The following is a 288,358-nucleotide window of genomic DNA, read 5'->3' on the forward strand; positions in this document are numbered from 1 at the left end:
AATATACACGAAGTTGTGGAGAGATGGTGCTCGTGCTAGGCTCCGAAGATCCTGTGTTACTTAAGAATTTTTTATTTTATTTTTATTGAAACGCTATTGGAATATTTTAAAATTCATGATCACATAAGTACCTAAGTATATGTATATTACAGTGCGTTTATTAATCGTTTATTTATATATGGATTGTGTAGGTATACGTATAATTATACAGGGTGACTGGAACTGAACCCGCCATAACTAATACGCGTATAGAGGAGGTCATTTGCTAATTATTGAACCTTACTTTCTATGGCTAAAGTTTTATAGTTTAGGAGATATGTCAATTTTTATACTTATTTCCGATTTTTCCGATTTTTATTTAGACCTAAAAACTGCTTCAATTTTTTTTCTCACGTGATTTCAACAGTTTTTTTTATTTGATATTAATATCGAATATGTCTTTATTCAAATAAAATAAATTTCTGATCCAGATAATGATTGAATAGCTAGTTACGAGCCGTTAAAGTCTAACAAAAGTACAAACCACGATAAAAAATTCTACTTCGAATTCGATTGAAACAAAAATTCATGGTGATAATGGATTGCCAATAATCTTAAAAATATCTCTAGCTTCTCTTCTTTCCAATGATATATCACACGTTGTAATTAGATATTGAAATTTGTCAAAAAATCAAAGTTTATGGAAGAAAATGGAGTAATAATACAAAAATTATCCATACAAAGTTGATTTTGAATTTTTTTAAACTCTTTTCTTCATAATGTGATTATTATTTCAAATTCATTTTTCAAAAAACACACAAAAATAGTTATGAAAAGGAGTATAGCAGAAAATATGAGATGTTTGAAGAAACTTTGTATGGATAATTTTCGTATTATTACTCCATTTTCTTCCATAAACTTTGAATTTTTAATAAATTTCAATATCTAATTACTACGTGTGATATATCATTGGAAAGAAGAGAAGCTAGAGATATTTTTAAGATCATTGACAATCCATTATCACCATTAGTTTTTTTTTAAATCGAATTCGAACTTGAATTTTTTATGGTGGTTTGTACTTTTGTTGAACTTTTACGGCTCGTAACTAGTTATTGAATCATTATCTAGATCTGAAATTTATTTTATTTGACTAAAGGTTTATTCGATAATAGTATGAAATAAAAAAATCGGTTAAAATCATGCGAGAAAAAAAAAGCAGTCTTTATATCAAATTTCGGAAAAATCTGAAAAAAGTATAAAAATTGACATATCTTCTAAACTATAAGACTTTAGTCATAGAAAGTAAGGTTCAATAATTAGCAAATGACCTCCTCTATACGCGTATTAGCTATGGCGGGTTCAGTTCCAGTCACCCTGTATATTTTTTTCCTGTAAAAAAAAAATTTGCTAAATTTGCCGCCCCTCTAAATCTGCCGCCCTAGGCACTGGCCTACTTGGCCTATTGGTAAATCCGCCACTGAGGTCCTTATCATCATGCCATTTTGCATTATGGACATCACTTAATGATTGAAGTGAGGTTGTCTGTCTGTCTGTAACATTTATACTCGTAATTCTAATTTTTTATATCAGATTATTCTTTTCTGGATAAAGTTAAGTATTCTTGATTATTCATAAATTAAAATAAATACACTGGCACGCTCATTTACTAATTCTTTAGAAACTCAACCTTTTCTTACGGCAAAAGTGTTTTAACCAGAAACGTGCTATTAACTTCAGTTAGGGGCTTAAGGCAATTACCTTTTTCGACATAATTGGGCAATTAATTTAAAAAATATTCTTATTTAATCTTGTTTAATTAGTTTTGTTTACACATCAACCAATAAAGTAGGTAGTCATTTTACGTAAACAATACCAAGGTTACATCATAAACGATACCTACCTATTTCACTTATCATAAGAGGTATTTTGACCCGACCTGGCCTGGGTAAGAGATAGGGTAAATATAAATTTAATGTAATAGGTACAACATTGATATCTGCCAGTATCTGCTACGTCATTTATTACAAGCGCTTGGACAAATGACGAAACCTTATAATTTGGGGTCTTTGTATCACGTTTGGGGCTTAACCTTCTGTATCAAAGTTGACCTTTGATGTTACAAATCTGTTTTTGTTTGTCTTTACGTAGGCAATAATGTTAAAATAATTCGAGATAAACTCATTTAGAGTAAGTTTGGTTTGGCAAAATAATATTCATGACTACTTACAAGTAAAAGTAAGATTGACCTTTGCAATTAGATAGAGATAATATTAATTTGATCTTATTCTGTCGTGTGGTAATATTTTTTCTAGAAATATTCGAGTGCCTACGTCTAAGTAGTATTGTTACTTTGATTCGATAAAGTTGCGTAACTTGACGTCAAAAGGAATTAAATGACTCAATTACTAAGATTAATGACGAAGTAGTGGATCGTAGGTAGTAGACAAATCGATGAATAAGGCTGCGTTATTTTTATACAGTTTTTTTATTCGGTCAGATATCCATTATGGCAATAATATCGACATACATTTTCTTATAATTTTCATGCTCTTTCATGTTACCCTCATTGATTACAGTATTTACAGTGCATTGTTTCATGTACAGCTTCTTATGTACCCCTTTAATCCATCTTCGGTCAAGATCACAAGTTTTCTTAAAACCTCTTAGTAAAATTTCAGCAAATCTTAATACGGCACATTAGTAAATAAGTATGACACTGATTCGGCGTAATGCGTGCGTCTGATCGCTTCAGCCAACATCACTGAAATATCAATGGTCTGCAATTTCGGACACAACTTCATGTGTTTCTCCTGAGGTATCGTATTCGTCACCACAATAGCCTCCAAACATGAACTGTTGATCTTGTCAATGGCATTTCCAGCGAATATTCCGTGACTCAATATCGCGTATATTTTGCTAGCTCCAGCTTCACGCAATTTCTCCGCTCCTTTGACTATTGTGTCGCACGTGTCAGCTAAGTCATCTACCATGATAGCTATTCTGTTCTTGACATCTCCGACTAGCACTGTTGAGTCGCCTTCGTTCGCTCTTTGTCTCTCTTTGTGGATGATAGCAAAGTCGATCTCTAGTCTGTCAGCTATAGCAGTCATCCTCTTAGCACCACCAGCGTCTGGTGATACCATCACACTGGTTTTCCACTCCGGTATATTCTCCATGATCCACTTCGTGATAGCTGGTTCTGCGTATAGGTTGTCGACTGGGATGTTGAAGAATCCTTGGATTTGGGACGCGTGGAGGTCGATGGTGATGACGTGGTCAGCTCCAGCCACTGATACAAGATTGGCGAGTAGTTTAGCTGTGATAGGTGCTCTTGCCTTTTCTTTCTTGTCCTGTCTGGAGTAAGGGAAGCATGGGATAACAGCTGTGACGCGGGACGCTGATGCAATCTTGCAAGCGTTGATCATGATAAACATCTCCATTAGGTTATCGTTGATATCCCCACACCCACTTTGGACGATGTAGACGTCTTCTCCTCTGACTGATTCCCCAATTTCCACATTGGTTTCTTTATTGCTGAAGTACTTTGTTGTCGCTTTCCCGAGGGGTATTCCCAGTTTTGCGACGATCCTTTTGGCGATCTCTGGGTGAGAGGTGCCGGTGAAAATTTTGATGTTGGGCATCCTTGGGCTTGGGTTGATGAAACTTTTTCTTTGTTTTTCTTCTCTTGGGTTCTCCTGGCTATCTTCAGGTTTCATTAAGAGTTCTTAAAAGCGGTATCTTCTCAGTCCAGTTGCCGGACACAGAATGATCTTGTTTGCATTTAAAACTGATTTATCAATCTGGGGTCAAGATATCAGGTCTCCGGTAATCAGAGTCCCCCGCAATGGAAGTGTACATACAGTTCGTTATCTGTCCAGTAAACACAAACAACGGTTCATATTGTTTTGCGTAAGTCTGTGATAATATTCGTAATAGTTACAACACTTTCATTATGTTTATGTAACTGTTCAATAATAAAACACGGTAACGATGCAATCAATACTTTGAAAAAGCTTTAATTTAATTTGTAATTGGTATCCATAGTAACCATTCTGGTTTTCTTTGGGGTCGGCGAAATTACTTTTAATTGTGTGCCTGGCGTACCTATAGGCTTACAAATAGGTACCTACCAGCTGGGGTTGCGGTAATGCGGTATTTATTACCGTTAGGGACATATTGGAGAAAGTGTGAGAATTACCTAAATATTCTCGAATTCTCCTTGTACCTATTCTCATATATGTATAGTAGGTAATAGTACTTGTGTAGTAACTCGTCAATAAAATATCTAAGTTAGATTTGACAGTTCATAGATAGTTAGTTACTTCTAGTTTTTCCCTTGTTATTTTTGTAACATTGTACCTTGGAATAGTAGCTAGTGGGAGTTGTAATAAAAACTAATTAAAATAATATTATTAAATTTAATCATTACGTACGCCCTAACTAACAAGGTATTGTTTACCTAGCGGCGGTCCCAAACAATAGAACAAAACACAAAGCTTTACAGTTAAATTAGTTAGCAAAATTTGCTTTTAAGGTGTAGGCACTACGAGCGAGCATTGCACTCGTACACGGTCCAATAGTTGCTATTAATTAATTCCATCGAAATAAATTATATAATTATTATATTCACTGAAAATATCGTGAGCAATAACGCCGTTTTTCAAGTCACACAAGTCAATATTTGTTGTGGATTTTCTGTAATTATCGTAGTTATTCTGGTTGTCGTCCAGGCCGTATATTTTGATTTCTGTAACCATATTTGCCCAAACCGCTTCTGGACCGCAGAATACGTCGAAATCATCACCTTCACTTGTTATTTCTAGTTCTGTATGATTAACCTCAAAGTTTACTGTCATATTTGACGACATGTAAAGGCTGCCCAAGGCATGAAAGACCTCTATTTCTATAAGACCGTTGGTGACAACGCTTATTCTCTCCAATGCAATTGTGAGAGAGAAGGGAGAGTTTTTGCGAGTTAGTTCTGCTGTTTCTTTTGTATCCTGAAAAGCAAAATAAAACTGTTAAATAGAAGTTTGATAAAAATCTTAGATTTTATAATAATAATAACTCTTTATTGCACACCACAACAAGAACAAGAAAAATAAAAGAAACACACGGACGAGTTGGTACAATAGATTTGTATTTCAGGATCATCTTCTATGATCTGAGGGTATGACCTAATATTTTTTATGTGTTAAAATTTTAATCGAAAACAATCGAATTAAGAACCTCCTCCTTTTGTTGAAGTCGCTTAATGAGCTCACAATTTAATTAATGGGTATCTTTTTGACTGACGTCTACTTCACAGGCATCTCTTTGAATGATTACTTGATTAATATTATAATTCATTAATTATAATATTTATCTATCAGGTAGGTACTTAAATAGTTCTAGTAACCTACATAAAGTTATATCTTAAGTGAGTCATTCTTATTTATTTTTCCGTTAGTCGAAAGTTTCCAAGTTTGACATGGCTGTAATTACCTAAGCAAATATTTAGCATAATCTATTGTTTAAGTAAACAGATATTATAGGTGTTGTACTCAGTAAATTAGTATAGAAATCATATTAGCCAAATCAAATAATATGTAGTTCGATTTTATAATTCGCTTATAATGTTAAAACTTTTGGAAAAGGCCAACTACGGTGCGTAGGTAATCTATACTAATATTATAAATGCGAAAGTAACTCTGTCTGTCTGTCCGTCTGTCTGTCTGTCTGTCTGTCTGTCTGTCTGTATTGCTTTCACGCCTGAACCGATTTTGATGAAATTGGGCTTGGAGATAGTTATAGGTTTAAGCTTGTAAGCGCTTTGGACCTGCTCTGTAAGCTTACAAGTGTTTTGCATTAATAAATAAATAATAAATAAATAAATAGTCCCGGGAAAGGTCCCGGGACTATTTATTTATTTATTATTTTTATTACATATTTATATTACATAGGATAGTTTTTATACCGGTTTTTGAAACTGGGACGCGCGCGTTTAGGTTTTTCTGTGACTGACAAAATTCCACGAGGGCGAAGCCGCTGGCGGAAAGCCAGTACCTTATAAAATAAGTCAACTTTTTGATCTCATCAATAGCCGTCATTATTATTCCAAAGCAGTAGATCATTTAAATTGGACACCAGAGAGCTTTTTAGAGGCCGATTGCAAAAAAAACTTTATTATAAAAATATTCAAAAGTGATGTGACCAGAAATTATTTTGTTTTTAAGTGATTTTGAAGAATTTTAGTAAACTTTAGTTACTTTGTTTTAAAGTGATTTGAAGAATTTTACTGTTTATAATTATTATAATTTATCTGTCAACTTTTAAGCTAGATAATCTAAAAATAAACCTACATTTTATAACGCGCATTCTTTAGGGCCTTATAAAAGGCAGGGCAAAATGTTGAAAGAATGGAATTTACAGGAATTTAGGACCCAAAGTACGTCCTCAAGTATGTGCCTACATTTTACATAGTTTTATTGAATCTAGAAAATAACATAGATCCTAGACCTTCATTTTTGTTAATACATTTTTCCTAAACAGATTTTTATTTGGAATATTTGTTAATTTTAAAGAGTTCAGTACTTACTCTTTGAGTTACTACTATGCTGCGACTGCAAATCAACGTAATGAAGTCAGATTCCGTGGTCATCAAGGTATGAGAGTCATTCTCTTCAGCTTCTATCTTCAAGCCACCAGAAAACTCGAACCATGTTCCTGGTGGAATCCTAATGTGGACGTGTGTCTGACTTGGCTGAAGATTTGGCACTATCATCAGGTGATCACCCACACAGAATTGCGTGTTCAAGTCGTCCAAATCTGAGTGAGGAAACTGATAGAACATAGGTCTCAACACAGGCCCTTGCTGTAGCACCGTGTACAAGTAAGGCAACAGACTCAAACGCTCATTCAAAGCCCGCATCATTATGTTCTGGCGCGTTCTATCAAAAGCGATAGGGTCTCGTGGGGTATTCTTGGCGTGGATTTTGATCATTGGGAAGTAAGTCGCGGCTAAATACCATTTCACGCAGAGATGCTCCTGGTTGTCTTTGTCAAAGTGTTCTGTGTCACCGCAAATAGGTGTAGTCCAGTGCCATTGACCAGATATCCCTCCTAATGCTGCCTCTACCAGCTCTCTACGAAGACTTGTCCAAGAAGATGCGACATTCTGTCGGTTTGTAGCAGCGTTTGCCTTCATCCATACACTAGTCGAGTAAATTGGAGTGTCAATAAATTTCTTTTCAATGGCGCTCACGAATTTGCTGCCATATTCGTTATGGTCGTAAAAGTATTCTTCTCCTTGTGGCCATCTTGCGTTCCATTGTGGAATGTTATTGAAGGCTATTTTGAAATTCTGTAAAAGAAATAAATAATGTGGAGTTTTTCTATTATGACTGAAATATTAGGTTTTTGCTTGAAAGATACTTTTATAATTCGATTCTCTTTTGTTGTTTCGTCAAATCGTCTTACATAATACATAATACTTAATTTCTTCAAATAATAGGGTTTCTTTTTAAAGTACCTAATAGGCATTCGGAGATATCTGTATATTTGCTATAGGCTTTACTGTAAGAGGATGCCTGAACAAATAGATTCAGATTTACGATTGTGACTTAACTTAGTTTGACTAATTTTGTCTGTTGTATCTTGTCGTAGTTACAAGAACTTTAAAAGGCTGAGTTGCACCACCTAACTTTACCGTAACTATGACGTTAACCGATGTTTTTTGTATGGAGTTTCACAGATTTTTGACGTTTGTCAAAGTTAAAGTAAGATGGTGCAACCCAGCCTAAGCACTACGCATTTAAGGTTTAATCTGAGCAATATGTCTCGTTATTAGGGTTCCACGGACCGAATAGAGAATGATAATATAAAGATAGATTCACAAACAAACAAACTAACCCATTAGCAATTACTTAGTGAATAGACATTGTGTATCCAAGAACGGGGATCATGACATTGAAAAATGTAATAGCCATTGGAAATAATGTATTGGGTAATAATGTGATTGTGGTTGATCTTTCGATCTAAAATCAACTTTAACGTCACAACAGCCTAAATATTTTAACACACGAACTCATAAATATTAGGATGATAATACTGTTAAATAATTTGACTTTTTATAATTTACTTACTTCATTAAAATAAGGCAAAAGCTGTTCAGTTTCGTTATGCAACTTCAATGACTGGTCCAGCGGCCAGCTATCCACCAAAAAGGTTCCGTCCAAGGTTTCGTTATACGCCCACAGCCTATCCAATAAATCCTCAGACGCATTTCCATAATCTGGGTACGCAACGTTGTAGTCATTTACAAGACCCAAGTACAACCCAGACGAAGGCGACTGTAGCATATACTCTTCGAATTCACAAACGATGTTGAAACAGGCCGATCGAACATCTGTCGTATTAGACCCAACATCGTCCGTTTTGTTTTCTATTTCTTCTTTGATGTAACGGATCTGGAAAAGGCAGGCCAAAAAGAGTAAGATTTCATATTTAAGTTAATATAAGTTGCTAAAAATGTTGCCCAAAACCTGTAATTGACGTATATTTTCTCTTTGAAGCCATGAAATAGTTATTTTGAGTGTGAATTTGTCATGTCAGTGAATTGTAAGAACTCTAAGAAAAATAAAATTTCAAGGCCCAAAAGTGTTAAAAGGACAGATAAACTTTTTCTGAGAAACAGCTGAAAAAGAGAAAACTAACAAAAAAGAAATAACGGTTACAATAACAAATATTTTTTTCACGAAGATGAAAGTTATGAAATGGCCAAACTTATCTTCCAAACAAATGATAAATGAGCAAGTATTTTATAAAGATTGTTATTATACTTTTGGACGTTGACACTTACCTATTCACTTTTATAAGTACCTAAGTATCTTTTGAGAGGCTGTTTGAATGTTATTAATTTGATAGAGCAAGTTGCCTAAATTCATTCAAGTTTGAATCTAGACTATTCATTGGGGTGTTTAACCTTACTTGATTAACTTTAAAATACCTACCTACTTTTCTAAGTAATCTCGATCAGTAGGTTTTCGTTGTGACTTCAATCATTAAATACTGCATTTATTTAGTTCAATTCAAACTATCGATATTTTGCAAAACTGTGATTCTTAGCAGTTTTCTGTTTCCTCATAATAATATTAATAAGTTATTTCTTTTTTCTTCTGCTCATAAGGTAGTCAATTATTTTTCGTAGACGTGACATTATTGTGTGTTTTTGGAGCATATTATTGCTAATCAAATATGCAGGCACATCCGTTACGTGTCATATTTGATTCCAACGCTACTTATTTGTTTTGTTACGAACAGACCAAACCATTGCTGATGTAAAGACGGCAGCACATCTAGCTAAGCAATGTAGCTCTTAATTCAATTATTGTAGGTGCGATTTTGCAACATAAATCTATATTCTGATCTGACTTTTGTACCTATCTGTGTCAATGCAATCAAAATGACCTATTGATGGGTGAACCTAAGATACAAACAGTTAACCATTTACAATGGAATAAAATAACTGTTTGCCCGATCTGTACAAATGAAATCTACATGGTGACTTTGGTGGACTACAGGGAGTGGCTAAATTTTTAGGAGCAAAATCATTATTTCTATTAATTTTGTAATTATTTATTTTTATCCACTGCGTGCGGTTTCAAAATTGGCACACGTAGATAATTTACTTCGTTCATAGAAAAATACAAACACCCAGTTAACTGCAAAGTTTAATAGATATTTTAAAATAATAATAAGCCCCTTAATATGTACAACGTGTCCCAAAATTCAAGGATAAGCCGACGCCACAGGACGGACATAGTCATGACTACTTTAGAAAAAATAAGGAAAAAAATCTATCTCAATTATTTTTTTACTTACACAATAAATTATGAAATTCGACGAAAATTGACACCCCTTATGATATTTTACATTACCACGACCACAATTTTTCAGATATTCCTGTTTTTCTGTTTATATCGACAACTTAAGTAGTGCTGCTGTTCACCCCAACTCTTAAAACCCCCAGAATCCTTGCAGTTTTTACACAAAAGTTAATCAAAATATGTTATTTCCTTAAAATTTTCAACGATTTTTACTTTCACTCCACTTTGACTTATCGTTTTGTAAAAAAAAAGTATGAACACTACTGCGGCAAGTTTTTTATAAAGTTGACGCAACTATCCAAGATTCCAAAATGGTATAATACTCTAAGAAACCTAGTCGCAAAAAAGATATGCGTACCATTTTTACAAGCACTTCGCTTGTTAGTTAGTATGGGATAAATCTTGCAACTGAATTTAAAACCAGTTCTCCTTAACCAATTGAGCTAAAATTTGGTATACTTGTGTAAGTACGATGACAATGCAATATTAATGGTACCATTGAGCTGGATGGAGTCTGGAGGTGGCCATAGGAACTCTTAACGAAACGGCGGAATTGCATCTAGTTTGGGTTCGTTGGACTTGTCTTTTCGAGCACTTTAGTGCTAGATGATGTCCAGGGTCCTGATAATGAAGTCAAGAGGTGGCAGAAGCTGGCCATAGGAACTCCTAAACGAAACGTCGGAAGCTTATCGAGTTTGGGTTCGTTGGATTTGTCTTCCCGAGCACTTGGGCCATGAGATTGAGAAACAACTGAAAAGTTTAAAATAAAATTGTAATTAAAAAAAAAACTTTTTTTAAAAACAAGCTTGACTTCGTTTGAAAATTATAACTGACTTCATCATCAGGACCCTGGACATCATCTAGCACTAAAGTGCTCGAAAAGAGAAGTCCAACGAACCCAAACTAGATGCAATTCCGCCGTTTCGTTTAGAAGTTCCTATGGCCACCTCCAGTCTCCATTCAGCTCAATGGAACCATAATATTACATTTTCATCGTACTTACATAAGTATACCAAATTTCAGCTCAATCGGTTGAGGAGAACTGGTTTTAAATTCAGTTGCAAGATTTAACCCATACTAACTAACAAGCGAAGTGCTTGTAAAAATGGTACGCATATCTTTTTTGCGACTAGGTTTCTTAGAGTATTATACCATTTTGGAATCTTGGATAGTTGCGTCAACTTTATAAAAAACTTGCCGCAGTAGTGTTCATACTTTTTTTTTACAAAACGATGAGTCAAAGTGGAGTAAAAGTAAAAATCGTTCAAAATTTTAAGGAAATAACATATTTTGATTAACTTTTGTGTAAAAACTGCAAGGATTCTGGGAGTTTTGAGAGTTGGGGTGGACAGCAGCACTACTTAAGTTGCCGATACAAACAAAAAAACAGAAATATTTGAAAAATAGTAGTCGTGGTAATGTAAAATATCATAAGGGGTGTCAATTTTCGAAAAATTTCGTAATTTATTGTGTAACTTAAAAAATAATTGAGATATATTTTTTTCCTTATTTTTCCTAAAGTAGTCATGACTATGTCCATCCTGCGGCGCCGGCTTATCCTTGAATTTTGGGACACGTTGTATATTGGAATGAAAGAATAAAATAAAATAATGGGCACCCACGAATTATATGTATTTTGATAAAAACTACGATTTAAAATAATTTCGATAAAGTAATATTGTTATTTGTTCTATAGAGCTTATCAAAATTTTTTGGCAACTGTTTGCAATTTCACCCTGTATACAAATATACGTGGAATGTTTTTGTAAATCTTTGGAAGGATACAGTACCTACTTAATTTGATGTCATGCGCCTCGTTGAGTAGGTAAAGTCCACTGTAGTGCAGACTATACACTTTTATCCCAAAGTCGGCCCTATTACAACTACGTAAGATGTACTATAGCTTGAAGTGCCCTCGTCTGTACATTACGTAATCCTGATGGAGGTATGACAGACTGTTTTACGAGGTAAACAGTACATATCCCAGACCGCAGCCGTGTCCTTAGAAAAAGTTACATTCCCGGCAAATGACATTGGGAACTTTTTGCCCCACTTTTCGAAAAGTAGCGGACACAAACGAAACCTATCACAGATGATACATACTAATATCCAATGAATTTCCGTGCATTTTTTTTTCTCTCTTATATGGGAATATTGAGAAAATTAAGTTTTAATATTTTATTTTATTTTACATTTAGGTAACATTTTTGACGACCTCCGTGGCGGAGAGGCGCATACACCGGTTTTCAAGGTGTGCCGGGCCAATCCTGAGGTCCCGGTTTCGATTCCCGGCCGGGACAATATAGAAAACGATCTTTTCACATTGTCTTTAGTTTGGGTGTGTTGTGGTTCGTCGTTCCCAATTTCCATAACACAAATGCCTTAGCTACTTATTTTGGGTTGGAGTAATATATGAGATGTTGTCTAATATTAATTTAAGTATTTATAATATTTTATTTATTTATATTATTTTATTTATATTTTTTATTTATTTATATTATTTTATTTACTTTTATTGGTTACTCTGCAATGCCAAACAACATAACATGTAAAAATATCAAATCATTTTAGACAAATATATTTTCAACTTAGACTCGTCATATCTCAGAATTCCAATATCTCATAACATAGCGCTTTAAGTGAATATACCTACAAGTATAAAGCTTTGAAATAAAATACGTTTCATCTTTGTCCGCCGTGGGGCATTTTCTCATATTAAAGTTCCCAATGTCCTTTAATTCCAAAATCGCTGCCCTACGTTCATTTGGTTACTTAAATACCTAACATTGCGATGTGAACCGGCAATATAAAAAAAGTATAGGAACCAGGAACACTAGGAACTGCAGAGTGCTGATGGAACTAAGATGCGGAAATGAGGAATGCGGAAGAAAGGGGCGCGTCTTCGTGGATGAAACGATCTATATTGGCAATTTAATACTTACATAAGGCGCTATATGGGGTACAAATCTTTTCCCAGCGCTCTTCACGGCTTCGGCCCCTGCGTCTACTGCACTAGCATCGGCACTGCCATCAGAGTGGAACACAATGGGCTTAGTGCCGCAATGGCTCTCGTACGGCAAGCCAGCGAGTGTCGCGTTGGCTATGAAGGTGGTCAGGTGCGTTAGTGCTTCGTCATCGTCTTCTGACATTTCGCTGTAACGAGTAAAAGTCTAATCAAAAGTCTAAACACCACTGTTTTAATTAAAATAGAGTTTTCTTCTTAAGGGAAGACAAAAATTTATTTGCGAATTGCCCATTCTTTTAATTGAACGTTGAACTCTTTTAAGGTGTTTAGAAGGGGATGGTAAAATAATAATAATATTATGAAATTTTTAACAAGATCTTTTTCTTGTTAAAAGTACTTACATAATATTTTAACAAGAAGTGTTAGTACAGAACTTCTTTTCATCTTTCAGTATGGAATTATGTAAATATAACTATCTTAACACATTTTATACAGTACTAAGAATCTCATTGATAGCCAGGTGAACTATTACTATAAGTAACTTCTAATTGAATCCGAGTTTATTAACACTGAAACTAACATTATAAGCCTTCCGAGTACACCTAAGTCCTTGTTCGGGAAGCTTTATAACTTTAAGCTCTACCCGTCTCTTGGTGTATCGTTCGTTCGTTCGTTTCAGCCGAATGACGTCCACTGCTGGACAAAGGCCTCCTCCAAGGTTTTCCACAATGAACGGTCCTGCGCTGCCCGCATCCAGGCTCTTCCCGCGACCTTCACCAGTTCGTCGGTCGATCTTGGTGTATGCTTCAAAGTAATTAGTCGTTACAATAACCAAAAGACATTGTTAGACAAAAGCCTTCCCCTCAAGGATTTCCGTGACCGCAACTACCGGTCCTGCCCGCATCCAGGTGCTTCCCGCGATCTTTCTAATTGAAATCTTTAGACCGACACATTAGGCAGTCAGAAGCGTGACAGCAGTGTGGCAGCACTTCCAATGACTTGACCCACTTTTAGTCATGGACCTATAAAAAAAGTCGGACGGATTCTCATCAACAAAATACTGTGACATTAGGATACACCAGCTTGCCTGTACGTACAGGCCGGCACGCACACATTCACACCCTGTTACACCACTTCGAGTGCAAACTTCACACAGTTGACACATTTAAGCAGCGAAAAAACAACACGAATACGACATGTCTTGTGTGATGAAATTGTGTAAAAACCGTTCTGTTCGAACAAACAAAAATTAAGGAATCACATTTCACAGGCAAAATAATAATCCAATCACTTATTTCCCGACATTAAAATATTGAAATTAATTGAAATCAAACGTCATTCACTCGAAAAAATAATACGTCAAAGACCAGTGTTCTCAGTTATTTACGTGGGAAAATTACCCGAAATATGGGAAATTAATAATAATTTTAGGACTTTTTAGTTATTTATTACGCATACTATGGAAATAAAATAATTTATCATAATAATTGTGTTTTAATGGGATATATTTTCATAGGCAAATTTGATCCTTCCCAAAAATGTGGAACTGCAAAATTCAAATTTTCTTACATTGATTTCAAGTCAGTGTCAGGTTGTATGTTAAAAAAAATCTATCAGAGATAATAATAATATATTGATGATGCATAAGATTATGATTATAATGTACACAAGATTCGTAATTTGTAACTGCGTGAATCATTTTTGATCAACATTATGTACCTACATAACTACATACCCTGACACACTGACTTGCAAACAATGTAAGAAAATTTGAACATTGAAAATTTCGCGCCTACCTCATCGCATTCACCTTTCATCCTTTTAAAATGGCACGGAATAATTCTGTCTACATTTCCAAGTAACATCTGCCGATCTATGTTTTTCTTAAAATAAATGGGTAAAATGTTTTGGCTAACATGGCATCCCTAAATTCACTCACAAAATAGACAAACGCCAAAATTTTGCGTCACAGTTTTGTTGTAGCGCGAGTTCCGTCCGCCTTTTTTTATAGGTCCATGCTTTTAGTTTGGTCCACGGGCCAAGTCGCTGGTTTGAATTTTGTTTGAATTGAAATGGTTTGAATATAGTTTTTCTTCCAGTGACTCGTTGTTAGTTTATTTTGTCACAAAACTAGTAGATTAACGGAAATCCGGGACTAATGGACACGGGACAAGACGCAAAATTCCGGGACAATCCTGGATCCTGCCATCTGGCAACCCTAACTGCAGCAGTTTTAATTTAATAACAAAATACACGTACATTTTGTTTGTGAAAAGCAATTCAAATGAAATCCAAAACTTTGATTAAAGTTAGAATTATAATTTGAAATATTGGTCTCAATAGAAGATTTGTTTACGAAAACATCTTTACCTGACACCAACACTAAATCTCATTACTGCATCTTCGTGTTTTCTTCAAACGTTTGCAGTTTAATAATTTATTTATGCACTTGAGCGATCAAAGGGAGCTGATATTCGAGCAGATTAAAATTGAACTCATCGAAATAAACATCGAAGTGTTGTTTGTACATATTCTGTCGATTGTTTAGACATTATTAAGTAATCTATCAAATAACAAAGAAAGTTTCTTTAATTGTGAATGTCAAACAGAAAATTGTAATCGATATCATTCGGAAAATCAATCTACTTATTTAGAAAAATACTTACTCAAACTGTATTATAAATTAGTGTATCGCTTCATGCTGTAAACCCAAATAAGTTTTGGAAAATTAAAACCACTCACCTGCAAACGTGAGCTCCAAGCATCCAATACTCCAATTGTTTGTTCACCCCAATGAAACTCACAACATCCCTCATAATATCCTTCGGTTCTGGCCCTACAAACACGTGCAACTTCAACCCCGACCTTGTCATAGTTCGCAACGATATCTGCTTCTCATCCCCGACTATTATCTCCGAGGGTGTTGTCACATCCAGCAACAGCCCGTGAAAGGAACCGTTCGACTTCGCAAATATTAAAGGCGCAGTACTCAACCCCCCTTTGTATCTGTAAACCACTTTGCTCGTCCCGGATTCAAGAGGCAACTCGCCCAATCCGTACATAGTCTCGTCTGTCAACTTAAACACCATTTCCCATATGTTATCCGACGCTATTAGGGGCCCTTGTATTGTGTTGAAAATGGTACCCTGGCTTGCATTTACTACGATGTTCAGTTCGGGTGTGGACACTCGGTAGTCATATAATGGGTTGTCGATTCTACCGCCACTTACTGACATGTCTCTGGAGTCGTATACTTGAATAGATAAGTGCGTAGGAGAGACCTCATCTATGGCCAATCTTAAACTGGTCACACTTCTTTGTGAGGCGAAAGGGACTATAGGAATTCTTGGCGTAAGAACCACTTCTTCAGTCCAATTTACTACTGGTACTATATAAGAGAACCTCGATGGAAATCTGTGGAAGCAAACATCATTGACCAAATCGTAGCAGCATTGGCTGTGACATTCTTCCTGCGGGATATTACCAGCTCCACAAGGTACTCTGGATGTTCTTGGCACCAGGCAGGAACCGAATGAGTGGCCATCTGAAGGTACCGAGTCCATACTCGCGAGGAATAGATACCGGAACAATAGTGTTGGAACTAATATACTCGCGAGTAACAATGCAACTATCACTTTCAATGGCCGGTTTAGAAGTATTTTGTCGTACCATCTTACTTCTGAAATAATAAAATAAAGTATTGGTTACTAAAAATTTTAGTAACTTCATTGTGTGAACATTAATGAAATTAAATTTTGACTTTGACTGAACAGAATTTATTCAAATCACAAAAACGCAAATCAAAAACAGAGGCTATAATTTAAGCAAAGAAATTCAGAGAAAGTGCCAATAAAGTTCATAAAACAAACTAACGAACGAAGAACAAGCGTCAAAGTACTTATTCATGTTACTTTATTTGTTCTTTACTATTGGCAAAGTTAACAGTAATAATATGTAAGAAAACAGTTGTGAAACTGAGTATGTTTCCATAAGTTCCATAATGTAAGGGTAAGAGAATGTGTAGCAATCATACTATGCGAGAAAGTGGAGTGTAAACAAACTCATTTAATTTTGTCATAGTGCCTTGAAGACTTCCTTGCACTGTATTTTGCTCTCATTTCATCTCAGATTGTCGTGGCCTTCAATTAAATTAAACTTAAACTCATTGTACATAAAACCAACGGATTTAATATCAGGAATAATATCTAAGTTAATAAAATTAACTCTACATCACCTTTAGCTTTTTCATAGTCGTATGAAACTATTGATTCTTGATCTGCCTCCTTTTCTTTGCCTTGTACGTAAGGTAACATCTTTGTTCTGTACCTGTCAATAGAAGAAATTATCTATGTATGTAATTTTTTTAAATGACACATATTATTGGCTTACAAATGCAATTTTTTATTTATCTGTAAAATGGGCCACATAAGAAATACAAACAATTTGTATGTAGAGTCATATAAAAAAATTAAGCTCCCCCATTTCAAGAGGAGGGGGGTGGACCCACATATGGGGGCATTTTTGTCGATAAAATCGAAATCACAACATCGCCTTAAATTGTCGCTAGCCCTATCCCAAACACACTGTATAAACAGAACAAAAATACAATATTTAGCTAAGATTCTTACACGAATTAGTGTAGATGTTTGAAGTACCTATCCAGCTATTATTTTAGGCCCTGATATGTTATGTCAGCTACTTATGTTTGTTGTTCTATTAAACCTCAAATGATGAGGATCTTCCTTTGTCAGGAATTTCAATGTGTAATCTGAGAGACTCGATAACTTTGTGTGTATTATCTTGAACAAAACTTAGACAGAGAACGTGTGGCTTAGTAGTCGATTCGCACGAAATTCGTTCGCACGAATGTGCTCAATAATAATATTGTTTTAGGAGGCGTTTCGCCCGGATGTATTAAAATCGCGTGCGAATCGACTCCTTCGATAACTAGTAATCGCATACTATGTGCGAATGAATTTCGTGCTAATCGATTACCAAGCCGAACGTAGCACGTAGGTACGACGGCACCTTAAATATTGTGATTATCCTTTAATATAAGTAGGTACTAGTTTTAGAGCTATTTTGGAATAAAAATGTGTGCTCTAATGTGTTGTCAATATTAAAGAAACTTAAAGCTATTCAAGTGTCATAATATGTTGGACTCTTATTATAGTACCTACAAAAATACAAAAAAATATAGCTGTTGCTTTTGTGCGTTATTTATGACACTTTTCTTTTAGAACAAAGACAATTGAATTGAGAAACGGCTCCATTTTAAATCGGTAAAAAAAGTAGTAGAGTCAGTGGCATTTCCCGAGTAGGTACTAAATAATGCCAGCAATAAGAATACATACGATACAAAGGAAAGCATTAGTCTCTATTGTTGGTTATTAATACACTGTTTCATGCAATTTTCTTAAGAGTTATTTCGCTATTAGAGAGCACTATCATTATTGTCGCAGGATAAAGTCTCAACATATTAGTGTATTAGTACATAATAGAAAGATACTTCATTGTGTATCATTCAAATTACCATAATAAAAGAAATACCAAACAAAAAAGGCTTAATGATTTAGAATTATCATCTGCCCTCCTTCTAAATCTAAACAACAGATCTGATTTAACCTACCCAATGTATCCTACATGCTAACTTCACAAATAAAGTTGGATTAAATGAAAATTTTCCGATACACAACTCGAAATATTCCAATCGCAAAACTTAATGCGCTGTATGTGTGCTGTGTATTCTATGCATTCAGTTTTAAATGCATATTTAATAGATTTTCCTCTTCCAGAATTATTTGTAACCGCGACCGCAACTACAGTTATTACGTTACGATACCTGTGGTTAAAACAGGTTGTAACTTGGGTAAACCCGCAAATCATGTTGTACCAGACTTAGTACGACTACATTTTAGTACCATACGAGGTACAGGGATAAAATCCCTTAAATCGAAGCGTTCCGACCTCAATTAGGAAGGATTTAAACGTAATTCGGAGTTCCCTGCATCCTCTTTTAACGAGGTCTGTAGAGGTGAATGTGCTCATGATAATTTCAATGGACATTCTGGCCTCGTTGAAAATGCCGGAGAGGATCGCTGATTTAAAATGTAAAAGGTGTAAAAGGTGCGGAGATAATGAAAGGGTTTGGGTGGAATTAATTGTTCAGCTGGCTTCCACACACACTTCCTAGGGCTAAAGAGGATGTGTTGACTGTTATGCATGTCAGTAAAAATATTGTGTGAATGTTAAATGTGTTTTGCAAAACAAATTCAGGATTTCAAATTGTGCAATAAAGTAACAATGACTGTGTGACGTCGTATTTTAATCAAAGTTATCTACAAAGTTTATACAAAGTTTGTGGTACATTAAATTATGACATCATTTGAATGTTTTAGGCTGAGTATTTTAACCGTAACAATAGCCGGTGTTTTTGTATGAAGTTTAACAGATTTTTGACGTTTTTCAAAGTTCAGTAACATGGTGCAACCCAGCTAGAGATGGGTAAGTGCTAATAATCCGATTAATAGCAATTGGCTAATAACGGATTAAAAGCAGTTATTAGCCATTAATAGCCAATAATAGCCGATTTCAGATGGTAACCCTGCTATTAATGTTATACTAATGATTAAACATATCCCTTCATAGTTTACAAATTTAACACTTGAAATTTGGAAGGGACGTAGCTTAGGTACCGTAGAGGTGCATTAAGAAAGGAATACCCGAAATTCCCACGGGCACGGGAATTAGCCGGAAAATCCTTTTGTATGAAAAATCTAAACCATGTAAGATAGACGCTCGAAATTTGGCATGCAGGTACCTTAGTAAACTCAAAGCTTAGTTACAAGAGAATATTGCAAACTTCCCACGGGAACGGGAGTTAGCGGGAAAAAACATTTGTATGAAAAAATCTTAACCACGTAAGATAGACGCTTGGAATTTGGCATGCAGGTACCTTAGTAAACTCAAAGCTTAATTATAAGAGGATATTCAAAAATTCCCACGAGAACAGGAGTTAGCGGGAAAAAACAGTTGTATGAAAAAATCTAAACCACGTAAGATAGACGCTTGAAATTTGGCATGCAGGTACCTTAGTAAACTCAAAGCTTAGTTACAAGAGGATATTGCAAAATTCCCACGAGAACGGGAGTTAGCGGGAAAAAACATTTGTATGAAAAAATCTAAACCACGTTAAAAGGAGAAACTGACTGACTTAGTGACATATCAACGCACAGCCTAAACGGCTAAACGTATGCACTTGAAATTTGGAAGGGACGTAGCTTAGGTACCGTAAAGGTGCACTAAGAAAGGAATTCCCGAAATTCCCACGGGATCGGGAATTAGCGGGAAATCCTTTGGTATGAAAAATCTAAACCGCTTAAGTTAGACGCTTGAAATTTGGCATGTAGGTACCTTAGTAAACTGAAAGCTTAGGTACAACAAGGAATTCCCGAAGTTCCCACGGCAACGGGAATTATCGGGAAAATCCTTTTGTATGAAAAATCTAAACCGCTTAAGTTAGACGCTTGAAATTTGGCATGCAGGTACCTTAGTAAACTTAAAGCTTAGTTACAACAGGATATTGCAAAATTCCCACGGGAACAGGAGTTAGCGGTAAAAAACATTTGTATGAAAAAATCTAAACCGCGTAAGATAGATGAAGGGGGTAAAACGGGATCCTCGCGTACGAAGTCGCGGGCGGCCGCTAGTACATTGTGAGTCTTAAGAAAGTGCACATACGAAAATAGGCGGAACTACTAAACCTATTTTTATCGACAAAAAAAGTAAAAAAATATGTGAGTTTTTACTATTTATGGACATTTTCTGGGTATTTTATGTACCTATTTTTTTAGTGTCGCCTGTTATTAAGCACTAACGGCCGCCCGCGACTTCGTACGCGTGGATCCCGTTTTACCCCTTCATCTATCTTACGCGGTTTAGATTTTTTCATACAAATGGTTTTTCCCGCTAACTCCCGTTCTCGTGGGAATTTTGGAAAATCCTGTTGTAACTAAGCTTTAAGTTTACCAAGGTACCTCCATGCCAAATTTCAAGCGTCTAACTTAAGCGGTTTAGATTTTTCATACAAAAGGAGTTTCCCGCTAATTCCCGTTCCCGTGGTAATTTCGGGAATTCCTTGTTGTAACTAAGCTTTAAGTTTACTAAGGTACCTACATGGCAAATTTGAAGCGTCTAACTTAAGCGGTATACTTTTTTCATACAAAAGTATTTTCCAGCTAATTCCCGTTCCCGTGGGAATTTCGGGAATTCCTTGTTGTAACTAAGCTTTAAGTTTACCAATGTACCTACATGCCAAATTTCAAGCGTCTGACTTAAGCGGTTTAGATTTTTCATACAAAAGGATTTTCCCGCTAATTCCCGTTCCCTTGGGAATTTCGGTAATTCCTTTCTTAGTGCACCTCTACGGTATTTAAGCTACGTCCCTTCCTTTCGAGTGCCTACGTTTAGCCGTTTAGGCTGTGCGTTGATCTGTCACTAAGCCAGTCAGTTTCTCCTTTTATATATTCTTTTTTAACTACAATGTCGTTTATATAAATTACATTGATGTTTTTTTAGTTCTTTTTTGTTTCTTTGAGTAATATTTGATTTTAAAGGTGGAAGAAAAAACGTAAGAAACTATTAATAGCAGGGTTACTAGCCAATGGATGGCTATTAATGGCTATTAATAGATAATAATCAGTTATTATCCAAACTAGCTGGCTACAAACACATCTCTAAACCCAGCCTTATATTTTTGATTGTTTTACATTTGAAATTACATTCCTAATTCCTATAGATACTTTAGACTTTTTGATATCTCATTCACATTTTATTGGTAATCAACTATCTTTTTATCATTGTTTATGGATTGCTTTTGTATTGATATAGACGTGTTACGAATTTAGTGCCGAAATGGTCGAATATTGTTCAACTACGGACTGAATGTGTCATTTGTACGCGGGAACACAAAGCTACGTCCGAAAACCGACGTATGTAATCCGGCCTCCAGCACGCTTCCGATTCCTATTGCTGGTTTCGAAATTGAAGCTGGAAATTGAGGTTTTGACACGAGGTTACTTGGTAACGGGCAACCATTGACAGGCATACTGATTCCAGGGAATTAAAATAGGTCAGCGTAGCGTGCGGCGTAGGCATTTGTTTTTCATTCACAGATAATCGTAGTGAGAGGAATAACAGAAAATCTGCGATAGTGCGTATACAGTATGTAGACTAGAATTGCATACGCAGTATGTTAATGATGGCTAATCAAGCTATACAACATGGCATCTTGTGGATTGATGATTATGAGTCATGGCGGGCGAACATTATTTTGTTTTGCTTGCATTTATTGACCTACATTGTGCCACTAAATAAGTTCTAATTAGTGCAAAGAGCATAATATACGGTTGCACAATTTGTCTGACATCCCAAGTAACATTTTACTCCATTTAAGAGTTCACATTTAGTTCCAATGTGTACTTAAAGCATTAGTACAGTTCACTCGTGATGTATAAGCTGTATTATTGCAATTAATTACACCTATACCTGTCTAAGGGACTTATAGGAGTGTAGACTAGTGTAGAGTTATACTTTTATACGATTGTTGGTGTTATAATACTCTAACAACTATCCTTTAGTCAGCCATCTGACTAAGAGCATTATAGGAGGGTAGAGATACGGCAACCGCTGTTTAACGGCCTACTTGTACGATGTTATAGAGCTAGCATTTTAATAGAACACACGTGGTCATTTATAAAGCCAAAGGCTGTTATGTTTACTTGTTTTAGACTGTTATACAGCTAGTAGCTGTAGTAGGACTTGTTTGTGATAATTAAAATAACCTTTTTTTACTATCTGTACAAAAGTGTTTCAATGGTTCGCATGTACACTGTAGGCTGTTAAAAGGACTATATGTGTTGTCCATTAACATCAATAGCAGTTTATTTGTCCACAAGTACTACTCTTATTTGCTTTAAGCTGAACACGAATGTGAATGTGATATTCTATTACACATTTCCCCAAGCCTGTTTTTAGTTGTTCATGGTGGTTCTGTACATGATGCAGAGGAAAATATTATGCCTGAACCTGAAATTTCCCTTCAAAATATACCAGATATCAGAGTGTGATGATTGCAGTTCTTGTGATAGTGAATACCATTTTGATTTGGACAATTATTTAACCTTTCGCAAAAAAAAATAAGAACATGGGCTATTGAAAATCGTATTCCTCATTCCGCTTTGAATAAATTGTCAAGCATAATAAACGAATTTAAACCGGGAACACTACCGTCTGATGCTTTAGGTATTCATACTTGACTATTAGTACCTGGGCTAGGCGATTTAACGGACATTAATAATTTTTATTGCGGATCTCTAAAATTTCAGTATTTGAAAGAATTAAAGATACACAATTGACCTGAACTAGGTACATCTTAAAGCTGTACATAAGTTCACATTAGAATAAATTTATAGACATTAGCGCTGTAGTGGTACAAATGTGGAACTTCATATAGATAACAGCATTCTAACAGAACACATGTGAACCTAATATACGCTCACCGCATTAAATTGGAGTTATAACAGTTCACATAGCCGTATTTCATTTCCACCATTTTGTTCTACATAACCTAAAATATTTACCAAATAAATCTCCAAAATTAATGCAGATTTATCACAAAATTCGCAGATAGAGCGATTGAGTTTTGGTTTCATGTTATAATTAATTACCGTATAGCCCGACCAGGAACATAAAAACCCTCGCCATGTTGCGGAAAACTAATGGTACTAATTTCTTTTAATGGCAACAGTAACTGAAAACTTCATTGACATGTCACCTTGCATGTCAGTCTATTGCTGTCAAAGTGTAAACAAACTTTATTTTAAATGCGCGCAATTGATTTTGTGAATTAAATTGCTAAAATCTTTTTATAGTCGTGAAAGAAAAGTGGTTCACAATGTGTTAAAGTATTTGCCGAAGAGAAATACTAAGGGTTCGGACAATATTTTCATTGAATAATTTTTCCGACAATGGTGTCAAATTGACTGACATGTTTATCGTATAGTACAGTCCACTATGAGAATTAGCTGTTGTTTGTTTCAACTACCTATTTTAAAGCTTTTTGTCACTTTCTAAGTGTTGAATTTTATGGAATTAGGAAAGACTAGCGGCCGCCCGCGACTTCGTACGCGTGGATCCCGTTTTACCCCCTTCATCTATCTTACGCGGTTTAGATTTTATCATACAAATGTTTTTTCCCGCTAACTCCCGTTCCCGTTGGAATTTTGCAATATCCTGTTGTAACTAAGCTTTAAGTTTACTAAGGTACCTGCATGCCAAATTTCAAGAGTCTATCTTACGCGGTTTAGATTTTTTCATACAAATGTTTTTTCCCACTAACTCCCGTTCCCATGGGAATTTTGCAATATCCTGTTGTAACTAAGCTTTAAGTTTACTAAGGTACCTGCATGCCAAATTTCAAGCGTCTAACTTAAGCGGTTTAGATTTTTCGTACAAAAGGATTTTCCCGCTAATTCCCGGTCCCGTGGGAATTCCTAAGTATCCTATGACCTGCCCAGGAGTATGAAGAATAATTGTACCAAGTTTCGTTAAAATCCGTCAAGTGGTTTTTGTTTCTATAAGGAACATACAGACAGACAGACAGACAGACAGACAGACAGACAGACAGACAGACAAAAATTTTACTGATTGCATTTTTGGCATCAGTATCGATCACTAATCACCCCCTGATAGTTATTTTGAAAATATATTTCATGTACAGAATTGACCTCTCTACAGATTTATTATAAGTATAGAAGTACCGAGTTTTAAGCGTTCATGAGCAGTTGAATATTCAAGTTCTGAATTTGATTATTGATGAATAATAAAATAAATCCTACTAGCTCGATTGATGTTTTCATATAATTTATTTAAACCAGGTTACTTATAATAATATTTTTTCGTTAATTTATGAAAATATCAAATTAGCCCGTAATTCTGAATCCTGATACATAAAGTTAGCCTATTAATTTAACACAGGTACGACTGTACTCAGTGTTGCACTATCAAATGCAATTGACGCGCCTCTATGCCAGGGTTTTTATGTTCCTGGTCAGGCTATAATATAATTATAATGCCAATCCAATATCAAAAACTGAAAATTGTAGATTTCCTCTCAGCCAGTTTTAAATATTTTAAAATGAATATCGCGTTTTTACAGAGGCGCGTAAATATTTTAGCTGTAAATATGTATACATTTCACGATAAAGTTGCATTCCCAATGGCATTAACATTATTAAGTATTTAAAACCCGTGTTATTATTTGCATAAATGATTATCCGCCCGAGTTGTTTCCCTCTTGGCACTCACGTACAAATACCAAACTAATATTAAAATGTGGAAATAATTTAAGACACACGTGAACTTTAGGTAGCATTGGAGTACTTTTGTCGGACTTTATAACTTTGAAAGCTGTGCATTTAGCCACTTGTTACTCTTTATTGTCCTCACGTACGTTGTATGGTTCACACTGCGTCCCATATAGTGCCGTAAGTCAGCCTTAAGTACGATGTTACTACTTAAACTGCTATTATAATGCTATTATACTGCTAATGTACAGCCATAGTGAACTTAAAGCTGTCTAATTTGTGCCCAAACTGGTTCTATAAAAGCATTATAGCAAGCTATACAGCTCGTATACAGCTGACATACACAGCTTGTGAAGTACATGTGAACGACTATTGAACTCTTAAATGGAGTAAAATGTTACTTGGGATATTCCAGGTATCTAAACTCTAAAGATTACATATGACTTCAATATTACAATTGCGAAATTAATTTACAAATAAGTTTGTTTACTTACTTGGTGCCAACTAATATTAGTCCTTAAAACTTGTTGAAAAACTGACACTTATTTCCTAAAACACATTATAACTTCACAAACGAACACTTTATTTCTCGCCGCAAATAAATCACTTTTTGTTATTCCACTAATTATCTTAATCACGTCTTAACAATGCGGTGACGTCGTGTGAAGTACCGATATAACTCGATATCTGTGTCGATATTATAAGATAAGATATTGATAAGACTGCATTACTCGGAAGTAGATGGCCTGAATACAATTAATTAGCGATTGCTTGATGAAATTACATTAGGCTACTTAATTTCAACATATTTCATGTGTCATCATCATCATTTCAGCCACAGGACGTCCACTGCTAATAATGCCTCCTTCAGTGATTTCCAGATTGCAAATGTCCGGTTGATAGCTGCCTGCTTCCAGCACCTTTATAAGGTCATCTGTTCACCTTGGAGTTAACGGAATCCCACTTTGCGCTTGCCGGCTAGCATAGGTATAAATCGGTATAATTTAAAGTGTAAAAAAACTGCACACAAAATAGTGTATAGAAGGTAATGCTAAAAGCATTTTTTGCTCAATTAAATTGAAATGTGCAATTTTAAAATGAAATTCGTAGAGATTGTAGTTTTTGTAGCTCAATCAGGAACGAATCCAACACCTGCCTTATTAATTTTCCGTAGCCATTTTCTGACCAACCTCTTGGTCAGGCTGGTTTCCAACATCTATTTCAAAAGAAATGAGTAAGTGCAAATACGTGTACGTAATAAAAGTCATAGCCATGAATATTATAAAACTGCTAATCGCAGATGCTTAATGGCCTATATCGTAGCTTTCGCTATTCCAGGCATTATAATGGCTGTATGAATTTCTACCGCTCACCCACATATAGGGGTTATTTATTAGAAATATAAAAACTTTTGAGTAGGAACTGGAATTGCTGCTTTTTGGATTGATCTCAGCGATCCCACTTGTACCATGTGCGTAAACCTATGTTATGTTTCAAATCAAATCAAATAATTTATTGCATTACATGTGTGATTTGTATAGGTAGGTACACGGGCAAATTGTCGATGATACTGAATAATCATTTTTTCTTTCTTTCAAAAGTCGAAAAGTCGTGTTTTATTTTTCGAATCTAGCTTTGATTGAAAAAGTAAATCATTTTTTTTACTGGAAAACAGAATATTATTCCAAGTTCTAAAGGTCAATCGTTCAGGCAATCCCGACCTCTTATTCCAATGAGATTCCCATATCTCAAGATTTAATGGTACAGAAAGAAAGAAGATCTCACAAACAAATAAGTAGATATTTTCAAAAATTTTTATTGACCTTTATAATTTGAGAGACAAGTTCGTTTTTTCTAATAAATAAACAAAGGGACACTTTCTACATTCATTAGATTGCTGTGAATTGATTCCAAATATCTCTTCAGTATAGATGTTGAAAAGAAAATGGTCTGTAACAAGTAATCGATATAAGTCGTTTTCGTAGGTCGATGTTTCATTCGAGTTATTGATATTCCAATTTTTTATAATAAAGTGTTTGGTATCTTCAGAATCCAATTTCAAAATTGAATAAGTAAGCAAAACATTGTGGAATGACACTTTTCTGAAATATTCTATTAAATTGATATTTTTCTTATTTATAGATTAAATTGTCTTGCATTATTGGATGCTAGTATGAAAGAAAATGGGGTTTTAAGACTAGGTATAGTCGACAGTTCTTTTAAGACTGTACATTGTTGCAAAAGAGCACCTAATAACAACCACATATAAAATTTATTGGTTTGTGTACAAGCAAAAAACTCTCAATTTCATTTTAATGTTAATTACTTTATTAATAACTGACAATCAAAGTGAGAAAAGGTCTTATGAATATTAACGGCCAAGTGTGATTTAATAATTATGATAGTTTTTTAAAATATTAGTTTCGTGAATCGAAGTGAAATGTTTTTCATTCCAGGTTTAACATAGCACAAGCAAACTTGAAATACCTGTAAGTACCTTTATAAGAAATTTATTTTTTGTTCATTTTACAATCTTTTCTATTAAAGTAAGAAATAGCTTGTTTAATTTAATTATCACTTGGCTTCACAATGTTATAAATATGATAATACATAATAATAAGAGGAGAGGTGAGGTAGGATTTTCAAGTGAAAAATCATGTTCCAGGTAAAGTAAAAGTACCTAAATTGAAAAACTTTTAGGAAAGCTCCAAGTCGAACGGTGTCGATTCGTAATCTATGGACTTAATTTGTTCCTTTCGTTCTGCCTCTTCCACTTTCGTACCTTTTTCTCGTTCATTTCCCCTCGATAATTCTTTTAATATTTATACCAGAAAAGCTTTTAATAAACTTACTATTTGCATGACAAGAGCGGGTACAGAAAGCTCTTAACTCTGTGGCAATATTCCCAGATGTAAAAGCTAGTAACAGATTATAAAAGAACTACTGCAAAAAGACGCTGCGATGAGTTGCATCTGAAAATAAATAAGAAGAACATTTGTTACAATTACTCTACCTTTTTCCTGTGGCTTCACTCGCGTGTTGTTAAATATTAACGCATGTCACCCGATCACAATATTGTGAAATACCTATTACTTTGTATCAAAACATAAATAAATATGCCTTTTAACCCTGAGAATAATGGCATTGCCATACAAACTTTTTTTTTACTTAACAATTTTTTTGCGAAAAAAACAACCTGCATCTTTCCTTAAGGTTTTGTTTATTATGTATGTTATAGTCAAACCTCGAAGTTCCGGCACTCCTAGGTTTGACTAGTCAATCCTCAGGTCTGACTAGAAGTCTTAGTCAAAGCCCAAACATTTCGGCCTTTGACTAAATAATGTTAGTCAAACCTAGGAGTAACTAACTTGGTCAGGCAAAGGTCGAAACTCAATTTAATGAAATCGGGGTTTGACTAGTCAAACCTCAATTAAGACTAAACTGAACTATACTTAATTCTGATCTCGAACTTATTGCATAGGCGTTACGACGGTCGGTTTCTTTAGGTGAAGGTACGAGTAACTAAACTTAAACAATACTGAGGTTGGTTGTCAGTGTTTCTAGATCGATCTTGATTAATTACTAATTTTTAGGGTTCTGTTACCTTAAAGGATACAGAGTTTAGACCCTATTATTATGACTTCGCTAAATGTTGTCTGTCACCAGGCTCGTATCTCATGAATCATTCACTTTAAAAATAAATAATTCAATAACTTAAATATTTAAGGGGGGGGGGGGGGGGGGGGGGCTCCCATACAGCAAACGTGACTTGTTGCAGTTTTTTACTTGATATTTATTAAAACGTAAACAGGTGAACCCTTGAAATATGCACATAATTTTAGTTGTATTTTAAAAATAAGTCATAAAATTAAAATAAAATAAATATTTAAGGGGGCTCCCATACAACAAAAGAGTCGCACGGAACCCTTCGTGAGCGAATCCGACTCACACATGGGTGGTTTTCTATTTGCCGTCTACTTTTGACCAAGTCTGTCAGTCGTTTCTAGGATTGACTAGGCAAAGCCCGAAACAGATTATTTTAGTTTCGACGTTTGACTGAACCGTTTAGGCACTTCTAGGTTTGACTTAGTCAAAGGCCGAAATAAGAATTTACTTCGGGGTTTGCCTGAAGACCTTGGTCAAACCTAGGATAGACCAGTCATTCCGCGAAGAGACTGCATATCGACCTTTGACTATGACATGTATACCACCTACCATATGTATAAATCATTCAAAATAGGTTTTGTTCTTGATTTATATATTACACTAGCTGTACCCGCGACCTCGTACCCGTGAAAACCCGTTTTCGCAACATTTCCTTTTTTTTTTCTGCACCTATTACTCGTAGCGTGATGACAAATAGCCCATAGCCTTCCTCGGTAAATGAGCTATCTAACACTGAAAGAATTTTTCAAATCGGACCGGTAGTTCCTGAGATTAGCGCGTTCAAGTAAACAAACAAACAAACAAACTCTTCAGCTTTATAATATTAGTATAGATTATTATGATTTACACCGATATTTTCCTTATTTACATGAAAATTAAAGCCATGTAAATAGACAAGTAGTTTCATGACTACTCAACTGTAATATTGTTCATGACAGTTTAGCATTTCCAGGAATTAAACGCTGGTCAACGTATAAATAAAACCGAAGTGAACTTAGTCCAACTACAGCCTGCTTGGCAACATCATCAAATGGATTAGTAGATTCTGAATACCTTATAAAAAATATAATTAATCTTAATTGACTTAATATTGCTTTTTTGAGACCTTGTTTAAAACAAAATTGTATCTATGGAGATACAATGAAGATAAAATAGTTTTATCCTAATTTCTACGAGCATTCTCTTTCAAACGAGCTCAATCATTTACTGTGTCAATGTGAATCAAACTGCTTCATAGTAGTTATTCAATATTTAGCGTTATGAGTCGCATCTCAAAGTAATTAATTTGCTTCATGGGTGGTAGGTACTTTATTCAGAACAACAAACTAAATTTTTACAGGTAATTTGCTTCATAGTAATATTCATTCACGAATACGCTAGATTCACATCTCTATCGCCATTGATAACCGCTGCAGTCCTAGCTACGACGCTACGGCGGGCGGACGCGCTACGAGCGCCGTAGTCGACTACGAACAGCTGCGCGAGTCGAACTTCGGTTCAAAGTGAAAGTCGTTCGAACTACGAAAGTTACTTTGCGAACAAACTTATGTGTAGTAGTGATTTTTTTAATATTAGTAAGTGACAGTGTAGTGTTTTAAGTGATTTAAAAGTTTGGACACCAATAATTAGTGAATTATGTGAGGCAAAACTTAAAAAATGTTGAGAAATGTGAGTGAAGTGTTAATGCATACATCTCTGGATTTATGGGACTATTTCGACATGGCGCCCGTAGAAGTGAATTCTACTGATGGATTGGACAGCACAGTCCCACCGCCTGAGGACTTTGTGGTTGCAGTGTACAGTGTCTTATTGGTTGTGGGAGCGATCGGCAACGTGACCGTGTTCGCTTCTCTGCTCAGGTCACGCCGCCGGAAGTCGCGGGTCAACCTGTTGATGACCCATTTGGTTGTTGCTGACATGATTGTGACGTTCATCGTCATCCCTTTGGAGGTAAGAAAACGTTATTGACCCGTTACTTCCCGGAAAAGTAATAGCTGATTAGAAAGAAAGAAAGAAAGAAAAAAAGAAAGAGAGAAATAAAGAAAGAAAGAAAGAAAGAAAGAAAGAAAGAAAGAAAGAAAGAAAGAAGAAAAATGTTTTTGATTAGGAGATTATCTGTACAAAGAACTTTATACAACAGGATAATAATAATTAACCTACGTCTCTAAAGGATATTCTCTGGCAGAAAAAGCTTACAATATAGGCCACTTTTATTTTAGACTAGCTTTCCGCCCGCGGCTTCGCCCGCGTGGAATTGTGTCTGTCACAAAAAAACTTTATCGCGCGCGTTCCTGTTTCTAAAACCGGGATAAAAACTATCCTATATCCTTTCCCGGGACTCAAACTATCTCTATCCCAAATTTCATCAAAATCGGTTCAGTGGTTTAGGCAGACAGACAGACAGAGTTACTGTCGCATTTATAATATTAGTATAGATAGTATTATTATAATTATATGTAAAAACATAACTGTTTTTTTTAACTACTACTAATTATAAGATGACTTTCGTAGGTAATGATACTTACCTAATAGATTCTAATGAATGGAGTTAGTTAAATCGTAAAATTAATGAAATACAAGAATGAGAGAATTATTGTTTATGGCTCTGAATCTGAATTTAAATTACGAGTACATCATTTTATTTGTGACTTTTATCGTGACCTTTAATAATAAGCGTAATATTGTAAAAACCAAACAAAGCTATGTTATTAAAATATCGTGTGGTAAAATTTCAAGTAATTTAAAAGACTCGGGTAGACAACAAAAATGTAAATAATTACTCATGAAATAATTTAAAAATAATCTCTAAAAGATTTTGCCGTTTTATTTACGTTACCACTAGTTACCAGTACCCACGTTAACTTATTTAAAAATGTTTTAGTAATAGAATGTGTTTCTTTAATTGGCTTATGTTCAAGTTGTATCTTCCTGCACATTTATGTACAATTTAATGCTGTTGAAACATTGTTAAACAAATAAAATAAAATAAAAAATAAAAGATACCTTGTGCGTTTAATTTTTTCAAAAAAAATACATAAAAATAGTAACTAGTCCTGTTAACCCCTCGCGGGTCATTTGTTTTCAGTAAGTATTCAATATTTTGCTTTCATTTTAAGCCCATATGAATCTGGGGCAAGCATTTTTTATTATTTGTAACTGTCTACGTTTGACCTCAATCTCACCTGACGGTAAGTGGTGATGATATATTGGCCTATCTCTTACATAAACGGCATAACAGTGTTCATTTTTGTTGCCAAATTACATCTATTATGGCTACATTATGCTAGAATTTAGATTAATGTGGCTTTGTGTCTGAAAAGGGCAAACTTTGTGAGCGTTGTGGTTGTGGTTTGTAAATACACCAAAGCAGAGAAGGGTGGGACCATCATTTAGTTAAAATACGTTTCTAAAACATTCAGGAATACAACGGATATAGAATCTTATATCTACGAGTATAAAAGCGAAAGGTCACTTTTGCATGGCGGATCCTTTTAGAACGTAGGTGCTCACTAAGACGGGATTTTGCAAAATTCATCCCCTAAGGGGGTGAAACGCGATCCACGCGTACGCTACGAAGTCGCGGGCGGCTGCTAGTACATAATAAACTGTGTCTTAATGGTAACCATTGTTTACTTCGGATATACGGCAAGCCAATTAATATTCCGATCCATATTGTCCTATTGTCCTAATATTGATATACTCGTACTGCCAATATGGATAGGTAATTGGTGTATAGCTAGAACAATGAATATCTACTGTATTCTATCCCGAACTCGGTCAGTACGTGAAATATCCTAGCAAAACAAAGAAAGATCGAACACAAATAAAATTTTCTACATTGACTTTATATCTCTAGTTCTCGAAATATCTTAGACCTTTACTTCTATCAAATTAGCTGAAATAACAATCCTATTTTCCACTTCTTAAATTAGGTCGGACCGACGAGACGGGCTTACTTAAGACTGAAGTGGACCCAAAAATAACACGTGAGCCGATATCGCTTTTTTAAGAATAGTAGCTATAACTAGTTGTAAACTTGAATTAAGCTTTTTATAACGGTACTTTTAAGGTTACAGTTTCCTATCTTTTATAGCATATACGGAAATTTGCATGAAATTGATTAAATATTTTGTCACACAGGTGACCGGCAAAATCTACATAATATTAAGGCTGAGTTGCACCAACTTAATTTAACCGTTACTATAACATTAAACGGTGTTTTTTGTATGGAATTTGACAGATTTTTGACGTTTGTTGAAGTCATTTTTTTATGATTGAAACATTGCATCCAAGCTTTGTTTTTGCTGTTTTTGAAGTAAAAATTAGTCGTTCTTAATCCTGACAGTCAAATTTTACTATACCTAGTTATATCCCAGCTTAGCTTTATCTTTGTTTATTACATAGCAAAACGTTATTAGATAGCATTATGTAGGTTTATACCTAGTCCAGATATTATTATTTATTAATTATTTGCTCACTTAAAAAGCTTTTCTTGTTCATTTTTTTTTTATTGTAAATTTTTTTCTTAATTTGTATAACATTCTTGGATGGATGCACTTTAATAAATTATTATGTACGTATTGTTTCTCGGAGGAGGGCGTTGATCCCTGCGACACAGTTTTATACTTCTGCAGGGGTCATCGTTTTTCCATTGTATCATGTACCCTTGCACTATTATCTATATCTATACTTATAATAAATCTGTAGAGAGGTCAATTCTGTACATGAAATATATTTTCAAAATAACTATCAGGGGGTGATTAGTGATCGATACTGATGCCAAAAATGCAATCAGTAAAATTTTTGTCTGTCTGTCTGTCTGTCTGTCTGTCTGTCTGTCTGTCTGTCTGTCTGTATGTTCCTTATAGAAACAAAAACTACTAGACGGATTTTAACGAAACTTGGTACAATTATTCTTCATACTCCTGGGCAGGTTATAGGATACTTAGGAATTCCCACGGGAAAGGGAATTAGCGGGAAAATCCTTTTGTATGAGAAATCTAAACCGCTTAAGTTAGATGCTTGAAATTTGGCATGCAGGTACCTTAGTAAACTTAAAGCTTAGTTACAACAGGATATTGAAAAATTCCCACGGGAACGGGAGTTAGCGGGAAAAAACATTTGTATGAAAAATCTAAACCGCTTAAGTTAGACGCTTGAAATTTGGCATGCAGGTACCTTAGTAAACTTAAAGCTTAGTTACAACAGGATATTGCAAAATTCCCACGGGATCGGGAGTTAGTGGGAAAAAACATTTGTATGAAAAAATCTAAACCGCGTAAGATAGACCCTTGAAATTTGGCATGCAGGTACCTTAGTAAACTTAAAGCTTAGTTACAACAGGATATTGCAAAATTCCCACGGGAACTGGAGTTAGCGGGAAAAAACATTTGTATGAAAAAATCTAAACCGCGTAAGATAGACGCTTGAAATTTGGCATGCAGGTACCTTAGTAAACTTAAAGCTTAGTTACAACAGGATATTGCAAAATTCCCACGGGAACGGGAGTTAGCGGGAAAAAAAATTGTATGAAAAAATCTGAACCGCGTAAGATAGATGAAGGGGGGGTAAAACGAGATCCACGCGTACGAAGTCGCGGGCGGCCGCTAGTACTAAATAAAAAATAAATTATTGTTAAATTATGTTATTAGTTCACGTGCCTGTGTCGTAGGCAACGTCTAATTGCACCATCGTATCGGGTTAACGTGTAATTGCTATCCGTTCCTATTACCGTACCTACGTACCGTTCTGTCGCTAGAGCTAGTGCTAGTATAGCTTTGAGTGAATTGGAATGTATTTCGGAAACGTTCAAATGCCATTTCGCATACGAACCTGCTACTAATTCGTATAAAAATTCTGCTATTTCGTGTGCGAATTGAAATTCTGGAGCTTTAAAAACTTCTAGCAATTTTGACCTCTGTTTCATTGAATTCGAAACTTAGTGCAATCAACATTTAGAATAATAATTTGGTACAATGGTTTTTGGTTTGCTTATTGATATTCTTGGAATTAATTTGAAGTTGTCTTTATTTAATTATAAATAGTTATCGTCGACAAAATCTTAGAATATTTAAACTTCTTCTATCAGCTTTCTTTCACTAAATTAAATAAATGAAATATCTTAGGACATATTTTTATACTGAGTAGAACAAAGCTTGTACTATAGATAATCAAACAACGCATGAAAAACAAACATTTACACAAATATTTGATTTATGTGGGTCGAACCTGCCACATTTAGCATGGTCATAATGCACATTCTGGCCGGACAGTCGTCATTCTATAATTGAATGAGACCCGTAGCATGTATCGCCTCAGGCGTCGGTTAACGTGCCCATCGTTTGGTAGACCACTTCCGTAAACTCAGTGGCCGGTTATTACCGGAAGTCACCGGATATCCGGATAGTAGGAGGCTGCGGTGGCCTGCGCATTTTAGTAGATTGTTATATTTTTGTTCCGTATGAAAACGTTATTTATTCGTATTTTGGATAAGCCTCCTTATCAAATTTTTAATTCTTAACAGCTTCTCTAGTATTATAACATCTTTCGCATATTGTCTTATGTTCTTTGGTTGTATTAACCCTATAAATATTTAACCACATTGAATTCTCAATTAGATTCAATTAGTATGCAATCTTGGAAAAAACTTTCTGCATATTTTATGGCTATTTTATTAAAGTTGAAGATTTTGAACTTTCGCGTTCAATTTCAACTAAAATAGAGAAACACGGGTCTCAACGCGATATTTTTTATGAATTACTTACATAATATATTATAATGTTACTCAAGGCTTGACGTTTCGGCTGCTATGCGTCGTCACAAGCAGACTGGCGGCTCTATAAAAATGTTGCGTTGAGACTAAAATAGAGTTTTAGTTGTGCTAAAGTTGTTAATAATGGTGGATAGAAAATCTGGTTTGTGGCGTAGTTACTGTATATTAATATGTTACTACTCCAAAAAGCATATTAAATAAACCTACTTTACAGTAATTACTCTTGATTTAATTACTTGGTCTCATCACACTCACAGTAACGCCGCAAATGTCCCAAATTGGATAAATTTTCAGTGTAAATCAAAAACCTTTAATTTAGATAAAACACTTGAAAATTCACTTCCAACCATAATACAGCTGGTTAGAGTTCAAAATGTAGCGATCACTATTTGCCCTACAGTTTCCTAGATTTACTTGACCTCACAATGTCAAGGGTTTTATCACAAATTATGAGATCTACGTAACGAATAAATTGAATTGGGGCCAAAAGAAACAAGTTTGAATAAAACATGAGCGTTTGTTACAGAGATGACCACATCAGACTTTTTTATAGAAGACAACAGAAAAAAGCAGAAAGTTTGTTCCTTACAGGATGTCACTTAGTTAAAATATAGGGCAACTTAGACCCTTTGCTTGATTACGAAAAAATACTGTCAAGATAATCTAATCTCTAATCTAAGGGCTGATTTTGCAATCATCAGTCAACTTTTAACTGAAGAAGATACTCAATAACTCTTCCACTAAAGTTTGTCTAGCTAGAAAGTTTAAATTCAGATTTTCAAACATAATGCTGCATCAAACTTTTTAGAACATGAGAAATCGAAATGTTAGATGGGATGGGATTACAGTTTGATGGGAACCAAACTGATTTTTTAATAACTACGAGTACAGGTAATGCAGTATTAATTAAATATTCCCAACCCATCTGTCGAGATTCAGAAACATTACTCAACATTTTCATTACATTAATTTTAGTCTGTCTAGATACGAAGTTATATCATTCAGTGGTTTCGGCGAAAAATCAGACAAACCGCCAGAGGTATTATTATATTACTTAGTTAAGTTAAATTCCGACAGCAGATTTTTTGAGCGTGCCAATTAGAGATGAGACGTATTTACTAGAACAGATCCACACACTAGGTATTTTACAGTACTAGGCGGCACCTATTCCAATTTTTTAAATGTACTTGATCCACCTAGTATTTTATAAATTACACGATTTCCGACCCTATCATCAAAGTAATAGAGGTTATTATTGCGTAATCCGTAGTCGTGTATTACGCGCACCTAGTATTTCTCGCTAAGCTTATGTACGAACGTAGAGATTCACTCCGTCTCTGTCTGACCAAACAAATTTGAGCGCGACGAAGCAAACGCACACAAACGTAGTCAAACCATATTCAAATAAGAAAAAATATGTCAATATTTTTATGAAATTGATATCTTTTAAATACGCCAACTTTTAAGTTGACAGTCCTAAGCCTGTTGAAGTATGAAGGGAGGAATTATTATTCAATTTCAAATTGCATTATTCATACTACGGTTGTATCTTTTAAAAAAAAAAATGTATTTTAAAGTCATATTACGTGGATTAGTCCGCACTAGTCGCGTCAAGTATGCTAAATTACTACGTACTAGGTGGAATAGGTATTCGGATCGAGTATTAATAAATACTAGGAATAGGTGCACCTAGTATCAAATTTACCTAGTATAACCCATCTCTAGTGCCAATTTGGGGCTTATTGAATTTCTCGCTGCCGGGTCGGTGGGGCCTGCAGACAGAAACCATAAGGGCTGGAGTCGCGTGTTTAAGAGCACGTGGGTAACACAATACAGCCCGCGGCAAATGCTCACGTGGACGCATTTAAATTGAGCTATTAATAAGTAATAATAATCTGTTGGAGGTTTACATAATAATAAAAGGTACATAATAATGAAAGGTTCATGATTGAAACAGACAATGACTTTACGCACAGAATCTTTTATCGGGCCAAGCAGGTATAAACCAACACCAAACGACACAAGTTATCTACAGTTATCAGTAGAGTTTACTGCATATACACGTATTTGCAGATTTTAGTCTGTAATGTACGAAATACATAATGATGAATACGAAAACGGCCAAAAGTAGCGGCTTACGACACGTGAAACCATTTAATTTTTAACCGACTTAATGAAAAGGGGCTTATCAATCCCAAGTTCTTGAATTTTCCTCGTAAAGGGCCTACGTCCTAAACAATTTCAATTTGGAAACCACTCGACTCCGTAATATTACGTACGTCTTGAACCGAACAATGGGTCAACGTCTTTGTCGTCTTTGTTTTAATGAGTTTGATGGCACTTGGACGAGGGCAAACACCTTTACAAAGAAACAATTATTTTGGCATAAGATGTCAATTCGATAAAACTTAATATGGTTGTTTCCTATACGTACGGTTGTCTTTTGTATTATATTACGTCATTCAGACATTTATTTTACCTAGATATTTATTTTTAGGGTTCCGCTTTGGGTAAGCGTAAAAACGTGACCTTTTCAGTAAGACTGTCACCAGACTGTATCTCATGAACCGTGATTGCTAAACAGTTGAAAATGTAGGTATATCTGTGGCCGCTATAACAACAAATACTAAAAACAAAAGAAAATAAATATTTAAGTGGAGCTCCCATACAACAAACCTGATTTTTTGCACGAAAACTTTAATTTCAGGAACTATAATATCTTAAAGTTTGTATGGAACCCTGGATGCGCGAGTCCGACTCGCACTTGGCCGGTTTTTTAAAGGCAAGTTGGCGGGCATAAGTTTTATTTCGTATTGAAAGTAGGTAACTACAAAATTCTGACCACTGATTTTGATAAGTAACAGTGTTTTATAAAGTAACTAGCGGCCGCCCACGACTTCGTACGCGTGGACCCCGTTTAAATCCCCTTAGGGGTTAAATTTTGCAAATTTCGCCGTAAAAACCGTCCTTGGACTTCAAAGAACAATAAAAAAAAGAATTGGTAAAAGTGGTCCAGGCGTAGTTGAGTAATGCGCTTACCAACACATTTTGCGATTAATTTTTATATTATAGAAGATAATTAATCTTATAAAGTAATAATTTAATCTAATTGTTTACACAATGTACGAGTATACCCCTAAGGCTCACCTGTACAGTCTGCTGAACAATTTTCTAGATAAATATGATCACAAAAATATTACATGTTATGATAACGCTATATTGTGCCTGGATATTATGTTAACTTTCGCTCAGCGAGCGCACGTGCTATCCTGTCTTTTCACTTAACGCAATTTGAACTATACAGGGTGTTAGGTAAATGGGTTTTTAAATTTTCATACAAAATAAAATGTATAAAGTCAGATTTGTATGAAAATTAAAATAATTAAAATAATGATATCAATTTTCTGACTTCACCATACCATTTATATGCATATGTTAACATGGGCTAGTGTCGGCTTATAAACGTACCCATTTACCTAACATCTGTATGTTCCGCAGTATGTCACTCTATTATCCACTCTATACACTTACACACTCTATATTAGCCTTAATGTTCTATCACCCTTTATTGTGCTGTCTAACTTGATGTAAGTATCGTGGAACTTGGGGAACACGATGTTAGTTCAGACTCCGAGTGAGCACACGATCGCTACGCTATTCTTGGAACTTTAAAGTGAATTGATTTGATTTGATTTCGCATAGCCGTGTAGTTTCGGTACAGCAGAATAGGACCTCTTTCCGATGTCGTAAGCGACTAAACTACAAATGTGCTAACCGACCTGGACCAGTTGCAGTGTGAGCAGTGTATGCCAATCACCTCCACTCTTCCCGTGGATGTCGTAAGCGACTATTGACCGTATACTCGTATGTAGGCTAACATATGGCCTCACTAACCGGACCAGGGTGGGGAGTTGAGGCCAATTATGCCATTTGCTTCTGATAAATTAGAGAGGGTCGTTTTGCAGTGGGAACGTAATAACATGATGATGATGTATACAGCATGTGCAATGCTCCATTATCCCATAATAATATTAGTCCAGTCAATAAAGCATTATACAGTGTGTCCGGGCATGTAGTGATCAAACTTTATGGGCCAAATCTAGGAACAATTTTATCGATAAAAATACTTTAAATTTGGGGCTTGACCCATTTATGGCAAAATTACGAGGATTTAAGTTTTGAATTTTTAGTTTTCACCTCTTCCTTCAAAACCAAGTGAAAGCGTGGGTAGCTTAACATTAATAAGCAAATATTTTATATCATGCGATAGCCAATAAAATTATCTATTAGCAAAAGTAGAAAACAGATACAAGTTTCATACATTTTAAGGAAGTAAGAATGGATTTAATTAGAAAAAAACATGACTTTTTTCACTTCTTTTTCAGTTATTTTCCAACACAAGAAAAACCAGGCCGTTAAGGTATGTTTTATTTGCATTGTATTATTAGTATTTGAGCTATTCTACAAAACGAATGTAAATTTATTAGTCTACGTCTATTATTTTCGACGTAATTGTTGAACAAAGATACCCCTTCCCAGCGGTTTCCATAGCGCACGCGACATGCGAAAATGCACTGCCTGAAAGAATCACACAACCTATTCCGATTACTATGGAAACCGCTGGGAAGGGGGTATCTTTGTTCAACAATTACGTCGAAACTAATAGACGTAGACTAATAAATTTACATTCGTTTTGTAGAATAGCTCAAATACTAATAATACAATGCAAATAAAACATACCTTAACGACCTGGTTTTTCTTGTGTTGGAAAATAACTGAAAAAGAAGTGAAATAATTAACTTTTTAAAAAAATAAAACCGACTTCAAATGCGTGAACACAAAAAAAAACTAAAAATTAAAAATATTGCGTATAAAAAAGTTCATCTCCAATTTTTCACCCTTGGGGATGAAATATTTTCTTCAAATTCGCATGAAACCACCCTTTTGATAATACCTATTCAACAAAAAAATAATCGTTCAAATTGATTTATAATCGGCGGAGATATTGCGTATAAAAAAGTTCATCCCCAATTTTCCACCCTTGGGGGTTGTTTTTTCTATTATTAAATTTAAATGGGACCACCCTTGAGGTATTACCTATACGCCGAAAAAAGATTTGTTCAAATCGGTTCATAATTGGCGGAGTTATCGCGTAACAAACATAGAAAAAAAAAAAAAAACATACGGGTCGAATTGAGAACCTCCTCCTTTTTTGAAGTCGGTTGAAAAGTCATGTTTTTTTCTAATTAAATCCATTCTTACTCCCTTAAAATGTATGAAACTTGTATCTGTTTTCTACTTCTGCTAATAGATAATTTTATTGGCTATCGCATGATATAAAATTTTTGCTTATTAGTGTTAAGCTACCCACGCTTTCACTTGTTTTTGAAGGAAGAGGTGAAAACTAAAAATTAAAAACTTAAATCCTCGTAATTTTGCGAGAAATGGGTCAAGCCCCAAATTTGAAGTATTTTCATCGATAAAATTGTCCATAGATTACGCCCTTAAAGTTTGATCACTACAAGCCCGGACACACTGTAGATGGAAATCCGTGGAACACAATTTTTGACTTCGGGACTTTATTTAGACTAGTTAGGAGGTGAACATAGCAAAAGTCCCCGTCCCCCGAATACTCATGTCACTAGGACGCATAGTTTCCGAGGATTAAGCGAAAAACCGAAGAGTGGTACCTTTAAACCCCCCTCTCCCCGCCGGCTCAAGGGCTAAGGGCGGGGACTTTTACTATGTTCACCTCCTAACTAGTCTAAATAAAGTCCCGCGGTCAGAAATTGTGTTCCAGGGATTTCTCTCTACACCGTAGTTAAAGCATTCATTGACTGGACTATATGTATATTTTACTCATATTAAAATCAAATCAAATCAAAAATCTTTATTTACTCACACATACATACCCACATTGAAAATAATATTATTTAACAAGCTTGTTTTACACAGAAAGCTTGTGATATCTCTATGTTTACAGCTTCAATTTTCACTCTTTGTCCCTTTTTCGTTTGTCAAACTTATACAGCTCGTCAAATAACTTTACTCGTACTTACTATTTGTGTTTCCCAATTTACTTACCCTCATACAAAGCTTTTGTTTAATCACCTCTACATATAATAAACGCGGATACAGTATTCGTGTATCTGCTGAAACTTAGCAGTTTTCGGAGCAGGATTCGCGCTAAAGAAAATAAAGCCAGAGTGAGTATAATTATCATGAAACATTTTATAAAATTGCCGGAATTCTTAAGCTTATTTAGAGAGATGCTTTGAGAATTTGAGATGCTACACGGGCGTTGTTTTTGCCGCTCCGTTGTTCTACATTATGAATCTGAGGGCTTAGTGTGGATTTACATCAAACTTCGTCACATAGGCTGTGTTAAAAAAATATATGAAGATTTTAGTTCTTTGAAGTTTCCGCTAGGGGCGCTGCACAATCCGTCATACATTTAATGACACTTTTTTACGCAGTCGACATCGAATGCGTTTGACGTAAACTCACACTACGCCCCCTGACGTGCGTATGCGTGCCGCTGCGGCACCGCTGCGGTGACGCACTGAAAGTACTGAAATCTCTCTTCTCTTTAGTGTTTATTTGTTTAATTTATGAATTCGCGTTGCTCAGTGTTTCAAACCAGAAATGTGAGGCAAATACTTAAATGGAATGAAATTCCGTTTGAGAAATGTACACTGAATTCGATCACAACGCAAATAACAATGGTAACATTTTACACGTGCATTATGCTTGAGTATTATTGTAATATTAGAATTAATTTAATATAATTTTACAAGTATATCATACAACGTCGGCAAATAAAGCAAAATATTTTCGGAAGTATTAGGACCTACAAGGAAAGGCTTAAGTTAAGACTTAGCGAGATAAGTTATTTTTGCATTACGAGTTCTTTCATCATCATCATCATTTCAGCCATAGGACGTCCACTGCTGAACATAGGCCTCCCCTGATGATTTCCACAATAGCTTGGTGGCAAAACATTATTTTTCTCGTAAGTCTATTTCCAGTACAGATTATAAGGTTCACCAGAAGTTAGGGTCAGAAAGGTATGTAAACAAATAGTTCTCAAATATCAGAAGTCATTAAACTGTCAAAGCCTTCTGTAAATTCATAATTATTTAACTAAATACTATCATGAGATTAGCCAGAACCACCATCCCCAGTTTCTAAGTGGCAAAATTACCGCATGAGTTTGCAGTAATACGAGTACATAGAGCAAATATTTAATTTAAATTATAATTCGGGGAAATGTAATTCCCCAATTCCGGGGAGACGCGAAATGATATTATCTTGTCATACAGAACTACGGGCGTTGACTTACGTTGGTACAGTGAAGTGTTTTCAAGGACGGATCCCTAAATCCTCTTTACCATAATAATTGTCAGTCTTCTAAAAATACTCTTTCCCCCTGGCTTAAGTTGTCATTTAGCATGGAAATATCATTTTAATCCAGTGTTCATCCTAGGTGTAACTTTTTATTAATAAGGGGGTTCATGTACAGTTCATGTATATCGGCAACTCAAAATTAAGGTACATAGGTACATGGTAGCAATCCCGTAATTTTACAAGTTTTGAAGTAATTGTTGTTGCAATTTACAAAGACTATCCAATTTTCTCTAGGTTGGTACCTACTTAATCAATAAAACAGGAAGCGATATTATATTGGAAACAGATAATAAGAAAATAAATTGTAACGGCACGATTTGAAAGGTCTTAATAAGGAAGAAGCGATCACCGTAATTATTTCCTATAACAAGAAAAGAAGCGATATTGAGTAATATCGTTTAATTTACTGTCCCATTTCGATAAATAAGAGCATACATATTTAGCGCATGAATACATTTTCGGGTCGCGTACAGCAAATAAGACTATACAGGGTGTCCCAAAAAGTAGTGTCAAGCCGAAGCCCAGAGGTAGAGCATCACTAGGGCTACCAAACCACTGTGACTTTTGATAGTTTTCAAGATAATAATATGATTTTTTTACAACTTATAGGATTATTAACTTTTGTAATTTACATTCGTGCGATATAAATACTTCTGAATCAGCTAGGCCTAGTATTCACCTAATAATAATAAAAAAATCAGGCATATACTTTATTTATTTGCGCCACAGTGGTAAAAAAGTGCCTAAACACAGAAATATAAAATAATCATAACTCGAAAACTCAAAAATCGCAGAACATACATGGGGGTGATTCGGATAGCCCTAGTGATGCTCTACCTCTGGACTTCAGCTTGGCACTACTTTTTGGGATACCCTGTTTATTTTTGTCACAATAGTTATAAGATGCTACTGTGTATAATAGCTTAATGTGCTGTCCGTACATTGTTGTGGTTATTTCATGCTGTACAAGTTTGCTGATGCATTCAGATGCCATTCCGCATAATAATGGTTCCATTACTAGCTCCAACAATGTTATGAGTGAGTTTAATACTCAGCATCGGAGACTATAAGGACGTCGCACATTTATCAACCCGGAAAGGGATCGTCGATTGTCATCATCATCATCATCATCTAAGCCATAGGACGTCCACTGCTGAACATAGGCCTCCCCCAATTCTTTCCATGCTGCCCTGTTGGTAGCGGCCTGCGTCCAGCGCCTTCCTGCTACCTTTATGATGTCGTCGGTTCACCTTGTGGGTGGATTGTAACCGTATTAAATCGAGGCGGTCAGTATTCTTTGTATAAAACTTTATTCTGCAACGCACACTTATCCGCACCGTAACGTAAACGCCTCGTCTCACCTCGCAATTGACAGTGCGCGAAAGGCGATGACAGCTCGCCAAAGGCGATACGGTGTTGATCCCTTTCCGAATTGATAAGCTGCTCTGCTATGAGCTTAATCGGACCTCTTCTAGGTGATACGGAATAGACATTTATACAGTTCAGGTAAAAAAAAAGGTATGTACCCTACGTTACGGTGCGTATAAGTGTGCGTTGCAGTATGGAGTTTCATGCAAAAAATACTGACTGCCTCGAGTTAATACGGTTACGATTCCTTTCCTAGTTGATAAATGTGCGTAACCTTTGAATTACTGTAGTCTTGGCTCGGGTCATGGTCTTCAAGGTCTTCACGGGAAGCCCTATGCGGAGTTCAAAGAGTGTTTGATGTAAGTAACAATCGCACGTATTTTTCGTCCATGGGGAAAGGCAAGAGTTCTGGGAAACATAAGAAAGACTTCGTGCTGCCTTAGCTACCAACATTTTGTTTCCGAGTTCAACGTTAAATATTATAAAAGATATTAGGATTTGATTAGAATATCATTGTAGTGTACCTAAATGTGCACACTGGCTCACCGTCACACCAAGCGTCTCACTGCGGCACGTCCGTACTCGCCGGCGTCTGCCGTACGACTGACTCGTCCCACTCGTAACGACGTCACGTGACTGCCTATCACTTGTGTACGTGAGACAGCGTATTGTATCTATCTAGTACGTAGATACAAACACTACATCCCTTCCTTGTTAATAAATTTTAATGAAAGTTTTTGTCAAGTAAATGTAAGGTTAATTATTGTAATAGAAGTATGGAAAAGATCGCTATACAGCGATAACACCGACTGAATTGTACTCATACGTCTCACTCTCTTTTTTTTTATATATCTATTAATAGGTACATTACTTTAATAAACATCCAATTTCAGTTTCGTTCAATTAATGCAAATAAGTTAATTTGAATTTAGTAAACAACCAGGCTACCTAATAGATCCGGGTTACATCCCATTTAAAGGATATCAGTTGCCTGAAAAAAAAATTACATCCAATTTAGTGGATATCATGGGTACATCCAATTTAATGGACATCATGGTACATCCAATTTAATGGATATCAAGGGTACATCCAATTATATTATGGATATCAGGGTACATCCAATTTAATGGATATTATTCTACATCCAATTTAATGGATATAATGATACATCCAATTTAATGGATATCAGATATCAGGGTACGTCCAATTTAATGGATATCAGGTTACGTCCAATTTAATGGACATCAGGGTATATCCAAATTAATGAATATCAGAGTACATTTAATTAAATAGATATCAGGGGTACGTCCAATTTAATGAATATCAGGGTACATACAATTGAATGGATATCGGGGGTACGTCCAATTTAATTGATATTAGGTGTACATCAAATTTAATGGATATCAGTGAAACCTACCAAAACTATCTAAGACCTGTATATCTATATGTACCTGGAATTACGCAATTAAAGAAATTTGATTTGATTTGATACAATTGAATTGATATCAGGGTACATCCAATTTAATGGTTATCACGGGTACATCCAATGTAATGGATATCAGGGTACAACCAATTTAATGGATATCAGTGTACATCCAATTTAATGGATATCAGGGTACATCCAATTTAATGGATATCACGGGTACATCAAATTTAATGGATATCAGGGTACATCCAATTTAACGGATATCAGTATATATCCAATTTAATGAGCATCAAGCGATGATCTCTTCTCTTGTCGGCGTCAGGAGTGAAAGTCAGTTCGATCTATCCTGCTATGATCATTATGGCTCTGCGGAAACGCGTCCAACGGTGATGTGCCGATTCGCCTCCAGGTGCCGCGCCCGTATTCCAGTTTAGTGCACGCGCTCACGACTGTCTGCAACACGGCCATCCTGCGCGACATGCGTCCTCGTATGTTCCTTTGAAAAACTAAGAAGAACAGCCAGTATCCGCTCGGCCAATCTTTCTTCATGAAATATAAAATATAGATATGCTTTCAGAACAAGAAAACTAAACTTTTTAGTAGGTACTACTACTAGTTACTCTTTCAAATAAAAACCATCTAACTAAATATCTTATGTTACTAACTTGTAACCATAGCCTATTTTAAGCTACTTAGCTTTTACGATTCCAATCAACTACTAATAACAATTCCAATTAATTGTAACATTGAAGATCACTGAGATCCACAAATCATTGAGCATAATTACCAAAATTTTCTCTAAAATATCAATTAAACAACAGTGGCCTAATTCACGTATTTTGACACATCGTCCGACGTCCTAATGAAAACAGTTCTAAATCGATAGGATTCCAACTCAGCGGTTTGTCATTTGACGTTTAATCACTTGAACCAAATTTCAAAATAGGTAATAGGTGAATACTGCAGAGGCTACGATTGAATACGCATAAAAACGAAATCAAAACAAAATCGGGCGATTAACACGTGAATACGAAAAGTGGCACCAGCGATCAAATCGCTTGCATGCCGTTGAAGTTTTGTTACGTGAATACGGCTACAGGCTCGGGAACCTAGTCAACCAGTCAAACAGTCAATGGCTTTATGATCTTTGCTAAACACAGCAAGATCCGACTGCACCACCCAGAAGTATCTCACCTCAGAACATCTCCCGTTTTCGCTCGCAGCTTGGTTGGCTTCCCATCAGACAGCGTAGACATCTTCGTTCACTTTGTATGCTTCATTCGATTCTCTTCAATCCTGACTCTCCATCTTATTTAACCCTTAACTGGTATCGTAAATTGGACATACGTAACTGGTATCGTGGGGGCCGCGCGGCCCCCATACTATGTTCGCTTCTAGCAAGCATGTTTTACCTATATACTTGAATAAATGCTCATAAATGATATATATCAGGCTTTTTCTATGTAATCATTTAGATTTTATTGTATTGAATCTAATTACATTAATACTTCAAGACATTACATAATAGTAACAACTTTTACGTAATATTTTTTTAACGTTACAAATATCTATGAAACCTACGTTTAGAAAGTTATAACCAAAAATATTATTATTTTAATTAATCCATAATAATGTGAACTTAATAATAAATAACGTTTTAATGTAATGTTACATAAAAATAATAAGCATTTTATAAAAATAAAAACATAAATAATATGTTGACAAACATTAGCAGGAACTGGTGGATTTTCAGACCACTTGTATTTATTTTTTCATAGTAGCTGGATTGACTAGGTCCTACAACATCTTCATTTTCACTCTCTGAAGAAAAAACTTGAAAATCAGAATCAATATCCTCATTATCGACCGAATATTGGTGATTGGGTCTTCACAATGACCTATAATTTTATTATCACTATATCCTTCTTCTGACATGCTACTAATCACTAATTTGGAATCAAAAACTTCGTTCTAGGTATATTCTATCGTTTTATCACTTATAAACCACCAATACTGCAAAAAAATAAAAATTGCCATGAAAAAAAACTAACGTAACTGGTATCGTGGGGGCCGCGCGGACCCCAACACGTACATATCTTCGTCCTGGTGAATGATGCAGTGCTGAAACGCCTGCATCAGACGCGAGTAGCGCCGATATGAGAATACAAAAAATTTTGGCTGCCCACGATGCGTAGCTTCTTAGAAATCAAAGAAAACGTCATGCGTGGGGGCCGCGCGGCCCCCACGATACCAGTTAAGGGTTAAAAGATAAATTTCAGTACCTCCACTCCACTCACAATAGAAATCTTCGCTCTAGTCAGACTCTTCAGCCTTGCCACCCCTCATCATAGCACCGGCTTCATGTCCAACTCTTTCCTAGTCTCCGCTGTACGGCTCTGGAACGGCCTTCCGGCCAAATTACGCAAACCTTCTTCCAAATTTACTTTCAAAAGGGCTCTGCGCAAACATTTCAAGGAATGACCTTTTTTCTCCATTTTCTAGCTATCTCAGACATGAGTGATGTGTACATTTATAATATTATTATGTTTATGTAGGTATTTATGTGTATGTCTATTATATTTATTTGTATTATGTTATTTATTTTAAGGTAATCTTATGTAAGTAGGTTTATTATCAAAATGTAAATTTTTTTGCACCGCCTTACTCTTTCTACATGACCCGTGGTTGACTGGCAGAGAATGCCATCCGGCATTAAGTCCGCCACAGTGCATTGTTAGTTTGTGTGCTGAAGTTTAAATAAATAAATATCGCACTACCGAATTCCAACTGGCTACTCAGGGCAAACACCACCCTCTACCAGAATACAGCCACAATATTTTAGTACAGTCTCCCCTCTTAAGACCTTACTACTCAGCAAGATTCGACTAAACCACCCAGGAGTACCGTGGGCACTATTGCACCACACTATCCGCAGATACCACAGGCAAACACTTATTTCCACCGAGCTACGCTACGGCATCCTGGTACAGTCTCCAACCCAACGAATTGAGAACATCCAATCCAACTATTCTTCACTTACAATTTCAAAGGTACTGGGCCCTCAGGCATCTTCCTATCACGGTGATATTACATACTCAATACACGCTTGTTATTAGGAATCCCAAACACAAATTACGTTCTCCAAATCGCCTGCCAAGCGTGAAGACTTATGACAAAACCTTGCACCAAAGTGGAAGAGGCTGCTGGTCTATACCAGCAGCGGACCTCAAAGGTTTGTTGATGATGATAATAAGAGGATATAAATTATTGAATCGTTTAATGTAAATCCGCAGGTGCTCTTTACGCTCATTATTCTAGCGCTTAAGCAATGTTTATAGCTAATGTTTTATCAGTTTATTTCTAGTATAAATCATTTAATTGATAATTAGCATATTTATCAGTAAATGAATTGTAATTATTAACGAAAATAACGTTCTTCTTAAACCAGGAACCGTGAGGGACTTCAAAGATTTAAAACTATCATATTTTACTTGTGTGTAATCTTGTAGTTGTATTGTAATTTATTACTAACGTAGATTCTGAGAACTTTGTTACTAATACTTTTATGGCCCATGCTTGAAATAAATAACTTTTATTTTATTTATTCAAGGGTATTTGAAACTTTATCAATGAATCTCAAAATTATGCCTGATTTCGGGATTCAATTCAAGCTTATTTAAGAAAATATTATTATGTGTAAAACATTATCTTTTCTTAAGTATTTCAAACTTAAAAGGAATGTACAAGTACCAAAATATCAAGTAGTATCTTCCTGCCTATATACAATTAAGTGCTGTTGAAGCATTGTTTAATAAATACAATTAAATATGTTGTAAACCATTTTCATTTATGGAATAAAACATTTCATTTTTCATTTTCACTTTTTATTCCCAATTCAACATTAAACAAATTATATGCAAGATAAGTAAACATTTTATTCTTTAGGTACTCATCAGATTTTAGAGCGCTGACAACTAAAACTATTGCAACTATTGCATTTATTTTCACTCCACTAATACTTTTCCTTTTTTTTTTTCATAGTGTTCCCATTGAATTATTTTATTTTTATTTTATTTTATTAGGGACAACAAACAATTGTACAAACGGTTTTACAAAAAGTCTTACAGATATATCTTAAATAAATGCACAACCAGCACCGTTATCCACGAAAATAACAAATAGAACAGCTACTATGGTCGCACATTACATTTAAAGAACATTGAATAATTAATTGAACTAATTTAATTTACATTTAGACATTTACAGTAAACATTATACCGCTTTATCCAATTTAATGAAAACACCTTTTTTTTACACACATACAAATTTACGACTTGCTCAAATTGCCTAAGGTGGTACATGTCATACACACCTGTCGGGTGACTAATCCAACTACGAGCCACTTAGACATCGGGCAACTCGTCCTTATAAGTGTTCTACGGCTAGCGTTGTTCCATCAAATATTCTCAACACAATGCCGGTGACCCCATACTAAATTACACGGTTATTAATTCAAGGAATTAATTAAACAACGATAAAGGTGGTCAATATACGCACATTTAATTGCTAAAAATGTGTTAAGTATGATTTTTGTCAGATTAAAATTGCCCTATGTTTGTATTGCCCTATGGCACCAGATGCCTTTTGTAAACTATGTTTTGAGTAGTTAAATATACTGCCGCTATCGTAAAATGCCTCCAAAAACAAATCGTTTTCTATTAAATGCCCCAAAAAAAAAACGAATAATATTAGTAAATAAACATCAAAGGAACCCTGGCGGAACCGCCACCAACAAGCCCGGCGCAAACTCAATTGATGAACTGAATCTGTCACTATGGATATCCTCAGGGGAAGCATCCATCTAGCAGACAACGTCCTCTGGCTAAAACGCAAGTTCTACCCTGCTGGGACCGCGCTCTTGTAGAAAAATCTTAGATTCGATTGCTTACCTTGAATATTCAAAACGATTACAAATTACCATCTGTTCCATCCGATCGATTTTCATTGTTTTATTTGCAGCACAATAAGAGCAATGAATGCTATATGAAATGGTGACAATCCACTAGTAGGCCTTCAAAGAAGCGCTTCATGCACTCCACCCGTGAAGTCACGGTGAGAGCCAGTGACAACAACACTTATTTCTGTGTCCAAATGACGATAACATTTCTGAAGGTAACCAGATCAGTCATGCGGCTTAGGCTAGATTTATGTGAAAACAAGACTGGCGAGCCAGACTCCACCATCATTGTTTAAATTACTACTTAAGAACTATAAAAGGACTCCCTTTTCACCAATTCTTCCACCTGTACCAGACCCCGTTGACCAATTGCTGGATCCACTTTTAATTGTGCAATATAATACCACAAATATACCGCCGCAGAACGTTATTCGATTCTTTCTTTTTATAAATACCGAATGCTGGGACGCCGTCGACATTAACAGCGTTTAACTTCATGTGAGTAGGTATGTCTATTCTCATACATAAAGTACTAAGTTATACGTTAAAAATCTAGACAAACTGTGGGTGGAAGTAGTTTATGTTATAAACAACATTAAAATTCGTAGATACGCTTTACCATAGGTCTGATTACTTTTCTTTTTATTTTATTTTGTTTTGGCCGATTTCTGCTGAATACTTATTTATTTCTAATATCACTACTTATCATCACCAATCACTTTATTGCTATTTTCAAGCTGATAATAAATATTTCTGATAAAATCTGATTTTATAATGATAAACAACAAAATGTTTTCGCCTGCTAACTTGACTATTATCATACAACAAAATAATTATGCCCTTTCCAAAGCAAAATAATCGTTATTTTATCCATAACTCGATGAAATCAGACACATTACTGAACTTTAATTATTATGGCAGGTTTGTTACAAATTAATTATTATTTCAAAAATATGTATTTTACTGACCTTTTATTTTCCTTATTTTTCAAAAAATGTGTATTTATCCTCGTCGCCACTTGTAGTGTACCTAAATGTGCACACTGGCTCACCGTCACACCAAGCGTCTCACTGCGGCACGTCCGTACTCGCCGGCGTCTGCCGTACGACTGACTCGTCCCACTCGTAACGACGTCACGTGACTGCCTATCACTTGTGTACGTGAGACAGCGTATTGTATCTATCTAGTACGTAGATACAAACACTACAATCATGGTATACGGTTCTTATTGGATCCGAAAGAAGTGGTTGAATTAGAGCACTAGGCTGCTGTGTTGTAGGTGCTCAAGTGGAATATGTCGTAAAAATAAATTTAATTCAACTTACAGCACCTGCCCAAAATATCGAGCTCTAAGTGGAATAGTCCAGGTGCTATTCGTGAAGGTGCTAATTGAATGGGTGCTCAAAGTGGAATACGTCCTAAAGAATTTCATAGATTGCATTGATATATGAGTCAGCGCCTAATCTTTCTAATTTATGGAAAATTATCTATATCGTAGTAATAAATTGTAGTTTCATAATCATAATTACAGCGTTGTCTCACATTATTACAGAAATGTTTTCCTCTACTGAAAGTCACGTGGGCGATGCGGCGGGCAGAATTGGTATCACATAAAGTTTTTTTGGTGTCTGGGTGATCGTAAATTTCGCTTAATTCTTAGACGTAGGTTATCAGACGTCTGGATTTTTCCTGACATGTCAGCACTTTTTGAGCCTTGTCAGGATGTCTGTTGGACTTGGAAAATGTCAGGAATTTTACGAAGTAAAATAAATCAAATAAACTACGTCTAGTTGTTTAGTGATCGGCAGGTAGCGCATTAAAACAATTTATTACCGTTTTTGATTTACTAATAAAAATTAAAAACTCGTTGAGCAATGTTTTTAAATGGCGTTTAGTATGGAAATGGCATTTTTAAAACGGTGTTCAACAAGCGTGTAACTTTTTATTAGTTTAGGGGGTTAGAATTTGTATTTTTGTATATTCCAACAAGTACGTGCTTTATATACATAGTAAGGGCGCTCTTAGTTTAATGTCATGACTTTCTGGCAATCAAGTTTTTGTTACAATTTTAGTTACAATATCATCTGGTAACCCTAACTGTGGGGTTTCGAACACTCGGACTTACATCCTATTGTCCCAAATTCCAGATTAATTCCCTCGTTAGGTAGACCTAATGCAGCCATTGTACGATGGAGTGCATTTGAACATCGACCCTGTTAATTGAATGGCGGTCGTTTAGTCCTTTTGAATTCGAATCAAATACTACATTTTGCAACATTAAAAAGATAGAACTACTTCGTTCGTTCGTTCGTTTCAGCCAAATGACGTCCACTGCTGGACAAAGGCCTCCCCCAAGGTTTTCCACAATGAACGGTCCTGCGCTGCCCGCATCCAGGCTCTTTCCGCGACCTTTACCAGATCGTCGGTCCACCTAGTAGGAGGCCTGCCCACGCTACGTCTTCCAGCCCGTGGTGGAGCGGGCTATGCTCGGAGTCTCCCTGCGTGATCGAATCAGAAATGAGGAGATCCGCAGGAGAACCAAAGTAACCGACATAGCTCGCAGAATTGCTAAAATCAAGTGGCAGTGGGCGGGGCACATAGCTCGTAGAGACGATGGCCGTTGGGGCAGGAAAGTTCTCGAGAACTACTTACTTAGCTTAAATTTCAGCTCAGTGAGCTATTCGTGCACTAAGCAAATGTCGTGTAGGTATACATAGCTATAACTGGAGTCAAATTTATTTGATGTACATACCTTTTTTTAATCTAAATTATTTGTAAAAACTAATTTCTATTCTGTTGCTGTACCTAAATAAATAAATTAGCATATAGCACTAAGCGGAAATTTAAGCTAAGTAATTGTATCTTTATAATATCTAATTATGGATTTCCGTAAGGTCTGATACTGTTAATTACACTTTGCGACGTTAAAACGATGTTTTGGCGCTGTGATAGAAAGTTCGACTGTATCGCAAACAGTGAGTGGTTTGATCCTCTCATAATACATACATACATACACTTGTATGTTTTGGCTTAAACAAGTCTATTTTCATTTATTTACACAAACAAAGTATAAGAATGTTTATTCAGTTGTCTGGTTTCCTTAATACAGTCTACATTACATCAGGCTGTATATTTTTTGTCACAAAAGTGGTACCTATTACAACGCCATAAGATTGATTGCTGTCGTCAAATGTTTTTCTTAGTTTGGAACGGAAATAGAAAGAATTTGTTTCAATTGTCACATTAGGTCACAAAGAAGACCGATTGTCAGGGAGCACCTTCGTGGAATATCAATCACTATTGATAGGTACTTTATTATTGTAGCGATCTTGATCCAAATAAGAAAACCTAAACAAAATTGGTCTTCGTAATATTGATTATATTATATGTAGATCGTGTCATCCACGTTGACGCGCCCCACCATATTGTTATCGATACACGCACGCTGTATTATCCATGAGTGCACACGCACACTACAATAATGACGCTCGGATTGCTCGGATCAAACTCCTCGTACTCCGCGCTTCCCTCGACCAAAAATTGGTGGGGCGCGTCTTCGTGGATGAAACGATCTATACTAGTAGCCAAGATGGCGATCTTGAGGCTGTTTACTACCAGCTTATTATTACCTACTTTTTTGAGAAAAAAAATTGAATAAGAAATAACTGGTTTCAAACACGACATTTATAATATAGTCCTTCATGAGTAAGTACTTACAGCTTTCGAGTTTTTCTACAGCTGTGGTCACAAGCAGGTAGACTGGTGGTTTTTGAGATGATGAAAATAATGTATAAGTCGCATTTTGAACGAAATAAAACAAGACAATATGAGCTACTTTACAAGAACTGAGACAAATTATTTAAATGTGTATTATCATAAATCAGATACGGATCCAATTTGTCAAGATTAGCAAAAGACCTTACAAGTCACAAGTAATTCAAACTTAATTTGTTAAACTCGTAAGCTAAGGTTCAGTTGAAATTCAGGACGTGGGCGACACGACACGACATTTATTTATTACAACAGACATTCGTTATAAATATCATGACAAATATATGAAATTTCTTTGTTTCTGGCAAAATTACCCGTTTGTAATCTCTCGTGCTTGGGTTATGAACGCGTAAATTAAACTTGTGAGCTACAAATAATTGCTGGTAGAGATCAACAGTCAACAACACCCATACATAAATGATAAAAGAGACGGTCTCGTACAGTACAGTAGATTATAAAATATTTCGTTGAACTCCTTTTTTGGGCAAATAAAATGTATGTATACCTATTACCTACCCTGCAGGGACAGGGTTCTCCTTATCGGAAGGATGAGGCATACCCACTGAAATAACCCTGGCGTTCCGTCACACATGGGAGTCCGTTTTACTGGATCCGATGTGTGAACAGAAAACTTGCAGTATACCGCCGCTATTCTACAAGGATGGCGCACACAGTATCCATCCGTTAAAATTCTACGTATCCGTATATTTTTACTGTTCCGTCGTCCAGTATTCGATAACAAATCGGAATGTAAATTTTTTACGGAACGATATTTTTACTGTATACAGAATACTGTGTCATGTGTGACAGTTGTATGAGCGACTTCACACATGACACAGTATTCTGTATACAGTAACACATACATCGACGAAAAAAAAACGTACACGATGAAACGGAACAGTAAAACGGAGACATGTGTAAACCGGCCGTTAGTGGGAAGAACTATGGGAATTCGGACAAGCTTTTAACTACACAATTCGGATAAAATATTACTTTCCACATTCATGGGACTCCCATAACTAGTCACGATATTGAGCATCAGTCTTCAATTACCTATACCCACCAAAAAATTCCATTCGCTTCTATAATGTAGGTCTAATACGGAATTACAATTTATTACCATAATTATGAACTCCAAAGAGATCTGTGTGGTTACCATGAGTTTACGTTAGGTGAGCTCGCTAGCGAATAGGTACGTCAAAAAATTCTATGAAGATTTTATTTCTTGAAAGTAGCCGCTAGGGGCGCTGCACAATATGTTCGCCTAATGTTAATATTTTTGGCATTGAAGTATAAATAAATAAATAAATACATTTAAATGACATTTTTTTACGCAGTCGCAGCGAGCTCAATGAAACTCATGGTAAGCACACTGTATAAAAAGTTCGCTTGTAAATTGCAAAAAAAGGTAAATTAAGTTACGTAAAGGTCGAATTTGTTTCTATACAATCTTCTTTTACTTCACATTTTTGGTATCCGTGTAATTTACGCTCGTATTCACAAACGATGCTTGCATTTGAAGCAGAAAATCAAACGCACAGCGTTGAATAGAGCTCTTTGATTGGTTCGTGTGTCAGCCTGCGCGCACTGTGAGACCTCATAGTAATATTTGTGAATACGGGCGTTAATGTCCACCTTAGCTACAAGGTTTTAACGCAAACAAATTCGCGTAGTACCTAAGTAATACATTTTCGTTCGTTCGATCGTTCGTTTCAGCCAAATGACGTCCACTGCTGGACAAAGGCCTGCCTCAAGGTTTTCCACAATGAACGGTCGTGCGCTGCCCGCATCCAGGCTCGTCCCGCGACCTTCACCAGATCGTGGGTCCACCTAGTAGGAGGCCTGCTCACGCTACGTCTTCCAGCCCGTGGTCGCCACTCGAGAACTTTCCTGCTCCCACGGCCATCGTCTCTACGAGCTATGTGCCCCGCCCACTGCCACTGAAATACATTTTACATAACAGGAATGTCTTATTATGTAATATAGATTATTCAATCTATATTACTTTGTCCAGCAGTGGACGTCATTTGGCTGAAACGAACGAACGAACGAACGATAGATTATTATTTGGAAACTGTTAGATGTCGATACAGACAGACTACGTAATAGATACTGTCTGGAGGTCTACCTCCTAGCCTCTACGTCTAGCTTCTAATGAAATTCTATTTGCAGAGTCACTCTATATGACATTGTCTTTGTTAATGTGATGACGCCTAAGTGTGTTTTTATTAGATTTTCGAATTAGAGCAAATAAAAAAGGACTGTATTTCAATGAATGTTTTAATGGCGACAAACATAGATTAAAGAGCTACCACAGACATCTCTTTTTTTTTTTGCCAAAGATAATAATAGCATGAACATTCCGCCCACCAAGAACTTAGTTCTTAAATAACACTTTAAACTTAAATATTTAAATGCTTAATATATCAAATTTTACACAATAAGTTTGTCTTAATGTACCTACTTGATACATTTAGCACTGCTATAGGAACATATTTATGCTGAGAATAGATACTAATAACTTAATAATGAACTTAAGTAGGTTTTACAAATATGTAGTTACACAAAACTAAACAGTTAACCAGCATGAACAAAACCTATTTAGTAATTAAACACAGCTTACTTACTGGACGCTTGAATATACCAGATTTACATTTGACAGATACAACTCTTGTAATGTTATCAGAACCAGGATGTTTTTGTATAATTCTACCTAATAGCCATTTAGCAGGCGGCATATTATCTTCCTTTAAGATTACAATATTACCTATTTCAGGTTCTTTATTTTGTGAATTCCACTTATATCTCTGATTAAGATTACCCAAATACTTTCTATACCACCTATTCCAGAAATGATTAACAATTCTTTGAGTCATCCTCCATCTATCTAAACCCTTATAATTACCATCGACTTCTTGATCAACAATATTTATTAATGGTTCGCCTATGAGAAAGTGGCCTGGTGTCAAAGGCAGGGGATCGTTAGGGTCATCACTAATTAAGCTTATGGGACGCGAATTTAGACAAGCCTCCACCTGTGCCAGGACCGTTGCCAGCTCTTCGTAGGTAAGTGTAGTGTTTCCAAGCATTTTACGCAGATGTGTTTTAGTGCTACGCACGCCCGCTTCCCACAACCCTCCGAAATTGGGTGAGTGCGGAGGTATAAAATGCCAATTTGTACGCTCTAACACAAGCAGTTTTGCTATCTCTTCAGGAAGTGATGATTTGGCATTATTGAACATATCTTGTATTTCCTTGTCGGCGCCAACAAAATTAGTGCCGTTATCACTCCATAAGTCTTGACAATGGCCACGTCGTGCTGTAAAACGCCGAAAGGCCGCAATGAATGCCTTTGCGGTCAAGTCAGTGACGGCTTCCAAGTGTATGGCTTTAGTAGCCATGCACACAAAAAGACATCCATAGCCCTTATAGGATTTGGCTCCTCTACCTGATGAAAATCTTATTTGTATTGGCCCAAAATAATCTACTCCTGTAGATTTAAAGGGTTTACTCGGTTTTAATCTTGACTCTGGAAGAAGACCCATCAATGGAGTGTTCTTCCTTGATGTATATCTCAAACAAGTCACACATTCTCTAAAGGTCTTTTTGACACGCTCTTTGGCTTGTATGATCCAGAACTTAGACCTTAAGAAATTAAGCGTAGCTTGCGGACCTCCGTGAGCAGTCTGATGATGCGCATCAACAATTAAAAGCTTGGTAAAATGACTTTTAGCAGGCATAATCATTGGATGTCGCGTATCATAACATGCGTCTGAATGTGAGATGCGACCTGACACTCTTAAAATTCCCTTTTCATCCAAGAAAGGATATAAAGTGCGTAAAGGACTTTTCTTAGGTACAAATCCTTTAGCATTCAGGTGTTTTATTTCACTCTCAAATTCTATCTGTTGGACTTGTTTAACGCAGATCAATAATGTCTCTCTAAGTTCGTCAACTGTTATAAATTTCGGTAAGTTTAATCTCTCATCTCTTGGTATCTTAACTCTTCTACAGTATGACAGGACCTTTATAACCTCGATAAAGAAGAAAATCTCGACCAGATAAAGTCTTCTTCAATGTTGGTTGAAACAGTTAGAGCCTTAACTTTCTCTTCCTCGTGCGTGTCTTCAATTGATGTAGTATTCGTCTCAAGTTTACTCTTCGACAACCACTGCGGGCCCTGCCACCATAAAGGATGTGCAATGAGATCCCTCGGGGTTACACCTCGCGAGGCACAGTCTGCAGGGTTTGATTCTGTAGGTACGTGATTCCATTGTTCAACGTTCATTATATTTAGAATAGTGGACACCCGATTACTCACAAATGTAGTCCACCGAGATGCGCCTCCTCTCAGCCATGCGAGCACGATCGTGGAGTCTGTCCAGCCAAACAAATGCTCTTTGGGTATCTCCATAACCTGCGATACTTCCCATATGAGTTTGGTCGCCAAGGTAGCACCGCACAACTCCAGCCTCGGGATCGTGATCTCCTTCTCTATTGGGGCTACTTTGGTTTTTGCCGTTACCAGGTGAACATGAACATTGTTTGCTTCATCGGTGACCCGTATGTAGACAGCAGCTGCGAAGGCTGATTTGGAAGCATCTGAAAACACGTGTAATTCCTGTTTAGAACCTGGTGTAGCGTTAAACCATCTTGGTATTTTCAGTTCCCTCAAATCTGCCAAGCTACTTCTATACTCCAACCACTCACTCAGGATGTCCTCAGGTAAGCTTTGATCCCACAATAGTCCTGATTTCCACAGTGTTTGTATAAATTTCTTGGCGTTAACAACGACTGGAGCAATCCAGCCCTCTGGGTCGTAAAGCTTTGCTACATCAGCTAACACTTTTCTTTTGGTAATCGGTTCCTTGGGATCTGGTAACTCCACTGTGTACACAAAATTGTCTGTTATTCTGCACCAACTCACTCCAAGGACCTTGATGGTCTTGTTCAATTTAATAGGTGTTACTTGCTTACCATTTTGCTCATTTTTATCTTGTATTTTCTCTACTATGTTTTCACAGTTACTATTCCATTTTTGAAGTTTGAATCCACCCAATTTCATTAACCTATTCATCTCATCGTATATTTGTAATGCCTCACTTTCTGTGTTTGCTCCAGTAATTAGATCGTCCATATAATAATCTGTCTTAGTTAATTTGGCTGCTAGCGAATACCTATCTTCCTCTAACTTGGCTAGGCTCTGTAAAGCTTTGACTGCCAGATACGGCGCGCATGCAGTACCAAACGTCAGGCGTAATAACTTGAAGTGTTGGATGGGTTCATTTGAAGTGAACATACAATTCTCTGAAAATCTGTATGCTCGTCCGCTACACAGATCATTCTATACATTTTGACGATATCCGCGATAAGACATATCTTATGGTTTCTCCATCTCATCAGAATATGTCTTAAATCTTGTTGCAATTTGGGACCAACAAGTAGGTCATCGTTGAGTGATACATTGTTGTCTCCTTTACTCGATGCGTTAAACACGATTCGTAGTTTTGTAGTCTCCTTATCTTCTCTTATCACGGCATGGTGAGGAAGATACACTGCCTTGTTATTCTCCAACTCATGTTCGTAAACCGGTCTCATATGATTTAAAGTCAAATACTCCTGAAACACTTTGTTGTATTCTTCTCTCAGCTTAGGATCTCTCGATAATTTTCTCTCTAATGACTCCAATCTTTTGATAGCAATCTCTTCAGAATGACCATATTTACTTTTAGGATCATCCGTTGCAAATGGCAATCTCACAACAAATCTTCCTTCCTCATCTCTCACTGTTGTTGCTTCAAATATCTTTTCACATAACTTTTCGCTCTCTGTCATTTCCTTTTGTATTGTATTAGGCTCATTCTCCATTTCCCAGAACTTCTTCAATAAGTCATCCTCCTCAATATGTATGTGCATGCTCGTAAAATTAGCTTGTGATGACTCACCGGGCTCTGGTGTCACTTTCCCTGATATTATCCATCCGAATACTGTGTTTTGCGCCATCAGGCTCCCTTCAGTCTGCTTGATTACTCCTTCCAGTATTATTTCACTATAAACGTCTGCTCCAAGTAAGACCTCTATCTTCCCTGGCGTTGCATAGGTGGGGTCAGCCAATGGTAGGTTATCAATATCTGACCACGATGGTGTGCTGAGTTGTGTAGCTGGAAGCAAAGATGTTAAGGAATGTAACACATATGCATTTACTTGGATAACACGTTGTGGATTATGGCGTGACACAAGGTGAAGTGAAACTGAGTGTTTAATTCTAAAAGAACCATCCCCCAACCCTGACACCCAACCACTTACAGGTTTACGTGATAAACCGAGTAACTGTACTGTGGCCTCAGTCACAAAAGAAGCCTGAGACCCCTGATCAAGTAAAGCTCTTACAGTATGTTTACAATTAGTTGAACTAAATACCTTAACTCTAGCCGTTGCTAACAGGACACAGGTTGGCTGAAGTTTGCCTCTAGAAAATGCTGTAGTAATATGGGTACCACCTGATGATGTACTCGTTCTCTCACGTTGGTAATCTCTAGATGTCACTGTGGCTCCATCTCTCTCGTTCGCTGCAGTAGTTTGCTGATTGGAATCTTTGTTCTCTCTCTCATAATGTAGGGTAGTATGGTGACGACGTCCACATCTCTTGCAGCTCGTTGGAAGACGACACTTCGCGACGGAATGTGTAGGTGATAAACAATTGAAGCATAGCTTGTTACTTTGCACAAAATCTTGTCTTTTGTTGGGTGTTAACAATCCATATTCTTTGCACTGATTAAGGAAATGGTTTTCTTGACACATTTTACATTTGTTCTCAATAGAAGCATGAAAAGCTTTAGGCTTAGCAGCTGGTGTGGTGCGTGCTGGTGTGGTGCGTGTCACATTTGTATCAATCATCTCTAAAGACCTGAATCTGCTCTCTAAATATTCTCGTAATTGTTCCCAGGTCGGTAGCTCATCACTGTTTACGGAATTCATATGTTGTTCCCATAGTTTGATTGATTCAGTATCTAGCTTTGACACTACTAAAAACACTATAATCGCATCCCATTCACTCGTGCTAACACCTATGTTATCCAACGACTTCAAACATGTTGATGTAGTATCCAGCAATTGTTTAATCAAATTAGCCGACTCATTATTCAGTTTTTTCACTGAAAACAAATTTCTCAACACTGCATTACTTATGTATCTCTTATTGTTATAGCGTCTCATCAGCTGTTTCCAAGCTTCCTCGTAGTTCGCATCTGTAGTAGAAAAGTTACTCAATAGGTTTTGTGCTTCACCCGATAAATTACTCTTCAAATAATGAAGCTTTTCTACTGGCGTAATATGTTGATTTTGATGTATTAATGATGAAAACATGTCAAAAAATGTTTGCCACTCTTCATACTTTCCACTAAATGTCGGTAATGTAATACGAGGTAGTTTTAAGTCGCATTGACCAAGATTTTGGGTAACCACTGGTGTTGTCGTTGTTTTCTGTGTAGACGTTAGTAATGATTGTAGATTCTCTCGCAACAACGCCTTATACTGAATGTATAGTTCCTCGAAATTTTCATATTTATCTTCAATGAAGTACGGGTGGTTGCGGTCCGTCAAAGTTTCGGACACTATTGCCTTATGTCCTTCCTTGAAGCTATAGTATAAACTCTCTAGTGATTCCAGTCTAGCTTCCAAATATGGTCTTTTTAACCTATCTCTAGGTGATTTCTTGAAATTTGTTTCCGCTTTCACCAAATTGTTTTTGCACTCATCTTGTAATGCGAACAACACTTTTAGTTTTCCAGAGTCTTTCGCCATCTTGAAATTGCAACAACCAAACGTAGGAGGTTATAGTTCACTGTGAATTGCAATGCTCGCTCAATATTGTAATTGCCAAGTTCACAACACATTAGAAAGCCAGTTTGTATAGTAATCGTTCGTATTGTAGATAATTCGCACTGATAACTGAACTTGCAAAAACCGGCAGCCGAGAGTTCTTTGCCTTCCAATGCACACCACATGCGCAGTTTATTGTTCACATAAATTGTTCACTCAAAAACTCGGCCCACCGCTCGAAACACACTTTTTCTTGTAGTTCGGCTCGTATCCAGCTCGATTTGGACCAAATGTTAATGTGATGACGCCTAAGTGTGTTTTTATTAGATTTTCGAATTAGAGCAAATAAAAAAGGACTGTATTTCAATGAATGTTTTAATGGCGACAAACATAGATTAAAGAGCTACCACAGACATCTCTTTTTTTTTTTGCCAAAGATAATAATAGCATGAACAGTCTTTATTACAATGGATTTGCTTGGGAGATTGATGAGGTCTTGCATTTTGACTTTATTTATGATTTACTCATTTGGTTTTTAAGATAATGTAGCTAAGACTTATTTCGGAAGAAATTGTTTCAGTCGTTTAGATGTTACCTCTTCTGTTTTTTTAACATACATAAATAGGTCAAAATCAAAGTCAAAGTTTTTTATTCAGTACCTTTCCAGGGCGCTTTATACCCTTACTTACCTTACCACCACTTCGGAATAACATGGGCTGGTGCTGAGAAGAAGTGGCAGAAGAAACTCAATGCTTATGCTTATACCTTGTATTATGAATTCATAATCTGTGAATATTTACTGATACAATAGACAGATAAATATGTACTTTTTATTGCACACTACTCAGAACAGACAAACAAAAGTAAAACAAAATCGAAACCGCACAATTTACAAAATACTTATCTCGCGTCTCAAATACATTTACCAGTTAGAGAAACCTAGAGGTCCTTCGAAGAATTTTGCAACATAATAGATTCGATTTTATACTGTGAATTCTAAATCTTTCCTAGAGAGATGTCAGAATCAGATGAAAGCTGTACCTCTAGCATGAACAACTTTCGTCTTGCGACCATTTCTCATACAAAGTTCACTTTACGACACGTTCACAAGGGCGCAGTTGTAGTTTTCGTACTAAATCTTTTGGTGGCGATTCGAATACGCAAACAATTCAAACTCGAAAGTTTTTCGTGCTAGCCGTACTGAAAATGGTATGAAATCGAATCGAAAACGAATTTCAGCTGTTACCTGAGGCAAATTGCACTAGTGAAATTGTATTTTTAATAAAATGAAAATGTGATAGTAATTTTTCCAATATACACTGAAATTACTAACTGGCCAAAATTAAATAACATTATTGAGTTTTAGAAAAGTGGTGCTCTAGAATTTTTGGTACCTAAACGGTGTCAGTGGCAGTGGGCAGGGCACATAGTACGCAGAACTGACGGCCGATGGGGCAGCAAGGTTCTGGAATGGAGGCCACGTTCCGGAAAACGCAGCGTGGGACGTCCACCCACAAGGTGGACCGACGACCTGATAAAGGTAGCGGGAAGGCGCTGGATGCAGGCCGCTACCAACCGTGCGATGTGGAAGTCATTGGGGGAGGCCTATGTTCAGCAGTGGACGTCCTGTGGCTGAAATGATGATGATGATGAAACGGTGTCAAGTACCCAATAGGTTTCTTTGGTACAGGGTCACTTGAGGTATTGGGTTCTCTCTTATGTCCACTCGTGCTCGTAAGCCTTTCGTATCTATGATTTATTTTTGTTATTTCAAAAGGGCGTTTTAGAGATAAAGTACTTTGTCGTGATAATAGAGGCAACCGAACATTATAATATGAAGTATATATACTTTACATACTTAATACCTTTATATCATCATTATTATCCTAGAACCTCTAAAAGTTTGCCGGTAAACAGTAGTAGCCTTAGTAGAAATCCACCAGTCTGAGCCTGTAATAAAGATAAAATTATGTTTATAGCAACATGTTAAGTTCTAGGTATCACAAATATTGTGCACACATAATAATATAATATTAAGTTTTGTACTATTTGTTGTTTTATAGTCCAAATCAAAAACGCGGAAGTTTATTTGCCGTGGTGATGATCTGTTTTGAACTGAATTGGTGTTATTCTGAAATGTATTTAGGTATCATTTGTTTATTTACAACTTAATTGCGAATATTCTAAGTTACATAATGTGAATCTCTATTCTAGTCAATCTTTGATTTAAATTTCACACAGAATACATTTTTTCACACAAAATTTTTTAAACAAAATTTAGCGTTGATTAGCAGTGAGTTGCCCCGAATTTTGTCAGTGTGTGCGTGCGCGCCCCATTCGTATTGGCGCGCGCTCACATACAAACCGCACTCGGTGCGTTTCTATGAAGATGACCTACTCATTTGTATTTACTCTGGTTCTGGTAGTATGGTTATTAATGGTCAGGTAAATCTATTTAGAATTGACCTCCGTCCTCCTATAAGTACATACCTAATTGTCGTAGTTCTACCCTTAGTCCATTACTCCTAATTATTTTTAAAGTTACGTTGTAAGTAGATCAATGGAAATTCTAGGTATTGTATATTAAAAAAAAACGTTTTACTCGTATAATCTCGTTACGATCCTAAAAGATTTAACCCAATTATGTCAATAGCAATTTTACGTTTTAATAATGTCAAGTTTAATACGAGATAAAAAGCTCTATATTTCTTTTACGAATATCCATAATCCTATTACAGAGAAATATAATATTAATGTAATATCTAAGTTATTCAAACGCGAACTTAATAGATAAAGATGAATGAATTAATAGGTGTATTTGAGCTGTCCCACAAGTATACAAGGATTTTCGTAATTAGGTAACTTATTAATATTATAGCTCATTCATGATACAAGCTATAGGTTATTATAGTAGGTAATTAGGCTTAAACCTACGCGGACGAAGACGTATTCATATACTATTAATTACATAATAGATCCATATAATATTAATTATTTCAGCCCTATCTTACGAGTACGTCAGTTAAAGTAATTTGAAATTATGAGAAATGGTTTAACGAAATGTAACTAAGGCCTAGTTTTTTGATTCATAGTTAAAATAATTAATTGTCAAATGCAACTAATAGTTAAATATTAACAAAATGTAAACAAATAGTTAAAAAATGTACTAAAAGTCAAGCTAACCATTGTTCGAAAAACATTTTTTCTGATATTTAACCACTTGTCATTTGACATCTGTCAAATTTGACTATTGTTTATTGTAACTACGATTCAAAAAACCGGGCCTAAGAAGGTCTTCCTAATTCTTTATTCTTAAAAACATCAATACGCTAAAGTTATAAGGTATAAACTGGATTCTGTGGTATCTTGTAGTAGTACGAATTGATGCTATTTTAAGAAAAAAAAAAAAAACATAGGTCTGATGGCCTTTAACCGTTTCATACTACGAGTAATTTGGATCGTATCTGCGACTAATTCGAACCGCAGCTGTGCAGTTTGAATTATCCAAGTGCTCTTTTTGATTGTTGTCGATCGATCGTAGATTCAATCAATCCAATCGTCGTTATTTCACACTCATAGAGAACATGGATATCCTAACAAGACAGATTTGGGATATTGCCATATCGATTTGTTTCCAAGCTTCGTTGTAATTGGTATGTTCGAGACTCACTTTGCTTCGTACTGACGCGAGCCAATTACGTAGCAACTAAAAAGAAAAATATTTTAAGGATATAAAATAATATAACAAGGATTTAAAGGGATATCCAATTTGTTCTATAGAAAGGACATTGTTCGAGCTCCATACATAATTGGATGTTGGAACCAGAGCATTTGAAATGTGCTTGTTTATTTAGTCTTTATGGAATGTTCTTTTGGGTGGTGTATTCTAAAACACTTTTTAAGTAATTTTTATTTTAAAAAGAAATAAATCCTATAAATGTTCTATTATCTAATTATCTATTATATATTTACAAAATGTATACAGCATGTTTATGATTATGTTTCACTCAAAATTACTAAACGAATTTTGATTGAAATGCCAAGTACCTACCTATAACATTGATTAAAACTTGAAGTACCTCAATCTTTTTCGTGCTCAAATGTTCACACATTTTTTTATCTAATTTAACAAAATAAAAGCTTTCGTAAAAGCTTCGTTAGCGTATATTAGGTATCGGGTTTCAAGAAATCTGAATGTTAAACGTGATTTATTCCCGAAAGTTTTAGAAATTTTATTATATTATCTAATTATTTCAATAGTTATATGCTTTCACGTCTTCACGTATATATTACATTGTAATTTATTCACTCAATTTATACGGGAATAATTTAAAGGCTTTTCAATACTAAAACATTGAAAGAGTTATGGCAAAATTGAAAGCGTCAAAAAATAATTGCTTTTTTTGTTTGCGGTCAATGATTTGAGCTAAAGGGGTTTATTTTGGGAATTTAATAAACTTTAAAGTTAATTGACGTCAGACTTTCAAGAAACCTTTTAAGAATCTTATTTATTTAGGTTTTTATAAGATTTGATGTAAAATAACAAAAAAATATTTGAAATGCATCAACACCTTGTATTTTTCTTTTAAGGTGTGTTCATAATTTGTGTTTATTTCTTCGTCAAATACAAGTTGACAAAAAGTAACAAGCAGAGTATTTTGTACATTTATCGACACTCCATCCAGATAGTTTATTTTGTCGGATTTAAACTTGATCCGACGAAAAGTTATCGTTCGGCAGCAAAACTGCTTTCGAAGATAAATTGTTGGATTCGGCTTCCAGGAATGGGAGCGATATTTCCCGATAAAAGTGTTACGAAGTAAAGTTAATTGGGAGAGGTTTCACTGAGCGACAGGGGTTATCTAAACGAAGTTATGTTTAAAGTTACTGTTTCTGTTTCTTCTTCCACCGTGTAACAGTTGAGGACCACTATGCATGCATGAATCCATCAGAATTATAGTGAATAGTAGAGACAGATAAAAGTATTTTTTTTTTTCAATAATTCTAATCTTTTAATCTTTTTTTTTTATATTTTTAAAATCTTTTTTAAAGTAATATGTAAAGGCTTTTAAAAAGCGCTTTTACACGTCCCAATATTACTTTATACCCACCAGTTGCTGCTTTGGGACAATAAACAGGCCAATGCTGAGTGAGTTTTCTTTTCCAAGGGTTTACAATAGTATAACATTTCAATATTGATGCGAGCAAGGCAGTTATAACATTCCAAAACTTCAGTAAATACGAGTTTTATTTAAACTAGGGAATAATTTTCTCTTTTTAGACACTCGGGTAAGTTTAATACCTGCAATGACCTGAGCAAAATGGAAATAAATGTTACACAGAGTAATTTATCACTATTTTCCACTTGGGAATCGAACCCAAAAGTTGTTCGAGTAGATAGTCCAACTCTCTAACGACTGGACCTCCCTTCGTCCGTAGGCGTTATGTAAGGTACTTACTCGTACTTTATAGACCTGAGGTACCTTAGCTGTTTATTGGCAAGAGCATAGTTACCATAGAGATATAGAGAGATACCAACTAATGCGCTGAATTCGAAACTCAGTGTCGCATTAGAAATTCACGCACACATAGTAATGAAAATAATGTGCTCATTATGCACTGCGGTATCAGTACCTACTCAACGTTCGAATAATCTTTAGTACTACGCAAGCAATATACACTGTTTACATTATGACGTCGCTGCCTTCATCATTGCTTTTACGAGGTTTTTGGGTATATTGCTGCGAAACCGGCGCCGCCCCCTTGTCGAATCTCCTTTTAGAGTGCCTACTCTATTGTATGAAGCCGTTGCACACCGTTGATTTTTAGTTGGCCGATAGTTGTGCCCGATTTTAAATTGTATGAAGAATCGGCCAAATCGAATCGGCGTAGTGTGCGCACTCCCATACATGCCCATACTGATCAACTGCCCGACTAAACTATCGGCCGACGAAAAATCAACTCTTAGTTTCTGTGATCTGTGCTAGTTACATTTTGAAAAAAATCTTTATGCTTAGGGGTATAATAGGTACTGATAATACTAACTTCGTTCTGTCACAATCAGTCTTTAAAGTGCACGAGTCATTTTATAAGATTTATATTTACTGAAAACATAATAAACTACCCAAGGACGCACAGTCAAGAGCACACCAGGCTGTTTGTAGCTCACAATAGAGATTCTGAAGTGATTTAATTTCAAAGCGGAGTCACAATGTAAGTGAACTTAACCTAAATTCCAAAGAAACGATTTTAGAGACGGATTCCCCGGAATTGTTAATTAACCATTTTGCAACTGGAAATTGCAATGAAAGAGCAACTTAACGACGTTTTACGACGACTCTTGTTTTAATTGGTCTTTTGTTTGGGGTCCATAAAATATTAATGCGAAAGCAATTCTGTCTTCTTTCCATGTTTAACAATTTTTGTTATGGGTATCTATTTATTGATTGGAACTTGAATAAGGGTAACTTACTTTACATTTTTTTTTTAGGAAAGTTACTTTTTATCGTGACAATTAAACTAAAATAAATTACGTGAAAAACCAAAAGTCATGCGGATGAAGCCGTGGGCCGAAGACAGTTTTTGAGGGTAGTAGGAGTTTTCTTATTCCTTCACAAAAAACTACTTGAGCATGTATTTTCATGAAACTATGCAACGTTAAGTATAATTCTACATAAAAAAGTACCTACCTAATAATTAGTTAGTATGCTACTTTTAATCGAAATCTACTCACATAGACAAAGTCGCGTGTTAAAGCTAAATCTGTTAAATCAAACAGTACAAGCACATCCTATCCATTCAAGAACTACCTAGCATTTTTACAAAAGTAGATTCACAGATACTTTCACACGTTTCAGTATCAAATAGGTACGCCTCAACTTCAAGGGGTGGATAAAACACTTATAATCGAAGATGGCTACTCGTGACAGGCAATTTCCTGGGCAGATATCGGCTTAGGTGCTCCAAATTGGTTGGCGCGAACGTGTTAAAACATGTCACGAGCGCAGCGCGGGGCGTAAGTGGGGCGTGGGCAGACAAAATCAAATACTTGCTCGTAAGTGAAAATACAAGTTGTCTGAGCGAAAGCACGGTGCGAAAGCTTTGACATTAAATTCGTAAATGCGATAGTCTGTCGTTCAAGTCTTTCACAATTAACTTTTAGGTAACTATTTCATTATTTTAATGTGCGAAGAACACAGTCATTCCATTTTTTGCAAACAAAGTAATTGAGTGGGATGAAATGAAATTCTGTATGCTTAGGGCAAGCTATATTTGGGACGTGTATAAATGCCCTAAAAAAGGCCTATGTACCTACTGAATAAACTATTTGAATTAAGCTGACGGCACCAATAATTTCTGAAGTCATTGGCCTTTAATTTAGATACAAAATGATTTGTTGAGTCTACTTATAACAGTTGTAGCCGCGGGGTAGAGTGAAGCTACTATCCAAATTGGTTGACACGAAAGTTTGCTCCAAGTTGTGAAAAAAAACTTAGTCACGCTCACGAACGCACCGCGGGGCATCAAGCGGGTCGTGGGTAGACAAAATCAAATATTGCCGGAGAGTTCATGGGGAAGCCGTTTTCTGCCCGTGTTGTTTTCGGTGTCTTTATCAGTAGGTACGTAACCTACTTATAATGCAAATAGGTACACGAATAAATTGCCTCATTAAATTCACTAAAAATAGTATGTAATTAAAAGAATTATGAAAATTACTGGTTGATAAATATAACAGTAAATTCTTGGGGGAAACCTCAGTCCAGCAATAGTAATTTAGTTGAATCGAACGAACAATGGGTTCCGAGCTATCATGTATTTCAATTTCAAATTTTAGCTTTTTTTAGATTTTGATGTTCTCGAACTACTTTTAGTTCGTGCGTGTTTTTGACAGTTGCATGCTGTAATTTTTAATATTTTTTTGTATTTTTATACAGTTTGTTTTCAATTTGGTATGTATTCTTTATTCATTCAAGATTTAAGATTAAGTTGTAGGTAATAATCTTAAAAGGTACCTACTGAAAAGTTAGATTTAGTTATATGGCATTGAAACTAAAAGAACGGATTCGCGTTCAAACACTTTTACAGCTCACATGCATACTGAATGTCGCCTATCTCTGAATTTCAAAGACGTATTTGTAGAATTGAATTGAATTCCACCCATTCTTCTTTTATTTGATTCCCACATTTTATTTGATTTGATCGTTGCAGTTTCCTTTGTCCTTTTAGGGCTTGTTTCCCACGGAGACATCAGGAAATTTTTTGCAGGAACTGTTTTTTTAAGGATCCCGTTTAGAAGTATACTTGTTTAATATTGACGTTCATTCACACACATCCCGTTTGCAGTGTTCCGAAAAAAACTGGTACGTTCAGACTTTGCAATTCGAATTTTAAACACACATAATGTGTGTTCACACGACGGTCCAGTTTGAGGCATCCTGCAGCCTGGATACCGCAAAACTGGATTGCAGTGGGAACGAGCCTTTACAGTGCAGTTTTACTTTTGGCTCGTTCCTTCGTTCTTTCGTTTTTTGCCAAATTAAATCCACCGCTGGACAAAGGTCTCCTCCTAGGTTTTCCACAATGAACGGTCCTGCGCTGCCCACATCACAGGAGATCCGCAGGAGAACCAAAGTGACCGACATAGCTCGTAGAATTGCTAAAATCAAGTGGCAGTGGGCGGGGCACATAGCTCGTAGAGACGATGGCCGATGAGGCAGAAAAGTTCTCGAGTGGCGACCACGGGCTGGAAAACGTAGCGTTGGCAGGCCTCCTACTACGTGGACCGACGATCTAAAGGTCGCGGGAAGAGCCTTTTGGCTCATCACTTTTATTTCGTGTAGGCAGTAGGCACTCAAATTTACATTAATTCCAGTTTTCATTGATATGCCATTTTCAAACGTTCCATCACGTAATAGCAAATATGATCCGCATTCGGTAACAAAAACAAAAAGAGCGCGATCAGCGTCACGTTTTGCATTGAGCTCTATCAAGGTTAGCGTGTGAATGAATATGACGTAATTGGATAATATCACTGTAAAATTGTGAATTCCGTTAGATTATAAACTGACGTAGTTAGATTACAATATCACACGTTATATTATAAACTGACAAAATTCACAATTTTACGATGACAGATACACTAAAGGAAAATTTCGTAGTCTTTATCCTTATTCAACACTATTCAGGATATTATGAAATAAAGTTGGATTGTTGAAATCGGGGTTTCTGTTTAATTTCATTATGAGATTGAACTTTACTTTATGATTTGCTTAGTCAAGTCTAGATTGACTAATTTGTAATATCAAGAGGCCATTTTCGAATTCTGCTTGATAAAGCAGAAATTTTGAAAATTTGTGATAACAAATTTTCAAAATTTAATTTAAATTTCGAAATTTCGAATATCATTACAGCGTTTCCATACACAAGCCTTTAATTTCAAGGCGCCCTTAATTTTTAATTTTATTTACTCCAAAAATATACATTTAAGAAGCCAAATACTTCGATGTATGCTCGAATATGATACGAATCTTAAACGCAGGCATATACCTTTGTTTACTGGGCGATGATCGTTAAGACGTGTAATTTCCTGCGATATCCATCGGGGTGCCCCAATTAGTCCACGCGAAGTGAAATGTAAGCGTGCGTGAGAACCGAATACAGTCGAGCACATCAGCCTATACATTTACGTTGCAAAATAGCCCGTATTCCAACGAGATAAGATGCCACTTTGTTAAGCTTGATATACTGTACATGAATATAATAGCCAATTAAGTAAACACCCTAAATTCGCTTTATGTCTATCTTGATTGACGTAATTGTCATTATTTTTGATGTATGATAACAATACTGTTAGTTTATGTGAGATAAATGATTTTATATAACTTTGACCCAGATTTGGAACTTATAAATGGCATAGAATAAAGAAGGTAGCCTGTATGAAGCATGTGCCCTTATCTTTTGGGCCCCACCAGCGTTTCGAGACAAACAAATAGCTCTATCATATCTTTTCGCCTAAAAGGGCTCTTTCAAATGTACGTTTTGAGTAGGACGTTTCTCGTGCATTTGGAAGAATTTATTCCAACGCAGTTGTCATACACAATACTTACTCATGTGAGTTCTTGCGTTGCTTCTTCTCAGAACTGGCCCATGTATTGTTCCGAAGCAGTGGTAGGGACGGGTACTGGTGGCAGTGGTACTGGGACGTGTAAAAGTGCTTTTTAAAAGCCTATTTGCAAAAATAAATGAGTTTTATGAATATTTTTTATGAGTGTTTAAAATTCGAATTACAAATTCAAACGGATCGGTTTTTGCGGGACACTGCAAACGGGATGTTCGTGTGAACGTTAAAGTAAAAAAAAAGTAAAGTAAAAATAATTTTATTTGCCAATAAAACATTTACAAATATTTAATATTTATTAATATTTATTTTAGCGGCCGACTAAGCTGTGCTTGTATCGCAGCAGCTTGACCGTCAATAAAAACCCAACCAGTGTAGGTCAAGTTTGTCCCGGGCACGGTAATACTATATGATATTATTACCGTGTCCCGGGGGAAAGTTAACTGTTATTATCATTGACACGTTTGTGACATGGAAAAGGCAGTCTTAAATTGCGGGTGACAGTTCTTATTGTGTCTAGAAACGTGAAGCTAGAACTCATTGTGTCGGTATAAAACCGAAAACTTATTTAAGATCTAGCTTAAGAATGTCAGAGCCAGCTGACGGAAACCCACGTTTTACTGCTGTAACATTGTAAAGTATTAAATGTCCATCCGTCCAAATTTTCGATTCGAGTTTGACGACAGTTTCGCACGTGCGGTCAGATTTTATTGGGCTATAAAATAAGCATTACGTGATCAACCAACTATTGAATATACTATTATTATTAGTCACACTGAATGCGTTTTGCGATCTACGGTCAGGTCAAATGAACGCGCCATTTGTTTGCGTTCTTTGCTCCTGCCCGCACGGTCAGATCGCATCAACACAAATTGTATAGAGACCGACAATGTTATTCATACATGATGCGGGCTGCGTTCACTTTGACCTGACCGTAGACCGCATCCAGTGTGTCAATTCCTTAATACCTTTAAGGTTCAGCCAAACCAATGCGATCACTCGCGATCAGCCGGCGTGCAGCGATGGCGATCAGAGTTAAGATTCGGCCAAACCAACGCGATCAAACGCGATCAGCCGGCGTGCAGCGATGGCGATCAATGCATTTAAGTCTGATCGCCATCGCTGCACGCCGGCTGATCGCGTTTGATCATTGGTCGCCATCGCTTTGGTCAAATGCATTGGTCGCCATCGCTGCACGCCGGCTGATCGCGTGTGATCGCGTTGGTTTGGCCGAACCTTTAAATGCATTGGTCGCCATCGCTGCACGCCGGCTGATCGCGGGTGATCGCGTTGGTTTGGCTGAACCTTTACTATTGGAACTATACTTTTAAGGCAACAATAGCCCAACGGTTTCGGCTTAGGTCTGTGGATTCGATAAATTATTGCCGTTCGATAAGTATGATTTATGTATTTGGATAGGCTTTCTTTACACAAGTTGACCTTGCGACCCTTCCCCACATTTCACGATTTGGTCGGATTTATCTGGTACTAGCTTTCCGCCCGCGGCTTCGCTCGCGTGGAATTTTGTCTGTCACAGAAAAACTTTATCGCGCGCGTCCCTGTTTCAAAAACCGGGATAAAAACTATTCTATGTCCTTTCCCGGGACTCAAACTATCTCCCTGCCAAATTTCATTAAAATCGGTTCATTGGTTTAGGCGTGAAAGAGGGACAGACATACAGAGTTACTTTCGCATTTATAACAGTATAGAGTATAGATACCTATGGGATTTCACCGAATCGGAATGTAAATTAATCTTCCATTCTCTGTTAACCGCACTTATTTGACCACTTTGAAAGTGCGATGAAGTTCTGCAAAACACTTTCGGGAAGGTATGATTTTAGAAGTCATTTGTTAAAGTTAATATTTATAGTAGGTTTATAGTAGGTAGGGTAATCACCCACGGAACATACTTACAGCTTAAGAGCGTTTACGCCGTTTGGCGCAAAAACAGTACTTTTTCAACCCGTTACAATCATTAACCAGTTACATTACAAATATGTTATAGGCATAAATAATTAGGCAATTTCGTCGTCTAAATAGTTAAATGAGAAAATATTTCGATTAGTATAGTAGGTATTTATGAATTCTATCAAGATAAGTCCACACAGGTTTTCAAATTTCCACTTTAGCGTCAGTTTACAAGCTGATTTTTTTATAAAAATACTGTGAAAACGATATAACAAACATTTATATCCTATAGCATAGGTCCTTAGGCAAATAGTTAGTTGAGAAAATTCTTAGATTTAAGCATTTTACAATAAGAAATCACAAATTCAAAGAATTTCTTCCCTGGGATCTCAAATTACCTCTACACCAAATTTTAATTCTTCATTCAAATTTAGCTAATCATTGGTTTAAGCATAAAAGGTGACATGCAGACAGTATTTTCGAATTTATCATAATTTTGGTTTATTGTTTGAAGGAATTCGTTTCGAAGGAAAGAATCATAATTCCATGTTTTGTCCGAAACGAACCGATTCCTGGTATTCGCCACATCAAGTATTGTCTTGAGGCTGTTCCTAGAAATCGACTCCTCCTGAATCCTGTTATTCCTGTTTGTATTGCTTTGGTAGACCATTCCTGTGAATACTTGAATTTATCTTAAGAATTTACAGCCTTATTAGTTCAGCGTTTGAGCTTGTTTTACTTATACTGAAAGCAAATATCTGAAACTTTTAGGCTGAGTTGTACCACCTAACTTTAACGGTAACTATGACGATAACCGGTGCTTTTTGTATGGAGTTTGACAGATTTTTGACGTTTGTCAAAGTTAAATTAAGATGATGCAACCTAGCCTTAGTGTATGACCTACTTATAAATCGCCGAATTTTGCTCAAGAGGGGCTTTTAGGTTACCCTACTAGTTACTTTGAGACAAAAGTTATGCAAGTGCTGAGAAGAAGCACCGCAACAAACTCAGTCACACTCTGACAATGACGAAAATTAGAGAAAATAATTTAAAGAAGCAAATTAAACTGACCTCGCATTGTCGTTGATAGAAAAAGGCTTGTTTCTTGATTGTTAAATGAATCTGCAACTGCTGATTCTATTATATCAATGTTGGTCATTCGATCTAAATTAACCCCCGTCAGCCTCAGACCCACAATCATTTATCATCATTTGATATAATTGATATCTATCTAGCTGCCAACCAGATTATAGATATACCTACTAGGGTTATAGATATTACTGTATTAGCAATCATAATTAATGCGGTTTGGTACACTTCATGATTTTGTGGTGAGATAATTAGGTGTAGTGGACACCTACGCTGAAAAAGTAAACCTATTTAATACATTTCTGACCCACGGTAATTGAAGTTATTTTACTAGCGTAGTAACATAATAGTAGTAGCATAATAACTCAATGCCCACGGTTCCAGTTACCGGATGATTAACTTATTGATTTTTTACTCTTCCGGGAACTGAACTAACGATCGATGTTAAAAATGAAAGTTTTTCACAATAGGTACCTTTTATTATAATAGTGGGTCCAGTTGTCGGAAAAAGAAATATTTAAAAAGACGATCCGGCGACAGGAACAAAAATTGGGGTCAGTCAACGAAAGACTGTTTTATTATAATTTAATATAAGACGTTGACTCTAGCCGAACCGGCAAACTTCGTACCGTCTATGTTCATAACTTCATAAGAAAATTTAGAATTCTAATGGCCAAAGATTTTTTCAAATCGGTCCATTAGTTTCGGAGCGTATTCAATAAAAACAAACCAATCTTTCTTCGCTATAATTAGTGTAGAAGGAATAAAGTTGAACCCTCCTACTTGCTCTGAGTTTGTTTTTAATGTGTTTGTATATGAAATTAATGTAAGCACTCCTTCCGTACAAGTTTATTTCATACGTCAATAAACTCGGAATACATTAGATACTTGGTTTCGGAACTCCTTAAAAACATAAATCACTGATAAAATGTTTCTAAGCGTAGTATTGCAGGGAAGTCAAAGTAAGTACCTACTCTACGTAGATACTTTACTAATAAGTGATTAGGCCTTATTTTCATACTGATTTATGCATTAATTAATTAGTTTATTCGTAAAAAATTGTATCTGAATCTGATATTGGCCTTAAGACTGTCACAAATTAGTGAAGTTGATTAAAATCTTAGCCACCTTACTAAGTAGAAAAAAAAAACACTTCTAGTGGGTATCATTAGAAAAGATGATCCATTAAATTTAAACTAGTTGTCTTATCCAAATAACAAAGAAGTTTATTATTATTCTATTCCTAAAGAAAGAAATAAACCGCTAATCTTTAGTTGATTAATCAATCCATCAATCACAATACGTACTTGGATTTCGGGAATCGGGAAAACCTAAAGAGCTACTCACTGTCCTGATGGATCTAAATAATAGCTACTTAATTAAGTTTATCCAGCCTTAGGTATATCATATTTATAATAGCGGTTGCAAAGGGCTCGTATACACGACACGACGTCGCATCGTGCTACGACGTCGTGTCTCGGGAATCTACGACGAGGAAGCAACACGACATCGACTTCTTCAAATTACTCTTGTAATTCATATTGAAAGAAATGGATGTATCCAGTATCTTCTGTTTCTTATTTATTCGTCTTTTTGATATCAGCATGAGGAGAATACGTCTAATGCGGTACATTTTTAGAAATTAGCTGCGACTGAGCATACCACGAAATCGTGGCACGTATTCCTGCGATACAACGTCGCATCGTGAAACGATGCTGCGTCAGGCTGCGTCGTAGCACGATGTGACGTCGTACCGTGTTATTGTGTACGATCCAAACGGGACGGCCTCCCGTTGCCAGGGCAATTCTAATTGATCTACCAAAGCATTCCTTATAAATTTCCCAGACAAACCTGTTCGGATTTCGCCCGCATCTTTGGTCGATGTTGCGCAAAATGGACTGGAATTAATTTCCTGTGACGAATTCATAGAACCCAAAGGTCCTCAATATTGTTATTGTGGAAGGAAATCAACTATGAAGAAAAGTGTATCAAATCAAAAAAAATATGTTTTGAGATTACAACCATAAAACATCTAAAGATTCTAAAAATCATGGTTCTCGAAACCGAAATATTCATTTATGGTTTCATTGGTATTACGACGATATAGCAACGTTTTTCACTATAATAATATGCCATTTATTCTTTGATTTTAGAAGTTTTCAGAACACAACTAATTTTAATAAAATATTAATGCAATCATAAAGTTTATAAAATGTTACGGATGGTACAAATGGACGCATGATATTAAGGAAATTCTTGGGGGGAGGCCTATGTAATTTGGCTGAAACAAACGAACGAACGAATGCTAGAAAAAAAAAAGTTCTAGAAAAGGTCATTGGTACCGCTGTGCCAAATGTAACACATGTTGCGCCAAATGGAGAGGAAATAATTGGCAGCGACGAGTACTTGGGGCTCAAAAGCTTTAATATGATATTGGTAAGCTTTCGACGTAAGCAGATTACATAGCAACCGTTTACGTAGGTGTGAATAGAGATGAGTGTCTTTTAGAATGTTACACACATATACTGAGTAAAGGACGTAGCACATTTATTAACCTTGAAAGGGATCGTAACCATATCAACTCGAGGCGGTCAGTATTCTTTGTATAAAACTCCATACTGCAACGCACACTTATCAGCACCGCAACGTAAACGCATCGCCTCGCAATTGACAGCGTGCAAAAGGCGATGACAGCTCGCGAAAGGCGATACCACAGTATACCTATATGTATATGAGCTAATGTGGCGATACGGTGTTGATCCCTTTCCGAGTTGATAAGTCTGCTATGAGCTGATGTAGTAGATAGAGATATAGCATAAATAATAATATTGTCCCCTAAGGAGTGCTACTCAATATCAATGAGAGTGTAATCAATTTCTCGCGTGTTTTTTATTACAAAAGGTGATAAGTATGAAGGAAAATAAAAGAAGTTATAAGAATTATTTTCGCTAAAATCCTGTACTTAGAAACACGGTTTCGAAATAAGTCTAGCTAGAACTATGATGTCTGGAAACTTTCAATTATTTATTCTTATTTCTAAATTAGGTGTAACTACTGTTCTTTATTAAAAACGTTCATAATATTTTATCTTACCTATCTAAGCCACAACCTAATCTTGGCATCTAGCAAGTGAATCTGTCACGTTTTCATTATGTCGTTTTCTAATTAAAGCAAAATCAATTTGTCTTGTTAGGGTAATTATATTTTCCGTGAAGATTCCTCTTGTAAAGGCCCACGCTTCTGCTTTGTATGTAAACTACGCTTCAATTAATAATGTTTATTTTTAAGGCCTTTTTTGGGTATTTATACTCGGTGTAAATAATACTTGCCCTTCCGCGATTGTAGGTGAACACGTTAGTTTGATGATAGAAGACATTTTTTTTTCAAGAAATCGTTTAGACATTAGACGTTGTCATAATAATTTCAGGCTACTACATAGTTACAAGGTTTTAAATTAGTTAAAGACCTCCTCAATAAATATTTAACCAGTAAATATTCTGATAGCGCCCACCCAATACTTAACTAGACACGCGGGAGTCTTTCAAGCCAAGTTCGAATGAAAGTACCAAATATTAATGAACTTGGTAACTAATAACTTAAGTCTTATTAACATCTGTAGCGCGCCTAATAACGCCAGCTATCGCCAATCCAGGTAGTCTGGCCGATTCGCCTCGTTCCCGCCGCGCTCACTCTCGTTCGCGCCATATGCGACAACCAACCAACAAACACCACTCCAGTTCGCGCCCTAAGCGTCGGCCAATCAAACGGCCCAAAAGTTACCACGACTAGGGGCTGCGGTGTTTCTATTGTTTTTATTGCTTTGTATTGTATTATTTTGTATTGTTTTTGCTTTACTGCGTCTTCGCAGTAACAAGCCAGTTGATTGTGAGCTTCGAAGCGAAATACACACTTGCCAACATACTCCTGCGTCGTGTTCTTCATTTTAAAAAGAACCCAAACCCTGAGAAGAGCCCAACACTGAAGAGTCTCACGCTAAATTGGCCGCCCAACGTGAGTCACTTTGAAGAACGCTGCCACGCTAAATTGGCAGCCCAACGTGAGTCAAGTTGAAGAACGCTGCCACGCACAAATTGGCAGCTCAACGACCAAGTTAAAGAACACGACCTCCGTGGTATTTATAAAATTCGAAGAAAATGCCACGCCCTGTGACACGCCGCAACACAAATCGCCGCCAGACCGACTTTTTCGACGTGGAAGACGATGGACGCGACAACAACGTTGCAAGAACGCCGACGCCAGCGCCAGTGCCGACGCCCATCACCGTGGACCATCTCACCGCCATGATGGTGTCCCTGCAACAGTCGCAAGCAGAAAACTTTGAGCGCCTGCTATCAACGGTGCTCGAGTGCCGCTCGCCATCTTCACAGCCCGCGCCGGCCCACGCCGCGCAGTGTTCACCCACGCCGCCGCCCGCTCAACGTGCATCTGGAACGTTCGCCACGTGCAAATCGACCTACAGCGGAGCGCCCACCGAGTCCCTCGACGGTTTCATAGATGCCTTGGAAGCATTTAAAGATTGCGCTGATGTTAGTGATGCTAACGCCTTACGTGGTTTGTCGATGCTTCTCACGCACGACGCAGCCACGTGGTGGCAGGGAGTTAAGTCCACGATCACCTCGTGGAGCAAAGCCCTGCAGCACCTCCGCAGCGCCTTCGGCGACAGTAGGCCTCCACACAGGATCTACAGGGAGTTGTTCTCGAAGCCGCAACAACTCCGGGAGAGAACTGAGCTTTATGTAGCCAAAGCACGCGCTCAGCTAGCACGCCTCCCGAAAGAAGACCTCAGCGCAAAGGTGCAACTCGACATGATTTACGGCCTTCTCCATGTGCGAGTTCGGGAACGTTTACGAAGAGAAGAAGTGGAAACATTCGAAACGCTGCTACGAAAAGCACGCGAAATAGAAGAGGTTGCTGAGGAAAACACATGTGTCGCTGCGCCCGCGAGTGCCTACAATCAGCGAAAACGCGCGCCTCCACTCGCGTCTCCGCGCACGTGCATCGATGCCTCAGCCCGTTCACCGTCACCCACGCACACGAATTCATCCACGACCGCAGCCAGCGTGATCGCGCCGCCGCCGCGACGCGCCACGTGCGACGAGCCTGCCGCTGCTGCGACGCCGCCGACAAGCGAAAATAATCGTTTTTGTGTATACTGTAAACGACACGGACATACACGTGAAAATTGTCGTCGGCTGGCAATGAAGAAAGACGGTGTTGGTGAAGTTTCCTGCTATGGATGCGGAGAGAAAGGAGTCGTACGGGCCAACTGTGCTAAGTGTAATACGCAGTTCAACGCCATATCATGTGAATACATACACAAGGCGTCGCCAACCTCCCTCTCCAATCGTAAGTCGCCCGCACAAGTAAGTAAAGCTACTGATTGTTTTGGGGCCGAAAACGTCAAATTACGTTCCTCACATCATCCTAGATCTCTCCCTAATAACAAATTTTACCTCGCTGAGTGTAATAATCGTAGAAAATACCATGCTATCATGCCTAAAGATAATTGTAAAAACAATTTAACGTCAGTTGATGGCACTGATTTTTATTTGTCAGATTTTTTTCCCATACTTCCCTCAGACTTTACGACCTCTAGTATTTTGAACAATGATGGTTCACGTGTAGCGTCCCCAGATGGTGTTTCTAACAACCCGGCTGTGCTATCCGTAGATAATAAAATTCCTTTGTATGATTCCGATCGTCGTCAAACAAAGCGGTCAAACCCATCCAAAAGTACCACGAAACCTTTTGACGAGCATACAGGGTTCAGTGGGAGTAGTAGGGTGACCATAAGCTCTAATTGCGATCGCGGATTTTCTTCAGATGTCGACGAAGTGACGTACGAGCTTGATATATTAGAACTTTTTTCTACGTCTTCGCATTCTCGTCACACATCTGCGTCACAACCACGGCCTCTTTTAGGTGTTAGAATATTAGACCTGCAAGGGACAGCGCTAATAGATACAGGTGCTAAAAGGAGCGTTGTAGGAAGTTCTTTATATAAACTGCTTCAAGAGCGTCGACACCCGACTATCGAGATGACCATGCGAGTCAAACTCGCTGATGGCTCAGCGCAGTGGCGCCAAGTTCTAACCACTACGCTGCAAGTAGATGTCGGTCGTAATAAAAGTGTTAAACTAGATTTTCTCATAATTCCCGACGCTATAGGTAATGAAACCATATTAGGTATCGACTTCCTGTTAGCAGCTGGAATCGTATTAAACTTCGGGAATTCGACTTGGAAGTTTTCTGATGATAGCAAAGTTTTCGCTATTCAATATGAGCATCCCAGTCCATCCTCTTCTTGTTATGCTGCAAAAATGCCACGAGAGAATGAAGGCAAGATGTTGACGCCCGCCGAGCGCGAAAAACTCTCTTCTCTGCAGCAGGAATTGGATGATATCTTCAGGCTCGGGGGAGCTCCGACGCTTTACTTAAAGAAATTTATGAAAAATTGGAAACCAAGAAAAGAAACGACTGATCATCATCGTCGATCAGCAATAACGTATCAAGTGGGTGATGAAGTTCTAGTTACCACGCCCTTACTTAGTAAATATGCGAAAGGACGTACCAATCAGTTTATGCCTAAGCGGGACGGACCATACCAAATCAGCAGGGTTGTTAGCGACACCACCTACGACGTAGTTCAATTAAGCTCTAACGAGCATGTAGGTAGGTTCCACAGTAATTACCTAACCCCTTTTCATAAATTCAATCGGTCCTCGGCCCCAATACAATCACGTAGGCATCGCGGTCGTCCGCGACTTCAACGGGAATCAGCGCTTGTAAAGTCCAAGTCACCAACGGGACGTTCTTATGACTTGGAGGGGGAGCATGTAGCGCGCCTAATAACGCCAGCTATCGCCAATCCAGGTAGTCTGGCCGATTCGCCTCGTTCCCGCCGCGCTCACTCTCGTTCGCGCCATATGCGACAACCAACCAACAAACACCACTCCAGTTCGCGCCCTAAGCGTCGGCCAATCAAACGGCCCAAAAGTTACCACGACTAGGGGCTGCGGTGTTTCTATTGTTTTTATTGCTTTGTATTGTATTATTTTGTATTGTTTTTGCTTTACTGCGTCTTCGCAGTAACAAGCCAGTTGATTGTGAGCTTCGAAGCGAAATACACACTTGCCAACATACTCCTGCGTCGTGTTCTTCATTTTAAGGCCGGGTAGCAGAGAAAATGGCGAAAATGAGGTTTTGATTTTTCATTTTTGAGGTACTAAACAGTAAAATTAAAGGCTAAGATTTTTATTGGGCATAGTTGAGGATATTTTCGAGGGTTATTAACGGATGGAAACACGATTTGATGAAGTTGACTCGATAGAATAAATTCCCAAAGTTACCTCTATTCGTTTTCTATTTATGGTTTTATTTTTAAAATAAGCGATTTGAGATTCTAAATCTTTTACTAAACAATAGTTCAGAAATAACTTGAGGGCTTTTAACGGATGAAATTTTTATATTGCGTCTTATTTAGTTACTATGTTAAAAAATGTGGAAATAATCGTCCATGACGGCTTGGAAAATCTCAATCAGTCGCGCGGTGGCGCTTACGGAGGACGGACGCGTGTCAGTTTTTTGGCCGTGACAGTTCGCGATTTGTCAATATTTTTGACAATGATGACTTTGATGAGTCACAGTATAATAATATCAGTGTTACTGGAGAAAGCTTAAATTTTTGATAATTAAAAATTATCAATTTTGTCTATCTATTGAAATTTAAATCGTTCGCATCCTTTTAAAACGAAGACTCTACTCATGATACATAGTACATTCCTCAAATATGAGACAAAACCAATGAGTTAAAACTACATTTTAATAGTACCTACATACAATCGTCTTACACTCTTTAGAAGAGCACACTGACACAAATAAATAATAAAAAATACTGTCTAAGGTCTGTAGCCAAAAAGATGGCAGATGCAGCAGATGTCAACGGATTTAAAACTGGAGTTGATGTGACTCCTTGTAGACTTGAGTGTCTAGAGCGTCCCTTCCTCCACCATGCGTAAGAATTTTCACAAAAATACTGTCTAAGGCCTGTAGCTAAAGGTCTAAGCCGTAAGATAGAAGAATCTTATAGCCAAAAACATGGCAGATGCAGCAGATGTCAACGGATTTAAAACTTGGAGTTCATGTGACTCCTTCTAGACTTGAGTCTCTAGAGCGTCCCTTCCTCCACCATGCGTAAAAGTTTTCCAAAAATACTGTCTGAGGTCTGTAATAAAAGTCTAAACTGCAAGATAGAAGAATCTTCTAGCCAAAAACATGGCAGATGCAGCATATATCAACGGATTTAAGACTGGACTGGCACCACCTTGCAATGTCATCCTCTCATTGTTATCTGTAATGTAAATTATTTTTAAAATGTATTTAAATAATAAAATGTTCGTTTTTTTATTTCAATAATCTGACCTCTCAACTCAACTAAACTACACAAACACCTTTGTTCGCAACTGTACTGACGAAACCTCGATATTATACCGTTCATTTAAGATGGCAAGCTTTTTGCTGCGGTAATGCACTCCAGGTAACCGTGTGTGATGCTTATTGCTCATTAGTGATTTTCGATACAGAGCCCCGTACATACGTTATACAGGGTATTAGGTAAATGGGTATCCCACCAAAAACATTCTGTAAAAAACTAGCTAAGTCTCGATGGAGGCGCTGCTTGTTTATCTCTAAAAAGTAATGAAATCTAGACAAAGTCGTGCCAAGTCTATGGTTCCTTACTGCGATTTCTTAATTATTATAGTTAATGTTGTGTGACTTGGCCGTTGAAGGGTACAAAACCAGGTGCTCCATGACACCATTGCACCAATCTGTCACCAGAGCGGTTCTGGTCCATTGACGATGGAAAATAAATTGCCACTTGGAAAACGTTGAGCGTATTTCAATAATAATTATGTATGATTATCTTAATAAAGATTGTTCAACGGCCAAGTCACACAAAATTAACTATAATAATAAAGAAATCGCAGTAAGGAACCATAGACTTGGCACGACTTTGTCTAGATTTCATTACTTTTTAGAGATAAACAAGCAGCGCCTCCATCGAGACTAGGCTAGTTTTTTACAGAATGGTTTTTTGGTGGGATTTCACTTCTTTTTGTAGAAAGTGGCGTAATTATTTAACGTCGTCGTCCTTTAATAAGTATTATCAACATTTTTTTTACGATATTAAACACAAATTAAACTTACCTTTAAAATGGACAACGAATAAGAATCGTTTTAATAACACCTTAGTTAACCTCACGATATAATAAACGAAATCGACGAAATGCAAATTACACAACATTCAACTTAATCGACGGGGGGGTCTAGAAAGGAAAAAAAATCTGGACACCGCGTTGCAGAAAATCGACACTCAAAGTGCTAGCGCCATCTACCGGTGAGCGGTACAGGCGAACACCACGGTGCCAGTGTGGCGCTAGTAGTATTGATTATGAATGTGGTGTTACTCCAAATCTTCGATTTTCCTAGTTTTTATAGTTTTCCCTTTATGTGGCCATTAAACCCTAACTCTGTACCAAATTTCAGCTCTCTGAGTTTATGGGAAGTACTAGTTCTATTTTGATGATCATCAGTGAGTGAGTGTCATAAATGCGAAACTTTGCTTTCGCTTAACTTCGGAACTAAATGACCTACAGACCTGAAATTTTGGATTTTAAGTATGTGATTATAGCTTACTAGATGACGAAAATTTCTGCGTTCTGGTCTTATCCAGAGGTTCTCAAATAGGGGCCTGAAAATGCGGCGAAATGGTTCCAGTAAAGGATGGTACGGCAGTGTTTGCTTCGCGCTCGACTTGGCGGGGGCACTGCCGTGCCCCCAGATATGAGCCGACACTAGCCTATGTTAACATGGGCATATAAATGGTATGGTGAAGTCAGAAATTTGATATCATGATTTTAATTTTCATACAAAATAAATTTTATAAATTCCGATTTGTATGAAAATTAAAATAATTAAAATGAAGATATCAATTTTCTGACTTCACCATACCATTTATATGCCCATGTTAACATGTGCTAGTGTCGGCTCATATACCCATTTACCTAACACCCTGTATATAAATTATGGAAAGAAAACACCCAGACCAATACAAACAAATATGTATGCAATTTTAGTATGATATTTTTATTTATTAATAAACAAAAAGACTGAACAAAATTGATGCGTGTACTGATTAATGTAATTAACTACATGCAAAGCTTTGTGAATTGCAACAACTATAATTTATTATCCAAGCTCTAAATAGTCGCTACTACGAGTAACTGATCATAAAATGTTTTTCCTATCGCTCAAGCTCCCGAGGATCTACCGATAGGTCGGGTGACGTAATCTTGAAATTATTTTAGCCAGCGCGGAACTTCCGGAAGGTCGGGTGACGCCACGCCTCTTTGAACCGTGTTTACTTTGGCAGTTATATTCTATATTTATTCGATTCTAAAATATATTCCCAAAAATTTTGAAAGTTGTTTTAATTTGTATCACTTGGATATTATTATGATTTGTATTAAAAAGTGCTGTGAGTGTGACGCTTGAACGGAAGGAAGTCAACCTAACCTAACCAACTGCGTATTTCTATACTGTGTAGCCGCGAGAGCTCTTTGGCGCGCTGTCTTCGGCGAAGTATTGCGCGCGCAGATTTTGACAGCGCGAAATACCTACTTTAGCAGAAATACCAAGCCTTAAAAAGAACCCAAACCCTGAGAAGAGCCCAACACTGAAGAGTCTCACGCTAAACATCTAAAATAATTAAATTACGACTAAAAGGAAATTACAATTTGTACAAAAAAGCAGAATATTATTAGTATAGAGCTTAGTAAAGTTAGCTTAATTTATAAATCTTTATTGATTAAACAGCAAATCCTTTGAACATTGAACCTACTTAAAAATTAATTGATCTTAATCACTGAACAATGAAGCTTTCTATACTATACTAATATTATTAAGCTGAAGAGTTTGTAATTTTGTTTTAATGCTGTAATCTTAGGAAGTTTTGAAAAAATCTTTGTGTTGGATAGCCCATTTATCTAGAAAGGCTTTAGGTTATTTAACATCACCCTACAGCCAATAGAGGTGAAGTAGTAAACAAAAATATTGCAAAAACGGGAAATATAACTCAAACCATTTTCGCAGACCAAGTCGCGGACATAGCTAGTGTTTAATATAAATCGTTGTAGGAATGTAACGCATAAATAAATCACGAACATACTGAAAACTCGTGGGGATTTTTTCCAAAATGGACTCCATTTATCCCTGATAAATTCAGGATAATAAAGGTTTGTAGTCCACATCCCTCGTCTCTTGTACTTCGGACCCAAATAGGGTTGCCATTGGTCCGGGTTTCCCCGGATTTGTCCTAGGGGTTTCCCCGGATTTATCCCATTTGGAGTCCAGGTTTAAAAATTTCATTCTTAGGCCGATGACGCGACAAAGTTTTAAAAATACGGTTGACGTGTCCGGCTTCTGGACTCTAAAATCCGGGGTTTTCACGCGTCTTGTTCTGATTTTCAAATTTTAGAGATGGCAACCCTAGACCCAAACATCCTTATCCTAGCTTTAATCACGGGAAGGGTAACATTATTCAATTTATTTACAGAGAAAACAATCCTGGTGAAATTAAATTCAGCAAAATTACGTTATTTCAGTTAAATCGAAGCCATATTGTTGTCTTATTTTGTTTTGAATGATTAACTTTGGAATCGTGGGAAGGTTTATTACAGACGGTTAATAAAACAATAGTAACTCTAGCTATTTTTCATAATTAATAACTTCCATTACTCAGTGCACTTTCAATATCCTCCATCAAGTTTTGTTACAAAAAAAAATGTGTTTCTGACCTCGAGATGTTTACAGTGTTTTATTTTTTAAACTGATACATGAGACAAAATGGGAAAGAGAAACATCATGTTTATAAGTTTAGTTTTATTTTATAAACTAGCGGCCGCCCGCGACTACGTAAGCGTGGATCCCGTTTTACCCCCTTAGGGGTGGAGTTTCGTAAAATTCTTTCTTAGCGGATGCCTACGTCATAACATCTACCTGCACGCCAAATTTCAGTCTAATCCGTCCAGTGGTTTGGGCTGTGCTTGGCTGTGTCAGTCACCTTTGAGTTAATATATTTAGATTGCCGCAAAATTTCCGCGAGGCCACAGTACAGTGCTTCTCTTTCTATTTTTACTGAAAACCAAAGGAAAGGCGGAACTCATTCGAAAAATTTGACGTTAATTGAATGTTATTTATGTAATATTGGATAAAAAAGATAAAAAATCAAAATTAATATGTTACGACGTTTCCTTATTTGATTTGGCTTTGAAATCTTTACAAAGCACGTTTTTATTCTTATTTCCTGAATCGACATTGACGTTGACTCTGGATTTGTTTGCTTCGATATTATATGTTTCATCAGCTATGGATGCATTGCTCTTTAATATTATATCCTCTTTTATGTTTTCCGTTAGCTAAATAATATTTGGTTCTTACTTCTTCTTCTCAGCTTGCCCGATGCCTTGCCATTTTTAACCGACTTCAACAAAAGGAGGAGGTTCTTAATTCGGTCGTTCTTAATTTGTTTTTTATTTTACATTGGTTTATTAGCACAATTTAAAAAAAAATCAACCCAAAAAAAGACAAATTGAAAAAGTTTTTTACTGTAAAATTGAAAAAGAAAAACGAGGTTCCAAATTACTGGCAGAAGTTTAAATTGGTAAAGTAAATTAAAAACTATTTGTGAATAATAGACTGTAGGTCAACCAAAGTTGTCTGTCAGTCATTATGTAAGTCAGTGGTAGGTAAACGATGTACCGTATAAAATTGGTCACTTTTCTTTGTGATGTTTCCAATGACGAAGCAACGATTTGGTGCTTTCAGGGATGAAACGAGCCTGTACCATAAATAAAGTTGGTGCAGAAAGTCTATACCTATCTATATCTATCAGAAATCTCGAATATCTAAGTATAATAATATGAGTTTTCTTTACATTCCACGTAGTCATACAGGAAGGATCCAAGCCACATGAATTTAATGTTTTACAAAGTATAGGAATTTGGTATACCTATTAAACTCAGTTTTGTCATTTTTGTAGATTGGGTCCTTTCTGCATAACTGCGTCAAACTATAAATGACTCCTCCATACGAGTACTAGGTTTAAAATCTTATTATGGAAATTAGTCGTAAGTTCATTGTAGTATGTTCTTAGGAGTAGAAGATAGAGTGAGACTGGTGGGCTGTTTTTTTGAGAGAAAAGTGTTCAGAGAGTTGTAATATGTACGAGTATACTTACCTATCCTTAACGGCTACTTTTAAAAAATGAATTTATAATAGAAGCGTGAACGTTGTTAATGTAGAAATTCTCCAAGTCTTATATCCTCCCAAATCTTGTACCCTAGCTACTGAAACCCACTTCATTTATGGCCCTTGTAAGCGGAGAAGGGTTTTACAACTCGATTGTCAATAGCTATTTCGCAATTTATCGTTGAACCAATAAATAGCCTATAAACTATTGGCTTTAGTCACCACAGCATTCGTACGGACGCTTTCGACTGTGAAATAAAATATAACAAAGTAAAAGTCGCCAAGTATTTGTCCTGATATATTATTTAAGGATAACGGTTTCATTACAATAAATATCTATCCACCCACGTTACTTCGGGCTTATGATCAGTGGGGTAAAGAATCGCCCCATTGAGTAAGTTTTTGCTTGCTCTCGCAGAAATCATATTATTAGTCATAATAGATTTATCTTCCGACGATAAAGGTTTGTGAATTTATGAGCATTGGCGTTGATAAATTTAATTATATCCTGGAAGTTTATAAGGATGGATGGATGGGTGCTCGCTACTACTACTAAACTATTGCAAGGATTTTAATGAAACTTTATTGTAAGTTAATTGTTTTACCTACATCAGAATGAAATTGCGATATTTCTGTGATAAACTGTGTTTCATGCGGGTGAAGTCGCGGGCAAAAGCTGATAATATTATGTAGTCATACCTCGTATTTTGCACTAATAACCTTAGGGTACGCGTTCGTGGTTAGCAAAAAAGTTTTTTTTTTCTATTTTGGTTAGCGTCTGAGTTCGCCAAGTAACATTTGTTCCTAATTTATGTTTAGTGAATAAATTACCAAACTGAAATGAAAACATCATTTCATTAATTAAATTAAACCAAATGAGTATCAAACATTACGATCTAAAATCTTAAAGTAAAGTTACTGAGTTGGATATTTTATGCTGATAGAATAATCGTACGAAAAATGCCTTTTCCAATGAACGTTTTAATAAAATTTTCTTGAGGCCTTTAAAAGATCTTTTCTATTTGAATATTTCTTATTAAAGGCATTTAAAAATAGCATAAAACAGTTAATATTCACTATATTATTTACTCTAGTTTATCAAAATTCAAAACATCATTACATACCTACTGACAAAAATAGCGAGACGTTCCACAGTTTTTATTAGAATTTTGTTTTAGTCCTTTGATACTTTAAATCGTGCTCAATCAAATGAAAATGGTAACTTAATGGAGTCGTAAATGATATTCATTGTATGTAGGCTTTAATCAACTATACCAACTGTAATGTTGCTCGTATGTAGGTTAATACGTATTATGTTAACCACTCAGGTGTAGTCAGTTTGTGTTCTGACCTTAAACATTGTTTAATGCTTTTCATGCATAATAATTCAATTATTCAGCAAATTTCAAAGGGTCAAACAGCCGCAAAACCTCCTGAAACCTTCAGTGTGGGTCATGAAAGCTTTAACAGCGATTCCCAAAGTGGTTGACATAAACGAAAACTGATTTTGAGGGCTCTTAATATACAAAAGTTCTTATTTAAAATTTTCATGATACTGTGTAACTTATGTAACGTGTACCAACTTTGTAGGTAGGAATTATCATGGTTGTAAAAGCGACAGCACATCGATGCAAACCTATGCTAGCGACCGCATTGCCACTGTATCGATGCGAACGCGCGACCGAATCGTTACTGCATCGCTACAAAAAGTCGCCGTGGGCGAGGGGCCTAATGGAATTTACATAGCCAAATAAATTACTTTAAGGCTATGGGGGTCTGAGGTATCAGTTCATTTTCTCAAAGGGGTCTTCCCCTTAATAGTTTGAGAATCACTGCTCTACAAGAATAATAGGGACGGGCTAATTGCCATAAATATTTCCGCTAATTAAACACGGCACATACATTAACATTCCAGGCCACACATCACTTTACTTAACTTTTTCCCCCGGAAAAGGGGTTTCCTTATGTAAAACTATTTGTATAGACTATGTGTCTGACGTGACGTGCTTTGAAATCTAAGAAGGTAAGTAAGTAGGTAGTTTGCTTCTTGATAGAGACACGTGCAAGTTTGGGACGAAAGATAAATAGGTTTCACCAAACTAAAGGGTGGATCGGTGAACGAACTTATGAGTAGGAGGATTGAGGATAGATAGGGGAAGAGGTACAATGATTGGCACCTTAAGCAATTTTGTGACTTTGAACACTTGTACAAATTTAACTGTTTATAATAGCGACATGCATTTGATGGCATATGATTCTCAAATTATTTAAGAATCATTCTACAACTAGATTAAGCTGTATAAAAACTTTTAGTGAAAAAAAAATCAAAAATATGAAAAAAGACCTAAAGGCACTATTTATCAGCATCCCTCTTTCGATATGTCAATCTATACTAGGTATAAGTTGAAATATTCTACTCCTACTAGGGTAAATTGGATATGACCGTAGAAGACAGTCAGTTAAATTGTTTTTGGAACTAATGGCTACATGGCGCTAGTTAACATTTGGTTTTCTTCTAACAGCATGCAAGCAACATTTACGAGGATGCATGGATGAATATATGGATGTTTGTTATTTTTACACCTATTAACTGAATAAATGTTGATGATATTTGGTATGGAGAAAGTGTAAAACCCAAAAAAACATAGGACAGTTTTTATCCCAGTTTTTTAAAGGGAGATACGCGCTTGATATTATATTATAGCGACGCGGTATTAATGCAGTTTAATACATTTTTGCTGCACATTCTCATTAAAGTAAGAGTGACGGCACATCAAGGTCACAAACATCTATTCACACTTGTTGCGTGGATTGAATTTTTAATTCAAAACTTGTTGCGTAGATTGAATTTGAGTTTTATTTTAAAACTTATTTTACGGACTTAACTTGTGACGTAACTCTCGAACGCCTCAAAAACATAAAGTAAACATGGCCTTAATTAACATAGAAGTTAATGAATCGCTCCAACTTTGCACGTGTTTTAACCGGAACCAAGCGGAGCGAACTCGTGGAAATATAAGGCAAATTCTCACCATAAGATACTTAGCTCTAAATACTGTAGAATCCGATTATAACGACGCTCAAGGGATCGATGATATTACGTCGTACCTACTATCCTTCGTACTGAAGAAGTAATTTTTTACGTTATTTCTCAACAAATCTACTGAATGGCCAGCTGCTGTCTTTCCTTAAAACTATAAAATCCGGGCCTTTTCAAGGCGAGAGTGAATAGGCACTTACAGGGCAGATATGTGCGATCCTAGACTGCATCTCACTTAACACCAGGTGCGATATTAGTCAAATAACTGCCTTGTCCTTAAAAGAAACAACTAAACATCGTCGTCAGTCGCTGAAAGCGGTTGATCGTTATAAGCAACGTCGTACTAAACGGATTCTACAGTACTTGGTTTAATGTTTCCACGAAGCTCGGGTGGTTTTATGAATGAACTTCGCCCACCTCCCCATCTCCTCAGAGTATAAATATACATAAACCGTGAATCACGGTAATGCAATAACCTAGTAATGAGAACCGTGTTGAAATATCTAGAGAAGCTTCTGATAAGCCGTAGACTTCAAGCTATTTTTAATCATAAATAGATGTTAATAAATAGGTATTAGACTAATTGCCCCTGTCCTATCTTTTTATTTTTAGAACTAAAACCTCATAAATGTACTTACTAGGAAGGTGCTGTGCTGGATGCAAGCCGCTACCAACCGGGCGATGCGGAAATCATTGGGGGAGGCCTATGCTCAGAAGTGGACGTCCTGTGGATGAAATGATGATGATGATGATATTTTAAAATGTTTTGGTATTTTATGTTTATGTCGCATAAGTAAATCGTAAAGAGGGTAAACAGAAATCACGGGGAACCCATTTAGCATCACGTTAGTGATATGAATGTCTGATCACGTGTAAGTATATGTCGTAAGAGGCGACTGAGTAAGAAAAATGCGCAAATGGCCTCCAAAAGTCGTCAGGGAGAGTGTAGTAAGACCAAATTCTCTCATGTTGCAATACCCTAGCTGGGTCCATGTTATGGAGACTCAATGACTAGGATACGCGCTATGATAAAATCTTATGGAGGCATTTTATCGATTTTCGACGACGTAATTGTATAATTATCGTTTTATCTACCTGTGTACGGCATTCGTTAAATTCTTTGTCTAACGTCAATATTTATTTCCAGATTGGTTGGCGGACGACAAACGCATGGCTGGCTGGTAACTTGGCTTGCAAGTTTTTCCTGGTGCTGCGAGCTTTTGGCCTGTACCTGTCTTCCAATGTACTCGTCTGCATATCTGTTGATAGGTAAGACTTGTTTTATAAGTATTTTATAGAACCCTGTAATGTCATAATTATGAGTGTAAGCAGGCATAATACAAATCGAACACGAAGATTTTTCATGAATAATTCTCCCATTCTACATCTTTACTGGCATAGTAACACAGAATAGGTACCTAATAGCCGTTCCCTAACAGGTCATGCGGTTTCCAATTGTATTTGATTTCAAAGCATGGCTATTAATATCCATTATGATTTAGGGTGAAGCTACATTTATCAATATTTCTATTTTTACGAGTGCGAAATCGTGAACCAAGACATTTTGCACATTTATATTCAAATCATCGTGCTACATGTACGATTTTCTATAGATTATAAGCCTTTCTCAAGCGCAAAGGATTAGGCTCCATCTTGCCTTTGACTACAAAGTTGATTATTGCTGAGCAGCATTATTTTACACGTGACCTAACGTTGAGTGTAGTGCACATACTACTCACGTCAATTTACTTAGCTCTTTCTGAAAATGTTACGCGTAAACTTAACTCCTGCCTGACTAATTTATGGGCTGTAAAAGACCCTGTGTTAGTAAAAAACATTTTGTAGACTTTTATTACAATTTAATATAAGTATTATATTATACGTATTTATATTTGAAGGCCGGAAACGTACTCGTAACGCCCCCGGGCCTGCGGGTGTCTGTGGGCGACGGTAATCAATTATTAAAAAAAAAAAAAAAATTACATAAAAAAATATCAAATCAAATCGGTCCAGTATTTCATACAAAAATACAAATCGTTCCACTCTAAAATAACAAAATATTAATATTAGCATAGAGACCCGTAACATGAACTCTGCTAGGTAACAATAAAATGTGAAGGGTAAAAATATCACTTTGGTTCAAAAATGGATGTTCCATTTCTACTGAAAACGCGACCAGTTAGTTCTGTAAACAACTATTCGGGCTTTGACGGTCCCTTTTAGTTTAAACCAAATATCGAAAGTACTTCAAATCCGAATAAAGCTGTGGTAGCTGTTGCTTTGGAACCGCTGTCTATTTCGAATCGTTCTCGCAATATAGGGGCTCCGTAATTCCGTTCGTATCATACCTTATCTTTCTCTTATTTGTTGCCTCTGTCTTTTCTTATTGCCCATTTCTTTCTTTCTATAGAATTAATAGTATCATTATCATGGTTGGGTACTTGTGCCGGCGTCTCAAAGCTGAAATTTAAAGATAAGTAATTTTATCTTTTTAATATCTTCTTTCTATAGATTGATGGATCGTGTTTTAAGATTTCAAATCAATACTTGAATTTGCTGCTGAAAACGTAATTATTCCATATGACTACAACTGCGAGAAAAGGAAATGTTTAATTAAATAAAACCATCGCCATGGAAAGTGATTTCCACGCGTACGAAGTTGCCAATATAGGTAGGTACGAGTATGTATTTCTTAACTTCTAAGTTAATTAACTGTGTTCAAATTCTGAAATATTATAACTTCAAATATACATCAGAATATAAAAGACAAACATTACCTACTGACTCGTTTATACTGTTCAAATATGGCTCAACTAATACTGAAGTTTGGCTCACAGTTAGTGACTGAGTTTCTTGCGCTGCTTCTTCTCAGCACTGACCCATTTATAGTCCCAAAACAGGGTCAAAGTAATAATTTTAAAGCGCTGCAAAAAATAAATTAGTTTTATACAGGGTGTCCCAGAATGGGTGAATCAAACTGCTAGGGGAGGTAGCTCTACTAATACTCGTATACTATCCCTAAAAATATGAAAAAAATAAATAAAGCGCCTAAGGACATAAAACAACATTTTTTTGAAATGTGAAAATAAATCAGCTTTGCCTAAGTATCTGGCTATAATTGCTGCGTTTGGAGTTTATTTGTACTTTTTTCTTACTAATATTAATTGTACATGATCGCTTCGTTTATCTGTAAACAAACTTTTGAAAATAATGACTAGATTTTGAGTTTAGAGCACTTTATTTAAAAAAAAATCCGAACTCAAAATTTTTTTTGCGGGATATTACATTAGTAGAGCTACCTCCCCTAGCAGTTTGATTCACCCATTCTGGGACACCATGTATACCTAGTCAGATTTCGGGAGCGGGGTGGAAGCTATTTAAAAAGGATTATATTTAATTAAACTAAGTGATCACGTCCTCGCCGAGTTGGAGGCGATTTAATAATGATTTAATATTGTGGCCGATCGCAGTCGTCCAGTACGGTGTTTACAATTTAGTTCTGCTGACACATCTCTTATGTGAATAACAATTCTACGAATGCTTACACTGTAGAGCGGAAAGTGATGACTTATCTTGTTTAGTCTAGAGCAGGGAGCTGACAGATGCATAACTCCTCCCTCCCTAAGTGAGAAATTATCGGAAGTTTCATTTTTATGAGTATTCCGATAATTTCGTTTACATAAAATTTCTACATGTTTGCGGAAGGCAATTAACACAATTAACATAAAAAGAATCAAAACTAATACAAATGTAAAGTATGTAAAATAAGAAGTGTCTGTTTCATTTTCACTAGCACTGATTGCTGCACTGTGTTTCAGGGCGTACGACATGTATTTGATTTCATCCAAATTGATTCCATGCATATTGAGTGCGCGTGCACCGGATAGCGTTGCGTTTACAGGTAGCTCGGGTAGGTGAATCACCGGTACGTGTTCTACGATGTCTGATGAAATGTAGAGTCGATGGTGGATCTGCAGGCCATGGATTTCCAGGTCACAGGGCTCATCGATGGTGATGATGTACGTGCCGAAGACTGACTGCTTACTGACTTCGCTGTCGCAATGTTTGGTCAGCGTGCCTTTCAGTCTGCTGTACAGAATCCAGTTGTTCGCGTTGAGCTGCTGGAGTTTTACTTCTTCCAGCTGGATCTGGTGCTGCTTGCAGGAGGTAAGGTCCTTACTGAACCTCATCAGCTGTTCCACGCAGGTAGGCTCGTTATGTAGAGCCTGGTTGTCCGTAGAGCACAGGAAGCGATCGCCGGCGGCAAGCGGGCGACACGGTGTTACGATCGGTAAGTATTTCAAACCCTTCGCCAAAAGGTAAGGAAATTTGGGGAAAATGGAAAGCGTAACGTTTTGGGATTCTTGGAATATAGGAAGTGAGTATATCTTATAATAATTGTAAGTATAATTATCTATCAATGGTATTTCTAAAATAAATGTTATCTGATCCTGTTTCATATAAGATTTTACACAAATAGTTTCTTCTAAATTTAACAAATTACTTTCCGTAGGCTGGTAAACTAAATTGGCAGAGTTTGAAATTAACTTCAAATGATACAATAATTCTGTAGAGTTTACAATTGCTTGGTGTAAAATGGATACTCTACTTAATGCTAATGCTGTTTCTATTTCACTTAATCTTATAAATATTGTACGGAAACTACTTATGAATATGTTATACACTCCTAGTATGTATGTAGAAAAAGTCCAATCGTTTTGTGTGGACGTTATGTTTTGCAATAGGCTTTCAACTCGTTTCAAGCGTTCATCAATAATAATAGAGTTGTTATTTATTTGCTCTGAAATATTTATGAAACTGTCGAACATTTTTGAGACCAGGGTAATTTTCTTAGATATTATAACTTGATTATTACTCAATTGAGAAGTCAACTTATCATATTTAAGTGCATCATCGTGGTCAAGGTTTCCTGTAATTAACTTTATAAGATATCCTAATGGATTAATAAGGCCTCGCTTATAGCGTTGCTGTGGTACTAATTGCCTGTATTTTTCTAATGTTATGTCGCGGATGAAATCAGTGTGATATTTATTATTGATAAATTCATGATAATATGGATTGTTATAATCGATTAAAGTGTCTAATTGCCTGTAACTATGGGTTAAACTAACAAGATCGGAGTAAATTCCTTTTAAGTTGATTACTTTAATAATTGTCCAAAAATCTGTTTGCAAAAATGCTTGTCCTTGTTTTACCGGTAGAATGCCTGGATTATCTTTAATCGGTTGCAGTTGAAGGGCCAGCGCCTGCGTCCCTATCATCAGCAGAAGGCACCACCTGCGGAGGGCGTTTTATGTTTTTAATAGGCACTTTGGTAGACCTATCACCTACTTTAATTGGTAAGATGTTTCGCTTGGCTTTGCCTACAACCTTTGCTTTTACATAACGTGGTTTGTCTTTGCTTTTACGCTTATTTACGTCTTTTGCAAATATTATGTTTCCTTCGGAAAACTCTATATCTGTTTCACCACCTTTCTTTTCCCTAATGGTTTCCTTTTTGGCTGTCGTTTTCTGAGCTATGTATTTATATAAGTGCTTTGTACGTTTCGCATGATCTTGAACTAATTGCTGATAATATTGCTTTTCTTTTATTAATGAGAAATATTTCATAAGTGCTCTAGTAACGTCTGATGTTGATTTGCTAGGTATCTCTATTGCTTGTCCTAATTTGCTGAAGGCGTCAATTAGGGTTAAATATGTGATTCCTTCAATACTGAAGAGATCAATGAAAATTTCCTGAAATGGGGAATCTTGAGTTTTAGTTAATTGCAAAAATGGTTTTATGGGTTTCCTATCGTATTTCATTTTACGGCAGGCTTCGCAAGCGTTAATGATTGCGGAAACTGTTTGTTGCATGTTAGGCCAAAAATGATTTCTACGAATTCTAATCAATGTTTCCTTAATACCACGGTGGCATGTTTTTCCTTCATGGTATTGGATAACTATTGCTTTTTGTTCACCCTCGTCTTCTATGTAATTTACCCGTTCTGTACACTCGTAAAACTGAACTACATCTTTCTTAAAAAGTTTAATAATTACGTCTGTGAAAATTCGTCTAAGTTGATCTGATTCAAAATAAATGAAATACTTTGTTTTAGGTTTGATATATTCTTTTAAAAACTGTTTTACTAATTCTGCATTATTATCAGGTAAATGTACTTCAAGAACCTTTTGCTTATCGCGTGAAAGGTTTTTGACTGAAAGTTCATTATCGAATCGTTCAAAGACTAATATTTGATTAGGTTTGTTATCGATAGCTTCGTTTAAGATTGGGATGCCTTGTGATTCGGTATCCTTTGCGGAATGAATAGTTTGTGAGTTATTTGATTGTTCATCGACACAGTCTGAATTATTTGACGACGGAATCGGATATTCTGAACCTAATTGTCTACTTCCTTCTGAGGATGTAGAGTCGGAAATTACTATTGTACTTCCTGATGATAATTTTTCTATTTTCTTTACTACTTTATCAACATGTTTTTGAATACGTTTTTCCTTTTTGCTAACATTTACTTTCATGGACTGATTATCTGAATCAAGAGCATTTACTTTTATGCGGGATAACGCGTCTGCGTTTGTGTTTTGTTTCCCGTTTTTGTACACGATATCGAAATCGTAATCCTGTAAGCGTAAACGCCATCGAGTTAATTTGCTGTTTGGATCCTTTAGCGAGTTAAGCCATGCCAAAGGTCTGTGATCTGTGTAAATGACAAATTTACGACCATAGAGATAAGGTCTGAAGTGTTTTACAGCCCATACAATAGCAAGTAATTCGCGTTCGATTGTACTGTATCGAGCTTCAGTATCACTAAGTGTGCGGCTAGCATACGCTAAGGGTTTATCTTTGCCTACTTGTCCTTGTGAGAGTACTGCGCCCAATGCTACATTCGATGCGTCTGTTGTCAATATGAATTGCTTGTCATAGTCTGGGTATTGTAATAATGGGGCATGTGTAAGTAATTCCTTACATTTGTTAAATGCGTCTGTATATTCCTGATTTATTACGATTTTATTTCGTTTCTTTAAACATGACGTTAATGGTTTTGTAACTTTAGCAAAGTCTTTAATAAAGCGCCTGTAATATCCTACAAGTCCTAAAAAGCTCTTTATTTCTGTGGTCGTTTTCGGAATTGGGTAATTTAATACAGCGTCAATTTTATCATCATTAGGTTTAAGACCGTTTTTCGTGATGGTGTGTCCTAGGTAAAGCACTTCCTTACGAAGGAACTCGGATTTATCAAGTTGAATTTTAAGGTTAGTGGCTCTAAGTCTGTCGAAAATTGATTTTAGATGTTTCAGGTGTTGATCTAAGCTGCTGGAATACACAATTATGTCATCAAGGTAAACCATGCAATGGAGTCCTTGTAGACCTCTAAGTATATTATCCATAGTTCTTTGGAATGTTGCCGGAGCTGTTTTAAGGCCAAAGGGCATTCTGAGAAACTCATAATGACCGTTTTGTGTGCTGAAGGCAGTTTTTGTCTGTCGGATTTTTCTACCTCAATCTGATGATATCCGCTAGCTAAATCAATCGTACTGAAGTAAACGCTTTTTCCTAATTTATCAAATAAGTCATTAATGTTTGGTAATGGGTATTTGTCGTCGATCGTTATATCGTTCAAACGTCTGTAGTCGATAACCATTCTGTATTTTGTTTCACCAGATGCGTCCATTTTTTTTGGCACTAGGTGAACTGGTGCACTCCAAGGAGAGTGGGATTCCTGGATTACATTGTCTTTTAACATTTTTTCTACTTGTTTAGTAATTTCAGCTTGCTGAGCTGGGGCCTGTCTGTATGGCTTTACGTGGATTGGATCCTCATTTTTTGTCCTTATCTGATGTTTAATTTTGTTTGTGAATGTCAATGGAAGTTGATCGCAATAAAATATGTCTTTATATTTATGACAAAGGCTGTAAATTTTTTCACGCTCTTCGTCGTTTGTGTGGTCTAATCGTAACTTTACCAAATTCTCTTCAAGCAAATTGTCAATTTCGATGTCATTCATGTTTTGTGTCGTGTTAACTTGAATGTCAGTCAATTCGAATTTATTAACTTTAAATGGGCAAGTGATTTTATAACTGATTGGTCTGTCTAAAGTGTTTTGAATAATCGTGGATGCGTATCCGTTGCGACAGTTAACGATTGCACTAGGCATTCTAACGCCGTCTGTAAATTCTCTGTAATTTAGAATAGCGTCACCTGAATATTGGTCAACAGGTAACTTTACGCGTTTTTCTGAACGTGGAGGTAAATTAATAACGTAATTAAGGTTGTTATTAATTATCGGAATACATGCTGTTTTAGTCCTAAGTACCCTGTTTTTCAAATCAATTAGTGCTTCTAATTGTTCTAACAAATCATTTCCAATAAGACCATCGTATCTTTTGTCTACATCATACAAATAAAATTTGTGGTGTTTGTCACTGTTAAATGTTGGTAAAAGGGGGATTTCCATAGTTTCATCGTGAATACTCGACGAATGTGTACTCACAACTTGGAACGGTTCATTTCTTATGAATTCACTGAAATACTGATAGCCAATACGCGGACTGAAGAACGAACGCATGCTGCCAGTGTCGATCATCATGCGAGCATCCAGTTCCGGTAGGTAAATATATGGTAATGTTAATTCCGGATCGCAATTAATGTTTATCTGTTCTGTTCTTTGATGGAGGCTGTTTCGTGAAAATCCTGTTGGAATTCAGTTTCCTGGGTTTCCTCGGGAGTTTCCTCGAAATCAGGGTAATACTGTTCGCTGTACATGTTATTATATTCGTCTATAGGGTATTCACAATAATATTGATCGTAATACGACTGTTCTGCTTCGTCGTAGTTCAGATCATTTAAGTTTGTTTCATTTACGTTGTTTGGTTTTGTAGCCGTACGCATAGACACGTCGGTCAGCTGCATACGTGGCGGCTGGACTTGTTGGGCTTGCTGAGCACCGAACTGTGGCTTATAGCCGAATTGAGGCGGCTTGTAACCGAATTGCTGAGGAGGATGTCTATAGCCAAATTGCTGGGGCGGTCTATATCCGAACTGCTGTGGAGGCCTGTAGCCGAACTGCTGCGGCGGCCTGAAACCTGGTTGATGCGGAGGCTTGAAATAGCCGAATTGTTGTAAAGGTTTATTTCCATATTGCTGGAAGGGTTTGTAGCCTTGATTAGGCGGAAGGCCAAATTTAAATTGTGGAGGAATTATCGGTTTGAAAGCATTAGAGCTGACAAAATGAGGCTGATTGCCTGAAAATTTCTGTTGAGTTGGCGTAAACGAATTGTTAGGTTTGGGTTGCGAATGCATTTTGCTTCGCATGTTATATTGGTCCATAAAGTTTACTTCCTCGAGCACAATCGAGAGGGCGGCTTCCAAAGTGGACGGTGCCTTTAGTCTCACAATGCGCACAAGGTTTTCTGGTAAATTATAGAGAAACACGTTTAACGCGGTGTTGTTGTATATGGTGATTTTGGCGTGACGGATTGACTCGTCTGCTATGGTGTTTACTTTGGATATAAGCATTGACCTGGTTGATTGCACGCGGTTGCAAAAGTCTGTGTATGATTCATTCGATCTGATTTTTAATGATTCTAATTCAATATTAATACATGCCTCACTACGCGGGTCTCCAAAATGTTGTGTCAGAATTTCCTTAAGTTCCGACCAGTTTGTTAAATTTTCTTGTTCTGATAACAGTGCTGCTGCATTTTCTGTAAGGCGGCTAGTGATAGCGTGGTACACGTATAAATCTTGCTCAACCCCACCTCTATATCTCGATATAACATACTCACATTTTTTAAGGAACAAATTTAGATGTTTTTTGTCACCATTAAAAAATGGAATTAATCTGAGCATCTCGTTGGGTATTGGCGTGATTTGTACGGATTCGATTTGTGGTGAAGCCATTTTTACTGAATTTAAATTTATTAATTGATATGCGCCAGTCAGAATTTGTAACAGTACTTTACACAATATTCACAATTAAAATACACGGTAATCACAATAAAACACACAATAAAATACACAATAAAATACACAGTAAAAATAAGAGTGGTTCTTAATTTAATTGTTCAATTTCGAGAGACAATTAACTTAACAACTTTAATAATTTTTACTTTATACAATAAACTTATTTAATTTAATTCAATATTCAATTTATTTACTTTATTTCACTTTATTTACTTTATTTCAATTTATTTACTTTATTTCAATTTATTTCTTTACTTTGTTTCAATATTTAATTCACTTAAATCTAAACGAAAAGTGTTAACGATAAAGTTTTATGACGAAAACACAAAATGCGATACCCTGGGAGAAGTTCTATCCCGGAGTAGCAATATTTCCCTACGATTTAAAAAGCATGAAAATTACACAGAGGATAAGGAGTGGAAGGATTGGCGAAAAGTTCTACTCACCAACCGACCGTTCTCTGCATACTCGTTCCACCCGTACTTCGATGACAAATTTATTTGGTTCGGCGGATTTATTAGTTTCCCGTAGTATCACGAATTTAAACGGCGGATTTTGACACCAATCGCGTAAACTTTAGGAAAACTTGCAGCAATAAATCCGAACGGCTGCGCCAGTCAGATTTCGGGAGCGGGGTGGAAGCTTTTTAAAAAGGATTATATTTAATTAAACTAAGTGATCACGTCCTCGCCGAGTTGGAGGCGATTTAATAATGATTTAATATTGTGGCCGATCGCAGTCGTCCAGTACGGTGTTTACAATTTAGTTCTGCTGACACATCTCTTATGTGAATAACAATTCTACGAATGCTTACACTGTAGAGCGGAAAGTGATGACTTATCTTGTTTAGTCTAGAGCAGAGGGAGCTGACGGATGCATAACTACCTACTTATTTTTTTTTTATTTTGACGTAGATGTCCGCTAAAAAAGGATTTTCCAAAATTCACTCCTTGAGGAGATTAAACGGGTTCCAAAGTGTGTACGAAGAAACAAGACATTGTAGTATACCTACACAGGCGAAGCGAAAAGCTGTATTGTACGTAGGTAAAAAGCTAGTATAGACTAGCTTCGCCCGCGGCTTCACCCGCAAATTTCGTTTGTCACAGATCGTCATAAATTATAGCCTAATGTTATTCTGGGTTATCTATACTTATAATAAATCTGTAGAGAGGTCAATTCTGTACATGAAATATATTTTCAAAATAACTATCAGGGGGTGATTAGTGATCGATACTGATGCCAAAAATGCAATCAGTAAAATTTTTGTCTGTCTGTCTGTTTGTCTGTCTGTCTGTATGTTCCTTATAGAAACAAAAACTACTTGACGGATTTTAACGAAACTTGGTACAATTATTCTTCATACTCCTGGGCAGGTTATAGGATACTTAGGAATTCCCACGGGAACGGGCATTAGCGGGAAAATCCTTTTGTATGAAAAATCTAAACCGCTTAAGTTAGACGCTTGAAATTTGGCAAGCAGGTACCTTAGTAAAGTTAAAGCTTAGTTATGACAGGATATTGCAAAATTCTCACGGGAACGGGAGTTAGCGGGAAAAAACATTTGTATGAAAAAATCTAAACCGCGTAAGTTAGACGCTTAAAATTTGTCATGCAGGTACCTTAGTAAACTTAAAGCTTAGTTACAACAGAATATTGCAAAATTCCCACGGGAACGGGAGTTAGCGGGAAAAAACATTTGTATGAAAAAATCTAAACCGCGTAAGATAGATGAAGGGGGTAAAACGGGATCCACGCGTACGAAGTCGCGGGCGGCCGCTAGTAAACAATAATACTGTAAAGTTTCATCAAAATCCGTTCAGTAGTTTTTGCGTGAAAGAGTAACAAACATCCAGACATCCAGACATCCAAACTTTCGCATTTATAATATTAAGTAGGATTAGTAGGAAGTAGGATATAATATTAGTAGGATTATTATAAAGAGATAGAGTTTGTGAGGTTGTAGGGGGTAATCTTTGGATCTACTGAACCGATTTTGAAAATTATTTTACCTATAGAAAGCTACATTATTTGTGTGTGAGTGTCGAAGAATTTTCTGTTACCAGAATTTTTATGTAGGTGAAGCCACGGGCAAAAGCTACTCCTTACCTAATAAATTCCAACAGAATATCTTAAAAGATTTGAGTTTTCCGTCCGTGCCTCCCAGATCGTAACTTAGATAAGTAAGGTGTGACGGCCCCAGAGTTTCTTAATTACAGAGACCTTGCGATGTAAGACAAGCTGATCTTTATCAGTTAGGAAGGCTTTATTTCAGCTTAACAGCGATGATAATAATAGGGTTTTGCCCTTGGAGCTTAGAGTTAAATAGACGTGTTAAGCCCGATATATTAAGTAAGTAACCATGTGTAAAATTTATTTTGTATTATTATTTTTATTTACCACATTGAAGAACGAAGAAAATACATAGCTACTTTTGTGTTAGCATATTAAATTTTCTCGTACAGGTCTCTATGTATTATTTTCAATGTCTATTTCTATCAATATGCACGATGCACGAGCACGATCTTACGGAAACAGACGGTTAATGTAAACGACTTTGACAGCTCCAAGTACCTACTAAGTTTGAGTTAAACTAAGTAGTTCGATAGCGAAGCTCTTAGCAACTAGCGAATCTCAAGGCTATCTAGCATTAGAACGTAGTACTAAAAACCCCTTTGAGTCTTTTAAATCGTGAATAACAACTATCTTTTGAACACGGAGGTGAGTTCAACATCTTCAGAAAAGATGCAAAAAACTAATCAAGCGATCACGACGTTCCCATACTCGTCACTGATATTGCGAATTTTCGAGCTCTATTTTTAAAATAACTGTCACGAACACCCTATTTGAAAAAAGAACGAATTTTACAGCTCTCAGTCGCAGAAACTAATTTCAAAGAAACATAAGAACTGCGGGAAAATAAATGAAAGTGAGTAATGTAAGTGTAAAATTTCCAACTGGCCAGGAATATTTTTAGCAATTTTAGAGCAAAATAAAAATAAAACTACGTGTTTGCTCGGTGTCCGGTCCTGATAAACTCATCTCCAGATACAGTGGAACATGCATTTTACTTTTAGGGTTCCGTACAACTATAAATGAAATGGATCACTAGCGTCTATAAATTTTTCATCCAAATGCGAGAGGTCCTTTCTGTGAAAAGTCACAGAAACCTTTTAAACATTGTGGTTTCTGTGACTTTTCACTGAAACCACAATGTGGTAGAGACAAAAGGTAAAAAATAAGAATGCTAATTGTAATTGTATTAAAAAATGTTTAAATATGAAAAATAAAGCTAAAAAGGTTTGTGAACGATACACTTTTTTACAGTATTGTCTACTATCTACGTCACAGCGAATAAGGACATTGATCCATACATCATCAAATCATGTGATAACTACAATTAAACAGGTACGGAACATTACATGATGCCTCATCCCGTACTTGCCCGATTTTCACTTTTATTCGTAAGGCTCTTTTTTAAGTCCCCAGGGGCACACAAATTTAACGTTTTCAGCACGTACATGCCCCATCACTAACCTTCGGCCATTGCATACTCAGCAAGGTATGTAAAGAGAATAATCTTTGGATACAGCAGAGTGCACTATCGATAGTTTGTGACCGGTACCTAGTATCGATATACGAGCGAACGTAATACAACGTAAAAGTGTATCAATGGCTCATTTAGAATACATTTTTGTTTAAAAATACCTAGTTGTATGTGCTACTCATATGATTTGTTACGCCTATATTAGGATTCGATGGATCTTTAAAATAAACAACATACCTACAAAAATTATTAATCTCTTTAAATTGTAATAAATAAAATAGTATTTTAATACATTATATTTAGTCCTTTAGGACAATAGTAATAGTAAAGAACAAGTTATAAATGCACGAAATTTAGACTAGATTTTATATTTAGTATCAATAAATTACTGCCTGTGACCGTATCGATGTTATCAACGTCACATCACTAAACGGACCTTTTTTTACGAAAGAGGTAAAAAATGTCGTATGTAAAAATGCGAGGCAGTTTCATTATATAAATATAGCTACAGGATTTACGCATTATAACCCTTATGGTCAATGGGACCCCAAAGGGATTCTGGGACTATAAATCAGGGAATAACTTTGTTTATTTTTTGATGTAGATAAATATTATTCTTTTATTGTACACCACACAAAACGGAAAAATGAAGGAAATTGTATATTATAATTATAGAATAGTGACTGAGTTTCTGGCACTGCTTCTTCTCAGCACTGGCCCATTTATTGTCCTGAAGCAGAGGTAGGGTTAATACTGGGATGTGTAAAAGTTCTTTTTAAAAGCCTACTTGCATAAATAAATGAGTTTTATAAGTATTAAATATAAAATTGGACAGTCACAATTTAGTCAGTGTTATTGCTAGGAAGATTATAGTATAGTATAGGTACCTACACTTAATAAGTACATTTGATAATGCATAATCTATACTTATATTAAAACTGTAGAGAGGTCAATTCTGTACATGAAATATATTTTCAAAATAACTATCAGGGGGTGATTAGTGATCGATACTGATGCCAAAAATGCAATCAGTAAATTTTTTGTCTGTCTGTCTGTCTGTATGTTCCTTATAGAAACAAAAACTACTTGACGGATTTTAACGAAACTTGGTACAAAAATCCTTTTGTATGAAAAATCTAAACCGCTTAAAACTCAGTAAAAACTCAGTAAAACTCATTTATTTCTGTAAGTAGGCTTTAAAAAAGCACTTTTACACTTAAGTTAGACGCTTGAAATTTGGCATGCAGGTACCTTAAAAAACTTAAAGCTTAGTTACAACAGGATATTGCAAAATTCCCACGGGAACGGGAGTTAGCGGGAAAAAACATTTGTATGAAAAATCTAAACCGCTTAAGTTAGATGAAGGGGGTAAAACGGGATCCACGCGTACGAAGTCGCGGGCGGCCGCTAGTTAATAATATAATAAATCATTATTAAGGTACGATACCTATATCTCAAAGCTTTGTATGATGATAACAGGAAACCAGATAATAAATTGGAGTATTAGCAAGGAAATGAGATCCAATCTATCTAACATAATACTCGTAAAGATATTAACAAATAGGCAATGAAATGAATGATTTTGAAACAGCCCTTACATTTTAACATTTTTGGTTACTTTATTGTGTCGGGGGTTTATAAACGATTTAATTTAAAGGTTTCATTAAAAGAAAATAAGTTACTGTTTTACTTAAAATCTGTCTGTCTGGAGCCAAACAAGAAACAAATTACATTATAATTATTTTACTCTCCTTAGACGATCCCTAAAGCTCCAACCACATCAACGCGTGCAGATCGCCATCACCGGCGCGATCATAGGCCAATGACAGGTCGCGCGACCCATGACAGTCCGCGCGACCTGTCATTGGGCTATGATCGCGCCGGCGATGGCGATCTGCACGCGTTGGTGTAGTTGAAGCATTAGATATTATTATTACCTGAACAGACTGAAGCGGAGATTATCTAGTTATAGACCTAGCCGCTTAGTTGGATAGGTAGGGTTTGGAACTAAAAGCCTGGACTAACAGTATTACGTCAAAAGGATTAACTTCAAAATCAAGTGAATACTTGTATTGAACAACTAAATAAACATTACCAGGGGCTTATTTTGTAAAATAAATGTACATTTTTTCAAAGCTGATGTCACTTTAGATAATTTTATAATTAACTAGGCCAGCTAGGCTGACAGTTGCTGTTGAGGCAGTTTTCAAATAATTTTCCATAATGTCTCATCCATCTTTATGACACGATAACAAAAAAACAAAGTGATACAAACAAATAATGCATTTGTAAGATTTTTAAGTTAAGTAGCACGTTATTTGTAACAAAATACTTACATAATACGGACTTAAACCAAACTTAAAATAATATGGATGTTTGTTAGAACAAATTATGTAAAAGGGACTCGACCCTTCCGTCTGATATTCTACCCTTTTGTAACCAAGGGCTTTCCTAACATTAAAGATACAAGTATTTAATAAAAATACGTAGTTAATGTTTTTCTAAGTTGGGGCAGAAAAGTTCTCGAGTGGCGACCACGGGCCGGAATACGTGTCGGTAGGTAGGCCTCCCACTCGGTTGAACGACGATCTAGTGAAGGTCGGTTGACGGTAGGTGTAGAAATCCTAAGGCCTTGTCCACCTGTGGACTACTAAAGGTGAGTATAGACAAGAGCATTTCTATGTAATGTGATTATGATTCATCCAACCGATTGTGGTCATGACGAGCACTTCGACTACTAACCGTCTAGGCGACGCTGTTGCGCCCGAAGATAGCTTACGTAGCCGATTGTAAGTACTAATAATATTAATCAAAATCATTATCAAATATATTATCTTTATTTGTTTATAGGTACTCTAACTCTAAACAAATAAAGATAATATTTTTGATTTTGATTTTCGCGGCAAACCCCTTCGCACATTGAGGGCATAACACGCGCTAACGTATGTAATGTAACGTTCTTACCAATGGTACTGTGCCATGTTAGGGGACCGTATGAATGAGACAAAGTTGTTGTTAGTCTGTTTATTAACGTGAACTACGTGAGTATTTATACGATATAGGTTAATGACGTCACAGCATCAACACTATACGTGATAAATGTGCTGACACTGTGAACGTGATCAAGATAAATATGCAGAAATTAATATTGTGCATACCGGCATAGTATAACACAGGTAAAAGCTCAGCTTCCAAAGCATTTTCATGTAGTGTCTTTCCTGCGATTGCTCGGCGCTCTGTACGGTAGATAGATGTACTCGTAGTACATTATAATTTGACTGACACTTATCTAAATCCATGTCAACTGTCAGTGATATAATTAATGATTAAACGAACTTACCTTAGTGACGTTCTATCATAATTATACGAGGGCTTCATCCGAAGAAATTAGAAGAATAATTGTAGTTTCGTGCAACTACTCGCTAATCATACACAATAGTTTAAAGTAATAAAAAAATAACACAGGTAAAATAAAATCCTAAACTGGTATCCCCAAGCAGTCGTCATAACGGTCGCTCGTTCAAACTTCATTTAGTTGAAAGTGGTAGGATACACGAGACAACATCTACAGATGTTGTCGTAGTTACTATAACACCATGGACAAAATAATATTTCGTATTCTTGGGTAAGTATGTGGTGGGAGGGTTCTAATTTCTTCGGATGAAGCCCTCGTATAATTATGATAGAACGTCACTAAGGTAAGTTCGTTTAATCATTAATTATACATCGAGCTTCATTCCTCGAAATTAGAAGAATAATTGTAGACCTTGAGAGTCTGAGAAATATTATTTTTGAATGAAATAATCATATAATAATCAATGAAATTATTTATTGTGTCTTCACAAAAATACAAAATAAATAATAATACATAATTCGAACAAGATAATATTTTCTATCGTAATTCATAATTATTATGATAGGTTATTTAAAAATAATCACAACCTTTGACTTAATCATTAATATCTTCTAAGACAGATATGGCAAAATCATGCTCCTGACGATTATCTAATTGTCTGTTATAAAATTTTCCAAAGACTTTAGACGTCCCGCTCCAGCCAGCAGTGCTCCTAATTGTGTCAATGCTGACGCCTAGCCTGCTGGCCGCGGACGTGCTGGCGTGCCGCGTGGAGTGGGCCGAAAACATTGAAGTGTCAATTCCGCTTTCATTTAAAGTATTTTTAATCCATTTACTTAAGGTTTGGCTACATACTGGTTTGTATGGTTTCCGGTAGCTAATAAATAGACGATCAATATTTCCTCTCAATAATTTAGTAATCTCTATGTAATCTAATAGTGTCTTGGCTGGACAGATTTCGGGTTTCGCATCATAAAATGGAATGGTAAGGCATGGCTGATAAGCGCCTGGTCTCGAAGTTTTTATAGTATCGGGTATTTTAATGGAAATCATGCCTGTACAGCGCACAATATTTTGAACTTTAATGAGTGAAAATGTTTGCACCCTATGTGCTGTAATAAGAGCTATGAGTGTGAGTGTTTTCTTTGCTAACTGTTCTAAAGGTAGGTTTTGGTTGGGATACAGATTTGTTAAATAATCAAGAACAATAGAAGTATCCCAGGTGATATTGTATTTGGGTAAAGATGGTCTAAGTTTATAAAAACCCTTGAAGAGTCTGTTGATCCGATCATCGGTACTCACTCGTGAACCTATTATTAGTGATAGAGCAGAACGGTAACTGTTCAGAGTTCCATATTGTTCGCCTGAATTGAAAACACTTGTGAAAAAGTAAATGATATTTGGAATTGACGCTTCGTAACAATTTAAATTATTTGAATTACAAAAAAGTATCCAACGTTTAAATGCGACAGTGTATTGTGATATAGAACTATCGGACAGGGACGCACAAATAATATCTAAAGAACTTGATGGTACACTTCTTCTGGAGAACGCCTCCCGGATAATACGCCGGCCATAAGTCTGAGCTGAGGCTGCGCCATCACACTGCTGGAGACAAAAGTAAGTGTCTTTTCAACTGGCTCAAGTATGATGGGTTTTGTCACTAGAAGTCGATTAAATAGTGGAAACCAGGCCTGCGTAGGCCAATAGGGAACTACTACTATTCCTTCGGCCCTGTCAGACATAATCTTTCTTATAACTTTTGTTATAACCGATACTGGAGGGAAAGCGTAAAAATTAAGATTATTCCAGCTAACCGTGAAAGCATTAATAGCATATGCTCCTGGGTCTCGATGCCATGAAATGTATCTAGGGCACTTAGTGTTTAGTCTTGTTGCAAAAAGATCAACCTCAGGCTTTCCAAATTTATAAACAATGAGATTATAAGCAGAGTCACTCAATTCCCATTCCGTGTCAGGATGTAACCGACGTGATTCCGCGTCTGCTATATCGTTATCTTTTGACCGTATATACGAAGCATATATAAAAATGTTTCTTGTTTCACAAAAGTTCCATATATCTCTTGTTAATTTATTTAGGTGTGGGAATCTTACTCCTCTCATACGATTGATATACGATATAGCAGTCGTGTTATCAATGCGTAACAATATCTGAGTGTTGTTTAAATTCGCCGCAAATATCTTCAGACCAAAATACGCAGCTAGTAATTCAAGGAAGTTAATGTGTTTGTCTGATTCTTCCGCACTCCATTGTCCGTTCGCGGTCTTTCCATTGCATACTACCCCCCACCCAGTTTTACTTGCATCAGAGAAAATCTCTAAGGTGTAAATATCTTCTCTAATTGGATTAATTGCATTTTTAATTGAACCAATCCACCATTTAAAATCATCTTGTAAATATGTAGGTATATTCATATAAGCATCGTAATCATCATCAGACTGCAGGAGAGCAAGATATTTACATCTTTCCATCTGCTTTGTGTAAAGCCAACCATATTGTACACCTGGGCAAGCGGCAGTAAGAAGACCAACAACACGAGCAAAGTATCGAATTGAGCAACGTTGAAGACGACTCAATTTTGTTAATTCTGTTAAGATGTGATGTCTTTTAACATCAGGTAAACAGACTTGAAAGTTTCTGGAGTCAATTATGAATCCTAAGTACGTGCATCTATTGGAAGGAATAAAACAACTCTTTTCCTCATTAATTAGAAAGCCTAAATATTCAAACAAGGCCCTTGTTTGTGCCATATTCATCATACATTCTCGATACGACGGTGCTATACAACATACGTCATCCAAATAAATGGTTGAAAGATAACCTAATGATCTCAGCACAGACATGACAGGTTTAAGCAGTTTGGTAAAAACGTAAGGGGCTGTGCTTAAACCAAAAGGAAGAACATTGAATTCGAAGAGTTTGTCGTCCCATTGGAACCTTAAATACTGTCTGTACCGTTTGTCTACCGAAATTAAGAAATATGCATTATTTAGGTCGAGAGAAGCCATATAACAGTCTTTGGATACTAATTTCAGAGTTGTTCTAAGATCTTCTAATTTAAAATGGTCAGTCCTAATAAATTTATTTAATGATTTTAAATTCAAAATGAAACGATATTTATCATTTTTCTTTTTTATCAGAAAGTAGCTGGATAAAAATTGATCACTACTCGGTTTGCATTCAGAAATAGCTCCCGAATCCAAAAGCTCTTTTATGGCTTCAAAATGATTATTGATTTCATTTTTTGACAATTTAGGAGGTAGAGGAACTCGTTTCTGTATAACTGGCTTATAAAAAGGAATGCTGTAACCCTTGACCCACGATAATATCGTTGGGTCGTTGGTTATTTGACACCAATGATCATAGAATAAAGCAAGTCTCCCAGAGGAGCGTACCGGATCTAACGACGTTGATACGGGCGTTGTTTGGGCCGCTGCTGCGACTGCGGTGGTGGCGGAGGCGGTGGGGGCGGTGGAGGAGGCGGCGGCAGCGGTGGCGGCTGCGCTGGATACTGGCGCCACTGCGATGTAGCCGGGAATGGTAATGGGGCAGGGGTCTGCGCGTATGCAGCAGGCTCCTGTCTCCTCTTGGCTGGTTGCCTGCCACTCGCCAGCTGAGGTCTCGGGTTTAAAGAACGAGACTGACTGCGTGATGATCCAGCTTTAGGCTTTGTTGCCTTAATTTCAGTTCCGGATCTATTAATGGCTTTAGCTGCCTTAAGAGTATCAGCCAAGTTTTCACCGAACAAGTATTTGTCGATTCCTGTCTCATAAATCTGGCTTTTGATCTCTTTTTTAATAGATGCACATATAAAGCTTCTCCTTTTCATCGACTCGTAGTGTTGTAAATCGCAGAGAAGTTGAGCGCCTTCAAGAAGAGGTCTTATCACTGAGGTATCCTTATGATCAGACTGAAAAATCTTGGTGAGAGCCTCTCCGATGCAAGCAATGACGGACGCTACCTGCGATTGCTTGCTTTGGGAAACCTTGTCTTTGCCAATCATGGTGTCTGATAACGCGGCTTTGATTTCAGGATTCAAAATCGGGGTGCCAATCTTTGAAGAATTTCCAGGAACTAAATGTTTATCTAAAAGTTCCTTCCGGGCGTCTTTTGAGAGGCCTGAAGTAGCAATATGCTCCCATCGTAACGCAATGTCCTTCTGGATGTTATCTCCAGTCTTTTTTGATTCTAACGGAGATGCGCCTAACATCTCGAGAATATCATTATCTAGCGTACATTCCTCGGTACTTGGATCAGCCGGCGGGGAAAGCGCTGGGGCGGGTTCTAAGTCCACGCCAAGTGTGGGTAAACCGAGATGTTCGGTCGAAACCACGGCCTCCGATAACTGCGGTCCTGGGCCATCTAAAAGTGCATAAAATATGTCATATTTTATTATTTTGCACGTTTAGAAAATAATATCCAAAGCATATAGCTCTAATAGGATAACTTAATTACGAGAACAAAATTATTTACAAAGCGATATCGCTAAGTATTTGTTTATTTCGTAAAAATACACATCGGTTACTTGCAATCATAAAATACATTCGTACAAAATTATTTACATGGCGTAAATAAAGTCACAAAGTAACCTTAATACACACTAGTATTTGTACATTTGAATGTTTTAAGCATTTATTGATAGCGAAAAACGAAAAGAGAGAAAAAAAAAATTAAGTAAGGTATTTGCAAATTTTCAATAAAATTACTACTATAATATTACGTTACTGGCTTAAAATTAAAACTGAAGTAACCGATGAAACAATAATTACAAAAGGTTAGACCTACCTTCGCTTATTGATAGCACGGGCGAGGCACATTCCATCCTCGAGTCGCTGCTATCCGAAGATATACGACGAGAACGCTTTTTGCGTTTGCGCAATTTCTTTTCGATTTTTCTCATCTTGCGCCTAATGTATTCATCACAGTCTTCGTCACTACTCCTTTTCGGCATTTTCTTTGCAAGACGGGTAGAATTTGAATTTACGTGTAGACTAGCGAAGCACTAAAACACGAATGAAGTTTGAACGAGCGACCGTTATGACGACTGCTTGGGGATACCAGTTTAGGATTTTATTTTACCTGTGTTATTTTTTTATTACTTTAAACTATTGTGTATGATTAGCGAGTAGTTGCACGAAACTACAATTATTCTTCTAATTTCGAGGAATGAAGCTCGATGTATAACTAACCGCAAATTGCTATCTGTGGTTTCCCTCATGTCTTCCAGGTATGAGGTGGAAATGCTTCTGACTTGCGGTAATTTGCTATCGATTGGGTTGAGGTTTAAAGCCTAAACCATCCTAAAGCGATTGGTCTTGGCTGATTATGAACTGGTACAGACAGAAAAACACTGAAGTATCTTAATTACTTGTAATAGGGGTCAATTTACAAGAAAAATGTATAGTCAGATACAATGTGAGCTGTCGTCTGTATTTGATAAAAATCGAGATATGACATTTCCAAGAAGTAAATTACATAACTACTACCTGCGATCAGTCCATGAAATCTCTATAAAAATTAAACTTGCTGATATTTCGTAGTTATTTCAGTGCGCTATGGCATAAGAAAGCTTTTGTTTAGTAGAAACAAAATTTGGTATTGGTTTCATGTTCTATATATTTTCTAGCAGTAAAAAGGTACCTACAATGATATTTCGTACCTTCGTAGAATATTGAGCATAAATCACTCAAGTATTCCTCAACTCGACGGATAAGAAACAATAATCATTTCGCTCTCTTCTGGGAAATAAATGTAGATTAGCTACATAACAATTATTTCGGTACTAGTGTTTCATAAAGGTTGTCTGAATATAATAGTTATTTATTTATTTACTTGTTATTGTCACTTATTAAAGTATACATATACATCCCTCCAGTGATTGTGTTTAGTTACTTAAGTTTATTTTGCCGCGACTACTTCTTACCTACTAACGCGTCGAAGAATGGTACTTTACTGGTTCTTCAAAATATTTTTGTTATTTGTGTTGTTTGTGAACCGTTTGTTGCTATGAATGGAAAAAACATATACTTCTAAGATTTCTTATTAAATGTATACGGTTGATAGGAATCCATATAGTGCTTTTGGGAGCGGAATAATAAATCCCATCAAAAACAATACTTGTCAAAAAAACCAAGTCTCGCAACTCAGTTGTTCTACGGTAAAAAGTTGTGAGATCCATGTAATACCAAGTCCAGGCCAGGAAATCTTTAACGTTTTACATTTATATTGACTTGGCCATCGCATGAAAACACGTGTAAATTAAATTATTTAGTGTCTACTGATTAATTTTGCTACGCGGGTGTATAGACAGTTTTAACTTTTATCTAGGACAAACTTGGCCCTCACTTGAGTTTTATTAACAGTCAAGTTTAAGACCCAGGTTACGAGGCTTAGTGATGTTACTTACAAGTCTTGTTAAATTTTCTCGTTTCAGCCAAATGACGTCCACTGCTGGACAAAGGCCTCCCCCAAGGATTTCCATAACGACCGGTCCTGCACTGCCCGCATCCAGACTCTTCCCGCGACCTTCACCAGATCGTCGGTTCACCGAAATCCTATTAAAGTGCTTTTCTTATTATTGTTTCAGATTTTTTGCAATCCTCTATCCACTTCGGCTGGCGATAGCGAGGAAGAGAAGCAAGATGATGCTGTACCTTGCTTGGGTAGTTGCGTTGTTTTGCAGCTTGCCTCAGGTAAGAAAATTTCAAATAATGACATTACTGAAGCAGAGAGTTCATTTTTTTAGTGAGACGTGAATTTACAAGGTGGTAACGATAAGTGTTCTCACTCGATTATTTCTAAACAAGACAAGACATCGAAAATCTGATTATTGACCCTTAAAGTGCTTCAAGAGCTCTATTAATAGGTTACAGAATGAACTGGATCTATCCGAAAATTCAATGTTTTCAGCTTCCATACGTTTGGTACACAATGTCAAAAACTATACAAGGTATCGTAAAACTGGTTACTGATCCTAAAAGTGCTTCAAGAGCTCTATTAAACGGTACCATTAATAGGTTATAGAATGAACTGGATCTATCCGAAAATTCAATGTAAAACAAAGGTGCAAGATTTATCCATCGGTTAGTAAACGTAATACAAAGTCGTCGATTAGTTCAAAATAATTTCATTTTTCTTAGGAAATGTATTGTTTAGTTTATTACTGTTACTAGGATTTTATATCTTCAATATCCTGCAGACTGCTAAATATAAAGAAAATACAACGATGAACACATGGACTATCTGGAACAAAAATAAAAACAAATCAACAAAAACCACTTTATAGAGTCTTACAAAGTGTTGTGGAACAACTTTCAGAAGTAAATTTCCTGCTACAGCTATTTTATGAATACAATCTCTCCTCCTTCGAGGGCACTGCAGATTTTGAATTTAAAAATAAACTGCAAAAAGTTTTTAGCATTAAACTTTAGTTGGTGGCACTAACCATAACCAACGTTGGAATAACTAATATTAGCTGTCAAAACGCTATTTCTTTCATCTATGGGAATATGTAATAATGACGTCACGAGTTCGAGAAAATAAACTTCTGTTGCAAAATAACTCGTATTCAATGACATTTTGGATGATGCTAGTGATGCTACCTATGTCATTTTGAATAATGAGTTACAGAATGTTACAGTCATAAAAATAAAATTGTTTTAAACGCATTGCAAGACTTATTTTTTCGTAAAAGCAGAGAAAATAAAATAAAAAATTCTCTCCGGCGGGGAATCGAACCCCGGTCTCCCGCGTGACAGGCGGGGATACTGACCACTATACTACCGAAGACTTATGCTGGGATGCGAAATTGTGGGTTAGTTTTTACAGGGACAACTAAAAGGTTGATATTGAGAATTTTTGACGTCATTATTGACATTTTTTTTTAATTTTTTTTTAGATACTAATAATCATTTAGGTAAACGGTAGTCACATTTTTTTGTAAAAACTAAAACAGTGTTGATAAATTAGTGTTCGTGAAATATTTTTTTGCTTTTAAGAATTAAAATTTAAAAGTTCCGAATAAATAATAATAAGGCACGAAGTTACCGCCTTACGCCGAATACAAAGTATTGAATTAAAATACAATATTATTTTCGTTACCTTGACTTCAATATTCTTACTACGAGTATGGCTTTAATATTGGAAAACGATAGACTAGGTAATGAGTATGCGTCTCAAGTAGTTACGATAAAAATAACAATGTTTACAAATTATCTGTTTATGTTGTTGTTTATTTATCTGTGTGCCTACCATGAGTTTACGTTAGGTGAGCTCGCTAGCGAATACGTCAAAAAATTCTATGAAGATTTTATTTCTTGAAAGTAGCCGCTAGGGGCGCTGCACAATATGTCATACATTTAAATGTCATTTTTTTTACGCAGTCGCTAGCGAGCACACCTAACGTAAACTCATGGTAGGCACACTGGTCGGCCGTTTGGTGTAGTGGTTCAGAACCAACTACTATGCCAAGAGGTCCCGGGTTCGATTCCCGGCCGGGCAAGAAATTGAAATGATGAATTTTAATTTATGTGACGGGTCTGGGTGTTTTCTATGTATAACATGTATGTATTTACAAAAAAAAGTATTTAAACTATGTTTATATCCGTTGTCTAGTACCCAATTACCCATAGTACAAGCTTTGCTTAGTTTGGGACTAGAGGGTTAGTGTAAAATGTCCTAGGATATTTATTTATTCATATTTATCTATTTATGAGCAAGTCACAAGTAATTTTCTATGTTTCTATTACTGTGTACTAATAGGAGATAGTGGGATATTTACTTGCCCATATGTTAACACGGTAGTAATTAACGGAGGGACTACGCCGGGGTACTAATTAATTAAGGTTGTCTTTGTAAATCAGTGACTAGAGGCACAGAATAATAATAAGTACTACGTACAGAAGTTTTACTTCGCGAAGGTATTTAAAAAAATGTATGCTCAATGTCATTAACAATATGGTGTAATTTAGCTTGTCTCAAGAGTCAAGCAAGTTTGTCAAAAGTTTTGTTGACAAACGTCAGTGATCGGTACTGCGCCGAAGCTATAGGGCTGACTTCGGTAAAATGATGTGACGTGAGGTGCCAAACTGCAGAAAATGGCGGAGGAAATACATGATTTAGCATGAATTATCATGAATAATATTAACTACTTATTTACCTCTCAGTGTCTTCAGGCAACTTAAAAAAGTACATTCTGTGTTTTTATTATTATTTAGGCAGTTAAATACTGCACAGTATTTAGTACACCATTTTCTTTATTTTTTCCATCATACACAAGAATACGCGTGCGTGAGTCAAAGTTCGCTCGTATGTGAGGCCTTGTCGAATAGTACTCCTGTAGGGGGCAATCGTGCGTGTTTTGTTTTCGATGTAAACTCGCGGAGATGAACAGGCCTGCTAGAGGTGAGAAGGCGTCGTTTTCCAAGCCCGTTGTCCAAAGATCTTTCAATAATATGGATTACAATTTATATTTATTTTATTTAAGAAGGTGTGCACTAACTTACTTTAATCGTACTATAACATTAACTGGTGTTTTTGTATGAAGTTTGACAGATTTTTGAGGTTTTTCAAAGTTAAAGTAAGTGCAACCCAGCTTAATTCTTAATACTTACCATTTATTATTATTAAAAAGCGAATGTTGGGATTTTTACTTACATTTCCTAATAATTTTAGTACAGCACTTTATATTCAACAACAACAAACAAAAATAAGTATCGTGGGTTCAATTCCCGCCTTAGGCAGTTCGATTTTTTCAAGTTATTTATAATTTTCAAACCAACAAAAAGTTAATTGAATTCTTATGAGATGTAAATTTTGCAAAGGAATGATTTTAAACGAAACTAAGTTTTAGGCTTAAAATAATTTGTAAGCAGTTTTTAAAGTTCGAGTTTGTAAAGCCAACCATAGTTCTAAGAAAATTGCTGATAATTTTATGGAAAATCTGTACTTAGCCGTTTATTTTTAACTTATTATTCATCTGAGGCATAAAACTTTAACGTAAAAAATAAATTAGCAATGAGACAACATTTTTATAGATTATTCTTTGAATAGTACAGAATCAGTCAGGGTTCATTTGGTCATAGACTATACAGGGTGTCAAAAACTTTAAACTGAATCAGCCGAACTAGCTTAAACGATGTTCGCGCCTTGCAGACGCGATGGAATTTTATAAATAAAACTCGGAAACTGCTTATTTCGTTGTATTCTTGAGACGTTACAATTTTGATGTTGTTCGATCGGAATCCAAAAGAGAAGTGATTTTATACAATGGTTCTCAATATAAAGTATTGACTGACAAAAGTTATGTGACATTTACATTAGAAGTAGATTTTGCTATTAGAATATGACGAGGCGCGAGTAGGGCCGCAACATACTCCCCCCGTATGAAGGCTCCAGCTCTTCAACTCTCGAAGTCTTCATCGCTGAGCAGCGGGCAGAGCCGCACTAAGGGCCGTCGGTAGCTGCCGGAGGTGGTCTTCACGTCAGCAACACGGACAATTCCATCAGGGCCGGGATGCAATTTGTTTACTCGCCCAGCACGTCAACAAAGAGGTGGGAGAGATTTCTCGTGAAGTAGAATCTCCTGTAGAGTCTCCTATCTTTATCTTGCTCTTGCTTTGTCTCCATTTTGTTCTGATTTGCAATTTGGTTAAAATTTCGAACTTCTTCTCCAAAAATGTTGTAGTTTCTCCAACAGAGCGTAGCGCTGGAGTCGTTTTTCATCATCAGCCTCCAGAGATGGTGACGGCAGCGCATTCAGTGGTCTTTCTGGTTAAGAAGTGCCCTGGGGAAAGGAAAAGGGAATTGTCAAGGGATGAAGTTAAAGGACACAAGGGAAGGCCATTTAGTATAGCTTCCACTTGTGCAAAGTGTTGATTGAAATTTTCTAAAAAGTTAAATGAGACGTGTCTATTACACGTCTTAAATGATATTTGGCCGATTTGACACCAGCTTCCTAGATGCCACCAAAGTGAGGGGCGTGAGATGTATGTAGGTAAACAAAAATTTTGTGCTTTCTTGAGCAGCAAAATCAGAAAGAAAAAATATTTAAATAGGTATGTAATAAAATGTAAAATTATGTAATTTTTATCATTTAAGTAAGAATATTTCGGCTGGCTGACCTCAGCGGGGAATAAAATATTGTGAGTTAACTCAATTACAGCTGCCAAATGAATACACTTGTATCTAAAATAAATATGAATAAACAAAAGTAACATTTCGACAAGCGAGCACCGCGTCCCCTACGATTTGCAACACTCACTTTAGATATGAATGTTGTACAAGTAGTACACATTTAATAAGGCGCGTCGTGAATCTTCGGCCCATTTAATAAGGCGCGTCGTGAATCTTCGGCCACGCAGACAAGGACAAAAATTTTCCGATTATGTTCCCCGTCGCACTTGCGCAAGCCCCGCCCAGTTCATAATTACACTGCAGGCCAATTGTAACGGAATTACGGGGAATAAAATATTTATCTTTTTGCCAAAAAAAGTTTAATAGAGTATTTAAATAAATAAATAGACTTCTTAAAAAACAAATTATAAATACACTTGTGGTACCCGTCGTTGTTCCCGATTTCCATAACACAAGTGCTTTTGCTACATACTTTGGGATCGATCGGAGCAATGTAGGTACGCGTCTAATATGTATTTATTTATTTACTAGCTTTTGCCCGCGGTTTCACCCGCGTGAGATTTAGTTTGTCATAGATCGTAATAAATTATAGCCTATATTATGTTATTCTGGGTTATAAACAATAATACTGTAAAGTTTCATCAAAATCCGTTCAGTAGTTTTTGCGTGAAAGAGTAACAATCATCCAGACATCCAAACTTTCGTATTTATAATATTAGTAAGATTATTTTTGTGGGATGTATTTAATCCTGATCCTAATAATTTAGAAATGTTAATATTTGCATGCTACATATAATTGTAGCGAATTACGATAATGCACTTTATTTTATTTATCATAACATATTTAATATACTGTACTCTACTAAATGGCAAATAAATATTTGAATTTCCGAATGTGAGAAGAGTGAATGCTGAATCTATTAATGAATTGTGAATGTGTAGATGTACGGAGATTGGAGGCTCACAAAAATAAAACACTTTTTTTGCCACTAAGTGTACTTTTGTCTGCAACGCGTCTACGCACTCTAGAGTATGGCCACAGTATATATATGAGCTAAAGCAGTACGGAAACTTAGCCCTTTCGGCGAGTTAAATACCTACACTTCAACTGAGTGTTAGGGTTGGCACTCTTAATCTTTATAAAATAATAAGGTTCTTACTTACTTATTTATTAAAACGTTTATTTAGGTTTTTTAATTATCAAATACCTAATGGAATAAATTAATTGACTAAGTAGTTAACAAAAAATAAAACGTTAATTGGGTTCTATAATGATCGAATACATTATCGAATAAATTGATTAAGTATTATTAGAGGCCGGTAGAAGATCTATTCTCATAAATAAAATACCGGATACTTTCTTTCACATACCTATTGCCTCATTTTAAATACAGTTCATCACTTAGTACAAAAGCGTGCGGAGCAAATTACTTTATCAAATAGAACACATAAATTGTTAAAAAGCGTAATTACGTAATTTAAAAAGAACTATTACAAAATCAGGTGTAAGCACTTTATTTAAAAAGTAATATTTAATCATTTTTACAATTCAGAATTATTACGAAGTTTAAAAAATGAAAGTTCTGGTTTTGAAGATGCCGAGTTCAAGCAGCCGTATACTACGCAATACACTCGTGGCATGTTTTTAAAAATACATCGGACAGTGCATGCAATACAATTATTATTAAAAACACAACGCGCGCGACACCCGCGACGGATGGACTGCGAGGTTCGCTTAGAGCTCGTGTAAAGCGTGCGTCTGTGTGCGTGAGTCTGATTTCGAGCGTTTGTATGAAGCTTCCGTACTGTTTGATTTATCTACTGTGGTATGGCGGCTGACTAACATGTGTCACAGCGCGCGCAAACATGACGCGGCGACGGACCAATACCGGCACAGGAAGAAGACGCGCCGTGCGTGGAGTATCCCGATTGGTCAATAGCATTTCCCGCGCTACTTAAATTCGTCTTCTGCGCAGGTACATCGGTGAGCCTTATTAATTGTGTACTACTGTACCTTGCACGCGTCGGCACCGAACGCACTGGCGCACAGGGCTCCGGGAGACAAGTCTGCCTTTTGTTGGCCAGATCGTTATCTCACTGCCACTAGGAGAATGTGCGAGCTAGCATGCACAATATTACGAATGCTCTCAAATGTAAAATTAGATAGATAATGTGATTAATTAATTTAATTTAATTGAATTTTGATAAAGAACATGATAAATTAATAATTGAGTTATTTTTATGGATTGTAGATTGATTGCAATGCAGTTGATTACTTATACTTAAATTAATAGCACCGCCAATTAGCCAGCCAAATTTAGAGTTTTGAAGCTTCGGTTTATTTTTCCCTAATGATTTTTGTTGACATATTAGAACATCCCAAAATAGATCTGCGCCTATTAAAAGGTCGATAGGGCCTGGCTGATTAAAATCAGGGTCTGCCAATTTAATATTTTTAGGTAATTTTAATTTATTTAAATTAATTGGAGACTTTGGAAGAACTCCTGTGAGCTCGTCAAGAACAAAGCAATTTAGATTTGTTTGGTAACTGTGACGAGTGGATTTTAGTTGAACAACACAGCTTTCATTGACTGAGCTTGAGTTGTTTCCAATTCCAATGACATTGATGGAAGTTGGATTAGAATTTAATGATAGTTTTTGTTGCAATGATTTTGTAATGAAAGATGACTGACTGCCTGAATCCAATAAGGCTCGAACAAAAGTTGCCTTTTTAGTTATTGGATTCGCGACTTCTATTAGGGCAGTAGTCAAAATGACATGTGTATTTTCTTCTTTAGAGAAGTTGACAATGGATTCCGATGGTTGTATTTGAGCATTGTTGGCTTTAGTGGCATCAACTGAATGCAATAGTGTGTTATGTCGCTCGTTACACTGCCTACATGGACCCATACGACACTCGCGGGCCGGGTGTCCTTGACGTAAACAGTTTGAACATAATTTATATTTAGAAACGTCTACTAACCTATCCTGTATTGATTTTGATTTAAAAATTGAACATTCGTATATTTTATGACTTTTGTTGCAAATAATACAGACGTGTGAATTATTATTATTGGAATTTAAAGTTGCACTATGTGAATTTGTTTGAAATGATGATTTATTGCTATTAAAATTTGAATTTTGATTTGATTTTACGTAATTATTAGTGTTGTTAGAATTATTATTATATTGATTACGACTAGTAGATTCTAATATGTGTGCCCGGTCAATTAAAAACTGCTTAAATTATTCTAAGGTGGGAACATCTCCTAAATTGCTACGTTGTTCTTCCCACTTTATGAGAGTATGGTTATGAAGTTTAGAGCAAATGAAAAATATAATTAATGTGTCCCAGTGCTCTGTGGGCTGACCTAGGTTGGATAGGGCACGCAAGTTTTTGGTGACATGATCTACTACAAATCGTAGGGAACTTTCAGTTTCGCGTGTCGACTGTTGCAAGTTATACAATGATTTAAGGTGATGATTAATGAGTAGTCTTTTGTCATTATAACGCTGGTAAATTAATTGCCAAGCATCATTATAATTGGCAGAAGACACCTCAATATTTGAAATAACACGAGCTGCATCTCCCTCTAAATAGGAAATCAAATAGTGAAACTTTTGAATAGATGACAAGCGTTCATTGTTATGAATTAAATTAGTGAAAGTGTCGCGGAACTCTAACCAGCGGAAATATGATCCGTCAAATTTGGCTATTTGGATTTGAGGTAGGCGAACACTAGAATCTGCGTCAAAAGATTGAGCCTCTAAAAATAAAGATTCGCGGCGTTTTTTGTCTTGACTTATTAACTTCGATTCATTTTGTTCATCTAGGAAACTCTTTGCCATAGCTATGCACAAAATGAAATCTTGCTCAATGCGTTCACGCTCGTCCATCTCATAATCCAAATTTTCAGAATTTATTAATTCGATCTGAGTTTGCAGCTCGTCATATTTGGCCAACTGACCCTCGAACTTGCTGAGTTTAAGTGACAATTCAGCAATCTCAATGGTCGTCAGCGAGGGCTGCTTTGTAATTTTATTTAAGTAGTTTTTAAATCTAGTACTTAATTTGCCCTTTGATTGAACTACGTTTTACTAATAAATCTTTTGACATCGAATGCCTCGATACCAAATGCGGTGATAAAGTGGCTGGATCAGTCATTATTTCTTATTAAAATATCAAATTACTAATAAAGTATTATTTTGAAATGTAAATTGTACTATTGGAATGCGTTTAATTAATAAATTATGAAAGTTTAATGAATTTACACGATAAAAAAAATATGCGAGGTAGTTCAAATCAAAATTACAAAGCCGCGCCTCAGAAAGACACAAATTTATAATAAAAAGATTACGTATCTCACGCCCTCAGCCCCGACGGCAGCTAGGAAGCCGGTGTTGACGCGTTGAATCAGCTGATGTCCCGTTATACCGGCACGTCGAGGGGCGGCCGTTGGCACAACTGAAATATTCGGCAAAAATACTAAAAACCGAGAAACTACTGGCGCGATACGTTATTGTGTTTAGGATTTGGCTTTAGTTAGTCGAAAATGAGAGAAATTACAATGATTTGATGATATTTTGAACAATGAATAAAAATTATGGGGTAGACACGATTTGCACAAGTGAAAGTTTTTACTAAATTGGATAGGATTTCGGGAATAAAAAAGGTTTAGGTGTGGTTTAATGGTGTTGGGATGATGTAAGGAAGGAATAATCAGGGCACTTATCTGAAATCCAGGCTGCGAGGTGAAACTTTTGCTGCGTCACTGCTCGGCTGACTCCAGGTGTCCTTGGCTTAATCTTCCAGAATTGTCCGAAATTGCAGTCCTGTCACGGTCGCCAATGTTCGCGCCTTGCAGACGCGATGGAATTTTATAAATAAAACTCGGAAACTGCTTATTTCGTTGTATTCTTGAGACGTTACAATTTTGATGTTGTTCGATCGGAATCCAAAAGAGAAGTGATTTTATACAATGGTTCTCAATATAAAGTATTGACTGACAAAAGTTATGTGACATTTACATTAGAAGTAGATTTTGCTATTAGAATATGACGAGGCGCGAGTAGGGCCGCAACAAACGATGATTAATATCTCATCTATCTTATAGTGACACCTTCATATATTGATTGTAGATGATGTACTAAAAAATCTTGATCCGTCTGTAGATATAGGTACCTATTACAATTTACCGGGTAACATGGAAAGCATTGGGGGAGGCCTATGTTCAGCAGTGAACGTCCTGTGGCTGAGATGATGATGATGATTACAATTTAACAATATATTGTTTTAAACTTTCATGGTCTCTACCATAATACCACAAAGATCAAATATTTTTATTTAAAATACTCAACGGATTAGTCGACTCTCCTTTCTTGTTAAGCAGTCTGGCTCTGAAGTGTTCTAGACCTGGCGCGAGGCGTAAGTTCACGTTTTCAACCCCTGTTTGTAAGACTAATTACAGATGTAACAGTTTTCTTATAAGAGCTAGTAATAAGTATAATGATGCTTACAGTGATATCGACATATTTCATTTGAAGTTGGCGCAGTTTCGTCGCCTATTGAAGGGTTTATAGATTTCAAACTTTATTATTATAAAGATTTTTTTTTATCCACTTTTAAGAATGTAAGGTTTTGTTGTGCATTTTTTTATATTTTGTGATTTTAAATTGCTCGCACTCTGCATAGCTTTCGATTAACTTGTAAAGTTTATCTGTGGAAACTGATTAGGCTACTGCAGGGTTTCTCAAACTTCTGGCACCACGTACCCCTGTTAAAATTTCCAGGTGACAGCGTACCCCTAACTCATTAATTGCCTCCCCCCCCCAAGGAAATAATAAAATTGACTATTGAAGAAAATAAGGTTTTTATTTGAAATAAAAGGTAAGAAACATAGTGCCAAAAGAAATGTATTTTTAATATTAATGTGATGGATGTGCTTGTTTCTTGTTGCAAAGGGATTCAATTGTAGGTGTAATTTTGGTCAATTTTAACCTTAATTCTGACTCGGCATCAAGTCGATTTCTGTACTTAGTTTTTATCATGACCAGGTGTGAAAATCCACTCTCACATAAGTATGTTGTAGCAAAGGGTAAAAGGAAATTCACCGCTTTGCGTGAGAGTTCGCAATACTCTGACTGTCTAGCTGCCCAAAAATCTATCAAAGGCAACGTTTTGAAATCAGCTTGAAGAGTTTCATCCGCGGACATTTCTATTAATGACTCCTGTTGCTTGATAGTCAAACTAGATATTATGCTCTCGTTCGTAACCGCAAACGGGTTACGAATCCAGCCATCTTGAGCATTATCAATATCCGGAAAATACCTTTTCAGTTCGTCGGAGAGCTGAGAAAGATGCAGAACGATTTCAGCCTTCGTTTCGGAATCCACGGATAAGGCGTTCGTTGTGATAAATTCATGCAAAAGAGGAAAACATTCAAAGATATTTGATCTCAAGCAGGTTTTCCAAAATTCTATTTTTTTTATAAGTGCGTTTATTTTGTCGTGCACAGTGAATACAGTGCACGTGGATCCTTGCATAGAAGCATTCGTCTCATTGAGACAAGAAAAAATGTCAGCTAAATAAGTTACTCTTTCAAGCCATGTTTCATCTTCAAATCGGAATTTAAGGTTGAAGTCACTGTCTTTCAAAAATATATAGATTTCGTGACGAAGTTCAACAAACCGAGCTAATATCTTGCCTTTTGATAACCAGCGAACTTCACAGTGTAGCAATAGTGAAACATGTTCACTACCCATGTCTCGGCATAATAATGCGAAAAGTCTTGAATTTAGCGGTCGCGCTTTTATGTAATTGATTATTTTGACGACCTCTGAAAGCGCTGTTTTTAAATCATCAGGTATTTTCTTGCTCGCCAATGCTTCTCTGTGCAACGCACAATGCACACTTTTGACTTCAGGAGCGAGATTTTTAATCCTGGATATTAGTCCAGATATCCTTCCTGTCATGGCCTTTGCACCGTCAGTGGATATGCCAACGCACTTTGTCCAATCAATGCCATGTTTTTCAATAAAATCATGAATAGTGTTAAAAATATCTTCTCCTTTCGTAGTAGACTCCAAGGTCTTACAAAATAAAAAATCTTCTTCACATTTATTTTTATACACATATCTAATAAACCCAAGTAAATTCGGTAATCCACTAATATCTGTTGATTCATCAACTTGAATCGCGTAATAATTATTTTGTAATCGTTGCGCGAGTTGATGTTCAACATCATGTGCCATTTCATGAATGCGACGTGCAACTGTATCATTTGAAAGTGGTATTTTATCCAACAATTTCGAAAATTTATCTCCCAATACACAACTGACCATATCTTTAGCTGCTGGTAAAATCAACTCTTCAGCAATATTGTATGGCTTGCCAGTCTTTGCAATTTTATATGCCACAAGGAAAGACGCACGTAAATATTCAGAGTTAGTAGCCAAAACGGTTTTCATAGTCTTTTTCGAAGAATCCAACTCTTTCTTTTTTCGAACAAAAAAATCTATAGGTTTGTCTACATACTGCGGATGTTTTGTTTCCAAATGTCTTCGCAGCAATGATGGCTTCATCACGCTATTTGCGAGAACTTCTGAACATATTACACACTGTGGCTCTGGGTACTGAGATTCTTCTTTGCACGTAAATCCAATTTTCAGATAATCTTCGTCATATTTCCTTTTTTTTGTCGATGATGTTGTGTTTTCTTGTTCTCTCGATGTCGCAGGATTTTCGTTTAAAACTGAACTTTCAGCAGAAGTAGACGCAGTTGGAGTAAATGTACTTTGTGCAGGTTGCGAACTGGATGTATTACTTGGACATTTTCTGCGTAATGACCCAGTTTTTAACCACTCATTCATTTTGAAAACTAGCTAACCGCGTGAATGTATTGAAAGTACTTTGTTTTTATTTTACTGTCAACGAAAAAAGCGCATATGCTCACACATTAAAGTAAAACAAATGAATCAAAAACGGAGTACAGTGTAAGTACTCGTAAACGGCGGGGGAGGGCGGCGGGGCGCGCGAGTCGCGCGAGAGCGAGCGAGCTACGAATTCAGTCAGTCGCGCGCGCGCCGCTATGCATGTCGGTCATGCGCGCCTTCCAGTTATAGAGCCGCCATTACGTAAATGTTGTCGCGTACCCCTTGCCCTCGAATGGCGTACCCCTAGGGGTACGCGTACCCCTGTTTGAGAAACCCTGGGCTACTGTACTGTTTTTATTTTTTAAGTTCACATGTATAAACTCATGCTGTTTGTTTCCTTTATAAAGAAAAAAAAATGATTACCTATTATTGACGGGATTGCTACCATGTACCTTAATTTTGAGTTCAAGCGTCATCGTTACTCCTTTACCATCATTTTAACAATGTTAGAAGATTGTGAAGTGATTGTAATGTACTGTAACTGAGCATAATTATAATAAACATAATTATGTATACTAACAGGAACTTAAGTAATTAGGTCTAAAATAAACCTATTCCCCTTTATTACAATAAGTTAAATTCGCATTGATCAGTTTAAATTGACATTCAGTATAGAAATGTCATTTTAAACAAGTGTTCATCGCGCGTTCAACACAGTAAGGCGCCTGTGTTTTATACACTTTAGATGTACTCGTATTTTCATTAAGGTAAATAATAGGTACTAGAAATATTTTTAATGCTATTAATTTAAACAAGTTTTATTTAATTTTTCGGCCTAACACCACCCCTGTGTAGGTAATGCTTAATTTTCGTGCTCAATAAAAATATTATAATAAAATGAATTTTTTAAACATTTGAGCCGGCCGAAATAACATTTAAGAAAATATTTTTGAACCATTTTAATTACAGTATGCAAAAAAGTTATATTAAATATTTTATTATAAAGTAGAATTTATCATTTTCATTCAGTAACGTTTTTTTTGTAGACAAATGAAATCCCTCTGTTATCAAAAGTAATAAACTTTATAGAAAAATAATATCAGAATGAGAGGAGACAATTTATTGGAATCTTATAACTATCTGCTTGCATTAAAATACATTTTATGGATTCCCATGCATACGGTTTCATTGACTTCCTCCTGAATTTATTTTAATTTTAAATAAATATCCTTGGACATTTTACACTGCGCCTCTAGTCCCAAACTAAGCAAAGCTTGTACTATGGGTACTAGACAACGGGTAGTAATTTAGAATATATATAAAAAGTTTTATTTTCATCTTTACGGCGAACCGTAAAGTTTCAAATTCATATCATATTCTGTCAATGAAATATATGAATATGAATGAGCTACTTGATAGGCGAACGTCCTAAATGAATGTATAATTTAATATGTCGTTTTTCGCACCCACGTGCGTAACGTTGTATATTAGCGTGTAGACATTATCATAAAAGTATATGAGTAGGTAGATAGGTATAGATAAGTAGGTACTCTTGCTTTATCGCTTGGAACTGAGCTTTTAAGAGAGCGCAGGGACGCTCTCAAGGGGTTTTAGCAGAAATATGTTCACATAAAACTGTAAACAATCATTATTTTATCATCATCATTTCAGCCATGGTAAGTCCACAGAGGCAGAAGCGGCCACTGAAGAAATGCATTTCTTCAGTGGTTTTCTTTCTTACCCTTATTTACACTATCATTCAGTGCGAAAATAATGGAAATATTATTACACCAATCACAGGGGAGCTGAGTTTGATTAGAATTTTGACGCCACGCACAAACGTTACTATGAGGTCTCACAGTGCGCAGGGTCGCACAGGGTCACGAACCAATCACAGAGCTTTATTCAACGCTGTGCGTTTAATTTGCTGCTTCACTTAAGCAAGCATCGTTTGTGAATACGGGCCTTACACAGATAATAATCTTTTGTTTATACTTTGTATGAAGCACATCAAGGGAACAAACGCGGAAATTATTAATTATGAATGATAGGTATTATACCTACTCCTTTTCTAAATAAAGATTTATTGACACACTCCCAGTTTCCCTAAAGAACTGGACCACGTTCCGAGGCCATGTGTAAACTAATTATTGTGTACATAACAATACGGAACACCTTTTATTTGTTTTCCCAATTTAGTAACAGAGCGTAAAAAGATATTATTAATATCCTAAAACAAAACACGATTGAAAGAGTATACATTTATTTATGTTCTGACGTCAAAAAAGATCTAAAGGCTCTTGTTAGTAGAACAATTTTATTACACGTTAGAAGTACGATACTCACTCAGGAAAATGTAAACAAGACACGTGGATGGATAACAATTGACGATTCATGTCTTGATTTTTTACCCAACTACTTTGAAGCCAAATAAATGTATGTCGAGGGACAATTACGTTAGAATATGTATAAGTATAGAAAAGTAAAGGAAGACACGTGGATGTATACATCTTACATCATCATAAATGTATACATCTATGTCACAATTGACTATTGGCTTTTTACCTGACTACTTCGAAGCCAAATGTATGTACCCGTACGTTTATATTTACGGATGTTATTTTGACGAATAAGGTGTCAATCGATTCGCTATTTTGACCCGGGCAACATAGGCTACATTTTATTAAGGTAACACACATACAGAATGAAATTGAATTGATTGCAATCGTTTGCAGCCTTTTAAAATAAGACTCCACTCATGACTCTACATTACCCAACTAAGAGCCACGTTGTCTTATTTTAAAAGGCACATTAACACACTCATCCCGGTTTTCCGTTAGCAAATATTTATACACTAGCTTTTGCCCACGGTTTCACCCAATTTCGTTTGTCACAGATCGTCATTTTATAGCCTACTATATGTTATTCTGGGTTATAAAGAATACTGTAAAGTTTCATCAAAATCCGTTCAGCAGTTTTTGCGTGAAAGAGTAACGAACATGATAAATAAGAACACAATAATTAATCAGCCTGCATAATTATTTAGGTTCCCTGTAAATCTGATTGATAACCAAATTCATCGAACCATAATAAATATGTTATTACAATTTCTACTTACTACATTTAGACAAATAACTCGTAAATCTAATACACAAATACACTGTATGGGATATTGGTGTTTTTGAGTAAAATTCATTTATTTTCTGAAAGTATGCTTTTAAAGAGAAAAGAGCTCTTCTTCAACATATCCTAATCGTGAGATTAAGAATGTGTCAGATCCCTAACTTCGGTTTGTTCTACTGTGTAAGTATTTATTGCGTTCTGTAAAAATCATAATAATATTATACGAGTAGGAACATGATACTTCAATATAAATATGCATTAAGCCAATTGGACGTGGTTTATTCTTTATTATAAGGAAAGATTCTTACAACGCTGATTTTCAGCCATGCCCTATTCATAAACATATAATGGATAATAGGGTTATTCACATCAGTAGCGATATGAAAAATGGTCATATTTACTTCCAAGATTGCCAATATATTTTCGCGGGCTCCACCAGATAAGTTTTCGGTCGTTTTTGTAAGTGCGACTCAGGTCTTGCTAGCGAAGTACGTGACTAACGCCCGTATTCACAAACGATGTTTACTTAAGTGAAGCAGCAAATAGAACGCACAGCGTTGAATATAGCTCTGCGATTGGTTCGTTCCACGCGCACTGTGCGACTTCATACTAATGTTTGTGAATACGGGCGTAAGAACGCGACGTTGCGACCTTGTGAAGCTTCTTTAGCACTTACCGAATGTTTGTGTCGAAGCGCCGCTGCTTGGGAAAAAATATGAGTAATGTAAAGGCTAAGGGCACTGAAGTACTTAACTTTATAAAAAAATAGAATTTGTAGGTTGTTTTTTTTTTAAAATAGAAACAATAATGTTTGTACCTACACTTTTTGCAATTAATTCAGATGAATGTATGGACAGCAGCACATCAATCTAAACGCTGTGCCATTTTATGTAGTAAGTAGTATTAAAGAAGAAAGAATGAAAGAAGGAAGGAAGGAAAGAAAGAAAGAGCGACTGTTTATTCAGTATAATCGACAATACATTTAACATACAACAATACTTAAAAATAAATGTACGTACAATGATACTACGTACCATTCTGCTATCGACTGTACGTCATGATTGTTATGATGAAAAGCTCGTATGACAAAACGAGTGCTAAACGCACAAAAGAATCGCTCATTTGTAAAAGACCTAAAGCTTACAATCCTGTGCTTGATCAATCACTTCTCTTTGTTTCAGAGCCTGGTCTTCCGCGTGATGACGCACCCGAAGGTGCCAGAGTTCCAGCAGTGCGTCTCCTTCGAAGCCTTCGCCAGTCAGCACCAGGAGTTGGCCTACAACGTCTTCTGTCTTTGCGCCATGTACTTCCTCCCATTGATGATCATCACCGTCTGCTATGCTTGTATCTTCTATGAGATCTCAAAGAATAGCAAGGAGAATTCTGGTAAGAACTGGCTCAGTTTCGTCCGTTCGTTTCAGTCGAAAGACGTCCACTGCTGGACAAAGGCCTTCCCCAAGGATTTCCACAAAGACCGGTCCTGCGCCGCTCATATCCAGGCACCTCCCGCGACCTTCACCATATCGTCGGTCCACCTAGGCCTGGCTCTGTTTATTTTATGTTAATTGTACCTTTACTAGGTATATGGGCCTCAAAGGAGGCTTAAGGATTTGTCACACTGAATACGTTCTGCGGTCATGTAGTGAACGCAGCCCGCATTATAGACGAACAACATTTTCGGTCTCTATACATTTTCTATTGATGCGATCAGACCGTGCGGGCCGCAGACCGGAGAACGCATTTAGTGTGGCAAATCCTTAATTGTACCCTTACTATGGGCCTCATAAGAAGGCTTAAGGTTACCCAAGGGACGATAAAGCACGCTTCCCTGAATGATCGAATCAGAAATGAGGAGATCCGTAGGGAAGCCAAAGTAACCGACATAGTCCGCAGAATTGCCAAAATTATTCGGCAGTGAGCGGGGCACATCGTAGATCTGATGGCCGTTGGGACAGTAAAGTTCTTTGAATATTTATATATTTCATTTATTAACATACATTATGTATGTCTACAAAAGTTTTAGGCAAATTCTTAGTTTTTGCAATAGCTCTATGTTGATCGTTAATTTTCAAATCACAAAGTTTACTCGGGTGTCGTGTATCGGATTTATGACACCATCCTAATGGGTATCCTTTCCTGTCATTAATTACAACCATTAATATCACTGAAACCCGTCTTTGACCGCCACCCACAAAATTAGAGGTACCTAAGTAACGAAATTTCAAAAGGAAAGGAATTTTATTATGTAGGAAAAGTATCAAGTTATTAATTGCTTTCCTTCCCACCAGGTAGGCTTCGGTTTGTTGACGAAAGGCAACACATCGCGTGTCCCTCGGGAAATTAATGTTTTTTTGGGATAAAACGTGGGGGGGGGGGGGGGGTAATTCGGGATTCGTTCATGTAGCTTGGCAACGGATAAGTAACGACAGCAGACTATCTATACAACGTATTTTTATTTGTGACCTAAGTGTATGATATGTTTATTTTATTTTTAAGCTTGTAAGCGCTTTGGACCTGCTCTGTAAGCTTATAAGTGTTTTGCATTAATAAATAAATAAATAAATAAACGTAATTACACACGCAAAATAATTACATGTATTATCCCTCACAGTAATAGTGATTTTCATGAACTTTCAAGGAAAACAACGGCTATGATAGATCAGTTAGTTCCAGAGTGATAGTCGTTTAACTCATGTATTATAAAATTTCTTACCTAATAAAAATTTATTAAAAGAAAATATTGAAAGTGACTTTAGATGAAGTAATTGCATGCTTCTGAAATATATTGTGGTAATGACTGACAACTACGGAACCGACACGACACGCACTTGGCCAATTTTTTCGACTCTAACATTTGATTTACTGGTTTTTGACTTAGGTACATTGCTATGAATAATGTCGAGTGTGTAGGTAGCTGTAGAATTTTCCAGTGTGTAAGTGCTACAGCCGCTTTTGTTTCTAAATAAATAATGGACTTCTACCGTTTCATGTAGGTCTGTACTATCCATCAAGTAAATAAATGGCTAGAAGGCCATTTCATGTATGAGTTGATGAGTATGGTACTTGAATAAGTAAAGCCAGTAGATATTCAGGCAAGCAGTAATTTTTCTAAAAATAAAATGAGAAGTTTGGAGTAAAAACAGTTCTGAATATCATAACTAACTTTCAAAATAAGCAGAACTTTCTTTGGTGAATAAATTCAACCGGATAGGTACTCTTAAACCAAGTCTCGTAGTATAGTTTACTCGACGGACTGACGACTTTTAAAATAAATTTGTCAGAGACTGGAGTAAAAATTATCGTGCTTTGTGGCGCTCCTTGATTGTGTTTATTATGTAAAAAAGTTCTTACCTAATAAACTGACTAACGCCCGTATTCACAAACATTACTATGAGGTCTCACAGTGCGCGTGGACGCACAGGGTAACACACGAACCATTTACAGAGCTCTATTCAACGCTGTGTGTTCGATTTGCTGCTTCACTTAAGCAAGCATTGTTTGTGAATACGGGTGTAACTTTTGTCTCTAGAGGGATTTCATTCACAATGATTAAATTACTAGGTCGTTGTTCATTATCCTGAGTATAATACCTATACAAATTTCAGATTTAACAGAGAGGAATCGTGATCCTAACTTGTATTATTTAAGACTTGAAGGACTTTCGGATTATAAGACTTCTGATGTTTCAGAATTTAGGGAAGAAAACAAAGTTTAATAGGGATTTGTATATTTGTTAAATTGTAAGGGGTAATCTCGGGATCTACTGAACTGATTTTAAAAATTCTTTCACCAGTAGAAAGCCACATTATATCATTGCTGAGTGTCATATGTTATATAAAAATCCGAAAAATTCCACGCGGGCGAAGCCGCGGGCGGAAAGCTAGTCTCTAATAAAAAGGAATACTGTAGGACAAGTTTGTCTGAGGGTAAAGTTAAACTAATTCAAAATGATGACCACGACCACTCTGACAAGAGTGTACCGACTGAGAAGAAGAAGAAAGTTAAACTGTCATGTGTACTAAGTACCTATCTGCAACGAAATTAGTCACAAGAAAATAGAAGGGCTTCTTAAATACCGACATCACTCCAAAGCAAAGCGGATGACAGATGACAAGCAAAGGTGTGGGGTGGATTAGGCAATTAGGCAAAGCTTGTCACGTTGAATTTATGAAAATCAGTTGTTTAACATTTATATAAAGGTTTAACTACTAGGTAAACCCAACTCGAAATGAAATGTAAATTCCCACTATTCCGGGAAACGCTACGAGCGCTTTCACATTTAAGCGATTTCAGCAGCGCGACAAACGCGCGACTGACGCGCTGCAGAAAAAATTTCATACTTACAATGTGACAGCGGATGCATGCCTTCATCCTTCATCCGCGCTCGCACACTCACTGCGGGCGCGCGTCGCACAGTCGCGACAGCAATATAATTACGCGCGAGCGATAAGGATGGATAGCTTGGGGTCATTGGACGGGATTCTACGTGCTCACGGACCAGGCTTTAGTCCTACTTCCTACTAATATTATAAATGCGAAAGTTTGGATGTCTGGATGTTTGTTACTCTTTCACGCAAAAACTACTGAACGGATTTTGTTGAAACTTTACAGTATTATTGTTTATAACCCAGAATAACATATAGGTTGCAATTTATGACGATTTGTGACAAACTAAATTTCATGCGGGTGAAACCGCGGGCAAGAGCCGCTGCCGCGCTGCTGTCGCGCTTCTAACGCCCTAATATGAAAGCGCTCTACAATTACTTAGAAATAACGCTCTCTCGACACCTTCCGAAAATTCAACAATTGAATTGTTGTGTTACCGATTTTTATTGCTTTCCTATGAAAATGTAGATGAAAGGATAAAATATTTTGTTCACAGTAAAGGTCTTCTGTTGTAGGATTCAATAAGCTAAGGGATGTTGAACCTTTCTTAGGAATTTGTTTGTCCAATGTGTTTGGTAAAACTATTTGTTCGACTAAAGTAAGGAATTATAATAATGTCACTTCACATTCCCGATTTACTTACATAGTTTAGTGAATGGAGAATTGAAGTCATTCAAGTAAGAGGTTATCAGTTCAATTTATAAATACTTTAGTATTTACCTAGTTAGGTTATAACATCAAAGGATTGAATGATTTTGAAAGAATTTTATTCTATGCCTCGTTAGGCTGCGTAGCTGCGATTCAATTAAAGCCTGTCAAACACAAATAATGGCTGCTCTTAAAAAAATTCAACAGATTGACCTCAGAAATGTTACTTATAGTCATATTCCACATGATTAATGATTGGTAAATAATTATTAATTGAATATTGTAAAAATATTTAGGATTGAATATCTTCGATATTTACCAAGCTATCAAACAAATGGAAAGTGAAGGTGCCATATTGAATGTAGGTGAGTAAGCAATCAATATTAATATTTCTTTGATATTAATGGTACATGGATGAGAGTACATACATTTATTTCTTCCTCAAGATTAAGCTTGGGGGCGCGCAATAAATTACAGGGCCCATCATAAATTATGTAAAAAGGATGTTTTCCTTCTTTACCATGATTCATCGCCGATGAAAAATGGTAAACTATAGCATACCAACTTATAAGACGTGACAAGTTGACATCCATTTTTTGTTAAAATCAGGCAACAAGGAAATTCCAGGAAGACTTTTATAGAATTATGTAAATACTTTGTTACTAATGGTTGTAATAGGTATCTGGTTAGATAGTGTGGTTAAAAACCTAGTTACCGGAAATAGTAAATAATGTTAACGTAAGTAATCACATCATAATCATAACCATTTACTCATTCAAAATATAAGAAAGTATTACAGAATGTCACGTAGTAGGTACTCGTACAAAATATTCTTAGGTACAGTCTTGATACACCTTAAAGGTATATGAACAATTTGTAGTCAGTTATTTACAATAAAAGAGTGTAGTTATTTTTCGAAAAGGATGAATTAACATACCTAGTGACATAAATGAGTTAAAGAATCAAAGCTAGATAATTCTCTTTGCCTCAATCTCCCCTACTGGGCCATATGAAAGCCTTTAATGAATTCACTCAAAGCACTTTGCTCTATTTTCATCGTTTATTGGCAATCTAGCCAGTTTCCGTGAACTGTAAAACACGGATGCACTTCAAAGGTAAATAACCGGTACGGTTAAATTTTAATACGGTTGTCGGTTATCCTGTCTTTTGCGGCTGTCGCTTTTACTGGGGTAATAATTCATTTTGTTAAGGAGCAAACACATCACCTGTTTGTTCTCATAGTATAAACGTTAAGCGGTACTTATATGGCACTCATTTTTCATACTTCCGCTTCTGGAGTGGAAGCAGCCACTTGAAAGCTTGACGCATTAGGGAAGAAATGTGTAAAATAAATCTTCCGCAACATTATTATTGAGAGTGAGAGCCCTGAGAGCGTTTATTGACTGTTTTTCATTGGATTAGGCTCAGGTCACATTAATTTGAAGGAACTAAGGAAGTTAACTAGCATAGCGATGGCAAAATGTTGCATTCGAGGTTAGACCAATATTTTGGGAACTATTTGCACTGGAACGACCGCGGTATGCGTAAGAACATTCAGCGCAGGGCAGTTGCTGAGAGACGACCAACAGACGATTGTGATCAATATAATCAATAAAGTAATAATGAAGAGCCACAGTTTGTAACTTGCTAAAATAATGACGTATAATTGTTTTTGTTCATAGAAAAGCACCAGCAGTCCGACCACAGCAGAGTGATGCTGAGGAGATCAGACCAGAGGCCGCTGGCGAGGGCTCGTCGGAGGACGCTGAGGATGACCGTCACCATCGTCACAGTCTTCGCTTGCTGCTGGCTGCCATATGCCACCATGACTCTATGGTAAGACCAGCGGTCTGACCACAGCAGAGTGACGCTAAGGATGACCATCAAAATCGTCACAGTCTTCGTCTGCTGCTGGCTGCCGTATGCCACTTTGACTCTATGGTAAGACCATAGCAGAGTCATGCTGAGGAGGTTCAACCAGCGCCTGTTGGCGAGAGCTCGCCGGAGAACGCTGAGAATGTCGGTCACCATCGTCAAAGTCTTCGCCTGCTGCTGGCTCCCGTATGCCACCATGACTCTATGGTAATACCAGCAGCCTGACCACAGCAGAGTGACGCTAACGATGACCGTCACCATCATCCATCACAGTCTTTGCCTGGTGGTGGTTGCCGTATGCCACCATAACTTTATGGTAAGTTAAAATTAAGAAGCTTTCCTGATTATGTATGCAACGCAGAACGCACCTATTCTGGTATCGAACGACATATTTTGAAATGGAAAAAACACTTTTTAACGAATAAATTATTAGGTATGATCTAAAATCGCTCCGCTCCTTGAAGGAAAATTAAATATGTCACGAGGGTCTCTTTGTCACATTTTTCTTTGTCTAGGGGGCTGTAATCGGCAGTTGACTGGAATCAATAGCCACTGGTGAGTGACTCATGACTGATATAGATTTCCTATTCTACGAGTATTCTCATTTTTTCTAAAGATGATGATTTATTTACTTGCTGCAATAACGACGCATCCATGAGTGCACATGCACACTACAATAATGACGCTCTGATTGCTCAGATCAAACTCCTCGCTCCCCGCGCGTCACTCGACCAAAAAGTGATGGGGCGCGTCTTCGTGGATGAAACGATCTTTAATATAGTATCATAATGTAAAAGAATATGTAATTAAACTCAAGTACAATTAAGTATTATTACTGTGTTCATTGACCTAGATCAGAGGTGACCGCCATCAAATTAAATGCCTCCTAAAGTTACGGAAGCCGTTTTTCCCTTAAAGTACTCAATTAAAAGGCTCGTTGAAACAGGTGCTGCTCATTGAGAACAAAATGGAAAATGTATTTTTGAACGAATTTTTATATCAATCATAAACTCAGAAATGTATTCAGTTCTAGAGAAAACGTAACTGCTAGTCAAATTCATTATAAACATCACTCTACATTATTTTTATGTTCAAAAATTTTAATTAATAAAATTAATGTGTTTTAGTTATAGATATCACCCCAAGTCACTTATACATATTATTATTATTATAACTAATTAGTAATGTATAAATAGAATTTACAATAGACAGTCCAATCAAATACGAGTAGATAATTATTCAGATTGAAAATAGATTTAGCTCTATCATCACAATGTGTTTAAATTGAGTAAATATAGATTCAATGATACTTAATTTACTTTGAAACTATGTATTGCAAATTTTCTATTTATAACTATGCACTCGATAACAATAAACTACAACTTCAGAGATTCGTAACTAAGGTATTGTTATTTAGTTATGAATAGGCATAATAACATTAGTAGATAAAACTTTAGTGACGAGCTTTTCGAATATAAGCACTTCGATGTTTTTAAGATCGAAAGATACAAAAATAAAGCTTTTATTGTGAATAACGTATAAAATATTACTTTTCAAAAATTAATAGTCAAAGTCATGTTCTTATAAATATTCAGAATAACCTCAAGGCAGACTATTAAGTCTGATTTTAAATCTAGTTCGGTCTTGATTTTAAATTTAGTAGCAGCGTCGCTTCGTACTAGTCTTTACTATTATTCTTTCATTAACGTGAAACGCCGGAGTGTATATTTAAAAGAACTATTTTACTGTAACTATAAATTCCCGTTTTCCTCAGTGTCGCGGCACAATTCTCTTTCCATTCTCCATCAAAGCTTCTTATTTGTTTTTTGTGGGACATAAAGCCTTTTTACGATGTTAACGCCTTGTTTGCGGCAGTAAACATAAAATGTTTGACTCATCATGATTGATGCCAAGCTATTTGTAACTCAGCCAGTGCCTGAGGTGTGTGAGGATGCTTTTGTGACGGTCAAGGCCCCCTTAATTTAATTTATTGTCCGTGGTGCATAACCTTTTCTTATAGGTTTTAAACCTTTGTTTGTCACCTGTCATCCGCTTTGCAATGGAGGGAAGTCGAACCTTAATTTCGAACTCCTCCTATGTTCTTCTGATTAATTTCGTTGCGGGCACAATGACAGTTTAACTTTCCCCCGGGACAAACTTGACCTTCATTGGTTGGGTTTTTGTGGCGGTCAAGCTGTAGATCCTGGGTACACAGGAGTTGCAGTGGTGGGAACGAGAGGTGGGAATAGTCCCGTGTTTTTTTGTGACGGTCAAACGTCAGCGAGACTTCAGATCTCCTTCAGATTTGTATGGATTGTCACGTCAAAGTGTCAATATCACCGGTCGCGGTGCCGCTCTCATACCTCAGGCACTGATTGAGTCAATCGCTAGACCTATAAGGTCGTGGTCGTATTTTACGTGGGACCTCTTAGAGCTTAGTAAGCCTTTTTATTAGACGAGAGCGACTAAAGTAAACTAGGATGGATAAGTAATCCTCTCTACTTTTAGAAGGCTTATTGAGTAATTTTGTTAAAAGGCAAATAAATAAAACCTTTTCATTTAGATAAGTGATTTACAAATCATATATCTTTGCGGCTTCATTCAACTTTACGTAAAAACCTACAGTGCTTATTTTTTTCCACTTCTAAATGTCTTTTCTGATATCAGATAATACAGGGTGGAAACGATAAGTGATCTCACTCGATTATTTCTAAACTATACAAGATATCGAAGATCCTGAAAGTGCTTCACGAGCTCTTTCAAATGATATCAGTAATAGGTTACAGAATCAACTGGATCTATCCGAAAATTCAATGTTTTCAGGCTCCATACTAAATGTATGCCAGCCACACAATATTGGAAGTGTTAATTTTTTTTATTCTATCATAAACACTTAAATTGAACTCCAAATTGCATTCTTATTTAAAAATTTTCATGAAAAACATTGGTTTTAGGCTTTACTTGCTATAATATTATCAAGACATGAGTGCCATGAGTGGCAGTACTAAATGTATGGAAGCTGGAAACATTGAATTTTCGGATAGATCCGGTTTTTTTTGTAACCTATTATTGGTACCGTTGGATAGAGCTCCTGAAGCACTTTCAGGATTAGTAACCAGGTTTTGGATATCTTGTATAGTTTTTAATATTATGTGATTTAACTAAATGTATGGAAGCCGGAAATATTGAATTTTCGGATAGATCCAGTTTATTTGGTAACCTATTATTGGTACCGTTGGATAGAGCTCGTAAAGCACTTTTAGGATCAGTAACCAGTTTTTGGATATCTTGTATAGTTTAGAAATAATCGAGTGAGATTACTTATCGTTTCCACCCTGTATATTTTCAGTGTTGTTCAATTATCTAAATAGGTACTAAAGTTATAAATTACCTAAGAGATAAATATTTAGATTAAATCCCACGACAGAAGCGCTTAATAGGAAGATTCAAAATCGGCCCTAAACAAATAACATATACCAGCATTACCGTTTTTAAATTAAAATACACAAAGGAGGGTTCTTTTTTCCTTTGATAAGTTTCCATCTTCAATTTTTCTGGAGAAATTCCAGAGATTTTCAATTATGGAGGTTAGTCTCAAATTCACTGTTAATATTTTTGTCAGTCTGTTTCACCTTGCATTTATTTATTCAAATTCAAATTATGATGACTATGACGTGCCCCTGTTATGATGGAATCAGGAATGAAAAGAGCCATAGGAGAATCAAAGTAACTGACATAACCCGCAGATTTTTTGTTATCCACAACGAGGAAGCTCTTGGCATGTATCTCACCTGATGGTAAGTGATGATCAGGCCGAAGGTGGAAGCGAGCTTAAGTGGCAAACTTAAGTGGCAGTGAGCGGAGAACATGCCTCGTAGAGCTGATAGCTGGACTGACGATCTTTTGAAGGTCACAGGAAGCACCTAGATGCAGACAGCGCTGAACCGGTTGTCGTGGAAATCCGTGGGGAGGCCGTTCTCCAGTGTAGGCTAGTTTCCTAAAAAAATTTTTTATATTTTTAATTGTCAATCTTACGAACAATTTTAAAGTTATGGTGCGTTGAAATTCCACGCGACGTCACAAAGTACTGCACCTTTAAGCACTCATTGACGTCACGGGCCTCTTCTTTTGAACTTTTCATTGGTTTGAAAGAGTGAAAAATACGTGTCGAGTATTTTTTGGTAAGTTAACTGACGGATTAATTAAACTTCTTGCTTTTACCCAGGAAACATCCCTATTTCACCCTGACTTTCTTTCCAGGTACATGCTGGACCGTCAGTCGGCAGAGCACGTGTCAGCCAGGTTGCAGGATCTGTTCTTCATCATGGCGGTATCCAACTCCTGTATGGATCCCCTGGTCTATGGGACATACACCCTGGATCCGAGGACTCTCACACGGACAGCGAGGAAGATCTTTTGCATACACGCTCCACATTCTGAGATACCTGGTAAGATCAAGTTTTTAAATTTTTTTTATTAAAGTAAAAAAGTGTTTCTATTGCTCGTACAAGTTCTCAGAATTTGGAAAATATCAATATTTGCTTGCAGCAAGCATTCGCGAACATACAAAACGTTTCTTCTTTCTGATATCATTTCGATAGGTAAAATAAATCTACAGTAAGTAATTCTGCTACTATTTCATTCATTTGTCGGTTTCTACGAATCTCCTCAATTCCAATCGTTTATAATAGTCATGAATGAGTTTATCATATGAATTACTTTTTTCTGTGTATCCTGAGGCAAATAAAGGAAAATACAGGGAATGACAAATATTCAGGTCGTATTATTGCGAAAGGTGATGCCCATGCATTCAGATGTTTATTATTTATTGAAAAAGATACACCAACGACATATAATTTTACATGCATAATACAGTGTCGATTAGGTATGTTTTTCCGTAAGCGTGCCCTTGTATAAATATCTGGTATTACTATGGAAAATTCAAAGTAGGTATACAGGTAAGTAAGTAGGTAAGTACATGTTATTTACTCGTATTAGGCCGAGTTGCACCAACTTATTTTAACCGTAACAATAACAAAAACCGGTGCTTTTTTGTATGGAGTTTGACAGATTTTTGACGTTTGTCAAACATAAAGTAAGATGGTGCAACTCAGCCTTAGTCATATTATTGTTTCACTCTCATGGCAACTTTTCATTACTTTATTTGGCCTGCATTTGAGGTGCGGGGATTCGATAAACTATTTTCGCTAACCGATTGGAACGCGGGAGAGCATTCAGCGTACGTTTCCTTTGAGAGATTGTCTTTGATCAAAAATGTTTTATGCGAACTGACCGAACCGAATATTTTCATTGGTCAATAAAATTAAATAGTATTTACCAATTTTATTTCTCCCATACTGTATAATATCGACTGAGTTATTTTGACTAACGATTTGATTTATTTATTTCAAAATCTAAAAACACTTATGTAGAACTTGAAACTAATATTAGTACTAAGGAATATTATTAAGCTAATCAACATCAAAGATATTGTTGACACATCTCCCAGCAAATATTTGAGTGCAATCTGCAATAAAAATGTCAAAGGACGTTTTATTACTTCGTCGGTTATTAAGTTTGTCGAAAGGTTATAAAAAATATACCAACATTCTGACGTAACTTTGATTATATTCATTTTGATGTCAAAAATTAGACTTCTAAATACATCTATGTCGCTTTTGTAACGTAATAACAATTCTACTCGTATAGACTAAGAGCTGGTGAACGTCTGACCTACGTAATTTTATAACAGCTGAAAGTTTGTCAGCGTAGGTATGCTCCCAATATAAGTTAGGATGTTGGTGCATAATGAAGTTTGAGTCATCGTGGCTTCTTTAAAATGACGTAGGTCTGGCGTTCACTAGCTCTTAGTCTAGTACAATACTCACAATTTACGAATGTGCATTTTAAATTCAGCTTTTATATTATTACCCAGCGCCTAAATTAGTTTTTTAAGAGACTAACACAAAAAGGACACTAAACATGTTAGTTTATTCAAATTAGAACTGTGCACTCTAATTGCATTGGAACTGGGTTGCTAATTGAGTTTTGTTTACGAATGACATTTGTTTGCTTCGTTTACTTGTGTGTTGTGGCATTTGTGAGTTAAAAGCCACCGGAAAAGGACTTAGGTTACATAATGGAATTAGTGTTGACTCTTGTCACACCGTTTAACGTCCACTGTAGAGTTAGAGCGCTTTCACATTAGGGCGTTAGAAGCGCGGCAGCGGCGTTTTTATAATGTGAAGGCATGCATCCGCTGTCACATAGTATGACATTTTCGGCAGCGCGTCTGTCGCGCGCTTGTCGCGCTGCTAAATCGCCTAAATGTGAAAGCGCTCTTATTAACTTGCCTTTGTTGCCCGCGATATCGTCTACGTAACTGTCGATAAAAAGATATTATAGCCTTGTTGTGTTTGCTACCAACCAGGTGATGTAGGTATACGAGTAGATAGGTTCCGTATTCATTAAAATTTATGAGAATTACAAATAAACTAATTAACAATAGCTATTAAAAGTAACCAAAAGTACACAAGGGTTGGCTTTTCCTCCTCAAAGGTTAATGATTTAAACGGAAATATTCAGAGGTATGGATTACTACCAAATTGTTCCGAGAAATTAAATTTAATTAAAATGTCAGATCATCTTATTTTAACCACAATGTACCGTTCAATATTGATACCAAATTCTAAGGGCCTCGTTCACCATTTCTGAGTAAAGTCTCAATTAAGGCTTGGTATTTCTGCTAAAGTAGGTATTTCGCGCTGTCAAAATCTGCGCGCACAATACTTTGCCGAAGACAGCGCGCCAAAGAGCTCTCGCGGCTACACAGTATAGAAATACGCAGTTGGTTAGGTTAGGTTGACTTCCTTCCGTTCAAGCGTCACACTCACAGCACTTTCTAATACAAATCATATCCAAGTGATACAAATTAAAACAACTTTCAAAATTTTTGGGATTATATTTTAGAATCGAATAAATATAGAATATAACTGCCAAAGTAAACACGGTTCAAAGAGGAGTGGCGTCACCCGACCTTCCGGAAGTTCCGCGCCGGCTAAAAGAATTTCAAAATTACGTCACCCGACCTATCGGTAGATCCTCGGGAGCTTGAGCGATTGGAAAAACATTTTATGATCAGTTACTCGTAGTAGCGATTATTTAGAGCTTGGATAATAAATTATAGTTGTTGCAATTCACAAAGCTTTGCATGTGGTTAATTACATTAATCAGTACACGCATCAATTTTGTTCAGTCTTTTTGTTTATTAATAAATAAAAATATCATACTAAAATTGCATACATATTTGTTTGTATTGGTCTGGGTGTTTTCTTTCCATAATTTATGTATAACGTATGTACGGGGCTCTGTATCGAAAATCACTATGAGCAATAAGCATCACACACGGTTACCTGGAGTGCATTACCGCAGCAAAAAGCTTGCCATCTTAAATGAACGGTATAATATCGAGGTTTCGTCAGTACAGTTGCGAACAAAGGTGTTAGTGTAGTGTAGTTGAGTTGAGAGGTCAGATTATTGAAATAATAAAACGAACATTTTATTTTTTATATACATTTTAAAAATAATTTACATTACAGATAACAATGAGAGGATGACATTGCAAGGTGGTGCCAGTCCAGTCTTAAATCCGTTGATATATGCTGCATCTGCCATGTTTTTGGCTAAAAGATTCTTCTATCTTGCAGTTTAGACAGACCTCTTTACAGACCTCAGACAGTATTTTTGGAAAACTTTTACGCATGGTGGAGGAAGGGACGCTCTAGAGACTCAAGTCTAGAAGGAGTCACATGAACTCCAAGTTTTAAATCCGTTGACATCTGCTGCATCTGCCATCTTTTTGGCTAGAAGATTCTTCTATCTTGCAGCTTAGACCTTTAGCTACAGACCTTAGATAGTATTTTTGAAACATTCTTACGCATGGTGGAGGAAGGGACGCTCTAGAGACTCAAGTATACAAGGAGTCATAATGAACTCCAGTTTTAAATCCGTTGACATCTGCTGCATCTGCCATATTTTTGGTTAGAAGATTCTTCCATCTTGCAGCGTAGACCTTTAGCTACAGACCTTAGACAGTATTTTTGTGAAAATTCTTACGCATGGTGGAGGAAGGGACGCTCTAGACACTCAAGTCTACAAGGAGTCACATGAACTCCAGTTTTAAATCCGTTGACATCTGCTGCATCTGCCATCTTTTTGGGTAGAAGATTCTTCTATCTTGCAGCTTAGACCTTTAGCTACAGACCTTAGACAGTATTTTTGTGAAAATTCTTACGCATGGTGGAGGAAGGGACGCTCTAGAGACTCAAGTCTAAAAGGAGTCATATGAACTCCAGTTTTAAATCCGTTGACATCTGCTGCATCTGCCATCTTTTTGGCTAGAAGATTCTTCTATCTTACAGCTTAGACCTGTAGCTACAGACCTTAGACAGTATTTTTTATTATTTACTAGCTGACCCGGCGAACTTTGTTCCGCCTTAATGGCAATAAATAAGCAGACTTTTTTTTATATTTCGAACGGAATAAAAAGTATCCTATGTCCTTCTCCTGGCTCTAAACTACCTCCCTGACAATTTTCAGCTAAATCGGTTCAGCCGTTCTTGAGTTATAAGTGGAGTAACTAACACGACTTTCTTTTATATATATAGATTTGTGTCAGTGTGCTCTTCTAAAGAGTGTAAGACGATTGTATGTAGGTACTATTAAAATGTGATTTTAACTCATTGGTTCTGTCTCATATTTGAGGAATTTACTATGTATCATGAGTAGAGTCTTCGTTTAAAAGGATGCGAACGATTTAAATTTCAATAGGTAGACAAAATTGATAATTTTTAATTATCAAAAATTTAAGCTTTCTCCAGTAACACTGATATTATTATACTGTGACTCATCAAAGTCATCATTGTCAAAAATATTGACAAATCGCGAACTGTCACGGCCAAAAAACTGACACGCGTCCGTCCTCCGTAAGCGCCACCGCGCGACTGATTGAGATTGTCCAAGCCGTCATGGACGATTTTTTCCACATTTTTTAACATAGTAACTATATAAGACGCAATATAAAAATTTCATCCGTTAAAAGCCCTCAAGTTATTTCTGAACTTTAGTTTAGTATAAGATTTAGAATCTCAAATCGCTTATTTTAAAAATAAAACCATAAATAGAAAACAAATAGAGGTAACTTTGGGAATTTATTCTATCGAGTCAACTTCATCAAATCGTGTTTCCATCCGTTAATAGCCCTAGAAAATATCCTCAACTATGCCCAATAAAAATCTTAGCCTTTAATTTTACTGTTTAGTACCTCAAAAATGAAAAATGAAAACCTCATTTTCGCCATTTTCTCTGCTACCCGGCCTTAAGTATAATACTTAAAGTCACAAGTAGCAACGAAACCATGACATTGACAATACAATTTAATAATTATGTGAAATTGAAAATAAACAAGTACCTCTTGCTTTTACTTGTTAAATGATGTTAATCAAGAAGTAACTACTTACTTAGTCTTTATCTAGACAAGCTCAATCACAACTTAACGGAAAACTCATACTAAATAAATAATATGTTTTTGATTGAAATTCTGGTGGCGCAGGCCACTAGGTTCTGTGCTTGACCACAATTTTCTAGATTTTAATTATTATTTATTTTATTAACATTAATTTTCTAGATTTTAAAGCTGCAAAACGGCAAATGGCGTGTTGAATGAAATGAAATAACACAGCACTTTGAACTCCAAAAGTTATTATGTAGCCCTTGAAGCGTCGTGCCAATGTGAATGTTCTACTAAAAATATAAAATGTGAAAGTTTGTGATGATTGATGGATTCATCTTTCACGCAAAAACAACTAGGGATTTTCCCGAAACATCACAATATTAATGATAAATCATAATAACATATAGCCTATGATTTATAACGATATTTAGTCGGAATTTCTGTAACGAACTGAATTTTTCGCGAGCGAAGCCACGGTCAATTCCTCCTTTCTTTGTAGGTAGGTAGTATGTATAATTGTTGCGATTCACGAAGGCAAAGGCGCGTGAGGTGGCTCGCTACTGTTCATTTTTCAAAAGTTTTGATAGACATTATACTATCGTTATGAGCACACACACGTACCTACACAAGTAAAGCCTTATAAGTTTGTGATGTGACGGCCATCAAAACATATGAGCATCACGTCACTTTACATGCGGTCTTAGAGCTTAAAGTTTTGAGCTTTGAGTGCACATTAATTGTAATTCATCAAAATGGAAATCTCAATACAGCTACTTATTAGTTCAACGACTGTTTCTCCGAAACCTCATCTTTCTTATCAGTATAAGAGGGTTTTAAAAAACTTTTACTGATTTTGTTTATATAGTTTTTGTGAAAAATTTAGGTACGAGTGGGGATTCTGAACTCTAAGATTTATTTATACCTACCTTTTTATTATTCAAAGCTTATTCAAGATAATTTCTGCTGGTTTATTAATTGTATTGTTTTGTTTTAGGTATCTCGGGGCCCGAGCTTTTGAAGAGCAAAATACAAGGCAACGACATTTCATGCCATCATCATGATCATGTAAGTACCAATCCAATTATAATCTGAGTATAACATAATTAGGACTGAGACACAAAGTAAGGAACTCACATAACTTCGTGACAAAGGTATAATAAAATACTAATGCATTATTTATTTGGGAGGCCTTTGTCCAGCAGTGGACATTAGTTGGCTGAAACGAACGAAATTGTTTATTACTTTAATTCAGACTTTTCAAAAGTTTGAGTCAGTCTTTTATGAGGAATTACAGTTCTTTCTAAATACATTAGAGTTAAATATAGCAGATTTACTAATCAAGTACATTTATACAGTATTAGATAAGTCCATTGTGAGGATTTTGTATTTATTTTGTGACTGACAGGCGATTGTAAAGGAAAATTGTAATTTATCGTCGATCACAATAGATTGGATAGAAACTAGGTCACATTGATCTTGGTCTTTATAGAACTAGAAACTACAACAGCCACTTAACTTAATAGTAAAATAACAATTATTTCCAACTAAATTAGCGCTACAAGAGTAACAACTTCAACGTTTAGGAATTAAAACTGATTTTCGAATTTAGGAATTAATTTAAATCAAACAATTAACTATTTTTGTTGTATTTTAATTATGTGTAATCGGACTATAATATTTTCTTAACTAGTCGTCGGGTGCTTTAGTTGGAGGCTTTTAAATTAGCTCAATGCCATCTATAATGTTCTTCTTTGTAGGTACTTATTAGCTTTTCACAGTCATGATAACTGACTTGATGTTAATATTAACAAATATAATAATTACGTACCTACATAAGTACCTGTGTTAGGAATGACACATCTTTCCCTGGATACATAAATAGATGTAAAGCTAAGTATTATGTGTGTTACTCAGCTGTAAGGCTGAGTTGCACCACCTAACTTTGACCGTAATTGGTGATTTTTGTATGGAGTATGGCAGATTTTTGAGGTTTGTTAAAGGTAAAGTAAGATGGTACACCCAGCCTAAGGCAAAAAGCACCGGTTATCGTCATAGTTACCGTGAAAGTTAGGTGGTGCAACTCAGCCTAAGTGTTTTGAATGGTAACACTAACGTAAAGCTACATTCAACTGACCTTACCTTAAATCATTGAAATGTGCGACTGGTTCCATAATTTTAAAATTCAAGGGAACTCCACGGCGGCAATATCGTTCCGGGCCAGATAACGGCAGTTTCTCACTTTAATTTAATTTCTTAATGGCATACTTCCTTAATATACAGGGTGACCCTTTGGTGTTCTACAGCTCAAACGCAACGAGTTCAAAACAAAAAAAAACCTCTCCTTTTGATTTTGACGAATTTGATAATTTCAATTAGTATGGGCAGTAAAACAAATTATTTTCGTTTTATTATAATGGATCACCCTGTATATTCTACACCACGATAATAATTCCAGCGGGGAACTAATTAAGGAAATTAAGAAACAAAGAGCGTAGGTTTTTTTAAAATTTACTTGACAACAATCTTAAAGAATAGGTATCGTTCGTTAAGAAAGGGCACGAAACGTATTTTCTCTGAGGAGACGTTAAACCAGCTGTAAGCACTTTTTTCTTTTACTCCTAGGTTTATTTGTTTTAGGATTTCTTTAGGTCTCGACGGAATTTGCTGAATTGCAATGGCGGTAAGTAATTGAGCAAAATCGGGCTAAAGATGTTTATTGAGGCGATTGCCACATGTGATTTTTACCAGATGCGAGACTTACTCAGTTTGAAACCGATTAAAAACATTCTTATGTAGTTAATTGATTAATAGTATTTGTCACCGTATCGTATTTCGGCAGACAGTGAACAAATCCATTAATAAATTAAGTTAAACAAGGCACTGGGTAGAATCAGTATCATTGAACTCTTGCCCTTTCTCCTACACGTATTCCATTATCACGTATCAAGACATAGACATTAGATATCTTTATTATCTTATCAACTTAGCAAATAACTACATTATCTAGGTACAGCCCACGCTACATTTCTATCTTACTGAACACGTCATCTTAGAGCCCCACAGACTATAGACTTTTTGACGGCCGATTGTTCAGTCGGACTGTATGAACAAGTATAAAAGTGCGCTCATTACACCGACTTAAATTGATATCGGCCGATTTCTCGCTTAAATTAGAAGCCGATCAAAACTATCGTTCAATAAATCACTACATATTACAAAACAAAGTCGCTTTCCTGACAACTTTAAAAAATTTAACTGTCTAAGGCGTGAATCGAACCCACGACCTTTCGCTTGCCGGTACCTTTCGCTTAGACACTGGATGAACCCAAGCCGGCGTATGCACTTAGCACTGGCCCATTTATTGTCCCGAAGCAGTGGTAGGGTTAATATTGGGACGTATAAAAGTGCTTTTTCAAAATCCTATTTGCAAAAATAAATGAGTTATATTGAGTATTTATCGTTCGGATTTTTTATCGCTCGATAAAAAATCTGTAGTCTGCGAGGACTCTCCACTAGAGGCTCAAAAGACTGAGCTGTCACAACAAAGGGCCCTCGCTGAATAAGTTTCCAGACTCTCTGGCTGTCTCGATTTATGCTGAGCCTGTTTATTATGGGTGCCTTTTATCGCACAAGCAGTTAGACAACTGAGTAGCAGTAATATAATAAAAGAAAAGTCGTGTACAGACATCCTTACAGAGTAAGATTAATAACGCCCCTATTCACAAAGCAAGCATTGATGCAGCAAATCGATCTCACAGCGTTGAATAGAGCTCTGTAATTGGTTTGTGTCACCCTGTGCGTCCACGCGCACTGTGAGAGCTCATAGTAATGTTTGTGATATGGGTATTTCTTCGGAGGCAAAATTTTCGATGTCTTTGGGTATAGTTCTGTAACCAACTAACAAAATGGCATGCAATATTTTTTTTCGTATAGCTTAGCTATAGCCCTATCTGGCGCAAATTACATTTTTGACTTAATTGCTGTCTTTATACAAAATAAAAATATTTGAAGTGTGATTCTCTGATTCATATGGTGTGTCCGTTAGCCATTTTCCGGAACAAAATGGTTGATGTAGCATTTTCCTTTTGATATATCAATATAAATTAAAATTATTTCGAAAGCTAATGAGTTGTCCTTCTACAAAAAAAATGTGTCATAATTTTAATTAAGTTAGTTTGTTCGCAAAAAAATAAATAAGCAGTGTCCGGCATAAAATACTGATTCATATGGCGTGAGCTGTTCTTGACCATAACTGGTCAGGTTTTAGTCATGAGAGTCTGGTTTCTGGCGTGGAGGCAAGCCCATCTTGCAACGGATGAGCTAGAAGGCATACGTGGAGCTGGTTGGCTTAGAACCCGGTGTGACGAAGGCAAATACTTGATTCATCTGTGCTTGGTTCAGGTGGCATGCTGATTACAATGCCTACTTTATAAAATTATATTATTGCATTAAAAATCTAATCTGTCTTTCTTGTGATGCTTTTGGGTTATATAATCATGTAGAAAAATGACAACACTGTAGTCTGTATGTATGACGAGTTTTGCTCGATTTTAGGCAAAAAACTGATTTATCTGTGCGTGATTCATATGGTCAGGGCCCTATATGAATCATAAAATAAATTAGTTTTTGGTCTTTCAAGCACCAAAAAAGGGTTTTTTTAACTAAGAATGACATCCCAGACTGCATCTCACTTAAGACCAGGTGCGATTGCGGTCTTGTTATGAATAAAAAAAAACCTTATCATTTTTATGTTAATAATAATTTGTGTTTAAACAGTAAATAAGTAGTACGAGTATATCCGTTAAGCTAGCAACCATAACACAAGCATATTCGTTGCTTATTTTGTAGCTAAATGGCGCTGTATGAAATTGCCCAACGATTTATTTATTTTTATTATTATTTCAGCTACACTTATGGCGTCCATAGCACATAATAATATACTGCTGAGCATAGGCCTCCAATGATTTCGAGATTAACTGATTGCCATTGCCACAACCTCTATAAGCTCATCTCACCTTCTTCACCTTGTAGGTGGACGTCTTAACAACAATAGCTTGGATAAGTGATACAGCTCGGTAGAGTCATCTAAAATACCTTAGTGCCATAAGATAAAGGTCTACATCCAGTGTGTGTTTATCAGTGATGACAAATTGTACTGAAAAGCGGCCTCTCACTGTAGGCTTACGAACCACAAAGTTGCATAGTGTACTATGGAGTGGACTATGCTTGTTTTTTTATGCAATCGAATCTGTAATGAGGAGATCCGTAAACGATCTAAAGTCGCATGGTGGCATAGTCCGATGTTTTAGCAAGCTGAAGTGATAATGGGCAGGACACATAGTATACAGAAATGATGGCTGATGGGATAGCACGTTTCTGGAGTGGAAGCTACGTGCCGGAAAGCTCAGTGTAGAACCTCCTCCCACAGGAAGGCGCAGGATGCAGGCCGCTACCAACCGGTCATTATGGAAATCATTGGGAGAGGCTTATGTTCAGTTGAAATGATTATGATGATGACAAAATATTATGGATGTATACTAAAGTTTCAAAAAAATGTTTTTTCACGAATTATTGTGGAATCGTTGCATTTTTTCATAACAACAGATCATTGTTTTTGTTATAATAAGATTATTTTCTTAATTTAGAGCCAATTGTACATAAATATCATAAATTTTATTTCTGTTTTTGATTAATATGTAACAAATTCTGATTCATATGGGCACAAAATATTTGAACGTCGATATCTTGAAAACTACTTTACAAAAACGAGTCCCTTATCCAAAAATATGTTATTGGGTGTACCTATTTTCATATGAGTCTATCTTACAAACCTAAAATTGAATTTGAAATTTGTCCATGTAAATCAGCCGAAGAATGCGATTTCGAAGAAGTGCCCATTTACGCGTCATATAATGGAATAACAGACATACGTCGTACACGACATAATTATCTTACTTTGTCGATGTTTTGCTTCCTGTCATGCAGAGTTTTCTGTCAAATAAAAAGTATTCTATTCTCTTCTAAATGGAGACGATGCCTCAACCTGAGGCAAATTTCGCCGCCGCGGATCGAGCCTTAATTTTGTCAATATTTTAGCCTCAGTAGCTTCAGATCAAGCAGCCTCTTTTTGAGGCAGAATACATTTTACGATGATCTGGTCTGATTAAGCTTGCTGAAGTGGATACGAGGCTTTACTCAATGAGATATTATTCCGGGTTAACCTGGGGATACTTGCAAGCGCTTTAATATTCAGGAAACTGACTATCGGGACACGATTGTAAAGCAATCGACGAGTGGAATAATAATAGTCCAATCATGTTTGAATTGCGGTTATCTGGCTTGGTGGGTCGTATACCACAGTAATTTTAAAGGACCCGAGTTCGATTCTGCACAGTTACAACAATTTTCTGCATCAAAATATAGTCTAACATGTATGTATGTTTTTGTTTTTCTTTACGGGTATCAATAAAACTGTATTTAGTTTTTCTCTCTTTGGGACTATTTTACGCCGTGTGAAATCCAAAGATATTACCTACTTATTGAATGGCAATTTGAATAAGTAGTGTCATCAAAAAACGATTATTTTAAATAAGTACCGGAATACAAAATGGCTATAATAATTTAATGGCAATTGAATCGATATTCAATAGGCGCATCGTACATTAGATTTTGGGTCTTTGGTGAGATGAGAATTTGAGAAATAATCTGTCTTTGATAAGACAGACACGTACACAAATTCAGTGCAGTAAAAGTAAAAAACTAAAAAATAAGATACAATGCCATTTACTTAATTAAAATGCTCAAAGTATTAATGCGACAAAAAAGGTGGTTGTGACGTTCTGACAGTTTTCAGTGTTATTAATCCGTTCAATATTAATAAAATAAAAATAAAATTTTAAAATTCATCGTTTGAATAGAACCAAAAAAACTGAACATTTTTTAATTTAACTATTGACAGGGAAAACAAATCTAACAACACTACATACTCGTACCTACATAAAATCCGGAAAACTTAAAAAAGGTGAAATACCGAACAAGCGGTCGCTTTGAGGGAGAGCTCTTTCACAGAGCTCTCAAAAATATTAACTGTGTGCAAAAAATATGTTTTCTTTTGAACCGCGTGTGGATTTTGTTTGACGGAGAACAAATACGAATTCACAAACAAAAATTATTTTGCTACTCGACCCGCAAGTTTTTTGTGTGATATTATTGCAAAAAACACTTTACTAGTTTTTCCGGAACAATTACACGTTTATTTTTTTTTTAAACGTATCGCTTTTTTATTCAAATTTCTCGCAATTACGTTAACATTGTGAAGGTTTTGGGTTTCCACGTAGGCGTTACTACACAATTAAACAACAACTTTGAAAAATATTGTTCGCTTTGATTAGGCACCATGTTAATTATTTTACAAACAATTAATCCAATTAACTCTTGAAATAGCTTTGATTGCCAGAATTTTCCAAGATTGAACAAAGGAATGATCTTGATCGAATTTCCAGAAAGCATAGTCAATGACTAACTTACTTATATCAGTTTTAGAAACGCTCAAAGTAAACTAAAGTAATTAGCAAATAATTTTCACACATCAAAATGGCGCTAAATACTTACTTTAATTGTAAGCCGATACCAAATCGGTGTAATGTGGGCACTTAAACAGCCCGACCCAACTATCGGCCAACTAAAAGTCGGTGGTCTGCGTCGAGGCTTTAGCTCGTCCCGTCTAAGTAGATACCTAATCTTAGTTGTACTATTTTAAATTATACTCAGATACTTAATGAGTAAAACTGAATAGAGCTCAGCCAGCCAGCTGAGCTCGTAGAGACGATGGCCGTTGGGGCAGGAAAGTTCTCGAGTGGCGACCACGGGCTGGAAGACGTAGCGTGGGCAGGCCTCCTACTAGGTGGACCGACGATCTGGTAAAGGTCGCGGGAAGAGCCTGGATGTTATTTTCCCATGTTATTTCCCCTTTGATCTTAATCACAAACTTTTGTGCTAAAAAAACTGTAGCAGTTTTATATCAAGGTCTCGAAATTACGAGTATAGTAAAAACAAAACAGTATCAGCATAACAACAGCCTTATTTCTTGTTAATCTTATAATTGGAATTTTAGTTATTACCTAGCAACTCAAAGTCAAAGTCAAAGTCAAAGTCAAAATTTCTTTATTTGTTTGGACTAATAAATAGTTCTTACAAATCGTCATTTTGCTCACTCAAGCTATTTATAAAAATAGCACACTTAAATTATTTTCAACGTTGTTTGAATCCTTTTACCTATAATTATATTTAGTTACCTAACTAGCGGCCGCCCGCGACTTCGTACGCGTGGATCCCGTTTTACCCCCTTCATCTATCTTACGCGGTTTAGATTTTTTCATACAAGTGTTTTTTCCCGCTAACTCCCGTTCCCGTGGGAATTTTGCAATATCCTGTTGTAACTAAGCTTTAAGTTTACTAAGATACCTGCATGCCAAATTTCAAGCGTCTAACTTTAGCGGTTTAGATTTTTCATACAAAAGGATTTTCCCGCTATTTCCCGTTCCCGTGGGAATTCCTAAGTATACTATAACCTGCCCAGGAGTACGAAGAATAATTTTACCAAGTTTCGTTAAAATCCGTCAAGTAGTTTTTGTTTCTATAAGGAACATACAGACGGACAAACACACAGACAGACAGACAGACAGACAAAAAATTTACTGATTGCATTTTTGGCATCAGTATCGATCACTAATCACCCTCTCATAGTTATTTTGAAAATATAAATTTAATGTACAGAATTGACCTCTCTACAGATTTATTATAGTAGGTACCCATAGATTAAAAATTATTTTAACCATTATTTTCAATAAATACAAGCCCAAGTAATTTGTATTCATTATTTTAATTTACCTTTATTATAGTGAAAATCTCCATTCAATACTTTTTCAGTCGTAGAAAAAAATGGAATTAGCTTGGAAATAATTTTTGCGTGTACCTACTTTTAATTTACGTGAGTCACCCGTGTTGCCATGGCAGCTGAGTCGGGTATGAATTTTATTATGAGAAAGGTGTTTGAATTTGGTCACAAGATTTTTCTGAAACGATTTAATCTTAGGGTCTCCTTACGCTTTGTTTAGTTAAAATAGAGAGACACGGGTCTCAATGCGACATTTTTTTTATACGAGTTACATAACTATGTACTTATGGCGTGACGTTTCGGCTGCTATGCTGCAGCCGTGATCACAAGCAAATCTGATTTTATAAATTTGAATTTGAATGAAAATTTAAAAATTAAAATGATGATATCAAACTGACTTCACTATACCATTTATATGCATATGTTAACATGGGCTAGTGTCGGCTTATAACCCATTTACATGACCCCCTGTATACTTATAAAAGGCTCATTTAGAACATAAAACTTTTCAATAAAGACGATTTTTGAAACTCTTATTTGACTGTTTTAACGTATTTACAGAGCTTCATATCTCGCAGTTTTCAAACGGGTTTCATTTGCTATCATCAAATTAAACTTAATTATATTTACAATATTGTATTCCAGCGTATATTAGGCATTCTTACTGAAAATTAATTACGTAACCATGAAATTGGCTTGGCAATGTTTCAGGCCTTTTGAAACAGAAATTGTACCGACAGTAATTAATAAATTGCTGGATCTTATACTTAGGTCTGAAAACCTGTACAAAAGCGCTTGAATTTAATATTTAACTTTCAATCATACCTCACTCAATCATGCTACCTAAAGAGTGTCTAGAATAAAACCGACACAATAAAGGTATTCATAAAAAAAGGTTAGTAGTTTCTCTTTCAGTTTCCTTATAAACATTACCTTTAGATAATATTATTATTATAGATAGATAAAGTTATTTACCTATGTCATATTACTTTACGGGCGAACGGGCAGCAGCGCCAGCGCTCTCTGAAAAACATCAATCTTTTAAACTGCGATCTCCAACCCGCCTGCCAAGCGTGGGGATTATGGCAAAGCCCTCCACTATGTGGAAGAGGCTCATAGTCCAGCAGTGGACTGTAAAGGGCTGTTGATGATGATGATGATATTACTTTATAATAGAGACACTTGAGTGCCTACTTGAAGTAGGTCAGTTTTTATTACATATTGATTTGTTTTTATTTTTTTTTCTGTGATAATATTTTCTTTTATTTGGCTAAGTTGTCTTTTCCAAGAAACTAGGTACACATAAACCACTGGCTTTCAAGACAGTTTCTAAGAAAGGTAAATAAAAAGTTTGTAGACCTCTTTTACACAATACGTCATGCTTTGTTAAGCTCAAATTGTTTGCGAAAATTCTATCCAAGTCCCCGCAAAATACAGATTTTTATCGACAGATAGTTTGGTGGGCTAGTGCCACTTTTCAACATCAATCCCTAATGTTCAAGTGACCCCTGTGAAAACAAATTTTTTTTTTTTTTTTTTATGTGATAGGAGGCAAACGAGCAGACGGATCACCTGATGGTAAAAAAATGCTTGTTATGTGTTACCATAGGGGTCACTTAAAAATTAGGGATTGATGATTGAAACTGCCATAAGGCTCTGGCCTCCTATAAACGCCGTAGGCCGTATACGGCATCACGCGTACTATGTAATGCTCCTCTAAAAATGTACTACGTCCATACGCCAACGTCGACGTCTGTAAGAGACCACATCATTATCATCATTTCAACCTGAGGTGGAATTATGTAAAGCAATCGTACATACAGTTCATAACGTACGATAAAGTCACTTATACAAAGCGTTCGACAGAATAATCGTACGTTATGAACTGTCAAATAATAACGATTGCTTTACACAATTCCACCTCTGAGGACGTCCACTGCTGAACCTATGTTCACCTTGTGGGTGGACGTGCCACGCTGCGTTTTCCAGTACGTGGCCTCCACTCCAGAACCTTGCTGCTCCATCGGCTGTCAGTTCTGCTGCGTACTAAAGAGACCACAACACTACCTACATTTCTATACGACACTGTACGTGGCCTACGGCGTTTATAGGTGACCAGCGACCAAAACCAAAACGGTGACAATCAGATTCAAACTAATCAGATTACACTATCGGCCGACAAAAAGCCTGTGGGGACTCTTAAACGTTTTTTATTTCCTTTTTTACTTAAATAAGGCAAGGGAATACACCAGTAATGCTGAAAATGAGAGTTTAGATCCGCCAGGATCTGAGATAAGACGTTGAATTCGAGCAATTCCCGGAAATGGTTCTCCTCCTGAAGTTGTTTGCTTACGAATGGTATATTTGGTTAATGTAATTAAATATTTCCTTAAGTATGAGGCACTGCAAATTATTTTACTCTATAGGTAATTTTTTTTTGAGTTTGTTTAACAAACTTATTTTCATATTAGACGTTGTTGAGAAGTAAACTAACCCACAATCAATAGAAAACTATAGGATTTTTCTCATTTATGAAAACTTAAGTTTGAAAAGCTTTGAGTTCATAAACCTATTGCTTACAAATTATTAGCTGAATAAAATCTAATTTAGCTTTAAGGTTTAATGGCCAACATAATTTTCTTCTGCTGAACAATAAATGTTCCAATATTGACTTTAACAAAAATAGCCTCGTAGCCCCTAAGTTATTGACACATAGCGGGAATATTTTTCCCGCCAGTTCATTAGGTGGATTTTGCGAATTAATTCCCAGTAACAGTGTGTCACGCTCGTGCGACTACAGCATAATGAACTATGTAATACGATTTAATTTTACGACTAGCTTTTGCCCGCGGCATCACTTGAATTTCGATTTGTTATAGGTACCCTATGTTACTGAGGGATATGTAGCATTCTAATGGTGAAAGATGGGGCGATCTTTGAATTACATGTTATTCAATTAATGGAAGATAAAATTACTGATGTTTTGAGATTATAACGAATTCCTTCTTTTCCAGATCCGGGTCGTTTATTCCATAATATGAAGTTAATTAAATAGAAAGCTCCACCTGGTAACATCTCTGTAATAGTATTACTATTACCTACTAGTTTTAACGGTTTTTCCTGGAACCAAGGAACTCTTGGGCTATTTTGTCAACGACTTTCTTTTGTGACATTGAATCCTTTTGCCCTTTGAACTTTGCTTGAGTGTGTCAGGAAGCTTTCGTACCTTTAAGTACGAGTATACTGCACTTAGTGACAAAGTTTATGGTAAACTACAAGCGTAATCACACTTGATGTTAAGTGAAATCTAGGATGGTACATGGTTTTGCTACTTAGCAGTTAATTAAACCCGAGGAAAGTGTACAAGGTCCACAAGGTGGACCAACGACTTAATAAAGGTAGCAGGAATGCGCTGGCTGCAGGCCGCTATCAACCGTGCGATGTGGAAGTCATTGGGGGAGGCCTATGTTCAGCAGTGGACGTCCTGTGGCTGAAGTGATGATGATGATGAGGAAAGTGTAAGGTTGCCCAAGGGAAGTCTTTGGCCTTGCTTGAGTTTAGCCTAAGGCTGGAAGGCCTGGATCTGGAAGATACTGTGGAGTGGATACGGCCGCGTCTACAAGGTTGGTAGTATGGGACTTACTCGGACAATCGCCATTAATTTTTTATGTTGCAGGTTAATTCGATTTAATTGTACTCATTTCTGCTTTTTTTTATTTATTTTTTTATGTGATAGGAGGCAAACGAGCAGACGGATCACCTGATGGTAAGTGATTACCGTCGCCCATAGACACCCGCAGACCCAGGGGCGTTACAGGTGCGTTGCCGGCCTTTAAGGTGAAGATACGCTCTCCTCTTGAAAGCTTGCAGGTCGTATCCGTCCTTATGAACTAAGCTTAGTAAAAACGCTGTATTTCGCGATTTTAGTTTATAGCTTAGCCTGCTATGTGATTTTCTCCTTAGGCATTACTAGTTGTTAAAAATGGTTCCTTGGGGATATAAAATATTCATATCTCCCGCGACTCATTGTTACTGAATTTCATACTCTTTATTATTTACAAGTTCATTGACAGCGATATTATTTATCGTAACTTGATAAAGGTAGACTCCCGAAAGGACTAGGGTATTGACATTCAACACGGTATGAAATCTATGAATAACGTTGTTTTGCTAAATAAATTTAATTATGCTTGGAATATTCTAAACCCCACCCACGTGTATATGAATGTTTCAGAAGACTTTGTATGCTTAATAAGAAAATAATTGGGAAGATTACATTATTTAAATCCTCCATTAGCTTTTGGTAGCTTCTTTAGTGGCCTGATGAATGAATTTATGAATATAATTTATAATGTTATAAATAAAAATTAATCTTAGTGGTTTTTAAGGGCTATTGATATTAAAATAATGAACTGTCTTATTGAAATGATAAATAAATAAAAAAAAAGTTGTAGTCTTAAGAATAAAACATCCAATTTGTTGGAAATAAACATAATGATGATAAGCCGCTACACCGCTTACTTAAACCGTTCCGGATTATTTTCTCATCGAGAAGCAATTTCGAAGCACCACCGTACAAACGGTTTTGTAAGTGGGAACAGGATGATGAAGGAAAAATCTTTTTAATAATTTCTTTATGATTTTGCTCTTTTGATCCAGACTGGAGAGGTGCGCTGCGTGTCGTATCAATTTGACAGATCGTATACGTCACGGGAGCTACTTTTCTTTCGCAGTCACGTACTCAGTTCTATCATATTATGATATGATAAAGCCCAGCCTATTGTTCTTTGTCTTAGTGCTCCTTCAGAGTTTTTCGGCGTGTCGCGGCATAACAACTAGGAAAATGAAGTGGGTTACTATGGAGCTTCGAGACGCCTCACATTTTTTCAGCGCACTTCATATTGTCAAATTGGCACAAAAGGATATGCATAGAAATATACTTTCCTGTTCCAATTTTTACGCTTCAGTAAACCCTGAAGCGTGTAGACCCATGAAAAAGTTTACATGCGATTTGCGCGAATACGGAAGATCTTGTTATCGCGCTTGTGCTCGAAGTAGCGAGTCTGGTACAAGATGCGCGTATAAGTACAGGGTAGAATTTTGTAATGGCACCTGGAGGGAAAATTCTATTTCTTTAAAAAAAAAGTTAAAAAAGTGTTGAATGTTTTCTTTGAAATGTTCTATCTATTAAGATAATTTTCCCTCCAGGTGGCATTCCACCCTATACGAGCATACATTGTAATTTTAATTGTTTGTTCCGGCGTTTCTTCGCAGCACTTGCCATATTTTATGTTTGTCTGGACGCGCTGGTAGGGCCCAAAAGATAAGGAGACATGACGTTAAGTGCCCCATAAGGGCTACCTTTTCTTTTTTTCTTATTTACTATATTTTTGACGTTCATAAGTGCCACTTGTGGTCAGAATTGAATAAATATTTTTGATTTTGATTGATTTTGAATAGAGTTGAATTTGCAACAAAAATGTTAGTCTGATGTACTGTCGTCTTTTGTTAGATGCTGTGTTTTAAAGGTTGTAAATCCGTACAAGAATTAAAAAGCCGTTTTATGCTTAAACCACTGAATCGATAGAGATAAGAAAGTTTCAGACCAAAGGATAGTATTTATTTAGGTTTAAGGAAAAAACAGGTGCGATAAAATCTTCCTGTGACAGTTGAAATTCACTCTTGTGAAGCCGCGAGTAAAAGATGGTAACAAATAAATGAAAAAAAATCTCAAAAAGACATGTTCTAAGACTTAAAAAATTAATTAGGTAGTAAGTTACTTAAGAATATAAATAACTAAGTAAGATATAAAACATTCAAGCCTTAAGAATTCCTACTCCATTTTAGTCTAGTAGTACTTAAGTATTTTACTACTTGAGTAACACTTAGCTTTTCTTTTAGTAAACCAGATCATTTATAAAACTTTCACTTTAGTCTGGGATAGATTCCTTAAAGTGACTTTGAGTGTACAACAATGTGAAAAGTCTAGACTAAAAGAATGCTCTAATTGCCGTTGTTTATTTAAGGTTGAGTTACATCATTTTACTTTAACCCGTAACCCGTAGGTATGTAGTTTCGGTTATGGATACGGTTACGGATATAGGAATAATATTATACCGGTTTCGGTTACGGTTACGGATATCTGTGCTTTAGAATGCAATTTGAAATAGTTGTCCAACACTGTTCAATGTTCATTCATGGCCGCACACTTTACATCGAATAAAAAGTAATAAAAAAATCAAAATTTATACTAGATGGCATTATAAAGGTAAATCAGGCTGTTATACCTTTACATAATTATAATGCTATACAAAAAACCAATTTAAACTGCCTACATCCGAAACAGTTGAATCGGTTACGGTTTCGGATATTTTTAATTTCGGATATCCGACAGTTTCGGTTACGGTTACGGATACCTATCCATAACATCCCTGGTCGGTAGTAGACTGCCGAGTCCGGACTTAGTACGAATCCCACCTCCGCTGGATTATTATGGTGAACCCCCCTCAAGCACTTAATTATCTAGAGGTTCATTCGTTCCTTCGTTCGTTTCAGCCGAAAGACGTCCACTGCTGGACAAAGGCCTCCCCCAAGGATTTCCACAAGACCGGTCTTTGCCGCTCACATCCAGGAACGAGGGGTTAACGGGACTATTTTTATAAATAATATTATTAGAAAATGTTGTACCATTGCATAAAATTTACTAATCGTTCCGTTAATTCCTCGTACCTACTAAACCAAACATCCTTGTGTTACGAGTGGGTGCACTAAAATATTCGAAAAAATGTAAGCGCTAAGAAGCCGATCTAAGTAGAAAAGTACGGAAATAAGTAATTTAGTTGGTAAAAAGACTTTGCACCCTCCCTCCAAATGGCATTCCTTCGTTCCGTGAATCCTTTTAACTCTCTAATGACTCCGGTCAATGAACTTTTCAGTCTGTCATTTCAATTTGCGTTACGCCTCCGCTCCGCCATCTTAACACATACCAGTGATTATCTATTATAATAACAACGCTATAGCTTCTTGGAAGTTAATTGAAATATTCATGAGAAACGGACTTCGAATTGAGTGTTTATTTGGCATGTTCGAGCTTGATATTTAACAATTTCAATGTCATGTCAATCTGGATAGCTTGGCCCATCAGTAGGTATACACCTGCTGTATAGTACAGTACAGTTGGCGCAAAATATAATTGCGAACAGCGAAAAGTACTAACTTTTCTCTTTATTTTTTTTATTTACAAACAAGCATTGTAACCAACGAGTTAAATGCATACAAAGCGTACCCATTCGAAATAAATAAAATCAAACTAAAAAAAAAAAACTATTAGGGGATAGTTACCCAGATTTACTATAGTAGCTTTATTGTTTATTTATAGTTATAAAAAAATAAATAAAATTGTAGCTTACTATCTAAATTCTACACACAAAATCAAAAATATTTATTCAATTTAGACCACAATTGGCACTTATAAACGTTAAAATATAGTAAATAAAAAAAAGGTAGCCCTTATGGGGCACTTCACATATTTCCTTATCTTTTGGGCCACACCTATTTCTTTCGTTTTCGCAAAGACCGAAAACAATTTATCTCTTTCCAGTACGCCCCCACTTTAACATTATCGTTAATTAGTATTAAGCTTGGTCACCAAAGAGATTGGACTTACCACAAAACTAGTTAGCTAAGGTGAAATCAAATGAGGACCGTATTGCCTTGATTAGTATGGACGGGAACCCCGATAAGTACTAATCTTGAAATGAAACGTGTACATATGCTAACTTGTAGCTAGCTTTTGCCCGTGACTTTGTTAGCATACCTAGATTTAAAATAATCTTTTTGCCTTGATTAGTATGAACCGGAGGGCCCTGTAAGGTGCTGCCATCTTGAAATGAAACGTGTACTTATACATTCGCTTACTTAAATTGAATTAAGTACGAGTTGGCAATATCCAGAAATATCAAACCTTTCAACTTTATCTGGCTTTGCAATAGTAAAATCGGTAACTTTAAGATGAGTAGGTACTTGATAAGGTATAAAATTTCCTGAACTTTTTCCGTAACATATTAAGTCAAAGCACGTGTAACATTATTACAGAACTAGTTCCCTTGAGTGTAGTAAGAAAGAATATTTTTCTGGCCGGGTTTAGTTCAGCGAGAAATGTTGGCAGCACCTGGAGAATGTTATCATAGAGCCATTTATTTAGTGAATTGTCATTTCTCTTTCGCAAAAACTAGATAGACAACATTTTCCTCCTAAAAATGTTATGTATTTTAACAGTCAGTAATTTTTCCTGAATGGAAAAGTTATGAGAAACGTTTTTGTAATGATGAAGATAGTAACAGGTAAATTTTAATGTAGCAAACAGAATCCTGAGGGTGATTTTTTTAAAACTTTTTTAAAATAATGAAAAACGTATTTATCACTTTTTTTAAATAATGAAAATTCACAGAGATAAAGCGCGCCAAAGTTCAAAAGAAGAGGTCCATCAAGGAGTGCTTAAAAGTCAAGCACTTTGTGACGACACACGAAACTTCAACGCACTATAAATTAGTAATTACTTGTTTGATTGACAAATAAAAAACACGTCCAATATTTTTTTTATGATATAATTGACGGACTAAAAATATTTTTTAAAAACTAGTCTAAAAAACTAATCAACAAACTTGTGAGTGTCACTTAAAACCTGAAAAAAAAATTGCCTGAGGTGAGACCCATGAAAAGTTATAAACCATGAAGTTTCTCTAGTGCGACTAATAATGAATCACTTATCTTAACATTATTAGTATGTATTATTATAATGTACGAGTAAAACTCCAAAGATATTCTTTTATGTGAAGCAATAAAATCAACTTTAAACGCTACTGCATAAACAACACAGACGCCTTTATCGAATAAAAGTGTACAAATGTTTTACTTTATGCAATTACGAATTTCCATAAGCGAGCTTCCAAAATGCAAAGAGCTTTCTTTGGTCATACAAATGAACACTTTTTACCAGTGGTACTAATAAACTTACTCCATAGTTTTCTTTATAGGTAGGTCCAATGTGTAGCAAAAAAACTCTTGGACTTCACATACATTGCTAAAATATTAAAATATTTAATATTTACCTGTAGATGTGTACAATGTACATCTTCGCGAACGTCGTCTGTGATCGGCCTACTAACATAATTCATTTTACCATTAAGTTTCAACAAGGAAATTTGCAATGCTCGTGTAGGTTTAATAATCAGCTGAGTACCTACTGGAAAATACAAAATGTTTAGTAAAGAACAAGAACCTATTGTAAAGCTAGAGCCTAGTCTAGAGCTTTTCTTATTACATGAAAATAATTGCCTTGTATGAGCTGTAGAGTGCTTCAGAATAGAATCTAGCAATTTAAAATCAAATACTCCTTCAAGATTGTTACAAGCATTGTAATTTTACAAGTATTCCTATTTATGGAAAAAAACTTGAAACTTAAATAGTGAAATATTCTTAGGAATCTTTGGACGATTAATTAAATTTTACTCCCTTAGGGGTTAAATTTTGGAAAAACTTGCACCTATGTTCTAAGGAACCCCCATGCAAAAATTGAGACTCCTAGCACTTTAATGAAATATTCTCAATTGACTAAAATTGAATATTTTACTCTATCGTTTGCAAGAAAGGATTTTTTCCTGGCGGCTTGGTGACTGGAATTGAACCGCCACCGGTGCAGACTGAGAAGATGGTGAATTGTCTGCACGTGAAAAAGAGGTTGTCCGGCTTGCAGAAATTTATATAAGTTACCGTTCCTTGTGTGAGATTAGAAAATGTAAATAAAACAGCTCCCTCTCAATTGACACAATTTATTTTGTCTCTTAAGCTCATATTATACGATTGACAATTATGATATTATAACTACTGTAATAGATAGTGCCAATCTCAAGGGATTCAGGGTCGTTAACCTTTAGCTACTGAGGTGGATTTAATTTCACGTAAATACTGACGTGGGGGCCTGAGAGGCCCGTACATTTGTGTGCTTATATTTAAAAATATATAATCTTTTTAGGGTTTTATGTTTAATAATTATTAATAGTGGTTATATTTAACCCTTAACTGGTATCGTGGGGGCCGCGCGGCCCCCACGCATGACGTTTTCTTTGATTTCTAAGAAGCTACGCATCGTGGGCAGCCAAAATTTTTGGTATTCTCATTTCGGCGCTACTCGCGTCTGGTGCAGGCGTTTCAGCAATGCATCATTCACCAGGACGAAGATATGCACGTGTTGGGGTCCGCGCGGCCCCCACAATACCAGTTACGTTAGTTTTTTTTTCATGGCAATTTTTTTTATTTGTTTTTTGTTTTTTTGCAGTATTGATGGCTTTTTAGTGATAAAACAATAGAAGATACCTAGAACAAAGTTTTTGATTCGAAATTAGTGATTAGTAGCATGCCAGAAGAAGGATATAGTGATAATAAAATTATAGGTCATTGTGAAGACCCAAATATTCGGTCGATAATGAGGATATTGATTCTGATTTTCTAGTTTTTTCTTCAGAGAGTGAAAATGAAGATGTTGTAGGACCTAGTCAATCCAGCTGCTATGAAAAAATAAATACAAGTGGTCTGAAAATCCACCAGTACCTGGTAATGTTTGTCAACATAATATTTGTGTTTTTATTTTTATAAAATGCTTATTATTTTTATTATACATTACATCAAAACGTTATTTATTATTAAGTTCACATTATTATGGATTAATTAAAATAATAGTATTTTTGGTTGTAACTTTCTAAACGTAGGTTTCATAGATATTTGTAACGTTAAAAAAATATTACGTAAAAAGTTGTTACTATTTATGTAATGTCTTGAAGTAATAATGTAAGAAGATTTAATACAATAAAAACTAAATGATTACATAGAAAAAGCCTGATATATATCATTTATGAGCATTTATTCAAGTATATAAGGTAAAACATGCTTGCTAGAAGCAAACATAGTATGGGGGCCGCGCGGCCCCCACGATACCAGTTACGTATGTCCAATTTACGATACCAGTTAAGGGTTAAATACAATAAAACGATTTTTATGTAAATTATTTGTTAATAAGTACATATTATTTCAATATTCAGAAAACATGTAGCATTTTTGGCAAAAATCTTATGAAGTCATGATTCACAAAGTTATCATGAAAAATATTCATAAATTCAACAAATCAACTTGGAATCATAATTTTCAATAGTCTTTTTAGCTAATGATATATCAGTAATCCTAATATGAAATAGGGGGAAAAAAATTACACACATCAAATAGTGCGAATTAAACACAGTCTGGATAAACTTCCTTTGCTCAGTGAAGGAAGCCATACATGTTTTTAAAATGTAGATTTCATTTAAATCTTCAAAATACATGTATGGCACTTGGTTTCATCGTTGAAATCTTGATAGACAGGTACAGGCTTATCATTTCCTAGCATACGTGCCAAAAACTACTGTTCTTCTATTTTTCGTTAAATGCTGGTTATTTTTACTTTCGAGATACCGCTTTCTCTCGGACGACATACTGTGGGCTTCATATTATAGATTTTTTCAAATTATTTCAAGAAAAAACGACATCTAAATGAAAACTATAGACAAAAAAAGTTACGCCAATACTGAGGTGGGGGCCTGAGAGGCCCACAAGAAACTTTAAAATTAATTTACCTACTGAAATTGCGCGTGCAATCACGTGCACCGTTGTTGACAGCCTCGGCGCAATGAAACTCGAAGGTACTAAAAGATTCGGGTGTGTCGTGCACGTGGGAGAGGAGAAATTCAACAATTTGACTTTTGCAAGGCCTGAGAGGCCCCCACGTCAGTAGTTAAAGGTTAATTAGGTTCGGTTTGGTGAATATTATTGCCACTACAAATTTCTTAAAACTCAGCCTAAATATTAAAAGACTCTACTAGTTAAGATAACTGCACGATGTCAGGTCGGAAAGACTCCTACTTGAAGGATGGAAAAGTGGGTACCTTGGAAGCCATGCGGTTATAAGCCGTTACCCTGAACGTTCCTCTCTTCTTCCGGGGTCCAACGGGTCTCGCACACTTTTAGGGTCCAAGCAGCGTCCTCCACGGCCTCAAGCGCGCAGTGCCAGATGAAGCTCTTGCATCTCTTCGACAGGTAAGCGTTCAAACTCTTGCAGAGACAGAGGTTTGATGACAAGGAGGAAATGCGAAGAGATCAGCAGTTTAGAAAGGAGAAACAATTCATACGAAATGAAGAGAAATTAAAATATATGAAATATCTTCAAAACATTATGTTTAAATTATAAAATTGTGAAATATGAAATTTGAAATCCCGCATCTGAAACGAAAAATACGAGTGTCAGCATCACATGTGGAACGTGGCATTAGGTTATGAAAAAAACCAGCAATGGGAAATAAATACTTACGAAGACCGTTCGCTAATCTGAGCTTCACTCACAGTCTTCAGCATCCCAATACCCTCATCCGAATAGGATTTAGGGAATTTCTGAAAGAAACGATCACATGAAATACCACGTACTGGAATACGAAAAATATCAATCACGAAAAATAAATAAATTCTCCGACGGGAACTTACCTCATGTGTGATTATTTTAAATTATATTAAGAAATTATCGTGGATGCATTCTGCAACACACGATTTGAAACACAGGGGATTACATCCCCGAAAATAATAAAATTGCGGTTGCGCACGATCGACCAAAATTCCAAAGTGATTTGACAGCTCAACTGAGTGACAATGACTCGCATTGACATCGCGAAACGTTTCGTTTCGCCGCTTAGATAAAAAGCAAATACTAATAAAAACCATGATGAAAACAATCTCCTGAACACTGAAAATATTCTATTAAAGAATAGAATAATCAAAACAAAAACATTAGGAAATGTTTCAATAAAATATATTTGAATTGACTGAGCAAAAAGCGCCATCTATTGCAAATTAATTCAAAATCACGCCAATAGATGTCGCTAGTGGTATCCTAAATCCAAATATCGAGTAAGAAAATCAATTTGTGAAAACAGCCAAAACTGCAACGCTACACGTTCAATGAAGTGGTGTGAGTTGAAGATTTAGGTTTTTTTTTACAATTAACATTTTACAGTACGAACTATAAACATTATTATTCTGTGCTGTAACCTAAAACTCTAGCTCTAACCTGGTATTAAAGCTGGTAGCCGTATAGTAGTAGCATTAGCAGTAGTAGGTGGTAGGATAGTGGTAGGTGGTAATAGAAGTTGGAACCGCTAAATACGTACCTTATTCAAATCGTGTTAAAGTTTTGCCACACGTTGTTCCTTTCTTATCAGCATTTCCAACCTCGTGAAGCCCTTATAGCCTTTGATCTTGTCACAAAAACCGGCGTTGGCGTTGGCATGTAAAGTCACGTTTATGTCTATGACGATACATTCATACGTTCCAAGGCAGTAGCGGGATTTAGTTTTATTCTGGAGTAAGGTCAGAGTTCAGAAGGTGACGAGTCAAACATTGTTGAAGTACCGTTTCTAGGTCAACTTTAAGTAGGTACTTATTGCATACATGCACCGCACACCCGTCAAGGGTAGGTTTAATTAATTCGGAATATGTTTATAAGCTTAGTACCCACCTTCTTCGCTCATATGGAATTAGGTCGATTTACTTAGTGACTTAGCCGCACATGCGTATTTTTTTTAAAAATACATTTTTTTAATTTTTTACTCAAATCTTAATAGTAATAAATATTAATAACTGTTACGGTAAGAAATGATGTGTTGTCAATACGAACATTTATCCCCTATTTTTGAAAGTAACCTTTATTATACTTGCCTTGGGTTTGATCACAACACATCATTATTTATTTAGCCATGAAAACGTAACATGCGTCTGTCACAGGAACTCTTACGTATAAACTTTGTTTTGATAGACAGAGTTCCTTTCATCTTTACTCATATATTATGAGCACGACGTTTATAATAAAGCAGTAAAATATGAGGAAATATGAAGCACACATTACATTTTTAAGTTATTCAGTAAATTATAGAAAAATACACACAAAACGAAATAAACAATTAAAGAAAAAATAAACTCATTATTTTTTCGCGGTCGGCGGTCTACTGAGTCGAGTGAGAAACTCGATAATTTGATTTGACATCACATGACACAATTTTGGAGGGATCGCGAAATGAATAGAAATGAAGGAATCGCGGAAAAAATATTCTGCGCAATTTACTCCTCCCATGCAAATGGTTAAGGCAGTTCGTAAAAGCTTTTACTCGTAATAATGTGGCGACAATGGTGATACTGACAGTAGATGTATTTTATTATTACTGGATTATCTTATAGTAGCTTTCCGCCCTCGGCTTTGCCCGCCTGGAATTTTGTCTGTCACAGAAAAACTTTATTGCGTCCCTGTTTCAAAAACTGGGATAAAAACTATCCTATGTCCTTTCCCGGGACCCAAACTATCTCTATGCCAAATTTCATCAAAATCGGTTCAGTGGTTTAGGCGCGAAAGCAAGACAGACAAAGTTACTTTCGCATTTATAATATTAGTATAGATTTAGTTATGGTAGGAGTGTCGATGGGAATGAAGATGTAAGGTTATAAATTACCCACGACACTACTGACTTGATAGTGTAGAAGGGAAAAAATATTCCCCCAAGACACTACTGGTAGTGTGGTTTGGTAGTGCGGTGGGTTAGAAGGGTTCTATACCCTTTTGACCAAAAATATGAATATTACATATACTCTAAATATCCTTGGACATTTTACACTACGCTTCTAGTCCCAAACTAAGCAAAGCTTGTCTATAGGTACTAGACAACGGATGTAAACATACCTACTTAAATCCTTTTTTTTTTGTAAATACATACTTATTATACATAGAAACACCCAGACCCATCACAGAAATTAAAATTTATCATTTCAATTTCTGCCCGGCCGGGAATCGAACCCGGGACCTCTCGGCATAGTAGTCCGTTCGGAACCACTACACCAAACGGCTGACCGAAAAATGAATCCCTATTTTCTTGCTCACGGCATCACACGTGAACGGCTGGACGGATGTCTCCATAGCTGGGCATTAACTCGTTAATCCGTTAATCGTTAATTAACGAAGTTAACATTTCTATTAACGGATTAACTTTTAAGTTAACTTTAAAAAATGTTAACGGACTCGTTAACTTCCGTTAAATTATCCTAAGTCCGTTAATCGTTAATCCAGTACCTACTATTTACCAAAAAGATACAGCGGGCACGCTGAAAAACGCTAGAAAATCGCGTTCTGACAAGTACGTTCGGGCTTCCAGAACTCCCAGAACCCAAAACAACAGTTTTTGTAACCAGATTACTAACGACACTTGTTAGTATGTGAGTTGTCCCACACTCTTGCAACTGAATTTAAGACCAGTTTTCCTCAACCGATTGAGCTGAAATTTGGTATATTTATGTAAGTACGATGACAATGCAATGTTATGGTACCATTGAGCTGGTCTGATGATGGAGTCATGAGGTGGCCATAGGAACTCCTAAATGAAATAGCGGCATCGCATCAAATTTGGGTTCGTTGGATTTGTCTTTTCGAGCACTTTAGTACTAGATGATGTCTAGGGTCCTGATGATGGAGTCAGGAGGTGGCCATAGGAATTCCTAAACGAAACGGTGGAAACTTAGGTATCGAGTTTGGGTTTGCTGGATTTGTCTTTTCGAGCACTTTGGTGCTAAATTGTATTGTAATTGAACCAAGGCTCTCAGACTGAGATACTACTAAAACCGGCCAAGTGCGTGTCGGGCTCATGCACAAAGGGTTCCGTACCATTGATTTATGAAATTAAAATTATTCGTTTTTTAATTTAAGTTATTTGTATGAAAGATTACGCGGTAATAAGCGGTTTACGATTTACGAGGTATTAAAAATAACTTTACCAGTCAAGATGTATGTATCACTTATGGTGTTCCTCAGGGTAGTGTTCTTGGCCCTACTCTGTTTTTAATTTACATTAACGACCTTTGTATGATGTCACTGGATCACTCCAGAATCATTACGTATGCTGACGATACTGCGATTTTGGTTCAAGGATCTAATTGGTCAGAAACGCGTACTCGTGCGGAATCTGCTTTGAAGACAGTCATGGAATGGTTATCAGTAAATTTGCTTACCCTCAATACTGACAAAACCAAATTTATAACCTTTGCTCCTAGACTTGCTTCCCAACCTGATTCTTTGTTTGATATAACTGCACACAAGTGTGGAATATCTGCTGTAAATGCGAGCTGCAACTGTGTAAGTATCTCCAGAACTAATAGCATTAAATACCTAGGCGTAATGATAGATAGTACGTTGTCCTGGAACTGTCAGATCACATCACTAGTTGCAAGGGTGTATAAACCTTCCATGAAACTTGTTTGTGTTAGTGGCCAATAGATGTCACTGTACTTTGAGACGCGTAAAGCTGTACCGCGGTGTCCAGATTTTTTTCCCCGGCTTTATATACCTGGAGGATTTTGAACCTTTGACAACATCAGGGAACCATTGACAACCTGTGTCAAGCAATAAATTGTCACCTACATATTGACGTCTTATTTATACCTAGATAAGAGTCCCTTAAGTGCGCCGAGAGTATCCGTGGTTTATTCGAAAGCTGATTTTTGTTTTTAGAAATTTACGAACCTCAGCCAACTTCACCACCCTCAGGACTGTTTACTATGCTCTTGCCCACTCAGTATTGACCTACTGTATCACAGCATGGGGTAACGCTTCTAAGACCTCTTTCCTACGTCTGGAAAGGGCACAAAGAGCTGTCTTAAAAGTCATGACTCACAACCCCATTCGTTTTCCAACCAACGAACTATATGCTTTTTGTAAGTTACCAAGAGTAAGACACTCTTTTATCATGCAAACTGTACTCCGGTATTCGAATCTAACCGGGAAGAAAAGACCCGAAGACATGACAAAGTGTGCAGATTGGAGTCCTGCGTACTTGGAGTGGCTAGTCGACAATATCGGTTCCTGAGTCCTAAATTATACAAATAAAATTAATAGACTTCTCAACATCTACAAACTTACCTTGCGTGAATGTAAAATTGTGATTGATAAATGGCTTCATACGCTCACTTATCAGGAGATTGAAAATCTCTTAAACGGGTAACTTGGGTTCTATATTTTTAAAGCCAACACACTCTTACAACACACAAATACACACACCACACACATACACACACCACACACATACACACACCACACACATACACACATCACACACATTCAAACAGCACGCCTAAAGTAGTATGTTTATGGAATATTTTTACGGAAGTGGGCGTTAGTAGTCGCACCACATTTCTCTGAAACTATTGCGGCTATTATCGTACACGCTTTTTCATGTACAAAAAAAAAAACTACTTACTAGATCTCGCTTAAAAGAATTTTCGTTGGTAGTTTTATAGTAATGTACATCATATGTTTTTTTTAGATTTTTCATTTTCTTATTTTAGAAGTTAGAGGGGGGGGGGACTAACTTTTTTCCACTTTGGAAGCGTCTGTCACGCAAACTATTCGGTTTAGAAAAAAAATATTTTAGAAACCTCGATATCATTTTTGAAGACCTATCTATCCATAGATACCCCACACGTATGTGTTTGATGAAAAAAAATTTTTGATTTTCAGTTGTATGGGGAGCCCCCAATATTTTTTTATTTATTTTTGCATCAAAGTCTTAATGCGGTTCACAGAATACATACACCTACCAAGTTTCAACAGTATAGCTCTTATAGTTTCGGAAAAAAATGGCTGTGACATACGGACGGACAGACGGACAGACAGACATAACGAATCTATAAGGGTTCCGTTTTTTGCCATTTGGCTACGGAACCCTAAAAAGTGTAAAATAAAATTATAATAATTAAAAAACTTTTTTAAAAACAAGTTTTTATTCTGAAATGCAGTTGTACTAAAACGAAAAAATAATTGTACTTATGCAAGGTTCAAATAATTTCGAAAGCTTGTAGTGCAAACATAAAAGAGGAATAAATTCCATGCTCGATACAAGCTTTCGAAATTATTTGAACCTTGCATACAATTATGTGTTAACGGATTAACGATTAACGTTAACTTGCGTTAAATCTTGCGAAATGTTTTAACGTTTAACGAAGTAATTTTTTTTATTAACGGTTTAACGATTAACGAAGTTAACTATTTGATTAACGGTGCCCAGCTATGGATGTCTCTATAGTAATTGTTATTGTGAGGAGAATGTTCTTATGTTAAGAAAAATTAAGAAAGCTACGCAGAAAGATAAAGAAAAGGAGTAAACATGTTATTGACAGGATGACGTCTGTCAGGACAGCTATGATAAATTATTTTTTGTTATAAAAACTTTCATTGGATGGAAACAACTTTGATAGTAACTGCCTACTATAACTTTTCTACATTCAGGTGAAATAAGTTCTCAAACAAGTAATCAAACTAGCATGGAAACTAAAGTTTAAAATGGAAATTGCGCTAAAATAACATTTATTTTAGTAATTTAGCTTTTGATATCTAGTATTTGCTTTCCACATTCATACATACATCCACATAATGTTCGTTCGTTCGTTTCAGCCAAATGACGTCCACTGCTGGACAGAGGCCTCTCCCAAGGACTTCCACAACGACTGGCCCTGCGCTGCCCACAATCAGGTACTGTCCGCGACAATTACCTTCATAAAATCGTCGGTCCACCTAGTTGGAAGTGTAATTATGTACTTTAATTAGATTTTTGCTAGTATTCGTGATTCCCAGAAAGTTTAAGCGAAGACTGTAGAGCTTGGTATTGTGTACAAGAGTCATAGCTGGGCATTAACTCGTTAATCCGTTAATCGTTAATTAACGAAGTTAACATTTCTATTAACGGATTAACTTTTAAGTTAACTTTAAAAAATGTTAACGGACTCATTAACTTCCGTTAAATTATCCTAAGTCCGTTAATCGTTAATCCAGTACCTACTATTTACCAAAAAGATACAGCAGGCACGCTGAAAAACGCGTTCTGACAAGTACGTTCGGGCACAAGTTCGGGCTTCCACCCGATCACTAACGACACATTTGTTAGTATGTGTGGGACACTCTTGCAACTGAATTTAAGACCAGTTTTCCTCAACCGATTGAGCTGAAATTTGGTATACTTATATCGCTCACCTAGCAGTATAATGACACATCTACATTTTTCTTATTTTACAGAAATGAGGATCAAAGATTTTACAAATGTTTGAAACGAAGTTACGAGTTCATTTTACATTTTATCATGGATTTTATGGTTTTAGCAACTAGTATAGACCTTAATAGATACTTAGGGATAAAAAAATCCAGTTCAGGTTTCCAGGAGTTACTTCATAGCAGTCAAAGAAGAAGAAGAACCATGCAATTGTGCCGTTATACTTTTTGACAACTTCCAAAAATGACATATATGCCCCAAAGCCATAATTAAACACGATGTGAAAACTAGAAATAAAGACAATTTGGTTGATAGAAAACAAAAGTTTTTATTTGAAATCAACATACAATAAAAAGTTTAACTAAAATATTATAATAACCTATATTTCGATACCTCTGGGCTCAAAGGTCGTAAAGGACAAAGTACGACTTTTCAGGAGAAGCAAAAAACGATTTTTTATTTTTTTATTCGACAATAACTTTTTTGTTTTTTGAGCTATAAGAAGAAAGTGCTTAGAATTCACAGCATTTTCCGAGGAAGTATTGAAAAACTGGACTAGGGCAGTATTTACTGAGATAGATTTCCTTTACGCCCTCAAAATTACAATAAAAAGACCTTTACGCCCCGCAAATATTCGTCCTAGGCAAGTTACTCAGGGCGTAAGTCTATTTTTATTTTACAAAACTACAAAACCAAGGTAATAAAGGACAATTTACATAATTTTATAGGTTTTCATAGGTCATAACGGAACACCCAGGTAAGGTATTATGCAAGGGAAAATTGATAATTTGGCTTAAATATTTAATGTTTTATGGTATTTGATATGTAATATACCATTTCTTCACATATTTTTAATGAATTATGGTATTTTTTGATGAAATAAAATGATTTTTCGTGGCCTCAAAATTTAATGCACACAATTTATGAAACTATTATTTAAGTAAGCAAAAGTTTTGATATCTTCGAACTAGAAGATACCATTTCCGATATAAGAGCGAATTTAAAAATAAATATTATGACGGTTTTAAATAAAACTTCATAATAATGTCTACACGAAAAGCCGAAACCAATTTGATTTGATTTATTTATTTAATCATTATTATTGTTTCGAAAAACTACAAATGGCGGACTTAATTCCATAGGGCAGTCTGTCAATTAGTTGACCTTATGATACTGCAGATAGGATAGAATTATTAAGGACAAACGAAAATTATGTCATTGTACTTGGTACAAAAGTAGAAAGGTTAGGTAAGTAAGATTACAAGTAGGAAGTTTTTTATTCCAGTAAAGTACATCCACTTAATTTGCTCTTACATATTTTAAAAGCCAATTATTTTCAATATAAAAATAAACTTCGAAAAAAAAGTGCATTCACGCTTTTTAGTCTCAACTGACACTATATATTTTCCCATGTTAAGCGTAAATATTTTTCCTACTAGTTATACTTATTAGCTGATCCAAATAACTTTAGAAACTATACTTATTTATTATAATTGTTACAGTCAAAACTCAAAAGATCGTTAGTCAAAATTACTAGGAAATCATTAAAAACAATTGTAAAGCGTAGCATTTGTGTGATTTATGCATACAAAACATACATACACTCGAAAAAACACAACAGTCGGGTAATAATGACACCTTATGGTACTACAGTAAGGTGACTCCTTTACTCATCTAGCTTTTTCATTGTTCAAATTTGTATGATGACTATCCTAACTTAATTAGGTAATACGTTATTAATTTATAGCATGTTTTCATTTTGTTAGATCTTCTTTTAATTATCTTTTACCTGACAAATACCTAGTTTCGTCAAATATGAGAAATAATAAAAAGCATCATTACTTTACCCGATGTGGATAGATGTATTAATTTTTTTATGTACAAATCACATAAACGTTACACTCTAAAATAGTTTTATTACATATTTTTGATGATTTTTTAGTTCTTTCGTTTGTTCTAAACGCACATACTTAAATACAATAAGAAACGGCTATAAAATTTACCTACTCAGTTGTTTTAATATCCTCTCTTTGTAGATTTTTAAAATATTTGTTTAGATAATCTAAGGGCGTAAAGGACAAATTATTTAGACTTTGGTATGAAAATTTGGGTTGTATAGGACAATATATTATACTACATGTACATTATACGCCCAAAAATTTGTGTTTACTTGTTCTTTACTACCATGCTAACTGTACTAAAAAATCAAATGGTATTTACATCCCAATTTTCACTATGAATTAATCTGTTTAGCTTATCAAATATGATGGGTCGTAAAGGCACTTTTTTTGAGAATTTCGACAAACTAAATTATACAGATCGATAGAGAATTAAATTCTGAGTACAACTGTATAAAAAACTCATTTTCGGTATTTTGTCCTTTACGACCTTTGAGCCCAGAGGTATCGATTTGGCTCGTGATTCGTTAAGAAATAGTCAACATCAAACTATAACAAATAAAATAAAGTTTAATCATGTATCTTCTCTTGTCAAATGTACCGTTTTTCTACTAACTTACTAAGTTAATAAAATGTCACATTTGCCACTTACGCCAACACAGATTTAGAAAAGATTGCACCTCGCGGAGCGCCCCGCACAACTGACAAATAAGCCGTTGTTATGCGCGGAAGCGGGGGGAACGTAGCAAGTGGTACAATGACACTGAACGCCCTTTCTCGACAAATAGTAAAACTAACGCCGTGCCGTTTTACCACTTTATAAATTATACACTCTTAAACACTTAGGCCGTAAAAACTCAATTTCGCTTTTTTTGTAAATGTGCCATTATACTGCTAGGTGAGCGATATAAGTACGATGACAATGCAATGTTATGGTACCATTGAGCTGGTCTGATGATGAAGTCATGAGGTGGCCAAAGGAACTCCTAAATGAAACGGCGGCATCGCATCGAATCTGGGTTCGTTGGATTTGTCTTTTCGAGCACTTTAGTACTAGATGATGTTCAGGGTCCTGATGATGGAGTCAGGAGGTGGCCATAGGAATTCCTAAGCGAAACGGTGGAAACTTATCGAGTTTGGGTTTGCTGGATTTGACTTTTCGAGCACTTTGGTGCTAAATTATATTGTAATTGAACCAAGGCTCTGAGATTGAGATACTACTATAAAGTGTAAAATAAAATTATAATAATTAAAAAACTTTTTTAAAAACAAGCTTTTATTCTGGAATGCAGTTGTACTAAAACGAAAAAAAAAATTGTCCAAGTGTGTGTCGTTCCAAGCGCAGTGTAGGGTTCCGTAGTTATCCGTCGTTACCACAATATGTATATTTCAGGAGCAAGCGATTACTTCATCTAAAGTCACTTTTAATATTTTCTTCTTAGGAATTTTTAATAGGTATGAAATTTTATAATACGTGAGTAAAACGACTATTACTCCTAAACTAATTGATCTATCCTAACCGCTATAGTTTTCCTTGAAAGTTCATAAAGAACACTGTTATCATGATTTTTTCAGATTTTTCAAACCAACAGTTTAGTTTTTAGAGGGGGGGGGGACCCCCTACTCGAACAAAAATTTTCACTTTAAACTTTAACATTTTGCTAATGGATCTCTAAATCGAAAAATAGTCTTAGAAACCTTTAAGCCATTTTAAAAGACCTATCCAACGATACCCCACACGATGGGGTAGAAGATGAAAAAAAAATTCATCCGCACTTTACATGTAGGGGAGCTACCATAAAAATATTTTTTTTTTTTTTCAAAATTTTATTTTTCCGTTTTGTCGGCGTGATTAATATGCATATCTCCACAAAATTACAGTCAGTTCCTTGTCAGGACTACGGAACCCTAAAAATAATTGTACTTATGCAAGGTTCAAATAATTTCGAAAGCTTGTAGAGCGCAAACATAAAAGAGGAATAAATTCCACGCGCGATATAAGCTTTCGAAATTATTTGAACCTTGCATACAATTATTTTTTTCGTTTTATTATCATGTGTTAACGGATTAACGATTAACGTTAACTTGCGTTAAATCTTGCGAAATGTAACGTTTTAACGTTTAACGAAGTTAATTTTTTTATTAACGGTTTAACGATTAACGAAGTTAACTATTTGATTAACGGTGCCCAGCTATGACAAGAGTACCGTTAATTATGAACTTATTTAGTTTGTAAAGTTCAGCAAAAACTTAGTAGCCACTTCACTACTCGTTAGCTCAAAGCTGCATACGACATTTAACATCAAGTAAAACAAAGACTACGAACATTAATTCCATCCAAACTTAAAATATAAGGGTTCCGTTTTTTGCCATTTGGCTACGGAACCCTAAAAAGACGAGCAAATTAGCAACAGCAAAAATAAGAGGTAGAAATTTTAATTTGCGCAGTAAAAAGTTTTATACTTTTATATACTTTTGGTTTCTCCACAGGTCCGGGCCCACTGCGGTCGCCGGTACGCGGTGCGGTTCGACGACACCTCAACGGCTGGGCCGAGCGTGAATTCGGACCCGATTCACTTCCTGAGCGAACGCTCGTTCGCCGAGCGGACACTCAAACCCTCGCAGAGCTGCGAAGTGTTCGTCCTCCACACACCTCACAGGACTTTCCACTCATAGGAGTTGAAGACTGACACCATCTCCGAAACGGTGTTTTAAATTTCAAGACTTTTAAGTGATAAATTGTGGGATTAGGTAAGAAAGTTAATGCCCGTTTTCACCATCAATCCCTATTTTTAAGTGACCCCTTTGAAAACAAAATTCCTGTTAAGTGTTACCATAAGAGTCACCTAAAAATTAGGAATTGATAGTGAAAACGGGCATATAAGCCCGTTGACTTATGAATAAGTCACCTAATTGTCGTATTTTCTAGTGTCAATTAAAATAAATCACGTTCAAAATTAGCTGATCTGTGTTGGAACTCTGTTTATTTATTTAGGAGAAAATAAAACATCGTTTTCAGAATTTAACTCGATAAGATTTGGCAAGTTAAGGACAATGTAGTTACTTTCTTATTCTATGAATAATGTAGGTAGTTGTAAATAATGTAAATATATTTTCAACCTACTGTACCTACTTGTGTGAATGAAAAATATATTTTTTCAACCTACTGTAAATACTTTTGAGAATGAAAATTATCATTCAGTATCTAATTGGTTAGTAACAACAATTTTTTAGATAGGAAGATACTTCCTACAGTACAATAAAGAAAGATTGATGATAAAAATTCACTCCTTTAAAAAGCTCATTTTAATTTTAATTCATCTTTTCCATTGAGTCATATTTCGTTTGCTACAACAAGGTTCGTTAGACCTTGTTGAATATTAACATACTTATTAAAGTTTCAGGGCACCTTCTCGTAATATATTAATGTATGTTAAATGCCAAATAGAACTGTTACAACTAAACATCCAAGCTATGCGCTTATTCGTAATAATATTCAAACGAAATCCATATCAGAGCGATTCAATTTAGAATTCTGCAAATTTTCAGACGTATCGCTCATGTCGTGACGTCATTTCGGTATAAAATTTAAATACATAGTGAATATCATCAATAATAGACTAGAAATAAAGTACTACATAGCTTCAAAATAAATGATATTGGTTAAATTGCTTGTACATGAATATTAATTATTTAGCTTTGTGAAGTCCTAACATTTATTAAAACCACATAATAGGTCTATGTTGAAACTGAAAAGTCATTCATTATACCTAAAGGTTCAATAGCCTCGGGTTTTTGTCAGCGAGCATTCGTTTGATGAAAATATTTTAAGGATTCGATGAACGGGTCATACTTCCGTTCTAAAATGAAAATGATACCTAAACTGAATCGTGAAACGAGTATTTTCAGCCAGCACGTCCATTACAGGAAGTTGGCTTCATTAAAAATAGTTTTTGTTAAGTGGGTCTGAAAATGTGCATTTACTCAGAATGCAAAAAGGTTTAACTTGTTTAAATTAAAAAAATAAATTTTACAAATAATGAAGATTCATGTGAAATCTTAGCCTATGTTAAGATTGAAGAGAGACATTTAATGTGTGTCGATTTTTCCATTGTTTTTTTACAATTAAAATATGGTTCTTATTTTATTTAGGGTAGTATTTAACTGCAAGTCAAAAAATCATCCTTTTGCATACTAAAAATATCCGAATTCTAAGCAAAAATACTGATTGCACAGCAAAATAATTACCACAAAATTTATTTGATGTAAAAGTTATTTAAATTGATGAAAATAAATTGATGTGCGATAAGTTATTTGATGTGCAATTAATAATATATTTTTTATTTAGTTACCTATGTCTACGTTCACATAGCACTGCTATCGCATTCCAGTCATGCTGTGGAACCTACTTTTCATTTTAAAGTTATGTATTATTGTCCTTTTTGTAATTAGGCTTTTAAAAAGCGCTTTCACATGTCTCAGTTAAGCCCTACTACTGCTTGGACGATAATGTGGGCCAATTGGTAGTTCCCAGTCTTTTAGACCTCATTATATGAGATGAAAATCAGAAAATTAATTACAATCTTTGCGTTAAGTTAAGTATCCAGCTTGAAGCTGTAATAATAAAAGTTTAAGTTCCCTTCTACTGAGCTGAAGAAAGTTTAACATCAATGTTACTGTGTCAAAGAGCTGTTGCTAATTAGGTAGATGCTTGGTTCCAAGTTTGTCCACAAGTTTTTTTAATATTATAGTCCAGTCAATGAATGCCTTAACGACGGTGTAGAGAGAAATCCGTGGAACATAATTTCTGACCTCGGGACTTTATTTAGCCTAGTTAGGTGGTGAACATAGCAAAAGTCCCCGCCCTTAGCCCTTGAGCCGGCGGGGAGAGGGGGGTTTAAAGGTACCACTTTTCGGTTTTTCGCTTAATCCTCGGAAACTATGCGTCCTAGTGACATGACTACTATGGAGTAAAAAAAGCTTATTCAATTTGCTACAGGTGAGACCGTCAAGTTTTTCTATATCTTGTATAGTTTTTGCGGCATCTGCTCTGGAAGGTCTGTAAAATTGGAAATTTTATTGTTGTCTTACATGTTCCTTTCAGGAGAAAATCAACTAAATCAACATTGAGCAAACACTATAGACATGCGGGAGGATGTAAAGCCTAGTTCCAGGGAGGGGACTGCACCGTGCGTATATTTAGACGAACTAATTAGAGCCACTTTTGACTCCTCATCATTCAAAAACTACTGTGCATTAACACTTCAAATTTGGCTCATGTATTGAGACTTGCAAGATATACATCAGCTTCAAATTTCATAAATATACCTCAAACGGTTATTTAGGTATTGACGTTCAAAAATCGATATTTAGAGCACTAAAATCTATCTATCACATGTGAAATGTTAAAATTTACTGGTTTTTTATTTGTTCCTTTGTATTTACATAACTACCTTTCTGGATGCCAAATTTGAACCTTCGAGGTCATCTGGAAGTGGTTAGAATTTGGTCTATAGGTCAGACATGTAGATTTTTGGACGTCAATATCTAAAGAACCGTTTGAGGCATATTTATGAAATTTGAAACTGATGTATATCTTGCAAGTCTCAACACATGAGCCAAATTTGAAGTGTTAATGCACAGTAGTTTTTGAGTGATGAGGAGTCAAAAGTGGCTCAAAGTGGTTCGTCTAAATATACGCACGGTGCAGTCCCCTCCCTGGAACTAGGCTTAACATGCTTCCGCATGTCTAGGATGATTGCTCAATGTTGATTTAGTCGATTTTCTCCTGATGGGAACATGTAAGACAAAAATAAAATTTCCAATATTACAGACCTTCTAGAGCAGATGCCGCGAAAACTATACAATTTATAGAAAAACTTGTCTATCTCACCTGTAGCAAATTGAATATGCTTTTTTTGGTTCAAAGTAGTCATGTCACTAGGACGCATAGTTTCCGAGGATTAAGCGAAAAACCGAAAAGTGGCACCTTTAAACCCCCCTCTCCCCGCCGGCTCAAGGGCTAAGGGCGGGGACTTTTGCTATGTTCACCTCCTAACTAGTCTAAATAAAGTCCTGAAGTCAGAAATTGTGTTCTACAGTTTTCCATCTATAATGCTTTATTGACTGGACTATTATTTTTGTTGTGATAAAATATTTTGTTTCCACTTAACTAAGATTATTCGATATTCGACATTGGTAAACATTTTTCATTTTAACCTATTAGCTGCCAATTCATACCACATCATAGGGCAAGTGAGCTTTCCATGTGTGGTGGTCGTTTTTCAAAAATTTTATAGACATTATTACACTTCGTTATGTGCATGTACACACAAGTAAAGCCTTCGTGAGTTGCAAGAACTTATAATTTTATGAGTGGGTTATAACACAGTAACTTTTAACCTATATTCAACGTATTAATGAAAAAGCGCAAAACCTCAGGCACCCCAACTTATTTTTATTATAAAAGAATTATAAATTATTAAAATTAATTTTCGCGGATTATTTACGAATATATTCACTCTTTTTTTTTTTCGCCCCGCGCACTTGTTATCTCTTTTTTACGCATTTCTGGCAACGTATTGACCTTTCACACGCTGATTGCAAGGCATGCACGCCTATGAGTAAGTTAGTAGTTAACGTAGATAGTTCATTCACCTCTGATAGTAGAGTTAAGTAATACGGCGTAATTAAAATATTTTTTTGGTTAAAATTTGACCCTAATTTTTTATCAGTGGAATCGATTCTACTCTCGATTCCGAACAAACTAATTTCAGGTTTTGCGCTTTTTAATTAACACGTTGTTTATACGTTACCTGTGAGTGCTTTCGACGCTAAGCTATATTCACTTCTGGAATTCTCTAAGCTCTCGCGAAACTAAGTTCAAAATAGTTCTGTATTACGGCCTTATCGACAACTTGTCTAGGCGGGTCTGATTTATAGAAGATCAGGTAATAGTGGGTGAAAACGAGCGTGAACGTGCGTGAACTCTTGTAAGTAACCTTCAACAAGTATTTTGTGAATTTCGTAGAATATACGTGATTGGAATTAATTACTATCGATACGATCATTAAAATTGACATTACAATAATTTGCGTTCGGCGCGAAAAAATGCCGCGAAAAAACAATTGACAACAGATATTGGACAACGAAAAAGAAAAAAGTTTCTTAGTGGCCAGGTGTATTATTGAGTTTGACAATCTCTACCAAGAAAAATGCGCGCTTAGAATAATTTTCCTTTTATACCCTTTGCACCACCGGCCTGCACCACTGGTGGTGCAAAGGGTATTTTTAAATCCCTCTTGCACCACCAATAAATAGTGCTGTGCTACCATCGACTGTAAAACTAGTAGTAGACTGTAAAATACTTAATAATTTAATTGTTATGAATAAATCAAAACCTACCTAAAAGTTTTAATTTGTGTGTGTGTAAGTGCCTATAAACATTTCACTTCAGACCCACGATACCCCGGGCCTACATCCTACATACAACGAATAAAGTACCAGGGCAACATAACCATAAAGGAGCTATTTTATGATACATGTTTATTTCTCGGGTCAACCAAGAAGAATTTGATATAGCTCCTTTATGATTATGTTGCCCTGGTACTTTAGGAATATTATTCGTTGTATGTAGGTATGAATGGTTGTTATTAATTTTTATGTTATGTTGTCAAATCTGTCCAGTAGTTTCGGAGCCTATTCAGTACAAACAAACAATCAAATCTTTCCTCTTTATAATATTAATATTATATGATTATAGATAATCGTTTTACAGTTAATGGTAGGGCGGCACTATTGGTGGTGCAAAAGGGATTAAAAAATACCCTTTGCACCACCAGTGGTGCAGGCCGGTGGTGCAAAGGGTACAAAAGGGAATAATTTCACCTTTTTCAGGGTTTTCTTTTTTTAATCAGGTTTGTCTTTTTTTCGTAGTTATTTCTTTGAACATTGCTTTAAAAGTATTGTTTAGCAAATGTTTCTCAAGTTTTTTCTGTAGCAGCTTGTTCCAAGATGTATATGAGTCTTGTTCTTATTATTGCTCTAGAAGTAGGTATATTTATTTACTAAGTGAATCGGCGAACAATTTGAGCATAAACTAATATTCCAAAATATTAAGCTACGAATGCTCTCCAAACTAAATCAATGTACAAACTTTGAAAAGCTGTCTTCGGATTATTTTTCATGTAATTAATATAATCTAGTCAGAAACTTAAAGCTGATTGAATTTCTTAAGAATTTTCTAAACGTTAATCATAAAAGTGAATTGTAAACGAAGACATTTCATTTGCAAGCGACTGTGATAATAATATTAAAATTAACAGAAGATGACATCTACCATTTGCTAGTTACTTGAAATAAAATTTTGCTAAAATTAAATTACCTTGGCAGTTCGTTGAAACGACAATGAATGCAATTAGAAATCTTAATATTATTTTTAAAGTCAAATGCTTTTGTCAAATTATATTGGAATTTCATATGTATATTATCAGAATTGCTTAAGGCCTGTTAGTCAAAATTCCTTTGTGAAAGTTCTAGCAATTCCTCTGTCATTTAATCTAGATTGTCTGGAGTTCAATATACTTTAGATTTAGTTTACTGAATTACTTGGAAGTTTGAAGAGTTGTCTTTAAAAGACATTACATTTTCTTTCAAAGGCTTTGATTTCCAGAATTTCGTACTTAAACGGGTGTTATTAGGATTTATTTATTTCTCTTCTATTTGTCAGAAGTCTTATGACCCAGTTATGTTTGTGGAAGTTTTTATTTAATTAATACACGTGCTACTTCAATTAATCACCTTCTGTTACGAAAGTAATATAACAGTTTTAAAGTTTAGATTAGATTTATGTTTAGTATAGTAACTAGGAGAATAGAGATTTTGCATGAGGAACCTCTATCACTCAATGTCATTCAACATACCACAACTCCATCAGGTCTCTAAAGGGTCATTCCATTATCGCGGGTGCAACATTTAGACGCCTGTTTTAGTTTAACCTAATTAAATAAAAATCATTTTTAACTAAATTTGGTATTCGTCGTAATCTGGAACATGGAAAGCTTGAATAAACCGTGTAGTCGGTAAAAAAGGAATGACTCCGCAGTTTGGAGGGCACGATAAGGTATCGGTGCCATCGATCCATGTCAAACGCCTATGGCGGCTCATTAAGCCTGCACTAGGGGTGTGATCCCATTTGTTACTACCCTCTGTAGTACATGCCAAAATGTATTGACCTTTTCCAAAAAACATTGGATTAATCTATGTATTTTCAGTAAGTAATCTTTGAAGAATAACTTTTATAAGTCGCAATATAAATTACCACTGTTTCGGGACAATAATGCGGGCCAGTGGCCCAGTGAAGAAATGAAATATCTTTTTATTTATTTATAGTAACCACCGAAGAATATTGAAGAAATGTTCATAGAAATGCTGCGTAATCGAACCCACGGCTCTTCGTATGCCGGGCAATTGCTCACTATTGTCAAAATACATAAATCTATAGTATTGTAAATATTGCTGACCTTTTTTTTTTCAAAATGCTACAAGAATACATCTGGTGTGACACACACGTCACACGCTTTTTTATATTAAGACGTTGTTTACATAACATCAAAATGTTGGTTTACCTTGAAACACACTTCCGACCATTAAATATAGATCCTCAAACATTTCCGCGTTATCTGCACGTCGGTAAAAAATGTCAAATCACGTAAATCTACCCTCGTCATATACTCGGTTATTCCCCGAATCCTTCGCATCGCATCGTCACCCATGCAATACGTGATACGAATGAGGATTTACTGGAATATTATTTGGTAAACACGTTGTTTATTAAATATTTTGCGTGGCATTCCATTAAGGGTTAAAAGGGATGATGTTAAAGGCCGTAGCACATTTATCAACCCGGAAAGGGATCGTAACCGTATCAACTCGAGGCGGTCAGTATTCTTTGTATGAAACTCCATACTGCAACGCACAACGTAAACACGGTAATACTATCTATACAGTATTCCAACTCGGCCATATTTTTGAAAAAATGTCAACAGCCCCGCGGTACGTCACGGTATGACAACATGCGATAGGGCTGCTTATCTACAGTACCCATTCTAATTAAATTACATCTGTCTACTTAGAATTTCTATCTAGTTTTATGATTGTAATTTTTTTTTATTTAGACAAACAAAATACTTTGTGAATGGAATAGGATAAAAATGCGTGTTGTTTTGTGATTTAATTTAAAAAAATATACTAAAATAATTTTGAATCTACTAATCATAATGACCTGTTACTTTAATTTCAGGCGGGCGAAATCGTTGGCAAAAGCTGGTTTTATACAATATAATATAATTTTCATTTCAAATCAAACTGACTGAAAATGACAATTTCTGACAGTTAATGACTAGTTTTTGACAAAGATCGTAAATGACGGTCAGTCAAATTCAATCACCTTAGTCATTTTCAACACTAGGCCATCGACGTCCGTTCGGCACATTCGCGACACCCCTAACTTTTGGATTTCGACCACGTCCCGAGATTTGAAATTCGAAGGAAAGCTCGCGTTTCGTTGGTTTAGGTATATGAAGTTACAATACTGTATGATATTATTACCGTGACGTAAACGCCTAGCCTCGCGACTGACAGCGCGCGAAAGGCGATGACAGCTTGCAAAAGGCGATACGGTCCCTTTAAGAGTTGATATGTCTGCTATGACTTCACCTAAAATGTAGAGATGTCTCAAGAAAGGGCTTTATTCTTCAGTGGTTTGATTGGCAATCAAACTGTGATCTTGGCTACGAGAATGTAGAGCGAAGCACATCATGCTGTAGATTTTTGATGCAATATCACCCCTATTCCAAAGACATCAGATGCTAAATTCACTTTTACGTGTCGTCCCTTGTTGACCTATGTCTATGGACATCGTAACACTTGTTTGATCACAAAGTATTCGCTTCACTGCGTCCTCAAATTGCATACCAGTAGACGAGCGTTACATGTTCTAAAAGCACAATTCATGTTTAAACATGGACTTCGAGTGATAGGAACGAGATGTCATGCAAAATTTAATTAGGAACGAGACGTCATGCAAAATTTAATTAACCTTCCTGTCCCTATCCTTTAACTTTATAAATTGAATTTGAGTAGGTAAATCTTATAAACTGAATTTTATGCCCGGTCTTAAGATTGAACTGAATGAGCGTTTTTTGGATGAAAATGTAATAACAGTGTGGTCGTAGAATTCGCCTAATGCTAATAAACTTATTTATTTAGACAAACTGTTCTAGAAAAGTTAACTTTTCAGTTGTTTAAAAGCAAAATAGTAGGTACCTATATCAAAATATCAATGTACAGGAAGGGAAAATATCGGGATTTTTAACTCGAAAGCTAATATAAAAAAATATCTGACAAAATAACTTTAAATATCATTTATGTACATACTTACTCACTTTTTTTTCCTTTTCCCGATATGTTTAAAAACCTATGTCTATAGATATAATAAAGATACCAGATTATTGTATGTATAAAATTAAATGTAGATAGAAAAGAATTTGTACATAATTATGGAGATAAATGTTTTGTGGGAGATACCTTAATACTAATGTTATCTATTTGTTATTAATATTATGTAATTAGCCTTTAATAAAATAAATATTTGGTTTTAGTTACAAATGTATGTACTCGTACATTGTCAATAAATAACTAACAAACTAACCTAACCTAACCTAATCATCGACCGCCAAGAACAAAAAAAAACACGATTTTCGTTGAATTTGTGTAACGTAATATAAATAAATGATACAATAAGTAGGTACATTGCATGTTATATACAAGTTTCCCTTGAAATTACATCTTATACCTTTGATTGTTGCATTTTTGTGATCCTTGTAAATAATTTATTAAGATATCTGTGATCTGTAAGTTTAAAATATTTAATATATCTATGTTCTAATAATAATTATGTTGTATAAAATTTAGATCGAGATTAAATAAATGTGTTTTTATACCGTATACTTTTGTTTCTTTTACTCTAAAAATGTCCCGACCATAATCTCAAATGTATGACATATTAACATTAATAGGGTTTGCCTATTCAGACCAAAGAAACAATAAAAATAAATAATGTCCTTTATTAATACAACCGATTATCTTAACATTATTTTATTAAGATAGATAAATAAAAAATATAATTACCTTCAAAACTGTAGGTACTTAAATATGGAGATAAACATTTTGTTAGTGACTTTTTATTTTTTCTGATTATTTAAACACTGGCTGATTATATGTAACAAAACTTGGATAATAATGGTTTTTACAAAACTCCGAAAGTAGCAAATAATGTTATTATAATTAAAATGGAGCTCCCTTAATCAAAAACACTCAAGTAAAACTAAAACCTAACATACATTTACATTCAAATAATGTACAACCTGAGGGCTTAGTGTGAGTTTACATCAAACGTCGTGAGCATGTAAAAAAGTGACATTATGTATGACGGATTGTACAATTTGTACCCCTAGCGGAAACTTTCAAGAACTAAAAATTTGATATATTTTTTTAACGCGCTCACTAGTGACGATGTTTGATGTAAACTCGCACTAAGCCCTCTGATAAATTGCCTAGCAACGAGACCAGAATCCTTAACACCTATATGTAAATAGAGAGACTAGAACGAACGTTACAAATATGGTACATAAGTGTATGTACTCCGCAAATATTTATTTATTATTTATTTATATTAGGAAGACCAGGGTTTACATAATTGATTATTTTACAATTAATAACACTTGATAACCACTGGAAAACCTTGGGGGAGGCCTTTGTCCAGCAGTGGACGTCATTTGGCTGAAAACGAAAACGATAACCACTTATAGGTCCCCACAGATAGAATTGTGGTGGATATTTATATCCTGTACATAATTATATCATTTTGAAGACTTGTATACTTTAGTAATAATAAAAAGTGAACTTTGTCTCTCTGTCTATTAGCTTATCACGTTTTAAGATCCATGGAAAAATAAAGGATAGTTTTTATCCCGCTTCTTAAAACGGGAACAGTGTCGCAGATAGTGATAGACAGCCTAGGGCATAGTGGGCGAAGTCGCTAGCAAACGCTAGAAGGCTATGTTTTCTGATTCTGAAGTGATAGAATGAACTTCACACGGACGCAGCTTGGAGCAATAGCTATATGTATAATCCTATATAGGGTTTTACCTACAAAAGGGAGCCAATGTGCGTATGCGTCTCTTCCATAACTGCTATACCAGTTAAAACGTGGAAAAGCAATATAACAAACGAATAGACAGATTGATAGAATAACATCGCAGGTCAACATTCTACTTCAAATTCTGTACTGAACTTTTATACATTTTGATCAAATCTTGTGCACTGAAAAAGTTTTCTGAATGGAGCTATTTCAGACAGATCAATTTTCTTTTACTATTTGTAACTATCATCAATTTATTATTCTAAGCGTAAGCTCCAAAATTAATATTCCAGCAACGATATTAGGTATATATTATAATTTTCAAAAAAATAATATTTTGCGTAAAAAACCTATCTACTGCCACTTAAGCAAAAAAATAAAATAGCGCACAGAAGCTTCTACATAATATACATACAAGGTCCCTTGTTTTCATAATATCTTTCTATGCTATTTTATGCCTAAACTAATACAAATTTCCAAAAATATTATTTTATTCAAACACAATTAATTTAGTTAGATACAATTTTATAGACTAGTTTGGTAACATAGTAAGTACATTTTTTATATTACAACGATTCCTTAAAAAAACTATTAACTAATTTTAATTTCTAGCGAAATTGTTGCATCTTTGGTATTTGTTAGATGATTGATTTGCCAACTAGCAAGTCGATCAAGAAAGGCCTTTAAGTCGTACATAATACGGTTCAAAATTCACTGATGCGATAGCCAATTTTATGTATTGAATCTTTATTTCTTACATTATAAAGTTTCATAAATAATTCAAAAATAGTCTGTTAAATAAACGAGTGTGGTAATTTCTTAGGTCAATTTTACAACTTTTCACGTTATCGAACAGAGTAAATAGGTAGGTATGGCAAAGTTGAAATATTAATTGTAAAATTTTATATCACATTTATTCTTTGACCAATGTTTGAAAAGTTTTTCTCTCATAATATCTTTGGTTTTAATAATGTACCTTTTATCAAATTAATATAAAGAAAAAGTACATGTACCTACCTACTCGTACTTTTTACCGACCAACTTAAAGTGTTATAATTATTCGAGTATTCTGTTTAAATACATTTCGCTGTATTCATCTTATTCACTCGCTCTACGAAGATCTTCACCAGTTGAATAAATTACGCCAATAATGGTCGATTCACACATATCAGAGAAGTATCAGTTTCGACACAGAACCAGGACAGTGAGATTCTGTTTCATACATTATCCATAAGCCCTATGTACCAGAAAGCGCAGCGTAGGAAGTCCACCCATAGGAAGGCTCTGGATGCAGGCCGCCACCAACCGGCCATTGTGGAAATCATTGGGGGATGCTTATGTTCAGCAGTGGACGTCCTATGGATGAAATGATGATGATGAGCCTCCATAAACCCCACTTGTCAGTGGATGCGTTCAGTTAGAGAATGTACGAAAGAATTCGAACTGTACTGGAACTGTGGCTTCACCAATATGTGAATAGATCTTTATAGATTCAAATTCAAACAACACGGGTTTAAAGAAGAACGGTCATCTGTGACCCAGGCCCGACAGAAACGAGACATACCTCAGTTTTTTTGTCATGTCTTAATTAGTTAAATTATATATTTTTTATATTCGAAATCTATGTATAACACCAAATTATTACCCTTTGTTTTTGTTCAGGCGTCATACAAAAACTAATACAAAATGCCTATTTATCACCAAAATTGGTAAATGTATGTACCTAAATAGCTGCTATGGAATGTATCTAGGTGATCTGGAGATACAGCCGGATTATACAGGGTGGAAACGAGAAGTTACAAAATCCAAAAATTCAATGTTACCAGCTTCCATAATCTGTAACCTATTATTGGTACCATTTGAAAGAGCTCGTGAAGCACTTTCAGAATCAGTAACTAGTTTTTCGATATCTTGTATAGTTTAGAAATAATCGAGTGAGATCACTTATCGTTCCATATGAATAACCACCCTGTATATTCCGGCTGTATCTCCAGGTCACCTAGATACATTCCATAGCAGCTGTAATAGACATTTAGGTACATACATTTACCAATTTTGGTGATAAATAGGCATTTTGTATTAGTTTTTGTATAACGTCTGAACAAAAACAAAGGATAATATTTTGGTGTTATACATAGATTTCGAATATAAAAAATATATAATTTAACTAATTAGGACATGACAAAAAAACTGAGGTATGTCTCGTTTCTGTCGGGTCTGGGTTTTTTTTTGTATGGGGCGTGACCGTTCTTCTTTATGCTTTAGTCGAAACAGGTTCCTGAATTTTGCTGCACAACACTAGCCTAGTCCCTTGAAGTATACATGAAGTATACATACTATAAATAGGGGATGGGACACTCCCAAAAAGTAGTTTCTCCGTAAAGGACTACCGATGTCATTTGTAGGTTTTATTGCTTAAAGTCAACTGGCTGGTTTATTTCTACAAAAATAAATATCATAAATAAATGAAAACGATGTAACTTTTGATGAATTCGTTAATAAGAGTCTGGGATTTTATAAATAGTGTCCAATCCCCTATTTTCGATGTCGTTATAGTCTAATTTTCTAGTTAGGCATGGGCGACACGGATCTCCTGGCCTGCATCGCTTTGTTGTCGCAGTATGTCCGGATATCGCTCATGGTCTGCATCAGGAAGATCGGGACATCGTCATCTCGTTTCTGGAAAACAAAGAAAATCATGTAAGTATAGGGTGTAAGTACGTATCTATAGATGTATTTAATTCTAAGGGTTCTGATAGATAGACAAACACATTGACTTTCATACTTGCTTCTAAATTGAAAATTGTTTTCTGAATAATGTACCTACATTTTACTACATTTATTACTATTTTAATTTTCACGAATTGGGATGGAAGTGGGCTTTATCCATTTTGTGAAAAAACCATATCAATATTAATTAACACACAGCTTTAATCCATTATTTTTGCGAACCCAACCTATCTGGGCAGCGTGGGAAGTGATTAGCCAATTCTTTATCATGTATTTTGTAATAAGTTTCGTACAAAATCACCTGTATTATAATTCTTCTTCAACTTTTTTTTAAACTCTATAGATCAATTTAATAATACTACTTTATTGTAATTATTTGTAGTCGTGGTATTTTTCGCAAAAAAATATATTTTATTTCAAATCTAATTCGCGGGTGCCCATATCTTATGTTTTAAAGGTTAAGGCTTTCGCGCACCATTACAGTTACTTGTGGTACCTACGTGTTATTGTATGAACGAAGTAAATTATCCACGTGTGTCAATTTTGAAAACGCGCACAGGGGATAATAATAATGAAATATGAATTAAAATGCTTTCTTTACCTAAATTGATTAAGTTGCTAATTCAGAGTCGCTCCTAAAAATTTGGACACCGATTGCAAAATCACCCTGTATATTTTGCCTCTGGTAAATTAGAGGTCATAACTGGAGTGGAGACTAAAATATAACCTTGGCTTGGAAACCGATTTTTATAATGGGAACTTCCGTGTCTTATTTTAGAGCAAGATAATAATAATTGATCGATGAAAATAGACTTTAGAACGGTATTACGAAACGATCCCAAGTCGATTCTGAAACATCGATTGAAGCCCTTAATTGCGTAACCGTTACGGTCGAACCCTGAAAGTGTATAGGGCCCTTTTACATTGCGACTTTTTGCAGCGACACAAAAGCGAGTGGGCTAAGTCGCCGGAAGATTCCTTGCGCTCGATACGGCCCGATCGCCACACTCGGCCTCGTCGGCACGCGCATCGACGACAGCCAAAAGGCCTACCTTCTGTACTCGCCACTCTGCCCGGTTAAGCTGGGAAAGCTCTTAACCCTCAGTTTGCATGGTGACTAAAACTTACGTTAAGTGTAAGGTGGAGACCCAGGGACTCCATATTTCAAATGAAGAAAAAATATACTAATACTTATAAAAGTAATATATTTTTTATTTGGTAACATAATATGGTTAATATACTATTAATTAGAAACAACAGAAATGGAAACATTAATTAAAATTCATGTAAAAAATAAATTTTTCATGAAGTCGTAAAAATCACATAAAAATCGACATAGGCATTTTGTACCTCTTAAACTTAGAAAAAAAATTAACCAAATTTTTTTTTCTCTGTAAATTATGTGGACATAACAGTCTTCTTCATAAATAATATGTAAAATGTTAGAAAAAAATTAACACGAAAAAACGTGCAATGGCTTAGTAGCTACTACGAGCAGCACATTGCCTGCCAAACTTTTTCGAACAATACAAGCATATTTTTGTGAAATGAATTTCAAAATAAGCAGTCTTTCTTTTAATTCATCAAAACACATCATCAAAATACAAAATCATCAAAACAAATCTTTCGGGACGTAAGATGTAAAATCCTCTTCTTTTTCTTCATCGTCTGCATTTTCTTCTAGACTTTCTTCCCAGTCCCTCATATCTGAGGCCTCATTTCCATCTAACGTATTGATAAATCATGTATTGTGACTGTTTGATGCTTTTTTGATCCACTCAAACCGTAAATAAACCATAATTTAAAAAAAATAATAATATCATAATAAAAAATTTTGTTACGCAAAGTGTATGGTGGAGTCCACGGGACTCCGCAAGTGTCAATTACTCAACTTTCTGTGATGCGCACGCAGACGACCTCTCGCCCCCGAGTTGGCCACGACACCAAAGGAAGCTACTCAAGCGCACAGCACTTTATTCGCGTATTGAAAAAAATTATGAACCAAAACAGTTTCACATGGAGTCCCTGGGACCTACCATGCAAATTGAGGGTTAAAGCTTCCAGCGCGCGTCCCTTCAAAAAAAAAAAAACAAACGCCGGAAGATTCTTCAATCGAGTCGCGATGCAGCATCGATACAGTTGCAAAATATCTACCTTTATACACCGGTGTTACTAAAAGCAGCGATACAATCGCAATGCAGTTGGGCAACTGTCAAACGTGTGTCGTCAGAAAGTCGCAATGTGTAAGCTCCTTTAGATAGCAGTATAGCTTCCTTACTCAGAATTTTATCTGTATGAAAATGTTCTTACTTGGAATAAAACTTCTCCTTCGAAGAAGGTCAGCTGGTGTTTCCTAGACCTCAGCAAAATGCCGACGAGTTTGTCTGAAATCACCGTGTATATCTGTAACAAGAAAAACATTAATTAGGTAGGTAGGTATGTGATTAAAGAAAATGATTTATTATTTCACGGAATGGCTGCATTTCGGAAAAATTATGTACCTAAGGCTCGTTTTCGAAATTGGTATAATTGGCATTTAGATATTTGGTATTCGGATTCTGATTGGGCAAAAAGAATGAGACATGTAAAGGCTCCATAGGAGCAAAATTTTTTTTTAAAGTTTTCTTTCTTGCTTTCGGACTTTCAGCCTCAAAAAATCAAAAGGTGCCAATAGTAAGTCTGGCACCTCAAATATTAAATTGACAGTAAAAAATGAGAATAGCGCCATGCATAGTATAGATAAAATATTTAATATCCAAGTAATGATACTGATTTGATTATTTTGCTATAGGTTTTTCTTTTCAGTTCCTTTCGTTATTTACATTTTAATTTCAATCCCGAGTTTTTGCGTCATCTTCCCGATGATATTCTAATATCAAAGATTCCAATACAAACTGATGGAAAATAACAATATTTACTTAAGACTGACGTCTATCGATCCGGACCGAAAGGAAACGTATCCCGCGAGTATTTTGGGAGATATCTCGGATTTATAATAAAACCTCAGCTAAGTACTTATTCACCAAAAAGATTTGCTAATTGTAACTTCGTTACAACATTCAAGTCAGCTGATTTCATTGAAAGAAAAAAGAAAGTTGTAACTACGCAAACTGGAGTACCTAGGTATTTACTTTTGGTTTCTTTTTCGGAGGATATTAGCAAATATTGGTTTCTCCTAAATAAAACAGTATCAGATCGCTCATTAGACTGTACATTTTTGGAGCGAAATAGTACAAGTAGTATAGATCGTTTCATGTTTCATCCACGAAGACGTGCCCCACCAATTTTTGGTCGAGGGAAGCGCGGGGTGCTGGGAGTTTGATCCGAGCAATCCGAGCGTCATTATTGTAGTGTGCACGTGCACTCATGGATAATTTAGCGTGTACCGATAACACTCAAACATTAGCGAAAGAATGGTGGGGTGCGTCTTCGTGGATGAAACGATCTATAACCTAGCCTACCTAACTACAAAAGCCTCTGTGTTTACCTTGGTCTTTAACTCTTAGTTTTTGCCATAAATATGTGATGGAATATGCACGACAGTTTGTTTTGTATACTTCCTGTACCTATGTTTAATGGTTCCAAGGCAATAAATACATTTTTTTATTGTGTAGGTAGCCTTAAAATATTATCATTACGAAATACTACGATTTAACCAATAGGTATCCTATATCAGACCCAATTAGATTATTTAACAGGTTAAATTATGAGATCCAAGCTATAAACATAACCGCACTCATTCAATGTCACTGCGCACATGAAATTAGATGTTTACTCGTGAAACTGATGAATCTGACGTCAGATGCTAATGTAAATCAGTCTTTATTCCTGTTACCATAAAGGGCTGCATACGCGCACGTTTCTAATTACGAATACGCCGTCAGAGGATTGGAATGGACATATAAACAAGAGGAACCAGTAAATGCTATTTCCATTCCATTATGACAAGATTCCATTATAGCGATATAGGATTTGTATTTGAAGGTTAATAGCGCTAAGTGTACGATATTAGGCTCCTTTGAACTAATTTTGTATGTTTTTTATCCAGAACAAGGAAGATCTAATGAAGGCTACCAACCGGCCTTTGTGGAATTCATTGAAGGAGGCCTATGTTCAGCAGTAGACATCCTATGGCTAAAATGACGATGATGATGATGAAGTAAGATCTTGGCTTGCATCTCATCTGATGGGATGTGATGTCATAAGTGCCACTTGTGGTCTAAACTGAATAAATATTTTTGATTTTGATTTGATTTTGATTTTGATTATGGATGACCACTATGACCAGGCCAAAGATGGAAGCGTGAAATTTAATGTTAATATTAAAACACATTATAGGTGTAGTAAACGGGATCCTGCAAAAAACGGGATGTCTCCGTGACAACAAGCTAATCCATCATTCTATTAGTGCAAACCGAATGAAAAATCATACACCACTGTCTGTGACTAGACTAAATAAACACACCGTCCCAGACTTTAATAAATCCGTGATAAATCACATTATAAATACGAAACTAACTCTGTGTCTCTTTGTTTGTCTGCTAACTTTTCACGCCTAATCTACAGACCTAACGACTTAATTTGAATATACTCGTAGTTAGACCTTGGAGAAGGACTAAAGCTTTTTTTATGAAAATAAAAAATAAATTAGATGGATTTTGTTATACGAATTGGAGACCAAGAGCTATGCTACGTTAGTTTAACCGAGTCAGGGCCCCGAACATCAGCTGTTTTGACAAATCCGTTTCGCGGTCGTTTTGACAGCTAGTTGAAACTAAGCATAGACGTAAACGTAAAGCTAAATATCTCATGTGACAATGAAAATACTAGGAAGGTACGTCCATTACCGTGATACCGAATTTGCACGTCAGCTGGAATGAAAAACGGAGCGCAACTGGAAAAGAAGCGCGTATGTATTGGAGACGTTAAAAATTAGCGTAATCGGGGCACAGTGCTTGAAGTATGGGAGCGGCACGGGAGGGGTGACATTGACATAATAATATGACGTGACAGAGCATACGACGGATCTGAAGTCTCGCTGACGTTTGACCGTCTTAAAAACACCGAACTGTACCACTCCCATACCTCTGGGACATCAGATCATAGATGATTTGGTAGGTTAAGAGTTTTAAGAGTTTTTGAAAGGGTAACGCGTTCTGTAAAGATACTCTCTGACTCTATAGACCAAAAACATAACCCTCCTTCTGGCGCAGTCGGGTAAAAACTACGTGAACGAAACCACGGACAAAACCTAGTTTATTGTAATAAGTACATATGGTGACGATTATTATCAGACTGCGCCCACATCTTAAGATTTTCCCAGAATTACTTTATTGGATCTTCTCTACTCGTTTTATTTTTATCCACACTCATATTATAATATCATAAACCGTTATTATATACCGTTATATGTATTGGATTATGTCGGTTACGATTGGTCATTATGGTCTATATGAAGTACGCAATTCGAAAAGGACGGGCAATTTAATAAAGTACTCCTATAAGTACATGTATCGCGTGAGACGTAACAACGGATACCTATTACGAGTATATTATGTACTACGCCAGGCGTCGAGGGTTCGATTCAATTTCGTGCACGAAACTCAACGAAACTACTATCCGTTTTTACCTTTAAAATAATGATTTGTGGTCTTAAACGTTCTTCGTTGAACACTTAGGCTAAGTTGCACCACCTTATTTTAACCGTAACAATAACCGGTGCTTTTTTATGGAGTTTGAGAGATTTTTGACGTTGAGATGGTGTAACTCAGCCTTAGTTCGTTTGATTTGCATTTTAGACCAAATCAAATAGAGACCTTAAGCTTTATAGCAGTAGATCTTAATCAGTTTGTCATAAAATATCGAAGTAAACAACTTTTAGTGGAAAAATAAAGCAAGGGAGGCCGGGATTCGAAGTTTCGATTTTGGAGTAGGCCGCAATATGACTGTAAAACAAAGATTTATAACCCATGATTCCTATATAAAGACAGACCAAGTTACACATATGGAATATTTCTATAGCCCTCATAAAGGTAGCAGAAAGGCGCTGGATGCAGACCGCTACCAACCGCGCGATAAGGAAATCATTGAGGGAGGCCTATGTTCAACAGTGGACGTTCTGTGGCTGAAATGGTGATGAATATTTCCATAGTTTTATTAAAAGCGTTTTTGCTACTCAAATGTAGTCTGATAATAATATGCTATCGTCTGTTCATTACGAACTTAAATTGAAGAGTCTCAAAGACGAAAATAACATAATTAGCTAAATGATAAGTTAGCTCTTGCTTCATGCTTTGTAGAGGTTCAAGACAAAAGCTGGCTTCGAAGTATTTTCCGTCGAAGAAACATTAAATTGCCGGCATCTAATAGACGTGTGTGGTGAAAGGAAAAACATAGAGAAAGAATAAAACGAGGTAGTGTCCGCAACTAAGACAAAAAGGTTGTTTTTAAGAATTTTCAGGAATGGTTATGCTTTTCATCAATGCTGACAGCGAGAAAATTAATCAGCTATTTTGAAAAAATTTTTTTGGGACAATTACCATTGTTGCTAAAGTAAAAGTTGATAATCTTAGGTAAAACCATAAATATTTACCAAAAAACAACTTCTAGGGATTATTTCTTGCAAATGTTCGCTAAATTGGCAATAGCCAATCTAACGCACGTATTCACAAACGATGCTTGCTTAAGTGAAGCAGCAAATCGAACTCACAGCGTTGAATAGAGCTCTGTGATTGGTTCGTGTGTGACACTGTGCGTCCACGCGCACTGTGAGACCTCATAGTAATATTTGTGAATACGGGTTTAAGATAATTTTGGCAAGGTCCATAAACTTTGCCATGACAAATTCTAATAATATTTTACTTTGATATCATTCTATGAACTTTCCTACATCATTTATACATCACAACAACGCCCAAAGAAGTAAGTATGTGCTTAGCATTATATTAAAAACAATATTCTTCAGACAATTTGCTTTCAATATAGTATATTTTCGCTAATAACGTATGATGAAATTCAAGTCTGTCTGCGAACCTACTTAACTGAAGGAGTATTCTTGAATAGTAAGATGGAACTTTTTTGTTCAAAATAAATCTCTCAGTTTGTTGAGTAAGTATTTGGCCTTCGCGAAGAAACGTATGTATATTATATTAAACAGTGAAGGGAAATGGTTTATAAAGAAAAACATTCCGTGTTATTTTACGATAACCGAACTTTTCGGGGTAACTTAAGAAATTGGCTTCGTTCGTACGTATCAGCCAAATGACGTCCACTGCTGGACAATGGCTTCATACAAGGATTTCCATAACAACCTGCGCTGTCCGCATCCAGGAGTTGGAAAGTACAATAACTTTATCGATGTCAAAATGTACGGGAAAAGTCGATAAAATGGCGTGATAACCGCTTATCGCGGCGCGCATCCTAGGCTCCAGGTCGTCGGTCCACCTAGTTAGGAGGCATGCCCAACCTACGCTTGATTGCTTACATACTAATAAAGAACTTTAATTTGTAAAAGTCGTAGACGTTACACGACTTTATGCCTTTGCTACATTTGATTGGTTAAAAAGACTTATCTTCTTCAGAAGAAGAATTATTTCTTCATAAAACTAAGCCTAACGATGCTGAATACTGACTGATTTTCCACACAGAATGCGTAGTTAGCGATGTTTCAGACTTCTACAAAGGCCAATTAACCCAATGAAATATATGACTTATTAACAAAGGAATACATTTAAAATCAGAATGACTCATTCAAAACAACGCGTACTGACTGTGGCATTAGTAAACCAAGTCCAAATTTAAATCTTGGCCATGGAGTTGCGACGCGGAATGCCCGTGACGTCACTGGACGCATCATCTGTCGGATGATGGATGACCTCCTGTTTGTCCCAGGTTCCAATTTTGAACGTTATAAATCGATTATGATTTCCTGTAGCTGAATATAAAGTCATAATAAATATTACAAATACAGGGTGTGAGGGACACATTGGCTATTTATAGAGTACCTTAGGCAGGCGTATTAGGTGCGACTTTGAAACGAAATTATGTTTTATGAGTTCTCGCTATAGGTACAGTCAGCGTCAAATATTTCGTGATATCCAAAATGACAATAAGTTGAAAACACAACCTTATTCCAATTGCAACAAAGACGTGTTGCGAAATTTTTGGGTACTTTGGGTGTTACTATTTGACGATGACTGTACAAACTCAGATCACTTTCGAGAATTAGAGATTTTAGAGATTGTACTGACACGTCCTGTTTTTTTCAGAAACGGTTTTTTGCATTATCCCGTTTAGTAAGTACCTAAGTATACATACGTGTTTTAATATTAACATTCACACGAACATCCCGTTGTTCAGTGTCCCGAAAACCGATCTGTGCCTCTACCATGAGTTTACCTACCGAGCATCTCGCTATCGAGAGCGTAAAAAAATGTATGGCAAATTGTACAGCGCCTCTGGCGGTTAGTAGCAGAACCACAGCAAAACTAAAAACACTACCATGAGTTCATCTCTAATCGTTAGGTAAAAAACCTATCTAAATGAATACGATAGCGACTAAAGTTTTTATTTAGTTTCATACAAATAACTTACCATGAGTTGCAATTTTCAAAGCTGTCATCGAAAAATACCTTAGCTGTCACAGTAACGTAACTCACTGGCTTATTGACGTGTGAGAAGCAAAATAAAATTGTGGTTTTAGGTGTTTTCTTTATTAAATTATGTCGGAAAGAAGTTTATTACGATGGAACATGTTATCAGCATGTGGGCAGACCTCCCACTAGGTGGACCGACGATCTGGTGAATGTCGCGGGAAGAACCTGGATGCGGGCACATTGTGGAGATCCTTGGGGGAGGGAGAGGATGCTGCATTTCCCAGAGATATGCGAGGGAATTGTGTCGTGCGAAGATGTCTAGCTGTGCTGTGAAAATGTGTGCGGGTTTCCACCAAAGCTGTGCGAGGAAAATGTATCGTACGAGGATGTGTAGCAGAGCTTTGAAAATGCTCATTAGTGCTGTACAGCCTGAGCCGTTTCCACCAGAGATGTGCTGACCGAGGCGAGGTAAATGAAGCGATTCTATTGGTTCTTTACGTCCTCGCACATCTCTGGTGGAAACGCAGCCTTACGAGATCATGATAGAAAGTTAAGCCGACAATGAATATTTTCATAAGTTGAAATTTACTTTTGTTTTTAATCTGTCTGTGTATTATGAACCTATTAGGTTTTGTGAAATAAATAGTCAATAAAAATTAATCATTTTATTTTCAACTAGCTTTTGCCCGCGGCTTCGTCCGCGTGAATTTAGTTTGTCACAGATCGTCATAATTATAGCCTATATGTTAATCTGGGTTATAAACAATAATACTGTAAAGTTTTATCAAAATCCGTTCAGTAGTTTTTGCGTGAAAGAGTAACACACATCCAGACATCATGACATCCAAACTTTCGCATTTTTAATATGTATTATGTATTTACTTATTTATTATTACTGACGAGATTGCTACCATGTATGTTTAGTGACCATGAAAGATTAAAACAATATAATGTATTTAATTAATTATAATATCTTAAGTTTTACAATAATAAGGTAGGTATATCCATCCAGTTACCCCTAGGTCTTTACGGATCTGAGGGCACGGCAGTGCCCCCACCAAGTCGAGCAAAAAAGCGGCACGGCCGTACCATCCTTTTCTCGAAGCAATTCAGGCCATTTTCGACCGCCTGTAACTTCGTTGTGGATAAAACTAGAAGGCTGAATTTTCATTAGCTATGCAGGCATTGTAAAGACACGGTATATTTAAAATTTCATTCAATTTGAACCAGTAGTTTAAGAATTATAACGGGTCAAAGTTACTTAATTTTGTCACTCACTGACTGACTCACTGACTCACTGACTCACTGACTCACCGATCATCAAAACTCTAAGGCACTTCTAGCAGACCTAGAAGCTTCAAATTTGGAATATAAGTAGTGTTTGGTGTATGAATCAAGGAAAAACTAAAATATTTGGGGGCACGGTAGTGCAACCGCCAAGTCGAGTAAAATTTTTCAATTTCGGTCCAGTTTTCTAGATACATAACTGCTGTCTACAAAATACAAAAAGAAATGATATTTGGGGGCACGGTAGTGCAACCGCCAAGTCGAGTAAAATTTTTCAATTTCGGTCCAGTTTTCTAGATACATAACTGCTGTCTACAAAATACAAAAAGAAATGAGATCCCATCAAAAACAATACTTGTCAAAAAAACCAAGTCTCGCAACTCAGTTGTTCTACGGTAAAAAGTTGTGAGATCCATGTAATACCAAGTCCAGGCCAGGAAATCTTTAACGTTTTACATAAATTATTGACTTGGCCATCGCACTAAATAATTTAATTTACACGTGTTTTCATGCGATGGCCAAGTCAATATATTTATGTAAAACGTTAAAGATTTCCTGGCCTGGACTTGGTATTACATGGATCTCACAACTTTTTACCGTAGAACAACTGAGTTGCGAGACTTGGTTTTTTTGACAAGTATTGTTTTTGATGGGTTTAATTTACAAGTAGGTAAGCACTCTGCTCTAATCCCTTTGGCTTCAGGGAAGAACCTGGACCGCCACCAGTCCAGTGTTCCCTTGGCAGCTCTGTGTATGCGAGTTGCCTTCTTCTTGCTGTTTAAAGTCACTCCACACCTTAACAAATAGGGTTTCTGATTTCCCGACTTATTTTTTTTCTCGAGTTTCGGGAATTCTCGAGGCCAAAGTCTCGAGTTTTCTCGGGTCTCGAGTCTTTTAATTAAAACTGTTGAAATCGGTTGAAATTTAATAAAAACACGGGTTTTTATTAATGTTATAATGTGTCTGGGTTATAATCAATAATACTGTAAAGTTTCAACAAAATCCGTTCAGTAGTTTTTGCGTAAAAGAGTAACAAACATCCAGACATCCACACAAACTTTCGCATTTATAATATTAGTAGGATAATTTATATTATTAAAGGAACAAAAGTCATAAAGTCGCGTGTACTTTAAGGTTTAATAACCATACATATCTGGAGCTCCAATTGAATCACTTGTTTTCCAAAGAACACAAGTCCAAATTAATAGAAAAATTACGATAATAAACCTACATTTACAAACAAAATAAAACTTTTAAATAAATTTTTAAACTTAAAGATAACGACTTGAATAAACGTATTTACGAGTACCTAAACTAACAGATAGTTGACAAAAAAATTTCAGTCTTTAAATCAGTCAGTTATACAAACATAATAAAATATAGCATACTCGTAGGTGAACATTATTAGTTTCGGTTAAGATCATTACTTGCAAATCAAATTAGTTAAAAAAAGGAAAGACTAGGCCAGTCTAAACGCAACGTTAACCTATTAAATAATTAAAAACTTACTTTTGTCTAAGAAAATAGGCTTTCAAGAATATTAAAGCTTCAAAATCGAAACTCGAGAATTCTCGAGCTCCGGTAATTTTTTTCTCGTCTCGAATGAAGCCAAATTTCTCGAGTTTTCTCGAGTTCGAGAAAGCTCGAGCAGAAACCCTATTAACAAATAAACATTACAAATAATAATGACGAAATAAGATAAAAGCAATCGAAATGAATATAGTAGTAGGTATTTATACACACTTTTCTCAATTTCTCAGTAGTTTTGGTGTCGCCGGTGGCATCAGCATTTCACGTTCGCGTGTCCGTTAGTTCCACCCACCGTTGACTATTGTTGGCTCGTTCTTGGGGCCCTTCAGTGGACATACTCAGATCGCCATCTATAGAAAAACAACTTTATTGTATCTAGAAAATATAAGTCTACCACTCATATTACCTACTGAATTTTAGCTAGGCACGTGGAAGTTATGCTGGAAAGGTTGTATTTCTCCAAAAAAACCAGCTCAAAATTATTCGTTTAATTTCGAAATTCCTCCACTACATAGTATGTTTATTTTTACTTAACTTACCTTTCCATAAATTCTACAATCGGTTTAAACGGATAGGCGCAGGTTCTCATTTTCCTATCCTGGTTAAAATCCAATTTTTTGTGGAAAATTATTCATCAATAATTCTTCAACAAAACATGTTTTGTTGTCTGTTGTCATGACAACAGCTGCGTCAAAGTCGCAATGACAAGAAATAAACAATACAAATTAAAATCATCATGTTAATTCAGCTTTAAGCACTATTCTAGGACACTTAAATTTTGCAGTGTTATTTTTGACATTTTCGTTATTTCCTACTCTATCTTTTCTATATAGTTAGAAAGGAGCGGCATTCGTTCTTTCGTTCATCCATTCATAGAGTGTGAAGTTGGATACGTTAACATGCTCACCAACATAACATCACAAAACCATCGAATTATCGCTGGCGAGTAAAGTATACGGTAATTGAACTCATGGTATGATTTTAATGCAAACTTCATCGATCCACGTTTAAACTCTATCGACTGTAGTATACGAATACAAGTTTTCGATGGCAACTCATGGTAGAGGCACTGTTTGAATTTGTAATTCGAATTTCAAACGACAGTCCAGTTTCGCGGTATACTGCATTATTAGATCCTGTATACTCTGAATTTTAGCTTCATTAGATAGGTAGGAGTCTGTCGGCGAAAATGGTAAATACCAAATCCTATTAACCTATCATCCGCTTTGCAATGGAGGGAAGTCGAACCTTAATTTCGAACTCCTCCAATGTTCTTCTGATTAATTTCGTTGCGGGTCCAATTACAGTTTAACTTTCCCCCGGGCCCGGGACAAACTTGACCTTCATTGGTTGGGTTTTTATGGCGGTCAAGCTGTAGAGCCTGGCTACACAGGAGTTGCAGCCGTGGGAACGAGAGGTGGGAATAGTCCCGTAAATCCTATTAACCTATTAATACCAATGTAATTTTCTAAATTCTGCGAAACTTGTACCTGTAAGGTAAACATTTGGGACGAGTGTAGGTCAGACACTAATAAATTAGCACCGAAATAGATTTGTGAGAAACTTATCACAAAATTAAGGTGATATCGTCATGAATGTCACTTTCTAAAAATACTTTCGAAAATTATAAGTTTCTTCTAAAAAATAGCATATAAGTTGATAATATAAGTTCTATGTTAGACAGACAGTTCCCCTGTGAAGCTTGCTTCCACTTTCGGCCTTATTATCACTTTGCATTAAATAAGATGGAAGCTAAGAGCTTGCCCGTTACTGTTAAAAAATATAAGACAAACTACAACAACAGCAGAGAGATGCCTAAACATCACAGTCCATGACGTCTAAGGATCAAAATTCACCGGTTCATGATTTTCTACAAACATTTAGACAATAACCAGTCTCTAAGCACGAATGACTATCATAATCACAAAGTAATCGTAATCCCTATGCGAGTAAAACTGTACACCGGCGCTGTTTTCATGCAAATAAAACGTAACATAACCAGAACGATGTTTCGGAGTGTAGATATATCATAGTTGCGACAAACAAAGGTGCTACAAACGTAGTGGCGACAGTACGTTATGCCGACAATCGATGGTGCGATTGCACATCAGCTCGACGAACGTTAGCGCGACAGAACGATGGTTCGACAAACGAAAGCACGACAGGACTTTGGGGCGACAAACCCCAGCGCGACATTACTTAGGCTCGACAAACGATTGCACGACAGAACCTCTGATCGACAAACTATACTGTGGCACAACGTGAATGTATGAGTGTAGGCAAATAAAATTGTAACACCGTGTAGTATGCGTGTTATATCTGTATCTATGAGTGTTACTTTACTCTATCAGAAGGTTTGCTGAATAAAAGTCCGAAGGAATAGGAACGAAAGAACAAAACATTCCATCGCCTTGAAGCATCCTAATCCGTTGATAGTTTTATTAATGAACGATATGAGTCAAGGTTAACGATCTGTTGTTTACGTCAACATTCGCCGAAACGTTTAGACCTCGTTTAAATATGCTTTACGCCCAATTTATTTGATATACAAAAGTCTGATGCGAATTTTTATATCAATTTTAACGTTTAGAAAGAGATATTTAATTTTGTTAAATTAGCGTGGAAAAGTTCCTTGACTGGCTTTTGTGTCTGAGAAAAGTTATTCACATTAAGACAAGGAAAGCGTGTAAGACGTGTTTCTTTTTCTTTTTGTTCTCCCATAGATATGCGGCATAAAAATGATATAAATCACAGAACGTTTTTTCTGTTCTATGGTACAAACAAACAATAGATACAACTAGTTACGTTTATTCCAGTAACTTAGCCTGATGTGGTGACAAATAGTTTGTTCCAGTAACAGTCTAATGCATTGACGAATAGGAGTTGGAGCTTAAAGCAACTTTTCGATGTCATGATTGACTAGGTACAACATTTCGATGTAAAAGCACAGAATAAGTAATAGTACAGGTACAGAAGGATTACTCCGCAAGACGATTTAAATAAATGCGAGTCTTGCTACGACGCGATACAGTGGAATTCAGCTCGCACAGCACTACGTACCTACAATTTTATTCACCTACAAGTTTTGTCTCTTTCTATCGCGTGCCTCTGAACTCTTCTTACGCTGTTAGGGTTGCTGTCTAGTGAAAAAATAATTAATCTACTTATCTGTAATGAGGTACGTATGTAGGTAAGTATGCATTCATTATGGAAAACCTTGGGAGAGGCCTTTGTCCAGCAGTGGACGTCATTTGGCTGAAACGAACGAACGCATTCTGAGCAGTAGTCATAGTAGGTTAGGTTCCTATACTATCCTAAGAATTATTGATTACCTACATGGCCAACATACCTTTCAGCATCTTTGGGAAGCGAAAAAAAAGATGAATCCGGTAGATTACTTTTCGAATTTAAACACCCGAACGCCGCACAATATTTCTATCTCTTTATGTCAATTTTTAAATAATACTTCGATCATAGAATTATAATCATACTACAACGCACGCCAGCGTCCTGACGAGCGCGCGCGTGACACTCGACTGATATAATACCCGCCAGCGGGGCGCTTCGCTGTAGGTAATTATCGGATGTACCGCGCGGAGTGAGCCAGGCCTGGTAAAAGACAGTCGCTGAGTGTTTAATGTGCATACAATGCTTCGGAATTAACAAAATTATGTGAAAAATGTTGACAGAATCAACAAACAAATCGAGCAATGTAGGCAGGTAATTTATAAATGTAATTGTCCTAAAAAATGTTTTTAGAAGTCTGGCATTCGAATTTCAATAGCAAACATTAGTCTATAACCACAGGTAGGTCAGCAGTCTAGAAACTTTCATTAAAGCTTTCTCACAATTTAGCCCCTTGGGCCTTGTTTCCTGAGCCGAGTTTAGTCTGGCCCTCGAGCAGGGGTGGACCCAACCAGTCGATCGATCGTGGCAAGGCAAAAGATACTACATGATTGCGATACGATACGATACGATACGATAGTGCCGACCCAGCCAGGACGAGGCCTGTCCCGGTCAAACCGGTATACCAGGGGGCACGATTTTAAGGAAAGACACGCTCTGGGATGGGAGAGGACGGCCGACTAGCCGCTGCGTCTTTTAAACCGCAACCGGTCGACCACAACCAAGTAGATATGCATCCTGAGCCTGGTCTAGGAAAATAGGTAAAGACGGGTTATCGTTGATAGGACTGAGCGTTGATGCGATGAGATGGGCGGTCTGACCTTTGATGAGATGGCTTTGGTTGTTCTTGGTTCATATACTGCTGCTAGACTAGCCTCGTTGTTCTCTTGATGTCTGCAGTACTAAGTTTTTGTCGTCTCTGTATCTTCCAGATTATTTATTTCTTCTACTTCTTTTCTTAGTGTCGTTGGAAGGACTAAATGCGTGGTGCGATGAGATGGGCGGTCTAGCCTTTGGTGTGGGAGGTGGCTTGTTTATTCTTTGTTCTCGTACTACTACTGGACTAGCTTCATTGTTCTCCCAATTGTATCGTCTTATTTTCTGCCTATATTCCTATAGGTAAAACATTTCTTGTATTTCTTTTCTTTAGCTTAATCTGGCTTTTAGTGAGACGGCTTGGTTATTCTTAGTTCTTGTACTGCTACAAGACTAGCTTCATTGTTCTTCCGATTTTATGCTTCTTTTCTTGATATTGGTGGTAGGACTGAGCGTTTCTGTGATAAGACGGGCGGTCCGGTTGGTGAGATGTGTTGGTTCTTGTACTGCTGCTAGGCTATTTTCATTTTTCTCCTGAGGTCTGTGTTAGGTAGGTACCTACTGAGTTTTTGATATTTCTTATGCTTCATTTCTTTGTGTCATAATTGAGTTCACTCTTTTGTATTTCTTGGATAGTAGATGTTTAAATTTTAGTTCCATTTATCCACAACCTCTGAAAAACTTGACACTTTTGGTTTTTTTATTAATAATTACTACGGCGATAACTGTGGTTTTGGGTTTTTGTCGTCTTCTTTGTTGTCTGTTTTCCCTGAGTCGAATATTTCTTTTTTTTTTTTGTCCTAAATAAATCTTCTCTCTTCGATTATTTGATTTGTTTGCACTTTTGACTATTCAGTCGATATATGCGGTTCTGGGTTTTTGTCGTCTTTTTCGCTGTCTTTTGACATTATTTTTCCATACCTAGTGTTTCTTGTGCTGCTTTTCTTATTTATTTTTATGGTGGGTTAATTTAGTCTTCTCTCTTTCGTTTCTTGGATTGTGCTTGATGCGGTAAGCGGACGGCTGGCCACTAAAAACGGCATTTTTAGGAGCGTGTTCATATTTTCCTAACATTAAACGGTTCGCCTTGGTGTAATCTAATATGATTTCTTTTAGTTCAATGATCTTTATGCAGGGTGATTGTTACATTGGGTTTCTTCCATCGTTTCCATTAGGTTTTTATTTCTTCACTGTTTCGTTGATTTTTTTCGGTGGATATTTTTTATTTCTTTTAGTACTTAAATTATTTTCCGATGTCTTCAAGATATCCATGATATTGTCCTCTAGAGGCAAAAGACATTGCTAACTGCCTCGTTGGATTAGGTTTTTATGCTCTTGGCGAAAGTATGTATTCGTTCGTTCATTGAAAAAAATCTTATTAGATTCAAATTTTCTGGTTGAAATCCGTTTTCCGACAAGGTTGCAGCAGAGCTTGTTGAGCTGTATGTGTACACTGTAGGTTAAATTGCTTTCGATCTGAAGTTTCTTATTGGAATACGTAGTTTTTGCAATCGATTTGAATATTTTGTGGTTCCTATAGAATTTCGTTATTAAATGGTCAATGGCATGGTTTTGGTTCCAGTTTTTGAGTTTTCTTGCTATTAAATGAGTTTTTTAGGCGGAGTATATCTCTTCTGTCTATGATGAAGACCTTTTGCAAAATTCCTTGACTTCTCAGTGCATTTAAGTCTCTTAAAACTGTAGTATGTTCGGTTACTCTTTCAATTTTCCGATTCCGGTAAGCCGATGTTCTATCTGATAGTATTTATCTACGCATGTGTAAATATGGCAGTAAATCCTGATCCTTTTAGGCTCAAAATTTCTTAGATGATTTTCCAGGTACCTGGTCTGCTCTTTGATTGGTGATTCACTTGTTTCATCCACTAGGTATATTTTTCTCGTTAAAATGTACAAGATCTTGTCTGGCCGCTTTTGGATCAAGTCTGGGATACATAGGTTCATTGATTTGGTAAGCTCTTTCTCAAAGTCGATATTTTCCATCGCCAGGTAGTTTTAAAGTGTATGCCTTCATTTTTTAGCTAAAGAGCGAATATTATTATTCTTAAACCAATTAAATAGAAACTAATTTGTGATAGGTTGAAAATAATTTAGGTAAGATTTTTTTGGCATTTTATTTGCTTAAATTTTTAAACTTAGGTATTAAAATAATGCGATGGTCGATAAGTAGGTAAAATTCGTCTCTTTCTAACAAAAGTCGACTTTTAGATTGGACTATAATAGTATTATATTGTTCTGAGAACGCAACTCAACTTGTATTATAAGGAGATAGGCTATTAAATTAAGTATCAATTGGCCTTAACAACAAATTTTAGAAGCTAAGTTCTTATAGACCTATTTCAACGCTGGATTTTATCAAATCCCTTTTGTTATTCGCATTGAATTACAAGTATGTATTTAAGTACCTTAGTTACAGCTTTAATTTCAATATTCTATCTTATTTTATGTACAAAGGAATGAATACAAAGGATAAGATATAATCCAGTTATGTTGTAAGAACTGGAATCCATTTTATTACTAGGTTATAACGGTTTCAATGTTTTCCTGGTTTAGAAACAAAAACTAGACTTTAACAGGTTCCAATAACAAGAGAATTTATAGCGACCAAAAATATTTTTCTCGCATTTAAGAAAGCTTTTTTTCTCGATTTTACAAATTCAGGTTAGGGTATTATAGATCCAGTGCATAGATGAGTCAGAGACTCAGAATCTACGATATGGGCGGCACGGGAGGGCTGATATTTTATGACGTGACAGAACATACAAGTCTAATCCAAAGCACATTTTGAAGTTTCACTGACGTTTGATGTCACAAAAACATCTTCCCACGCCGCTCTCTTACCGGAACTTTATTATTTAGCAACTTTAATTAATTAGCAAGTAGGTATTTGCAGTATTTGTCTGATGTCTAAAAATTTTGAGTAACATTTTGAGACACCAGACATTTACTTGATTATCGCTTAAACATTGTGCGGAAGTCGATTTCAAAGTTCGAGCTTTTCTTATCATTTTCTGATTAATTTGGTCATTACCCCGCGGGGCCAAGGTCATTAAACTTGGCCGGGACTATTCAAACTTTCTGATTGAGTTTTATTGACGGTCAAATCACAGAAGGTCAAGTTGTAGACTCAGAACAGATGCAAGGATTGTGTATATTAAAGTTTGACTTGAGCATCTGGCGTCTGAATATTGACGTCATCTTGATCATCTCTACTGCAAATGATGACCATCCAATGGTCAGTCCCATTTGACACTATGAACCTACATATATTTATAAAGGCTAAATTTCGCAAATAAAACACTTGCCTAACGCCCGTATTCACAAAAATTACTATGAGGTCTCATAGTACGCGTGGACACACAGGGTGACTGGGTGACACATTATCCAATCACAGAGATCTACTCAACGCTGTACATTCGATTTAATTTGTTGCTTCACTTAAACAAGCATCGTTTTTGAATACGGGCGTTAGAACCTCTTAAGGGCTCGCGGGTGACTTTTATCGCCGTGACTTTTTGTCACTTCCATACATCTGTATGGAGTTAGGAAAAAAGTTTTTGTCACTGACCCGTCGCTACGTGCGCGCACTTCCATACATGTCCATGAACTTCAAAAAAGATACGACGACAAAAGTCACACGTGCGCGCGAGCCCTTATTCATTTTATTTTACAGTGTTTGTTGTCTGTAACGTGACTCAAAAACTACGGAGCGAGTTTTAATTTTATTTAGCTACGAGTACATTGTCCGGTAGCACGTTTCCTAACCTGAACTCTGAGGTACATTTTATTCCAATTAGTGACGTAGACTACCTACGAGTATTCCCACCAATTTTTGGTCGAGGGTAGCGCGGGGTGCGGGGAGTTTGATCCGAGCAATCCGAGCGTCATTATTGTAGTGCGCGTGTGCACTCATAGATAATTTTGCGTGTACCAAACATTAGCGGAAGGATGGTGGGGCGCGTCTTCGTGGATGAAACTATCTATAGCATAATCCTCTCTACTGAACGCAAAAAGACTAACTGGGAGAGGATTTTAACGCTTAGCTACCAAAATATAATCATGCCAAAATACAAAATCATAAACTTTGCCTTATGGCCCTTCCAAGTAGTTCCAAGTCCCTTTGAGATTCACCGTTTCATGTAGGTATGAGTTGTTAATGAAAAGTTTCCTGAGCCGAAATGTTTTTGGGATGTATCATCTGCATTCCGTGCCAAGATCATTATAAACACAAATATTGTTAACGTTCTCATTGCCACGTTCAAGGCACAGTCGAGAGCACATAAAGCTTTACATTTTCGTTGCAAAATAACCTGTATTACAATGAGGTAAGACGCCACTGTGTTTGTTTGATGTGCTGTCGTTTGTACAAGAATAACGGGCATTGTTCTTTCTTGGGCATATTGTTGAATCGTATGGAATGGAATTTATAGTACCTATACATTTTTCCGCGACTTCGTCCGCTTTGATTTCATTGTTGCCTGAATAATATGCGACAGGTACTTTATTTACATTATGATGTTTCTATTTGCAAAGTTGGCTGCCTTTTATACCTAGTAATAATATAATGTTTCACCCGGTTCGGTAAATTTCGATAAAATTCTTTTGTTATTTTATTAAAAACGCGTCATTCTGAATAGAATAGAAAAAAACTTGTCTCCGACTGCCGAGTATTTTTAATTAACCTGGTACTAACACCGTCTAAGTGATGAGAAAAATAATCCTTTTCTATTTGAATACTACAAAGTAGATTTATTGATTATTGTTAATTGAAATTGTATACGCAGAACATTTTGATCTATTAAATTGGTGTTTCAATAATTACTCGTAGTTTCTTACGAATTTCAGTAAAAATTACTAAAAATATTATATCCATGTGCTTCAAAAGGGAAGCTTTCATTTTTCTCAATCTTCGAGACCACTGAGATAACCTTTTGATCACAAATATAGACCCCTTTTCCATGTGACAAGTTTCTTTTATAACAGGAGCACATACTGGTAGTTAGGGCAAGTTTCCTTTGATGAACCAAAATTTACGCGACCGAGAAAAGAGTAATTCTAGAGCAAATCTTGTTTTTAACTTTATGTTTGTTGCCAATGTACAATTTTTGTTTTTTTTTTTACACTATCGGGTTATCTGAAACTTTTACTGATAGGTAAAATGTAAAGCATCAAAAATTAACTTGGAAATTATTGGGGGAGGCCTATGTTCAGCAGTGGACGTCCTATGGCTGTAATGACGATGATTATGATGAATGTAAATTAATATTACCTAGTTTGAATGGCAAACTAGACGCACTCCCTTAAACAAAACGGTTAATATTGATTGGCACAAAAAACGTATAAATTATGTATTATCCTTATACTGGAAACTTTAAATAACCCTGGTAACACGTACTTACTTAAAACAATGAAATTCTTTTCAATCATCTCCTACGATAAGATCTAAGATATTGAATAACTCTGATAATGACCCTGTCCCGTTTGCAAGTATTATGCCCGTTTAAACAAACATTACTATGAGGTCTCACAGTGTGCGTGGACACACAGGGTGACACAGGAACTAAACTAGAACCACAGAGCTCTACTCAACGCTGTGTGTTCGCAATGCTGCTTCACTTAAGCAAAAATCGTTTGTGATTGCAGCAGTCAGAACTAGCACTCGGAACTTTAAACCCAAACGCGATTTTATAATGAAATCATGATTTTAAAATGTGCCTCTAAAAATATTTCCTCTCATATAAAGTCACGGGCTCAGCTAGTCATAAAGTTCGCTCCGCTTTGAGTCAAAGTACCTACTATAACTCTCGGGTTATTCCTCCAGATCACATTCCCAGGCCACAGTAATATAAGATATCCAATAAAGCTGACCCTCTTCTCTGTAAAACCTAAGTTTTATTAAGGTAAGGAACTAGAAGAGAAAAGCTAGGAAAGAAATTCCTTTAGTGCTATGTCTTTTGAAACTTGATAAGTAGCGGATGTAATTTTATTTAGTACTAGCTTTCCGCCCGGGGTTTTCCCGGAAATTATTCGAATTTTTCTCGCCGTAAAAACCATCCTTGGATTTCAAGGAACATTTAAAAAAATGGTAAAATTGGTTCAGGCGTTGGTGAGTTACTCGTATGAGCTTAACAACACATTTTAGACTAGCGGCTGCCCGCGAATTCGTACGCGTGGATCCCGTTTTACCCCCTTAGAGGTTGAATTTTGCAAAATCCCGCCTTAGTGAGCATCTACGTTCTAAAAGGAACCCCCATGCAAAATTTGCGACTCCAAGCACATGTAGTTTTTGAGATTTCGTGATGAGTGAGGAGCAGAACGGGGAAGTGTAGGGCCTTCAAATTTTTCTATAGAATTTGACAGCGGCGCAGAGAAGACTGTGTGGAGCGGAGGTAGAAGTGGAAATAATGTAATCTGATTGGTTATTCCAAATACTTTTTCGCTCCGCTCCGCTCTGCTCCGACTTTGTGGAAACCGGACCTTATTGTGCTTGCCTAGAAAAAGAAAACTAACTAAGTAGTCGCAAAATTTCATTACTTGGGTCATTTCCCAGCGTTTTGTCAAGATCATCGAACATTTATTTTCGTAGTGCTAAACGCCGGTGGCGTGACATAACAGTTTTAATTTTAGCAGACAATGGCAACTGCTGACGCTACTAGACCGGTAATTAGCCAGGTGTCTTTGTTGCGGAAGTTAAAAACGTAATTTTTAAAGAAATTTTCTTTTGCAATTACACAGACTCATCTGTGAGTTGAAATTGACGTAAGAGGCGATTAAGGGGAAAAACATACACTAGCATCAGAGGTGGAATTGTGTAAAGCAATCGTAAGTTTTGACAGTTCATAACGTACGATAAAGTCAAGTTAAACAAATAATCGTACGTTATGAACTGTCAAATGATAACGATTGCTTTACACAATTCCACCTCAGGCCTTCTCAACTCGTTTAGCCCGAAGAGTAATAGGCCAAATTCTCGACTATAATATTTTAAGGCGTTGATTGATACCGAATTAAATGATCACGATGATGATTAAGTAAGACTCGTTATAACATTACATGATTCACCCAATCCAAATGAAAAAAAACAGAAAATGTATTTAAATCTACTTTCGTTAATTTGTGTAGCCTAAAGTTAATCTAATTAATTATTTTCATAGAAATAAATATACCTGACAAATCAAAGAGTACTTAGGTAGTGCTTGTTGTCTGCACGTGAAATGAATTAGTCTTGTCTCAGTTTCTTTGTTAAAGAAAGAAAGTGTTATCGACCTAAATTAAAAATGGCGCTAACAAAGAACAAGAGGACTTTTTATTGAGCAGCGTCAAGAGGCAGATTTGTAGTACAAACATAAAGTTTTATGATTACCTACTCGAGTCATTGTTTCAAATTTTGAGACGTTATGATAATATTCATAAAATTCATTTAAAGTATCTCAATTATGAGAAATATCGTAAACAAATTGTGCTATTCGTTCTTTAGAAACTCAAGAGGGCATTAAAACGTTTTTATTGCGCCTACGTCATATAAAATCTTCAAGTGGATTACCTTTTTCAGCCAATTACGCATTTATGAAGCGCACTTTACAAATAAAAATGTAGCGAATTATTTTGTGAGTATATTTTTTATTTTTTGCTTAAATTGGCTGTCTGATCTACTTACAACCTACATTTTACATAATATTATCTTAATAATATGTTAAGGCATTTTAGAAGTTAAATGGGCAGGATTAAGTTGGGTCCTTAACGGCCGAATACTGAAACGCCATTTAAATATTTGACGGCTTCTCAAATAGTTAAGCAGCTCCTAAACTTACATTTCGCATACTCAAAACAATATCTGAGCAGTTCTCAATTTGTAAGCACCTCTCAAATTAAGTTGCACTTAAACGCCACTCAAATGAATTTTCGCATACTGAAACGCCATTCAACGCTAAGCATTACTCAAACAACTGTCAAATCGTCTTAAGCAGCTGTTAAATTTGAGAGTGCTTGCCCGGTATCTTAAATCCTATTCTTATACCTAAATCGACCTAAATAGTGGTAAATAATGTGTGTCATCATTATCATTTCTTTCGAGCCTTGAGGAAATACCTAGATCTAATCGCAGGAACGCAATAAGGCTGAACGCTATTGAAAAATATTATTATAATGACATGCAATTCCGAGCGAGGTTCCGCGTCTCTAAAGAAACGGTGTTGTTTCTGGATTCATAATTTGGAAGCTCTTTGAAACCCCTCACCAAACGCCATACAACCAGTGGGTGGACCAAATACTTATTATAACCCTACTGTTCTACGCAACGGGAAGTTATGAACGTGTATCTACTAGGTGATATCTTCCACATCTAACAGCCCACTGTGCATCGTATAGTGCACGAAGTAACAACCAAAATAGCTGCTATGAAATCGCTATACATAAACATGCCTATTTCTGAGGAATAAGGGGACATCGCATAGCAGCATTTCCAAGAGTTGTTGATTTGTCAATTTGATGCTCTGTCAACAATGATAAATGTCAATTGTGGTTACGTTTCGGTCCACGATCGCCACTTAATAGATTTCAACAATAAAAAGTATCACCTTTAAAATTATTTTTTTAATTAAATAAAAATGCAAGCATTAATTTTTTTATATGACAAAACGAGATTTATATATAATACAAAACTAAAAATAAACTGTTCTATGTTAAGTTGATTGAGTATATTTCCATAAAAGACAATACATAAACAAACGATGCTGCGTGTAATGGATAAAAAACGCAAAGTTATCATTTGTGTAAATGAAAACATACTTTTTTTGGTAAATGTTGCCATTATGTAAACATTTGAGAGCTGCTTGGCTGATCACGGCTTCAAATCCGTTGAGTGGCGTTTGAGAATACCATTTAAAATTGAAGGATACTTAAATTTAGGAGCCCGTCAGCTGAGTGACAGATTTGAGTAGCGTTTCAGTATTCGGCCGTAAGTGAACCTATTACACACTAAGTTACGATGTCTAATCTTACAAGACACAAATTAAGTTATGTTTAGTGGCACTTCTATTTATTTAATTTAGTTAAGATTTTTGTTGACATGATGAGTAAAATTCGTTCTAAAAGATTACGTAGAAAGGTTTATTTTAATTTAACACAAGAAACTTGCATAATCTTTTGTCAATGGCATAATTAAATAAATAAGTTTCTTTTTACAAGCTTTATATTGACTTCACTTGTTAGTATGTGTGGGACAAATTTTGCAACTGAATTTAAGACCAGTTCTCCTCAACCGATTGAGCTGAAATTTGGTATACTTATGTAAGTACGATGACAATGCAATATTATGGTACCATTGAGCTGGTCTGATGATGGAGTCGGGAGGTGGCCATAGGAACTCCTAAACAAAACGGCGGAAACTCATCGAGTTTGGGTTCGTTGGATTTGTCTTTTTGAGCACTTTAGTGTTAGATAATGTCCAGGGTCCTGAGATTAAGATATAACTAAAAAGTGTAAAATAAAATTATAATAAAAATAAACTTTTTTAAAAACAAGCTTATATTCTGAATTTCGAAAGCTTGTAGCGCAAACAGAGAAAAAGAGGAATAAATTCCATGCGCGATACAAGCTTTCTGAAAATTCAGAATATAAGCTTGTTTTTAAAAAAGTTTATTTTTATTATAATTTTTTAAATTTAAAGACTTAAATACAATTATTTTCTTAGTTTAAATTGTTTAATAGAGCTAGGCGTTTTTGTTTAGTTAGGCTGTTTTCTTTTTTCCCTGAGATTTCGATCTTTTAAGTTTCGCGAAAAAGGTTATAATTTCAATCGTTCTTTGTGTGTTGTGTGTTTTGAGATTTGATAAAAACTTACCGAAAATAATTCTCCGAATGAGATGACTTTGGTGGCGTCTTTCAGTTCTGGTGGGAGAAGGCTTTTGCAGGGAGATTTGCCGTATTCATTGATGATTTCACAAAGTTCCTTCATCTCTGAACACACTCTCGCTTGTGCTTCAGCCCCTCTGTATTCCGTCATCGATCCGGGAATAGGCCTGCGGAAGACAAAAGAAGTAAATTGTATTTATTTAACGCAATATTGTAACGCGATGCTTAAAAAAAGTTTATTTTAAATGGAACTTGAACTTTCTTAACCCGAGGTTCTGAGTTCATTCCCTGGAGAAAGATTTTTTCTGATAAAAAGATGGTTCTTTGCTTCAAAAAGCTTAAATTAAAGTAGGCTAATCTTCAAACTTTAAGCCAATCTTATTCCCACTTCTATAAAGCAAATTATCAGCCAGTGATTAAAATGCTTTGAAGCTCTGGGATTTGCTTTCTTCAAAAGAAATGTAATCTTGAAGTAGAGAATCTAGTGGTGGGCTTCAAAAGAAAATGAGTCGATATGATGCCTTTGGGAAATATAGTATGTTAGTGGGTTAATAATAATACATACACTATTATACGTGAACTACGATTGTTCTGACTTATCTATTAAGTTTGTTATGATTTAGGGAACCTCTACTTCGACAGAGTTATTGTCGAATAACTATGATGTGTTAGCACCTAATAATGGCAATCATTTTTCCTTTAGATGTTTTAATAATATCATCAATATTCTACTCAAAATTGAAAGAAAACATCTCTAGGTATATAAATAATTTGATTTCAATGTTAGTCAGCTTGTTTTATATTTATTTCAGGGTAGCGCATTTTCTTACATAACTTTTCAATTCCTATCATTGGAGGTCCGAAAATATTTCTCATACAATTTGATACCATAATGATCATTCTTCATAAAAAATTTAAAACCTACATATTTAAAAACATAATCATTGATATTCATAATATCACTAATCATACACTTAGTTTTTACTAATATTTGTTTTCATATATTTTTCTGTACTAATGATCGAAACTCATAATCATTCTAATAAATAACTATAATATTCATAAATGTGATGTATCCTAATATTTGTTTTCATAAATTTATTACTCATAAGTGTATTTATCCATGTTATTGAAAATCATGATGTCTATATTCGTATTAAATCGTATTTTAACATTAAATTAATTTGAAATGGTACAAAACAGGCAATATTTTGTGCCACAAAACTAACGTGACAGAAACGAATCGCTGCAAAACCGACTCCACGTAGTCTTGTCTGCCCTACCCCTAGAGTGTAATTTAAAAGCCGGAGGCGCGGAGGGAGGGCAGCCCTCGCCCGCTGTAACGAGGCTCAGGCGCCCGGGTGAGCTGGAGCGGCTGAGGCTGGATGGTGATCCAAAAAGCCGAAGCTGCGGAAGCAAGCGTGGGTGCCTGAGCCTCGTTACGCAAGGGCGGAAGGGCTGCACATCCCGCAGCGCCGGAGACGAGGAGATACCAATGCATGCTGCATGCTCTGCATGCTTATCTACTCTATTAAATTATATATGATTTTTTTAAAGATACCAGTATGTCGGTTATAAAGTAAATTATTCTGAACAACAACATTATGAGTTGAAGAATGTTCTTAGTAACAACATTTTAAAACAATATGATCAATGAATGTTATGAAGAAAAAAGATCTGAAAATAAAAATTATGTATTTTAAATGGTTCTTGGTAGTAACAGTATTGATAAAAAAATTATGATTACTAACTGTTATGAGCTCCGATGGTAGTAATAAAAATGTATGAATAAAAAAAGTATGAAAAATAAAATTATGAAGAGAGATTATTATGAACACAAATCGGTAGTAAGACAAAGAATAGGATTTAGAATTTTATGTGAGCCAATATAGAACCTTATTTCAGCTTTATATTGGCAAAATCTATCAAATGCGTGTTTTCAGAACTAAGGCTGGGTTGCACCACCTTACTTTAACTTTGACAAACGTTAAAAATCTATCAGACTCCATACAAAAAACACCGGTTATCGTTAAAGTTACGGTCAAAGTTAGGTGGTGCAACTCAGCCTAAGTAAGATGTAATGGGACCTCGAGGCGGAGTATACTCTTTCAATAGTATAGTAAGATGAAATATAAACGTCAAAATCAATTTACCTACAGTTGGTAGTGATACCTTTGCGAAATTACAAAAAGTCTAACAAAGAAAGCGTAGCTCATTATTTGTCAAAAAGTCCGATTTGGGAACGGGAATTTGTATCACGGAATAAAATTATCCTTTTCCCCTTTGTCTTGACTTTTCATTTAGGGTAGATTCTCCTCATTATTTTTTGACAAATCTACGTGTCTAGGAACGTCTAGACAGGATGGTTTAGACTATCATGGTAAGATAGACTTTACCAGGTCATTTTAGTAGCTTTCCTATTGATGACGGGACCCGACATTCACAAGGTGGACTGACAACATTATAATGCAGGCTGCTAACAACCGGTCATTATGGAAAACATTGGGTGAAGTCTATATTCAGCAGTAGAGGTCCTATGATGATGATGATTGATGACGGGACAGGTACATTTTCATTAACTGGACGGTGTTTTCTATTAATTATTATAAAGTTACATTTTGCTGCCTCTTCTTACGACTGGCTCATATTACATTAGAAACAGTGGTTAAAATTAGTAGTTTAGTCGTGTTTCACAATATTCATTTATTGAAACCCTCTCAAGCGATCTGCGGCGTGAAGGCGCTAATGCGTGAAGTGCCCGAGAACGTTGCGTTGTTCGCGCGCGATAACGTTATAAACGTTATAAAATAGCGTTGCCGCGTTACAGTAGGTATTTAGGGTAAAGGACAGCAGGTATGCCGCAAAACCCGCAGAATTAATTTCTATTGAGGAACGTTCTCGAATTTGTGGGAAATCTCGGAATCTATGGGTCTTAAAGACCTAATGCTATCAATGAAGGGTATTGTAAAAGAGGCGCCACTGGCGAGCGATGACAGGGCCTTACTCTACAGTGGCACTAAGGCAGTTATCACACTGCGCCGCGCTCCTCTTCGGAGCGCGTGATTTCATATAAAAAATCCCGCGCGCAGACGCGTTGTCAGTGTGTTGTGCCGCGTGTGTTTTCTATACAAACTGAGGTACTTGCATACAATGATTAAATCTGTCGTCCCGCGTACCGTGATAACCGCCTAACTGATAAAGGTAATTTTATGATAGCCCTTTTTCAAAAAACATTATCCTCGTAAGCCCGGATGTGCCTCAGAAGGAACTGAAACTTTGTAGTCAGTAACGCCGAGACATTTTCGGAGGTGATTTCGAAGTATCGCCGGATGTGCCTTCGGAGGAACTAAAACTTTAGCGATAAATTTAAGTTCAAAAATTCGCGCCTATCGAAAAAAAGAGTGATAGTCTATGGCTTAAAGTATTCAAAATCAGATATCCGAAATTAATAATATAAAAAAAACAAAATGTCACTGTCAAATTATCATTTTTCTTTGACAAGGTGGTTCGTCCGAGAAGACATGATGTGCCATTAATTTTTTTTCTTCGCGTAAACGTAGTTTAATTGCAAAACTGACCAGTATAATTTAAGTTAAAATACAGCTAAAAAAGCAAAAAAATTTTTTTCTCAATTTGAAGTAGTTTTGTAAGATTTTTTTTCGTTTGATAATAATAGTTCTTTGCAAGGAACATTCGGTCTTGATGGAGAAAGTTTTTTTTTTATATATTTTTCCTATTGAGATGGGATTGAGTATTGGACTTTTAAAATTATGATATGATTGAGAAAATTTACCATGAGAATGTTCTGATTTTTAGTTTAGTAAATATTATAATTAACATGAATATTCACTTTACTTCTTGTACATTCTAAACTATCATTAGTGTATGTTATAAAACCGATAGTACTTTTAAAAGTACTAATTATGAAACATTAAATAAAATTAAAACCGTTGTTCCTTTTCAGTTACATTTATTAATATCATTATTGTATCTTTATGTAGTATTAATTTATTAAGAAGGTTACATTTATGTTTTACTTTAAAGTATAAAATACAATTTATCTACTTTTCCTTTTTATAGTCTGTAATACCGAATGTTCTTTTAAGAGAAAACTTTTTTTTATTATTTTTCACCTAAAATAAGCTCTATGCACTATTATATAGGGCCCCTGAAAATATGAATGCAAAAGAAAATCTCTAACATAGAAATTTTTTTACTCGAAGTGCTCGGCGTTTACTACTACAAATTATTCGTTCTTCTGAAAGCACATTCGGCGATACTTAGAAGTCGACAAAATTTACTCTTCGGTCTTACGAGGTTATTTATCATTTATTTTATAGTAATTTTTGCGATTAGTTGCGTGCCCTAAATATTGTGGCGCGTGCCATCAAATAGTACGCGTGTCATTAGGTCGCCATTCTTGGTGTCTATCTGTTATACTGGACAAACCTGAAGAGGATTTAAGACATTATTTAATCAAAGATGTAACGACTATATGTATAGGCATATGTAATAAATACATATAGTAGTGAATATACATATATAGGGTGATGATGAGTTATTAACCCTAATGTTAGCCAATACGGAAAAAATATGTAGGTATGTTCTGAACTGTACCATAAGGTGAACGAACGAAACATTCACCTTACGGCCATTCCTCATCGCATCGTCACGTCAAAAATAAAATCACTTTCATATAAAGTCCTAATTGGAAATGAATTTGGTACGACAGAATAAGTTAAGCGTTAACTTGGCTTGTTACTTTAGAACTCAAAGAATGTACAGCCAGCGTCAAATAAAATTCGTGATACCCATACTTAGTGGACAAAACAACCTTATTCCCATTGTAATAAAAGGACACGTGTTGCGAACTTTTGGGCTTCTTTAGGTGTCATGAACTTGACGCTGACTATACGTACATTTACCTATCTTAGGGAAACATTAACCCCCTTACTAATAAAAAGTTACACAGTTGTTGAATACTGTTTTAAAATGACATTTCCATACTAAACGTCACCTTAAAACACTGTTCAACGAGCGTGTAAGTTTTATTAGTAAGGGTAAGTGTATTGAACCTGAATGTTAATTATTTAATGATCATTTATTGGCATGATAGATGAAAAATATATTTATTTATTCACAGGAGTACTCCTACTCACTCAATAAAGCCACAATCGAAACAACTTTCTAAGTTCTTTGTATATTGCTGTTTTTCTTGTCTCAGAAACTTTTTCAAAACAGGCTTAGTAAAAATTAAATTATGGGCTTACCCTTTGCAAATTTAGGAATTCATGTTTGAAAAAAGAAACAAAAGTTATAAATAGCCCGAGTTTTAAAGATACCGTGACCCAACTTTCTGGCAAATTACTAAGTTCGTACGACGAAGAATGTTATATCAAGGGTTTTTCCTGGAAAAACCCTTCAAGGTGTGGATTATTATTATTAAATAAGTGATTTATTAGGTCAAGCCACCTGTTTCCGTTTCGTTTTAGTAGAATATCGTATAATATTCAGAATAACGCCACAAGGAAAATGATGCACTGAAGTTTCATGGCAGACCCTTTCTCATTTGTCGTGAGGTGACAGTGGGTTCTTTGAGTATGTTTTTTTTTTTTTTGATAAAACATTTTTATTGTATTTTTTTATAATTAAAATAATATGGAACAGTGGAGCACACTATGTTGCCATTGCTTTGGTTAATCAGTTAGTAGTGTTTGTTCTTACACCAAGAAGTTTCCGTTTATGTAGAGTATAATTTCAAGTTTTGTTTAGATTATCTAAACCCATACATTTGTCGTCTCGCCATCGATAATATTTTATCACAATGCGCATCCTAGCCCGACAGGTCACCCAATCAACGAATGGGATACCTGCCTACTTTTCTCTTAACTGCGTGGTCGCCACTCGACATTCGCAGAAAAGCTAAAGTAAACATACCATAATTGCCAAATTCAAGTAGTAGTGGGCGGGACACATAGCTCGTAGAACGGATATTATCATTATCCCAAAGTAATAACGATTCAGTAATCTACTCATCTATACTAATATTATAAAACTGAAGAGTTTGTTTGTTTGTTTACTTGAACGCGCTAATCTCAGGAACTACCGGTCCGATTTGAAAAATTCTTTTAGTGTTAGATAGCTCATTTTTCGAAGAAGGCTATAGGCTATACCATCACGCTACGAGTAATAAGTGCAGAGCAAAAATGAAAAATGTTGCGAAAACGGGTTTTCACGCGTACGAAGTCGCGGGCACAGCTAGTTTAACATAAATACGTGGGCAGTGGGCAGTAAGACAAACTAGACTCTCATAATGACGAGATCAATGTTATTAGTTGTAGGACTTGTAGGTACTTTAATTACCTACTGTTGTACTAGTAGGTATTAGTTTAACAATAATCCTAACTAATATTACACCGGTCAACAAAAAAATAATTTTTTTTTGCGCATGGATTTTACTTATTATATTCTGATTATTTAAGCAAATTTATATAAAAAAAGTGCGATTACAAATCTAAAATATTTGCTTTTTAAGAAGTTATAGCGATTTGAATTTTCCATCTTCATAGTAAAATGTCTCTAAAGATGCACGTCAAATTCTCATTGGGATACATCTATAGATAATTATGGGGGTTTATTCGCAAGAACAAGGGGCACGCTTCCATAAAAAATATAGTGGGATTTGAGAGACGACGTAACCAAGACCAGTATACTGAAAGCATGATAGGGTTAGGTTTTTTTGAAAAAATCTTCTATGGAACATGACAGGAAAGTAGAACTTTTCATTTTTAATAAATATTTGGACTCTATTTCAAAACTTCTCTTGTGAGAATGAATTTTGAATGGATGTTTGGTATATTTTAATAATTAGAAAAAAAAAGAAAGAAAGAAAAAAAAATATTTGGCAACAAATGAAATCATCTCTATGTCCATATTTCATACATTCTTTGATATGAATTTTTCTATTTTTTACACATAAAAGCAAATTCAGAACAATTTTTTGTTGTTATTCTTATTTCTAGGTATTAAAGCAATAAAAATAAGCTATGCATAACCCGTGCGCAAAAATACTGTAGACAGTTGTTATAAATGCGAAAGTTTGGATGTCTGGATGGATGTTTGTTACTCTTTCACGCAAAAACTACTGAACGGATTTTGATGAAACTTTACAGTATTATTGTTTATAACACAGAATAACATAATAGGCTATAATTTATGACGATCTGTGACAAACTAAATTTCACGCGGGTGAAGACGCGGGCAAAAGCTAGTTAGAAAGTTATTCAGAGTGGATATTAATCATAAATAAATCTAGGTATGTAAATAATAATAAACTCAACAAGTTTGTGATGAGTGTTTGACACTTAGGTAATTTCACGTCAAACTTTGAGAAAAGATCTGATGAAACTTTGATATAGCCTAAACTTTAAGTTAACCAAATCTATAGGTTATAGAGATGTTGATGCAATCATCACTATCTCTATAGTAAAGATTTAATTATAATGGCTATAATTGATTGATTCCAATCAATTATAGCCTTGGCTTCAACTTTACACGTTTGTATGTAGCTTTTCGTAAATAACCGCCACAAAAAAACAGACAGATAACTTTGAAATTACTTTTTTTACGTATGTAAATATAAATTAAAATAAAAGTAAGAACTTTTCATCCTATAAGCATGTTAATCATCTTCATTTGTAATTTGTATGTTACATACAGTTTGAATATGTATAGATTTCTGCGGATTTCTTAGGAGAAATCTAATAAATATTTGAAGACCTGACTGATGGGATTCATGTACGAATTAATATGGATGCTAGTCCCTTCCATTCCTGGTATTTTCCTAACTAATCTTTCCAGGAGCTAACCCAACATTAAGTCAGTGAAACAAAAATGATTTGGCAAATTTAATAAAGCACTTAATGAATGTTACGACATTAATCTGCATTAATTAATGAACGTAAAATACTGAAGATTAAACTGGAATGTTCATTTATCAATATTAACTCATCCACGGACCGTCCAAATTTTGTTCTCGCCAACAATTTTGCAGATTCCAGTCCAGTTTAGGAAGTAAAAGCATGCTGAATTGTTTGCGTAATAAACTTATGGTAGTTAAACCTGAACTAATTATGTTTAATCGATAACATAATGTTACCAAATAGTGTTCAGTTTGATAAGTAATCGTCTGTACGATTGTTGTCTGATTTAATTGAAGTAGGTACCTACAAAATGTTTTTATATTAGGGGTAAATGATATCCAGCAAATTAGGTACCGTTACAAACAGTTTTACCAGCCGGCTAGGGCTAGAATGCTCTCTGTGAGAAAATTTTATACCGTTTAATCGATAAAATGGCATGATAAAGCTTATCGCGGCGTGTACCCTAGGCCTATTTATGAATTCAACACAGTCATTATTGACCCAGTTCATGTGGGTCAGAAAAAATTTGACTCTGCTTCTCAGTTGAAATTAAGTTGAATTTTTATTTGGTTGTTGGTTCCTCTCAATTTCAAAATAAAATTCTCAGGTTTTTAGATTTAAATGATACATACACCTTATTCCATGAAATTCTGGCACGTGCCGTCATTCTATTTGTTTGTATGTACTTAACAAGTCAGTGACATTCAGTGTGCTTACTATGAGCTTAGGTTAGGTGTGCTCGCTAGCGAGTACGTCAAAAAATCTATGAAGATTATAGATCTTGAAAGTAGCCGCTAAGGGCGCTGTACAATCTGTCATTTATCATTTTATTACGGAGTCGCTAGCGAGCATACGTAACGTAAACTCACGGTAAGCATACAGAGCGTGATAGTAAACAATAAAACTTGCAAAATACCGATATTTTTACACATAGGTAGATTAGGTATATTAAGATTGGTCAGGAAGAACTTGACAGCGGCGGCGCGGAGCGGAGCGGAACTGTGCGGAGCGGAGAAGAGAAAAAATAATGAAATCTGATTTATTTAAAAAACTTCTCTGCTCCGCTCCGCCTTGGTGGAAACCAGGCTTAAACCAATATGATCTTTACCTACGTATTACGATTTAAGAGAAAAATCGGCGCTCCATAGAACACTAAGGAATTCCACAATTTTCTTGGCATCGAGGTCATATTCTAATTTTTACGTGAGTTATTCATCTTTTATGAATGGTCGTTGTGAAATGTTATGACGCCTTAAAATAATTTATTGATGGTTTGCTGTCGCGTTTTAAAAAATGATTTATACGATTTGCATATTTTAGATTTGCATTGCAAGCCGCAAGTGTGTTATGCATGAAAATATTTATTTGGGTAGTTAATTCCGCATATTTTAGTTCCAATTTATTTTGAATGATATGATTGCATATGACCACATCTAAACCAGGGCCCGGCGACCACTATGCCAATATAATGTAGTAGATTCACTCCATGGGAATGAGGAATATTTTAAATTGTTTGTTTGTGTGCGCCAATACACTCTGGTAATCTTGGAAAATAATACGGTTAACTTAGATGGACACTAAACTTGCTATAGTGTCAGTAATTATTGCCCAAATGCGTGTCGGACTTGAAGAGTGTGGAAAATTGCAAATACATGACATAATATGTCACATGCGTGAGAAAATTAAATGTATGATACACGATTCATTTTGCTCCCACATCCCGGGGTTTTCACGGGTCGTATAATTTGTAATCAACGGAAACGGATCGTAACTGTATCAACTCGCGGCGGTCAGTAGGATTCTTTGTATGAAACTCAGTACTGCAACGCACACTTAACCGCACCTAAACATAAACGCCTCGCCTCGCAGCGAAAGGCGATACGGTGTTGTTCCCTTTGGTGTGCTAGGTGTGCTATGGCCTTAAACGTGAATCCTGACCCTATCACCGATTTTATACGTAGGTGGTAACTACTTTCACGTGCCGTGATTTAATAATGTTAAGCCTTTAAAAGCCCAAACAAGTCAGACCTATAAAAATAAATAGGCAGACCCAATCAGTCGAAACGTTTTTAGGCTAAACCTACGCTCAGATTAGGATAGGTTTGTTGACCAAATATCGATATTTGATCATAAATATATCGATATTTAGTTGTCCGTGAATACCTTGTCTATGTTTTCAATTGATACGCTTAATTTAAGTAACTTTAAATATAGTATTGAATTTAAATTCTAGAGCTGCAATCATTAATTTTTGAATACAAGTAGTACTGATATTTTACGATATTTTTGTTAAAAAAACCTAATATCGATATTTTTAGGTATCTAGGGCATCTCTAGATTAATATCTAATTTAGACCTTATGAAAGAATATTAACAGTAGTTGTATTTGGTAATGATTTATTCATAATAATGTGGCCTACGCAGGTTATTAAATCTGCGCCAAAATTATTTAGTAAGTACCTACCTTTTCTTGAAATAAACAAAAACCAACTAAAATTGAACGGTTTTAGTAACCTTAACAGTATTTTATTTCAAAATAATACGATAACACGCAGTTCAAGGGGTAATGAGCCCGATGTTTTTTACCTACATGACCATGTATTGTCATGTATAAAGTATGTATTTTATTATCTAGTTACCATACAACAAGCATTTTCTTTGCTTCGATATTGATGCGATTCAGGCGCAAAACAACATCAATCAAAGAGTATCCCGAAAAGTTTAGTTTAATTTCAGTTAAGGGCAGCTTATCCTTCCTGAGTAGGTAAGTACTATAAGTTATCAGAAGTTTAACGGATGCCATTAAAAGTTTGTGTGTTCTTAATGCTTTTTGACACCTTAGAGTAATGTTGTTGCTCGATTTTCAGCTTTGATTTTCAATCGCTGATAAAATATTAAAATTGTTCACATTTTCTTAATTCGATTAATAAATTAATATTGATGATAACTTTGTAAAAAAATTACTATCGATGATTAAATTTTAATACAATAAGCTCTGGCTTAGAAAAGCAATTTGTGTTCTGTTATTTTGTGTTAAAACTTTAATTTATTAAAACATCTCTATAGAGAGAACTTGTAGCTATTAAATTAGAACAACACTCTTGAGTTTGCCGGAAAATTTCGGCAATATCAAAGGTGAGCCTAAAATTTTACTAAAACAAGAATTTCTTCTGTCTATCCACAACTTTTATCTTTGTGATAAATAGGTATGGTCCGTCTACGGCAGACGGTCGGCCCACTGCACTTGTGCTTGCTATTTTTTTTAACTAAATACAGTCGTCAGCACATCAGACTATACATTTTAGTTGCAAAGTCGCCCCTATCGCAACAGCGTAATAAACCACAGTGTTTACGTTGACTTGCTGTCGACTGTACATCAACAGTTTGGTCTTATGTCGAATAATTCTAAGTACCTATGACATTCTAAATATACAATCAGATATTACTTACTTGCCATACTCATCCTTTGAGAATGTGGGTTTGTGGTTTTTGTCAAAGTGTCCGCTGAAGGCTGTAACTTTCTGTAGGTCGCTGTGCGTCTGTGCTTTTGTGTCGAACGCCGAAATTAAATCTGTTAGCGATGAACTCTGAAACAAAAAAAAACTGGATTATAGTAGAGAGTAATGTAGTTTTCTTCAAAATAATATAGGTGGCGATAGCCTAATAATAACGACATTGAGTTGCTAACGCTAGTTCGATCCTCGCCGAACGATGGACTTTTTTGATGAACCCACTATTTTTTACTGCTTACCCTGGGTTGCACCATCTTACTTAAACTATGTTACAAACCTAAAAAATCTGTCAAACTCCATACAAAAAATACACCGGTTATCGTTATAATTACGGTTTAAGTTAGATAGTGCAGATATCAATAGTGAGGTTGATAAAAAAAAACAAGAATATCTAATTTGCTTCCCATAAATCTTTACAACGAAGCGAAAAGGCGTCGATTGAAATGTACCTATAAAATCTAATCATTCTTTTTTGCCAACATATTTTATATTTCGGTCGATTTGCGTTGTGTGTTATTTAACACAGCTTATAAATTGTTTGGCCATTCCACTTGGCATATTAATTTCAGTGCGTTGATAATGAGTTTTTAAATTGCATGAAAATTTTCCGTTGTTACAGTGCTACATTGAATTCTGTAAATTATTCAGCTGCAATTGATAAAATCATTTCAGGATTCTGGTACCAAATAGTTTACTTCGAGGAATAAGAAATAAATTAAAAAACATTAAATTACACACAACGTGTTAGCATGTCTGTCCAATAAAATACGCTATAATGAGTCAACCAAAGATTCTAGACAGTGAAACAATCACAAGATTCGCCTTCACTTTTTTTTACTAAGTTCCTAGATGCTATTATACTCGTATCTTACACTACCAAAGCTGTGGACGATGATAATATATACGACTAAAAATTATATAGAATGAATGAAAACCAATTTTACTGTAGAGCCTTAAACAGCAGTAATAAGAATAATATTGCAACAATAAATAATTTGTTATAATTGGGGGAGGCCTATGCTCAGCAGTGGACGTCATATGGCTGAAATGATGATGATCAATATGTAATCTATAGTATATATGTAATCTGATGGGCAGTATTTTCTGTGCCATTGTGACACTGATCACGCATACAAATCTCGTTGCGTAGGTTTAATTTAGTATGGACTACAATTGCTATTGAAGATGATGAAAAGCGAGGATGAGTGTGATTCATGTAATTAGTGTCATAAATTAATAATGCTTAAAATAACACTCAATGTATGCAATTAGCGTAGTAACACTCAGTATTGTCACGCGGGCATTGATTGTGGCATCTGCAATGAGGGCTATCGTTTTTATACTTAACAGTTGGCACCCCTGGCGATTGACATGACCTTACTCTACAGTGGCGCCATCTTGATGAGTGCAAATGCGATAGTCCTCTTACCACTTTAGCGCTCACCAGTTGGTGCCACTGTCTTCGCTACTAGCAAGTGACAGGACCTTACTCTGCAGTGGCGCTAACTGGTGAGCGCTAAAACGATAGCCCTCATTCTGCATACGCGTACTACCCGTTCGCGCTAAGTTTGCCGGTCCGTGGAATGCGCGTCCCCTTCTCCAACCGCGATTAAACGCAAATAATTAGTAATTAAACGCAATTGAGTGTTTTATTTTACGCAAATACACAATTTTTATCAATATTAATAAATAAAAAGTATTTTCAATTTAGTTTGCTAAAGTTATAGACGCATTCCTTCGAGTGACGTTATATCGCCAGCGGCAAACTTATCGCGAACGGATAGTAGGTAGCTAAAGCTAGTAAATTATTAGCTAGGTTTCTGATAAACTTTTACACAGTTATCTTGCATAATAATCTATGAAATACAAGTTGTTGATTGCCGGTAAAAAACCTGCCGGTTAATAATCTCAGCATCATTAGGTTTTTTCTTGATCTCCATATAAAACAAAAAATACTAAGTAATAAAGCTCAATCTCCTTTAGCATTCGATTTAAAAGAATCTTTATGTCTATCTGTCCTCAACATAATCTAAATATTGTCGCTTCTCAAAGAAACATCTCCAACGTATCCGAATAAATCTGCAATCAGCAAAATTGATTCGAATCGATGCAAATTTGAACACGCGTCGTTGTTTTATGTAAGTACAGTCCTGATCTTCACCGACAAAATAATTTATGTTTCGCTTTAGCGCTGAGAGTATGTGGTGGATAATGTCGTGATGGATTTTCCATTAGCAAAATAGATATCTACGTACGAGTATATGGACCAGACCAGACAGCTTAGTCATAACAAAATTATTAATCTCAACCAAACATACTCTTCAGCTTTATATCGTAATTATTATCACTAAAAAAAGTAGCTTCGTGTCTGTGTCCCTATATGTAAGTAGGCTTAGATCCTTAAAACTACGCAACGGATTTTGATGCGGTGTTTTTTTAATAAATAGAGTGATTCAAGACGAAGGTTTTTAAGTGTAATACATTGTACATGTGCTGTGCATGTGGTGCCATTACAGTACTAAATGTATGGAAGCTGGAAACATTAAATTTTCGGATGGATCCAGTTTATTCTGTAACCTATTATTGACACCGTTTGATAGATCTCATGAAGCACTTTCAGGATCAGTAACTAGTTTTATGATATCTTGTATAGTGTAGAAATAATCAAGTGAGATCACTTTATCGTTTCCACCCTGTAAAGTGGGAATTTTGGTAGTACCCATTCAATGACCAAAAAAATTAAATAAAGCGTTCCAACTTTTTTCCGCTCAAGACCTGTGCCACGTTATAATATAGTATGGACGATTTTGTCTACATCAAAGTAGATCAATAAAAGTTGGCAGTGTTTTCGAAGACAGATCTTAAAATACTATGTCTTGCCCCGTCTGCATTGGGTATGGATATGGCTGGACGAAAATAGCCCTTGTTGTTTTGTAACAAAGACCTGGCTTACTCGTATAGTGCTAATGGACGGATTATAATTTTTCACCTTCAGAATAATTTATCACTGAAGAAAGTAATAATAGTTATACAAAGAAGCATCAAATTGATAGTTCGATTTAACATTATGTAATACGCAAATGCGTATTAAGAATGAATGACTTTGATATAGGTAAACGATTTTGATTTCTTTCGTCTTAAAATGCGTTAGTACAAACGATGTTAGTGGATACACATTTAGATTATCTTTAAATAATAGCTTTTGAAGTAAGACTACGTCATATTGTGCTAAATGCAAGCATCTTAAAGAGCTTGTACCTACTTAGTAGAGCGTTATTGATGGCTCGCTACTGTTCGTTTTTCAAATGTTTTGACAGACATTATCAAATCAAATCAAATCATACTTATATTTTGCGAAAATGGGTTTACATCAGAAGGTGTTACAATTTTTCAAGTAGGTATCTCCATCTTCCACATTTAGGCATGCAAAATTATTACTGTAATTGTCATTTACATTCATTAACAAAATAGAATTCACATTTTAATTACACTATCGTTATGTGCATGTACCTAACGTACACACACAGGTAAAGCTCACTCGCCTTCGTGAGTTGCAAGATAATCTTATCAACATTTAACCAGGGGTTTGTAAGGGAGTAAAAAAGAAACGGATATAATAATTAGATAACAAACGTATGTAATTTGAATTTACATCACCCTTACTACACCCATACCCCGGAGATAAATTGTACACTATTACTCTAAGAAGGATTTATAGGTACTCGTAACGCTTATGTATTAAACATTGTACATAGTCGGTACGCAATCCACCAGGCAATACCAGTAAGAATCAAATTAATTTAATTATTGCGAATTTTAATCAAAAGACAACTCAATGAGCATTACATTGTACGAAAAACTTTTACAAGTCTATTTCAAGAAATCTTTAGTCTCACAAAGAAATGTAGACAACAGCTGTGCCGCATACTTTGCGAATTGCTAACGCGTTAACGTCGAGTTTTAACATGAAAGAATCAAATTCAAGAGATTTTCCGTATTGTTTTGAATTTGAAACTTGTAGCATTCTGGCCAATGAATGAGTGTTTACGTAGTTCGCCTAAGGTCAGACGGTGTTTATTTGTACGAATTCTGTTTGGTCTAACATTTGATGTTTGACGTAGGTACTTGAAAGTTTGATTGTATTTATTATTGAGATATTTTTGTAACATTTAAGAAAGGTTTCCAAGGTCTAGGTCTCGAGATTTATTATTTATCCAATTTAAATAATTTCGAAAATAAAATAATTAATTATACCTAATTGATTATACTTACCACGACCATTTTACGAGTATTTAATGATCAGATTGAAATTATAAACGGCACATAATAAATTGTGTTTTTCGTATTCAGTTCATTAACAGTAATTATGGCATGCTTGAACCAAAATTACTATTCATTTCATTTATTAACATACCAAATGAGCTACATTATCACAGATTCAGGTGTACCGAAATTGAATTTGTACAAATAATATTATGAAATACCTAACTGATAATGCACAAGGCAAATGCCCCGTAACACCATTTGCCAAAACGTTTTAGATGCATTTGCGCTTCATAAAAATGTCATAATACGCTCGGATGAATCACCGAAGACTCACGTAATTTATACGGTTTTCTACGAGTAAATATGTCACGTTGCAGTGCGTAGTTTTTGTATCCTAATTAAATGAATCTAGATATACTCGCATCTGATGGATTGCCAACACCTGCCGTTGTCGCGACTCTACAAAATTGGTGCAAAATAATGTTCAGAATAGTATACTAACATATTTTAGTATACTAACAGAGTGACTGACATAGCCCGCAGAATCGCTAAAATCAAGTGGCGGTGGGCGGGGCACATAGCTCGAAGAGCTGATGGCCGCTGGGGCAGGAAGGTTCTTGAGTGGCGACCACGAGCTGGAAGACGTAGCGCGGGCAGGCCTCCCACTAGGTGGACCGACGATCTGGTGAAGGTCGCGGGAGGTACCTGGATGCAAGCGGCGCAGGACCAGTCTTTGTGGAAATCCTTGGGGGAGGCCTTTGTCCAGCAGTGGACGTCTTTCGGCTGAAACGAACGAACGAACTAACATATTTTATGTATAGGTACTAGAACTAAAGTAAACATACTACAAGTATACAGACGAGCTTTGGGTTTTTGACATGTAACTTTTGAAGCCATTTAGGCCCAGAACAGACGGTGAAACGCAACTGCAACGAAACTGCAACTGCTAGTTACTTTTGAGTTGCATCTAAGTTTCTGCCATAGCATCCGTTGAGAAACCACACATGACGCGACCAATTTGAAACTTTCAGTTTCAGTTTCATTCAACAGATTCATCTTAAAGTATCAGTTTCGTTGCAGTTGCGTTTCACCGTCTGTTCTGGGCCTTAAAGGTGCTGAAACTTGCATATTCACAATTAAAATGTATTTAAGATCTCGATTTCAAGCCTTATAAAATCTGCCATATAACCGTTGTTGAATAATATTTAGCTGTATCTTTTTCCATAAATAAAGAAAAATAAGTATGTTATTTTGCTAGTTATTGATATGTCAATATTATTTTTCGATTTGTTACAAAAAGTATGAACCTATTACTCGTCATAACATTAACCTTATTCATGATGGAATTTTCCTAAATGGAATCTCCCACACATTATAGACAGGTGTATTTGTATAAAAAACAAAATTCACTCAATACACAACAAACAAATAACTTAGGCGGTTATCACACTGCGCCGCGCTCCGCCGCGGAGCGCGTGATTTTCATATAAAAAATCACGCGCGCGGACGCGTTGTCAGTGTGAAGTGCCGCGCGTGTTTTCTATACAAACTGAGGTACTTGCATACAATGATTAAATCTGTCGCCCCGCGCTCCGCGGCGGAGCGCGGCGCAGTGTGATAACCGCCTTATACTTACTTTTGCATTTATAATAAAATCTGCCCGCGGCTTCACCCGCGTGAAATTTAGTTTGTCACAGATCGTCATAAATGATTATAGTCTACTCGTATATGTTATAAACAATAATACTGTAAAGTTTCATAAAAATCCGTTCAGTAGTTTTTGCGTAAAAGAGTAACAAACATCCAGACATCCAAACTTTCGCATTTATAATATTAGTAAGATTATAGGTACATAGGTACATAGGTAACTACCTAATGATTGTCATTAATCACACATTATTAAGACTATTTATTTATCATGTTATTTCATTATATTTGAAGACTAGCGGCCGCCCGCGACTTCGTACGCGTGGATCCCGTTTTACCCCCTTCATCTATCTTACGCGGTTTAGATTTTTTCATACAAATGTTTTTCCCCGCTAACTCCCGTTCCCGTGGGAATTTTGCGATATCCTGTTGTAACTAAGCTTTAAGTTTACTAAGGTACCTGCATGCCAAATTTCAAGCGTCTAACTTAAGCGGTTTAGATTTTTCATACAAAAGGATTTTCCCGCTAATTCCTGTGCCCGCGGGAATTCCTAAGTATACTATAACCTGCCCAGGAGTATGAAAAATAATTGTACCAAGTTTCGTTAAAATCCTTGGAGTAGTTTTTGTTTCTATAAGGAACATACAGACGGACAGACAGACAGACAGACAGACAGACAAAAATGTTACTAATTGCATTTTTGGCATCAGTATCGATCACTAATCACCCCCTGATAGTTATTTTGAAAATATATTTCATGTACAGAATTGACCTCTCTACAGATTTATTATAAGTATAGATTGTTAATTGAAATTGCTGAGTCGTGGCACGAGGCGATATCACATTGGATTTATGTGTAAGACCGTTATGAAGAAAACACTTTTTTGACTCTTCGGATCATCGAATCTCAGAAACGCTGTCTCTTAGGAGAAAGTGTATAGACAATTTTGATAGATAATTGTATGGTCTTAAACCTTGTCATACATATTTTTGTGATAAAACTTACCGTTTGGCTGAAAATCTCAAAAACCCGTATTTTTTAAGTTTGACCTTGAATATTTTTTTTAGCACACGTCGGATCGATGGGGACTTTTCACAGTTAATTCATAATGGTGCTCCGAACATTCGTACCAATTTTCAGCTGTATGCGAATTATTGCAGGGTTTATGTCTAATTTGACTGGACTAATAATAGATGGTATAATGAAATGATGGATTTGATTTCATTTTGCTGATACTAAAATTTTATTTTTGTCACATTCCATTTTGGTTATAAATTTTCCTCAATTTATTATCTTGTCAAAGCTCAGATAAGAATTTCCTTATATCGCTTTTATTAAATAGCATCGTATTTGATAATTCTCTTAATTTAAGGTCGGCATTTTATTGAATTATTGGATTTCACTTCTAAATATAAACGATAACTAATAAATTGGTCCCTATATTGAACGAATTTTACTATCATTATAGCTTTTACTCAGTACGCCATCTATGGCTTATAGGTACAACAAAACATTATATTTTTCTCAGATAATCTGGTACGGTTGTACAATTTGAACATAGGTAATAGGGTGTCCCTTATTTTTCAAAGTTTTAAATTTGTAACGCATAGGTCTTAGTTTTGTTTGTTTGCCTCTAAAGCACTCGGAAATAAATTTTTACCTTATTTGGAGTATGATAACCCGTGCCGACTTGCATCGAAACATGTTGCGCGGCAGTAGCGGTGCGTATTCGCGGTATTTGTCATTTGTTCTCAATTAATCTCGTGATTAACACCTATTGTTTGACATTCAGAAGATGGCTGTGGAATTAAGAAGCAATAAAAACAGTATTTTCTTAGTTGGGGACGTAAATTTATCAAATAATAGGCACAAAGTTACCGTTAATCGTCAAGTTTTTGCAGTATTTTTTTACATATTTTGCGAAGTTAATTAAATGTTATTGAAAGCTCTAATCTCATCATTCGGGAGTGTATTATATTTTGGGAAAAGCTATAAATCCTACCAGAGCCTAACTGTGTAAAAAAACTTGTGTATCTTCACCATGATTGGAGGGAGTTGCAAGAAAAATTATTAAAAAAAATCAAGATTTATAAGCGCCGCGGTGAGGAGGATTTAAAAACAAATAAAATATTTTAACAAAAACAAATAAAACCAAGGCGTCCAGAGTGTTAAGGTGTAGACAAAAAGTTAGTTAAGAAAGTAGAAAGTGCAAGACAAAGAAAATTAAATAAATAAATAAATAAAAAATAGAGCAAATATGTTTCGGAGGTTTACCGTCATCTCTTACTACGCAAGATTCTATACAAACGCAAGGACATCACGACCAGCTTACCAGCTCTGAGGAAAGCCTTAAGGAACTCTTGACATCCACTTTCCAAAAGGTATATGAGAGTATTGACAAATTGATTTTAAAGGCAGCCCTGAGCAAGTTTAGTCAACATCTTTGGTACTTCATATCGGAAGAAATTGCCGTTTTATCACTCTTTAATGATGAAGGTAATGAACAAACACCGTCAATATTGTAGTAAAAGTACAAAGAGAGAGTATGTATGATTCTGGGAAGAGATACATACCATCTGAAGAAGGTATGATTATTTCTATGGTAAATAGGACTTAGTACTTACTAGTTTTTTATCCTGTTTTTAATGAATTGATAATAATACTGTCTTATTTATTGTTGCTGGAAAACCATTGAGTGGTTTTGTGTCTGTCAAGAGTATAAATTTATTTTCTCGATTGAAAATTGATAATAATTTCCCCCTGAGACACATTTCTATATGAGATAAAGATGTTGCCTATTTAAAGGCAAAAAAGTGCTTTCTTTAAGGGTAGTTAATGATACAGCTGAAAGAGTTTTAAAGCTTATGCAAGATTTTCATGGTTTGATCACTGCAAAGTAAGAGCAAAAGCTTTTTTTGCTTCGCACAGTGAAGCAAAAATCAGGCCAATATTCAGGAGCATGGAAATATGTATCCAGAATGTAAAAAAGAGTCCCTCAAAAGTAAAATATATTGTCTGATCTGTAATGTTATCTTCTTGTTATAAATATTTTATAAAAATTAAATATTTTAATTGATTTAGCTACTTAATAAAAGGGGTAAAACCAGCATTTTTCAAAATCTTCAGAGCTAGGTCGGCACGGGTTAATGTTGACGTAGGAAGATGAAATTTTGTATTTAAGTATGTCTGAGTACTACGAAAAGAAATAGGGGGTATGCATTTCAATATCTAAAAAAAAATTTTTTTCGGCCATATAAGGGACACCCTAATAGGTAAGTATGTCTAGTACTTACGGTACGTGCTTAAAGTACTATTATATCAATCACACTCGTAGTCATCAAGAACTAAGCAAGTATCTATTCCGAATTGATGAAATCATTGAGTAAGAAAATGTTATGTTCCAATACAAATTAACTATAACGAAATTAAAATATTCAACATGTTAACAGACAAAATAACTATTTATAAACCAAGTTAATTTTAGTAGACTGTTTTATTTACACATGTAACACAGTCAACTCAATTTAACTGACGACGAGAGAGACATTTCAACGTATTAGAATGTTAGTTGGCAAGCTTTCCTTTACAAATCTATACTAATATTATAATGCTGAAGATTTTTGTTTTTTTGTTCCGATTTGTAAAAATTTTTTGTGTTGGATAGCCCATTTGTAGATTTTAGGCTATACAGGGTGGAATTTTGTAATGCCACTAGGGGGGAAAGTACTATTAATACTGTAAATAGAAAATTTTACTCAAAGAAAACATTATTTTATTTTTGAAGAGAAATAGAACTGAATTTAGATTTCCAAAATTTGCTTGTCACACCCGGGAATCGAACCAATTAAAATCTGTCAAAAATTACAATGCAATTTTTATTGCATCGATCGTAAGGGATCGTAAGTAAAGATAAAGTCTCTCTAACAAACTTAATAAATCAAATGAAAGGAAAACCATGAAATCTTAAATTATTTTAATTATTTAAAAAAAAATGTATTTTATGGTGGTGTTCTCGAAAAAAAAATTTGTAATTTTTTGACTGAAAAAAAAAACACTCAAGTAAATAATATGCGAACTAAAACTGTGCGTCATTTTTGTACAGAGTACGCGGCAGCTGTCACAGTTGGTAGATCTGTAGACGGGAGATAACCGACAGTGGGGATTGTCCACAATGATAGAATAACGTCCTTTACAAATAAAATAGGCCATTAAGCTTTTACTAATACATGTATTTTATTTATTTATGCTACTTTGTACTGTCGCCATCTTTGCTCCCGCGCATTCACATTCTTCGCTGACGGAAGAGTGAGTCAGCTGCGTGCACGCGTCAAAACAACGATCCGTCAGCGTAACAAGGCCGGCCCGCCGCCAAGGCGTAACTCACCGCTGTCATTCACCTGGATGTGACAAATGTGCGGTATACAGACTTCTGGGTACAGCAGCGTCAAATAATTCGTGACACCCAAAGTGGCCAAAAAGTTGACAAAAAACCTTATTTCCATTGTAATAAGGACGTGTTGCGAAGTTTTTGACTACTCAGGGTGTCACGAACTATTTGATGCTGACTGTACCACTAGACATGCTGTCCAGTTCGTGACAGTTTTCATTTCAAAATCGTTTTGAGAAGTGAAGTCATTGTGTTCGCTTGTATGCGGAAAAGTGGGAAATAGTTTTTCAATTGGTTAGCATTGATCGAGCGTCCGCAGAAGTACTCAAATCTTTTAGAGTAGGCGCACACCGTTGATTTTTCGTCGGCCGATAGTTTAGTCGGGCAGTTGATCAGTATGGGCATGTATGGGAGTGCGCACACTACGCCGCGCCGATTCGATTTCGATTCGAATCGTTTGAATCTTTGGGTTATCGCCATGTGTGTGGCCCAGGGGTAATAAAATTAAAATAATTAACATTGCTCTCACATGAACTAAACTCACATTAGGTTTTACGTGAAATTTTTTTAACATGTTCACAGACAAACACTATGACATTAGATCTTAGTTTTATTCATTACTTGCCCAAACATGTCCACTACGATCATTGTAGAGTACTAATTACATCAGCTCAGTACAACAGTTGTAGTTATGTAAGTAATGAATATAACTAAGATCTAATCTCATAGTGTTTGTTGACTCCATTGTTGACTCTATGCATTTATGTTGATTTATCGGAGCTATTTACTTTTGTACCATTTTTGTTTTGATTGACACAATGTGATATATTCAATTTTGCAATCCCTTCACGTTTCGTAGTTTTGGACAAAAAATGTAGAGCATAGCGATTTCAGTATTAAAACTGTCACAAAGATGCAGTTAACGCCCGTATTCACAAAGGATGCTTGCTTAAGTGAAGCAGCAAATCGAATGCACAGCGTTGAATAGAGCTCTGTGATTGGTTCGTGTTTCACCCTGTGCGTCCACGCGCACTGTGAGACCTCATAGTAATGTTTATGAATACGGGCGTAAAAGTCAAAGCAAAGCAACACGAAATTGAATTTGTGTCAGAATAATTACTGCAATAGATTTCAATTAGATAAAGTTGTAGAGAAGCCATCATGACATTGAAACTATCACTAAAGGCTGATTTACATGTATTAAGCAGTTAAATTTTAACTTAATTTTAAGTGATTGATTGCATGTAAACAGAATTTAGTAGCAACTTGCAACTTAACTTTCAACTTGTGTTTGCAATTTAATCTCTTAAAATTAAGTTAAAAATTAGTTACCAACTTAATACGTGTAAACCAACCTTGACGTGACATTATCCAGACTCGAGACAACAGTGCCTTGTGATTAGACTCGGCACACTGTTCATCCAGACATTGTAACTATCTTAATTATAATTTCGATTTAGAGCACTATAATTAGTACTCATTATTATATTATGGCACTAATTTCATTTTCAGCTACTTTTCTCTGTCTAAATGTTTCAGGGACGCTGCGTAGAGATCACATGATTTAATCTATTAATGATTGTCTGCGACAATGTTACATTCTTGATAGATAATTATTCGTTAATCTCACTAAGATTGTTAAAACCTTACGAAGCAATAGAGTGAAATTAGGCACTGTTACCACATACTGGCACGACAGTGGTTGAGTTTCTTTATAAGCTTGACACGCACAAAACAACACAGATAACAATAATTCTGTTTGGCGCCAAATTACTTTTCACGATATTTTTGCAAACTTTTGTTTTTCACGACAAGAAAAACAAATGCAGAAAACCGGTGACAAGCAGTTTATTGTGCTGAAGCTTAATTGAGTTGCATAAGTGTTCATCAGTAGGTATCTAATACGATTTGCATTCTATTTGCATGAGTAACATAACACATAGGGAAGCCTTACCCTCGACCGCCTTTGTATGGGGTCGTCGCCTGGAATCGTCAGAAAATTGCCGCTCATTTTCACTGTTAAAAATCCACAAACACAAAACGTCAAACTTCAAGAACGGAATTCGTTATAAATAGAGCGCGAGAGTTGGCGAACGTGCGTACGCGATGGCGGTCAGTTCCCAAGTGGTGCATTATTTTATGAATGAGTGACGTCTTTAAATAGCATCCCCACCACATGTAGCTAAAACGTAAGCGATGGTATGTTGGACGTCTACGTTCCAATACGATTGTTACCTAAATAGACCGCATCGAAATCAGCTGCTTCCGAAAAATCTGAATCAGTTTCTTGGGAGAGATGTAAACACGAATATTAGAGGCGTTTCAGTTGAAATCCTGTTGTTGTTGAATGAAAATTTGTTGACATTTTATTTTATTTGTAGATACTCCATCATGTTTAAGATATTTGCTAGCTAGAGAAAAGTTTTGTCTCTTGAAACGTTCAGTTATGTAAATAGAAAAGGGGAAAATAATAGAGCTATAAAAACAACCAATAATGAAACGAAACAAAATATATTTGAAATACGGATATTTATTTATTTTTTCATAAAAATTCTAAATTCAATAATGTGTTAAACATGTAACATTTACATATATGCATTTATACAAAGATATAATGCAATGTTTAGTGATTTTAATACTAAAATTGGAGCGTAACAGACTCATGATGCCAATGCATGTGTGACGTCACATTTTACACTTACAAAATAATATTTACCAAGTATTGTCAAATGGTAAGGTTATGTGTCAACACGATTTGTCATTTTGATGAGACGATGATTTTTATGTGCGCTTCACTTTTAAACTAACTCGAATCGTAATACCTTCATAAACGTGGCATAACTTAGCAACGCGTACACGTATTTGTAAAATTAATATACATCCAAATTAATACTGATTTGTTTATGTAGATATCACACGATCCCATCAAAACTTTAGCATCCCTTTCACAATACGATGGAAGTACGATTTGTAAGTATTTACAAATGGATGATCAAATGCGAGCTCATTAACGTCATTAACTATTTTTGACAATTTTGCTGACAATTGGATAGATAAATTAAAAATCAATTTTATCAAAACTGATGCTAGTTATATTTTTGCTACTTTTAACAAATAACACTCCATTCAATGCATTAATGCCCGATTAAATAGTATAGTTAATTTGCGTTTATATAATTTTATTTCAATGGACAAAGAATGTAATATATCTAATTCAAATTTTAAACTATTACAAATGCGATAATAGATTGAAAACGTTAATACATTGAATAGAATACTACACAAATTTTGTAACAGAAAACTACTTTTATTTCATTTAAGTGGCAATTTTTCTATAACTCTATTTTACATAGATTCAGTCGACTCAGAAATATAAAATAAAAAAGTTTTCATTAGTAAAGATGAGTAAATATATATTATAATAATATTATTGAGATTTGGACTAGACAAACCACATTCTCTATCTACAGATATGTAATCCATGATAAATGCTAATATATAGAAAATCTAACTCCCGTGTCTGTAGTGATGTGCTCCGCTACACATCGCATACATTTTCATTACCACGAAAACTGTTTTTACTTTGTGCCATTTATTTTGCACGCAAGTGTATTTTTTAGATCAAATACATACTGGGACTGGCAATTCGTAGAAATATGCACTATTTTAGTAAGTTTATTATCAACAAATGATTATTAGAAGATTTTATAAGTTAAAAGTCGCAATTAATTTTAAATATCAAAGTCTTTGTGGAAATGAAAATATACACACTAAAATTTATGTGATGCTTCAAACTGTGTTTTGATTTGGACTGTAATAGTTTAAAGTTTTTATTTTATTAATTTATTTGATATCAATTTTGCCCTTTTAAATCAACAATTATTATTGTTTTATTTAATTATAGCCTTAACAAATAAGTTTTGAGCACTGATCGTTATAGTACAGTCTCGGTAAACAAATATAAAACGATCCAAGTATTGAGTTAGGTACACAACGTGTAAGGTTAACGAGTAAAATATTAAAATTTATTTAATTTAAAATGTCAGTGCCCTGATATTAACTTCAAAAAATAAAAAGATACGAATACAATAATAATAACAGTTAACATCTGATCCATGAATTTATCAGCTAAAACAGTATTACATAAATATTCACGACAGTTAATGATGTAAGTACCTCATTTTATAACAATATCACAATTTTCAATAATATACAATAAAAGACATAGGAGATTTTGATTACATGTTAAACAGGCCAAGCATATTAAAAGTAAGAGCAAAGATGTGATATACATATTTAACATTTTTGTTGTTATTTACAAGTCAGTAAAATACTGAAACAATATGGACCACATTGTACATTGTAGATCACACAAAACGGGACAAAAAAAGAGAGCTTTTAAATATAAAAGATGACAAGACCGTACACGTTATTAGAAATCATAGCTATACCTATATTAATTCCATTTTAGAACACTCATCACCTAACGAACATGCTTTACGTACTTCGCATTAATCCTATACACCACGCAGTAACAAAGGAAAAAATCACGCGCCATTCCAGAATGTAGTAACACTCAATAGACCCTTAACAACATTATACTCCGACTAACTCGACGAGAAGCAAGGATACAAACGAACATAGGAAATAATTTACATAAGGCCATAATATTATTTACTGTACACGCATAACGAGTAGATGATTAATTAGATAAATAATGTTGCATTATAATAAGGGTTATGGATTTATGCATCCGTATTTACGTTTGGTCCATATAAATATTACAATAATCGTGTTTTCGATACGTCCGACTCTTTAGGCGTTCAGCGCGCTTGCAAAAACGTAAACCGCGTCCGTGTAATAAAAAACTCCTATGAAACAAAAATAAAATTTCATTATAAAACCACGCATTAGAATAAAACTCGTATACAAAATCTAAGGAATACAAAATTTTAATTATTTGGAGAGCGAATTCATTGCACGCAAGTGTAGCCCGCTACGTGTTGTACTCGTGACGTAATCTAACAAACGAATCAGTCTTTCTAAAGAAGACGTGTGCGATTGGTTTCACAGAAGTAGTTAAAATAATCGTGTGCCGCGCTGAAGTCCTAAACGGTGTGGACGCCGCGACGCCCGCGGCCGCCTACGGTCAGTCTTTTCTGCTAATGTTTACGAAATTTGTGCAAAATATTCTACTATCCGCGTAACTTAACACAGTAATTTATTATTTACAAACGCCGTCGACGAGGTACGAAATTAAATAGAGCACTGACCGGGTACCGCCGGAGCGTCGGAGTTGGATCTCCTCCGCGAGATACGTCACAGGGCTTGATTCCTCCCTTGGGGGTCCGGAGGTCCGGGGGTCCGGGGGTCCGGGGGTCCGGGGGTCCGGGGGTCCGGGGGTCCGGGGGTCCGGGGGTCCGGGGGTCAGGGGGTCCGGAGGTCCGGGGGTCCGGGGGTCCAGGGGTCCAGGGGGCCGTTTCAGGCCGTGGAGCGGGCGTGGGTGGCACGGGGTCCGGGGTCCCGGGGGTCTCACGAGGGGCCCTGGCCCGCGGGCGCTTCGGTCCTCATCTCCGACTTGAGCTTGACGAACTCGCGGGCCACCTCGTCGCTGTGCCGCTGCGAGAGTATCCGAAGGATGGTCCATCCCGTCTCGTCCATCTTGACCCGGGTGCCGAGTGGTAGCCAACATGCACATGTGCCCTGTACAGATAAATGGACATAATTTAATATTGTTCAAAAGTTGTCGAATTCTATCAGAAAACTCATAGGCTGAGTTGCACCATCTAATTTTGACCGTAGTTATAACGATAACCGGTGTTTTTTGTATGGAGTTTGACAGATTTTTGACGTTTGTCAAAGTTAAAGTAAGATGGTGCAACCCAGCCTTAGTTAGAGAAAGTAACAGTAAAAACCAAAAGAATAATAGGAAGATAAAGTAAGTCTTTGGTGTTCAGAGTGACACTAGCTGTAATAATATCTCTGTATCAGAAAGCCGCTAAATGACCCCCATTGAGGAGTCGTATTGGTCAGTCCCATATAGCATGGAACGCAAGTCAACTTGGTATTTGCTAGGACCGGTGGCGTCGTCTCCTAGGTAACGGAGGCAACACCCCAGTTTCAAGTTTTTAGTAGGAAAACCTGTGAAGTGAAATAACCTGCCATCCCCCATAGATTAAGAGCTAGTGAACGCCAGACCTACGTCATTTTATAAAAGCTGAAAGTTTGTCAGCGTATGCTCCCAATATAGGATATAATGTTGGTGAATTATGAAGTTTGGGTCATCGTGGCTTTGGGAGCTACCCTAAAAAAACTGTCTGGCAAGGAGTTGGAACTGTCAAAACTGTCAAAAAGCTGTTGGGGAAAATACTTCTAATTATTGTCAAAATATTATACATAAAAAACAGATTTAATGGTGGATTTACTACGTACCTGCTCAGCGATATCAGCCAGCCGCATAACTGCCACGCCTACAAGCCGGTCCTCGCGCGCGAAGCAGTAGTCCCGTACGCACACGTGCAGTTCGAAAAGTTCCAGCTGTTCCGTCGCGCTCACCATGCTGGAAAGGAAATCATATTTCGTCAGTAAACATCATTAAATCTACTTCCCCACTATACAAAACGCACAGAGATGAATTTAAGCCGTTGATATTGGCAGAATAGAATAGGACCTCAATATTTCCGTTAATATCTTCTGGGAAGTGAAGGTTAAATTCTCCATTTGTAACTGGTAAATTATTGTCGTCCTCTGGTAGTGGAAACTGAATGATGATGATGATGTCGAGATGTTATTTTGCAATCGCTGGTAGAGACCTGTCAATATCTTAGCTACAAGTTGCCGAAGAAAAATGTACAAAAAAGACAACACTATAATTATAAATGTAATTTTTCATCGAAAATGCCTGATGAATAATAAAAAGCTCGTGCGGTCGCATAAGGATCGCATATTATCAATATGATACGTACACGTACCTTCCTGATACTTTTTCCCCTGTGCCTTGCATTGAGCGACAGAACATCAAATGAACACTACATTGTAGCATCGTAAGTCGTCGTAATAATTTTACTATTTTCCAAACCAACCCGCAGACTGTACATTCCTCAATGAAAAGCTAATAATAAACTCACAAGTGGAAAGTCTCATTGAACTTGGGGCTCCAGTTGTTGCTCTTGGACTTGGTGGCGAACTTCCTCTTCTTGTCGGCGAGGTGGGGCCCGATAAGGTTGACCTCGATGAATGGACGGAACATGCCGCTCGCTATCACCCAAACCAAATAGAGCAGAGAAATATGCCCCCAATGGGAATCGAACCCGGGACCTCTGAATCTACAGCAGGTGGTCTTACCTCTAGACCACAGAGGTGGTTAAAAATGGTCAATTTCCAAATCAACTAAACCGAATACAAAAATCTGCCTCCACTGGGAATCGACCCGGAACCTCTGAGTCTGAAGCAGGTAGACTTACGTAGACTAATGAGGCTGTTAAAAATTTACTATTTTCCAAGCCAATACCTGCTTACACTCTACTAAACCCGACTATACAAAAAACACAACCCTCCTTCTAGAGCAGTAGGGTAAATAGTCGTACATTCTTTAGTAACGATATACTGCTAATAATAAACTCACAAGTGGAAAGTCTCATTGAACTTGGGGCTCCAGTTGTTGCTCTTGGACTTGGTGGCGAACTTCCTCTTCTTGTCGGCGAGGTGGGGCCCGATGAGGTTGACCTCGATGAATGGACGGAACATGCCGCTCGCTATCATCCAAACCAAATTGAGCAGAGAAATCTGCCACCAATGGGAATCGAACCCAGGATTTCTGAGTCTGAAGAAGGCGGTTAAAAATGGACTATTTTCCAAATTAACCAAATCGGATACAAAAATCTGCCCCCACTGGGAATCGACCCGGAACCTCTGAGTCTGAAGCAGACTAACGTAGACCACAGAGCGGCGGTTAAAAATTTGCTATTTTTCAAGCCAATACTTACAGTATAATAAACTCGACTGTACAAGTAGTCGTAGGTACATTCTTTAGTAATGATGATATAATGCTAATAATAAACTCACAAGTGGAAAGTCTCATTGAACTTGGGGCTCCAGTTGTTGCTCTTGGACTTGGTGGCGAACTTCCTCTTCTTGTCGGCGAGGTGGGGCCCGATGAGGTTGACCTCGATGAATGGACGGAACATGCCGCTCGCTATCATCCAAACCAAATAGAGCAGAGAAATCTGCCACCAATGGGAATCGAACCCAGGATTTCTGAGTCTGAAGAAGGCGGTTAAAAATGGACTATTTTCCAAATTAACCAAATCGGATACAAAAATCTGCCCCCACTGGGAATCGACCCGGAACCTCTGAGTCTGAAGCAGACTTACGTATACCTCAGAGGCGGTTAAAAATTTTCCAAGCCAATACTTACAGTATAATAAACTCGACTGTACAAATAGTCGTAGGTACATTCTTTAGTAATGATGATATAATGCTAATAATAAACTCACAAGTGGAAAGTCTCATTGAACTTGGGGCTCCAGTTGTTGCTCTTGGACTTGGTGGCGAACTTCCTCTTCTTGTCGGCGAGGTGGGGCCCGATGAGGTTGACCTCGATGAATGGACGGAACATGCCGCTCGCTATCACCCACTTGAGGTCGTTGGCGGCTACCACTGGAATTAGAATAGATTAGAGTTAAAACCAATTGAAATTATTTATGTGAGTTCTTTTCAGAGCACTTGAAACTGTCTGTAAATGTGGCGAATAAAACTCAAACGTCAAGAGTAGGTTATAGGAATCATAATCAAAGTGGTATTGTTCTGATGAAATCACCATCTTGGGTAACTGCACTGATGAGAGTTTAACTACATACAATAAATATTACGTCTTCTACTTATCTTTTTCAAATTGCACACATTAGAGGAAGATAAATTTAATGACATAAGCATGACCTATATTTATTGTATTCAACAATTAAGTTTGATAAAGTGTACCTTGAAAACAAAATATAATACGGAAAACTGATATTCATCAAGCCTAACTCTTACTTATCTCACATAAAAAACAGTATGTGAGTAAAAATCACACACTTAAAGACAGTGTTTATGAGTAAGTAACAAACCTTTGACGGTGATTTTATGTTCACCGGTGCCAGGATGCGTGAATAAGTCCACTTGCAGCGACACTTCGCCGACGCTTCCTTCTTCCGCTACTGCTGCATCTGTTGGTAACAATTTCATAAGTAGGTAATCACATTTTGAAGTAAGTGGGTTAGTTTGATTTTGAAGGTAAAGAACATAGGAACTTAATTATGGTCTGGAATTGCCGGAGAGCAAAAACTACAATCAATGATCATGCTGCTTAGTTCAAAATCAGTTCCTTGTAACGGGACTATTCCCACCTTTCGTTCCCACCGCTGCAACTTCTGTGTGGCCAGGATAATAAAAACTTGACCGCCAATAAAAACCAAACCAGTGAAGATTAAGTTTGTCTCGGTTAAACTGTCATTGGATCCGCAACGAAATTAATCAGAAGAACATAGGAGGAGTTCGAAGTTAAGGTTCGACTTCCTTATCAAAGATTATCAGCCACCCTGTCCACCACAAACGTCCGGATCAGCGTGTCAGTGGTCTTCGTGTACAAATTCAGCGAATATCTCAAGGACTGCAGTTCTGGATTCTTCTTCAGGAAGGTCTTCTTCAGACCATTTCCACCCGCGTGGAAGTATAGCTTGATGATTTTCAAGAATTATTTTTGTTATTGATCTTACCTTGATTCTGCTGACTGGTCACAAACGTCCTGATCAGCGTGTCAGTGGTCTGAGTATACAAGCTGAGCGCGTATCTCAATGATTGCAGTTCTGGACTCTTCTCCAGGAAAGTCTTCTTCAGACCGTTACCACCGGCGTAGAGGTATTTCGATGATTTTCAAGTATTTATTTTTATTATTGCTCTTACGAGTACCTTGGTTCTGCTGACTGGTCACAAACGTTCTGATCACGGGACTATTCCCACCTCTCGTTCCCACCACTGCAACTCCTGTGTAGCCAGGATCTACAGCTTGACCGCCACAAAAACCCAACCAATGAAGGTCAAGTTTGTCCCGGGGGAAAGTTAAACTGTCATTGGACCCGCAACGAAATTAATCAGAAGAACATAGGGGGAGTTCGAAATTAAGGTTCGACTTCCCTCCATTGCAAAGCGGATGACAGGTGACAAACAAAGGTTTAAAACCTTTAAGAAAAAGATTATGCACCACGGACAATAAATTAAATTAAGGGGGCCTAATGAGCAATTAGCAACTACCTGCCAATAATATTTTTCACAAAATCGCTTAAAAGCACGGAAATTTTTCCTTGTCGCGACAAGATCGGTGTAATAAATTGCGGAAACAGATGTATGTTGTATTGAATTAAGCATTATATCACGTTCATGTTTCCAAAGATTACACTCCCACAAGATATGATGGGCAGACTGCTCATGACTGACATCATCAGTGGAACACTCGCAAAAAGGAGACGGAACTAGTTTGAATTCGTGAAGTTTATGTTTAAAGTTGCCATGTCCCGTGAGGAACTGCGACGAGCAATGGTCGATTTCTAACCATCGCCTAGTTAGACGTTCGCGTACATTCGGGAAGAATTTATATAAGTGACGTCCTTTGACTGACGTATCCCATCTTTTTTGCCATTCATTAAGTAAATCTTCTTCAACGACTTCTCGGGAATCAAATAATCGACTTATTTTAGAACGATCGCGGCTATTTAAGAAATCGGAGGTTATATTTTCCCTTGATGCGAAGTACATAGCCGCACGCTTTTGTACCTCTAAGTCGACCGGCAGTACACCAGCCAGGACTGGCAGAGCCTCCGTGCTCACAGTTCTGTAAGCTTTGCAAAGAAAAATCAATGCAAGGCGTTGACTTTGGAGTAGTTTCCGTCGAGCGGCTCCTATAGTAGCTCTGTCAGCCCAAACTGGTGCACCATAGCAAATGGAGCTTAAATAAGTGGCCGAATATATTACTCGGAGGATTTTAAACGTTAGACCCCACGTCGAGGTTGAAATGTGACTTAAGGCATAAAAGTTATTTTTAGCTTTTTCACCGATCTGTTTAATGTGCTCGACAAAACTAAAGTTTTTCTCTAAAATTAGTCCGAGATAGCAAACAGATTCCCGTTTTTTAACAGTTATTTCATTGAATTTAATGCGAGGCAAAACTTTAAGATTACCTTTTAATAGAAGCTGATAAGTTTTGTGAGGGGCAAACTGCAAACGATTCCTGTCTCCCCATTGAGATATTAAATTCAAGCATGTATCCGCTAGATTTTCAAGCTTTGATCTAGTGTCAGCCTCTATTAAAAGGAGACCGTCATCAGCGTACCCGGTTAAAGAACAGCCTTCGGGTAATGGTAATGCTAGAAAATCATCGAAACCCAAATTCCAAAGGTAGGGCCCTAGGACCGATCCTTGGGGACAGCCGCGCGTGAGCACCTTTGATTCAGCATGATGGCCGAGTTTTAATTTAGTTGTACCGTTACAAAAGTACGAGTGATTCTTGAAACGTTCTGATCAGTGTGTCAGTGGTCTGAGTATACAAGCTGAGCGCTTATCTCAATGATTGCAGTTCTGGACTCTTCTCCAGGAAAGTCTTCTTCAGACCGTTACCACCCGAGTGGAGGTAGCTTGATGATTTTCAAGAATTATTTTTGTTATTGATCTTACCTTGATTCTGCTGACTGGTCACAAACGTCCTGATCAGCGTGTCAGTGGTCTGAGTATACAAGCTGAGTGCGTATATCAATGATTGCAGTTCTGGACTCTTCTCCAGGAAAGTCTTCTTCAGACTATTTCCACCCGCATGGAAGATTAAATAGATGATTTTCAAGTATTCATTTTTGTTGTTGATCTTACCTTGATTCTGCTGACTGGTCACAAACGTTCTGATCAGTGTGTCAGTTGTCTGAGTATACAAGCTGAGCGCGTATCTCAATGATTGCAGTTCTGGACTCTTCTCCAAGAAAGTCTTCTTTAGACCGTTTCCACCAGGTGGAACTATAGCTTGATGATTTTCAAGAATTATTTTTGTTACTGATCTTACCTTGATTCTGCTGACTGGTCACAAACGTCCTGATCAGCGTGTCAGTGGTCTGAGTATACAAGCTGAGTGCGTATCTCAATGATTGCAGTTCTGGACTCTTCTCTAGGAAAGTCTTCTTCAGACCGTTTCCACCCGCGTGGAAGTACAACTTGATGGTGTCCAGCGCTGCGTCTAAGACTGCACACTGCTTGGGTGTTAAGCTCTTCTCTGCTGATAGATGCTGGAAGGAAAATATTGGATTCAGTAAGATCGTAATATCAGAACTAGCACTAGGGTTGTAAATAGTTCTTACAGCTCACATGATAGAAAAGCAAGGAAGGAAGAAACGAAGAGAAAAAATGACCTTTTCAAACTTGACAGGATTTTTTTCCAATTCCCTGTAGGGCTATTTACATTGACAGCAGAGGACGATGCCTTGATCCCCTATAACCCCCATTTTCTCAAGTTACAATACCTTAGCAGGGTTTAGTCTATGTCTATTAAGTAAGAACCTTTGTATATCAAGATGGAGCAATAAAGCCTAAATTAAAGTAAAATTTGAATTAAAAAGGGGATGTAAATCTTACCTCTTTCGAAATGTCCATGACGCCCGACAACGCGTGTTTGACGTCTTGCTTGCCCACGGTGCTCTTGAACAGCTGCGTCATATCCTCGATCTTCGCGTTCGCTGCTAAGTTCTTCGCGTTGTTCGTCAAGTTCTTCAACATCATCTGCGGAAGACAGTGCATTTTAGTATCTTCTGTTGAGTTTAACACTCGTATTCACAAACGATGCTTGCTTAATGTGAAGCAGCAAATCGAACGCACAGCGTTAAATAGAGCTCTGTGGTTGGTTTGTGTGTGACCCTGTGCGTCCACGCGCACTGTGAGACCTCATAGTAATGTTTTATTAATTATTTTAAAGACTAAAACTTTTTTCTTATCTCTGACATGTGTTTTGTGTACGCCAATATTATTATTATGTTTATGTATCTAGGTGTATGTCTATTATATTAATATGTATTCTTATGTTATTTATTTTATCTAATGCTATGTAAGTATATTAATTAACCCTCCGTGTACGAGGTGACTAAAAGTTACGTCCCGTACCAGGTGGGGTATGACACACCCCAATATACAAAGTGATAAAATTTTCATTCAACATTTTTTTGGGTGGAATTTAATATTTAATATTGATTATTTACGTATTCTAATTAGGTTTAAGAAATGCTCTGAGCTAAAAATATGTATTATAACATTTTTATCATAAAAAAACAAAAAGACACAATTTCCGTTGTTCTTGTAATTTAGGAATCAGTTTCCTATGTATAATTTTTAATTAGTGCCTTTAATTATGACAACCGTTTTTATTTAACAAAGTACAAGTATTTACTTATAATTTAAAAGTAAATTAAAAACTGGAAGGGTATAAATTTGTTTTAATCATCGGTTTTCAATTTACCACAATTCTGATGAAAGAAAATGAGTACGCTCAATGCATAAAATGGGAGCGTAACAATTTTATGTATTTATAAAATATGATATTCCATTTCAGTAGCCCATAAATTGTATCACCAAGTATAAATTGTAGCCCATAAGTGTATGTTCACATACATCTTCGAATCTCAGTACTAAACTTCCAGATTCGCACTAAAAGTCATCTCATTTGACTAAAAGTGCTTGAACATTTCAGATACCGTAAAAATCACGAAAAATAATATTTGTATTGAATTTTATTCAATTGACAAAGCTAAAAATATGTAAATTACACCAAAACTGTTAGATTTTTTTTAGAACTTTTTAACAACGTCCCGTACCAGGTGGGGTGTGTGACACCCACACGCACTTTAAAGGCATGTAACTCAGTTGGTAGTCACCGCTGGACTGATTTTGCAACGCTGATCGAAGCAGCAGTGTCATAATTCCAGCTACTGAGAATTTCAAATTCAGCACCTGCAAATTTTTAAAATTGTGGCTATTTTTAAAGGACTGGGGTGTGTCACACCCCACCTCGTACAGCGAGGGTTAAACGTCATATTTATTGCACCGCCTTAGTCTCTCTACTCGACCTGTGGTTGACTGGCAGATAATGCCACCTGGCATTAAGTCCGCCACTGTACAATTGTATGTGCAAAAGTGTAAATAAATAAATAAATAAATGTTTGTGAATACGGGCGTTAGTTTCGTATGGCGTCATTCATTGACGTCTACGATTGGATTGTCTTGGAGAATTAAAGTACATATTTTAGAATCGTTTGAAAAGTTTTCTGTGGATTCATCATAAATTGAAACAAAAATATTTATTGAATACCTACTTTATACAGGCTTTGACACTAATGACTATAACCCTTGATTTGTATTGCCTATTTCGACACGATTTTAAACGAGTCACGGAGACACAATTTTATTTTCTGTTACATAGTCATATTGACCCTTAACCAGGATTAAAAAGTCATTGGTTTTAACCGTATCTTCTTCACAGCATAAAGATCAAATTGGTGTGGGCTCTGTGGATACCAGAGCCTGGATAAGGGTTAAGGCAAATTACATTATTTACTAACCGTTTTGTCAGTCATAGGCGGCAATACAACAGTCTTCTCTAGAATCTTCATCACAATCTTCCACAATTCCTTGAGCAGTCGCTTGAGAACAGTCTTTTCGCAGGACTCGGCGTACATTGTTAGGGAACCATCCTAGAAAAGTAAAGTAGGTTAAATTAGTCCAGCCGCTACTATCTGATGGATCCTTCGAGTAGATTCTAATGGTTTGAGTAGACTACGTCTAGGTAGTTTCTATTTCAGATTCGTTCGTCGATTCTCCAATTATTATATTAGGAGAAATTTTATTTTTGAGTAGTACGAGTAGACTCCCAATCTTCACGTGAATTTTATTAAAGGCTACCAAGGAATAAATAAATATGAGCCACCCCAACCCGTCTGATCATCGTGAAGAGTGTAGCCTTAGCTTAGCTTTTGAGACCCGTGTAGCACGAGTCTCATAAGAGCAATAGTGACTAAAAGACCATGCATGGCAACTCATTGTCATACTGATATTATTATTATTTTGCGTGACAGGGGTAAACATTTGACAGCTAGTAGGATAACGATTTCGGAAGTGGACGCTAATGATGATGAGGGATATAAAGTGCACTTACCAATATATCCATCAGTGGCCTCAATACTTCATCAGCTTCATGGTGAGCCGGTGGTTGAGGGGCACCAGGGGCACCACCACCTCCAACCTTTTGTAACAACTCGCCTAGTTCTTTTACACTCGCTGTGATGCGTGTCTCTAAGCTGTAAACATAATAATTATATTAGGTTTTTATCTAGATCTATCTATCAGCTTGGCACACAGTGATGAAAGTCCTTATTCGTAAACTAATCTCTTCCAGCCAAGTCAAATACAAGGAGTGAGTTCACCATAATAACAACCGAAATAGCGTCCTTCGAGTCTCGAATCGGTAGTGCGAAACCGATGAGATTTGTCTCGCTCTTCCTTTATTTATGAAGTTCATGACTTTGATTGACTCGATAATCACGGAATAGGAGAGAATAATATAGAGTGTAGATCTGGTGCAAATAGGTAGGTACCCGCGTGTAGCTTCCGCGAACTTCGCAAGCGTTTATTTCGCTACAACTGCAGTTTTGTGAGTTTAACGGCGCTATGCAACATTTCTCCTAGCGTTATCCTTACCTGATAGCGAACATGGAAGCGAGCTCATCCAGGGTGTTATTCAAGCTCTGTTGTAAGTCGTTCAAGATGTCAGCCGCGTCGCGCTCCAGCTTTGGCCCTCCCATTGCTTCAAACATCTTTTCTAGCTGCACTCGGAGTTGTTGGATGTTGTTCATGAGGATGCATGCCTGACAGAAAAAAACATCAATTTGAAACTAAGCTATATCTTATTCTAGTTTTGTTCATCATCATCAACATTTTCGCCATAGGACGTCCACTGCAGAACATAGGCCTAGAACTCCCCCAATGGTTGGTAGTGGCCTGCATCCAGCGCCTTCCTGCTACCTTTATGAGGTCGTAAAAGTAGCTTTATTACGGAAGAATTTTTAACAATTTTTTTTTAGTCTTTTGATGATTATACCAAAAGCAAATTCTAAACTAAACTGTTACTTGGAAATGCGAAAGTACTATTACTTTACATATTGTCATCTTTGGCTTCAAAAAGATTCTGTGACGAGACGAATCAAGTGGGATACCCAGCCAGAATTGAATTGGACTGCAATAGGCTAGGTAATAGGGATGATGCATGAACTTCTACCTACTAAATTTTTTTTATCCTTTTAAATACTTTTTCCTAAAAAACTTACCACTCTCTCCTCCTTCAAATGCTCAGGGAACTCCTTCTTCACGATATCGGCGTACGCTACCAGCACTTTGACGATGGTCTTCGCGAACCTCTTCATATACCGCTTCCAAATCTCAGGGTCGGGACACTCCAGCTTGGAGACCACGTCGAAGCATTGCGTCAATTGCGTGAACACGTCTACTACTGAGTTGCTGAAGAGAGCATGCTCGCTGGATTTTTGGAACTGAAAAGAAAGAAAGAATTAAGGAAAATCGTGAAGAAGAATGACAGATTTGATGGTATTTAGAATTGCAGGTACATCTTGAACGGTATAAACTACTCCACTGTAAGTGCAAGTGACACTTAAATGGAGTGATTTAAATGTAGACTTCCATCTACCAGCTGTATCTACCCATGAATTTAAAAGTTTTGAACCACTTTTTTTGTTCTATTGTTTTCAATTAACAAAGAAGAAGAAGTCAAGAAGAATCTAATGAAGAAAAAAATTAATAAATTGCCAGGAATGACGAAAATTTTTAATTTCATTTTTCCTATACTAATCTTTGACAGAATTTAATCTGTTGGGCCAGGTAGTTAGCTTAAAAATTGAAGGCTTCATCATGGTCTTTGACTTATACATTTTTTAAATCTTTGTTGAACCCTGTTCTCTATCTATCTAAAAAGATAAATGCTTACCCCGTCTCTCTTATCCCTGTTGAAGGCCCCATTCAAGTATTCTAACGATACGTCATCGTTTTCGTTCAACCACTGCATGACGAAGGGCTCGAACCACGCTGGATACTCTGGTACGGCACCGCAGTATGGCGGCACGTCTTTGACGTAGTTTGTGTGGAGCCATTTGACCTGGAATGATGGGGATATTTAGGAAAATATTCGATGGAATAGGGTAGAATAATGTTAAAGCCAAAGACTGTATAATTTTGTAAGTTGGAGAAAGTAAGTAAATCAAAAGAATTTATGGAAATCGATAATTTGTTTTTATAAAGTTGAGAAATCTAATAAGATTAAAATAATTATGAGCTTTTTACCAATTTCTAATTAAACTGTGTTAATGTAAAATCAAATGTCAAAAAATACACGTCAATGTTTTTTCCTGGGTGTCATTTGTTTTTTTTATTATTCGCATTTAACTTTTTAATTGTGACTGCGGTGGGTCTAGACAAAGTGCAAAATAAAATCGCAAACCAGTCGATAAGTGGTCGAAAAGCCCCTTTTTTGTATGGAGTTTTGCCGGATTCGATTTTCGATTCGATCAAAAAGTGCGTTTTGTCTAGGGGGGCTGAATGTGTTCAAAGTCGCCAGCATTGATTTAAAAAAGTGATATTGTAATTTTCTTTTTTTCTTTTGAATTATTTGGTTGCCCGTTAAGTGGCCAGGGTGCCCAGAGTTGAGAAAAAGTAAGTGAACTGGTAGGCGTGCAGCATCTTACCTTGAAGTGTAAATTCATGTAAGCGGAAGACTTGCAGAGCCGATGCTGTTCATGTTCTTCTAGAGCATACTTCATATCCACAGCGAATAACGACCACATTGTCGCAGCAGATAACTGTAAAAAAGATAAATACATAATAAGAACACTTCAAACGTTTATGTAATCCTATTGTCTTAAGAAAAGTTTCTGTGCCTAAGACAGCGTGCTATATTTTATTACCTGTCCAATATTCAATTCCTGCGGGAACTGGTTGAGAACGGGCGCGTAGCTATTCCTGTCCTCTTCTATCACAGATACAATGAGAGCAATGAGTTTGTGCCAGAAGTCCACTGAGTCCAGTTGAGGCCCGTGGTCTGATGGGTCACGCTTCGCCTCGTTTGGATCCACCTGATTTGAAAAAGGAACGATTTTTTTCTTGTTTCGATTATTTCATTTATTTCCTTTTGTACGAAAGGCAAAGGCATACGCCATACAGCCAAGTTATTTGGTAAGTATCTAGTCATCCCATATTTATAAAAGTTTGAATTTAACAAAAGAGAAATAAAACAAAGAGAGCGCGACGTTCGGTTTCTTTTTTTAATATTTTAAGGCGCATGATACATCTGGCTGGTTTAGGCTGAGTTCCACCATCTTACTTTAACTTTGACAAACGTCAAAAATCTGTCAAACTCCATACAAAAAGCACCGGTTATCGTCATTGTTGTGTTTAAAATAAGGTGGTGCAACTCAGCCTTAGTTATTAAATTATGAAAAGGTTCGTACCTGGAATTCCCTGTTGTAGAGTTCGTAACAATTCTCAAATAGAAACTGATATGTAGATCTAAGGCAAGCCTTCACACAGTCTTTGACAACGGTGCTGGCGCGTGGTGGACTGCTTAGCTCTTGGACCTGTAAAAGAAAAGCATATTAAGTAAAACTTTTGAGGTAAATAGTCTCTTGCCTGGTGCTACATAATAGCTAACTTCTTCATCGTTTATCATAACAATGTGTAGATATTCTTACACTTCAGTAACACCCAAAAAAGTGTTCGGGTTACGATATTAACGCCCGTATTCACAAACGATGCTTGCTTAAGTGAATCACCATTCGAATGCACAGCGTTGAATACAGCTCTGTGATTGGTTCGTGTGTCACTCTGCGCATCCAGGCGCACTGTGAGACCTCATAGTAATGTTTGTGAATACGGGCGTAAGGCTCCACCTCTCCCAAGTAATTGTTTTTCAGCGAATCAAGTCTGCAGTGTTTCAGGAAAATTAGGAATTGAATAATTTTTTAGTTAGGGGAATTTTCTTACCTCTGACTGAACTTCTTGATTAGAATTGAGCGGCACTTTCGCCACTTATTTTGTTGTGCTGAGCTTAGGTTCTATGTCAATATACTAGACCGAGATATATCAAACAGACAGATGCTTGAAGCTATAGACCGTTTCATCCACGAAAACGCGCCCCACCAATTTTTGGTCGAGTGAAGCGCGAGGTGCGGGAAGTGTGATCCGAGCAATCCGAGCGTCATTATTGTAGTGTGCGTGTGCACTCATGGATGATTTAGCATGTGCCGATAACACTCAAACATTAGGGGAAGAATGGTGGGGTCTTCGTGGATGAAACGATCTAAACAGTTTAAAACGATTGCGATAGTCTTCTTGAATAGCATTACCTTCATCCTGAAGAACGTGATGCTGGTAAGCAGGTCCACGGTGGATTTGAGGTCCATGAGCTTCTCCGCGCTGGACGCTGGGAAGTTGTTCCTGTACATCGACAGGTCTATGCGCAGCGAGTTGTGCAGCTGGTCCAGGAGTTTGACGAACTTCTCCTTCTGCGGGGAAGGGTATAAGGTTGAGTATTGTGTGCATCACTGCCTTGTGAACGGTGATGGTAATTTTGGCAAGTAAACATTTCAGAGATTTTCTTTGGATTGTTGTAAGAAAATTTTTGATAGAATAAGCACATGGACAGGGCATTGCGTAGCGAGTTGTGCATATCTTTTTGCAAGGAAGGATATAAAGGTTGAGTATCGTATTCGTCATTGTGCTAATGATGGGCGACGACAATTTTGGTGATTTTAAAATTAGAATCATCTTATTCTTTTTTTGTTATTTCGCAAATAGACATAGCGGTGGCTTTCTTTTGTTTAATTTATTAGAATTAACTTTTTTCTCTCATTTGTTATTTTTGTAGCTACCAAATAGACTCTACTTTTCTTTTTTTTTAATGACAGCTAGTCAAATAGCTTATTATCTATTCTCCAACTACATGATATTGTCATCATCATACTTACTATCATTAAAAAATATATCAAAACGGTAAATATTCAGATGCTTACCCCAAAGTTAGAAGCAGCGAACCGGTCTGACGCGGAGACGGCAGACGACGCCGTGGTATGAGCATAGTACGCGTTGATGTTGGCCAATAGCGTCGACATCACCGCTGGCACTCCCGCGCATAGGTACTTCGTGGATAGACAGTGGAAGTGTCTGGAAATAATATAAATAAGCGCTCATTAACCTCTAATTCTGTATATTTCTCTAAGGCCGGGTTCCCACTATGCCGGACCGGCAGATCTCCCGGTCCGGTAAAATCGCGGGAAGGCCTAGCGGCGGTACAAATTGTCTCTACGTAGTGGAAGGATTTATTGAACTGGATAATAAAAATCATTGATCAATATTCTACCATAGATCCTAAAAATCTAGCCCGGAAAAAGAAAGGAAAAATAGTCCAGGGACTTTATAGTAGGTCTTCTTTGTTCACGTTATAGTGAACTCACAAAAGTCATTGTATAAACTTTCATGAAACACTGAAGCATCGAAATACCTATTGCCAAAGTTGATTAATTACCATCCGCCTTAAAATTTTAGCCACTCCAATATTTTTGCTAAAATTATAATACCGTGTTGTTCTAACCATAATGCCGTCAACGTCAACATAAATCTACACGAGCCAATTCGGTCATAAATTCACAAGCAAAATCGAACTTAACCACACTCGACAGAAAATCAATTTTAAGTTGTCCCAGACTCTTTTGTGTTGCCGTCATGAAAACGCCGTTTGCGTAGGCATTTACTTAAGTAAGCATCGTAAGTGACATTTGCGCCCGTATTCACAAACATTACTATGAGGTCTCACAGTGCGCGTGGACGCACAGGGTGACACGAACCAATCACAGAGCTCTATTCAACGTTGAGCACATAAGCAAGCATCATTTGTGAATACGGGCGTTAGTCGTTACGGTCTCACGTAAAAAGTATTGTATAACGATCTTTTTCGAAACCACGACACGAAACGTATGAAGTGGATTTGGTCTGGATTATGATATGGCAGGTAACCTATACTTTATTTAATAAGTATTCATGAAGGTAACCCATTTAAGTCACGGTTAAAGCAAGCTTAGCTGAAACGCCTTCCTGAATCACACCACGTATGTCTTGTTTGTAACTAACAAACAAGAGTAATATGCCTACTTACCTCCTCTCTTATTTTTTGTTAAATATGATACTTATACACCATTTAGATTCGCCTTTTTTAGAAGACTGTTAAATAAATAACCCTAGATTTATGACTTATTCAATTTTGTGATACATCTTTTTGGTTTCAACTTGAATAAATTTGCCCTGCATTATTGATTGAAACGATTTGTATGGGTCAAAAAAATACAAATCATCAGAAACCCAGTTAAATTGCTATTTTGATACTGCGAAATTAGGTCTTGGTAAAAATCTTCATTATGTAAGCCACCGCATCGAACGTAAGACCGTTAACTTAAGTCTGTTTACACAGGCTGTTTACCGCCCATTTGGGAGACGAAGTCGTTTTGTATACCGTCCGCCCAACCTTCGACATTCACGCGTTTCGGATTAGATGATAAAGATATACCTACCCTTTCAAAGAAAACCAGCCCCCGCGAGATTAGATTTTTGTGCCCTTAATTGGTGCGGGAAACGTGTGCCCTAATTAGGGTACGTCCTAATTTGGCCTTATTTAGCGAAGCTGTTTGTACAGTGAGACAATATGCCGTTTTCTATGCAAATGTGGGCGGCTTTTGCTTAATAATATGAGGTGGAACTATGCATATAACATAGTTACTGCGTACTTGGTAATTGGCTAAGATTGGATTTTCGGCTTATAGCACGAACTTAGTGTGAACTAAATTACAAAATGGTGTTGCAAAATCTTGTACAAACACATTTGAGTGTGGTAGAGGCTTATGTAAGCACAACATACTTGTATGTACCGTTACATGCCTACGTCATAGTCTTAAATTAATTTTAAGAGCGTTTACGCCGTTTGGCGCAAAAACAGTAGGGTGGGTAGTCAAACAGTGAACCAACCAGATACGCTGAACCACCGCCATATTTCAAAAAGTATGACTTTGCCAGTTCCACCGAACGAGTCACTACGTGTCTCGTGGACGCCCTTCCCCTCTCCCGTAGTGCGCCGGCGACTGTGGCTAAGGTGTGACGTGTGGCTGCGAATTCTTTGTTTCTCGACGACAAAAGATAGTTTTTTCAGATAAGCCTTACGATTTTTGTATATTTTGCTATTTATATTAAGTACGAAATCTATTTGGTATCAAAATTATTGTAGTTTTATCTGTATAATGAGCACATTCCGTGATGACCATTCCGCGTACTTCTTATTATTTGTGAACTCATAAGTTGAATAGTGTATGTTTTGAACAGTGAACCAGGTTTTCAAAGTACACAGTGAACCGGTTGACTGTTTTTTATTTAACCACCAAATGGTTGATTAATTACCTAAAGGCTTTAAGAGGCAATTTTCAGTTATTTTTGTTTAAAGAAGGATTTTTCTTTTCAATTGTGTCTTGTGTTATTTTTGTTTTCTGTGATTTTTTAAATGAAGACTGTTTGTTTACCACCAAAAAGGTTGATTATTGATTACTTGAAGGCTTTATTAGACAATGTTTAGTTATTTTTGTTAAAAGAAGGATTTTTCTTTTCATTTTTGGTTTTGTGTGAGTTTCGTTGTTATTTTTGGATTCTGTGATTTTTAAATGAAGACTGTTTGTTGAAATAAGCATTTTTATTTCCATTTGATTTTTGTGTTGTAAAAATAAAAGCTAATTATCTAAAATTATGTTGTTTATTTTCCAAAATTATAATTTTTACTCGTAATGAACTTTATGGTTCACTGTTGAAATATGGGTGGTTCAGTGAAAACTACCCGTAGTACACAGTGAGCCAAATTTCATTTTTTTTTAAAACCTAATTTAAGTTACCGTTTATTGCTGAGGCTAATTTTAAGCCTAAAAATTAGAAACCTTATTAAATTACCTGACTGATAAGACCATAACGACGTTTTAAACTTCATTTTCCAGCTAATTAGAGCATTTAGAAAAAAGGCCGGTTCACTGTTCAACGATGCACCCTACTTTTTCAACCCGTTACAATCATTAACCAGTTATATTACAAATATGTTATAGGCATAAATAATTAGGCAATTTCGTCGTCTAAATAGTTAGTTGAGAAAATATTTCGATTAGTATAGTATTTAAGAATTCTATCAAGATAAGTCCACACAGGTTTTCAAATTTCCACTTTAGCGTCAGATTACAAGCTGAAATTTTTATAAAAATACTGTGAAAACTATATAACAAACATTTATATCCTCTAGCATAGGTCCTCAGGCAAATAGTTAGTTGAGATTTTTTTTAGATTTAAGCATTTTACAATAAGAAATCACAAATTCAAAGAACGTGAAATACCCAAAAATCAAAGTGATTTTTACACCATTATTCCTCTTTAATTCAACACAAAAATAGCTTAATATAATAAAATAACATCTTCTTTAAAATATTTACTTTGAAACGATATATAATTCATTGTTATTGTTTTGCTATAAACATTTGAAAACTATTAAAAAACGCCGCGCGCGAATCATTTCCAATGATGCCCCTTGAAACGCTGCGCTTAGCGTAAACGCTCTTAAGAAATAATAATGCTTAAAACTACATTCAAATTCAATTATGCATTAGTTATCCATGTGACTGGCCTATTATGTATTGAAAATCAAACAGGCGTTGTTTACGATACGTAGTAGTTTAAGAAAATATGTTTTTTTTTAATGTATGTACTTACACACGGCCACACTGTTAACTATCCATTTCCGTTTTTGCTCTCGCTCTCATCAAATGGTAATTATTTGCGATAGAATGAGACGACATGACCGGCAATGAGTAGTTAACACTGTTGCCGATAGTACCTATGAATTTGGTGAAGAATTAATTGAATGTAAGGGGAATCCCCGAATGATGTTTCCATCAGGAAGGAACCATCAGGTGATCCGTTTGCTCGTTTGCCTCCTGTCACATAAAAAAAATGATGATTTACTGGACTATTCCTGCCTCTAGCTTCCATCGTAGCTAAGATTTACAGCATAACCGCCAATAAAAACCCAATCATTGAAATCCAAGTTTGTCCCAGGGGCAAGGTCATGGATCACCTACGAAATTAATCAGACGCTTGACTGGTAGAAAAAAGATACCTACTGCATCTAAAATGTCCTGAGAAACATAAGCAAACAAATGAAGACTTACGTCATAGCCTGATAGATGGCTTCGATCCCGTATCTCATGGCGAACTCGTCCACGATCTCCTCAGGGTTCTCGTTGAAGTAGACCTTCCAGGCATCGTCTCCCCTCGCCGCTGGTAAAGTGACAGCTCCCCCATTATCCTCGCAAAGGTAGTGGAACAGGTTTTCGTGGAGACAGGTGTACTGTTGAAGAATATTTTAATTTAGTATTTATTGTAAGAGAACCAGTGGCCTAATTCACGTATTTTGACAGTCAAGTTCTCGCTGACGGTCTGATGTCGTTCCATTGAAAAACAGTTCTAAATCTGCAATTCACAAGGGTCATTTTTATACAACGATTACTCGATGGGATCGCAACTCAGCGATTTGTTGTCATTCAAGTTTTGTTACGTCGTCCCATTGAAAAACAGTTCTAAATCCGTATTCATAAGGGTCATTTATATATTAGAACGATTACTCGATAGGATCGCATTCAGCGATTTGTTGTCGTTGAAGTTTTGTTACGTGAATACGGCTACAGTTGATAATATGTGGTTGAGGATTCCGGGTCAAGCTTTTTTCGACATTTGACTTGATTACTTTCCATCAAGTGAGATGCAGGACAAGAGCTAACATCACTAAACATGTTTTGCTTATTTACGCTATATTTGAGAATGGAAGAAAATAATTTAATTTATTTTCTAACAAACGCCACATACTCGTAAAAATTTAACGGAAAAATACTTACGTGAGGTCTTAACAAACTTATCAAAAATTTACTCTCCAATAAGTTGGTTTTTACCCCGAAATATTGTAACTACCTACTTAGGCTGAGTTGCACCACCTAACTTTAACGGTAACTATGACTATTAGGCCAGTAGAATTAAACACAAAAATTGATTAAATCGGAAATAATTCCTACTAAAGATTTTTTTGCTTTAATGGCTTCATTGGTTGCCCATTAAGACTCTCCTAAGTTTTCGACTTCGACGGAGTTGTGCTTAAGTGGTGGGGGCCCCCGAAAGGGGCGTTTTTTTCGGTTTTCCGGTTATACCGCGTAAAGGACTTACCCTATCGAAAAGTGGTCTTCATGACGGTTAAAGGGCACTTAATCCTGCATTGAATAAGACCAAATTCATATGTTTTGGACAAACCGTTCTCGCGCTAAAGTTCGGCAAAGTAGAAAATATATGTATAATTAATGACCCTCTCCATGTCCAATGGCTTGTTACCCACATGCTTCCAAGCCTTGTAAAGAGTCGCCTTAACCAGTGTAACCCTAACAAGGCTCACGAGTTTGATTCGCTTATCCTTGTTCGTCCCAGCCGTTCCTTAACTGCGGTTGCTGCACCTCTTCCTGGCACTCTCCTGAACGACTCTGTGTTACCTAATGTGGCTGCCCCTCTTCCTTGTACCCTCCTGTACGATTTCATTGCTTAGCCATATGCCTGGTCCAAGGTTCGACGCCACAAAATCAACTTCGTACGAGTGAAAATAGTTTAAATACTATTTCCCGTGCTTGCAACATTTTTCTTTACTGCTTCGCCTCTATTAGTCGTAGAGTGATTGTATATATCCTATAGCCTTCCTCAATGTATGAGCTATTCAACACAAAAATAATGATTTCAATCAAACTAGTAATTCTTAAGATTAGCGCGTTCAAACAAACAAACAAAAAACTCTTCAGCGTTTTAATATGAACTTGTTGTTGTTGATTTTTGGCGTCGAACCTTAGACCAGGCATACGGCTAGGCAACGTAGTCATGCAGGAGGATACAAGGAAGAGGGGCAGCCACAGTAGGTAACACAGAGTCGTTCAGGAGAGTGCCAGGAAGAGGTGCAGCAACCGCAGTTAAGGAACGGCTGGGACGAACAAGGATAAGCGAATCAAACTCGTGAGCCTTGTTAGGGTTACACTGGTTAAGGCGACCCTTTACAAGGCTTGGAAGCCTGTGGGTAACAAACCATTGGACGTGGAGAGGGTCATTAATTATACGTATATTTTCTACTTTGCCGAACTTTAGCGCGAGAACGGTTTGTCCAAAACATATGAATTTGGTCTTATTCAATGCAGGATTAAGTGCCCTTCAACCGTCATGAAGACCACTTTTTGATAGGGTAAGTCCTTTACGCGGTATAACCGGAAAACCGAAAAAATGCCCCTTTCGGGGGCCCCCACCACTTAAGCACAACTCCGTCGAAGTCGAAAACTTAGGAGAGTCTTAATGGGCAACCAATGAAGCCATTAAAACAATAAAATCTTTTGTAGGAATTATTTCCGATTTAAAAGCTAATTCTACTGGACTATATAACCGGTAGGTACTTTTTGTATGGAGTTTGACAGATTTTTGATGTTTGTCAAAGTTAAAATAAGATGGTGCAACCCTGCCTTAGTAGTATCATCGTCAATAGTCTTCCCTTCTGATAAACAACACTGCGCCTAGCTTTCAAAAATATTACGTAACTATAATAATTTTCAACATTACGAAATCATACACTCATTCATGAGTTAATAGTCCTAACAATGCTTACTATCTACACATTCTTTATTTTGTTCCCGAGTGCCAAGAGCTACCTTTCATCCTGGAAAATGCAAAGCTCCCAGGAGATATATTATGATAGTACCTTTTAAAGGCTCTAGTGTTATACAAATTACCACAACCTGATTGTATAATCAGCTACACATTTGTGGATAATCGTTTAATTACTTCACACTAATTGACCTTAATAAAACAGTTTTAACTTGGCTATTAACAGTTAAATCTAATTATTTATTTCAATGCGGTCTGCACTAAACAGATGAGCTTAATTTAGTGCGTCGATTATTTACACGAATGCTCGCAATAAAACCAAACTTTGTATTCCTGTGGTTTAGGTATTTTACCTACTATAAAGTTTGATGGTGACATTAAATGGGACACTGCAAATCGAGTTACTGACGAATTAATTCATTTATCGTCTATTATTTCCCAACATTAAATCAAGTAATGTCCATTATATTTTGTAAAATAAAACATCTATATAACAATTTTATAACTTTTTGCCATCATAGTTATTAACCTCCTCCTTTTGTTGAAGTTGGTTAAAAAATTTAACCACTATGTGTTTGAAAATATCATTCATACATAAGTCCATGGCGTTTAATTAAAAAAACATGCTAACGTTTGACGAGAATTATAGAGTTCGAGTTTCGAGATATTACAATGGTTTTTTAACTAAAAATATTGTGTGAACTTTTTCCAATAACGGCTGCAGCCGTTCCATTTTTAAATTGCGTTCAAAAATGCATTTTTGTTTTTATTATTGGATTTCTAAACAAAAGCCGAGCGGGCATCAGATGTTCGTTGCTATTCAGATTGGGACCGAAAATAAATTGGACCGATGGAATATGGTGGAGGCAATTTTTGACAGTGCGTATTCGATTATGATTCGAAAAAGATTGGCACGTGTTGATGAAAACCCTTTTAGCTGAACACGAAACGCGTGATGTTTTTAAAATTAAAGCTGAGTTGCACCACCATATTTTAACCGTAACAATGACAATAACCGGTGCTTTTTGTATGGAGTTTGACAGATTTTTGACGTTTGTCAAAGTTAAAGTAAGATGGTGCAACCCAGCCTATCTCTTCAAATATGATCAATATTACATTTTTAGATTTAGATGAAATGTTAGTTCAATAATAAATTTTGTTTTCTATATTTATCAATATGCAGAACAAGGCATGTAGGTATAACTATTTTTCTTACTTTCTTATTTGGTATATTGCTACTAATAGGTTATTTTTTTCCGATGTTCATAACACTTGCTTCGCATGACTCTAGATTCTTCGCTCATAAATAAAATACTAATTCGTGACCTGCAATATAAAGCATGCTGCAATTTAATATCTCAAGCAAGGCTCCTATCACGTCCTAATTTTATGCAGCACTAAAAACGTTATAAAAGTGGGTTCTCATCAGCAATAAATTGTTCGCAAACGTAAAGAAGGCGTGTGTTAATATTCCACACTTCCTTTCTGAGGAGAATCGACGATATTTTTCTGTCACATAGTTTTTTTTTTAGTCTGAATAAAGCTGAAAAGATAACGGGAACATTATACGAGTATTTTTTGGCTGTTTTAAAATGAAATATCTGGATTTGAGAGAGCAGATATTTTATGATGATAGTTAAATAATTGATATGTGTGGTACCTTTTGTGAATGCTAGCCAATGTCAACTTGTTGGTGATCTAACAATTTCAAAATAATAATAAAGTTTTCTCTTTTTAACCAATTCCACGAAAGATTATCAAAATGTTATCAACTATTTGATAATAATATCGAGTTGAACATTTCGAAATTCGTTTCCAAGTTGACTTATAAAAATATTTTAACGGCGGTTGGAAGCTTAATTAATAATTAACAAATGGAGTGTTACAGCCGTCGGGAGTAGCGTTGCCAGGCGTCCGGATAGAGTCGGACACAGTTAGTCGTGTCCGGCCAAGATGGTGTCTAACTGTCTGACACAATCGAGTTTTTGGTGACTTATCCGGTCATAGTAGATGGTGTCTTAAAATTTGACCAATTATTCTTTTACATTTGCCATCTTCTGATTAAATTCGTGGCGAGTCCAATGATAGTTTAACTTTTCCGAGACATTAACTTGGCCTTCACTGGTTGGTATTCCATTGGTGATCTACACAGGATTTTCAGCGGTAGGAACGAGAAGTGGAACTAGTCCCGTATCTTCACGCCACTCTACGTCGCTTCGAGTTTCTTTACCCTTTTTTTCTGGCTAACGGCTTTCATGTCCGGATAGCTGATCTGTCCGGCTTTTCGGCTTAGACCTGGAAACCCTACAAGAGTGAGCGGTTGCTGCCGGCATTTTAATTAATTGCGGTATCTGTGAGATGTTATTACTGCGCCGGAGAGTTCTAAGGGTGTCCTACATTTTTCTCTAAGGTTTTTTTAATAGATTTTTGTATAAAATGTACGTTCTAACTTCTCTTCGTCTATGGGAACATAATTAATGAACTACAAAAGTGTAGGTACGTTTAATTTTCACCTACTTTTATTTTTGCTCTGAGCTGGGCTTCAGTTTTGTCTTTTCAGGCTAGTTATTTTTATAAGTGAAAGCTATTTTTTGCAACAAACAGGTATAGTCTGACGTGCTGTCGTCCGTGCTTACTTAATTTACACAAGTTTCTTGAGACAAAAGTATTTTACACAGCTAAAATTTTAACTAAATTTTCATAGCAGTAATAATAACATCGTAACATGAATCCTCCCCTTCGATCTCGTAACACACTTGTTATTAAAACCAAGATGGCTTCATTAAATAATTAACAAATGAAATAACAGAGAATACGCGGATCGTACAACGTTTTAATTAATCACAATATACGATGTGACGTCACGGACTTAAATGATGTCACCGAGGAAATGGTGATAATTGAGAATGTTACTAGGTATGCAAAATCACTTGAAACCTATGTTACAGTTAAGCTTTTACATTCACAAATACATTAGTTTTTATTTCATTCAAAAATACCCAGTAGTTATGATTTTATAGGCATTCAAAGTTCGCTTAAATATTGAGTCCCGCCGACGGTCACGTGACCCCGTGTGACGTACATTCACAGCGTCCGCTCACTAGAAAACGGATATAAACATACTTAAATAATTTTTTTTTGTAAATACAAACTTATTATACATATTAACACCCAGACCCATCACAGAAATTAAAATTGAACCAAACCCAAACTTGATGCGATTGTGTCGTTTTATTGCGAATTACCTTCCAGCTCCATCATTAGACCCCGATTACTATATAGAATTAAAATACTCATCATTACAAAACGAACGAGCCCAAACTCGATGCATTTAAGTCGTTTTATTATAGAGTTCCTATGGCCACCTTCCAGCTCCATCATCAGATCAGCTCCATGTCATCATAATATTGCATGGTCATCCAAATCACATGTGTTTGCGAAATTTCAGCTTAATCGGTTGCCTGGAAGTGGGTCTTAATTCAGTTTGCAAGATTCCACCCATACAAATAATATGAGCCAGTCGTTGTAATATGACGTCACGCGCATAAAATGGCGGGCCGGCCGCCGCCCGCACTTTTAAAATTCAATATCTTGGAAACTAATTAACGTATCGAAATAATTCTTTCACGTGTATTTTTTATTTTTAACAGAGAATACAGAAAGCTAAAAAACAAAATTAGTGAACATTCTTCATTATATCAGACTAAATTGTAATTTAACTAAATTATAAATCATTATTAAAGGTACTTTTTCTTAGTTGACTTTACATTAGTTAATTTTTTCGCCATAAATGTATTAATTACCAGTACTACGTTGCTACGGTTTTCATCCGTAGAGTGCGTATCATTAAATTAAATTAACACTGAAAATAATCATCACGAAAATTTAATTGAATCGTTCCATCCAACTTTGAAGACATTTATTCAGATTTATTAGAGAATAAATTTTATAATAATACATTACATTAACTTAAAATGACTTAAAAACTAAAATTTAAAAATCCATCCAACTGTTTAAAACCACAAAATTATAATTGACTATTCAAAAGCCACCGCCTGAGGTATCCATCAATTGGGACGTCAGGATAATATAAATCCCGGGAGAGGATTCTCTAAACTTCCTTTCATTTAAATCGGAAATTATTTATTTGGTCAGCCCTTTCCCTTCGTCACAGAGCAAAATCACTCCTCTCTTTCACTCAGACCGCATTCTGCTAAGAACGAAAAAGACAGAGCTACGGAAATTGTTCTGAACGTTCTTCGGCGGCCACTAGCTTCATACTTCCATAATTATTTTTGAGAAAGTTCCACCAAGGATCGTAAATTAGGAATATTCAGGATTCCCGTTAATGTTTCGTGTTTTCTCCCGTGGGACTAAAGGGAAAGATTTGATGCAAATTGATAAAGGCTCGGAAGTTCGAATATTTTCCTCGTTTAGATTGAATATGGTTGTAACAAGCCGAATCCATCATCGGCTAAAATGAAAGTTTGGCAGAATATTTTCTTTGCCAATAAAAATGGTATAAGCCTAAGGTATTATGAAGGTATAGACTCTCACGCCCGTAAATAGTATATAGAGCAGAGTTTTAAACAGTTTGAAGATAGTTGAATTCACATTGTTATATATTTTCTCTAATTTACAACAGACTGTATTATAAGTAATTAATCAGCAAGCAATTTACTTGCTTTTCATGAACAGAGTAGTCTTTTAGAAAAAAAACAACTGTTTGCTGAAATCTTAATTTTCAAAGAAGAACAGATATAACATAAGGAACAAACACAATTTGAATTAAAAAAAATGATAAGAATTCGACATTTATTGGTGTTTAATAAACGCAAAATCACAGCATATAAAATTAACTTTGTCTGTACTCTGTACTACCTATTTCGTCGACAGAATTTCCTCAGAAAGTATTTTTATTGTAACTTCAGTTAAAACCTTCTTTAACATAGAATAACATTAAAAATAGACTTAAAGTCCATTATTCCGCAGCAACGGTTCGAGTTATTTAGGTCTTTGCTAGAAAATAGTATTAAAAATGCAAATCTACGAGCAGAGTGCATTGTAATTTATTAACAGGAAAGTAGACACAATATTGACTCCGTAATACTTCGTAGAAACCGTTTTAAATTTAATTTATAGGTAATGATCATAAAACTGTCTACATAAACATCGTCAGAGCTAATTATTATTTACGGGATTGCTACCATGTACCTTAATTTTGAATTTTCGGATATTTCAGTTACTCCGTGACCAGGGCGCTAGCAACAGTGCATAAAAAAAATCCGGAAACTCAAAATTAAGGTACCTACATGGTAGCAGTCCCGTAAATAATAATTATTATGTTAGTGACCATGAAAGTTTAAAACAATCCATCGTCAGATTGAAATAAATAAATAAATAAAAAAGGCATAAAAAATATCCGGAAACTCAAAATTAATACATGGTAGCAGTCCCGTAAATAATAATTATTATGTTAGTGACCATGAAAGTTTAAAACAATACATAAACATCGTCAGAGTTGAGCTCATTAAATAATAATGCTATGCTTATTAACTGCCAACATGAAATACGGCCTTAAAGGAACGTCTAAAAATTTACATACGACACTTACCGAACCCTTATATAATTTGCTTAGAACGGTCCCGCTGATATTTTGGACTCCATTTAATTAAGGCACCCTTAATAAATCAAGGCAAGATAAATTGGTTTAGCGGGTACAACAAGGTAAAGGTAAATGGGCAATTTGAATGAGCATAAAGAATTAGTACAGGCTTATAGCACTTACAGTTTGTTACTTGACCTAATGAGCATAGGAATTTATGTATAATGCCTTTAGTTTGATGTAAAGTTAAGGGTTCAATGAACTTTTTGTAATAACACAACTAAATGGCCCTTTAGGAACCGCAACTGAATTTAATGTTGATGAAAATTTATTCACTTTTAAAACTGGCAATAACCATGGTAGGTTTTATATAAAGTGGGTGTAAGTGTAGCCTAGCGTGTGAATGTAGCTTTTATTTCTACAATACAATTTATTGAAGAGTTTACTGAAATCAATAAAATTATTTTCATTAAATTGGCTCTGTAAAAGCTCTCTCACACTGCTCACTATCTTACACATGGACAAGATACCTTTATTAAAATTATTATTCTCTGGACTGGCGCTATTGTATTACCTGAAAAAAGTTTTCCGTAGCAAATAATTGAAGCAACTTTTACATATTTTTATACTATGACTACGATGAGTATATGACAGATCTCACGTCGCGCACTGTCACGCAAAACACGTACACGCCGCGATAATTCCGGGAAAATAGGGAAAATTTAATAGAAAACCCACCCTATATCATGCGTGAGATAAGATAAAAATTGAATCACAGAACTACATTGCTGACCGCACCTGATCCCTCCCTTATATTTCACTGTCACTCCAACAAAGAGGCTAAATGAGGGACGCTTGCCGACCGATTGCCTATGTTATGCAGAAGATTATGTTGTGGACAGGCTTTGTACATAACACTACATAATGCCCAGGTTAAAATTAAATAATGTATTGACATTCGAATGTGGGCTTTTCAGCCCACATTGCTTGCCTATCTAAGGTTTGATCAACGCCATTCGGCAAAGCGATTTTCTGTGACTCAATCGGATTTAGGCTTTTGATTGAGTTACAGAAAATTTAAAAAAAACTGTTTTGGTAAAAAATATAACCCTCTATCTGGCGTAATCAGTTAAATATAAAACTCTGAAAGTTTATTTACCTATTCAGTTTTGGTGTTTATGTAGTCTATCCTAGATGACATTTATGGTCGAAGTTTAATATGAAAGAATTATACACACTTCATTAAAATAATATCTACGTAATAATAATATTATTATCATTAGAACACATTAACATTGTAGGTACATTTGTATCTTAAACGCATATATTTTATGTTGCATTCGGTAAGAACAATCACAGTACCTACCTAGTCATTTTACAGACGAGTTGCAAAAATATTTCTCTTAAATCGTGCCGTATCTCTAATTCGCTAGTCTAGGTAGATGACAAGGGTAACTTCACGTCGGATTTATTATTATCATCACTTGGCCCACAATTTGCAGCAACTCTACGTGGTTCATTTACAAAATTCACAAGAAAAAACGTCGGAACAACTCACGCCACGTTATTTACCGTTTGGGAAACCAAGCTAAAGGATTTTTGGGCACGAAACGAATTTGAAGAGAAATGGCGCCGTGGAACGAATTGCTGCATTAAACGTATTTTGGGTTCTAATGACATTATGAATGGGTTTAATTAAACAATTTTACAAAATTTAAATTAATAATGATTTTGACTGATATGAATATGAAAGGAGATCAGCCTAGTAATATTTACTTACTTTGGATGTATACCTAAGCTACTACTGCATTCACAAAGTTTCGAGCAAATCATTGATAATCGTGGGTATTGTTGATGTCATAAAATTTCTCTATGCACCTAATTAATTATGAACTTTTTGTCAAAAAGTAGTCCATTTCTCTACTTAACTAAGGTCTAACTTTTCGTCTAAAAAGTCAAATAAAGCAAAACAAGTTAATCAACAATCACACCCACCTTTTATCGTAATGCGTAATTCAAAGCAAACATTTAAAAAACATAATGAATCATCTGTGCGCGCCCTAAAAACTTCGCCCTCCGAAATTTGGGTTACATATTTAAGCAGCCCTTGACTGGCATTAAGTAATATTTAACACGCGTCGGCGATATTAATACTCGTATAACAACGTATATTGTGTATTAAATTTTAATTCGAGTTATAGCACACGGAAATGAGTAAGTAAAATACCTATTGAGGTAACGCTTTTTATAAAAAGAGCAATACTCGTTACCTTCATAAAAACAGCCTTTAAAAATTAACAAAATAAAAGTTTAAATTTGTAAAATGACAAAGTCATATCGTGGATGTTTTAAAGGTAGGCCCCAACCCATCTGGCTAGCGCTGCGTGGGGATTGTAGGTCAAATACTTCTTTTCTCCTTTGGTTCTGGTAAATTCGAGAGAGTCGTGTTCGTGCAGTAGAAACTAAATAAACCTGACGATGTTAAATTATACAAAAATTTGCATGTTTTTGTTAAAAAAGTCACATACAAGGATGCCTTTGTCTGCATATACAATGTAGCAGCAAATAATAGTCCAGAAGGTGGAATTTATCTCACCAGTTTATCCATATGCCATTGCTTTTGTGATTTTACTACTCACTATCGAGTTCCTTAGTGGAAAACCTATTGTGCCCAAACAGCGAGATTTTATTGAATCGTTCCTTTCTTATTTATAGCTCGCGTTTTATGAGCCGTAAGTTTTGGCGCTAATAAGCACACTAGACCTTTAGATTTCGCTAATAAAGCTAAATTTTGGCGAAAAGCTAACTACTAAAAGAAAAGTTGACTACCTACCTTAGTATGATACCCAATGTTATATTCACACGTAAGGATTATTTTCCACGGCAATCCAGTAATGCAGGATCCAGCAAAACTGGATTGTGGGAATAAAAAAGTGTGTGAAATTAGAATTCCAAAAATACTTACTGCAAAAATACGATGTCTCACTGGGGAATAGTCCTAAGGTTTCAGTTTGTTTCACCTTTTAAAAACCATACAATTTAATTCATTATTGAATTCTTTTCATTTTTATTTCAATGACAGTTCAAAATTCTGTAATTGCCTGATTTGGTTTTGTTACTACGCCGCTGATGATAATTGAAATCTGATACGTACAACTTTTAGATATATTTAGATTATAAATCAAATTGTAAATATGAAACGATAATAATGTTTCCTTGATGATGCGTACTTTGCTCATTATACAAAACTTTTAATAAGGTACGTACAAATTCGTATCATATTGCCAAATCTGTAACTACTCTCGCGGTTTCTGTATTTTCAGACATTCAACTCTCTCACTCTTATCGAGATGTTGGCATGAGTGACAGGGACAATATAGACCCGAAATAATTCAGAGCGAAATTATTTGCGAGTAAGTTTGAATATGTTTTAGGAACTTCGATGATGGAGTTTGATTTCTTGCTATCGCCAACTAATGCTTCATATTAATTTTGAAGATGAGGAAAATAGAAACGTGTTTTCACCAGGCAACAAGTAACTACTCATAGTTTATGTTTGTTTTTATGTATGGAAATAAATTATTACTCTTCAACTTGTGAGATCCTCCTCAGTTTTTCGTCGGTTAAAAATAACTACGTTATCACCTATCTGGCGCCCAGATTAGGTGGATAAATCTTATATTAGCAAACACTGACACAAAATCAGAAAAAAATACTAATGTGTACCACCTTTGATTAGTTTGAGCCTAGATGGGCGCAGCGTAAAATCTCCAGTCATATTTAGAAAATTTGATAATAAAACAAACTCCATCCATTCCGTCCCCTTCTCACTCAACTGTAACAGGCTGAAACAACGATATTATTTATAGTATTGGTGACCCTTTCGGGCGTGACCGACTTATGTTATCACGCCATCAGCCTCGAACTAATAACGGCCAGGAACTGTCAGTGTCATTGGAATAGCCTTTGTAATTTTAGAAATGGAATCTTTTGTGTACTTGTACTTGTAAGCCATTATTTTTGGTGGCATCAAAAGGGAATCAAGACAAGTGTGGGCAATAGGGTTGACATCTATTAACATAGCATGTAAATGAGTGTGACTTTTCGTTATACTTCATGGTTGCATTTCGAAGATAGCAAAATGAACTTACTAACTTTGCCACAGTGAGTGCTCTTTATAAATAGAATCCGAATCAAAGATCTTCAGGTAAAATGTGAACAAGAACCAGCATATTAGTATTGAGTGAATAATTTAAAATGAAAAGAAATAAATTACAACAATCACACTTCTTTTAAGCTCACTTAACCCTTGACAAGCTTTGTGATATTATTAGTTAATCTTTTAATAGTGAATGTGTAAGTATGTAATCAATACGACATCAATCATGAGGGTCTTTATAATAATACATACCTAGTTAGTTCTATTTCAGAGACGCAACTGTGTCGTCTCTATACAATACTGTAGTGCAATGCTCTTCTTACATTACGAAAATAAAACCGACTCCAAAAAAACATACACTAAAAAGTAGAAAAATAATCACTAATTACTTATTTATCAGGACGAATTAATATTTATCTATACCATGATTGATACTTTTGGAGTCGGTGCCAAGATTATGAAACGTATGAAGTTTGCCTGCACCGACTCCAAAAGTATCAATCATGGTATAGATAAATATTAATTCGTCCTAATAAATAAGTAATTAGTGATTATTTTTCTACTTTTTAGTGTATGTTTTTTTGGAGTCGGTTTTATTTTTTTTTATAAAAATTAACTTATTTCTTGCTTTTTAGTTAGCTAATTATTACCTTGGTGTTACCACTGAAGGTAGGCAGTATATTCTTAATGTCAAGTGTAAAATAATATTCCCTACAAAATACAGGTTACCATATCGGCAACCTAAAAAGACCTTAAACAGTCAGCCCACCTTAAAAACATGAAAGAATACAACTGTTAGGCTATTTGTACCTATAATATTTAAAGAATTATCCTCCAACTCCTAAGCGTTAAGGAGTTGTACCTACCATGACCAGTTCATCGTGATGAGATGATGGCTATCTGATGCAAACACTTGAATAACTTTAGAAACTATACTTATCTATAAAATTAAAAGAATTATCCTCCAACTCCTAAGCATTAAGGAGTTTTACTTTCTATCATCAGCTCATGAATTTGAGATGATGATTTCCATGAGCAAATACTTGAATAACTTAAGAAAATGTTTGAAAAACGATATACGTGCCTATAAAATTTGAGGGTTGCAGTCGATTTCCCTAGGATCCCATCATCAGATCCTGACTTGGTGACAATGGGACCACCTCAGAAGTGTACCCTATTGAACAAAAAAAGAATTTTGAAAATCGGTCTACAATTGACGGAGTAATCGGTGAACATACATAGAAAAAAAAAAAACATACATACAGTCGAACATATAACCTCCTCCTTTTTTGAAGTCATTTTTATCGCTTTCGTTCAATTTAACTGTAAAATGCAGAAAAAGTAGTTAATTATTCTTCAGCGATAAAGACAAAACTGTAGCATCGTCTTAGTTTTAAGGAAACTAGCAGAATAACTTTTGATTAAAAAATTTTTTGTTGTTTAGCTGGATACGAGCTTATAATCCACAAGCACAAGAATAATCTATTATTGTTATACATTTTATGAGGTAATTTGTAAATTTCACCCATCTTGGGTATCAAAATCGCTCTCGAATTTCTATTGTGAGGAAAGTGGTATCGATTGGCATTAATATTGCATCATTCCTGCTCCGTGGGGTTAGAAGACGGTGAGTCTCAAATACCCCATTAAGAGGAATTCTGGGAACACGCCATGGTCATGTCACAGAGAATTATGAGCAAAATGCTGAGAAATTTCAGTCACTTCAAGTTTAATATAGCAAGCAGTAAGTAGGTATTCTTTCATTGAAAATTCAACAGTGACGCCCGTATTCACAAACATTACTAGGAGGTCTCACAGTGCGCGTGGACGCACATGGTCACACACAAACCAATCACAGAGCTCTATTCAACGCTGTGCGTTCGATTTGTTGCTTCACTTAAGCAAGCATCATTTGTGAATACGGGTGTTAGTTAGCGCCTCGAAACATATTCTAGGGCAGAAATCTTGTGGATGGCTGTAAAAACTCCCTCTCGTTACAGAACATAAATCGATGGTGACCTCTCGTCTCCTTCGGTTTGCAATAAAGAATAAATAGCTATCCAGACAATAAATATTCAACATTTATTATTGTGCGACCTACAATAAAGGCCGGGCATGTTTTTTCGTCCCGAGATCAAATAAATGGAAACGGGCACTCTCACAGTTTGACAGATGCAAATTGAGTTCGTTTAGTTGTTCGACGAAATTGTCACCTGTACATATAGATACATATAGTGTAACATAGATCGATATCTGTTTGTTTGCTTACAATGCCACTGAAAGGGCTCCATACATTTATAATGAATCCCGAAGGTTGGATGCCCAAACGTCCGCTGGGTCTATTTATATAACATCGATTCCAATTCGATGTACCAATGAGATTTGAATAATTTAATCGAGAAACTATTATGAAAAGTCATATAACTGTAGTGTGCAGCGTGCACTTGGCCAAATGTAAAAACATAAAGGAAATAGCAATCAATCGATGAATGAGAAATGATTTTCTAAATGATTGTCACACAAAATGAGCAGTGGAATTCCAGCGTTTGCTTTTTCACCCTCTTTAAGGCCTGATTCGACCAAACTTTTATCCGAGAATAACTCCTGGTGGCACATTGACAGTTTCAGTATCTTAATCGTGCATGAGTCAATGATATGTTCTTAGATCTCATCATCATGATCTTACCATCAAATGAGATAGAGGTCAAACGTGAACTTGACTTTATGTAAAAAACTAGCGGCCGCCCGCGACTTCGTACGCGTGGATCCCGTTTTACCCCCTTAGGGGTGGAGTTTCGTAAAATCCATTCTTAGCGGATGCCTACGTCATAACATCTACCTGCACGCAAAATTTCAGCCCGATCCATCCAGTGGTTTGGGCTATGCGTTGATAGATCACTATGTCAGTCAGTCAGTCACCTTTGAGTTATACTAATATACATTACTCGTAGATAATGAGACTCGAGCGACTCGAGTAATAAACAGGTTTTTTCTGTACAAATCATAAAAGGAACCTTGCCAAGTCAAGTAAGTCATACCGATAGTACAAAAAGTTAAAGTCAATCAGAACAACAAGGTCCAAGTACACTCGCGGGCCTGATATCGTACGTTTCTTCTTCGTTTGAACACCACATAAAAGAAATTAGGGTCGGCCCTTTATGAGAATTTGTGTTGGAAGACTGACAATTACTACATTTGTCCCGAACCACGAGCTGGTTTAGAGACCCGCAGGAAAATAATATTAATAGTGGGACATCTTTAGTACAAAAAATATAAAGTATTGTATTGGTAAACAATTACGTAGAAATACACACTGGGATACGTAATTATGGTTATAAAAATGCCTTATATTTTTTATATTTCGTTAAGTCCTATTTAATCAGAAATAAACTGTAAATTGGGCCACCTTATTACCACAACCAAATAAAACTAGAGTCAAACATATGTAAAATAAAATAAATATAACTTCTTTGTAATGTGACAAAATTCAAATAAAGCAATTGAACACAATTTTAAAGGTCAACTTTAGGTCAGAAAAGGTCACGCTCGAATACAGTCATATTGTTAGTTTATTCGTAGCTTCAGATCCGATATCTGTAAGTAGGTACGACAAAGAGGTATTACTTAACGTCTGGAAGTGACAGGGGCAGATCCTTAAATATGACCAAATTCATTCGGGAAATACCTTCGTTGAGTTCAGGGGACAAAGGTATAGTTCGTTTTTGATAACCTCAACAAAGCAATACCTTTCACAGGGCAAAGAACTACAAAGCACTCACTATTCGACTAGGTACTCGTACATAGTTGTATGATGGAATTTTTTTGGGGAAATGTATTGTATTAAATAAACACTTTTGATTTTTATATTATATTTTCTGCGATGTAAACTTTTACACACATAAATTGTGTGAAAGAAAAATTTCAAGCAATATTGGCTGGATAAAATTGCACTTGTAACTTCAACAATGTAATATTATTATGACATATTACTTGAAAGAACATTAATGTTTTTCATTGGTATTGTTTGTGATAATGACCAAACAGGACTATTTTCACCTCTCGTTCCCACCGCTGCAAGTTCTATGAAGCCAGAATCTACAGATTGACCGCTCAACCAGTGCAGGGCAAGTTTGTGATAATGACCAGTAAAAAGTATACATTATTGTATTATACTTATGTACTTAATTAAAACAAACCGCATATCCTCAGCCAAAATCCACTCCAAAGAGATATTACAACAATTCCAAATCATAATCAGTTCACGCTTGACCGCGTTTTTGCAGAGACAGAGGAAATGTGATTTTTCTTTGAGTTTCGGCACTCTTTTTGTGCGTGGTGCACGCTCCATTGTTATTATATCTTTGTATGTATCTTTTGTTGTCCGAAGGGTGTGCTGCGTAACGAGTAACGTTATTCGCTAAATTCTTACGCGTACATGGAATCTGTAATAACTAGAGGGCAGCTGGGTCTTCCATCCCTTGGATTTGTTTTATTAAATATACAAGAGGACAACGAAGAGGTTGTTTATTTAGTAGGTTTTATAATGTTTGTTAATATTTAGAGAAAAGGGCTTCGATTAACGGAGAGAGATGTTGAAGTGTGGGTAAAAAGTTTCTTCAATGACTTGTCGATTAAAACAGTTATAAAGTCAAATAAATGGTTTTATTAATGAGACATTAACGCCCGTATTCACAAACGTTACTATGAGGTATCACAGTGCGCGTGGACGCACAGGGTGACACATGAACCAATAACAGATTTATATTCAACGCTGTGCGTTCGATTCGCTACTTCACATAAGCAAGCATCGTTTGTGAATACGGGCGTAAAAAAATAACTTTAGGTACAATTAAAAGAGAATTCAATTAAGCAATTTTAGTAAATAACTACTTACTACATTATACTGTCTTAATTGTGTTATCATATTAATTGATACTAAACACATTGTTATGAAGTAGCACGGTTCAAAAGTCTCGTTTAATAAAAGATGAGCGTTTCGTCCAAAATTAGGCCACACGCGTAACCATACATAATAGAAAATCAATTATCGCGAGCGTAGGGGGTATGAAATACTCATTATTTTTGATACTTAGAAACTAATTACTTTGGAATAAACCCAATTTAGAGTTTCATTATAATAGACATTGAGGTGAACGTGGATCTCACTCACACAAGATTTCACTGATTTGAAAATCATCATTATCATCAGTCTGTACTAAGGTGGAAAACTCTAATTTACCAGCAAATGTAGGATTTGTCCTACACTCAAATTTGAAAATCAACCCACACAAAAGTTTCTTTCATGTCCAAATTATACTTACACGTTTCAAAAGACGCGAATAAAAGTTAAATACGAACCCATCCCTGCAATTGATATCAAAGCAAACATTTTTCATTTTTCTCATTCAATATTGGACTAAAGGCTAGTAGGACCCTTCGTCGAACAAATCAATTCAATTGACTTATTCGGGTAAGTATCTCCGTCCTTCTCACTCGCTAGAGATTTGAAAGTGTTATCGAGAGAAACATCGGGATTTGATGTCGATATAGCTTTCCAGAGTAGACCCGCGAATTTCACGCTTCCGCGTATTTGATAAGGGAAAGTGAACATTGAATTTTCTGGGAACGAGTTTAAAGTCAAAACATTTATTATGCGAGCGTTTACGTTTCGAAAATGTTTCCATTCCATTCGTTCGGCTTTTTATATTACCGCTGTTTCATTTTATTCCCTTCTGAGTATTTACAAAGAAAAAAGTTCAATTCCATTTATTTTAATTTAGTTGACTTCAACTTATATTATGTACTTCCACACACAGTTTGGTTGAAAGCTTAAAAAACATCCCGAAACTTAATAACATAGTCTAATAAAAGTACCAATAAACAGATTTTAAAAGAGTCCTACATAAGCTAACGTAGAGCGTCTAAGCGGGTATAAATCGCATGCTATTAAGGGGTATTATTGAATCGCTCGACTGATGTAGAACCCTCGTTAATTACAACCACTATTGTCATTGGAATGGAACAATTTCCTCCGCCATTATGAGCGCGCTGATGGGGATCAGGGGATTTTTTGATCTCTTGCAAGATTATGACCATTGTGTTCAAGGATTACGAATTTGACCGCTCTGACATTTCAGTTATAACGGTTGTATGACTGTTTTCACTTTACTGCTGTCATGTTGATCTAGATGATTGTAGAAGTTGCTATTGTAACTTTGCAAATGCGTTATCACTTTAAGAAAATAGCAATTTAACAGGCGTAAGAGCATCACATAAGGTATCTTATCAATGGTCATGTAACTAGCTTGTGGTAAACAAAAAATGGGACTATTCCCACCTCACGTTCCCAGCTGCTATTCCTGTGTAAATAAACCAGTAATCATTTTATGTTTTTTTAAATTACGAGAGACTGAAACCATAAAGGTCACTTTTGGACATCATGCACGCTTAAAATTGGCCCAATCGATAACCGTCGAGCCGGTTTAGATTTAGCCTCAACTTCCAAGCTAAAGTGGATACAACTTCGTAACAGACTTTGAAAAGTAAAAGAAGAAAGCCTTGCTCCGAATAAATAGGACGGCGACGGAACATTGACTTTGTCAGTTCTTGGGATTTTTATAATTCATCTCTTAGCGAAGGCGAAGTTTGGAAATTGAAACGTTTATTAATGCAGCTTCTTAAATTTTTGGTTAAGATTTGCTGTGAATAAAATTTTCCTTCTATTTGCTTGTAAAACTTTGGAATTCCTTCATAAACTTTACTTAAACATATAAAGGCCCTATTCATGAGTGTTAGATATGACTTCACATCAAGTTACATAAATGATTATGTCATCTTTTATATTAGCTAAGTTAAGTCGTAATTAAATAGATGAAGATCAACTTTTCTCTAAAAGTGATAAAAGTGTTTTTTTGTTCTTTAAACAGACTTAAAAAGCACTTTAATGCTCTGAGTAAGAACTTAGGTAAAACATGTATAGAAAATTATAGTCTATCCAATATAGCTTGATTAGAATGACAGCTGTCATCAAAAGTAACGACATAACTTTGTAGTAGCGTTCAATGAGAGCTAAATATTAGCGGACAAGAAATAATTCACGTCTGACCTACAAACAATATTTTCGACGACAGTGCTTCCAATAAAAATGATAATTTCGTGTAAATGCAGCGTTAAATTACACCAATAAGTAGTAATTCGAAATTATAAAAATCAAGCTAGAGTATTAACGACGTCTCTACAAGGTTATCTCGAGTTACAAAAATGTTAGTGTTGGGACATATCGACAAATGTCATATTAAATTAAAACTATTTTTTTAACATATTTAACAAAAAAAATTTCTAACTAATTTTTTAACATATTTAAGTCAAGTTATACGTTTTTCTAAATGTTCACTATTAAAAACCAAAAAACATTTCATTCTTAAACAATCAAACATCGGAAATCAATCACCGGTAATTTTTTGGGTATTCATAGCACCGTTGCTCTAGAAGAGATGCCCACCGTCCTCTAGCGAGAGGAAAAAACCACTGAAGAACACTGATGATAATGACTACGACTTAGGTTGTACACCCTTGACATGAATTTTAAATTTTACTGTCTTTAAATTTAAATCATAATTGTCATTTTTATGAATAAAGATATGAAGAAAAATTGGGTGCATTTTTTTATATCATATTTTCGAAAACTTATCGATACATCTATGTGAACCGTACGAAACATACCCATCACTAGTCACATTCGTTTGACAGCCGTCATTCTAATCAAGCTATATTGGATAGACTATAGATAGTTAGATACACTACACCTAAAGTATTCATCCGAACGTCTCGGTCGTTGCAATGTGAACTCTCAGAACTTACTAGGTCACCCAGCACATTAAACTCTTTACTCCCTAACTTTTAATTGCATTACATTCTCCTCCATACGTTAGGGCGAATTTCATACTTTAAGGGTCCCAAAATATACGGACCCGAATTCAGTGACGTCCCGTTTGCATACATTACGGTCATGAACGTAGCGATGTACGGGATGTACCCTTTAATCTTTGTTACTAAGTTATTTTGGGACGGTTGCTACGCGAGTTTTTTTGGGACAGACGAGAGTTGGACAGGTGATAAGATGGTTTTAAAGCTTAATTTCTTTGTTCATGGTGTCAAATAGGTTGATGGTACATTTCTGTTAACAGTCCTTTATGTATTTATTCAATTTAGCGTATTTTTTAGAAACAAAGTACGAGGGGACGTCTACCCACAAAGTGACGACGACCTCATAAAAGTAGCAAGCAGGATGGCGCTGGATGCAGGCCGCTACCAACCGGGCGATGTGGAAATCATTGTGGAAGGCCTATGTTCAGCAGTGGACGTCTTGTGGCTGAAACGATGATGATGATGATGATGAAAGTACGAGTAGGTACCTAATAAAGTCTGCGCGTGATATCATCTATTTACAAAACCATTTTTTTGCCGACATAATTATAATATCCTCTACCTACAAACATCAAAAATGAATAAAGTATCTAAATCACAGCTTCAAGTATTTCCATCTATTTAACGAGATTCCACTACCACTATTATTAATTCCGAAGCTTTTAGGCAAATATCGTATTTTTACTGACACCCGTGCACAGTGTGTTATGGGACTGTATAAACGGACATTCTCATTGATTTGATGAAACGTATAGAGCTCAGTTATACAAACATGATAGTAAAACTCCCGTTTGAAAATTCCACGTAGTTTTCGCGGTATCAAAATTCAAAGTTACCTATTTTTTTACTTCAAAATTATGCAAAAATATTCTCACTCGTTAACTAATAACATTTAATTCAGAATTGTTATAATACTTCATAGAGCTCTTAAAACTACACGTAATAAGCGTATTAAGTGCTTCGTAAACGCATTCAGTTAATTAGGAAAAAAGATTTTAGTGATTTTTGTTTTTATTTTTTTTCTCAAATATACCTTAATATATGCAAACATTTTTAATTGCAAGATATAGTCTGATCTTTAATCTAATTGTATAAAAAAAATCAGCTTTAAATTCGGTGATATATTTGAGGAAAATCAAATTGAAAATATGCGCCATATAGAATTGTAAATTTCCCATCACTTTTTAATAGCAATATTTCTTTTGGATGTTTATATATCATCAGCTCGATTGTACCAAATTATTGTATTGACATTCGATTTACATAGGTTTCAAATCGATGAGAAAATTATTAAAGGTAGGATAAATTCGACTTCCTGGATTTGTTTACATACTTTTTTTAGTTAGTTACTTACATACAACTTAAGTTAATATAAGAGTGTTAAAAAAGAAAAAAGACTCGACTTGAGAACCTCCTCCTTTTTTTGAAGTCGGTTAAAAACAATGTGAATGTGACTTTTTAGAACCTTCAACACTATGCACATAACAGGCGGGATTTGAAACTTTTTAGACATGATTATTCCTTCCAAAATTGTCGACCCTAGACTCGTAAAAATTTTATTAAGACGTTTTATGTTTTTTCTCAAATATATCACGGAGTTTAAAGCTGATTTTATTAATACAATTAGATTAAATATCAGACTATATCTTGCAATTAAAAATGTTTGCATATATTAAGGTATAATTGAGAAAAAAAATAAAAACAAAAATCACTAAAATCATTTTTCCTAATCAACTGAATGCGTTTACGAAGCACTTAATACGCTTATTACGTGTAGTTTTAAGAGCTCTATGAAGTATTATAACAATTCTGAATTAAATGTTATTAGTTAACGAGTGAGAATATTTTTGCATAATTTTGAAGTAAAAAAATAGGTAACTTTGAATTTTGATACCGCGAAAACTACGTGGAATTTTCAAACGGGAGTTTTACTATCATGTTTGTATAACTGAGCTCTATACGTTTCATCAAATCAATGAGAATGTCCGTTTATACAGTCCCATAACACACTGTGCCGTGTTACGTTGCCATGTATTAATAGTTATTAAAAGGCTGAATATGAAATATGATAAAGGCAGGTTCACACTCAAACTAAACGCAGAACATCGTTACGAATAAGTTTATGATATTCTTGTAAAAGGTAAGCAACGTTTCGTTTAGTATTGCTAATTAAACGGCATTTCTTTTAGTATTGCTAATATCAGTAAAAGGTGATTGAAAAAATTACGTGTCATACGAGTAGTACGAATGACCAATTGGTTATAATTATGACATAAAGAGAATCTCTTGACAGGCACATTAACTCGTAATTAATATGGCATGGCATATTAACGTCATTATCAGTTGTAACATTGATAATACGTTATAGAGCCTTGCGGCAGTTATTACTGCCTAATTGCATTGTAAAGATCTATCAAATATACTATGATAAATTATAATCATCCAAAATTAACTTATAGTGTGTAGCATTATCTGAGTCTGAGAATAGAGTCTGATGAATACTACACACGATCAGGTGTCAGTCAAGGTAGTACCCTTGGACCCACACTTTTCTTAATCTTTATAAATGACCTACCTACATGTGTTAAATTTTCTGAATGCCTACTGTTTGCGGATGATCTCAAACTTTGTTTGGGTGTCTCCAGTGTTCCAGACGCTATAGCATTGCAAAGCGACATTGATGCGGTATTAGAATGGAGTTTCGTCAATCGCCTAGCATTTAATACTGACAAGTGTAAAGTAATTACTTTTACACGTAAACGTTCTCCATTGAATATTAATTATTATTTATATGACACTCCACTGGAAAGAGTCGCTGACATACGAGACCTAGGTTTAATGCTAGATTCTAAGTTGGACTTTCACAAACATGTGACAAAAATTTGTAAATTGGCTAGTAAGTTATTAGGGTTTGTTATAAGGACGTCTGCTCAATTTGACGATATTAGGGTAGCTAAGATATTGTATAGCGCATACGTCCGTAGCAAGCTTGAGTATGGTGCTGTCATTTGGGATCCCTACGAGGATAAATATGCCTTAATGATAGAAAAAATTCAACGCAAGTTTGCTCGCTGGCTGTATAAAAAGAGATACGGATATTACCCCTATTTGTACCCGTCCTTGTTTGTCTCCGGCATGGTTGATTTGGAAACCCTTAAGTTTAGGAGGATAATGTCAAGTATAATATACTATTTGTCGATTATACATGGCAAAATTGATAGTCCACAAATATTAGCGAAAGTAGGCTTATCAGTGCCTACGCGCATACCACGGGATGTTACCGGGATGGTTGAACCGCGTCGCCGCCCTAGGCTGCTACACCGGCCGGTCACGCGCACCACTCGCGCAGCGAGCGCGCCTTCTACCCGCGCATTACGTTTAATCG

General features: G+C 36.0%; 6 protein-coding genes, 1 long non-coding RNA gene and 1 other non-coding gene across 8 annotated transcripts in view; 1 reads left to right on the plus strand and 7 right to left on the minus strand.

Moving 5' to 3' along the window:
• Positions 1-1,774: 1,774 nt before the first annotated feature.
• Positions 1,775-4,286, minus strand: LOC135079278 (ribose-phosphate pyrophosphokinase 2-like). Its single transcript, XM_063973893.1, has one exon. It carries the CDS (start codon positions 3,693-3,695, stop codon positions 2,664-2,666), a length of 1,032 nt encoding a protein of 343 aa, XP_063829963.1. The 5' UTR covers positions 3,696-4,286; the 3' UTR covers positions 1,775-2,663.
• A 97-nt stretch (positions 4,287-4,383) lies between these two features.
• LOC135079277 (probable maltase-glucoamylase 2) lies at positions 4,384-25,838 on the minus strand. The gene is made up of 7 exons (XM_063973892.1): positions 25,670-25,838; positions 17,045-17,136; positions 15,553-16,489; positions 12,788-12,998; positions 8,103-8,426; positions 6,557-7,321; positions 4,384-4,979 (listed from the first exon to the last, which is right to left on the minus strand). Exons 2-7 carry the CDS (start codon positions 17,121-17,123, stop codon positions 4,566-4,568), a joined length of 2,730 nt encoding a protein of 909 aa, XP_063829962.1. The 5' UTR covers positions 17,124-17,136; positions 25,670-25,838; the 3' UTR covers positions 4,384-4,565.
• A 4,659-nt stretch (positions 25,839-30,497) lies between these two features.
• LOC135079472 (adipokinetic hormone/corazonin-related peptide receptor variant I-like) lies at positions 30,498-179,925 on the plus strand. The gene is made up of 8 exons (XM_063974129.1): positions 30,498-30,791; positions 92,996-93,117; positions 115,340-115,445; positions 132,063-132,267; positions 137,598-137,751; positions 142,051-142,238; positions 148,296-148,366; positions 179,740-179,925. The coding sequence occupies exons 1-8, from the start codon at positions 30,498-30,500 to the stop codon at positions 179,923-179,925; spliced, it is 1,326 nt and encodes a 441-aa protein (XP_063830199.1).
• LOC135079473 (leiomodin-2-like) lies at positions 112,154-113,906 on the minus strand. The gene is made up of 2 exons (XM_063974130.1): positions 113,539-113,906; positions 112,154-113,115 (listed from the first exon to the last, which is right to left on the minus strand). Exons 1-2 carry the CDS (start codon positions 113,702-113,704, stop codon positions 112,154-112,156), a joined length of 1,128 nt encoding a protein of 375 aa, XP_063830200.1. The 5' UTR covers positions 113,705-113,906.
• Trnad-guc (transfer RNA aspartic acid (anticodon GUC)) lies at positions 116,470-116,541 on the minus strand. The gene has a single exon. It is a non-coding gene; the product is annotated as a tRNA-Asp (tRNA).
• A 9,429-nt stretch (positions 179,926-189,354) lies between the features above and the next one.
• On the minus strand, positions 189,355-242,560 carry LOC135079280 (actin-binding Rho-activating protein-like). Its single transcript, XM_063973899.1, has 5 exons — positions 242,373-242,560; positions 230,055-230,191; positions 218,672-218,849; positions 195,491-195,583; positions 189,355-193,129 (listed from the first exon to the last, which is right to left on the minus strand). The coding sequence occupies exons 1-5, from the start codon at positions 242,427-242,429 to the stop codon at positions 193,016-193,018; spliced, it is 579 nt and encodes a 192-aa protein (XP_063829969.1). The 5' UTR covers positions 242,430-242,560; the 3' UTR covers positions 189,355-193,015.
• Positions 203,717-205,359, minus strand: LOC135079114 (uncharacterized). Its single transcript, XR_010258736.1, has 3 exons — positions 205,131-205,359; positions 204,805-204,941; positions 203,717-203,856 (listed from the first exon to the last, which is right to left on the minus strand). It is a non-coding gene; the product is annotated as an uncharacterized LOC135079114 (long non-coding RNA).
• Positions 242,561-245,859: 3,299 nt separating the features above from the next.
• The window catches only part of LOC135079283 (protein unc-13 homolog A), a 69,903-nt gene continuing 27,404 nt past the window's right edge, over positions 245,860-288,358 (minus strand). The window contains exons 11-27 of the mRNA XM_063973900.1: positions 264,778-264,956; positions 260,551-260,701; positions 259,885-260,043; positions 258,991-259,116; positions 258,448-258,615; positions 258,229-258,342; positions 257,475-257,642; positions 256,801-257,022; positions 256,175-256,341; positions 255,633-255,774; positions 255,040-255,171; positions 253,067-253,210; positions 252,492-252,720; positions 249,526-249,615; positions 248,914-249,076; positions 246,851-246,977; positions 245,860-246,121 (exon numbers count right to left, since the gene is read on the minus strand). Coding sequence (XP_063829970.1) covers positions 245,951-246,121; positions 246,851-246,977; positions 248,914-249,076; positions 249,526-249,615; positions 252,492-252,720; positions 253,067-253,210; positions 255,040-255,171; positions 255,633-255,774; positions 256,175-256,341; positions 256,801-257,022; positions 257,475-257,642; positions 258,229-258,342; positions 258,448-258,615; positions 258,991-259,116; positions 259,885-260,043; positions 260,551-260,701; positions 264,778-264,956 — 2,652 coding nt within the window. The 3' untranslated portion in view covers positions 245,860-245,950. The remainder of the gene's footprint in view (positions 246,122-246,850; positions 246,978-248,913; positions 249,077-249,525; positions 249,616-252,491; positions 252,721-253,066; positions 253,211-255,039; positions 255,172-255,632; positions 255,775-256,174; positions 256,342-256,800; positions 257,023-257,474; positions 257,643-258,228; positions 258,343-258,447; positions 258,616-258,990; positions 259,117-259,884; positions 260,044-260,550; positions 260,702-264,777; positions 264,957-288,358) is intronic.

This window comes from Ostrinia nubilalis, chromosome 16, assembly GCF_963855985.1.
Source record: "Ostrinia nubilalis chromosome 16, ilOstNubi1.1, whole genome shotgun sequence".
Lineage (NCBI taxonomy): Eukaryota > Metazoa > Arthropoda > Insecta > Lepidoptera > Crambidae > Ostrinia > Ostrinia nubilalis.

What these genes read in the sequence shown, in the direction of transcription:
- LOC135079277 (XM_063973892.1), bottom strand. Translation starts at nt 17,123, where the DNA reads ATGTTACCTTACGTACAAGGCAAAGAAAAGGAGGCAGATCAAGAATCA. An exon ending in CTTGGAGCTCACGTTTGCAG is followed by an intron (nt 12,999 to 15,552) that starts GTGAGTGGTTTT and finishes TACTCGTTACAG; the next exon opens with CGAAATGTCAGAAGACGATG. An exon ending in GCATAGTAGTAACTCAAAGA is followed by an intron (nt 4,980 to 6,556) that starts GTAAGTACTGAA and finishes TTTGCTTTTCAG; the next exon opens with GATACAAAAGAAACAGCAGA.
- LOC135079473 (XM_063974130.1), bottom strand. Translation starts at nt 113,704, where the DNA reads ATGCCGAAAAGGAGTAGTGACGAAGACTGTGATGAATACATTAGGCGC. An exon ending in CGTGCTATCAATAAGCGAAG is followed by an intron (nt 113,116 to 113,538) that starts GTAGGTCTAACC and finishes ATGCACTTTTAG; the next exon opens with ATGGCCCAGGACCGCAGTTA.
- LOC135079472 (XM_063974129.1), top strand. Translation starts at nt 30,498, where the DNA reads ATGTTGAGAAATGTGAGTGAAGTGTTAATGCATACATCTCTGGATTTA. An exon ending in GTCTGCATATCTGTTGATAG is followed by an intron (nt 93,118 to 115,339) that starts GTAAGACTTGTT and finishes TTATTGTTTCAG; the next exon opens with ATTTTTTGCAATCCTCTATC. An exon ending in TATGCCACCATGACTCTATG is followed by an intron (nt 137,752 to 142,050) that starts GTAAGACCAGCG and finishes CTTTCTTTCCAG; the next exon opens with GTACATGCTGGACCGTCAGT.
- LOC135079278 (XM_063973893.1), bottom strand. Translation starts at nt 3,695, where the DNA reads ATGAAACCTGAAGATAGCCAGGAGAACCCAAGAGAAGAAAAACAAAGA.
- LOC135079280 (XM_063973899.1), bottom strand. Translation starts at nt 242,429, where the DNA reads ATGAGCGGCAATTTTCTGACGATTCCAGGCGACGACCCCATACAAAGG. An exon ending in TCAAAGGATGAGTATGGCAA is followed by an intron (nt 218,850 to 230,054) that starts GTAAGTAATATC and finishes TGTCTTCCGCAG; the next exon opens with GCCTATTCCCGGATCGATGA. An exon ending in AAGGAGAAGTTTTATTCCAA is followed by an intron (nt 193,130 to 195,490) that starts GTAAGAACATTT and finishes TTTGTTTTCCAG; the next exon opens with AAACGAGATGACGATGTCCC.